This window comes from Puma concolor, chromosome D2 (genome assembly GCF_028749965.1).
Source record: "Puma concolor isolate L17-30 chromosome D2, mPumCon1.1.hap2, whole genome shotgun sequence".
Classification (NCBI taxonomy): domain Eukaryota; kingdom Metazoa; phylum Chordata; class Mammalia; order Carnivora; family Felidae; genus Puma; species Puma concolor.
Window position 1 is genome coordinate 68,188,928 of NC_141677.1, and position 228,654 is coordinate 68,417,581.

The window sequence follows — 228,654 nt, forward strand, 5'->3', positions numbered from 1 at the left end:
TCTTGACATTACCTCCGTGGCAACAGGAATGCATCCATGACCTGGAGGCTATATTTCTCTGCCTGTCTACGTATCTTAGGGTTACATTCACTAACCTACTTGTCATGTACTTGTCAGAACATGATGGTTTCCGCACACGTTTGAATTACCTTAGTGATGAATCATGAAATTCCAGGAATCAAACTGCCCTCTTTCACACTCATGCTGTGCAGCTGGTCACCTGTATGTAAACTTGAGCAAGTTAAACTTCCTTCCTCATCTGCACAATGAGGAGAGAAATATAAGAATATTATCAGGATAAGCCCCACGTTGGATGTAGGGATTACTTAAAAACAAAATATTGGGGTGCCTGGGTGGCTCAGTCGGTTAAGCATCCAACTTTGGCTCAGGTCATGATCTCAAGGTTTGTGGGTTTGAGCCCCACATGGGGTTCTGTGCTGATGGCTCAGAGCCTGGAGCCTGTTTCAGATTCTCTCTCTCAGCCTCTCTCTCTCTCTCTCTCTCTCTCTCTCTCTCTCTCTCTCTCTTTCTCTCCCTCTCCTTCTCTCTCTGTCTCTCAAAAATAAATAAATGTTTAAAAATTATTTAATAAAATAAAATCTTTTTTTAAAAAATGGAGTGCCTAGCTGGCTCAGTCAGTAGAACATACTACTCTTGAGCTCAAGGTTATGAGTTTGACCCCATGTTGGATGTAAAGATCACTTTAAAATAAAATATTTTTTAAAAAGAATATTATCAGGATTGGGTGGGATCATTATCCATATTTTTCATATCCCATATGAAAAATAAACCTAGGATAATAACTGGTCTTTAGAAAGTGTTCAATGAATGTTAGCTTCACCTTTGGAGAGCACAGGGTAACTTTGCATTCTTTTAGTTATATAATGTGTTGATCAAATAGACGTGGAAGATTTGTCTTGGGTTTTTCCTCACAAAGGGTTCCAAACCCTTTGGTCACTAGTGATAACACCTCCCACAGAATAAGGCACCAATTATGTTTCTAGCTCACTCCAGCAAGTCATCTCAGAAGCCTGGCAGGGAAATCTGAGGACACCCAGAGTAGAGGACCTTATAGTGAAACACATAGGTTCCTAAACCAGTCAAACCCATACTGCAAGCAAGTACCTTTAGTGACTGAAGAGAATTGGCTTTAATTACCAAAGCGCCCCCTTCTAAACTGCCTTTTTGTTTCAGAAAATGAGCTAGAAGAGACTGAAGGAAGCCACCTCTTTCCTAACTTAGTCAGGCTCTCCAGGGGTGGAATGAATGAAGGCTTCTCCTTATCACACCATCAAACTCGGGGCAGGAATGCCCAGTTTTTCCTCTGGGGAACTTGAGATAAGAGACCCGGGGGAATCATCATGAATTGTCAGCTGCTCTATGGGAGATGCCTCATTTTGTGGCTCAAAACAGGATGAAATCTAGGCAAACCTCCTGGATGTGCACTCATTGGAGCAAAGCCCTGTCTGTAACAAATGGCAAAGTTGAAGTTTTTTGCGCTGTATTTTTTTTTTCAAATGATGCTCTACTCCAACCGACAACAAAGCGATTCAAGTCCGTACTTCCCATGTTTCCCCAATGCACGCCACCTAGCCTCATCAAACCCACTGACCCACGATGACACACATGAGCAACTTCTGTACACGGGGTCTCCTGCCCCATTCAGCCTTGGAGTGCCTCTCTTCACCACCCTCCGCTTCACATCCTCTAAATCCAGAGCATCTTCCCCACTTGCACGTGGTTGTCTCCATCAACTCCTGTTCTCACTACTGTCTGTCCTCAGAAATCCAGAGTAACTTATCATCTCTACCAAGAAGTTTCTTACACGCTGTTTACTCATTTTCTGTAAGTACTAGAAATTGCTTTTCTTCACAGCTATAAATTATTTAAAGACCGTTATATGTTCCTCTCATCTTTTCACAGCATAATAGACTTGAGTAAATACTTGTTGGCTGGCTTATAATGACTTTTGTGTAAATACATACTGCAAATTTTATAATAACTAATTTGAATATTTCACAATAAAATATTCCTTCCCCATCGCTGACCTTAAGAACACAGTGTTTTTAAAGCCAGAGGAAAGATTTCTCAACCAATCTCCTCATTCTTTAGGTCAATCAACTGAAGCTAAGGGAGTTAAAATGACTTGATTAAGGGCACAGGTTGAAACAGAAGCCAGTCTAGGGCCAGGGCCCAGATCTACAGACTTGTAGTGATGTACCCTTTCTGCTACACAGCGCAATACCCCATCCTCACACCCTATGTGTAAGTTGGCCATCACAGCTCAGTAGAGGGAAGACCAGACTGGGAGTCAGCTGGCACAGAGCCAAGTCCTTGTTCTTTCACTAATTCACTGTATGGCCTTAAGGAAAGCATTTAACCCTTTAGACTCAGACTCCACAGCTACAAAAGCAAGGATGATAAATCCTACGTGATCTAACCCAGAGTTTGGTAAACTATAGACTACAAGCCAAATCTGGTGTATACCTGTTTTTGTAAATAGAGTTTTATTGGCTTACCCATTCATTTACCCATTTTCTAGGGCTGATTTCATACTACAAAGTCAAAGTTCAGTAACAATTAACATAGAGACCATTTGACCCACAAAGCCAAAATATTTATTATTTGTACCTTTACTGAAAACAATTGTTGACTCCCAAACTAACCTATATATAGTATGGTTGTATGAATCGAACCTACAGTTAATAATGCACACAAAGCTTCTCTTAAACTACAAAGTGCCATACTCACATTTCAAAAATCACTATCAGACAACAATAGTAATAGTAGCAATAATAAGTCATGAAAGATGACTGCAATAAGAGACAACTAAAATTTTCTTTAATAGACGGCATCTATGTGACAGTATTGCTTGATTTGAAACCACTGTCTCACTATATTATTCATAGTAATGTGTTTTTTTGCAGAACCAAGTGATAACTTTAACAGATCCAGGAATATTCCAGAAACAATTAGATCATTTATGTGTACAATACAAAACAAATGTTCTCAGAATAGCACGTCTTCCATGGAGGGCATCTGCCTTCACTTTCATCACTGACCTGACTCCAGTGTGTATTGGGATTAACATGAACCTGGGAATACTGACTTGACACACACTGACCTCGGATATTTAGCCCTGTTGATATGTGTATTGAGCTTTTCCATTGGCATTTCGAGAGGGAGATTGGTAGTTCAAAGTGGTTCTGCCCTGGCATGTACTGTGGACATGGCCACTAGCCAATCCTTGGCCATGTCCAACTCACTGCCACAGCAATAACAAGGAATTGTATCCTAAGAACCACAGACAGTTATTGAAGGGCATTAGAAGGGCCCCTCTTCTGAAAGACAAATATCTCTTATATGTAGAATCTAAAAAAACAAATGAATAAATAAGCAAACAAACAAAAAGCAGAAACAGACCCATAAATACAGAGAACAAACTTGCGGTTGCAAGAGGGGAGGGAATTGGGGGGGTTGGGCATAAAGGGGTAAAGGGGAGTGGGAGATACAGGCTTCCAATTATGGAATAAATAAGTCACAGGGATGAAAGCTACAGCCCAGGGAATATAGTCAGTAGTATTGTTAATAGTGATGTTTGGGGACAGATGGGAGCTACACTTGGGGTGAGCCTAGCATAATGTGTGCACTTATTGAATCACTATGCTGTACACCTGAAACGAATGTAACATTGTGAGCCACCTAAACTTCAATAAAAAAAACAAAAGCTCTTCCTCTGATACAACCATAGTGTTGAGAATGAGTTGGGGTATAAGAGTAGATGTGGGAACTGGCTAGGAACTTGTCAGACTAGTCTAAGCAGGAAACATGGATGACTTTGACTAAATCTGCAAACCATCAATGACAAACTGAAGCTGGGGTGACGTGGGAAGAAAGGGGAAGAGGAGGGGGCGGGCACTGACTTTATATTAGCCCAACCCCAACTTAGTGCTGCACAAGGGCAGTTAGGGAGAATCCAACCAGATTTCTCCTCCCTCAAATCCATTTCCTGCCCCTATTTAAAATGGACTTCGAGGCCCATAAAACCCATTCCAATTAGGGCCCTTTATTCCTTTGCAATAAAACTCAAAACTTCCATTTGATCCAGTAAAATTCTTAACAACATCTTTTTATTTCCCCTCTTTAAAAAGTCATTTTACATGGTCTAAATAAAGCAATTATTTAGCAGTGGTAAATATATTCCTAGTCAAACAATTATTTTACTATATATTGTCAGCTTAAACATGTTTAAAGTCTGAGATCTTTCAAGGAAAGAAATTATTTTATTTATAGGCATTGGGCCGAGAGGCCTATTATTTGTGACACAAACGAGGCAGAAATGACCAGTATGAGATGAGGCAGGATTTGTTAGGCTATATGGTTGGGGTCTCTGCTTCCTCTGAAACGTTCCTCTGTGTTTGTAGATGCATGTTTGTGTATAAGTGTGTGTGTTGTGTGCACATGTGTGTACATGTGTATACAAGGCAGTTTTCCATGAAAGGTAAGAAATGCTTATGCAATGTGAATCCTCTCCCGTCCCCATCAGCAAAATATCTCTGAAATCTTTGTGTCAGAAGAGAGCCTGAACCCCCAAAATGTTAAAGGCAAATACCCCTCAGAGAGGTGACAGCCATAAATGACTCAGTGGGAGAATGTGTATCAGGTCTTTCATATTCTCCAACAGCTGCTCCAACAGCTGTGAATACAGCATCGGGACCATGCTTTGATGGAGGCTTTGTTGAGTCACAAATTGTTGAGTCATAAATTGGGACCTGGCACTTCCAGGCACCATGATGGAAATATATATAGACTAATTGGCATTATTAGGCTATTGGTTGCAGGGACAATAACCAAAGATCAGATTTTCAATTTCATAACTTTGCAGATGCCAGCTCAGATGACTCCTAACCAAATCATATATTAAAGTTGGGCTTGGGGCGCCTGGGTGGCGCAGTCAGTTAAGCGTCCGACTTCAGCCAGGTCACGATCTCGCGGTCCGTGAGTTCGAGCCCCGCGTCGGGCTCTGGGCTGATGGCTCAGAGCCTGGAGCCTGTTTCCGATTCTGTGTCTCCCTCTCTCTCTGCCCCTCCCCCGTTCATGCTCTGTCTCTCTCTGTCCCAAAAATAAATAAACGTTGAAAAAAATAAAAAATAAAAAAATAAAGTTGGGCTTGATTTCTGCCCATAGGGACAGGCCTCTCCAAGGTCTGTCTTGGCCCAGTCCACGGCCCTGGAAGTTGGTTGTCTGTATGAGAATAAGGGCTTTTCTCAGATACCATATGTTTTCACTCTTATGTGGATCCTGAGAAAGTTAACAGAAACCCATGGGGGAGGGGAAGGAAAAAAAAAAAAGAGGTTAGAGTGGGAGAGAGCCAAAGCATAAGAGACTCTTAAAAACTGAGAACAAACTGAGGGTTGATGGGGGGTGGGAGGGAGGGGAGGGGAGGTGATGGGCATTGAAGAGGGCATCTTTTGGGATGAGCACTGGGTGTTGTATGGAAACCAATTTGGCAATAAATTTCATATATTTAAAAAAAAGAGAGAGAATAAGGGCTTTTCCCCTGACCTTGTGAGGGTTTTTTTTTTAAGTTTATTTATTTATTTTGAGAGAGAGAAGGAGGGGCAGAGAGAGAGAGGGAGGGAGGGAGAAATTTCCAAGCAGACTCCACACTATCAGTGCAGAGCCTGACATAGGGCTCAAACTCTTGAACTCATGATCTACAAACCGAGGATCATGATCTGAGCCGAAATCAAGAGTCAGACCCTTAACCCACTAAGCCGCCCAGGTGCCCCATGAGTTTGTTTTTTAATAACAGAAATAGACTTGTATAGGCCTAGCTACACTCTTTTTCCTGGATCATTTCACTATCACACTCTATATGATGAGGCTGGGACAGGGAAGAAGAATAGGCTGTCTGTGGACATGGAATGAGAAGAATTATCTAAATTGTGCATCCTTCTGTTCAACTACCTTTTCATCAATTCATTCATTTATTCAACTACTCAACTTCTATTTCCAGAGCACCCAGCTGTATAGATGCTGTGCTGGGGATAGGATAGAGGGACAAGCAAAAGAGCTCTAATTCTAATCTCCTGAAGAGAAGACCCAGTAGTGGACCAAGACTTAACTTCACTGGTCACATGTTGTCCTGGAAGAGTGGTGGATAGGGTCACCAATTCCATGCCACCTTCACCGTGTGAACTCAGGAAACTATCTTGGCCTCTGAGCCTCATGTTCCGCATCTAGACTTCAGACCAGATGCCCCCCAAGTCCTATAATTCTGTCTCTTGTGGACACCCACCAAATATGACCTACTGTTTGGTAGGCACGCTTCTCATCAACACAGACACATCTGGATTCCTAAGAAATGCCTCAGGAGGATTCAGAGGTATGTGAGACTGTGTCGTTAGGGGTAGTTTCACTGGGGACTCTGACTTTTTTTCATTCTTCCTCCACTTTTCCAAATCCCTGCTGTGCACTGGCTAGAGAAAGAAGGATGCACGCCCCTGACACTTTCAGGGTGTTTTTTCTGAGCCTCAGAGTGATAAGAAAGGAGGAGAGGGGGTGTGTCTAACCCCTGCACTCTTCAGGGAACTAACCTAAAGTCCAGGGAGTAGAGTGACCCGATGAAGATACCACAGAAGAAAGAAGTCAGTCTAAGGTGAGGATGCGCATCTCCTACTTGCAATGGCATGCCCCTCCTGACACCAGCATGATGCCACATTGTCCCACTGTCCTGGTCATGTGGTGCTCGTGGTCTGGGAGTGGGGGGAGGGGAGGGGGATGGGGAGATGAGCATACCAGGAGTCCTCGCTCTCTCCCTTATCCCCTCTGCAGCCAAATCACTTAACGCCGATGGCCTCAGCAGTCACAGCTGCCGGAGGAGGAGAGATGCCTGATGCAGAATGCTGCTGTGCAAACTGAACGCAGGTCAGTGGTCACAGAAAGGCACTTTTGAAGTAGACAGTGCTACATGCACACAAACCACTGAACTCATAGGTGTTGGAAACGGAAGCAGTAGTAATTGCCACAGCAAATCGTGAAAGAAACTTCACCCAAGCCCGCCAAGATTCTCGTCCCTCAAATGTGTGGCATCCAAAATGCTTCCATCATGTCCACAAAAAAAGGGGAGTTCAAACACTAGATGATAGCTTTGAAGATTCCTAAAGTATTTTAGAAACAATTAATATAAAAGCTTGCAAACAAAACACAAGTAAATGTCAGAAGATTAGTAGCTCCCCCACAGCGGGTATCTGCCAGGACCTCACCAGCGTACCTGCCCACGGACATCCTCATGTGTTGTAAGTGTGCAGGCACACCAATCACCCGGGACATGGACTCGAGAGCAAACTGACTTCCCATCTTTAGATTTGTCGTGGTATTGATTACATTCATTATTAGTATTGTTATTAGCGTAGGATTGGCATTAGCACTTTTGAGAAGAAGGTTTGTGCCTCCGATGATTTATTTCCTAGTGTGCTAGGGACATGAGTATCGGTTAAAGAAAACACCATTCTCAGGAAAGAAAATTAATACTTGAACCCACTCAGCTCCCTACCCTTCCAGGCCTTGGAAGTGAATTTCTTTGTGGAAAGCTCCAGCCCTGAAGACAGAAAACCAGGTTCTCCAACTATCTACCTGGGTCTAAGTTTCCTCTTTAAATACATGGAGAGGGGCGCCTGGGTGGCTTAGTCAGTTAAGCGTCCAACTTTAGCTCAGGTCACGATCTCACAGTCCGTGAGTTCGAGCCCCGCGTCGGGCTCTGGGCTGACAGCTCGGAGCCTGGAGCCTGCTTCCAATTCTGTGTCTCCCTCTCTCTCTGCCCCTCCCCCGTTCATGCTCTGTCTCTCTCTGTCTCAAAAATAAATAAACGTTAAAAAAAATTAAATACATGGAGAAAATATCTTTTTTTCCTCTTCGTAAATAGTTTTGAGAGAAAACGAAAAGTAAAATAGATGTTATTGTGAACACGGAATATTCAAAAAGAATGCAGTACCAGGTAATTGTGTCATTTAGAGAGAAACTAGCCAATCCTTATGAAGTTCTTATTTTGTGCCATATACCATTCTAAGCGAATGACATAAAATAAACACTATCGGCCTTTAGTAGTAATAAAGAGTAAGTGTAATAGAACTTTATCCATATGGATATTCACAATTTTCAAGCAAAGTATCAACACTTTTTACCTCTCTCTACAACCACTCCATCTGGATTTCAGGACAGGATGTAGAAGTGTCTCTAAGCTTCATGTGATCTGTAGGAAAACCATTACAGTCCCTTCTACCCCTAAAGGCTCTTGAGTGAATGATTCCTGATCTTTGCGGTCCTCAGTTCAGTGAATGGAAAAATAGTCTCTCCCAGAGGGGAAGGGAATGAAATTGCATTCTCTCCTTCAGATATAATTCCCCAAGTCAGGATTAAGGTACTGGCTGCAGTTGTAAACCCCATGGATAAAAAAAGATAACTTAAAATGCACACTTCATTCCATTTGTGGGCATTTCAAAGGACTTCAGGGTTGGTCAGAGGACAGGAAGGCAATAACATGGTAGTTATTTGAAGAACCAGAGGATCGAGTGGCTTTGTTCAAGTACTGCTGGACTGATGTGTCCACAAATAAAAGATTTAAAACGTTGGTGTCCAAGTGCAGGAACTAAATAGACCCTGGGTGTTTTTGTTTTTGTTTTTGGTTTTTTTGTCGTTGCTGTTGTCTTTGTTTTCCTTCTCCAGAAGGTTATACCTGCAATGTAAATAACTGGAAGTTTCTCCAAGACAAACACCCACTGACAATTCCCAAATGGGATGGAGCATGGGTGGGTCCGAGAGTCCTACTGGTCGCTCGTGGAAATAAAATAAGAACTAAAATTCTGTAGGTGGTGAGTGTTTGTTGTCAAAATCACTTAATATGTTCATTTTTTGCGTGTCAGGTGCTGTATCAGGTGCTGGGTGGGATTTTAAGGGGAATAACAGCCCTTCTACCCTCAGTAATGCCAAGGTGCCATTTCTTGAGTGCCACGTTTGAAAGTGCAGTGCTGGGGCGCCTGGGTGGCGCAGTCGGTTAAGCGTCCGACTTCAGCCAGGTCACGATCTCGCGGTTCGTGAGTTCGAGCCCCGCGTCGGGCTCTGGGCTGATGGCTCAGAGCCTGGAGCCTGTTTCCGATTCTGTGTCTCCCTCCCTCTCTGCCCCTCCCCCATTCATGCTCTGTCTCTCTCTGTCCCAAAAATAAATAAACGTTGAAAAAAAAAAAAAAAGAAAGTGCAGTGCTGTAAGTGCCTTACACGTATTAATAGATTCTCACAGCAGTCCAAAAGACAAGTGCTGCTATTCACCACTATTTTACATGTGAGGAAACTGAGACACAGAGAGGTTAAGTAACCTGCTCAAGGTCACTGGCTAGTGAGCGGAGTTGCTGGGATGTGAACCCCAGCAGTCTGGCTTTCGTGCTCATGAAATTAGCCATCACATTTGACACCTGTCCTGTGGGGGACAGGATATGGCAGGCCACGGGCATGATGATGCCCTCTGCTCAGTGCCACCCAAATGGTTCATATGTGCTTCAGAAAAGGGACATGGTTGCTCAAAGAAGGTTTCATGGTGGAGGGTAGGGGCATAAAAGTCTTCTCTGTTTCCTTCGTGTTTTGTAGCATGTAGATACTCACAGGCAGGGGTGGGTGGAAGCCATGTGTGGCTAAGGGGAATGGCGAGAGCAATGTCACTCTGGGACAAAAGCTGCTGGGTGCAGTGCTTCTCAAACTTTGATATGGATACGAGGCACCTGTTTTTTGCTAAATGTAGTCCAAGCCCAATTTAAAGCTGCATATGGGGTTCTAGCGAGAATCCAACCAGATAAGGTTTTCCCACAAATTCATTATCTGCCCCTGTTTATTAAAACGGACATGCAAGCACAGAAAACCGATTCCTATTAGGGTCTCTTTATTGTTCTCCGACAGAACTTGAAACTTTCATTTGAGCCAATAAAACTGTTAGTAACCTTTTTTTTTTTTAATTTCCCTCTTTTAAAATCTATTTTATATGCCCTATGTTAAAGAATTACTAACCAGTGAGAACATTTCCTTAATTCCAGTTGCTTTCTTAAAATTACCAACTTAAAAAATGCTTGAAGTCTGAGATTTGTCTAGAAAATAAAGTATTCAACATGTATAATAATTGTCTCTCGAATAATTATCTAGGCGTTGGAAAGAAAACGAATTGGGCTGAGAAGCCCTTCCTGACAGAAATCAAGCAGAATTTGTCACTAGAAATAAGGCAGGAGTGATGAGCGAGCCTCTGTGGCTAAGGCCCTGGTTTTCTGTGTAGGGTGGACTGTGTGTGTGTGTGTGTGTGTGTGTGTGTCGGTGTGTGTGTCTGTGTGTTGATGTGTGTTCACATATGTGCATTATGTGTGTGTGCATGCATATGTGTGTATTCATGAATTATCATAAAAGAGGAAGCTCTTACTTATCCTCAGGCCTCAGATCCATATTATTTCTTCTGGAAAGGCCCCCCCAATTACCCCTCTCCAGTCTCCCACTCCCCAAATTACATTAGTCACCCTCCTCTGTGCTACCCTAATGCCCTGCCCTCCCTTTATCAAGGTTCCCACTTTGTATTGTAATTATCCTCTTACCTGAGTTATACAGATGGGGGCTGGGGGCTGGGGGCTGGGGGCTCCCTGACCCTTGAGATCAGGATAAAATTAAATTACACCTCTCAATCCTGTGAGCTAAGGAAGTCCAATCCTTCCACAGGACACCTTCTAACCCTGAGATGAGGAGAGGGGGATGTTTCCAGAGACAGCCAGGCATGTCTTTCTTACGTGAAAGTTCAGCTGAGTCTTCTTTTGAATATGAGAAAGGGTTCTTGCCATATACGTTTAAAGAACTATTATTATCTATCAAATACCAAACAGGGACGCCTGGGTGGCTCAGTCGGTTAAGCATCAGACTCTTGGTCTCGGCTCAGGTCACAATCTTACCATTTGTGAGATCAAGCTCCCCATTGGGCTCCCTGCTGACAGCGTGGAGCCTGCTTGGGACTCTTCTTTCTTTCTCTCTCTGCCCCTCCCCAGCTTGTGCACACATGCTCGTTCTCTCTGTGTGCGTCTCTCTCTCTCAAAATAAATAAACTTAAAAAAAATACCAAATAATATTGTCATCAATGTGACAGATGCTAAAAAGGAGATTGCTGACCCCTAGCTAAGGTTAGCAAGGAGTCAGTTACCATCCATGGAGAGCTCTTTGGGTGCCACACACTGTGCCAAATGATTCACATACATCACCACAAACGCTACTTGATTCTCCCCATTTTACAGATGCAGAACAAGGCTTAGCAAGTCGAGGTGACTTGGCCACACTGTTCATCCACAGGAAAACTGGGAAGAAGACTGATGTATCTGACTCACAATTTCAAGCTCTTTCTACTACACCACACTACTCTGAAAGCCCAGTTAATGTCCAGGGACTATGGTCAAGAAAAGTGTTTTCAATCTGGATAAATAAAATTAGTATGTGTTGAATGTGATCAGATTGCAGTGCACACCTGGACAGTTGTTAAGTGTTGGGTTGCATAACTGGTGTGAACCTGACTATAGTCCTTCCTTTCTCCCTCAGAGACAGGGCACGGAGTGCTAATATGTTCTCTAGTTGGTTATTTCCATCAGAAGAGTGCTGGGTAGTAAATATTTCGTGCATTGTTTTTCAAATCTTACCCTCTATTCATAAAATCCTGAAACTTACACATGTGTCGAAATAGAAGTTTGGCTCCCCATGTGAGACACGCATTAGGTTCTAGAAATATACAGATGCTAGTGGACAGGGGAACCCAATGTGGGTAAACTCCATAGTGCACAAAGAAAGTCCACCATTCAGTGGGTCACTGCATTTCTTGCCGCATTTCAGTGAGAAAAAAAACAGTTACAGTAAATCATTCCAGAGTGGACACTGGCTGGGGCCAAGAGGCTAGAATTCCAGGCCTTGTTCTTCATGAACTGTTGATGTGACCTTGAGTGAGTCATTTCATCTTTCTGGCTCTTACTGAACACATTTAAAAAAAAAAATTCTTGGGGCGCCTGGGTGGCTCAGTCGGTTAAGCGGCCGACTTTGGCTCAGGTCATGATCTGGAGGTTCGTGAGTTCGAGCCCCGCGTCGGGCTCTGTGCTGACAGCTCAGAGCCTGGAGCCTGTTTCAATTCTGTGTCTCCCTCTCTCTCTGACCCTCCCCCGTTCATGCTCTGTCTCTCTCTGTCTCAAAAATAAATAAACATTAAAAAAAATTTTTTTTTTTTAATTCTTTTAACGCTTATATATTTTTGAGACAGAGACAGAGTGCGAGCGGAGGAGGGGCAAAGAGAGAGAGAGACACAGAATCTGAAACAGGCTCCAGGCTCTGAGCTGTCAGCACAGAGCCCGACGCGGGGCTCGAACTCACAAACCGCCAGATCCCGATGCGGGGCTCAAACTCACGAACCGCCAGATCATGACCTGAGCCGAAGTTGAACGCTTAACCGACGGAGCCACCCAGGCGCCCCTGAACACATGTTTCAAAGTGGTGGTTTGGTTTAGGGAATGCATCTATGGAGGAAAAAAATAAACAAAATAGTGTTTACCCTGGGAGTGAGAAATAAACAAATAGTGTCTACTCTATGACTGAAAGAGAGCAGGAATGGGGTTGAGGTCCTGATCCTGTTCTGCTTCTTGATCTAACTGCTGTGGCAGGAAAGCATTTACTTTGCAAAATGGCATCAGTTTGTAAGCTTATTATTGGTGCACTTTCTAGATGTATTTTATTTTTTAAGAAGACAGTTTACATTAGAAACAAGTGAAACAGAAAATATACTAGCCACTTCAAATCCTAATTGGAAAAAAAAGGGCCAAGTGTAAACAGAGAAAAATGTTTCTTAAAGTGTTTAGGCCCCCGATGAATCTCTATCACATTCGAAGGGAAAAGTAAGTATAAGAAGGGGGAAAACCACCTCCACTCCAAATCATGATGGGATACTTCAGGCAGCAAGTCCTTATTTACATGCTCACCTAACACGTGTTTCCATTTTGAAATATGATCCGAACACTACACAGTCTGATTTAATACCCTCTATGCTGAAGCATTATGGTATCTAATAAATAGTCGTTAGGAGGTATTAAGCTGAGATCTATTGTTACCAAAACCACAGAATTCTAGCAGCAACATTGTCACCCTACGGTGCCAGGATCCCACAACACAATATAATGGGATATCAAAGACGTCAGACACAGGGAGACCAGGCACATAGGAAAGGGGACCACACGCCGTCCTGTTAACACAGATGACATTTAGATGAAGGGAGTGCTTCCTTCGCCATTAAAGACAACCTTCTATTTTGGTGGAATCTCTGTTTGCAATAAGTTGGCTGTAGACAGTCGAAGGTTAGGAAGAGAAAATTTCAATGCTGTAGACACCGAGGCAGCACTCTAGCACAACACTCAGACCTCTGTGGACAGAGCCCTAGCCCTCGGACAGGCATCAGCATATCTCAGAGGCCCTCAGGCAAGTCTGACACAGAAAGACCCTCTTGTAGAAGTCAACACCCAAGGAGGCAAGCATTAATTTTTATAAATGCAGACCCATGGAAGGATAAATTGGTACAATCACTTTGGATCCTTATCCAGAAATCCCGGTAAATTTAAGAATACACATCCGTTGTGACCCAGCAATTCTGTTCCTTGGGGACTGCAGAATCCTATCCACAGATGCCCAAGGAGACATGGGTAAGACAGTGATTCCACCAACACGAACACGGATACATTTTGATGACATATTCACACAATACAATACTGTTCATCAAAGATGCCTGAATAAGAATGATGTGAATTGGGGCACCTGGGTGGCTTAGTCGGTTAAGCATCCAACTCTTGATTTCAGCTCAGGTCATGATCTCATGGTTTGTGAGATCAAGCCCCACATCAGTGCAGAGCCTGCTTGGGATTCTCTCTCTCCTATCTCTGACCTCTCTCTCTCTCTCTCTCTCTCAAAATAAATAAACATTTAAAAAAAGAATGATGTGTATCAACATGCATACATATGCATACATATACATCAACAAACATGTTTTTATTCTAAATGCAAGTTTATGAAGTATGTAGATACAACAATACTTTGTAAATTTTTAAAACAGGCAAAAAATAATGTAGTTTTTGTTAGGGATCCATACAAATGTAGTAAAGATAATAAGAGTAAAGATGAAAATGATGAACACCAAGTTTAGTAACCTCCTGAGAAGGAGAAAGGGGAACATGAACAGGGAGAGGCATGAGGCATTCATAGTGTGAATCAGAGTGGTGGGTCCACAGTTATTCATCATATTAGTGTATAGACCTTTTTGTATATTCAATATTTCAATATTTCACAAAATTCTTTTTCTAATTTAACCAATAAAATAAGAGTAGGATTCACTGGCACATTCACCCATCTATATGTCCGTTCATTTATTAATTCATTCGGCATGTATTTGTGAGTGTCTACTCTGGCACCCTTCAAGCATCCTTCTTGAGCCAAAGAGGGAAATGAGAAAAGCAGAATGGTTAGTCAGTGTCCTCAAAGGTATACAGTCTAGTTGGGGTGAAGAGACACACAGAGAAACTTCGACAACAATGTAAGCATTTAACAATGAAGGAATCTGTGTCTAAGAGGAAGACATAGTTTGGGACAAAAGCACACACAGAACCTGTCTCCTGGGCATGTGGCTTAAGATGAGAGAGATCATGGGAGTGAAGCAAACCCAGCTCACAGGAGCACAGGACATAAATCCCACATTGGATTCCTGGCTCTTCTTTCCAGGATACAGTGCAATCCATTATCCTGGCAAGGGCTCCCACTCAGGTCTGTGTTGTTTCAAACACTTTTTACAATGGCTGAAATTCTGCACAAAGGGTGATTTCATGCTGTCTTGTGCTTCTTTTTCAATATAAGTGTCACAATTTTTCCCGTGGAGGCATAACAATGATAGGGGCTATATTCATCAGTCATTCTAATGCCTTGTGTTTGAAGAGCACTTTAGAGCTATTTTTTTGCCCAGAGCACTTTATATAAGAACATATTGGTTCAGACTAGAGCCTGTGCTCTCTCTCACTAAAGAACCAAAGGATGCATTATGGGAGGGCTTGGTTGTCCTTATGACAACCAGTTGTGAGGGACTGGGTGGGGGATGTTCCTGGTCATGGCATGATAGCAGAAACTGAACAAGGCGGAAGATGGGGCAGCATTCCATCATACCCAAGGGAGGGAGTAACTTACAACAGTTTTTACAGCCTGTATGATACCAATAATAACAATAAGTAGCAAACTAACAAGGGAATGATATACAAACATATTATATTTGAGTCATAATTCCAAAGATGACCATTATCTTTCAATGGTATACCGAAAGCCCAGAAGTAGTTTCTGGTAGAAATAATATTACTTTTACGTTAAATACCTATTAGGCATCTGGAACAACAACAACAAAAAGATGGTAACTAAACCTCACTAATGTTATCCACATCCATGATTCTAAATGCTTTAATGATATGCACATGAATGTTCATTTATACTTTATAGCCTCACAGCCTATTACAGGAGGATGAAACTAACCCTCACATGGTGCAGATGAGTACACGGATATCCAGACGGGTTAAACAGGACAAACTAACAGTTTGTAGAAGGGCTGGGGCAAGCACCTGGCTCTCTTTATCCGCCCAGCACAGAGCTTACGATCTTCCATCAGTGAACATAACAGTGATAAATCATTGTCAATAACTCATGAAGGCTGTGGTTCTCACTTAAACTCTCATTTGGGTTGGAGTTTAGTGACGCTTCTGAAATAAGCTGGTTTTTCATTCACGGGCAACCAACGGCCAGGACAAATGAGGATTATGACTTTGCCCTCTGAGTAGGATGAGAAGTGGGAAGTAGCTGTATGCAGCATTAATTAGCCACAAGGTCCCCTTGTGTAGAAATACTTCATAGGAGCGCCTGGGTGGCTCAGTGGGTTGAGTACCTGACTCTTGATTTCAGCTCAGGTGTGATCCCAGGCATGGGATTAAACCCCACATCAAGCTCTGCACTGAGCATGGCTCTTGCTTAAGATTCACTCTCTCTCCCTCTGCCCCTCTCCCCTGCTCTCACTTCTCTCTCTCTCTAAAAAATAACAAATAAAAGGAAAATACTTTATAAAGATCATGACTACCCTCTGTCATGGCATCTGTGCTGCAAAGAAATCAGGGCAGTGGTGGACTTCAAGCTGTATCACAAAGCTGTAATCATCAAGACAGTATGGTACTGGCACAAGAACAGACACTCAGATCAATGGAACAGAATGGAGAACACAGAAGTGGACCCACAAATGTATGGCCAACTAATCTTGGACAAAGCAGGAAAGAATATCCATTGGAATAAAGACAGCCTCTGTAACAAATGGTGCTGGGAAAACTAGACAGCGACATGCAGAAGAATGAACCTGGACCACTTTCTTATACCACCACAGAAATAAACTCAAAATGGATGAAAGACATAAATGTAAGACAGGAAGCCATCAAAATCCTAGAGAAGAAAGCAGGCAAAAACCTCTCTGACCTTGGCCACAGCAATTTCTTACTCAACACGTTTCCGGAGGCAAGGGAAACAAAAGCAAAAATGAACTACTGGGACCTCATCAGAATAAATATCTTCTGCACAGCGAAGGAAACAATCAGCAAAACTAAAAGGCAACCAACAGAATGGGAGAAGATATTTGCAAATGACATATCAGATAAAGGGTTAATATCCAAAATCTATAAAGAACTTCTCAAACTCAACACCCAAAAAACAAATCATCCAGTGAAGAAATGGGCAAAAGACATGAATAGACACTTCTCCAAAGAAGACATCCAGATGGTTAACAGACACATGGAAAAAAAAATGCTCAACATCACTCATCAGCAGGTAAATATAAATCAAAACCACAATGAGATACCACCTTACACCTGTCAGGATGGCTAACATTAACAACTCAGACAACAACAGATGTTGGCGAGGATGCGGAGAAAGAGGATCTCTTTTGCACTGCTGGTGGGAATGCAAACTGGTGCAGCCACTCTGGAAAACAATATGGAAGATCCTCAAAAGATCAAAAATAGAACTACCCTACGACCCAGCAATTGTGCTACTAGGTATTTATCCAAAGGATGCAGGCTGTGCTGTTTTGAAGGGGCACATGCACCCCAATGTTTATAACAGCACTATTGACAATAGCCAAATAGGGAAAGAGCCCAAATACCCATCAATGGATGAATGGATAAAGAAGATGTGTTGTGTGTGTGTGTGTGTGTGTGTGTGTATATGTGTGTGTGCATACAGTCAGAGAAATACAAATATCATATGCCTTCACTCATGTGAGGACTTTAAGATACAAAACAGATGAACATAAGGGGAGGGAAGCAAAAATAATATAATAACAGGGAGGGGGACAAAAACAGAAGAGACTTTTAAATATGGAAAACAAACAGAGGGTTGCTGGAAGGGTTGTGGGAGGAGGGATGGGCTAAATGGGTAAGAGGCACTAAGGAATCTACTCCTGAAATCCTTGTTGCACTATATGCTAACTCACTTGGATGTAAATTAAAAAAATAAATTAAATAAAAATTAAAAAAGAAAAAAGAAATCAGAGAAATGGATGCAAGAACCATGAAGCATATCAAGCTCAGAATAAAAGAGCAAAGGCTTTCACTTCCCTTGAAATATACAGTGGAATGAAGCACAGCAATTTGGATTAGTTTGTGTGTTTTTAACTGTAGGAGAAAGGGAGATCTAAGATTGCTCTTCCTCAGGCCTGGGCCATGTGTCTGTGGGCAGGCTTTGTGCCAGCTTCACGGTGACACGGCATCCCATCACTCACATTGGAAGGAGATCATTCATTTATCTTTCCATTGATTCCTTTAGGCCTGAGCACTGGTGCCAAAATCTGAATTACCCTGGAGTGTACAACTCTCTGGAGTCTAAGAAATACCCATGCAGTCTAGAAATGGCTGCCAAATGCATATCTGGCCCAAGTTCTTCTCCATGTAAGGGTCTGTTGGGGGCCCAGCTTTGTCCCAGTCATGGAAAGGGGTCATCCACTTGCCTCTCACTGGCTCTAAAAACAAATCATTCTACCCAGCAGACAGTAATCTTTGAGCTGGTTCAGCAGCCTCTCAACATGGCCCTGGCTTTCACTTGGGTGCCCCCTGGTGACTGGGCAGTGCTTGTTTTCCAAATACATTGATCCCCAGACTTCAGATCCTCCTATCTGGACTGCTAAGATCTGCCTGTATCATCTTCGTTTACCTTGGCTCTCTGGACCCGGTTACCTCACCATCTGTTATTTACAGTCTCCTGGGATGGGGTGAAATGTGGTGTTGATCTTGCACTAAACAGTATTACCGGGAGTTTACCGGGAGTTAGCCGAGGAAAAGGCCATGCACCTTCCAGAGAACTAGCTGCAGAGTCTGACCCTGTTCTGATCTGACACAACAGTAGCATCCCCAGCAAGGCCTCTGAACTGACATCCATAATGCCACATGACGTATAGAACCAGTTTAACATGGGGATGGGCCTGGTGGCATAGAACATAAAGCCGCCAAATGAGGAAGGCAGCAGGATGTAACAGAGGCTGGTGCTGAGCCCAGACTCCATGCCTTCACGACTTTCACTCTTTCTGTCCCTCATTAGCTGGATGGCCTTAGGACAGATACTGAACTTCTTTAAGTCCCAATGTCATCATTTGTAAAATAGGAATAATAATCTCAAGTCCACTCAGTGATGACTACACCTATTACATTTCTTGCTGTGGGGCCTGGAGCATCATAAGTTTTTAATAAATGGTGGCTTTTATCATTATTATCATGACTAATAGAATGTGTGGAAGTGCTGGAATATAGTAATTGTTAAACAAGTGTTTGTGGAAGGATGCTGGTTATTTCAAACCTTTTTTTTAATCTCCTCATAAATATATAGGACAGCAAGTGCCCATAAATCTTTTTTACTGACTCCTACCTTTACTGTGTCTCTTCTTTCCTGCATCGTGTAATTGTCACTATGGCTATTCCCAAGTCCCAGAGAGTGCCACGACACAGTGTCCGTAATGATGCTTAGGCATTTGTGTGACACTAAACAGTGTCTGCATTCCTCATATCTCGCATCCTCACAGCAGCCCAGTAGGGCATCGGAACAGGTGTTATCCTCATTCAGTGGATGAAGTCATTAAACATCATTTAACCAATTAGGTGTCAGAGAAAGGACCAGAGCTCAGATTTTATGATTTCTCACCCTAAGCTCTAGTTCCATACCATAGGCAAGTGTATTATATGCTCCAAATGACCCCCAGGACCTGTGAGTCAGATGGTTAAAAGAAACTATGTCACATAAAACTCCTTCCACCTGTTCTAAGTCTATATTGAGCAAAGCTATTCTGCAACGCATCAGACATCAACTAGAAGCATAACCAACCCCGTGTAAGGGGCAGTGGTGACTCTAAAGCACTCTCTCTGTCCATAAGGTGGCTGTGGTCTCTTTAAAGAGATAACGTAACCATCATGATGGCAGCAGCATGAGGTCAGATATAATTTTGCAGCTACAATGTAAAGGAGCATTAGAAGACTTACATACTAGAATCTGAGCCAAGGTGGGCTTGATTTTGTGTAATTCTTTTGTATTCCTTGAGTTTCGAGTTGTTTGATTATTCCTCTCCCAGAAAGGACCTAGAAACAAGACAAGCAAAGGTAACACTTTGGCAAACAAAGATAAATAGGATGTCCTATTTAAGATCTACCCCCAGATTGGGAGAAATTATCTCTATCACAGACTCACAGACACTTGCACGCACGCGCGCACGCACTCACACACACACACACACACACACCAGAATATTGACATGATAGAGCTAAAAGCAAAACGCAAAAGATATTATTTTTAAATCTGTCTGGCCCTGGGATTCATCTCTTTATACCCCATTACAACATCCCAGGAGCTGCCATTTCGTTTGTGAAGATGCCTTAGTTTCCTGATGAACACCTGCATCTGAGATATAGTATAGATCAGAAAGAAAGAAACCTCTGAAGCAATGTGGTTATGACATTGCAGGATGGTGACCCATTAAAAATGCCAACCCACATTAAGGGGAATGAAACTTGGGAAGAATTGTTGAAAGCCACCTACGTCATTAGATTCCTTCATAATATAAGTTGCTGTGCAAAGAATTGAGACATTTGTAACACAAGAGCTCCCAGAAAGGAGAAAGTTCTAAATATATTCACAGCTGTCTCCCCTCAGGGTTTAGGTTTTTCTCTGGAGCCAGTTTCAGAGTCTTATTTCAATGGAAAGCTTTTACCCAAACTGAAATGCATTGTGATTCCATCAGGTAGAATCCATTGAAGGAAATTGCTTCCTGCAATGATATATGATTCATTCATTCACATCTCTGAGCTATTTAGAGGAAATTATCCATGGATTGTATCATTAGTTTAAAAGCCACTGCAGTTGTTTTTCTGTCAGTATAATTTTAAGCCACGTAGGATCATTAGTTGGGAAAACATATTTGAAAAGGGTATATAACTAGTTCTCTCACTGGAACAGGATGATTTATATTGGAGAAACATAGCATTGGAAATTAAACTTTTAAGCATAAATCATTCCTGGGACTGACATCTGAGCCGCTCTTCTCCCTTGACATACCCCACTGCAAAGGTGCCCAAAAAGTGCAAAGAGAACTCTAGGGGTACAAAATACTACTGTGAAGATATCCACTAATTACAGCTGCAAAATTGCCATGATGGCAAAATAAGTCTCCGTTGGCTCACTCAGAAAAAAAAAAAAAAAAAAAAAGGCAAGAAAACATTCTAAAGCTTCATTATTCTATTTGACCATTCAGCAGCCTTAGCTTTCCTTAGTTTGGCAGCCTCCTTGAGGGTGGTCATGTGCGGCTGCGGACAGATGCTTTGGCATGAATTAGGAGGCAGAAGGGCCACCCAAACTGCTGAAATTGCCATCTTTCTTGGGGTTCTGTTCTTGACTCCTAGGTCACTCTTCCTCCTTCCTCTACATAAAGGTAAAATTCAACATGAAGATGAAATTCAACATGAGACCCATAAATGTCATTTTGTGGTTTTGCCATCCAGAAACATCAGCGCAGCACAGGATTGTTTATAAACTTTATCTTTTGTTCTCACTGTATTTCTTACTATCCAGCACTAGCTGAGCCATTAGAATCTTTCTTGGTGATGGAATATAGTCTGAAATATCTCCATAAATTCCTTAAGCAGAGAGATGATGGAAAATGGAAGGGTGAGTGCAGCCAGACAAGTTTACTGGAAGGAAAAGATTATCGTTTGCTTGTTCATTCTTTGGGCTACCATCAGAACTTTGATATTTGTGACTTGCACACATTAGGAGATACAGAGAGACATTGAATGATGTTGATTCTCAGGGGACGGAATGTGTCTAACCCACAGCCTTCCCTGATTCAGATGCGACAAAAAGAGCTGGAGGGGTCAATCCCAGCTTTGTCACCTTAATAGTTTTGTGATTTTGAGCAAATCATTTAATCACTTAACCACTCTGCATTTATAATCTTCAGATATAAATCTGAGGACATAATAACCAATAGAATTTTGAGAGCTAAGTAAGCTAACTTATGCAAAGTACTTGGTATAATGCCTAGTTTATATTAAGCAAGTGAAGAGTAGCTATTATTGTTAATAATAATCACATTGTTATATTTTTTCTTATGGACTTGTTTTATTTCTCAAAGCAATTTCTCTCCCCAATGTACAAATAAAGAGAAAAAAGTCATCCCCAAATCCAAATTCACATGATTAAATAATAATCAAAGCTTTTAAAAATAGCCCATTTTTGGGGTGCCTCGGTGGCTCAGTTGGTTAAGCGTGCAACTTTGGCTCAGGTCATGATCTCACGATTCGTGAGTTTGAGCCCTGTGTCGGGCTTTCTGCTGCCAGCGTGGAGCCCGTTTCAGTCTTCTGTCCCCCTCTTTCTCTGCCCCTCCCCCGCTCGTGCACACTTGTGCTCTCTTTTTTCCTCCAAAAATAAACATGGAAAAATAAAAATAAATAAAAGAGCTCACTTTTCCCAAATTACATGTTTATGGTAGGTAAATCAATGTCACCCAGTTTAGCAGTAGTGGGATCTATAGGATCTGTCTTCAGGAAAGATGGTCAAAATTTTGTGGCCCCTGAGTGGTTCCCGTCAGTTGAGCATCCGACTCCTGATCTCAGCTCAGGTCCTGATCTCGTGGTTCATGGGATCGGGTCTTGCATCAAGCCCCGCTTAGGGCTCAGTGCTGATAGCACAGAACCTGCTTGGGTTTCTCTCTCTCCCCTTCTCTCTGCCCCTCCCCTGTTCTCGTTCTCTCTCTCTCAAAATAAACATGAAAAAAAATTTTTTTAAAGAGTACAAGCTAATTAATTATAGAATGTCCTTTGGGTTAAGGTTTTCTGCTGTCCATCATTAGTTTTGCATTTTATCAAGAATCCCACAGAAGTGATGCCATGTTCTCAGCGCATCGTATCAGGAGACCTGATATTCATGAGCCCCATGTTGGGAGAGGTAAACTTGTACCTGCCTGGTGCCTGCCAGATTTCTCCATTGTAGAATTAATTGATAAACACATTGTAATTATTTGAAGCTACATCTCGGGAATCTTTGGCTCCGCATCATGAAAAGTCTTCCTACTCAGGAGAGAAAAAAACAGTGTTCCCTAATTCATAGGAAATGGCTGACTGTCATAATTTTAAACAAAGAGTAAGGATTATTTAAATAATTTAAATAGATTAATAAAGGAATCAGACTTGCTTTATTATCTTGTTGTCAAAACCATTGGATTAATTTTTACCCTGATCTTATGTGACATCTTAGTGGCATTTGACATTTTGGCACTTCCTTATGTAAAACACTCCCTGTTTTGATACCTGTGATGGCAGTCTCTAGGGTCTCCATTCCTAAATGGCTGACCAGACTTGCTTCTCTTTCTGACCACTTATATATCTGTTTGGTTCTTTAGCTATATAATGATATATAATGATTAAATATATCTTCAGATAAATACCTTTTTGACAAAAGAAGAAGCTTATTCTGGTAACATAATTTTATGTAGATTTTTTCACTAAGTACATTGGGATTATTTTCCTATACTTTGAAATACTCATATAAATAATTTTAATGGTGGCTTTACATTCTATAGTGGAAATGTACCATTATTTATCTATCATATTCAAGGATATTTATGTTTTCTTTTTAAAAGACATGTAGTAATGCCATAGCAGGGGTCAGGAAAAAATACAATAACAACAGAAGAGAAAAAAGTTGTTATTTCCCCTTCTCCCAAAATTACTACACATGCACACACACACACACACACACACACACACACACACACGAAATACTTTGGAAGAACATATACCAAATATCTACAATTAATGTCTTTGGGAGATAGGTTTTGCGTAAATTTTATGTTTTTTAAAAACTTTTAATGTTTATTTTTGAAAGAGAGACAGCGTGTGAGTGGGGGAGGGGCAGAGAGTGAGGGAGACACAGAATCTGAAGCAGACTCCAGGCTCTAAACTGCCAACATAGAGCCTGATGCAGGGCTTGAACTCACAAACCGTGAAATCATGACCTAAGCTGAAGTCAGACACTTAACCTACTGAGCCACCCAGGTGCCCCAAGAGTAAATTTTATTTTTAAAGTAAAATAAAACCTGAAAAGTATTTTATGTTACTGGAACCAAAGGACCAAATCAGACTCATCCAGGGGGAACGGAACGAATATCGGAAAGAGAAACACTGAGTCGGTAACAGAGACCTAGGAGGGAGAGTCCCAAATGGGAGATGACCTGTCCATCAATGTTCACGAGTGGTGCTCCTGAACACTTAACACAAACATGCAAGTGTATTGGAGAATAGCTACATGCACATCCATGTACACACATACATATCTAGGACGTCTGGTAAGCAAGACTCATGCGAGCACTGAATATTAAATTTTTGAAATATAACATAGGCAGAATATTATTTATTTGGTATCATGGATATCTGAAGGTACATCAGAACAGAAATGAGTGGGATTAATGATATTTATCATAAATATATAATAACTGCGATCACCATCACTTCTTGACAATATTTGAGTCTTAAGATGTGCCAGGTTTTGTGCTAAAACTTTTTATCAGTATCATCTCCTTTAATCTCATCAATTGCTTATAGGGTAAATACTATTATTATTCACATGAGTAAGAAAACAGACGCTCAGAGAGGTTCGATAACTTCCCAAAAGTCACATAGCCATTAAAGCAGCAGAACCTATGTTTGGTCCCATCTAGTCTGACTCCAGAGCCCATGTTCTTAAAAACTATACATACAATGTCATTAATTGATTTGTCTTTATTTATTTTTTTTAAATTTTTTTTTTTCAACGTTTATTTATTTTTGGGACAGAGTGAGACAGAGCATGAACAGGGGAGGGGCAGAGAGAGAGGGGGACACAGAATCGGAAACAGGCTCCAGGCTCTGAGCTGTCAGCCCAGAGCCTGACGCGGGGCTCGAACTCACGGACCGCGAGATCGTGACCTGGCTGAAGTCGGACGTTTAACCGGCTGCGCCACCCAGGCGCCCCTGTCTTTATTTATTTTTAAGTTAGTCATATCTTTGGGCCCAGCTAGGTAGAAAACATAACAAAAAATCTGAAAAAGATTACATAATTTCTCTTTTTTCTTTATTTATTGAAGTATAATTAGCATACAGTGTTATAGTAGTTTCAGGTGCATTATATAATGATTCAACAACTCTGTATATTAATCAGTGTTCATAGCCACAATTTTCTATGTTAAAAAGCAAACCCAAGAGGGGCGCCTGGGTGGCGCAGTCGGTTAAGCGTCCGACTTCAGCCAGGTCACGATCTCGCGGTCCGGGAGTTCGAGCCCCGCCTCAGGCTCTGGGCTGATGGCTCAGAGCCTAGAGCCTGTTTCCGATTCTGTGTCTCCCTCTCTCTCTGCCCCTCCCCCGTTCATGCTCTGTCTCTCTCTGTCCCAAAAAATAAATAAACGTTGAAAAAAAAAATTTTTTTAAATAAAAAAAAAAATAAAAAAAAAAAGCAAACCCGAGAAGTTTTTTAACCTTTCACAGTTTAAATAGCTGAAATTTGTGGCTTATTTTGTTTTTTAACTCCCATCCTCTTTATTTTATTGTTTTTGTGAAAATAGCGCTTAACATGAAAACTATCCTCTTAGCAAATATTTAAGTATACAATACACTATTGTTAATTATAGGTGCTGTGCTATATTGTAGATCTCTAGGATTTATTCATCTTGTCTAACAGAAACTTTGCACCCTTTAATTAATACTTCACCATTTTCACCTCCCCGGAGCCCCTGGCAACCACTACTTATTCTCTGCCCCTGAGTGTGACTATTTCAGATTCCTCATATAAGTGGTATCATGTACCATTTTTACTTGTGTGCATGGCTTGTTTTACTTAGTACAGTATGTTCCTTCTTCATCTGTATCATTGCTAATGGCAGGATTTCCTTCTTTTTATGGCTGAATAATATTCCATTGTGTATATACCATATTTTGTTAATCCAGTCATCCCTAATGGTCATTTGGGTTGCTTCCAAATCTTGGCTATTGTGAATAATGCTGCAGTAAATATGCAAGTGCAGATATCTCTTCAAGATCCTAATTTCAATTCCTCTGGCTAAATATCCCGAAGTGAGGGGAGCCTGGGTGGCTCAGTCAGTTAAGCATCTGACTTTGGCTCAGGTCATGCTCTCACAGTTGGTGGGTTTGAGCCCCACGTCAGGCTCTGTGCTGACAGCTCAGAGCCTGGAGCCTGCTTCGGATTCTGTGTCTCCCTCTCTCTCTCTGCCCCTCCCCCATTAGTGCTCTGTATCTCTCTCTCTCAAAAATGAATAAAAACATTTTTAAAAATTTAATAAATAATAAATGAATAAATATCCAGAAGTGAGATTGCTGGATTATACGGTTGTTTTATTTTATTTTTTTAGGAACTTCCATGCTGTTTTTCACAGTGGCTGCACCAATTTTCATTCCCACCAACAGTGCATACCTGTTCCCTTTTCTCAACATCCTCACCAGCATTTGTTGCCTCTTGTCTTTTTTATAATAGCTGTTTTAACAGATATAAGGTGATACTGTGGTTTTGATTTGCATTGCCCTGATGATTAGTGACGTTGAGCACTTTTTCATAAAACTGTTCACCATTTGTATGTCTTCTTTGGAGAAATATCTATTCAGTTTCTTTGCCCATTTTTTTAAACTTTGTTTTGACTTTTTTTAAAAAACATTTATTCATTTTTGAGAGACAGAGCACAAGCAGAGGAGAGTCAGAGAGAGAGGAAGACACAGAATCTGAAGGAGGCTCCAGGCTTCAAGCTGTAAGCACAGACACTGACATGGGGCCTGAACCCACAAACCACAACATCATGACCTGAGCGGAAGTCAGACACTTAACCGACTGAGTCATCCAGGCGCCCCTCTTTGCCCATTTTTTAATTGGATTATTTATATTTTTGACATTGAATTATAGGAGTTCTTTATATATTTTGGATATTAACCCTTTATCAGGTATGTGGTTTCTTCTACCCCATTGCATAGGTCACCTTTTCGTTTTGTTAATTGTTTTCCCTTTGCTTTGGAGAAGCTTTTCAGTTTCTTGTTTATTTTAGATTTTTTTTACCTGTGTTTTGGGTGTCATATCCAAGAAGTCATTGCTAAAACCAGAGTCAAAAAGGTCTTCCCTGTTTTCTTTCAGGAGCTTTAGCATTTCAGATATTACTTTTATGTATTTAATCCATTTTGTTAATTTTTATGTATGGTATGTGATAAGGGTCAAATTTCATTCTTTTATATGTAGATATCCAGTCTTTCCAACACCATTTATTGAAAAGACTATCCTTTCCCCATTCTACATTCTTGATACCTTTGTCAAAGATCAGTTGAATATATATGTATGAGTTTATTTCTAGGCTCCCCGTTTTGTTCCATTGGTCTAGGTGTCTGTTTTTTATGCCAGTACCATACTGTATTGAATATTGTAGCTTTGTAATATCCTCTGAAGTCAGGAAGTATAATGCCTCCATCTTTGTGCTTCTTGCTCACAATTGCTTTGGCCATTTAGATTCCTTTGTGGTTCCATTTAGAATTCTAGGATTGTATTCTCTATTTCTGTAAAAAAAAAATACCATTGAGATATTGATATGGATTTTAACAATATGATTTCTTCCAATCCATGAATATGAGATGTCTTTACATTTATTTGTGCCCACTTTAATTTCTTTTATTAGTGTCATGTTTTGCAGTATACAGATTTACCACATGGATTATTAGTTCTAACAGTTTTTGGTGGAATCTTCAGGATTCTCTACATGTAATTTCATCGCATCTACAAACAGAGATCATTTTACTCTTTCTTTTCCAATTCATATGTCTTCTATTTCTTTTCATTGCCTAATTGCTCTGTTTAGGACTTCTAGTACTATGTTAAATAGAAGTAGAGAGTGGGGATTCTCACGTTACAGGAAAAGTTTCAGTTTTATGTCATTAGGTATGATGTTAGCTGTGGGCTTGACATATATGGCCTTATTGTGTTGAGGTAAGTTCCTTCTATACCTAATCTGTTGAGAGTTTTTCATCATAAAGCGTGTTCAATTTGGTCAAATGCCTTTCTGCACCTATTGAGATATCATAGATTCCATGTCTCCTTTTTATTTATCCTTCATTGTGTTAATGTGTTGTATCATGTTGATTGATTTGTATTTGTTGAACTATCCTTGCAACCCAGTGATAATGAATGAATGAATGAATGAATGAATGAATGAATGAATAAAGAGGATTGTTGAGGCCCCCTACTATTATTGTATTGCTATCTATTTCTCCCTTCACATTTGTCAATGTTTGCTTTATACATTCATGTGTTTCCATGTTGGGTGCATGTATATTTGTCATATTTATATCTTCCTGTTGAATTGACTATTTTATCATTATGTAACAATCTTCTTTGTCTATTTTGACAGTTTTTGAATGATATAAATATAGTCATTCTTGCTCCTTTTGGTTACCATTTGCATGGAATATCTTTTCTCATCCCTTCATTTTCAGCTTACGGGTGTTCTTAAATCTAAAGGGTGTTTCTTGGGGCACCTGGGTGGCTCAGTCAGTTAAGTGTCCGACTTCAGCTCAGGTCACGATCTGGTCCGTGGGTTCGAGCCCCACGTCGGGCTCTGGGCTGATGGCTCAGAGCCTGGAGCCTGCTTCCGATTCTGTGTCTCCCTCTCTCTCTGTCCCTCCCCCGTTCATGCTCTGTCTCTCTCTGTCTCAAAAATAAATAAACGTTAAAAAAATTTTTTTTTAATTTTTAAAAAAAAATAAAGGGTGTCTCTTATAGACAGCATATAATTGGGTCTTATGTTTTTATATCCATACAGCCACTCTGTATCTTTTGATTAGTAAGTTTAAACTGCATATTTGAAGACACAGTCATCTCTTCCAGTCTTTACAAATTGGCTTCAGCAGGGAAAGCCCTTCACCAATCAGTCCAGTCAGAGATTCTAAGCAGACCAGATGGTAGGAACCACAGAGAAGGTAGGCTAGAGGGCCCATGGCTGGACCCACTCACTGGGTCTGCAGGTGAGTGGGGCTGGTGATGGGGTCTACGAGTTGGTGGGTCCAGTTCTGGGGTCCACAGGTGGGCAGGCCCAGGGTCAAGGTCTGCAATCAGGCTTTTTTTTTTTTAATGAATGATGCTTCAAGGATTTCTTACAGCTTTATCTAATATCACTGACATACAAAGAACTACACACATTTAATATGTACAATTCATTGAATGCATAGACCACAATTATCCATTCATCCATCAGTGCACACTTGGTTGCTTCCACCTTTTGGCTATTGTGACTGATGCTACTACAAACATGAGTATAAATATATCTGTTGAAGCCCTTGCTTTCAGGTCTTTGGGGTATATTCCCAAGAAGTGGAATTGCTGAGTTGTATGGTAATTCTACTTGTAATTTTTTGAGAAAATGAGTCGATGAATACATTTTCATTTTTAAATTCATACATCTTAAATTATTGGTGAGGAATGACATTTGGAACATTTTTATGGGTCTTGACATTTCTTTGTGACTTATGAGTACATAATAACATTTATAATTTTTCTAATATCAAGGATAGTAACTATTTCCTCTCATGTAAGTTTTGAGTATTTTCCCACTCGTTATTTACTTGTTACTTCACTGAAAGGTGATGTGTCTGCTTGTGTATGGATTTATTGCAGGAGTGGGAAGGGAGGGATGGGGCCATTCTTTCTAAAACAAATATTTGCAATGTGAAAATTGAAAGTTCACATTTTGATGTGAAACATAGTCTTATGCAAATGGCTTCCAGAGAAGATCACATCTGGCATTTGATTCTTTGTCTTTGACATGATCCCTGACAAGCATGCACACCTGTTTCACACCCCAAGTTCCTTCTGCCCAGTATTTAAAAAGGTGGATGTTCTTGCAGGAAAAGCAATAAATCTATGGAAGAGAAGCCCATAAAGTCTCGTTCAAGGTGCTTAGTGTGAGAGACTTTGGCAGAAATAGAAAATTCCAACTATATTGTCACTAAGCTGTTTGAGAAATAGGCAATCAGGCTTTGATTAATGAGCATTTCCTTCATCACTTATGCCCAACCTCTTTACAGCTTATTTCTGTAAACTCTAATACATGGCCCCAGAGGAAATGCTGTTTTCTCTGGTTTTGAGATCTCTTTGCCTCCAAGGTCTAGACCACCCAGGCAGCAGGCAGGCTGGGCAAAAAGACTCCAAAAATTATTAGGCTTAAAAAACAACAAACAAAACAGACAACTCTCAAGTATGAAACGTCTACTTTAAATCTTAGCTCACAGGTATCTTCAAATGTCTTGAAATTCTTTTTCTTATATCCCTGGACTGCCAGGTAACTGTTTTTCCTATTCAAAACTTAAGAGTAGCATCAATATGAGTTAGTCAAGCAGAAAGGAAGATGGAAAATGTGTATCTTTGCTTTAATCTTAAGATCAAACACACTCCTTTATAAAAGTGTTTCTCAGTATTTTTTTTTCATTATAACCCCCCTAAGGAGCCCTTTTAGACAATTTTTCCTAACTGCCCTCCTCCAATGAAATTTTAATATCACAGATATAAACACAATACATAAAGAGATAAACTGTATACCTGTGCATTCAAAGAGTGAGAATTTTTCCCCACCATCCCCCTTCTGCAAGAAACAATTTTGGGGGGGGCACCTCGGTGGCTCAGTTGGTTAAGTGTCCGACTTTGGCTCAGGTCATGATCTCTTGGTTTGTCAGTTCAAGGTCCACATCAGGCTCTGTGCTGAGAGCTCAGAGCCTGAAGCCTGCTTTGGATTTTGTGTCTCCCTCTCTCTTTGTCCCTCCCCCAATTCATGCTCTGTCTCTCTCTCACTGTCTCAAAAATAAACACTTAGAGACATTTAAAAATTAAAAAAAAAAAGAACCAACTTTTGAACCCTATTGGGAATGAATGATCTACAAAGTTTTCTCTAGCCATCCCACATTCACCTTTGAATCACAGACTCTCAGAGATATAAGGGAACTTGTCCTAATTGAATTATCCTTACCCACTCATTTTTAGTAGACTCAGCTGGGAAGGTTCTTTTTTAAAAAATACAAATGCTGGGGCTAGCTCTAAGATGTACTCTATCAGATTCTCTATAGTTGGAGCCTGGATCATTTGTTAATGCCAAGTGATTAAGGGTACACTCTAAATTTTGAGCCCCTCATTGAGTCCAATCTTTATCTAATAATAACTTTTAAAGTGGCTCATGTTTATTGAATGCTAATGATGTGCCAGGCCCTGTCTAATTCTCTCAAAGTGCTTAAATCAACCCTATGAGTTAGGTACTACTATTATTTCTTTTTTAAGGAGAAACTGAGGCATAAAGGAATTAAGAAATTAAGCCAGCGATACACAACTCGTCTAGGCAATCTGAAGCCACAATTGTCACTCTTCACCATTAATCCACACAGCCACCATGTTTATGCCAAGTTTATGCATAAACCCCTTCTTCTCCATGTCCCTCTTGTCCATGTCCTTGCTCAGGAAGACACCAGGGTCTGTGCCTAAGATGCCAGTACTGGTGGTGCTGGAGGGATGCCCTGCAGAAGTGGGGAATGGTCCAGTCACAATTCCAAACATCACTGCTTCTATGTCCCAAAGGGAAACTGCTTGAGCCCAGAGTCCCATAGATCCCCCTTTCCAGTTCTCTCACTATGGCCTCCAACCCTTTCCTACAAACCAAAACAAGACCAGGGGATGAGGGGAGAGGCATGCCTTTCCCTCTGATATCTACTCTCTCTCTCTCCTCCTGTGTCAGCCCATAAATAAATGCTCTTTTGCCAAAATAAAATAATAACAGCAAAACAAAAGTCATGCATTCTGATTCATGCAAATTGGCGCCACGTTCCCAGCCAGGTCTCCCTGCTCCACAAGAGCAGAGGGAAGCAAGGCTGCTCAGACTGAGGTTGCTGAGCTTCCCCAAAAGTTTCCCTGCTGAGGCTGTAACAAGTTAAAAAAAAAAAATTCTTGTTTAAGAAAGTACCATCCCTCAAGGGGCAGCCCTGTATTTCTCTGTGCTTGAGCAATGTCACCACTCTCCAGAGAATGGAAAAGAGAGGGGATTTACTGCTTAAAAGGCTTCTCAATAAGTTACTGGCCTCAGTAGAGAATGCATATCCATAATTTGTGGAGGAAGCGATAAATCACTAGAAAATACATCCTGCCCATTAAAGTGAGCTGTCGGCCTCCGGACTCGTTAGCCCAACCCACTGCAATGGAGGGTCTGGGCCAAGGACACCTGGAACCGCTTCTCTCTCCACTGGTGTTCAGGGCACAGACAGGACCTTTGTCATTGCCGCAGAGGCTTCAAGGTCTATGAAGCCAGGGGTGTGCAAAGTAAGTTCATATGGGGAAAAAAGAGGGAAAAAGAGAGCCCTACTTCATCAGGTCTGTCTTAAAGAGAGAAACTTTTAGCTATTCCTGCAGGTGATGGGGAGTGTGCATGAATCGGCAAGATTCACATCTGTGGCCAGAAATAAGATCCGGAGGGTGAAGCCTGGGGAGCAGGCTGGGGATATAGAGACATACAATGAGCATTGGTTTATCTAATCCACTTGGCAAAGGGAGACTGAAGGGAAAACAAGAGAGCAAGTAGGACAGAAGTAACCAAAGAAGAAAAAAGAAAATATTTACTAATCAACCCACCAAAGGGAGACAGAGAAAGTTGAAATCAGCATCATAATGTGTCTGTAATTACTCAGCAGTCTGGCAAACTTGGCCCAAGTCTAATGTCATTCTTATTTTCAAATGCTCGGGAGCTCAAAGAGATATCTGTTTCCTGTCCCCGTAATTAATGGAAGTGGAAAGCTCAGCAGACATTCTGAATCACACCGACCTGAGCCCCACTGGCTCTTCTGACCACACAATGGTAGCTCTGGGGCTGCTGCCTCCTGACCCATGGGAGCTTTCCATGAGTCCATGAGCACCTTGCCCCCGGGAGAGGAAGAAGGCCAGTAGGAACAACTGGGAGGTATTACCCTCTTCTGCTCCCACTGAGGCATCACTATAAGAGCCTTTGCAGACTGAAATGAGAAGCAGCCCCCTGCCCCAGTATTCTTATTTCTTTCACCCAGGGCTCTCATAAAAGAAAGCATCCACTCCTCCTCTAATACAACCTCAGAGACATCACTTATACCAAGATATCGCTGAAATTTCTTCCCCTCGGTGTTTTCACATTTTAATTAGGACCAATCCCTATGTCAAAAAGAACGAATTGCTTAGAGCAGGATTTTAGTTAATAGCCACCCTTATGAGTAGGCTGGGCCCCAGGAAATCACCCTTGATATGGTTTATAAGACACTGAAGGACCCAGTCTCTGCCCAGGTCTCTAACGTATCCAACCCTTTGGGACACCCATCTCCCCCTCAAACACACCACCATCTCACCAGCCCCAGGATCTTTGCACATGCCCTTCTTTCTATCTGGAACTCTCCCCTACAGTTCCTCACATGGTTAATAGTCCAGCTTAGCCTTCACATCCCCAAAAAAATATCATTCCTTCAGGGAAATCCTCCTTTGTTGCAGACTATGAATCTGGAATTCTTCCTTGTCCAGCAAAAGAACAGATGCAGAACTGAATACAAGAGAGGGGCTAATGCCCAGGAGGCGACAAGAGCCCTGAAGAGGGGTTTCGTCTCCATATTTCTTGATCTCACAAGATATTACCCACATGGAGAACATGAAGAAAACAACATCTTACATGCGTAAATGTGGAGAAGACAATCAGACAGTAATCATTAACTTGTGTGTGTAAGAAGCAAAGGGTCTGGCAGGGGTGGGGTGCAAATGGAGTTTGTGATCAAGGTGCCAGATGGAAAGTAATTTCCTGCAGGTGATCTAACAGGTTACTCGTGATCCCATTAACATTAAAACATCTTGCTAGCTAACCTTGGGCGTTTTGCCTTAAGCTTTTTTCTAACCCATTTATGTAAGTAGAATCTATTTCCCCACACTTCCTGCTTCCCCAGACAAAGTCAGGCCTCCTTACTCTAGGCTCCCCAGCATCATGCACTGCTTCTCTGCAGCACATATAATTCGTTCCTTCATGCCATAAAGGCCCTAAAGGGTCACAACAAGCTTGACAGCTTCCAGCTACTTAAAGAGGGTCAGTGAGGCTGGGAGAGTGGAAAGGGGGAATGAGTAGGTTCAAAAGGCAAATGAGTCAGGCCCATAAAAGCTTGATTCAGGATTTTATTCTAAGCTCAACCAGAAGATGCTGGAGGGTTTAAACAATGGAGTGATACAATCTGATTTATATTACGAATGGTTCCTCCAGCTTCTGTGTGGAAATGGATGGAGGTAGGAACAAGGCTAGGAATATAGTGGGGTTGTGCTAGGGGTATTTGGTAGAGGAGGAGTAGACTGATTCAATGTGTATTTTGAAGGAAGACATCACCCAGTGTATTGATAGATGGAATGGAATGTTTGAGGAAAAGAGAAGAATCAGTTTGTGGCTTGAAGTAACTAGTAAATGTGGCATTGTTTATTAACATGGGGAAGACTGGGAAGGAGTAGGCAAGGGAGGGAAATCAATGTTGTCTTGGCGAGTTAAACTTGAAAACTCTTTTAGATATGTAAGTGGAAATGTCAAGAAAGCAGATGGTCCTGCTAGGAAAAGTCAGAGCTGGAAAAAGATACCCAGCAATCATCGACCTATAGGCAGATTTAGCAGGATCAAGGCTACTGGCCAAGTACAATGAACGAAAGGGTTGGCATCAGTATGGAACCACAAAGCCTGAGTGAGCAGGGAAAGAAGGACCTGAGAACAGTGGGACTAGGGGAATGGAGCAGTGAAAGTCACCAGAAGGTGATGTAATTGCCACAGAGGGAGCCCTAGAGCAGGAGGGGTGCAGGGATAGGGGGTGGTTGTCAGAGGGTATTTAAGGAGGCAGTGACCTCTACTTTGGGACTCACCTCTTTAGGTTAGCTCTCACATTCCAGTCCCAAGCCCCTGCTATGCTGCTGGAGTTACTCTGCTCCAAAACGTCTTCTCTGCTTTTTAGGTTCCCCTCCTTCCATGGAGGCTGTCGCACACTCTGCAACTTTAATCCAGCTTAACGTGCCTGCGGACCGCCTACGCATTGACCATTATATGAGCTCTAGAAAGGCTCCACATGCATTCATGAACACCTTCCCAAATCACTTCCTGCTTGTCGCTGCTCTGCTTGATTTCTCACCCTGCGCTACTCTGCGCAGCCCCCACACTCTTTGCCCTAGTCCAGAGTCTCGGGTCCACTGTCCATGCAAGATCGTGCTTTCTGCTCTGGATTCCATCAGATGGCAATCACTGCTCCATTTAACTCCGTGGCACTAAGCCTCTGACTGACATGGCACCCCAGCTGGCCCTGCCTGGTTCTCCCTGAGGGACAGGATTAGAAAACACCCACAACCCCCTCTACGACCCCCTCCGTGGAAGGCCTCCGCCAGCAGGTGCCATCTCTGCCCTGACAGCTCCACCTCCCATTTTCTCTTTATACTTGAGAATATGTTCCCATCCGCTTTGTAAACATGTTCTTTCTGGCATGTTTTAATTGTCTGTAGAAATGTTATTCTTCTCCTTGGTTTCTTTTTTTTTTTTTTTAACATCTTTTTATGGAATTCCATCTCAATCTTTTTGTTGTTCATTTTTATAAGGAATTTGGTTGCTTTTCCTTCCTAACGTCATGGCTCTAGAGCCCCCTCTTCTGCTGCTTTTGTGAAATGTTCACAATAGGTTTCCCTGTCTAAAAATCCGTCTCTCCTCTTCTTTCACCTGGACTTTCTTTTTTCTTTGTCTCTGTTGATCCCGTGCTGCTATGTTGGATCTTATTCCCAGTAGTCTCCACTCACGGTGGGGCCCTGTCTTGGAAGGGAGTTTTGTCTGGTTAGTTTTGAGGGCTTGTGGGTCCCTGACTACCAGGCCCTTCAGATCTTGTCACTTGCACACAGCCTAGCAGAGTCTAAAAACTCCTCCAGTTTCAGCCATCATTCTCAAGTTGGCCTAGTACATTTCCGGTGAGTGCCCATCTACTTGTTTGGGAGATTATGGCATACATCAGATGCCCTGTTGCTCCCCTTTGCTTTCTCCAGCACAGATGTTGATACAATTCTAGTCTTGGAGTGTTGGCGGGTTCATGAAGATACTTTGTCAATTAGCTTTTGTGCCAGTGTTGGCTATGGATTTGGGGAGTTGGGGGAGGAGGGTCTATCTAATTGCTTTAATTTTAGAGGTATATGTGGAGAAATTACAATATTATGCCACCACTGCCATTTTCCCAGAATCCCTTGGTTTATCTGTTTATCTGTTATCTTTTAACAACACTCTGAGGTGCTTACCATTATTATTCCCATTATACAGACGAGGAAGCTAAAGCCCAGAGAAGTTAAGCAAATTTCTTAAGGGAAAACATTGTAAGCAGTGGAAATCAGATACAAATCCAGGCATTCAGCCGATGTAGCATATACTAACCACTCTGCAAGGCTTCATTTAGCTGTCCGTAGGCTATCAGAAGGATGAGTAGAAACTGAACAAATGAACAATAGGGAAACACTTGTTTTCAGTTGAAAGAACGGGATAAACAAAGGCCCTGAGGCTTCCCTGATTTTGAGGAATTGAAAGAAGCCAGTGTGGCTAGAGACTTGTGAGACATGGGAGGATTGCATGAGATGCTGCACGAAAAAGAAGCCAAAGTAGATTATTCAGGACATTGCAAGCCATGGAAGGATTTTGCATTTTATCCTATATGCAATGCAAAGTGGTCCAAGAAACTCTAATTTTACACAATGGAACTCAGAAGAAGGATTACTTTACTCCACTTAAAGAACTAAATTCTGTGTCTTTGGACCTAAAAAATGATTTGACCACAGAGAAGATGGGTGAATCACACAGTATAGTGCATTCATTGCCTTTTAGGAAATGAACCAAGATAGGAGGAAAATGGTACCCAGGGAATGGAAGAGTCATGAGAAAGGAAGATAGATAGCTTGGATAGGGGACCAGTTGGAGAAAACCCTGGACAGTCCTGCTCAGCAGGCTCCTGGGAGCAATGGCCTTTCTACATATCAGTTGCTCCTGAGGGAAGAATGTTGACTGAGCCATGGATCCCGTGACATAGGCAAAGCTAAAGAGAGCTGCTGCTTTAGGCTGACTACAACAGCACATTCTTTCAAGAGTCTGCATCCTTTTACAATTTTTGGGACTCTGCATCAGAAGGTCAGCAGCATTCACCTGTCAAGATATTTTGGGTAGTAATGACTCCCCTTTCTTGCTATTCATATCAATCGCCTTTTGTTATAGCCACCAAGGCTTTGTGAGTTGGCTTTGTGATATGTCTTCCAGACAATGTAATATTTGGCACTTTCTCTATTCACATTCAAGCTTCAGGAAAAGTATCAGGGCCTGTGATTCAGGCATTATTTTTATCTACACTACATGGAGGAGAGTTGCTAAGATGCTGTGGGATTGTCTTTCTGGGATTTCATATCTTTGATAAATAAAGCAGAGTCACTTTTCCACACTCACTTTTAATTTCTAGAGCTGTTCTAGGTTTGCATTTTAAACTCTGCCTTCTATGGAATCATTGGGAATTATTTTTTAATGTTTTCTATGATTTATTTTTGAGAGAGAGAGACAGAGTGTGAGCAGAAGAGGGGGCAGAGAGGGAGACACAGAATCTGAAGCAGGCTCCAGTCTCTGAGCTGTCAGCACAGAGCCCGACATAGGTCTTGAACTCGTGGCCTGCGAGATCATGACCTGAGCTGAAGACGGACACTTAACCAACTGAGCCACCCAGGTGCCCCTGAATCATTGGGAATTATTTATGGAAAGGCCACAGGAGAGGGAAAGGGTCATGGGTCATAGGCCATAGCCCAAAGGGAGGTCAGGACAGCTCTGCTCAGCTAAGGGCAATCATGGGAGATTATCACTAGCCATCCAACTAGTTTAGATGGCAGGTAGGAGGTGGGGTAGGAATAAGGTGAGGGACTCAGCACAATGCTGGGGTGTGCAGCTGAGGCACTTGGTCCCTGGAAGGGAAAGGCGGCAGTAGTGATGCCATCATAAGATTTGATGCTTGACATGAGCGTGATTGTTTTCTACTCAGCTGGAGCTACTCTGGATGGAAACTGGTGCCTCCAATTTACTTACACACCCCTACATGAAACCTCTCTTCCTACACCAAATGAGCCAGGGATCCTTTACTTAGCATACCAGTGCTTCTCAACATTACCTGGGAACACGTCAGAATACAAAACAGGGACCCCATCCCAGAACTACTGAATGAGAAACTCTGGGAAGGGGGCCAACAATCTGTCTTAACAAGCCCTCCAGGGCATCCTCATGCTCCCTGAAGACTAAGAACCCGCGCATCACGTTAAGCCTAGAAGCTAAGTAGGAAGCATGGGGTGGCCCCTGAAGTCTCCTTACCTCTGGGGATGTGGCATTTTCCCTGCATCACTGGCACAGACCAAACCGTGTGCTTTCCATGTGCTCTCCATTCAAGCCAGACCCTGTGGAAGAGTCAGAAGTCAGGGCCAGCTGGAGGGCACATCCTGGCAAACTTGCTGGGGAGCAAGGGGATCTGTGCCTTCTACACAGTCACAACGAGTAGGCTTTAGAACATGCCCTTTTCCAAACTCCTCCTTATGCAGTCAGAATCTTCATTATCCACTGGTAAAGGAGAGCAGAATAGCCACCTTAAAATATACCACATTGGCATATTGATTACTTTGAATTAAAGTTACTTGAGAAACAGCTGATTCAAGAAGGACACTCTGACCTCCTTTGTCCTCCTAAAAGCAGGAAATAAATCTCCCATGTGAATGTACGCTCCCTATATCAAGAGGATGGAAGGCATCCTTATTGCCAGAGACAAGGAATTCGGGGCTGAGGGGGCTCTATAAACAAACCTTGTTACCTCATTACTAATTAGCTATCCCAAGCCCAAATACCTTTTTTTCATCAATTCTTCACAAATTTGTTTCCTTGCCTAAAAAGTATAAAAGATGCCTGCTTCAGCCAGTTCTTTGAGTCTCATATTTTTATGGGCTCCCCTACATATGAAATTAAATTTGATTTTCTCCTATTAATCTGCCTTATGTCTATGTAATTATTAGACCAGCCAAATAATCTAGATGGGAAGAAGGGAAACGTTTTTTTCCCCTCACTGACAACTCCTTGTCCCAGGTTGAATATCAGTTTATCTGCATTTGTCTAAGCAGCAAAGGAAGGCAATTTCCACAGATGAGGGTCAACTAACTGTGTTCATACACTCCACCTCCCATATAATGATGATGACGACGACGACGACGATGATGATGATGATATGATCCCACTGGAAAGTCATCTGCTTCATCAACAATAAGATTAATTGGGACACCTTGGCGGCTCAGTTGATTAAGCATCCACTCTTGGTTTCGGTTGGGGCCATGATCTCATGGTTCGTGAGTTCTAGCCCCGCATCTGGCTCCTTGTTGACAGTGTGGAGCCTGCTTGGGATTGTCTCTCCCATTCTCTGCCCTTCCCATTTCATGTGTATGCTTGCCAACGCACACTCTCTCTCTCTTTCAAAATAAATAAATAAACTTAAAAAAATAATGAAATGAATGTACGATGGATACTTGGAAAAATCTCTCCAAAGGCAATCTTTAGGAATCTTCCCTACTACAAAAATGAGGAAACATTTCTCTCCTCTTGCCCATCACTCAGAATCCTTTATAGAATCACTTGCACTAATGTTTGCAATAAATCCAAGTTTGGGAGGGTGGAGTTTGTTCTTGTTGTTTGTAGTGTTTTATCTTATTTTAAATGGAGGTTTGGAACAAAGACTTCAGAATCAGAAAGATTTAGAAATACACAACTCACTTGCTGTGTATCTTGTAATCTAAAGCAATCAACTTAGCCTCATTCAGCCCTTCTAGGGCTCTGTTTTCTTATCTGTCTAGTGGAGATGACTGTCTATTTTACATAGTTGAGCAAATTATAATAAAATAACTTGTGCTTACTCTGTAGAGTACCTTTTTGTCTCTCCTGCTGTTTTCTCTTTTACTTGCCTTGTGTAATATTCTTGCACACAGGAACCTCATGGGTGAGACTCCTTTCCATAAGGGAAAATGAAGGATATTACCTTGTGACTTTCCAATTTTTAATAATCCTTATATTAGTAAAAATCAAATCCCCCACTGGACTAGAACACTTCCTTCTCTCTATAAGCCTCTAGAGTTTGTGTCTCATGTCCACCTGGAATGTTAGAACCAAAAAGGGCCTTAGATTTGGTCCATTTAATGTATTTTTTTTCTTTTTACAGTTGAAAAAACAGTGATCACTAAAGCCAAGATGACAGGTTCAAGGTCATTTGGTTAGGTAGTAGCGAAGCACAGATTCCAATCTATTCTTGTCCATCTTCCATTCTGTTATCCTACCTAACAGCGAAATTGAAGACACCACAATTTTCCCTTGGTTAGCTTCCTGCTAAATTTTTTAAAAACTGGAAAGAATCTGATTTTTCTTCCACTCATTCCTGGCTCAACATTATGCACCTACATTTTTTAATCAACAAATAATGGAACAGGCATGATCATGAATATGCTTCAGAGAGCAGAAAGAGCAAAATAATTCCATGGATCTCAAACATCTTTTTAAAAACAATAATCTTTGCAGAGTCCAGTAAGGAAACGCAGAAGCCCTCCCAGACCACCCACACGGTCCTGCATTCAGGAACACCCAACAGGAAGCCGAAGACATGACCCAGAAAGGAAGCTAATTAAAGCACACAGCAGGGAATGAAGCCGGCCACCTGCATCATCAATAACCAGAGTTTGTTCAAACAACTGTAGCATTGAAAGAAGAAAAAGTAAAGAAAACTCCACTGTTGTAGTTGATTCCAAGAGAGGCGTGCTATGATTTCTTTGATGTTCCACCACAGGATTTCTGCAATAAGCAGCCCGGCCTGAAAACAGAGCTGCCCCATTGGGAGGTCAGTACAAAACCAAATGATATCAGGAGAGGATGGACCCAAAGAGCACTACATGTGTGACGAGGATACAGAGCAAGACTGTTTCCAAATGTCAGATTTGTACTTCCTGATCCCCTCCTCTTGGGCTCATGGGTCTTAAACCCTTGATAATTCACTTTGGGCCATGATAGTATCATCTACTACTGACCTCTTTGTGTTCCTACTCAAGACTTACAGAAAAGTTGGGAATGTGAGCTCCTGCTTCTGTGTCCACCACTTTCTTGTGGCCCCAACACTGGCAGAGGCCATATAGGAAGCTCTTCACCAACTCAACCCTAACACAACACATTGCTGATGGTATCATAGTCCTGCTCATACATTCCTCAGACCCCCTGTCTTTCTCTCAGATAACACTATTTACTCCTACTTTTTCAACTCTTCATGATCCCTTTCCCTAATGATGCCTCTGGAACAGTCTTCTCTCCCCTCCCCCACCCCCCCAATGACTGAAAAATAATCCTCTGTTTCAGTGACTCCTACAGCCACTGGGCTTTCTATTCACCAGTTCCCTCCACTTATGTCTTTGAATGATACAGCTTTTGGAATATCAGTGATTTGTGCTTATCTATGTAATACCTGTGTGTCTCTTCACTCTTCTTATCCACATTTAACTTGGACTTAAATATCTCAGTGAGCTATCCACAGTGTAAGAAAAATAAAAAGGTTCTCTAGGAGCCTCCTAATTTTCCCAAGACATATGCTTTGGTTGTTATCCTTAAGTATTATTGTTAGCATTACTTAACAGTGAACTGGCTGCTGAGAAGAAACAGAGATGTATTCCCTTCTCAGTGAGTTAACAACTTAAATCATAAAAAAAGCACATATATATGTTTGTTATACATAACTTCCTTCAGTTTCTGCATATGTGTGTGTGTGTGTATTTAGACAGTATACACACACACACACACACACACACACACACACATCAAGGAAAGCACAACAGGAGAGGAAACAAAATACTAAGGAGATTGGTAATTACATTGTAAGGATGTTTGAGGTGCACAGAGGGGTGTATTCTTCTGAGCATATGTTGGCTAAAGCCTGGGAACCCGCCAAAAGGCACTTGTGAGACCCTTGGAGCGTTTCTTGGATGACTTAAACTGGCAGCAAGCTAGTTTCCAACTGGAAAATATTTCCTTTACTCAGTTTAAACAGTCAGTGTTAATTGTTCTAATCACTTTGAAAAACCACCTGCAAGTCCCTGGATCATGGAGGCTATTCCTTGGCCACTCCCAGATGGGTCACAGCTTGCTGTTACAGCATAGGCTATAACCTACACAGTCATTTTCCCTACAGAAGAGAGTATGTTTCCAGTATGCACAAGACACTAGCAGGCCCTAGGTCTCTGTCTTCATGGAGTTTACACTCTGGTGGAGTGGACATGCTTACATGTAAACCCATGTGATTATGTGTTTCATTATACCTGCTTTGGAGGTCAAGTCCTGTGAGAGTTCATGGCAGAGACCCAGCCTCTGGGAAGGGAGGTGGGCAGAGAAATTTTCTCTGGAGATGGGGCAATTAAGCAATGATATAAGAGGTGAGTAGGGATTAATCAGAAAAACAGAGGGGTTGGCAGCATCTGGAGGCCCATTAGCATAGAGAGGGTGACACATTTGAGGAAATGGACACTGGTCAATGTGACTAGGACACAGGCAACATTAGCCATACATGAGGTTGGAGAGCCAAACATGGACCAGATCAGGAAAGGTCCTGTGGCTCATATAGACAATTTTGAATTCTATTCCAAGTACAATTGCTAGTCACTGGAGTGTGTTAAACAGCTGGATTTGTGGTCTGGTAACTATGGAACATGGAGCAAGGTTGAATGTTTAAATCACGCTTATCTTTGGCCAATATAAAGAAATAGTGCTTTGAATATCTCTCCAATTTGTGTATGTCTTTTTACAAATTAAGAATGTCATGTGAGGCCTTTATCCTCTCAACACCTGGGATCCGGAATTCCATTTGGAATCTGCTTCTAACTGCCCCGACAGGATGGGGGATGAGTCTGGTTCTGTTTTGGCTCTGGTGACAGCAGACACACCACTTGTGTGCTACTTGTCTGCCCTCTTGTGTTTACTTCAGATCCACTACTGTGTAAGCCTGGTTTCCACTATAGAGCAGACTGGGAGTGTGAATGAGGGAGGAGACGGCGGGTTGGGTCTGTAGGGAAAACAGCGTCTAAGTCACAACACGGAGGAAAGTAATGCCATCTTCCTCACCCTCATTCCCCTGACCTCCCGGGATGAGTGTTTAAAACTTGGGTTTATGAGATTAGCATGAATAGCTATGGAGTTTTGAAATGGATTAAACATCGATTCAAAGTTAGCAGCCTAAAAATTGACCAAATCCATACAGATTACGGAAATCAACATCTTGAGGCATAGTCTAGTTTAGTAAGAGCTCATTATTAAGAAGGAAATTTTGTTGATCCTGAGCCACTTCTGCCTCCTCAGATCCATTCTGGGGGTCATTGCCCCCCAACTAGTCCTTCTGTCAGCATTTCCTGGCACAGCCCTTGTTTGCTCTCATTCCTCTACCAGCCAGCAACTACTCCACACCCACCCAGTCTATCTCCTCATGACTCTTCTCTCTCTCTCTCTCTCTCTCTCTTTAATTCTTAGTGATTTCTTTATGGAATAAAATTGAATAAAGGGAAATGTATGAGGAAATTGTACACAATATTATTATCTCAAGAAGACCTTCCTAAAAGTCAGTTCCATTACATGGTAGAATGAATTCCCTGGAGAAATAAGAGGACAGTCACCTGAGTTATTTAAAAATCAACTGGACAAAGCCACCAAGGATGTGCTGGCAGGAAGACCCCAGTCTCAGCCCTCCTCAAATGAAGGAAAGGAACCTAATAAGATTTTTCTCTCCTTGTCTCCCTTTTTCTATAGGCTGAATTCTTTAACTCATACTGAAATCAGTTATATCCAAAGATAGCAAGATTCACTGCTTTCCTGTGGCCAAATTCATCAGAAAGTAGAACAAAAGCTAAGGAGGGGGATATTAAAGAATCCCTTCTTTGACTACCAGTGACCACCCTGGTCCCATGGGAGCAAATCAATGCACAGCTTTCATTCTACACCTGCTCATGATTCTGTGTTCAAAGCAAAAATTCTCTGAAAACAGGAGGGTAAGTTCTGCTAACATTTCATGGTAAAAACTGCTATATTATACGTAGCTTCCTGCAGTGTCTGCAGATAATTTTTGTCCATCAACAAGTAAAGTTTTATCCCCCAAATAACACCTGTTTTTCTATTATATGTTTATGGTAATTTCTCTGAAGTCCAAGGATTATTTTTTTTTTGTTTACAGCCTTGCAGAGCTTTGCAGTAATTTTTTTTCAAAATCAAAACATGTAAAATATAAGCATTACTGTCTTAGGACAGGTCAACATCCTTACCGTCTAGCACTCGAGGGTCCAAGGAAGTGTGGTGGCTTTCTATAGGGCATGCTCAAATAACCACATCCTTTGACTTTACCCCAAACTTCATTGAAAAGTCTACTATAATTTGATCATTTGATAGTGCCTCATACATAGAGCACTTGTACTTTGTAAGCTCTTTTACAAATACCCACTCTTTTGATCTTTAATTTGAGCATTATTGAGCTCATTTTACAAATTAAGGATCTGAAGCTCAAAGGGGGGAAATAATTTGCTCAGTGAATAACACAGAGATAGCAAGGGGAGGCTGGAATACAACCTCGGATCTGTCTACAAAACCCAGGATTCTTCCCATTCAACTACCTTGCCCTTCTCAGGGATTTGGGGAGCCTTCACCTAGAAACCTGCAGATGACAAGTTTTGAATGCTGAATCCTCAGTCTATGTCAGACTGAAAAAGCTATACACTCAAATAGAAATGATATATTAATAAAAATGCTGTTTTAATCAATAGCCCAGATGAAATAGCTGCTTATCTACTTTCAAGTATTTTTCATTCACAGGGAAACAATCATGCAAATTAATATGGACTTTTTGTCTCTAAGTTGAAGGAATTCACCTGATTCCCCCAAATTGGATCCATTCTGCCTAATCTCTTTGCAGAACCCTCTTTTCCCCACCTCTCCTATGCAATCCCCTTTACTCCACCAGTCAGAGTACCTCAGGGTGAGCCCCTGAACTTCGAGAAAGCAGTGTATTGGAGTATCAATAACTTACTGTTAACTAGATTTCGCTGGAAGATCAAGCAATGTAAACCCACACAGCATCTTGAGCAGGAGCTCTCTGACTTCTAGAGCTGACTGTTTCTCTGCTAATTCCAAGGAACCAACAAAACTGCAGAAACTTAACCTTAAGAATGGCAAAAAGTAAAGGAAGCAAGCTTGCAAACAGAGAATTAATGCCTTACTAAAGGGGGCCTTGATCGAGTCTTTAATGAGACAAACCATCACCCTTTGAAGAAAGGCAGGACCTGATATTTGCTTCTAACTAACAGAATATGGCAAAGGTGATGGGACGTCATTCCCATCTGACTGGATTGACGAAGTAAACAGTCATGTTCATAAAGCCCATGTAATAAGAAACTGCAAGTGGCCTCTAAAAGCTGAGAACAACCTCCAATCAACATCCATCAAGAAGCTGGGACCTTCAGTCCTACAACCACAAGGAAATTAATTTTGTCAACACAGGAAAGAAAATTAATACATCATGCAAAGATACATTTGCCCAAAGAATGAAATAATACTTGAGTGGACCAGTTAGACATCAAAACGGTACACAGTTATGTTTTCAATAATTTTTCTTAACAGCTAAATGGCCCTCATTAAGTGCCTTTGCCCTTCTACATCTTGGTTACTGTATCCTTAAGTTGCCGGAGGATTTAGTGAGATAGTATATGTAAATCACATAAGTACCCCCTATGACCTAGGTGTCTTTGCTTCTTTCCTTTGGCTTTTAAAGCTAGCCATGTCAGTAGTGATCAGATTTCCAAGCAATATCCTGGTTGACCAAGCTTATGCTAAATGGTCTTCTGCCTCAGATATCAAAGATATGAAAATACTGGAAAGCACCAGTGCTACACCAACCTCCTCCCCAAACCCAAAATAAAACAACCCATTATTACACTGTAAGAAATCTTCACAGGAGAAAGGGTAGTGTATTAGTGTTCTATTGTTCATAACAAATTACACCAACTAGAGGCTTACAACACACCCAGTTATTATCTCACAGTTTCTCTGGGGCAGGAATCTGGGAATGGCTTATTTGAGTCCTTTACTCAGGGTCTCCCAAGATTGCAGTCAACATGCTGGCCACAGTGGGAAAGATCTCCTCAAGCTCCCTCAGTTGTTGGCAGAATTCATTTCCTTGTCCTTGTAGATCTCATGGTGGCTTGCTTCTTCAAGATAAGCAGGAGAGTTTCGAATCTCAGGGAGAGCCCCCAGTCTCTCTTTTAAGAGATTTCACCTGATTAAGTCAGGCCACCCAGAATGATCTCCCTTCTGATGAACCCAAAGTCAACTGATTTGGGATGTTAATTACATCTTCAAAAGTCACTTCATTTTTGTCAAATTCTATTGGCTAGAAGCAAATCACTAGTTGTACACACACACACACAATGGGACGAAATAAAAGGACATGACTCATTGGGGGTCATTTTGTATGTCCAATACAAGCAAGGTGCAGTCCAAACATTCTGATCAGTGTCAATACGTATTTTCTTTTAGCCATATTACTTTATCAATTTTCATTAACTTTTAATACGTTCATTTAGCCACTATTATTTTACCAATTTTTTATTATCTTTATGATGAGGATCTATATCTCATACATATTGTCAGGTGGCTCTCTATTAGGTGTCAGCACCCAAATTAGGTTATATTTGAGCACATACTGATTTCTGTACTTATAAGACCCAATTTAGGGGTTCCTGGGTGGCTCAGTCAGTTAAGTGTCCAACTTCAGCTCAGGTTATGATCTCACAGTTTGTGAGTTTGAGTCCCACATTGGGGTCTCTGCTGTCAGCACAGAGCCTGCTTCTAATCCTCTGTCTCCCTGTCTGTCTGTCTCTTCTCCGTTCACATGTGTGCACACGTGAGCTCTCTCGCTCTCTCTCTCTCTCTCTCTCTCAAAAACAAATGACATTAAAAAAAACAATTTATAGGTGAACCAAAAGGATATTACAGTCTCCTAGCTGCTAGGTCTTATAACATGTTAGTATTATTTAATCTTGCAAGAGGCAAAGCTTAGGGTCTGCAACCACAGTGCCTGAGAGTTACTTGAACCCCTGTAATGTACCATGCTGACCCACTTTATGATGAGAGTGTTTTCCCACAGACCTCCTTCCCTGCCAGCCTGTCTCAATTTTCCAATCCTGAGCAGGGGCAATGATCAGTGGTCACCAAGGGATCAGAGGATAAGGACTGAGTGTGGGACTCTGGCAAGATTCTTAACTTTCATGTTTAATTTTTATCTCTTTGGATTAAATAGGTAAGTGGTCTAGACATACCCCACAGCCTTCATTTTTAATCTTCCTACAGAAAGTAGGAAGAAGAGTCTGTCCTTTATCCAAAATTGGTCAAAAGAGCAGAGAAAGAAAAACACCACATAGGATCACCTATAACCTAACAGAGCGGAAAAACAGAGTAGAAAAGTGATTGTCAGGGGCTAAGCGTTGAAAGAAATAGGGAGATTGGTAAAAGGTACAAACTTTCCATTAGAAGACAAATAAGGGGGGCGCCTGGGTGGCGCAGTCGGTTAAGCGTCCGACTTCAGCCAGGTCACGATCTCGCGGTCCGTGAGTTCGAGCCCCGCGTCGGGCTCTGGGCTGATGGCTCAGAGCCTGGATCCTGTTTCCGATTCTGTGTCTCCCTCTCTCTCTGCCCCTCCCCTGTTCATGCTCTGTCTCTCTCTGTCCCAAAAATAAATAAACGTTGAAAAAAAAATTAAAAAAAAAAAAAGACAAATAAGGTGTGCGGATCTAATGTATAACATGGTGATCATAGCTGATAACACTGTATTAGGTCATTGAAATTTGCCGAGAGTAGAACTTAAATGTTTTCTCAAGAAGAAAAGAAATTTTTGTTTTAAAGGGGTGGGTGCACCTGGGTGGCTCAGTCGGTTAAACATCCGACACTTGATTTGGACTCAGGTTATGTTCTCATGGTTTGTGGGGTTGGGCCCCATGTCAGGTTCTGCACGGACAGCAGCAAACCTGCTTGGGATTCTCTCTCTCTCTCCCTCTATCTGCCCCTCCCATGTTTGCACTCCCTCTCTTGAAATAATAAACTTTTAAAAATTTTTTTGGTTTTTTGGAGGGACACCTGGTGGGGCGGGGGGGGGGGGGGTGGTGTGCTCAGTCGGTTAAGTGTGTGACTCTTGATTTCAGCTCAGGTCATGATTCCAGGGTCATGGGAGCATCAGGCTGCATGCTAACCATCCGGCCCGCTTGGGATTCTCTCTCTCTCTCTCCCTTTTCCCCTCCCCCACTCATGCTCACTCTCTCTCTCTCAAAATAAGTAAACATTTAAAAGAAACAAAAAGAAAATGCTAATGCTCGCATTTCATTCCCAGACATTGTGTCATAATTCTAGGATATGAAAGCAACATAAGTATTCTTTAACAACTCTAGTTGACTCACCTGTGAAGCCAGAATACAGAACTACTGGTTGATCTTATCAACACATCCTATGCTCCTAGCTATAGTGACTGCTTTGGAGATCAGAATTCAAACGTACCTAATATAATGAGACCCTGACTCTAAATATTTGTCTCTTTGCAAGAGGGAAGAGGAGGAGACAAAGTTCTCTCTTTCCAGCTGGAGGTGAAGCTAACATGCTATAATGTTTGGAGACACAGTGACCTTTGGAAGCATAAGAATGAAACCAACACTTGGAGGAGCACAGCACTGAGCAGAGAGAAGGAGGAAGATGGGTCATTGTTCCAGGCTGCACCTGAAGCTAACAAGAGCCCAAGAGTTTGCAGTTCTCAACCGGTACAATTCTTTTTGGCTTAAGATAATTGAGGGGACTGGGGCGTTTTGGTTTCTGTTACTTGCAACTGGGAATTGTCCTAAAACATCGCCACTGGCAAACTCAGACCAAAAGTATAGTTTCCCAGGTTGATCTCCACAACAACATAGATCAATCAGAGTTATAGATTTTTTAAGGCTAGAAAGAACCCATTGAGTTTCTAGTCCAACACACTTACTTTATGGATTAAGGTCTACAGCACTTTGGGGAAAAACCCAGTAAGTGACAAGCTATATATCAAAATCAAATTTCTTGACTTGAAATAAAGTGATTTGTTTCACTACTCCACACTACTTCAATAATACATTAAAAATTTATTAGAGAGGGATTTTTGAGAACCAACTATGTGTTCAGTTGTAGGATTCTTTCCTGTAAATAGTCAGCTGTCCAGTAGAAGATGTGGTTTTCATTCTCAACAAATTTGCATTCTATCTATTATAAATTCCCCAGTTGAAGACAGAAATATGAACACAGAATTAGTGATAAAGCATCCAGACTTGTCAAGCCCACCCACTTATTACCACTTTCTTTTGACCATGAATGATACACCTAATTTCTTTAATTTCTCTATTTCCTCACCTGAAAATGTAGTTGATACATGCCTTCCTATGGCACAGACTCAGTTAAATACCTTAGATTTGAGTGCTTAACACCATAACAGGTATTATTCAATGAATGAATATTATTATCATTACATACATGAAAGCCTATGTAATACAATGCACAATTTAAATATCACCCATGAAAACTGAAATATATCCGATAGCACAAAGCACCAGGTGGTAAAGTGATGGATGCATTGCCTCTTCACAATTTGTAAATCATCAGCCTATAGGGTCAATCTAGTTGGCAAGCCCATTTGTGTGAGCCACACCGTGTTTTAAGAAACACTCAAATTGGGGTGCCTGGGTGGCTCAGTCAGTTAAGCGTCCGACTTCAGCTCAGGTCATGATCTCACGGTCCGTGAGTTCGAGCCCCGCATCGGGCTCTGTGCCGACTGCTTGGAGCCTGGAGCCTGCTTCAGATTCTGTGTCTCCCTCTCTCTCTGCCCCTCCCCTGCTCATGCTCTGTCTCTCTCTGTCTCAAAAATAAATAAACGTTTAAAAAAATTAAAAAAAAAAGAAAGAAAGAAACACTCAAATCATTTTCCAACCACCTAAAACTTAAGACATTTTATATAAAAACCTAGGTTCCTCTCTTCATTTGACAAATCAGAAGCTTCACAATTCCTGGAGCTGCACTCCAGCATTGCAACCATCAGCTGGAGTTGAGAAATGTCTGCCCAATTCAGAAAGACCCACCTTCCCCTTGTGTCACAGACCCTACTCAATTGTAGCTTTTGTCCAAATCTTGTAGGCTTTGGAGTTTTGTGACACAAATCAACATGTAAAAAAGATGTGCTTAGGGGCGCCTGAGCGTCCAGCTTCGGCTCAGGTCATGATCTCACGGTTTGTGAGTTCAGGCCCCGCGTCGGGCTCTGTGCTGACAGCTCGGAGCCTGGAGCCTGTTTCAGATTCTGTGTCTCCCTCTCTGCTCCTCCCCTGCTCGTGCTCTCTCTCTCTCTTTCTCTCTCTCAAATATAAATAAACATTAAAAAAATTTAAAAAAAAAATGTTCTTAGAATCCATGCTATGCTAACATACGTTTCACATAAACACACACACACACACACACACACACACACACACACACACACACAGTGTCTCCTTGGTCACATGCATTAGGAAATGCTTCATAATAAATCCTCAGCCACTTAGAGCATCACAATTCACTTAAGGTTCTAGAAACACTACAAGAAAGAAACCTGTTCAGATTGTTGTAACCTGGGATTTCTCAAATATATTAGACTGTAGAAAATTTTCTCCCAAAGAAGACTTGGCAACACTATCAACACGAGTGTTTTTGGAAGACAGCTGGAGATTGTTGGAACAGATTTTAAAGGGCCTGTGTACTCATAAGAAGAAAAGGTTCATTAGAAGTAGTGTATGTCATGGCTTCTGTCCAATGTGTAGACATAGCCTCCATACTAAGGCTTCAGAGTAAAGTTAATAAACACTCTAGGAATAAAGAGAAGCTGGTAAAATGGTATATATTAAGGGAGATAGAAGGAAAAGAAATATATTCTGATTTCTCATTTTTAAAAAAGAGGGCTTAGGGAATTAAGTCATGTAAATATTTTGTACCATTTCTTGAAGAGAAGCAACTCCATGATCATGGCACTCAGGCAGCAAAAGCGACTGCTGGCATTGTAACAGAAGTTCAATTTTAATCTGCTGTTTGTTTTGTGTGCCTTTGCTTTTTCCCCATATGCTACATTATGACATCTTAAGAGCAGATTTTCCTTTTATAATAACTAGACAGGAAAATTTGACTAATGATCCACTCTTCTTCAGCAGACTGAACTCAAAATGAGCAGTAAACCTTTGGTTACAAGGGCCAGCATATAAGTCCTTTGTTCACTGGCTTCCAACAACTCAAAAAGTTGGTTTTTCTCTGTGCTACGGGCTTGGCTTGGTGAGTCGTCAAATATTAGCAAGCACCAATAATTTGTGGCCAGATTAATTTGGCAAAGCTTAAGTCTTTAATTCTATGAGGAGTTTTTGTTTATTTGTTTTGAACAAATAGCTGTTAACTAAAGAAATTTGGAAAGCGCAGATAGAAGAAAGTCAATTAAAAATAATTAAAGGCAAATAATAACAATAATTAAATGTAGAATTAAGGGCTAATACTTTGATGTATTCTCTCAAACTTTTTCCAAAAAATATTTAATATATACATAGTATTTGTATAATATGAATTTTTAAACCCATAATTTAAAACATATTTTTAAATAAAACATTATATTTTTTATTTTTAATTTAATTATATTTTAATTTTAATATTCTATTATCTATACAGAATGAGAATGAACTCTCTGAAATCATATATACTATAGACAAATTCCTCAGAAACATAACATTAAGTAGAAAAGGCCAAACACAAAAGAGTACAAATTATATGTTTCTCTTAATATAAAATAGACAACATAAAGTTATGTAATTAGAAGCCAGGATGGTGCTTTCTCTTCAAGGAATGATACCTGGAAGGTTCTCACAAGGTCCAGCTGGGGTGCTGGCAGTGCTCTGCATCTGTGTGTGGTTACAAGACGTTTCTGTGTGTGAAGATTCATTGATTTGTGCTTAAGAGTGCCAGACACATACAGATATACATGTTTAAGTATCTGTAGGTATGTATGTATGTATTATATATACATATATACATGTATACAGATGCATATACTATATATATATACACACATATACGTAGGTATATGTTATGTACATGTATATATACAGTATATGTATCCATACACATGTATATGTATGTATGTATATATAATTTTTTAATAAAAATTTTAATTTTGTCCAATTTATGTAAGCCATTATCTCAGAACTTAAATGGGACATCTGCCTGCAGCTGGCCATGGCCACTGCTTTCTGCTCCCTCTTCAAGAAAGACTGAATATTGAGTCTTTGGAAAAACTGCCCTTTGGAAAAATGGAATAAAAGCATTTAAAATGTCAATGCAAACAACAATAAAAATTCTGTTTCCTCTTCAAATACTTAAGATGATATAAGATTTTGCAGGATTTATGTTTATCCACATCTAACGTTCTCAGTCTTCAAAATGGCCTATCATTTTTAATCCAATTTTTTTGTGGGAAGAGGCACACAACACAGGATTCAGAATAAAAGGAGTAGGTGGAAATATTGTTGAACTATACTTATTAAGGATCTTTTTAATAGTATGTTTTCAGTTATTCCTTCCTGACCTTTATGCTATCATTGTCATATATTTTAATTTTGTGTATGCTATAAACTTACCAAATATTGTTGTTATTTTTCCTTAAATAAGCATGTATAATTTGGAGTAGTTAAACATAAGCAAAAAATTGCTTAAATAAAAAAAAAAAAAAAAAGACTGAGTAGTTTTTCATTCCCTCTCTCTTACTTTTCTTCTTCCTTCCTTTTCCTCAGCCACCATTACCACTATTATCATTTAATGCAGAATATATTTTACTTAGTCAATAAAATTGATCACAGATCAGATTTGACATGTCCTAAAGTTGTATTTTAATAGTTATTTTTTTATTGAGGTACAATTGACCTATAACATTATATTAGTTTCAGGAGTACAACATAATGATTCAATATTTGCATACACTGTGAAATGACTGCTACGATAGGTCAATTTGTCATCCATCATCATAAAATGCTACAAAATGTTCCTTTCTTCTGATGAGAACTTTTAACATTTACTCTCTTGACAACTTTCAAATATGCACTACAATATTATTGACTATAGTCACCATGCTTTACGCTACATCCCAAAACTTATTCATAACTGGAAGTTTGTGCCTAATAGAGTTATTTTTAATGGGACTCGAGACTACATATGGAGGTAAGAAATTCCTTACCTTGACCATAATTTTTTGTCTGAACCAGAATTTAGAATCACGATAATAAGAATACTAGCTGGAGTCGAAAATAGATTAGAATCCCTTTCTGCAGAGATAAAAGAAGTAAAAAATAGCCAGAATGAAATTAAAAATGCTATAACTGAGCTGCAGTCATGGATGGATGCAGCAGCGGCAAGGATGGATGAGGCAGAACAGAGAATCAGCGATATAGAGGACAAACTTACAGAGAATAACGAAGCAGAAAAAAAGGAGATTAAGGCCAAAGAGCACGATTTAAGAATTAGAGAAATCAGTGACTCATTGAAAAGGAACAACATCAGAACCATAGGAGTCCCAGAGGAGGAAGAGAGAGAAATAGGGGTAGAAGGGTTATGTGAGCAAATCATAGTGGAAAACTTTCCTTACCTGGGGAAAGACACAGACATCAAAATCCAGGAAGCACAGAGGACCCCCATTAGATTCAACAAAAACCGACCATCAACAGGGCATATCATAGTCAAATTCACAAAATACTCAGGCAAGGAGAGAATCATGAAAGCAGCAAGGGAAAAAAAAAGTCCCCAACATACAAGGGATGACCATAATTTTTAATTTCTTTATCATATAATAAATGATTTCTGAATTATGGCCATGAATAAAATGAAATTCTCTATATAAAATGTAATATTATCTAAAAGTTGTAGGTTTTTTCTCCAGTCATTTAAAAAAAATTTTTTAATGTTTGTTTATTTTTGAGAGAGAGACAGAGCATGAGCTGGGGAGGGGCAGAGAGAGAGGGAGACACAGAATCTGAAGCAGGCTCCAGGCTCTGAGCTGTCAGCACAGAGCCCGACGCGGGGCTCCAACTCATAGACCATGAGATCATGACCTGAGCCAACATCGGATGCTCAACCAACTAAGCCACCCAGGCACCCCTTTCTCCAGCCATTTTTAAATATAACAGTTCTATAGTATCAGAGCCAGCGGTAAGTAATTTGGACCTCTTGTTTTACTTGCTTTCAGTGGCCAAAATCAAAAAAAATTATGTTGATACCAAGAAACCATTCCTTTTAGCAAGGAATGAGCTGGAAGCATTGGATCAAGAACAATCCCTAAATTTGGATTAGTGTTACATTTGATTCAAGCTGGCTTTGCTCCCTGGTTTAATTATAGCATGTATAGTCAAATGTAAATTCCTTCATTTACATTTACATTGTTGCTTGTGGCCAAAGTAGAATAACGGACTTATGCAATCCGGTATTCTGTTCTATAGCCAACCTGACCTAATAGATATTTATAGAACATTACACTGAAAACAGCTGAATGCACACTGTTTTCAATTTCACATGTAACATTCACCACAACAGACCAGATGGTAAACCATAAAACAAGACTCAATAAATGTAAAAGGCTGAAATTAAAGAGAGTATGTTCTCTGACCAAAATATAAGTAAATTAGAAATTAACCAAAAGGTATCTTAAAAATCTCTAAATATTTAAAAATTTAACAACATGCTTCTAATTAACCTATGTGTCAAAGAAAAAAAACACACCAAAAAAATGAGAAAAATGTTGAACCGAATGAAAATTAAAACACAACATATCAAAATATGTATGATGCAATTAAAGAAGTGACTTCAGGAAAAGTTATAACTTTGAATGCTCACATTAAAAAAAGGAATAAAGGAGCACCTGGGTAGCTCAGTCGGTTGACCATCCGACTTGATTTCAGCTCAGGTCATGATCTCACGGTTCATGTGGGTTCAAGGTCCACATCAAGCTCCATGCTGACAGCTCAGAGCCTGCTTGGGATTCTCTCTCTCTCTCTCTCTCTCTCTCTCTCTCTCTCTCTCTCCCTCTCCCTCTCCCTCTCTCTCTCTGTCCTTCCTGTGCTTACACTCTCTCTCTCTGTCTCAAAATAGGTAAATAAACTTTAAAAAAATATATAAAAAAAGAATAAAGCTATAAAAATCAAAGGTGTAAGTTTCCAGCTTAGGAAGGTGGGAAAAGTGAAGCAAATTAACCCCAAAGTGAATAAAATTAAGAAAATAAATAAATAAATAAATACAGACAAGCAGAAACCAATGCATAGAAAAGGGCCAAGGAATTAATTGAGAAATACAATATAATCAAAGTTAGCTCACTGAAAAGCCCAGTGCAGTTGATAAACTTCCAAGTTTATCAAGAAAAAAAGAAGAGAAGACACAAATTACTGATGTCAGGAATGAAAGAGGGGAAATTTCTACAGATCCTACAGATATTAAAAGGATAGAAAGGAAATGTGGAAAACTTTATGCCATTAAATTCCACACTTCGGATGAAATGAACAGATTCCTAGGAAGACAAAATCCCTAAAAAGACTAAATCATCACAAGAAATTAAAATGCTAGCAATCCGGGGCTCCTGGGTGTCTCAGTCAGTTGAGCGACCGACTTCGGCTCAGGTCATAATCTCACAGCTTGTGAGTTCGATCCCTGCATCAGGCTCTGTGCTGACAGCTCAGAGACTGGAGCCTGCTTCAGATTCTGTGTCTCCCTCTCTCTCTCTGCCCCTAACCCACTCACATTCTGTCTCTGTCTCTCTTAAAAATAAACTTAAAAAAAAAATGTTAACAATCCTATATATATTAAGGAAATTGAATTCCTATTTTAAAACATTTCCAGGGGCGCCTGGGTGGCGCAGTCGGTTAAGCGTCCGACTTCAGCCAGGTCACGATCTTGCGGTCCGTGAGTTCGAGCCCCGCGTCGGGCTCTGGGCTGATGGCTCAGAGCCTGGAGCCTGTTTCCGATTCTGTGTCTCCCTCTCTCTCTGCCCCGCCCCCGTTCATGCTCTGTCTCTCTCTGTCCCAAAAATAAATAAACGTTGAAAAAAAAAATTTTTTTAAATATTTCCATAAAGGAAATTCAAGCTCCAAATAGTTTCATGATAAAATTTATCAAAATTTAAGAACAATGTAATATAATATTAAACAAACTTTCATAAAATACAGAATGAAGGAATACTTCTTTTTTTAATGTTTATTTATTTATTTTGACAGAGAGAGAATGGAGGAGGAGAAGAGAGAGAAAAAAAAATTCCCAAGCAGGCTTTGCGCTGTCAGCACGGCTCAAACTCACAAATTGTGAGATCATGACCTAAGTCGAAATCAAAAGTCAGTATCTACTTAACCAACTGAGGTTAAGTATCTACTTAACCAATTGAGCCACCCAGGCACCCCTAGAGGAACAGTTCTGAAGTCATTTTATGATATCAATTTGTTCTGATACCAGAAACAAAGATATTATAAGAAAAGAAAACTACAGGCCAACATCCCCTGTGAATAGATTCTTAAAATTATTTTTTAATTAAGAAATTTTACCCAGCAATGTATAAAAAAGCCAATAAATTGTGAACAATTTGACATTTTCCCAGGAATGCAAAGTTAGGTTAACATTCAAAAATTAATATAATTTATCATATTAGCAGAATAAGGGAGAAAAGGCATATATTACTTGCTTAGATGCATAAGATGTTTTACCAAATTCAGCACTCATTCATAACAGCAACTCTCAACACACTAAGAATGGAGGAGAATGTCCTCAACCTGATCTTAAAAAACCATCTGTGAACCATACTGACTGATGAAAGATTGAATGCTTTCATCCCTAAGATCAGGAACAAAACAAGGATGCCCATTGTCATCACTACTCTTCAACATTGTACTAGAGGTCCTAGCTAGAGAGATAGGACAAAATACATACATAAGAAAAAATAACCAGCATACAGTTAGAAAAAGAAGTAAAAATGTCTTTAGTCACAGATGACATAATTATGTACGTAGAAATCCTAAGGAATCTATATAAAAGCTACCATAACTGACAAGTAAGTCTAACACATTTGTAGGATACAAAGTCAACATATATAAGTCAATTTTATGCCTATGGAAAGTGTATAAAAAACATACTACCCACAATATCATCAAAAATCATGGAATACTTAGAGATAAATGTATCAAAATATGTGCAAGACCTGTAAAAAAATTATAAAATACTGCTGAAATTAAAGGAACTCTAAATAAATGGAAGATATACCTGCACTAATCTACAGATTTAATGTATTCTCCATTAAAACCCAAAGAGTCTTGTTTGTATTTAAAAAAACAGAAACCAGTTTCAAAAGACTGGTAGAGTCTAAACAACTGCGAGAAAGAAGAATAAATACAGAAGGGCTGTGCTATGTCATTTCAGACAGTAATTAAAGCATGTGGTATGAGCATAAACATACAAATTAATGGACTAGAACAGAAAATTCTGAAATAGACCCACACATTTATAGTCAATTGATTTTTGGCAATGTGTCAAGGTTCTTCACTTGGGGAAATAATAGCCTTTTCAGTAATACTGCTGGAATAGCTAGATATAAATACGGGGGAAATGTACCTTGACTCTTACATCATACCATATATCAAAATTAACTTTAAATGGATCATAGACTTCTATGGATAATTTAAAACTCTAAAACTTCTAGGAAAAAAAGGATAAAGAAAAAAGATCTTTGTGATCCTGAGATGGGCAAGGATTTAAGAAAAAGGAAAATTGAACGTAATTGAAATTTAAAGCTTCTGGTCATTAAAAATAAAAAGACAGGGGCACCTGGGTGGCTCAGTCAGTTAAGCCTCTGGCTCTTGGTTTCAGCTCAGGTCATGATCTCATACTTCATGAGATCAAGCCCCACATCCACGCTGTTAGCACAGAGCCTGCTTGGGATTCTCTTCCTCTCTCTCTCTCTCTCTCTCTCTCTGCCCCTCCCCACTCATGGTCTCTCTCTCAAAATAAACAAAGAAACTTTGAAAAAAATTTAAAAATTTAAAAATGCAAACAACAGATCAGGATAAAATATTTATACTACATACATTTGACCAAATCTAGATTTTTTTTAACTTACAAAATAACATGAAGATAAATAATAAAAATTGTCCAAATACTTCAGCAGACACCTCACAAAAGACGATACGTGAATGACCAAAAGCACATAAAGAGATGCTCAATGTTATTAGTCATCAGGGAAATACAAATAAAACCACAAAGCAATAAACATTACTCCACATACACTAAAGTGACTAAAATTAAGACTAACAATACCGGGGGTACCTAGCTGGCTCTGTCCGTGGAGCAGTGACTCTTGATCTCGAGATTGCGAATTTGAGCCCCATGTTGGGCATAGAGATCATTTTAAAATAATTAAACATCTTAACAACAACAACAACAACAAAAGGACTAACAATACTATGTGTGGGTGAGGATAGGGAGCAACAAGAATTCTCATGCATTGCTCGTGGGACTGTAAATGGTACACAAACTTTAGAGACCATTTGGCAGTTTGTTAAAAATTTAAATTCCTATTTATCATATGATCCAGCAGTTCTATTCCTAGATGCTTAGTGAAGAGAAATGAACACGTAGGTCTACAACAAAGACTTCTGTTCATAAAAAACTTTATTCGTATGAACCCAAAGTTGAAAACAACCCAAATGCCCATCAATAGGTAAATGGATAACAAAGTATGGTATATTTATAGAACAGGATACCGCTCAGAAACAAAAAGAACTACTGATACGCAGAAGAATGTGGATGAATCTCAGAAACCAGACGCTAAGCATAGGAAGCCAGAAACAAAAGTACATACCACATTGTTCCATTCATCTAACATTCCTGAATAGGTAAAACTAATCTATAGTGACAAAAAGCAGTGGTGTAAGGGGCATGCAGAGAATGTCAAGGGCATGAAGGCATGATGGAGGATGATAAAAATGTTCTGTATGTTGATTGCGATGGTTACATGGGTATACATATTTACCAAAACATTAACTAGTACACTTAATGTGAGTGCATTTCATTATAGGTAAATTAAACCTCAATAAAGTTGGTTTTCCTAAAAAAAAAAAAAAAAAAGAGAGACGCAAAAGCAGAAATACTTTTTCCCCTTCAGATTAATTCCCACTTCTCGTGTGGTATTGGTCCTCCCCAAATTATGTGCTGAATGTGCTGATAAGCCCGTGTTCTGGGCTGGAAGTTTCCTATTAGTGACGCCAGCTGTCACAAGCAGTGCCTGAGACATGTCCTTGAGAGTCCTTTAAATGGGTCTCAGGTCCTTGTGGCTATGAAAGTTGGAGGGACGGCAGCTCCTGCCTTCCAGTCCCAGGGGACAAAGATGGCATTCTGATTTAAGGACCAAGTAATTTCCTTGGCAGTATAACGGATGTGTTCTCCCAGTGGCTGCAACCAAGGGAGTACTTGCTCTTTGGCCCCTCGCAGTGAGCAGAGCTTCCCGGAGTTTGTTAGGGCTGCACCCGGAAAGCTGGCAAATTACACACAGGGACCCCAGAGACATTATACATTATTGTTGCCACATAATCCTGGCACTTGTCAACATCTAGTAATCCCCTATAACCCAGGCATGCTTCTAAATGGTCAGCAGTTGTTTCTGGAGCCAGTAGAGGCCTAGCAATTACAAAACTAATTACTGAGACCAAAGGAGTAGGGGCAAAAGGAGGAGGGGGAGATGATGGGGAAGGAGAACGAAAAGATGGAGAAGAAGAAAATAGTAAATAAATATTGTCCTTGCAGACTTTTTACCAACTTGTTATCAAGAAGCAACTGGCTTAGCTGACCTCCACTAAAAGGGTTATGGCATGCTTTTAGGGAAGAGACACATCTGGAAAGTAATTTTTTCCTGGATGTTTCCAGATGAATTTATCAGGGATATTAGGAGGAAAGCCAGGAAGAAATATATCAAACAAAGAAGGATGTGTCCCTGAATTCAACAATTTACTATAGAATTCCATAAAAGTTTGTTATATCCTCAACTTTCTCATCAAAGGACAACATTCAGATCAGAATATTGTGAAACAAGGAACAGGAATGTGGGTTTGTTTGGGGGGACATGAGAGGAGCCATCTGTTCCAACTTTGTTTAAAACTCATGAGGTTCGGGAGCTAGATGGGACCCTCAAGTCACTGGCTCTGAGGTTCCCCACACTCAGGAATGAAGAGGTAATGCCCACGGAGACTAAAAACCAAAGGCAAACATGATTCATCTTCTAAAATTCTATGTGCCTAGAAGGTTTCCTAGACATACATTATTACATATGAAAACAAACACAAATGAGCAATTTGCCAGAATTGTTTAAGAAATTTTTTTTGTTTCTTTATTTATTTTGAGAGAGTATGCACATGGGAGGGGCAGAGAGAGGAGAAAGAGAATCCCAAGCAAGCTCCACACTGTCAGCACAGAGCCCGATGGGGGGCTCAAACTCACTCAAGCTCACAAACCACGAGATCATGACCTGAGCCAACACCAAGAGTCAGACACTCAACTGCTCAACTGCTCAACCAACTGAGCAACCCAGGCACCCCTTGCCAGAATTTTTTTTAAAGGCGTCATCAAAAAACTTCCCCGATTATGGTCGCTATTCCAAACCCACAGGCCTTTTCTCCCCACTGCCACCAGGTGCACCCAGTGGAATGTCAGAGGAGCACAGAATGGACTGCTTCCTCCGGTTCTGTGATGATGAAAAGGGGTCCCAGGAAACAAAAAGGACTTGTCCAGAACATACTGTATTTATGGACACAGCCAGACCTCAACTCCCCTTTCTCCTCCCCAAGGGATCTTCCTCTGACCTGCAATGGGGTAGAGCCTGGAGAGGGGAACGTGCCCAACCCCACTTGTGCCACTCTGGCCTTTGAGATCAAAACAGATACACTGGCTGCTCTTTCTCTGGAGAAATCAGCCCCTGGGTGATAGTGCCTGGCCCTCCACCAGGAGCCCAGTCACATCCCTTCTCACACTGTTTCTACCTTCCTGCAATACTCTCCCCTCTAAAATAGAGCTGAGCACCCTTCTCTCTTCATGGGTCGTGTTTGAGAGAGCTCGTTCCTTCATTCATTCCTTCACTTTTATTCTCTGCATGTTGATGGAAATACAGAGCTGAGCAATCCAGCCATTTTCTCTCCCCTCAGGGAGGTTACAGTCTAGTATAGCAGGAAGGTAGGGAGAATGGTGTATGTTCACTTGACACGCAGTGTGTATTCTCCTTCCCGGTTCTCACTCCTGTAGAAGATTTAATGGCGAAGAAAATGATTTGTTCTGCCCATTCCCAGCAGCTGAGATCTCTCTGTCTTGTCTCCCTGGCCAGAGAAAGCAACTGTCCCTTTCTAGTCCTGCCCCCAGTACAATAAAATATATCCACCACAAACAGTGGAACTGATGTTCTAGAAATGCAACATTTGGGTAAATATGTGCCTGCTGATAATGAAGCCTCCAGCAAACTCTGGGAGAACAAGTCGTGGGGCTAAGACGGAGACTCGGGTGCTTTGTGTGTCCTAAAGATTTTCCCCCTTGTTTCTAGGTGGTGTATACTCCCCTCTGGCTCCCATCTGTGTCCATGTGAGGCAGGATGGAGATTAAGGCTGGCCACCCTGACCAACGGTAACAGAGGGTGGCCCCAGGGAGCCTCAGCCAAGTGGCTTCCCCTCCCTGGCTCCCTCCATGAGCCATACCCCTTCTTCTGGTCTTGCTGATGTCTTGTTTCCCTACATCCTGTAGAAGGAGCAAGTACCACAAGCAACCCTCCTCTTCCCCTGGACCTTCTAAGGAGAGGACTCTGGATGTCAGAGGCCAACCTGCCACCTAGAGTCTGAGAGTACAACAGAATCCGTGTTTGCAAATACAACTGTTGGCAGGTAGACTGTGTTCCAAAGTGTCACTCTACTTTGCCATTCACTACATCTCTCCATCCTCCACTTTTTTTGCCATTTAAATTTTAGTTAGCTAACCTACAGTGCAATATTGCTTTCAGGAGTAGAATCCAGTGATTCATCACTTACATACAACACCCAGTGCGCATCCCAACAAGTGCCCTCCTTAGTACCCATTACCCATCTAGCCCATCTCTCACCCACCTCCCTCCATCAACCCTCAGTTTGTTCTCTGTCCTTAAGAGAGTCTTGTGATTTGTCTCCCTCTCTCCTCTTTCCCCCCCTTCCCATATGTTCATCTGTTTCATTTCTTAAATTCCACATGAGTGAAACCATAACTCCATACTCTGCTTAAATGAAAATGGCAACATCTTTCCTTTTTTGACTCATGATAAAATGGGATTTTCTTGTTCCACTGAGCTGCTGAGGCAGGAGACTTGGATTCTTGGAGACACATTGGCAGACACCAGCTGGTCTGCTGGTGAGCGGTCGTGTGATTTCTCACACAGATTCTTCTTGTCCAGTTTGATATGCAAATGTTTGGTTTGTGTATAGTTTGTGACCAGGTATTTTGATACTTATAATTTCCTTGCTGATCCTTGCTACAATTCTGTGAGAATTTTCTCAGTTCTCATTTCTCACTGAAGAAGAAACTTAACCAATATTTACTAAATGTCCTCCAAGTGCCATCATTATGCAGTGGATATAATGTTGAGCCAGACACATCTCCCATTTTTAATACTTACAATACTCGGTGATACATGAGCCTCGCCACCCACACACTATCATATATACAGGATAGTAATAAACACTGATGGTTGTCCTGTCATCTGCTCTACATGGAAAGAGCAGGGGAAGATCTAATGAAGTGATATGCTAGCAGGAACTTGAAAGACAATTTACCAAGTGACAGACTTTTGAAGTAAAGAGAAGAGGGCATCCACCACAGAGGTGACAGGGTACTCAAAGATCTGGCAGCTTTAATTTGCATTGTAGCATGTTTATGGAACTTCATAGTGGGGTGACAGTAAAGTGACTTCTCTGAGGTCCTGCCACAAGGCTGAGGATCAAGGTCAGCTCTGTTTCCACCACATCTTTCTCCCCAGTTGTAGGCGGCCAAGCTCTCCCTAACACCCTGAGCTTCCTGAATGGAATTCTGCCTGACCAGGTGCCCTCCCAGCAGGTGCTCACAGTGAATCACCTCTGTTATTCTGGATTTCAAGCTGCATCTCTTTGGACAAGTTATCTCAATACACTGGCAAATTGCAATAGTTATGATCATAGTAATCACATCACAAGAATAATCAAATGCTATTGAAACAAAAATGCACCGATTTAGGCTAGGCTTCAGCTACTGTAATGTGCATTTAAGTTTATGCACATTTATGATTTATGATAGAGATGATGCCCTTTATGATTCCCCGGAGCTGTAATAGACTGCCCCTCTGCAATCTGGTTTTGTTTGGCAATTTACTTCCCCTTCCCCCACCCTCCATTTTGAGAGGGAGGGAAAGCAACCCACTTGCTGCAATCTGAGCCCCTATACACTAAGGCAAGGCTAACATCATGATGAACTACTAATTGATCATTCCCTTCAATCCACTTTTTACGGGACAGGACCAGATTGGGTTTGTGTAAACAACCTTCGTGTAGCAATCAGTTCAGCAAGTTGGTCTCTTTATCACTTTCCTGAGGCTGGCTGGATACCACATTTTCTGCCTCATGTCTGCTGGTCTCATTCTGGCTACTCTGTAATTTTCAGACTTTTGAAAGCAGACAGTGTTTGCCACTGGTTTTCTCTGCAGAAAGAAGCTGTCTGGGGGCACCTGGGTGGCTCAGTTGGTTAAGCTCCGACTTCAGCTCAGGTCATGATCTCGTGGTCCATGGGTTCGAGCCCCACGTGGGTCTCTGTGATGACAGCTCAAAGCCTGGAGCCTGTTTCAGAGTCTGTGTCTCCCTCTCTCTCTGACCCTCCCCCATTCATGCTCTGTCTCTCTCTGTCTCAAAAATAAATAAACATTAAAAAAAAAATTGACAGAAGCTGTCTGGTTGTTTGGAAGTGGGGGCCAGAAGACTTTTTTGAGGCTATTGTATTTGCATATCAAGGACATTGGGTCTACTTCAACTGTATGCTTATTTGAGGTGACTTGGGGAGAGGTGATGCCAGGCTCTCACCCCTCAGTACCACTTTCAGGGGACCACACATTGGGAAGGTTGCTTTGTTCTTCCATACCTATTTTAAATTCCATATTTCCTAGCAGCATTTTCATCCAGGAGGCCAGGAAATCTTTTATTGACAACCAGGGACATAGCCCTAAGAGAGGGAGGCAGGCAGGACTGAAAACTCCAGCCCTCCATCTCCACAGTTACTTTGGTGCTCTTCCCCTATCTGAGTGCTTATTACAGGCTTCCAGGTCCTAGGATTACTCAGCTTTGTGTATCTTTTCTCCATTCTATGTTGAGCTCTTAGAGGAGAAAGAGGGTCATAGTTATCTCTGCCTCCCACATGTCCAGTAGAGGTTCCACAAAACCTGGGCAGCTTGTCAACAGCAAAAACCAGTCCATTGTATCTCCGTAAAGCTGGGACAAAAGGCAAACACCAGATGAATGAGAAGATTGACTGTATTCAGGCTATTGCAATAAGAAGAGCACCCCAGATCCAAAGATCGGGATGTCTCCACAGGGTGGTTTTGCCTTAAACTTCTATGGGAACAGAAAGGAGAATAAATAAGTTCCAAGTGGGGAGGTTTACAGTTGGGGTTGTTTTGCAAGAAGGACAAGTCTCAGTCAGTTATCAGACCAGGAAATGTTTTTCTCTGTGGTTAGTTAGTTTCATGGGGACAAATAGTTCTAATCTCAGCTAATCAGTCATGAGACCAAGAACAGGAAGTGGGAGAGGCTGTGTCCAGCCTTGTCAGCAGGTTCAGACAAAAGGGAGTAGGGCTGCGTTTGGCCTTGTCACAGGTAAATAAGGGAGCCACCCTCATGTCTTATGACAGCCATGAGAAAGAGTGGACTTTGAGTCTTATCTAAGTCACGTGGGGAAGGGTAGTTCTTTGTGATAAACTGTTTGTTGGAACACAAAAGGTTGGGAGACTTCTTAACTGCCACTGTTTTCCAGGAGCACGGGGCTCAAGTAAAGTTTAATATTGTCAAACTGAATAAAAGCAAATGCACGAGAGAGAGAGAGAATATATTTATGCAGAGAGTATATACATGTTATAAACACATATTTGTTCAATATATCAGTCTATATTGGCCAGCGGTCTCTTCAAATAAAGATGATTCCTGCTCTCTCTCCCCACTTCTGCTCTTTATTTGTGACATACTCAAATGAAAAACTAGAGACAGAAGACAGAAAGTCCAAAGGGAAGAATTGCCTTTGAGGTTTTTAGATTTTAAAACTTGTAGGATAAATATCACACTGGCAACTTTTCCACCTGAACAGAAGGTGTGAAAAGCAGTGAAAACAAAGAGAGCTTCTGCGTGCCTATTAGGGTGCTGATGGTGGCCAAGGAGGCTGTGATCTGAAGAGCTGTGGTCAGGCGATCATGAAAGTTCAGTGTGATCCTTGTTGACCCCCCAGTGGTCCATCACTCACCATCCTCCCAGCTTGGTGGAGCTGAAACCCTGTATCCAAGCTGTTTTGCAACCACCCACCTATACCTGAGGCTCACTGGGTCAGAGCCTATGAGAGAATAATGATTGCTCAGGAGCTACCTACACATCTCTCTCCCCCTACACATTTCTCACTCAGGGCACTGAGCTTTCGCCCATGTGTTTCCAGCCCAGACTTGGAGAGGAGAGAGCAGGCGTGAGCCATAAGGAAAAGAGTTGGAAGGTGAGGACGTTCTTTGAAAACCAAGCTTTGTTTGCAGCCCTATCTCTTTTAAGTTTCAGTTTGTTTATTCTTAACAAACAGGAGATGAGCAGTTCTGGATATAATTATTTAAAGGAGGGGCCAACATGATGGAGAAGTAGGGGGATCCGAACTTCCCTTGACTCCCAAACAAAGAAGTGTTGAAGCCAAAGGATTTTGAACCCCAGGAGTCCGGGAGGAAAAAAGACAGTCGTGCTTCCAGGGACCCACCGGGACAACCTGACAGGCCATAGGTGCATGATTGAGAACTGGGAGAGATAAAATGAATGGAGGGGAGGGATCCCCTTCCACAGAGAGACAAAGGGAAGAGAAAGAGCCACTGGGGAAGTGTAGGACTGTATCTAGACAAGAGAAAAACCTCAGACCAGAACGAAGAAAGATCCAATCTCTAACTGCGGGACTTTCTCAGGACTGGTACTGGCTGCCCGGATGGTGCACCTGGGGAGGAGGGGAGCCAGCCTCAGGCTCGATGGTAGGTCAGGGGCGCAGGCCACAGTAGGAGAAAGAGATCCCCTCCGTGGAGTGCTGTGGAACAGGACAAAGCCTGAGGTGCCCACCAGCCAGAGACCATATATTGGGAGGGGAGCTGCACTTCCCCAGTACTGGGGCACCCAGAGCAGAAGTTTGAATCCCAGCCAAGCACCAAGGAAGCAGGGGAGTCAGTGGGGTGAGCCAAACCACCTCATTTATGCCCACAGCACAGTGAGGATGACTTAAACAGAGTGGTTAGGGACACCAGGTCTGTGGAGGATACACTGGGGTGGGGGTGGGGGGTCACCATTTTTCTCCCCACCACGACCGAGGTGGGGCCTCAGGGATCAGACAGTGGGCCCACAGTGGAGGCGAGACCTGCCCACACTAAACCACGCCCCTCGGTGGTAACTGCATATCTATTGGAAAGGGATAGATGCTGAGGAACCAGATGGCCCCTCCTCGAGACTAGCGTTGCTGCATTGCCTAGATTAATTCTTGGACAATTCTTGTTATATAGATATATTCTTCCTTCCTTTTCTCCTTCTTATCTGTTCCCTCCTCTAGTCTAGTTACTCTGGTTGTTGGTTTGTTTAAGCAGATATATTTAATCCATTCTCTTGATACATGTTCCACACCTCCTTCTTTATTCTCCATTCTGCCTCTCTCAATTAAGCCATATAGTTTCTCTATCTGGATAACTTTATTTTCTTTTTCTTTTTCCCCACCTCCTTCTTTATGTTCCTTTCTCTCTCTCTGGATTAGGCTGTGTAGTTTCTCTGGTGAATTTTTTTTTCTTTCTTTTTCCCTGGCCCTGTCATTTCTCTCTTTGTATGGGATAAGGCCTCTCCCATCAGCACTGCCTCCACCCTGTTGTTTACTTGTAACTGGTTATTCTGTTTTTCTTTTTTTCAGGGGGGGGGGGGTTGTTTTGTTTTGTGTGTGTGTTTGTGTGTTTTTGCTTTCTGTTTGTCTGTCTGTTTTCCTTTCCAAGGATACTTCAATGAACAAATCAAAGCACACCTGGGGGAGGGTCCAAAACATCACTACAAGTCACAACAACAGAGGGCAAGTAACACTCTCCAAAACACACCTCCTGAAGGGCCTGGCCCTGGACAATGTATGACCCCTCTTTAATATAGTAGTGCTCACAGGTGCAGGGCACATAACAAGCTTTAAAAACACATAAGGGATGGAAAACTAGCCAAAATGATGAAACGGAAGAATTCTCCTCAAAAGAAATTCCAGGAAGAAGTGACAGCTGAAGAATTGATCAAAACAGATATAAACAATATAACTGAAAAAGAATTTAGAATAATAGTCATAAGATTAAATCCCTGGGCTTGAAAAAAGCTTAGAAGACAGCAGAGAATCTTATTGCAGAGATCAAAGAACTAAAAAATAGTCATGATGAATTTAAAAATGCTATAAATGAGGTGCAAAATAAAATAGAGGTGACCACAGTGTGGATTGAAGAGGCAGAGGGGAGAATAGGTGAATTAGAAGATAAAATTATGGAAAAAGAGGAAGTGAGAAAAAGAGATAAAAAAAATCCAGGATCACAAGGGGAGAATTAGAGAACTAAGTGACTCAATCAAATGGAACAATATCCATATCATAGGACAAGAGACATCACTACAACCATGAAACCTATGGATAACACAATGACTCTAAACTCCTATCTTTCAATAATAACACTGAATATAAATGGGCTCAATGCTCCAATCAAAAGACATAGGGTATCAGAATAGATAAAAAAAACAAGACCCATCTATTTTCTGTCTACAAGAGACCCATTTTAGACCTGAGGACACCTTTAGATTGAAAGTGAGTGGGGGGCGCCTGGGTGGCTTGGTCGGTTAAGCGTCTGACTTCTGCTCACGTCATGATCTCACAGTCCGTGAATTCAAGCCCCACGTCGGGCTCTGTGCTGACAGCTCAGAGCCTGGAGCCTGTTTCAGATTCTGTGTCTCCCTCTCTCTCTCTGCCCCTCCCCTGTTCAGGCTCTGTCTCTCTCTGTCTCAAAAATAAACATTAAATAAATAAATAAATAGATAAATAAATAAATAAATAAATAAATGAAAGTGAGTGGATGGAGAACCATCTATCATGCTACCAGAAGTCAAAAGAAAGCTGGAGTAGCCATACTTATATCAGACAAACTAGACTTTAAATTAAAGGCTGTAACAAGAGACGAATAAGGGCATTATATAAGAATAATAGGGTCTATCCATCAGGAAGAGCTAAAAATTATAAATGTCTATGCACTGAATTCAGAAGCACCCAAATATATAAAACAATTAATTACAAATATAAGCAATCTTATTGGTAAGAATGTGGTAATTGCAGGGGACGTTAATACTCCACTTACAACAATGGACAGATCATCTACACAGAAAATCAATAAAGAAACAATGGCCCTGAATGATACACTGGACCAGATGGACTTGACAGATATATTTAGAACTCTACATCCTAAAGCAGCAGAATATACTTTCTCCTCAAGTGCATGTGGAACATTCACCAAGATATATCACATACTGGGTCACAAAACAGTCCTCAAAAATATACAAGAATTGAGATCATACCATGCACACTTTCAGATCACAATGTTATGAAACTTGAAATCAACCACAAGAAAAAGTCTGGAAAACCTCCAAAAGCATGGAGGATAAAGAACATCCTACCGGGGCGCCTGGGTGGCTCGGTAGGTTAAGCGTCCAACTTCGGCTCAGGTCATGATCTCACGGTCCGTGGATTTGAGCCCCACGTCGAGCTCTGTGCTGACAGCTCAGAGGCTGGAGCCTGTTTCAGATTCTGTGTCTCCCTCTTTCTCTGACCCTCCCCTGTTCATGCTCTCTGTCTCAAAAATAAATAAATGTTAAAAAAAATTAAAAAAAAAAAAAAGAACATCCTACCAAAGAATGAATGGGTCAACCAGGCAATTAGAGAAGAAATTTAAAAATATATGTAAACAAATGAAAATGAAAACACAATAACCCAAACTCTTTGGGATACAGCAAAGGAAAGTACGCAATCCAGGCTTATCTCAAGAAACAAGAAAAATCCCAAATACAAAATCTAACAGCACACCAAAAGGAACTAGAAACAGAATAGCAAAGAAATCCTAAACCCAGCAGAAGAAGAGAAATAATAAAGATCAGAGCAGAAATAAATATAGAATCCAAAAAACAAAACAACAACAATATAAACAGTAGAACAGATTAATGAAACCAAGAGTTGGTTTTTTGAAAAAATAAACAAAATTGATAAACCTCTAGCCAGGCTTCTCAAAAAGAAAAGAGAAAGGATCCAAATAGATAAAATCATGGATGAAAATGGATTTATTACAACCAATCCCTCAGAAATACAAGCAATTATCAGGGAATACTATGAAAAATTATATGCCAACAAACTAGACAACCTGGAAGAAATGAACAAATTCCTAAACACCCACACACTATCAAAACTCAAACAGGAAGAAATAGAAAACTTGAACAGACCCATAACTAGTAAAGAAATTGAGTAAGTCATCAAAAATTTCCCAACAACTAAGAGTCCTGGACCAGATGGCTTCCCTGGGGAATTCTACCAGACAATTAAAGCAAAGTTAATACCTAGCCTTCTCAAGCTGCTCCAAAAAATAGAAATGGAAGGAAAACTTCTGGACTCATCATATGAAGCCAGCATTACTTTGATTCCCAAACCAGACAGAGAACCCACAAAAAAAGAAGAACTACAGGCCAATATCCCTGATGAATATGGATGCAAAAATTCTCAACAAGATACTAGCAAATCAAATTCAACAACATATAAAAAGAATTACTCACCATGATCAAGTGGGATTCATTTCTGGGCTGCAGAGCTGGTTCAATATTCGCAAATCAATCAATGTGATACATCACATTAATAAAAGAAAGGATAAGAACCATATGATCCTGTCAATAGATGCAGAAAAAACATTTGACAAAATACAGCATCCTTTCTTAATAAAAACCCTCAAGAAACTCATGATAGAAGGAACATACTCAAACATCATAAAAGCCATATATGAAAAGCCCATAGCTAATATCATCCTCCATGGGGAAAAACTGAGAGCTTTCTCCCTGAGATCAGGAACACGACAGGGATGTTCACCCTCCCCACTGTTGTTTAACAGTGTTGGAAGTCCTAGCATCAGCAATCAGACAAAAGAATAAAATAAAAGGCATCAAAATTGGCAAAGAAGAAGTCAAACTTTCACTCTTTGCAGACGACATGACACTCGACGTGGAAAACCCAAAGTCTCTACCAAAACCAGCATTCTTCTCAAAGCTCAAACAAACAATCCTAAAATTTGTATGGAACCACAAAAGACCTCGAATAGTCAAAGTAATACTGAAGAAGAAAACCAAAGTGGGAGGTATCACAATCCCAGACTTTAGCCACTACTACAAAGTTGTAATCATCAAGAAAGTATGGTATTGACACAAAAACGGACACATAGGCCAATAAAATAGAATAGACAACTCAGAATTGGACCCACAAATGTTATGGCCAACTAATCTTTGACAAAGCAGGAAAGAGTATCCAATGGAAAAAAGACAGTCTCTTTAGCAAATGATGCTGGGAGAATTGGACAGCAACATGTAGAAGAATGAACCTAGGCCACTTTCTTACACCATTCACAAAAATAAACTCAAAATGGACAAAAGACCTAAATGTGAGACAGGAAACCATCAAAACCCAAGAGGAGAAAGCAGGCAACAACCTCTGACCTCAGCCGCAGCAATTTCTTAATCGACACATCTCCAAAGGCAAGGGAATTCAAAGCAAAAATGAACTATTGAGACCTCATCAACATAAAAATCTTCTGCATTGCAAAGGAAACAATCAACAAAACTAAAAGACAACCGACAGAATGGGAAAAGATATTTGCAAGTGACATATCAGATAAAGGGCTACTATCCAAAATCTATAAAGAACTCACCAAACTCTACACCCGAAAAACAAATAATCCAGTGAAGAAATGGGCAGAAGACATGAATAGACACTTTTCTAAAGAAGACATCCAAATGGCCAACAGACACATAAAACGATGCTCAATGTCATTCATCATTAGAGAAACACAAATCAAAGCCACACTGAGATACCACCTCACACCAGAGTGGCTAAAATGAACAAATCAGAAGATTATAGATGCTGGAGAAGATGTGGAGAAATGGGAACCCTCTTACACTGTTGGTGGGAATGCAAACTGGTGCAGCCACTCTGGAAAACAGTGTGGAGATTCCTCAAAAAAATTAAAAGTAGAACTACCCTACGACCCAGCAATAGCACTGCTAGGAATCTACCCAAGGGATACAGGAATGCTGATGCATAGGGGAACATTACTCCCAATGTTTATAGCAGCACTTTCAACAATAGCCAAATTATGGAAAGAACATAAATGTCCATAAACTGATGAATTGATAAAGAAGAGATGGTTTATATATACAACGGAATACTACTTGGCAATGAGAAAGAATAAAATCATCCCATATGCAGCAATGTGGATGGCACTGGAGGGTATTATGCTAAGTGAAATAAGTCAGTCAGAGAAAGACAGATATCATATGTTTTCATTCATATGTGGATGGTGAGAAACTTAACAGAAGAATGTGAGGAAAGGGAAGGGGGGAAAATCACTACAGAGAGGGAGGGAGGCAAACCATAATAGACTCTTAAATACAGAGAACAAACTGAGGGTTGATGGGGATTGGGGGGGAGGGGAAAGTGGGTAATGGGCACTGAGAAGGGCACTTGTTGGGATGAGCACTGGGTGTTGTATGTAAGGAATGAATCACAGGAATCTACCCCCAAAACCAAGAGCACACTGTATACACTGTATGTTAGCCAACTTGACAATAAATTGTATTAAAAAATAGATAAAATATATTAAATATGTGAATAAAAATATTAAAGATAGATGATATATCGATGATAGATAGATAAAAATAATAAATAAGTAAAAAGCACAGGAAGGAGACTTTGGTTCCAGATGCAGATTTGGTTCTAGATTGCTATATATTATGTTGCTTGTGTGACCTTCAGACAAGTCACTTTACCTCTCTGGACTTGAGTTTCTTCCCTTGCAACAGATCATGAGTTTTGTCATATGTAATGTGAGCAATGTGCCTTGCACATGTGTGGTTACACATTAGAACATTTGAGGAGAGTTTTTTTTTTTTTTAATCAGATGTCCAGGCCTCTACCCAGGCCAATTAAATCAGAATCTCTGGAAAGTGGATCCCAGGCATAGATGTTTTTTAAAGTTCCCCCGTGTGGTTTTTTTTTTTAACGTTTATTTATTTATTTTGAAAGAGAAAAAGAGTGTGAGTGCAGCGCTTAGACAGAGGAGTGACAGAAAGAGATGGTGAGAGAGAAATCGAGAGAGAGAGAGAGAGAGAGAGAGAGAGAGAGAGAGAATATGAATCCCAAGCAGGCTCCATACTGTCAGCACAAAGCATAACTCAGGGCCTGAACCCATGAACCGTGAGATCATGACCTGAGCCAAAACCAAGCGTCAGAAGCTTAACAGATTGAGCTACCCAGGAACCCTCCCTCCATATGATTTTAATGTGCAGCCAAGTTAAAAACCCAATGAACTAGGTGATTTTTAAGAGTTCTTCCAGGGGCGCCTGGGTGGCGCAGTCGGTTGGGCGTCCGACTTCAGCCAGGTCACGATCTCGCGGTCCGTGAGTTCGAGCCCGGCGTCGGGCTCTGGGCTGGTGGCTCGGAGCCTGGAGCCTGTTTCGGATTCTGTGTCTCCCTCTCTCTCTGCCCCTCCCCCGTTCATGCTCTGTCTCTCTCTGTCCCAAAAATAAATAAAAACGTTGAAAAAAAAAAAATTTAAGAGTTCTTCCAGGTTTAAGATTCAAAGTACCAGACACTTGATAGAACAAGATAAAGTAGATAGCCCATTATTTGAATTGAAAGGGGTCAGTGAATATAGTGTGATGCAAATAAAAGTTATGCACTCGTGATTTGGGGCAACCATTTGAAAAGCTGAGCCCAATGTGGTGAAAAGATATACGAATCTGGACAAAGATCATGGGATTGACCAATAAACCTAGAGATCAGCATCCTGGGAGACTTGCTGCATTTGTTAATCAATAAATATTTAGTGAGCACTATAGGCCAACTGCTGCCAAACTCTATAGTTGAAACACAGGCAAAATGGCACATGTCCACACTACCAGCGGAGACACTAATCATTTCTCTGTAGGCATCATGAAACACCTCATGGAGGAGGTAGCATTTGAATGAAACCTTAAGAATGGCTGGAAGTATATGCACACGTGGAACTCAGGTTGGGGGTGGGAAGCACATTGGAGACGGGAGAAAGAGGGTAAACAAAGAAACAAAGCTCCATGCTTCACACTAAGCGAAACTGAACTCTGTGCTTCTCCAAACACAGCTCTTTCGCATCGCCATACCTTTAATCAAGGTATTCTTCCTGCCTCTGACATCTCTCCTCTTTTTACGTGGACAAGTCCTGTCATTTCTAAACAGCCAGCTGAGAGTAACTTCCTCTAGGATACCATCACTGAGGCACCAGGTCTGTCTCCCAGTACTTCCCCATGTTTGCCTCCATCGTGAGTCTTACACATAATAGCCCCCATCGTGCTGTGAGCTCTTCAAGGGCAGGAATGTCCCACATGTTCATACTCATTCACAGTCTGGTTTCCATTGTCTATCACATGTCCTGGCTCTTATAGGTCTTTGGTAAGTATTTATTTAGTTGGTCTAAGAAAATAGTCTTTTTAAGAAGATAGATTTTATCATTCTTTAGCTCAAATTTTTTTTTAATGATTTCTTGTTTACTTTTAATAAAATCCAGACTCTTTACTGGGGTCTACAAAGTCCTAGATGATTTGGACCCACATGTTTTTCTAACCTTTAATCTTTCCTTCTTTTTCACTACGTACATAAAACAAACTTGAAAGTCTTGAGGCACAAGTAAATTAACTACCCGCCAGGACAAAACTTAACTCTTCTTACAAGGAAAATGAAGAAATACAGATAATCACACTGTGGCATCCAGCATACAATCAGAACTTTCTAGTTATGTGAAAAAGCATGAAAATGTGACCCAAATCCAAGAGAGAAATAAGTCAATAGGAACAGATACAGAAATGAAAGGGATGATGGGATTAGCAGAAAGGGTTTTAAACTAGCCATTAGAGGGGCGCCTGGGTGGCTCAGTCGGTTAAGCTTCTGACTTGGGCGCAGGTGATCTGACAGCTTGTGAGTTTGATCCCCGTGTCAGGCTCTGTGCTGACAGCTCAGAGCCTGGAGCCTGCTTTGGATTCTGTGTCTCCTTCTCTCTCTGCCCCTCCCCTGTTTGCACTCTGTCTCTCTCAAAAATAAACAAACATTAAAAAAAAAAATTTGGGGGGGGGGCGCCTGGGTGGCGCAGTCGGTTAAGCATCCAACTTCAGCTCAGGTCACAATCTCAAGGTCTGTGAGTTCGAGCCCCGCGTCGGGCTCTGGGCTGATGGCTCAGAGCCTGGAGCCTGCTTCCGATTCTGTGTCTCCTTCTCTCTCTGCCCCTCCCCCCTTCATGCTCTGTCTCTGTCTCAAAAATAAATAAACGTTAAAAAAAATTTTTTTTTTAATTTTTTTTTGAATAGCCATTAGAGGAGATAAAATAACATAACTAAAAAAAATCTCAGTTAATCTCAAATAATGCAGGAAAGGAGGAAAAAGGAACGAAGAACAGATGGCCCAAATGGAAAACAAAAAGCAAGATGGGAGACTCGATCCCAGTTAAAGGTAAATAAACACTCCAATTAAAAGACAAAGATTGGGGCTCCTGGGTAGCTTAGTTGGTTGGCCGTTCGACTTCGGCTCAGTTCATTATCTCACAGTTTGTGAGTTCAAGCCCCACATCAGGCTCTGGGTTGATAGCTCAGAGCCTAGAGCCTGCCTCAGATTCTGGGTCTTCCTCTCTCTTTGCCCCTTCCCCACTAGCACTCTGTTTCTCTCTCTCTCTCTCTTAAAAATAAACATTTAAAAAAAAATTTTTTAAAGACAAAGATTGTCTGGCTGGATAAAAGCAAAACTGAAAATAATCACATGGGAAATGGCAAATGTCCAGTCGGACCAAGTCATCAGGTGTGAAAAATTAAGTAATGGGAGATAAGACTGGAAAGTCTGACTGAAGCCAAATTATGTTGGGTCATAGATGTCAAACCCTATACTTATTTCAGGTGCTTGTGTCTTCTGTGTGCAAATAAATAGTCCACCCCATAAAATGGAATGACTTTCTGGAAGAACAGGTATAAAGCTGACTTATTTTCCAGAATGTTTTAGTTCATAAGAAAAGCAAAGCTTTCTCCCTTCTGATTCTTACCTTCCTCGTGAGGAAACAAGGTGGCCATGGTCATGCATCAGCTGCCCAAGCCACCAATGCATAAATAAGCCAGGTGACAAACAAAACCTCAACCTTTAAGCTACATACTATGATCTTTCTTTTAAAAGTGAAAATGTACTTGGACACTAGAGAAAGTAATAAGTTTAGTCTTTTCTTGTCATTAAATCAATAAAGAAATTAAAGAAAACATTACTCAAAACTGTGGTTCTTGGAAGATATCGCTTTTTTTTTTATTATTGTCATTATTATTATTGTTATTTCATTTTTCAGTGGCCACTGAGTATAAAAGTTCCTGGAGTTAAAGGCATAGCAAGATATAGAAAAGATATTGCTTTTGCCTGAGTTTCATGAAGCTGATATCAATCTTTTATTTCATAAACGTCAGGCTGGTTATTGCGTTAAACGTAGGCTTTGGTGCATTAAAAGTGGCAGTGACAGGAATACAAATAAGAGAATCCCCAAGGATACTAAGCAGGGGCCTGGGGAAGGACTGGCTTCCCTCCGACACCCGGAGAATGAAATTCAGGAAAGGTCACGCAGCAGCCAGACTTTGGAGATAAATCTAAGCTCAACTGACTCCGTGAATAACTCAGCGGTACAGTTTTTGCCATTGTTTTTTTCTCAGCCAGAAGAGAAAAGACAAAGGATGTGACTGAGCCTCAGAGGGAGGTCTGGATGTGGGGAGGTCTAAAAAGGCCCCGGCTTGCCTCAGAAGAGCTGGAGTTTACCCCCCCAATTCAGCCGCCCCCAATAGCGCCCTCTGGAGGCCTCAGTTAGATCTGCAAGATAACAGCATTTTTGAGCCCTCTTTCTAAAAGTCCTTTCTGGCTTGAAATTTTAAGGACCTAGTACATACCTATAGGGAGCAATCAGTGACATCTGGAAAATACTCTCCAAATACCAGTTGTCCTGATGCCAATCACAACCTTGAGAGGAACGAAGGGTAGAGCTGAGTAAAGCGAGTTTTACCTAAACTGATGGACCAGCAGTTAGCTAACCAACTGATAGCTCTGGTCCTAGGTCACAGGTCCTCTGGCTTCCAACAACACGTGCTCTATCCTATCCGTCACTGCCTTTCAACAAATAGAATATAAGGCTTGTTTAAAGGGTACGTTCAGGCAAAACGGGGAAACAGTGCTTTTGAGCTCTTCAGGAAGAATTTGGATCTGGGATCAAACAATAAAATGGAATGGGGTTGTCCATCAGATCAGGATTAAGAATGGAGTTTGCCTACTTCTGAGTATATACTCAAAAGAATTGAAAACGTGCCTTCAAACAAATCTTTGAACACAGATGCCATTAGTGCCAGGGGATAAGAACTTTAGGCAGTACATCTGGATAATTTCTCCATTGGCAAACTCTTGACTTCCAAAGCCCCAAGTGCCTACTCTTGCCTTTCCTCATTACTATTCCCTTCATGTACCTCATACCCTGGTCAGACCACAGGACAATTTTTCCTGCCCTACACTTTCCTGAAATTATATCCCTGCTCACACTATTCCCTCGGTCTGTATTGGATTCTATGCCTTCATCTAAACATATCTCCACAATTCTGAGAGGCATTGTCTGATGCTTCCAGATGGAAGGGCGTCTCTCCCTTTCTCGTCTGTATACTTTCCTTCTTTCCTATAATTATTCCTGAACTTGGCTCAACTCCCCTCTTAAACAGTACATTCCTTTAAGGCTAGAGGAATGTAGATTGTCACAGCACATGGACTTAGGGACTCAAACCAATCTTATCTTGATCTTTACAGTGCCAAGAGTACTTAATTGCCATCTCACTTTGGATATTAAACAGCAAATGCACGATAATATTTGTTGAGTGTTATTTCTTTACTTATTCATTTTATTTTAAAGCCACTTCAACATTAAAGCTCTTTTTCAATATTTATTCATTAATTTATTTTACAACTCGCTTTTGAAGTAATATTATGTAATACCAAAACAAATTTACAAAATAGCCATAGACTTCTATGAATATTTTTAGGGAATTTTCTTCTACAATTTTCTAAGGAAAAAAAGGAGGTACTAAAGATCAAGACTCAGGATCTCTTTCCCAAATCACCAGGAGAACCTTAGCCTTCAAGAATGTTCCTTGTGACAGGTTTTTAAAGCTCCCAGACGAAAACATGCTGAACTGAAAGGAAATACTTTCTTTTCATTGCTTTAAACCCTTATTCACTTGACTACTAAAGCACATACCTAATCATAGCACATATTTAAAGTCATGAAATATTTTCAGTGCACTGACTGAGGCAAATGATGTATTGTATATTCATCCCACAGTTCAGTAAATTCTGGATACAAAGACGTAAACCGATGCTCTCAAGTGATCGTGTCAGCGCAAACAAACTTCCCTTAAAAAACAGTTCTTCCTCTCCAGAATTTGATTTTCTTTCTGAAAGATGGTATTCTTTAGATATGTCTCAGGTGACATACATAAATCTAGGCTACAGATCTTTCCTACAGTCATCAAAGTACATTCTGCCCTGTGACCGAATCACTTCCGCACAGGTGAGGCTCTTTCTGCTGTTCCTAGCAGGTTAGAGCTGCCCCCTAAAAGCCTTACGTCCAAGTAGGCATTTGCTAAATGAAATAAAAATTCTCCATTGAATTTGCCAGAGTTCTGATCAACCCCCCGCCACTGTTTTGATGTCTCTCAGGAAGTGCTGGCTACCTCAGGGAGTTAGCAGGTAGCAGACATGAATCACAATGTGGCGTGCCAAGCGCCTCTCTTTGTCAGAGACTGAGAAACTGGTTTACGAACCTCTGTATTTTATCCATTTGCTTCTGTAAATCCTGTGGTCTCTGCAACTTTGCCTTTTCCAGCAATTCTACCACCAGTATCTTTAGGGCTTTTTGTCCCTCTCTCACATTGTACAGTAGACCACTAGAATGAATGGAAGATTATTTGTGAAACTCTGTTACCATGTGTGAGGTACTGCGCTAGATGCCTAGAGATTAAATCGCGAAAACAAATATGGCCGCTTACATGGTGGACCTCACAGTCTAGTGGGTGAAGACAGACTGTCAGTCAAATCATGACACAATAAATGGCTTACAGATGCCGTAAGCGCTACATAGAACAGCATGTACTGTTGAGGTGGTAAGAGGGTTTACAGGAGGCTCTGAGCTGTTCAGGAAGGACAGGGATCACTTCCGCGAGATAGTGAAGCACTAGCTGAGAACTGACTTGTGAGTGGGAGCTGACAGTGGAGGTGAGCATTCCAGGCAGAGCTAGTGGCATGTGCAAACGGCCTGTGGGAAGGAGTCTGGAAGTTATGAGGGGCTGAAAGTCAGGTTGTAGGCTAGAGCAAAGAGAGTTAGAGAGTGGGGAGAGAGAGAGACCTAGAGAGGAAGGACCATGTCAAGTCATACAGGCCCTTAGCTCTACATTCCAGGGTCCTTATTCTATGAGTCTCAGAAGTCAAAGGAGAATTTTAAGCAGAGGGTTGACCTAATTGGATTTGGGTTTCAAAACCAGTGTGAAAATTACTGATACAAAAGGAGGAGAGGGCAGCAAATTGAGGGGGAAGAAATAGTAACCAGCAGATTAATATTAACAATGTTTTCATTAGTGAGCCTTTGCTGTGTCCCACTCTTAGTCCTAAATTGACCATCTAGTCTTAGAGAAGCAATCCATTTGAAGTCATCTCCAAGTAGATCCTTGACAACCCAACTGCCGTATTAACTTTCCGGCCTTCAGAGGTACTAATGGAAACGAGGGGAGAAAGAGCATCCTCTGTGGCCCGCTCCTAGAAAGTGTGGTGCACCTGCTGCACTAACTCACTCGGTTTCAGCATGAGATGAACTCATACCTGAGTATGCAGTTCCCTGGGCCTCTGGTAACTACAGTGTCACTGTGCAGCCAGCTCCAAACCGCATTCCTGTCCCGGAAGGCCATGACTGAGTGAGGACCTCAGTCGCATGCCACCTCACTCTTGCAGGAATTCTGAGCATGTGACTTTAAGTTATAGGTCCATCACATTACTTTTGTATATGAACCAATCCCTCTCTTTGCTTTCCCTCTAGGGTGTTTTTAATGACAATGATTCCTCACTATAGCCTTGAGCTTAATACATAATAGGGGACTGTCTGACAAGTGAGGAAGCTTTTTTCCTTTTTTTTTTTTTTTTTTTTTTTTTTTTTTTTTTTTTTTTTTTTTTTTTTTTTTAGAGAGAGAGAGAGAGAGAGAGGGAGAGAAGGAGAATCCCAAGCAGGCTTCATGCCATCAGCACAGAGCCCAGTGAGGGGCTCCATCTCACAAACCTCAATATCATGACCTGAACCGATATCAAGAGTCAGACGCTTAACCGACTGCACCACCCAGGTGCCCCAAGGAAGCTTTTTAAATTTTTTTTTTTCAACGTTTATTTATTTTTGGGACAGAGAGAGACAGAGCATGAATGGGGGAGGGACAGAGAGAGAGGGAGACACAGAATCGGAAACAGGCTCCAGGCTCTGAGCCATCAGCCCAGAGCCCGACGCGGGGCTCGAACTCACGGACCGCGAGATCGTGACCTGGCTGAAGTCGGACGCTTAACCGACTGCGCCACCCAGGCGCCCCCCAAGGAAGCTTTTTAAATGAGAACCCATCAACTTGTGCACTTAATCATCTTTATGCGGATGATACAACTAAATTTGGGACTACTGTTTATTTAGAAAGACTCCTTAAATATCAAAGACATTCTACCTGACGTCCTGAACCTTTATCGTCAATCCTATCTTCCTAATGAAACTAAATAGTCTGGTCCTGGCGGGCTCACTGATTGTCAAACCCGCTATGTCCACAAACCCAAGAGTGACTCTATAGATGTCCCCTTGTCCTTTCCCTTGGTTGAAATTCCACCAGTCATCAGGGTCCATATTTCTAACAATACCTCTTCTGTTGAGCTCTTCCTGATTACTGCCCCTGAAGAGGCCATGATAGCTTTCTTCTCTAAATCTTCCAAAGCTTCAACAATGACCATCTACTGCCTGCTGGTGGTGTTTGCAGAGTGCGCTCCATGCGTTGAATGTAACTGACATGCAGATGGTCCCCAAGAGCCCCAAACTTAATCCCAGCCCTCCCAAGGCTGTCTCAGCAATGCAGGGAAATATGTTTCTCATTTTTGAGCTACTGTTTCCATCAGCAAGGCTGGGTCTTCTTGTTGCCAAGATAATCATAAACAAACCTACAAAAATGGTTTGCAATCCCATGCATGTAAATGTGTGAAAATCACTGACGAGAGTAACGGGTATGTATCTGCTACTGTATCCAGAAAACTTACTTATATAGGTAAGCAGCTCTTTGCTTTTCCTACAGAACTTTGTACTGCTAAGGAATTGGGGCCACTCTGATCCTTGTACTCATAGTACCCGGAGCTATGTCTGGTTGATAGAAGCCCCACAAATATTTGTGATTCTGGTATGTTTTGCCACCATGATGAAAGTACTACATTATAACAGTGTTATCCCTTCCCAGACATATTTCCATTTTAAAAAGGACACCTGCAGAAAATAAAGCTTGTCCTACATCTTTAATAAAGTTGGCTGCTGCTTCTTTGAACCACAGCTATGGGATGGCCCACTCACCTCTCAGAAGATTCTCTGCTCTCCCAGCTCTATTTTGAGTTTGCCAACAGCAGGGACAGAGTCGTGCATGCATCTGTCAGTCACCTGGCACAGAAGTGAGCAGACAGAAAGAATACAGTAAAGATTTGGTATTTCTGACCATATTATGTGCACAATCTCATAATTGTGGGAGAGAGTACATGGCATTGCCCCTTCCAATCCCAGCTCCAGGAATGGACACTACTGAGCACCAGGCTATCCTATGCCAGAACATTCTCACCCACACTGAAGAAGACACGTCCAGGTCTTCCAAAAGGGCCAGAACTAAGCAGTCAAAAGAGGATCAATAAAACAAGGATTTGGCTCTGTTACTTGTGAACTTGACTTTTTTTACCTACATCATCACCAAGAGATGGTCAGCCCACTAAACCTGAATGCCCTCTTTATCCTGTCAAGGAAAAAGTCCATCTTTGACAGCCCTGCCTGTAGAAATTCATCCTGATACTGAGCCTGTCTTCCATGTAACTTCCTACTATTGGAGGAAAAATTAGGTCCTCAATGACAGGGATTTTTGTCTTTTTTTCTTTGTTTAATTCTTAGTTAACATACAGTGTAGTCTTGGCTTCAGGAGTAGAACCCAGTGCTCATCCCAACAAGTGCCCTCCATAATGCCCATCACACTTTTAGCCCATTCCCCACCTACCTCTCCCCTCCAGCAACCCTCAGTTTGTTCTCTTTTATAAGCGTCTCTTATGGTTTGCCTCCCTCTCTGTTTTTATCTTATTTTTCCTTCCCTTCTCTTCTGTTATCTGTTGTCTTTTTCAAATTCCACCTATGAGTGAAATCATGTGATATCTATCTTTCTCTGACTGGCTTATTTTGCTAAGCAAATACCCTCTAGTTCCATCCATATTGTTGTAAGTGACAGGATTTCATTCTTTTTCATCACCAAGTAGTATTCCAGTGTGTGTGTGTGTGTGTGTGTATTTACATATAGGTATATATATGTTTATATACATATATGTATGTATGTATATATAATGTATATATATACATATAAAAGAGAGAGAAGATATATATATATATATATATATATATTTAGATATATATATAAAACCCCAGTGTCTAGAACAGAGCCTGGCACAGAGTAGCACTCAATATTTTCAAATGAATGAATGAATGAATAAGTCCTCACTCTGCTTCTCAGAGCCACATGGAATAAGTCTCCCTCCTTCCACATACCATCTTTTTAGCAATGAAGCCCCTCACCTTTCTGCTAAAATTTCTCCAAGACAAATTTCCACGCTGCTTCACTATCCTGGTCAGTCTTCTCTGACCACTAAATCAAAGTGCTCAACAGGCTGGCTCAAGGTGGCTTTATCTCTCTAACAAGACTATAGATCCTGTGAGAATGGGGTCATGGTCACAATTAGGTATATAATATGCATTATGCTCACACAGCTTGATAGAGCACCTTGCATCACAGCATACAGTAAGCGTTCAATAAATGCTGATGAATGAAGCTGTTAGCCTCCCTTTAGGTTGGTAGTGCTCATCTGGATTTCCATGGCAAGTTCTCTTGCTTCTTCTTCCTTTCTGTTTTGTCTGTCTTTTCTCCGTAGCATTCACTCTCAATGAACTCCTCCCTCCTAGGACTGATTGGGGCTTATCATTTATTAGGAAATCAACAACAAAACACACTAACTGGGGCACCTGGGTGACTCAGTCAGTTAAGCATTCAACTCTTGATTTCAGCTCAGGTCACAATCTCACAGTTCACGAATCCAAGCCCTGCATCAGTCTCTGTGCTGACAGCACAGAGCCTGCTTGGGATTCTCTCTCTCTCTCTCTCTCTCTCTCTCTCTGCCCCTCCCCTGCTTGTGCTCTCCCCTTCTCAAAATAAATAATAAAATAAACTTTAAAAAGCCACACACTATAAAGTGGAAAAGTACCCTCTTAACCAAGGTTATTCTTCTCCCTACCCCCACCCCATGCACACGCATAATTCTTCAACGTGTACAGTAGGCGGTAAGAGCCATGGGAGAGAATTAGAATGATCAGGAATGATCAGTGAGACAAAGGCAGAGACTGGAAGAGCATGGATTCCTCATTCACTAGTTAAGTGAAATCTTTGACACATGTTCTCTTTACATTTGTAAGAAAGTCTTGGCTTCATTTTTATAAATATATCCCTTAACACTTTCTAGAAGTATAGGAGCATAATTGATTAAATAGAGTGATATCCCATGTTTTTAATTAACCCAGACTTAGCTTGCTTTGGGAGGTGACTTGGGCCATCATCGAGCGCTGTGGGCCCGGCCCCTGGCAAGGCGAGCATGCGACATTCCTCAAAGAAGGGAAACAGCTTGAGGCTCTGGAGTTGCACCCTAAGCGGGACTGAGCACATATGAACATCCAGGCACTCAGTCTCACTGTGTCACTCTCCCTCCTGCTGTCCTGTCGGCATGAGAAAACTGAAGCTCAGGTGACTTTCCCAAAGCCACTCGATCAGCAATTAGGAGATCCAGGATTTAAACCCAAGTACATGGCTCTGCTATCACAGCCTGTGATCTCAGTCACTAGACCGTGCGAAAGACAGGAACCAGAGACTCAGAGTTCCCGCCACTGGGACAGGAATTGTCCCTCAGACCGGTGACGAAACAGATACAACTTGCCCCTTGCCCCAGGTCCCTATCTACTGCTATTTAATCCGCATGCTTCCCAGCCTTCGAGCCTCTGTGCAAATCGCTGCTTCTTGGGAGCCTCCCCCTGTCACTCACAAGGCTGAGCCCTTCCTGCTGTGCAGCCTCAGAGAAGTTGCCAGTTCTCCGGTGGCACTGCCTTAATCTGCCCCATTTTGTGTGCTGTGCTGCTCGGAGAATGTTCCTAGGTCATCTTCACATGTGTGTGCACATACGCCCACTCTCACCCCCAAGTCAGCTTTATGTTCGTGGCTGCAGAGAAGGAGACTTGGCTGGTTTTTGCAGCGCCCACCTCGGAGCCTGCACACAGTGCCACTCAGTAGCTCCCGTCCTGTTCAGGCTGAGGGACACTGCCAAGGCTACTGACAGCCGGCTGGAGACGAGCAGACACAGGAACGGTGGCAGGTAACCTGGTGTGAACAAATTACGTTCAGACAAAATACAGAGTAGAGAGTGGAGCAGCCTCTGGAGAGGTGTAGACGAAGTTCTAGAGAATCCTTCCAATTTGGGGTGTAGGAAAAAATCAGGGTGGGCTAGAAGGAGAAGGTGACGTTTCCCTTGGGCTTTGATGAATGGTAGAAGTTGGGGATGTGGGAGAGGATGGGAGTTCCAGATGGGTAGCAAGGGCAAAAGCCCTGAGGTGAGTGACCCCAGGGAGGACACAAGGGAGAAAGAACAGATCCATTCAGTGCCTCATCTGGTGCAGGAAGGGTGCAGCAGGGGAATGAAGTTGGTTAGGTGGGTGGGGTCCAGATGGGGGATGGCAGTGTTTGAACCACAGGACTGGCATTTGAGATCTAGTCTGTGGATAGTAGGGAGTCATAGGAGGTTTTAGAGCAGGGGAGTGGTGCAATCACAAATGGGCTTCAGAAAATATTCAGCTGTAATTCACATGGAAAGTGTATTGGAAACAGAAGAGACTTATGGCAGAGATACCAGTATGAGAGGTCACAACAAAATGAACAAAGTTCTGAAACAACTGGGGCAGCAGTGTGGGAAGGGAAAGAGAGGGTTGTGAGGGCCCTGGGAGGTAGAACGAATGAAATTCCACACAGAGGGCATCAGAGAGGATGCCTGGGGAGCTGAGAATAGTAACATTTACTGGATGTTTACAGGCTCCGTGCTGAGCAACGATGCACATCTTAGCCCTAGAGATCCTCACACCCACCCCAGGAAGTGGGCATCCCCATTTTACAGGTGTGGTCACTGAGGCACCAAGAAGTTAAACAACTTGCCACACACACACACAGCTGGCAAGTGGCAGCGCTGGGGAGTTGAACCAGACCATGGTGGCCACAGCTCACACCCCTCATCACAAGACTGGGCTGAATCACAGAATTCCAGCAGGTTACGGCAGAAAAGCATGAAGAGCCTAAGAAGGTGCCTGCCGAGAAAGCACTGGAGAGCAAGGTGGAGACAATGGCGAGGGGGGGGTGTCCAGGGGCAAAGGGGGAGGAGGGTCTCAGAAGGGAGCACTCCTCACTGACCACTCACTCTGTGCTGCAGCCAAGCCAAGTACCTTTTTTAAATTAAGTTTTTAATTTTAATTCTAGTATAATTAATGTGCAGTGTTACATTTGTTTCAGGTGTGCAATATAGTCATTCAACGGTCCTATACCTTACTCGGTGCTCATCATGATGAGTATACTCTTAATCCCCTTCACCTATTTCAACTAACCCCCCCCTCCACCTCCCCTTTGGTAACCATCAGTTTGTTCTCTATATTTGTGAGTCTGTTTCTTGGTTTGTCTCTTCCTCGCTTTTTTTTCCCCTTTGCTCATTTGTTTTCTTTCTTAAAGTCCACATGAGTGAGATCATATGGTATTTGTCTTTCTGACTTATTTCTCTTAGCACCATACTCTCTAGCTCCATCCATGTCATTGCAGATGGCAAGATTTCATTCTTTTTCATAGGTGAGTAGTATCCCATTGTGTGTGTGTGTGTGTGTATATATATATATATATATACACACACCACATGTTCTTTACCGGTTCATCAGTCAACGGACACTTGGGCTACTCCCATAATTTGGCTATTGCAAATAATGCTGCAATAAACACAGTGGTGCATGTATCTCTTCAAATTACTGTTTTTTGTACTTGTTAGGTAAATGCTAGTAGTACAATTCCTGGACAGTAGGGTAGTTCTACTTTTAACTTTTTCAGGAATGCCAGACACTTTGGGAGCACCTAGGGTGGCTCAGTCAGATGAGCATCTGACTTCGGCTCAGGTCATGATCTCATGGTTCGTGCCTCACATCTGGCTCACTGCTGTCAGCCTGTCAGTGCAGAGCCCGCTTCTGATCCTCTGCCCCTCTCTCTCTCTGTCCCTCCCCCCGCTTGCACCCTCTCCCTCAAAAAAATAAATTAGGGGTGCCTGGGTGGCTCAGTTGGTTAAGCATCTGACTTCAGCTCAGGTCATCATCTCGCGGTCCACGAGTGGAGCCCCACGTCAGGCTCTGTGCTGACAGCTTAGAGCCTGGAGCCTGCTTTGGACTCTGTGCCTTTCTCTCTCTCTCTCTCTCTCTCTCTCTCTCTCTCTGCCCCCCCCCCCCCCGCTCACACTCTGTCTCTCTCTCTCTCTCAAAAAAATAAATGTTAAAAAAATTAAAAAAAAGAAAAAAGAAGAAACAGAAGCCCAGAGCTTGTGCATGAGGTTCTAGGATTCAACCCAGGTCTGTTTAAAAAAATAAATAAAGAGATTAACTCAGGTCTTTTTGTCATCAAAGCCAGAATTCTTACCCATCCTTTGCCAAAATGGACACAAGAATTCACACAAATGAGAAAAAAGAAGAGGCCACTGTCTATGGCTGCTAAGAGGCGGTACAACCATACAGCTCCCAATCCAAACCAAACACTTCTCTCAGGAACTAACACTATTAGTAATCACACTGGCAGAACCAGTGGAAGACGGGGCCATCCCAGGCAACCTAGCAAGTGTACATCCTGCTGAAAGGACCCTGGCTGCATTACATGCCATGAAATAATTGAAATAAACGAGATAAAAATAAAATAAAATGACGCTGAGGACGTGGCCGGACAACCATGGGTGGGAGGGAAATAGGACATGAGGAAGTGGAGAAAATGAATGTGGAGTCAATGTTTTCACAAAGTCTGAAGATGCTGACTATCTCTAGAGAGGCAGTGAGACCGGCCCCGCCCTGAGTAGGGACAGTTCTTTGTAAATAGCTGTTTCATTAATCGAAACCGGGGAAGGGGTTGTTTTTTCAGGAGGAAAAAATATTGAGTAGATTTGTAGTCAAAAGGAAAAGGCCTACAGGGGGGGAAAAAAAAATTTTAAATGCAAATACAAGAGGAAGTAATGAGATAAATCAGATTGGAGAGCCCAAGGGTCCAAGTGGGAGAAGAGCTTGCCTTGAAAGGGAGGAGAACTTTCTTCTCCAGAGAAGTAATCAAATGAAGCTGTGATGAGCAGAAGACTCACGGGGCAGAAGTTGCTCATCAGCAGAGGGAACTCAGGAGCCTCAGGTGAGGACAGGATACCAGCAACATCCTTTCCACATGTCACCTAACAAGTATCCCGGAGCAGGGCCCCTCAAGTCGCCAGCACACTTCCTAAAAGGGAAGAGGTCACTAAAGGACTAAGATGCCTGAGGCAGGGAAGGGTCTCCAAGCTAAGCCTCAGGGGCCCCAGTCCCACTTTGACCACTGACTTGCTTGGTCACCCAGAACAGGTGCTTCCCCTCTCAGGGCCTCGGTTGGTCTCTACCAAATCTAGAGGTTGAACTTGATCCGTGGATTTCAAAGGACTAGTGGCCCAGCATAGACAATGACGAAGTGTGTGTTTGCAACACTTAATCCAAATATAATACATCCATGTCTCGTAAGTGTATGGTTCTCTGGATATTCACACCCTGGGCATGCGAATCTCTGGGATATTCACCCCTTGGGCACACCCAGATGAAGAAACAGAACATTACGAGTAGGTCCAAAGCCCCTTGCGCTCACTTCAGTCACTAACCCCCCACCCAGAGGAGCCCGTGCCCCAGCAGCAGAGATGAGCCCCACCTGTGTTTGTCCTGTCTCTCCATCAGGCCTCGAGGGCGCTGTTTGGGGCCAGGTTTCTTCCATTCAGCACCACCCACGGCGCGGTGTGTAATGAGGGCATTGGCAATAATACGTTCCCCCCAACATGACAAAAATGAAGGCCATCCCATGACTCCTTCATCAGATTAAATGCATTTAAGTTCAATGACCCTCCTTTATTCTGAAATAATGTTCTTCCACCTATTTTGTGACAAAATCTTGTCCTCGAAGTTTGGTTGGTTTTCTGGTTTTGTTTTATTGTTGATACACTCGTCTTTACCCCTGTGCCACAAATCCCATCTCTAAATTACACGGCCTTGAAATTTGGCTGGGCCAGGAAATCCCTGGGTCTGGGCCCTGCTGGTGTGAATGAACTCCAGGGTTCTGGGCACTGTGACTTACTGGGCAGAGTCTCTTCAGGACTCTGAGTGTCCTGGTTAAAGGCCCCTCTGACGGCTGAGTGTGGAAGGAGAGAGCTAAGTCCACAGATGCTCAGCGGTGCCCGGAAAAGCTGCAGAACTGAAAGTCTTTACTTTTCTTGAGAGGAGAATGGAGAGAGGGAGGGGAGGCGAGTAGGCCACACACACTGTGTCCACACAGTGACGGGACTCCATAGTGTCGACTGCTCTGTAAACCAGACCAGATGAGGTTCAGTCAGGCAGCACAGAAGTCTGGAACCGAGGAGAAGGTGGGGAGCCCACTTACAGGACAGGACCGGAGAACAGAGCTAGACCACGCGAAGTCAGGTCTGAGTGTCCTCACCTCGGAGTCCCCCGGGGAATTCAGGAAAGAGGAGGATGGGCCATGGGCTGTGTCCCAGGAGGCCCTGAGAGCTGAAGCGGGACCTTGAAGAGCCTGCGAGACCTCATGGCAGGCACTCAGTTAATTTAAAGGAAAAAAAAAAAAAAAACTTGCTACACTAACTGACAGTAAGAAAATCACCTGTGCTGCTGCAAACACTACCAGATGTGATGGAGTTTGAATCCATCCTTAAAAACAACAATTCAGGCTCAGTCACTGCCCTGAAGGAGCCATGAAGGCAATAGCATAAACGTGAAATAAAATACAAAATAAAAAAGGGAATCTCAGAGTGCCCAGTTCTTAAAGAATAATTGTCTGGTGAGATTATGGAGCCTGTGATGGAATCTTCCATCAGGATCTACTTACTGAAGGGGAGAGGCCTTCAAGGCAAAACTCAGATCTGCCTTCCCCACCGGTGGTGGGGTTACTTATGCAGCTAAATCTCCTTCAGAACAATCCATTACAAGGCAATCCTCCCTCACATCAAATCAATCTGAGGCCATGTTTCACATCACTAGTTTGTAAAAGGAGGCACCAAGAGCTCCTTGGTGTAGGTCGTATCCTAGTGCATCTGACATAGGATTCCTTACAAACGTAACTTTTTAAAACACCTTCTATATGGCATAAAGCAAAATATATATCAGCATTTCTCCATAGTTGGTTGTTTTTGCTACCGGGTCAACAAGGGGCAGCTCTGTTTTGTTGCTGGCTATCCAGCCTTCAACACCCACCGTTCCATTTGTTCCTCCATCTCCTGTTTGGGAACATTTCCCACCTTTCAAGGCCTTGGCAGAAGGTAAGTCCAACACCTGCCACCACACCCTCCCTCCTCTATTAGCAGAAGTCAAGGGGCCGCGTTGTTTCTCCACCGCCCCCTGAGGCAGGCCGGCAATCCAGGCTTCACAGGTCAGATACTTGTTCCTGGTACCATGAGCGCTGGCCGAGCGGTGCTAATTCAGGGAGAATGTTTGAAGGTCAGATTCAGCACAGAAGTGCATCCTTCTGATGCCAACTGTTCCCAACACCCGTGCCACCAAAAACCCTCCATAAACCTCTTCTCCCTCCGCTTTTTTTCCCCTAAATATGGAGTCAATTTCTGATTCTTACAGATGAGAACCCAGCGAGTGCATTTTCTACTACATATGTAATGGGGCCATACATCGGCCCAATAAGCCCTACCTCCAGATCACAGATTCTTCAACAGTAGAGACATGTTCTATAATTTCTTCCCATAGATGCTCAACGACAGGGTTGGGTGATACTAACTGATGCTAACAAGAAAGAGAAAAGGATTAGATGACCTCATAAGGGAATGTATCGAACTTAGTATGAAGTTCTCTGAAAAGAAGTCAAATAGAAGCACTTTGAATCTCCCAGAGTGGATTTGGTTTTCAATAATCCAATAAGCTAACACGTTGAAGTGTAAGCATATAAATAACTCCACTGCATATCTGCCTCACGAGACATTATGTCCCAGGTATTTAATTTTAAAGTCACACTGAACATTATGTTTTAGTTAATGAACCTTGCTTCATAAGGCAATGAAAGCATTTCTGCCAATTAGCATCAGGTCCACTTCATATACATATCCCTCTAATTCTGCACTTGCCCACTGGGGTGGGGGGGCGGGTAGAAGGTAATGACTTTCCTTTCACTTTATGTACACTTTCTGTGTGGGTATTTTTACCCCCTGGTACCTCACAGTTGGTCACCTCTCTGCCAAAGAACAGCTAGAACATCTACATTTGCATCTGTACGTGCTGTTCCTTGACCCATGATCATAGCAAATTTAATTTCCTTCGTAGCAGAGAATCACCGTGTGATTCCAGCTCTGTGACATTCTCGAGAAGGCAAAATATGGAGACAGTAAAAAGCCAGGGGTTGCCAGGGACAGAGGGGTGGGAGAAGAACCGCTGGGGCACAAAGGACTTTTGGAGCAGTGAAAAGTTCTGTACGCAACCATAATGATGAATATACATGTTATTACACATTTGTCCAAACCCCCAGAATGCACAACACTAAGAGTGATATGGAATAAACGATTGATTTTGGTGGTTATAATGCATCAATATAGGTTCATCAACTGTAACAAATGTACCACTCTTGGGGGGGGGGGTTGTTAATAGTGGGGGAGGCTGTGCATGTGTCGGGGCAGGGGTATACAGGGTATCTGTACCATCCTCTGAATTTTGCTGGGAACCTAAAACTGCTGTAAAAAAGTTAAGTCTTAAAAAAAAAAAAGGCCAGAAAGCAAAACTGTGGTGATTTTCTAGCATCTAGTATGGTAAGCCACCTTAGCAGAGGCCAGCAGAGGTCGCTACCTTAACGAGATGGGCTCGCACTACCCAGGAAGCCTGAGATAGGAACAGGATGTCCGGATGGGACCAAGCACTAGGGAGGCCTTAGAGAGGTTCTATAGAAACCTCCTGCCTGTCCTACTTACATTATAAAGTCCCCTGTGCTGTAGTCACGTTAGGACATGTGTCTCCATTAAAGTACATGGTCTGTGAGGGGCCCCGTGGCAGGCATCTTTCTGTTCCCATGACACCCAGCTAAGGGTCCCATCGGAGCTGGCGTTTCAGTCCATCTTTGTTAAGTGAACTCTACCTGCATTCCTGCGCATAGACGTGGGCTGGGTACAATGAATTCTGAAAGGACACTGAGTGGCAGCTGTGTGAGAACACGAGGGTCCTCCTCAGGTCTTTCTTAGTAGCTATAATCCAATGCACTTCCTCCGAGGCTGGCCATCGTTGCTCTCTCTGAAGAACCACACTGCCATCTGCTGGCGGAACACACAGGAGGGCCTGGATGTCACCGGGCCCACTCTGCAGGGGCTTGAACAAAAGTCGCAATGCTTGCCTCCCAGAGTAATGCCCACCCAACCCCTGGCGCGTGCGACACTTTCAACTGTGGAAACCCCAAGATTCCACCCTTATAGTTCTCCCAGCATCTCCTTGGAGGATTCTTCCTTTTCTTCAGAAATGTTTGTGTTGTTCAAAAATGTATGTCCTCCACCATGACTCCGGGCAAATTGCAGACTCTTCTGACCCCGGGAGGAAGGAAAGAAAGCATGGGATGGTGGAGGAGACATGTCCCACTCACCCCTTTTCCAAGGGCCTCCTTCACCACAGCCCCAGATCACCCGAGCAGGCTCTGTCAAGTTTTCTATAATGAGGTTTGTTTCCCATTCTAACAACTCAAACATGAGGATGCACCTTAGAGTCATAATGCCTCTGTGTGAAAACCTTCTTTGATACCTTCTGGGGAGGTCGAGAGATCACCAGCATCAAAACCTCAGTTTATAGAATTGCACAGTGTGGGAATTATATCTCAGTAAACTGCAATTTCAAAAACAAATCTCTCAGGCTGGGTGGAAGTCACAGGCGTCCACGCTGAGCTCACGTTCAGGGACATGCTCTATGAGAGCTTCCTCACTCAATCCTCACGACCAAAGGACAGGGAGAGGCCACCACTAATCTCCCTTTGCAGAAGGAGAAACGGGGGCTCAGAGAAGTTGTGCTCTCACCCAAGGACTCACAGCTAGTTATATGGTCCCATGTGATTTGGAACCATGTTCTTAATCACTATAGTACTCTGCCTTTCACATGCTACTTCTGTAATAGAAAAGTAAAACAAAAATCCCCTTAGAAAGAAAAAAAGACTTTCCCTTTTATTAAACAAATATGATAGGAAAAAAACAAGATGTCTTCCACCAGGTGAATGTATAAACAAACCGGTGTATCTATAAGATGGAATATTATTTGGTGATGAAAAGAAATAAGCTATCAAGTCAGAAAAAGACAGGGATAAAGCTACATATTGCTGAGTTAGAGAGGCCGATCTGAAAGAACCTACATAGTATATGATTCCAATTATACGACCTTCTAGAAAAGTCAACACTAGAGAGACCGTAAACATATCAGTGGGTGCCGGCAGAGGGGGGGCAGAGGGGGGGAAGCCTGAATGGGTGAAGCCTGGGGAACTTTTTCAGGGCGGTGGAGCTATTCTGTGTGACACTGTAAGTGTGGACACATGACACTATTCATTCACCAAAACCCAAGGAACCATACAGCACAGAGTGAATCTTACTGTGTGCACTTTGGCAAAAATCATTCAAGAGGTCAAGGGAATCCCAGGATGGAACTCAGTCTGTGACCAGGCGTTCTAACGGCACTCAAATGTGTGAAACAAGCTCACTAAAGGGAGAGGAGGAAAGGGCGCTGACTCACGTCACTTCGGAAATGAGTGGCGTCTGCAAAACCAAAGCTAAAAGAACTGCGCGTGAACACTGTACCCGAGTTGTTCGAGATTTCCGCACAGGCGCACAGTGCTAATACTGCCACACATGTGCATCAGAACCGAACAACTAGGTAAATGGATGGGGACTGTGGGAGTCGGGTTTCTCACTGGTGGAGCAGGAAGCTTCCAGAGAAGCAGGGAGAGGTGATCATGGACGAGAGCTAGCGAACCCTAGCACGAATCATGTCTAGCTTAATAGAGACACAGATGGTTACATATAGAAATGTATAGGTGAATAGATGAGAGAGAGAGAGAGAGAGAGAGAGAGATGGGTTAGCGTACACACATCGGGGTTTCCTTGCTCCCCGCTGAGAGGGCCTACAATGACAGTCCAGTAGCAAAGAACCCATTTACTGCCCAGATGGTAGCTTTAAATCGCTTTCTCCAAGAAAAGGAACTAGGGCTCCTTGGGAAAACGGCTGATTCTAGAACTGAGGCGAGAAATATACCAGATGAGCCTGGAGCTTCTTGTAATGCCAGAAAGTAAGAACATGCTTAACGCGTACACACACGCACGCGCACGCGCACGCACACACACACACACACACACACACACAGAGAACTGTATCAAAAAGACAAAGGAACCAACTCAAAGAGTTCCCAATGGCCAAAGCTGGAACAATTTGAGCAACAAAATAAAGAAGTATTAGTTATAAACCAAAGCACAAGTCACCACGGATATGAAGAAATAATTGAAAAAATGAATTAATGTGAGCAAAGAGACAAATCGTCTGTGCACAATTCTAAATAAGTGATGTAGATAGTCCACCTTCGAGAAAACTGCGCAGAGCTTAGTGGACCACACAGAGTGCCTTCCTCCCAAAGAGTACAGTCCAGAATGGAGGTTAAATGAGTAACTGAATGGAGAAATCTGACGAACACTACCTCTGCCAGGTGACCAAAGTCAACAGCAACAGGAAAAATGACTCTTTAGCTCTGTGGTTTTCCTCCCCAAGACCCAGAGCCGCAGTCTAGTCTTGAGAAAAACATGAGAAAAATCCCAAGAGAGGGACACTCTAGAGCACTCCAAAACAAAGAAAGTCCAAGAAACACAGCTAAGAGGAGCCAAAGGAGACACGACAACAAAATGTAGTGTGATATCCTGAATGGGATCCTGGAACAGAAAATGCACATCGGGTAAAAACTAAGGAAATCTGAATAAACTGTGGTCTTTAGTTACTAATAATGCATCAACATCATTCCATTAATTGTGACAAATGCACCATAATATGTAAGATGTTAATAATAATAATAATAATAAGATGTTAATAATAATGCCCCGGGAGACCGGGGCACTTGGGCAGCTCAGTCGGTTAAGCCTCTGACTTCAGCTCAGGTCATGATCTCATAGTTTATGAATTTGAGCCCCGCGTCGGGCTCTGTGCTGAGAGCTCAGAGCCTGGAGCCTGCTTCAGATTCTGTGTCTCCCTCTCTCTCCTCCTTCCCTGCTCACACACACACACACACTCTCTCTCTCTCTCTCTCTCTCAAAAATAAATAAACATGAAAAAAAAATTAACTAATAATAATAGGGGAACCAAAGGAATACTGTCTTCACAGTAAATTTAAAACTGTTCTAAACAGTAACATTTATTATTATTATTTTTTTTTAATAATGATATGATGGGAATGCAAGCTGGTGCAGCCACTCTGGAAAACAGTATGCTGGTTCCTCAAAAAACTAAAAATAGAACCACCCTATGACCCAGCAATTGCACTACTAGGCATCTATCCAAGGGACACAGGTGTGCTGTTTTGAAGGGACACATGCACCCCCATGTTTATAGCAGCACTCTCAACAACAGCCGAAGTACGGAAACAGCCCAAATGTCCATCCATGGATGAATGGATAAAGAAGATGTGGTGTATATATACAATGGAGTATTACTCAGCAATCCAAAAGAATGAAATCTTGCCATTTGCAACTATGTGGAGGGAACTGGAGGGTATTATGCTAAGTGAAATTAGACAAAGATAAAAATCATATGACTTCATTCATAATGAGGACTTTAAGAGACAAAACAGATGAACATAAGGGAAGGGAAACAAAAATATAAAAACAGGGTGGGAGACAGAACAGAAGAGACTCATAACTATGGAGAACAAACTGAGGGTTACTGGAGGGGTTGTGGGACGAGGGATGGGCTAAATGGGTAAGGGGCACTAAGGAAACTACTCCTGAAATCATTGTTGCGCTATATGCTAACTAATTTGGATGTAAATTTAAAAAAAATAAAAATTAAATTTAAAAAATAATAATAATGATATGAGAAAATTAGAGAAGGAAGATATAGGGGGACAATAAACAGAGAATTTAAAACAAAATTGGTGGGGCGCCTGGGTGGCGCAGTCGGTTAAGCGTCCGACTTCAGCCAGGTCACGATCTCACCGTCTGTGAGTTCGAGCCCCGCGTCGGGCTCTGGGCTGATGGCTCAGAGCCTGGAGCCTGTTTCTGATTCTGTGTCTCCCTCTCTCTCTGCCCCTCCCCTGTTCATGCTCTGTCTCTCTCTGTCCCAAAAATAAATAAACGTTGAAAAAAAAAAAAATTAAAAAAAAAAAAATAAATAAAATAAAACAAAATTGGTATCTCACCTTCTGCTTAAAAATACATATGTCCCAGCTAATTGAGTACTTAACTAGCGTCCGACTTCAGCTCAGGTCATGATCTCGCGGTCTGTGAGTTTGAGCCCCGCGTCGGGCTCTGTGCTGACAGCTCAGAGCCTGGAGCCTGTTTCAGATTCTGTGTCTCCCTCTGTCTCTGACCCTCCCCTGTTCATGCTCTCTCTCTCTCTGTCTCAAAAATAAATAAATGTCAAAAAAAAATTTTTTTAATAATAAAAAAATAAATAAAAATAAAATCACATTTTGGGGCACCTGGGTGGCTCAGACGGTTAAGTGCCAGACTCTTGATTTCAGCTCAGGTCACGATTTGTGAGTTTGAGTCCTGGACTGGGCTCTGTGCTGACAGTGTGGAGCCTGCTTGGGATTCTCTCTCTCCCCCTCTCTCTGTCCCCCTCCCTTGCTCTAAATAAATAAATAAATAAACTTTAAAAAATAAAATCATAAAATAAAATCACATTTTTATATTAAATATAATTTATGTCAAACTGGTTTCCATATAACACCCAGTGCTCATCCCAACAGGTGCCCTCCTCAATGCCCATCACCCCTTTTCCCCTCTCCCTCACCCATCAACCCTCAGTTTGTTCTCAGTATTTAAGAGTCTCTTATGGTTTGCCTCCCTCCCTCTCTGTAACTTTTTCCCCCTTTGTCTTCCCCATGGACTTCTGTTAAGTTTCTCAAGATCCACATGGGTGAAAACATATGATATCTGTCTTTCTCTGCCTTATTTCACTTAGCATAACACTCTCCAGTTCCATCCACGTTGCTACCAATGGCCAGATTTCATTCTTCCTCATTGCCAAGTAGTATTCCATTGTGTATATAAACCACAATTTCTTTATCCATTCATCAGTTGATGGACATTTAGGCTCTTTCCATAATTTGGCTATTGTTGAAAGTGCTGCTATAAACACTGGGGTACAAGTGCCCCTATGCATCAGCACTCCTGTATCCTGTGGGTAAATTCCTAGCAGTGCTATTGCTGGGTCATAGGGTAGATCTATTTTTAATTTCGTGAGGAACCTCCACACTGTCTTCCAATAAAATCACATTTTAACACTTCTCCTGTGACCCCTCCTCATCACAGGGCACAGGATGCAGGTGGGTACCTCCTACCTCCTTTGCATCTGACACACAAAAAAACACATAAAACAAAGGTGAGTCTTGAGTTACAATGAACAGCCTTGGGACCACAACCCCATGTTACTTCTGACCTCAAGTGTCACTGGGAACAATTCTGGATGGAAATATCACATTTTTTTTCTACTGTTCAGTTACTGGATCATTTGTTTGAATATAAAGGATTCATTCTTTTTCTTTAAAGTAGAAGAACTATTACAATATGTCCTCTTGGTCACCCTGGGTCTGTTTATTCAGTTTTAGGGTGTTCCTCTTCCATGTGTACTTTCAAACTTTTTGAGGTTTTTTGGGAATGTTTTCTAGAACTGTAGTTTTCTTGCTTAAGTTTTCTTCTTTGGGGAAACCTATTGCATAAATGTTATATTTTTCCTGTCTTTTATAACTATCACTTTATTTTAAATCCTTTTTATTTGTTTGTTTTTGCTTTTTGTTTCCTTTACTCACCTTTTATTGATCTTGAAACATTGTTGCATTTATTCATGCATGCCATGTTCCTTCTGGTGTCTCCATTTTTTTAAATGCTTATTTATTCGTTGAGAGAGAGAGAGGGAGAGAGAGAAAGAGAGCAGGGGAGGGGCAGAGAGAGAGAGAGAGAGAGAGAGAGAGAGAATCTCAAGCAGGCTCAACGTTACCAGTGCAGAGGCCAAAGAGGGGCTCGATCTCACAAACCACAAGCTCATGACCTGAACTGAAATCAAGAATCAGATGCTTAACTGACTGAGCCACCAGGCCCCTGTGATCCTTCATATTTAAACAATTGTTTTTTCTACTTCTTTCCTGAATTCTCAATTTCTCATCTTTTTTAATTCTGTCTTATGTTGTTCTTGCATGTTATTTTTAAATGTGTAGATATGTTTTGAAGCATTTTTGTTTTCATCTGTTTTAGGAGCATGTCGTGATAAAGTGGTATCACTGTAGGCAGGTCATCCTGCAGATTATTTTTCTTTTTAAGTTTGCAAGAACACTTGGGGCATCTGGGTGGCTCAGTCGGTTAAGCCTCCAACTTTGGCTTAGGTCATGATCTCACGGTCCGTGGGTTCGAGCCCCGCATCAGGCTCTATGCTGACAGCTCAGAGCCTGGAGCCTGCTTTGGATTCTGTGTCTCCCTATCTCTGCCCCTCCCCTACTCATGCTCGCGCTCTCTTTCTCCTTCTCTCAAAAGTAAATAAACATTTAAAAAATTTTTTTCAATTGCAAGTTTGCAAGAACTCTTTAATCTTTTTTCCCCATTGCCCATTTTTAGCTGAAATGCATTTTTCTGAACTTATGGAAGAGACTTGAACTAGGATAGCTTCATTCAGGGCTCAAGAGCCTCCTTTCCTGTTGGTTTTGTGAAGTGTTAAAAAATACAGCACTTACTTCCTTCAAAGTCCTGGCTCTGTTCCCTCTGACTGGACCTTTGCTTTCCTTTGTGTCTCCTGCACCTGCACCGCTTCCTTTGGGATCCTGTCCCCAGCAGTTTCTCCTCAGCGAGGGACTTTGTCCTAGAAGTTCCTGGGACATTGACTGCTCCAGCCCCTGCAGGCCTCACCACAAATCCCTCCCACTCACCCACCGGGGTGTGCAAACCACCCCCAGTTCCAGCGGCCACTCCCGAATTGGCTCACTGCGATTTCAACTTCCTGATCATCATTTGGGGGTTCTTGGGTCTACCAGACGACCTGCTCGTACTCAGGGTTTGTGGGGCTTGTCACCTAGATCTGGCATGGATCTCATCCAGGAGTTTTAGTTTTGCTATCCCAGCCAAATTCTGTTTTTCTGGAGTGATGTGGGGAGATCCAAAACCTATACCATAACTGCCACCTTACCAAAATCTGCATTTTTGTTTTTAAATGCCGATCCTGTGTATTTAATCCTTACTCTGTACTCCCAACTACTCCCACACCCAGCAACCACAGTATGGGCTTTAACTGCCAAGCCCCGCCCCCAGCCCTCCCACTGCCCCCCTGCCTCTCCCCTAGGAGCCAACAGCACTGAAGCTGTTGCATGGAAGGGGTCACAACGTGCTTCCTGCTGAGTCTTCCGGTCTTTGCAGAATAAACCCCCCACCTGTGGGGAAACACCAAGGGCAAAACGTGTTTCGTGGCTCGCGGGTACAACCTTGCCTCCTTGCACAATTGCTCACTCCTATCTGATGGGAAATGAAGGATGTGAGTGTCAGGCAGCTGGATGCCAGGACGGGCCCTCAGGTTGTACCAGCGCTAAGGGCTGGGCGGTGGACAGGCCCCTCACACAGTTCGAGTGACATGGATGGATTTATTTTATCAGTGGGAAGCCAGCCCCTGGGGTGTCCATGGCGTCGGCTCCACATCTGTTCCCTTCCTGGAATCCTCACTTCCTTGTACATTAAACTTCACCAGGGGATAAACTGAGCAAGAAAAAGAAAATCAGCTTCCCAGGAATTATTCCATAAATTTAGCCTGCTGCCTGTTTTTACACCCAAACTTTTTGTTTTTATCACGTATTTGAAAGTAAAAAAAAAAAGAGTCCTTTGATCCACATTTTAGCTCCTCTTCCCTCTGAACACTTGCACACTGCAGTTTTATTCTGGTTCTCCAGATTTCTGGGATCAGCTCACCTCATCTTGTCTCTTGGACTTAATGCCAAGACATGAAGATCCAGGCAGGACGCTCCAGGCACCCGGCACCAGGAAACTTTGCTTCTTGGGCTTGAGCCAATTAAATCAAACTTTGCTCTGAGGCTGCCTTGGGAAGTGACAGGCTTAACAGCCCGATGAACAAACAGTGGAGTTGCCATCACACTTGAGTTACGGTCTGTTTAAACTCCAACTCAACTGCAATTCACAGCTCCCACTTCCTGAGAGAGGGAAACCTTCGGGGTCTCGGAGGAGACGACAGTCTGAGTCCTAAAGGGGAGGTCTTCTGACTTTTACAGGGATGAGGGAGGAGAAACATGATTAATACATCCTATCGTTTAAGGAGAAACTTCTTTCAAGTCCAATCCTATGGGACATAGAAATATGAGTTTGTATGTGTGAAACAAACACAATTAAGAGTTGATCTTTGGTGGATCAAAATACATCCTCTTACTGGGAAGCCACATCACAAATACAACCTGAGAACTAGCCGTGTATCTTGCTTTTTCCCACATAGCACGTTGGAATCAATGGTCCTCGAGAGAAAAGACGGGAGGAGGGACACTGGAAATGTTGGCAAGTGTTTTCAGACATTCTGTCAATTTCGGCCCATCCTATCAGTGAAACTTCCTAGGCTGGCACCCTGGTTCTGAATGGTAAAAATAGATTAGCTCATTTCATTTTCTGTTTCCCCAGCTGGAGAAAGTAACAGACATTGCCGACCACGCTTTGGTGAAATGTCCGAAATGTGCTTATATTTATTCATCTTTCAAAGCCATCCAAATCCAAGATATGGTTTAAGATTTAATGAAACTAGTTTTAAAAAGAACCAGCCATACAATGACATAATCAAAACTAATCAGATGTATGTGCACTAATATGGAAAAACAATTTGGATATACTCCCAAGTTAAAAAAGCAAATTGTATAATAGGTATAGAATGACCCAATGTTTGTGCATGATGTGTGTATGTGTGCATATGCGTGCATATACATTTTCTTTTTTATGATTAAGGAGGTTAATTATAACATTTCTCAGATATTAAAATCATAAATTCATAAGCAGAAAATATTCACATATTAAAAAAACTTCCCTCAGTTTCAGAGAACTTAAATTCGAGTTTCGAATTGATAATTTCATCTTGATAGTAGAGAAGAGGAAGACGTACTTTTGGAAGTTACTAATTAATCCATCAAAACAAACACAACTTCAATTTTCTAACAGATTAAAAACTACATTTAGGTTGTATGTACACAACACTGTCAATTCAAAAGGTTTCCATTTCTAATGTTCAGTGTTAAATTCAGACTGGAAACGGTTATCTCTTTTTTTCCACTTGTTTTTAAATGCAGTATAATTGACACACAGCTATGTTAGTTTCTGGATACATATTCTTATATACACATATATTCATCCTACATGTTACTGAGTACTGAGCACAAAGAAAGAAGTTGGAGGAAATATAGAGCAGATTAGTAGCTGTATCTCCAGCCTATGTCTTAGGTTGTTCCTTCAAACAGCAGGCCCTAAGACAAGGGCATGCATGTCAATGGTTTATTGGGGGATGGCCCCAGGAAATGCTGGTGGGAGAAAGGGAAAGTCAAACCAAAGGAAAGGAAGAAAATAAAGGGTCCTAGAACAAGTTACCATGGTGGGAAGTGGGGCTTCATCCCGCTGAGCAACCCCACAACAGTATAGACGACACCCCAGACATCCCAGCCAAGGGTTGAAGAGGTCTGTCCTCCCATGCCCAACCACGATGGTCTGAGGCCCTGGGGGCATTAGCTCTGCAGACTTTGGGAAGCTTGCCCCACGCAGGAGAAAGCCCAACTGGGGCACCAGGGTGGCTCCATCGGTTGAGCATCAGACTTCAGCTCAGGTCGTGATTTCACGGTTCGTGGGTTCGAGCCCTGTGTGGGGCTCTGTGCTGACAGCTCGGAGCCTGGAGCCTGCTTCAGATGCTGTGTTTCCCTCTCTCTCTGTCCCTCCTCTGCTTGCACTCTGTCTCTCTCTCTCTCAAAAATAAATAAAAACTTTTTTGAAAAAAGAGAGAGAGAGAAAGCCCAAGGACGGGGAGTTGCAGGCACTTGCCACAGAACACTGTGAACAAGTGACGAGACATGAGGACTGAGGCGCTATGGGGGAGACACCACAAAACGTATGCTACAGGGTAGACCATGGAAGACTCACTTTCGACAGTATACTCACCAAAACACTGGATTTCCTAGAGAAAAGCAAGAGAGGCTTACAATTAAGTCAGACAATATGTGCGGAGGCCAGGGATCACTCCTCAAAGGGGACCGTCTATCTGGAAAACGCCTGCCCCAAAGGCCACCAGCCCTGGAGATGAGCTCGCCTAACACGCAGGGTGGACAGTGCTGTGAGGAAAGAGCCAGCCGAGACAAAGCACATTTTGACATTTTATTCACTGATCATAAATACAGTCTCATGAATCAAGGTGATCATGAATAATGTACTAGCACCTGAAACTTGGCCACCCCAGAGCAAGTGCTCAGTGCTTCACCATCACTGGCCAGACAACTCACTGCGGCTGATCAGGGCATCTCCCCGCATCGGCGTTTGGCTTTGTAGGGATCCTCCTTCTGGTGCAGCAATTTTATTCTCAGCTCGTTCTCAACAATTTAAAAAATCATAAAAGATTGAGTGTTTGCAAGAAAATATCAAAGAGGATCAGAAGATTTTCAGTTCTTCTTAGAATCTCAAAGTAAAAAGGGGAACTAAGGAAGGAGAGGGAAGGGGACAGATGGCAGGGATCCACCAGGTTTCTTCCCTTCCTCAGAGCATTTTACAAAAACAAAAACCAGGGAGGCATTAACGCTGTTTGGAGATGGGTTGCGTCTCTCTGATGAGCCACTCGAGGGCTTCCTGGCGGCCCTGTTTCTGCAATTCCTTCCCGATCACATCCCTGCAGGTCAGGTGGTAGTTGTTGAGCCAGTCGCACTGCAAGAGGGGAGAAAGAAAAATGTGGTATTCACCATCACTCCTCTCCCAGAGGCTAAACGGGCAAATGGAGAGGCGTGGCCCAAGTGTGGAGATCACAAGTTGAGAGCAGAGATGCACAAAACACCCCCCCACCCCGTTCAGGGACAAGTGACTTCTTTGTGCTCTATTTCCCTGAAATCGACAGGACAAGGCCACATCGCTTATGGTAAAATGCTCCTAGAACAGTCGACTACAGAATGTGGACAATGACTGAAGGAGCAGTAAACACCTGAGAGCAAGTCACGGCCTTGGCTTCCCTGAGCGCAGAGTAACCTGTAACCAGGTATCCTCTCAACAGGACGCCTGGAAGCCATACGCGCAGGACATCATAAGAGGGATGGGCAGGGGGGTCTGGTGGGTCCTTCACTCACCCATGTGGCCTCATTCCCGTACACCTGGGCCATCTCTGGGTGGCAGCGGAGGGGAAGGGTGCCTACCCTAGACGGCTGCTAAGATTCCTGCTAAGAGACACACGTGAAGGTGTCCCACCAACACACGGGCTTTCCTGTCCTAAGTCCGCTGACAAAGCTGAATAAACTAGAATCAGCTGAGCCCACGTGGGTCTTGTGAGCATGGCTGTCTAGATGAACCCAAAACCTTGGGTGGCCAAGGACTGTGGTGCCACAGGGTGGGGTGGGGAGCTCAACTTTCCAACACTCAACTGAATGTGGCCACCGCCTCAGGAGATTTTTTAAAAGACGTAAGGAGGAAGGAGGTCCACAAGACCTGAGGGCCAAAGTTCTGCAGCCATACAAGGGTGAACTCTCCCCCCTGGGGCAGGGCGGTGCGAAGGCTGGAGGGAAGCAAGTTCTACCCAGAGGACAGCCACCCATTCTCTCCACTGTCCAGGAAGTGGGTCTGACCAGACGCTCAGCCGCAGCAAGGCTGGACAGACTACCACCACCACCATGCAGTTGTTGTAACGAGCCAAACACCACCTGGGGAGGCAGTGGTGTTACAGAAGCACAGGCCTCAGGGACTACAGTCTGCACCAGGTACCAAACACCAGCTCAGGGTCGAGATGGGCACACAGATGCAGTGGTACTGCCACCTGGCTTTGACCCCGCCAGGGCTCCACTCCCCACCGATAAGAACCTACTAGCTCCTGCTGGAGCTGGGGAGCGGGGGAGGGTGTCAACAGCCAGCCAACTGCTATGGGTCAGCAGTGAGGCCGGGCAGGGCTACAAGACAGCCCGCAGTCCAAAGCGGCCAACCCCGGGGCCAGGAGGAAACTCCCACAACCCTTTCAGTTTGTACACACAGCCTCCATGAGGCCTGACCAACTTCCCTAAGGCCCTGAAAACCTGCCGCTGCCCACATTCACGAGCAAAGTCCTCAGCTGCCATCTGGTGACAAGTGATGGGAATGCAAGACCGAACCCAAAAAACCCCTAAAGTAATTGTTGACAGTCTGTTTGGGAGACGGGAAAGGGCGTGACCAAGTATTTTAAGAGCCAAATGGACAGAATCTGGTTGTGGGGTACTACTGTGCCTTCAGACAGAATGAAGCCCCAGATTCATTAAGTGATATATGGAAAGACGTTCTTTGGCCAAAAGAGATAATAAATGTACTCTGCCTGGTATGTTAAGTACATCTACTGTTATCTGCAGAAACTTGCTTATGATCTAAGGATAAGAAGATATTATCTGTCCTATAAAAATTGACAGAAGGAACAGTTCAGTGAATTGGCTATGCGAGGTATGGTAATGAACCACAGATTAAGACAGAGCCACTGGGGGCGCCTGAGTGGCTCAGTCGGTTATATGTCCGACTCTTGATTTCGGCTCAGGTCAGGATCTCACGGTTTGTGAGATCAAGCACCAGATCAGGCTCTGAGCTGACAGCATGGAGCCTGCTTGGCATTCTCTCTCTCCCTCTCTTTCTGCCCCTGCCCCGCTCATGTGTACACGCGCATGCACTCTAATAAATAAATAAACATTAAAAAAAAAAAAAACCCACTGGTCTACGTCCAATGTCATGGGGTGGACTGTGAGGTTAACAAAACTCTTTCTCCCTCAAAGAAGAATGGTCTCGCTCAACCTTCTTCATGCACTATTTCCCTGGATAAAGCAGAATGTCATTGGGAGAAATGCCTCCTGATTAGTTCATTTTATCTAGACGGCAAGGATTGCAAACCCTGGGTACAGGGTAGGAAGCCACGGCCTTGGTCTTCCAAGACAGTAAAGTGACTAATTACTGAACAGTCCCTCGCTAAGACCCTGGAAGCGGTACCCAAGGCCACGGTAAGAGACAGTGGCTCCTGTGGTCACAAAGGATTTAAGCAGGGTGGCTTCCATGCCCACCTAGTGTTCTTGTCCCCTTTCACATTAGCCATTCCCTGCAGAGGCTGGAAAAGACCCCTGCAATGCTGGAGGGACTCTTCCCGTCACAGACACAGCTGACATTGCTGCTAACGGGCTGTGTCGTGTCCAGCACCCTCTACAACCACATCAGTAGGACTCGTTTAGGTGCTGCGAGTGGGAATGTCTGGCGGGTCAAGGGCACTGACAGTTAAGCACAGATGTCCACACTAAGCAGGAGGTAGGTGACATTTTCTGTCACCCATCTGTGAGCTGGATGAGGCAGAAGAGGCTTCTAGCTGCAAGAATTCCATCCCACAGTCCAATAGAAGGGGCCTCCTCAAGCCTGAGGCACTTTTCTCCAGGGCCGAGCATGAGGCCTAGGTGTGCGCCACTGAGGATGCCTAAAGAGGCACTTCAAGGTCCCTAGAGTGGGGTCAGTGGCTGCTTTGAGTGATAAAAACATATTCCTATAGAACCTACCACACTTGTCCTGACTTTGGCTCCCATCAGTCATCTGCCTTTGCAGGGACTTCTGACCACCTACCCTGCTCTGGAACTTGTGTCCTTCTGACTTCTGTCTTCCTGGCTTGGGAGCAGTTTTGTCTGTCCAGTGTTGACCATTCCTGCCCTGTCTCTGACCCCTCTCTGCTCTGATGTTGATCACCTGGCCTGATCCCTCAAGGCTTACTCCAGGTCCTGGTGCCTGTCACCTCACCTGGCCGTGTAGGCCTGGGGACCCACCAGCGGACTTGAAGGGGTTTCAAGACCTGTTTCCTTCTGAGCTTGATAGGTGAGCACTATTGTGCTCCTAGCTTTGTGAAGAGTTTCACAGCCCAGAGTGACCGGAATAGTAGCTACCACCTCTCTCCTTTCTGTGTGGAAACTGGGCATATGATAATAGATTTTGCTTTTCATGCCCTTAATGTTTCATTCAACATTAGAAAACAATCTGGTATGCGTAATGGCCAACAGGCCCTTCCACCCATCTGGCTTCTCATAGGGGAGACACATGGCCCACAGTTTGCTAAACACGCCTCAGCGCAGATATGGCTCCTGCCCTCATGGAAACCAATGGCAAATTATTCCCGCTCACGAAACCTTACAGCCCCACAATAGTGCAGGGAGGACCCCTACCTGGAGAGCCAACAAATACAGGAAAAGCACCTACAGACCACAGGAGACCTAGAATCTTCGGACTCAGGTGGCACAGACCTCTAAATTAAAAAGTGAGAACAGACTAGAGAGTATAAGGTAGCTCCCCACCCCCGCTTCCACTCTGTCACCTCCAAGCCACCCTCATTACCTCTTTGTCTGTAAGAGAATCCACATCTATCATTTTGGTCTGTATCGGAACCAAAGTTAAAGGTTCAAAGGTCAGGCTTCCCCGGTTATTGAAGTTGTACTGTTGGAAAAAGAAGAAAACAGAAGCTTTTATTTCTCCCTCTCACAATGAACCACCATGAGGTCATTCCCACCAGCCAGGACCACCCCTCAGGGCCAGGTGTGACTGGGAACCAAGAAGGGGTCAGAGCATTTTCAATCGGCCCAGGAGGCACAATGAACCCAGCTGACGCGACTGTCCAAAAGCTGCTCCGCTGTGCAAACAGCAGCCATCAGAAGCCAAGGGGCTCTCAGCAGCAGGTCCACAGGCTAATGTCCACGGTGATGGAGAAGAAGTAAGGAAACAACATGGCAGTGTCTGGATGAGGGGCATCACTGGTTTTGGTTCTCAAGACTCTACGGCGTATAAGTGTCCGACACCACTTTTATTTAACAGTTAACCGCATGGCCTGTCCTGACCTGCTAGTCTCATCAGGTGACACATAACAGGTTTGTCCATCCTACATAGTATGGAATGGCCACGGCACCTGAGGGCATGCTGGGTCTCTGTTCCTGGCAAGGCCTCTGGGAGTGAGAAGAGAGGTCACTCTCACAGACAGTGACTTCAACATGCAGATCCCTGCAGGCTTAAGAAGCCACTTCTCTCCAACTGTTTGATTTCCAGTCACTCACAGAAGAGGAGTAAGCAGGTCTTCTAAGTAAAGCCTAGCACCTGACGCCCTGCATCCTCTTGTAACAGTGATGGGGAGAAGGAGGAGCCCCTGTCCTCTGCAGGGCACCGGACCTATCTTCTCGCCAGCCTGTGGGGCCTGACCCACAGTATAACTCATGGCTCCTCAGGTTTACCCAATAAAAATCATCTAGGGAATTTGTTGAAAATATAGTTTCCCGGCCCCAGCTCTGGGTCTGGGGTCTGGGAGGGGCCTTTAAATAAGCACCTCCCCCACCCCCTGCCCCTGTAGAGGAAGCATCATGACAAGAAGCTGCCTCTAGCAAACTCAGACCCAAATCACATCCAGCAGGGGCCTGCCTGGGGCTCCATGCATTCCAGTTCTGGGTCCCAGTTCATGAAGAATTTTCTTTTTGGTTTTGCAGAGGAGAGTGATTTCTAGGAAACTCTCCACTATGGGAAGGAAGCTCCATTTCAGCTCCAAAATGGCACACTCTTGGCTCCAAAAACAAACATCTTTATCTTCCCTCATTAGGAAATAATGAAAATTTTACAATAAATAAATACATAACTACCTACCTTGGTCTTCACAGGGACCACCAGGACAACATTTTCAATGCGAATTCCAAAAGCCCCATCTTCATAATACCCTGGCTCTAAAAGACACCAAACCCAGAAATGAGAAGCAGCCCATGATGAACGTGCACATGACCACTCCTGGGATGACAGCCCCACCCGGGAGGGGGAGAGGAAACAGGTGAACAGTCCCCTCAATCCAGGCCCAAGAGCCCAGAGATGCATCCTCCTCCCACATGGCCACTTTCAATAGGTCTTCGAGGAACAGAAAGGAAGGTTCATGAAGTCCCTGAGTACAATAACAGGATCCACCACAGAGATCACAGCGCATATTCATAAGCCATAATGATGCACACATTACAATATATTCACAGAGATCTGTTAATGATGTGGGAAAAGGAAGTACATTAAGAAAGCAGAATACAAACACTATGTCCAGTATAATCTGAATGATTAGAAAAAAGATATATACACATATGAAAGACCAAAAGCTAATACATCAAAATATTAAGTAGCATTTCCTATGGATGGCTGGATTACAAATGATTTTCATTTTCTTCCATATGCTGTTCCACTGTCTCACTTTTTCTAATTTTTTTTTAACGTTATTTTTGAGAGAGAGAGAGAGAGAGAGAGAGAGAGAGAGAGCGAGCAGGGGAGGGGCAGAGAGAGAAGGAAACACAGAATCCAAAGCAGGCTCCAGGCTCCGAGCTGTCAGCACAGAGCCTGACACGGGGCTCGAACTCACGAACCGCGAGATCATGACCTGAGCTGAAGTCAGATGCTTAACCGACTGAGCCACCCAGGTGCTCCCCATCTCACTTTTTCTAAAATGAACACGTGTCACTTTTATAATCATAAAAAGTTGTTCTTAATTCAAGGAGACAAGAGGGGGAAAGTATATCTAATTTACTTTAAAATAATTAAGTATAAGAAACAACAGAGAGTGTTCAAACAGGCTCAGAGATCCATGCATGCACTGGGTGAGAGGGACACATACCGTCGGTGACGATCATGCCTGCTTCCAACGGCTCATCAGAGAACGTTTTATAACTGATGCCACAAGGACCCTCATGAACATTCAGGAAAGACCCAACACCATGTCCCGTTCCGTGCAAGTAATCCAGGCCAGAATCCCATAAAGCTGAGCGGGCAAATGAGTCAAGAAGGTGTCCTGAAAGACACATAAGAACCACTTGATGCTATTTGTCCAGTACTTTTTTCAATTTGCAAAGCACTTTAGAGATTAGATTTATTATGTTTGGCTCCAGAAGGTGAAACAGAAACCAGCGTGTAAAAGTTACTGGAGGGTTCTGATTTCAACCTGGCACAAGGAAGAGCTAACAATCAGAGCTCCCGAGGACGGCCGCTCCCCAGCCAATCAGAGCTCAGTCTGAAGCCAGAGGATTGTTTGTCCACAAAGCCAGCAAGGGGACGGCTGCTGGCAGCAGCTGAGGGTGTTGGCGATAGGGACATTCCCTTCCCAGTTCTGGGACCCGGAGGTTTCAGGATTAAAACCAGACTGCAATAAAAGGAATGCCCAGGGAGATGAGTGCAGGCTCCATCTAAGATTCAAGGTCCAGGTGTTGTCAACTCCCTGTCCAGTGCCCCATCCATCGGTCCTCAAGCAAACTGGCATATATCTGAAGTCAGGTTCCCAGTAAAATAAATCCCGACAAGGATCCCAACCAGGAGGCCCTGGCCCAGCACTGCAGGGCAGAAGGAGGCTGCACCAACTTCCGCTTGGGCCCTGAGGCCTTCACGCCCGGCTGCACTCTCCTGGGAGCCACCTTTATGTGTCATCCGACACCTGAAGTGGTCAGGAGAGAGGTATACAGCCGACATCAAGCCCAAACCTCAGCCTGCTCCCTGGGAGGCCCTCTGAGCTCAGTCAGCGGGTCCAGGAGACTCACTTCCTGTGGCACACCCACCTGCCCTGGACGGGCCTGAAGGGACTGGGGCTGACACGACAAGAAAGGACATGTTCTTCCACTCACATTTAGACACGTTTGGTGTCTGAACAAGAACCAGCCTGTCACATGACAGAAGGAACCACCTACCTTTGGTTCCAGTTGGAAAAACGGCTGCGCTCACAGCTATGTGGCCCTTGAGGACATATGTGAAGCATTCCTGCCAAAGAAAACCCAGGGGGCGTGTTGCAGAACCGGGACAGAGGTGTTAGTCCTGTAGTTTTCCAGCAGTTCAGAAAACCTTGCTTCTGAAGGCTTTTAGCAATACCACAGAGAAAATCAGAGTGAAAAGAAAAAGAAATCTGGTGGAAAAAAAGCTTGGTCATAGGACCAATTTTCCAGAAAATCTTGAAATTAAATTGAGTAAAAGAGAACTGTCAGAGACACGATCCCACAGATCCTTCCCTGGTAATGAACATTCCAATATACTCTGAGCACGAGAAAGCCTGGGAAAGTAGGAGAAAGTACTGGTGAAGCCAGCTAACATTTCCCGAGCGACTCCTCTGTGCCAGGCATGGTAGTAAACACTGATCATTTAATCCCACACTTCATGATGGAGATGCTGTGGTCATCCTCACTTGACAGAGAGATTAACCAGCATGCTGGGTGGCTCACTTCATAAGCAGCAGCATCTGGCCTTGAAGCCAGGCAGTCCTGCTTCGGCCTCTGTGCCCTGACCAATGTTATACTCGGAGGTTATCCCTAACTGCCTGGATGAAGAAAGTGCTGCTTGGAAGGTTAGGGGTTTGCTGGTAAGGTGCAGAGTTAGGACTAAACCCATACTCTTCAGTCTGGTCTGGAATTCTTTCTCCAGAACAAAAAGAGTCACACCAAAGGTATATGGACCCAAGGTCAAACTCCTCTGAGGGGCTCATGCCTACAAATAGATGAGGCACAGGACCTGAAGTATGAAGCTTGCTCTGCTGCACTGCCTAAAACTCTCTTCCTTGGATAAACTTCCTGCAGAAGTTCCCAGAAAAACAGATTCACTGAGAATCAACCAACACTCACTAGGTAGTGACTGATCCGGGAACTTGCAAGGTTCATGGAACCTTTACAACCAGCCCTGGAGGCAGGTACTCTTATCCCCATTTCTATGGTTGTGTCTGTGTGCTTTACTCAGGGTCACAGAGCCAGTAAACAGTAGAGAAGACCTCAAGTCCAGACTCTAGATTCCTGGTGCACATCTCTCTACCTCACTGCTATCTCCTCCTTTCCAGGCCAGACAGACCAAAAACTGAGCAGTGTATATCATTTCAGAGGGTTCCTACGGCTAAGCCTATAAATGGAAATGCTGAACTTGAAAAAAGAAGGGGGTGGCTTTCAGAACCAAATCTAGATGCTGTTTGTAAAAAACGTACATTTCACTACCCCATTCCCATCCCTAGAGATTTCCTGACTCAAGAGAATACTATTGACGCTGTTAAACTTGAATCTGAGTTCCTTGACCTTAGCAGACAGAATGCTTTTAAAATGTCTCCAGTAATTAATTAAATGGACATCATAAAGCAGATAAGCCTGACTCCACAGTAATGAGCTATTTTACTATCCCACATACAAATTTTACTTAGTTACACAATTCCTTTTCATAAAAGCAATGCTCTTACGAAAGCAGAGAGGCCCTCTCAAGTTTTCTGCTTCACCTTACCTTCTCATAGGCTGTAGGGGTCCCAAAATGCATGGTCCGTGTCACATCTGTGGTTCCATCCCTTTCCAGAAGAAAGGACAAATTAGTTTTCACTCCAAATAAGCTTTTGCTCAAATATGAGGTAGGTGAGGCCACTGCTGGTGGCCACGTAAAATAGTGCAGCCACTTTGGAAAGTAATCTTCAGCTCCTTAAAAGGTTATAAATATGGAGTTACCACATGACCCAGCAATTCCACTCCCAGGTAAATGCCCAAGAGAAGTGAAAATCTAAAAACCTGTATACAGATGAACATAAGGGAAGGGAAGCAAAAATCACAAGGAGGGGGACAAAACATAAGAGACTCTTAAATACAGAGAACAAACTGAAGGTTGCTGGAGGGGTTGTGGGTGGGGGGATGGGCTAAATGGGTAAGGGGCATTAGGGAGGACACTTGTTAAGATGAGCACTGGGTGTTACACGTAGGGGATAAATCACTGGAATCTACACCTGAAATCCTTACAGCACTATATGCTCACTAACTTGGATGTAAATTAAAAAATAAATTAAAATAAACTAAGAAAAACCTGTATACAAACGTTCACAGTAGCATTATTCATAAAACCCAAAAGGTAGAAACAACTTGAATGGCTATCAACGGATAAACAAAATGTGGTATCTATACAATGAATATTACTTAGTAATTACAAGGAATAAAGTACTGACACACACTAGGTCACGAATGAACCTTGAAGACAGAAGCCAGACAGAGAAAGCCATGCAGTATATATAATTCCATTTATAGGAAATGCCCAGAATAGGCAAACCCGTAGAGAGAAAGTATAGTAATGGTTTCCTAGGTAGGAGAAAATGGGAAGTGACTGCTAATGGGAATGGGGTTTCTTTCTAAGGGTGATGAAAATGTTTCAAAATTGCTTGTGGTGATGGTTGCACAATTCTGTGAATATACTAAAAACCATTGATTGTACACTTAACGTGAGTAAACTGTATGGTATGTGAAGTATATCTCAATAAAGTCGCTTAAAAAAACTAAATGAGACAAAGTAGGAATGCAAGGATGGCCTCATGTACTGAGAGTTAAACTCGTCAGGCTCTAACACGCACAATGCGAGGACTGTTTCATGGGAGACGCTGTCACTGGGGTCATAAACGAGGGGGCCCTATCAAAAGGGGGCCGGGGCGCCTGGGTGGCTCAGTCAGTTAAACGTCCGACTTTGGCTCACAGTTTGTGAGTTCGAGCCCCACATCTGGCTCTCTGCTGTCAGCACAGAGCCTGTCTAGGATCCTCCATCCCCCCTTTGTCTCGGCCCCTCCCCCATTTATGCTCCTCTCTCTCTTTCTCAAAAATAAACATGAAAAAGAAAAGAGAGAGAGAGCCAACCTCCAATTCCTCCCATCAGGACAACAAAGGACTGAACCCTAAAAATACCCAAAGGTATGGGGCGCCTGGGTGGCGCAGTCGGTTAAGCGTCCGACTTCAGCCAGGTCACGATCTCGCGGTCCGTGAGTTCGAGCCCCGTGTCGGGCTCTGGGCTGATGGCTCGGAGCCTGGATCCTGTTTCCGATTCTGTGTCTCCCTCTCTCTCTGCCCCTCCCCCGTTCATGCTCTGTCTCTCTCTGTACCAAAAATAAATACACGTTGAAAAAAAAAAATTTTATAAAAAATACCCAAAGGTATCTCTTAGAACACACTAATCCATACCTGTGACACAGAAAGGATAACTTCTAGAATCCTGCTAAAATTTAGAAGCGAACCAAAATTTACACCAGTAGCCAAATAATCTCAACACCCTCAGTTCTAGGCTGTTACCATGAATACCAACCCATGTGTCCCAAGGCTAGGCTGTGGTTTCCATGCACGGGGCGAAGCTCACTTAAAGATCAGGCTCCCCCTCAGCCATGGTCCCAACCGCAGTGGGAATGGAGCATTAAAAGGCCTTGCTCGTGCCCTCTTCATGCAGACAACACCTGTTCCAGCTCCCTCTCATGGCTTCCACATTGAGACCCAACCAACTCTTGGGTTCTCCTCTGAGAAACTTTCTAGAGGATAAGTGTGAAAAGGAGCAAGATATAAAGACGAAAATTCAGAAATTTGGGGGCAACCTAGTTTCTCATTCATTCATTCAAAATTAATCCCTTACCTCCCAAGGCCCTGAGGCCACTACAAGTCCAGAGAGCTAGCAGGTGGTTTATGAGCTAGAGCAGAAGCCTTTCCAGTGGTTTTGAAAGCTTGCTTTCAGTTATTTATTTAGTATTTAACAACACTCGGCCAAGAACTAAACATTCCTATCAAACAGTCTTTTGTGGGAAGAGTCACCACTGGGCTCTTTCAACCACGGGTGGAAAAAAAGGACAAGACACGGGAATGAGTCCATTAGCGGCAGGTGCAGAGTGAGAGTCTCAGCTGAGTGCTCTCGGCTGGAGCCTGGCTTGCCCCCTATTCAACTGCTTTGAGCCAACATCGTCAAGTTCTACGGCAGCCCTAGTTCACTTACTTGTATTGAGCTCCCGAGTCAATCAGGTACACCTCATCTAGCGACAAGGTCCTATTCGTCTCAGGGACTGGCCTAAGAAAGTTAATTAAAAATTAATTAGTCCACAAATGTAAACACTTCCTGAATCTGGGAGGGGGACAAATAAGAGTTCCTTATACTATTCTTACAACTTAGGTTAAGTCTGAAATTATATCAAAATTAAAAGTTACCAACTAAATTAATTATTCCAAATAATTTAATCTTCTAGAACTAGTCAAAGACCCAGTCGACCTATCTCCCCAACTGGATAAAGAGATCAAGAGAAGGAAGAACAACATATCTCTTTATATCTAGCTCCATATGTGCTTGGAACAAAAAAGATGTTCATGAAATAATTGTAAAAGTTACAAAAATAATAATCATTAGATGCAGCAGGACCAAGCTAGAGTCCTCAGAACTGGGAATATAGCAGCCAGGAGTCACTTGTCTCTGGGTGTGGGGGTCCCAGGCCCCAGCCTCAGCCTCCATGTAACTCCCTCAGTCCTGATCCCATCAGGAGCCTCCCCACTTGCTTCCTAGGCCACCAGACAGGCAGGAGGTAAATTCCTCAATTTGGGAGGAAAACTAAAGGGATTTTTACTGGGAAATGAAGTAGATCACAATGTTCTTACGCCAAAGCACTTTTTCTAAATGAACATGAAGCACTTTTAAAAAGTGATCTGATTTCCCCAGGCCATTTCCAGACAGTGTCACTGCACTGGGATATGCTACAACGAATAATAGCACTGCAAGTCTCTGCCCTGCCGCTGAGAGAAGGACTCCTTCATTTCCAGGCACCACCCCCTCTCCAGCACTACGGGCATCAGTGGCTACTTGGGCCGAACGACTGAAAAAGACAACCAGACATGGAAGCAACGTCCTGCTTCTCAACAGGCTTCCAGCAGCCCATTGTGAAAACATGCCAAAGTAGAAGCAGGCTTCTCCCCCATTTTATCGGAGTTCTTTTTAATGTGTTAATTACATGTAAAATTCTAGGATAGTATCCAGCCAAGAAATTCATCACCTGAATTAAACATAAGACAAAAACTGGAGTCCTTTTGATATTTTAATTTTGGAACAGAAGCATTAATACGAGAGAGCTGCACAATCACAGCTGTGACTGTCTCCCACACAGCTTCAAAATCTGCCCCAAGACTAAAAGCTCTAAAAGCAACTATTAAAAGGGGGTGGGGGTGAATCTCTGCCCAAGTACAGCCCAGTGAGACAGACCAAGTGATCTTCCCCCAGACTGTGTACCTCAGACATGGAGCAAAGAACTCAGAATGTCCAACACAAGGCAAATCCATTCAACTGGGCAATTCTGAAAGCTGAAGCCTGATAACCAAGCCAAGTTCCATTTCCCACCATCTCCACAGACAGATCAGCCCTAAACTTATCAGTGCCCCTCCCACCTCACAGTGCAGGGAATGCTCAACTCTGTGAGTCCACAGGCTCTTATAGGTCATCTGCTAAAATGCCTCATAGGCTGGGTGCCAAGCCCACAAGGAGGGAAGAAAGGGTGCTGATTATCTCCCTAACCATAATAGTATGCTCAACAACCTCATGATAAGTTTTTTGGTATGGAGTGATGGAGCTCACAAAGATGTCGGGACTCCTGCATCAAGATGACTGCCATTATCAAGAAAGACAAACACCGATCACCATGATCAAGAGCTATGAATACAGCTTCTGTAGACACAGAAAGGAAATGGGGACAACCCATTTGACTACATCCTGAAGAATGTCAGTGCCATACACCTGAGCCTAAGTGGAGGCTCCCAAAAGGCAGAGAGTGGGAGATTGAGAGAAAACAAGACCTCATTTCACATATAAGAACAGCCTCAACAGACAACATGGGGGTGGGCACTGGGGCCTCTGGTAAAATAATGTCTCTCCCCTGCTCAGGCTCCTGTGCAGAAGCAGCAGCAAAGCCAGGCAGCGTGCTCCTCCGCATGCCTTACGCGTAGTGAATGATGGCGCCATTGGGTCCCGTACTGGAAATCGTTGGGAAGCTCAGGTCCACAAAGTCAGCCTGTTGTCTGGAACAGAAAGATACAGAGAGCACAGCGGCTTCCAGAATCTTATTGTGCCAGCAATCAGGGCCCTCTCAGCCTCATTTAAGTTGCCAAAGAAATGACCACAAGGTTCCTGCGCACACGGATCCGTACCTGCGAAATTCCTCAGCCTTGTCGGCAGCTGAGATCTCCGACACACCACCTTTGGGCACCTACAAGGAAGTTGCTCATAAGTCATCTGGAGTGATAAATTCACGTGTTTATTACATGTTAAAAGGGATGCATTAAAAGCTTATTTTTTCCTCAATTCCCATGTCCTGGCTGTCCAACCTATGGGACACAGCTGAGGTCTTGTCTTCAACAAGGAGGGAACTTTCTAAGACTCTTACCAAAGCAATCTAAAGTAGAAGGGTTTAGGGCCCCTGGGTGGCTCAGTCAGTTAAGCATCCAACTTCAGCTCAGGTCATGATCTCACGATTTGTGAGTTCAAACCCCATGTCAGGGTCTGTGCTGACAGCAGCCTGGAGCCTGCTTCAGATTCTGTGTCTCACCCTCTCTCTGCCTCTCCCCCACTTGTGCTCTGTCTCTATCTCAAAAATAAATAAAAAATTAAAAAAAAAATTAAAGTAGAAGGGTTTCTATTTTTCACTTAACTCTCTGCCCCAGTGTTATACCCTAAAACCTCCCCAAACTTAATCCATCTAAGTTGAAAAATTCAAAACCATCTCCTGCTAGGATATTGTCCTGCGAAAGTCATCCTAAATACGTAAAGAAGATAAATGAAAGATATTATTACAAGGTGATTAATAACGGCCAGAAAATTAAAAAGGATCTAAACACCTGAAAATAGGAGCAATGGCAAATTGGTCTAACCACTAAACGCAACCTCTCTGCTTGGATCCTTCTGTTTGTTAAATTTTTTTTATTCGAGTATAGTTGACACACAGTGTTATGTTAGTTTCAGGTGCACAACACAGTGATTCGTCATCTGTATTTATGCTATGCTCGCCACAAGTGTAGCTACCATCTGTCACCTCACAATGCTTTTACAATTTGGATCCTTTTTTTAAGGCCTCAAAGTACATGGAAAATGCTCACGCTGTGGTGCTAATGGAATAAAATAAAATACAAAATCGTATGTATACACTGAGAGATGTGTAAAACTTATTTACACAGAAGGAAAATAGCCAGAGAGAATAAAATAGTTACACACAGGGTGATACCCTTCTTCCAGTGTAAGCTACTTTTAAAGAATTGTTTATATAATATTTAAAGGGAACATGTGATTGTTTAGTAATGACACAAAGAAATCCTCCTGCTGTCAACCATAGGAATGAAAGGGCAAGAAACTAATGGCCAAGAGTCAATTTACTATCAAATAAAAAGTTTTAAGTCTTAAACTGAAGTACACAAAGATCTTTTTCTCTTAATATAATCAGCTTGCCTAGAATATTATTGTGAGTCATTTTTCCTCATAATGAAATTCCACTCAGTTATAAGACAATGCCTTGACCCAAAAAGGATCCTCTCTGTGAAGGAAATTCTGTCTTCATCTGTGTTACTATTTTCTACAATTAAAAAAACTTCTAAATACACACACACCAAATTTCCAGAAAGAACTACCAAAAGTAAGGACTAAAATTAGATCAAGACCTTACACCTCGTGGTCACCAGAACATGGAGGTGCCACAGTTTGAATCACATGTTGAGAACTTCTGAATAATCTACATCCATGTGTTAAAACAAGACGAAGAACCAACCTCTTTCTCCAGCCAGTTAAAGAGTTCACAGAGGGCAACAGCATCTTTAATCTGTGCAAAGAATAGAGACAATTTTTTTTAAGTTATTACTGAAAATCAGCTGGGTAAATTCAGTGCCCAGCCCTAACGTGGTTCTGAGAAAGCCGGACCCATCAGGCACAACTGGGGAAGGGCCTGCCGAGAGCAAAGGTAAATCCCTCAGTGGATTCATTCCTGCCCTCCAGAGGCAGGAAAGACAAGTCACTGGCAAATGCCATCTGTGGGCCTCAAATCTTTCTAGACCCACCACTGGCCTTGAAACATACCTTGGGCCTTTTAAGAGGCATCACCTTCTTATTCTTCTTCTTCTCCATCATAATCATCATCGTCGTCGTCGCCTTTTTTGTGTTATACATTGTACTTTATAAAGATCTAGCCCACTGAGTATTCTACTTCATTTTCTCACTAACGCTGGAAGGCTCAAAAAATTTCCGGCCTTGTGCCAGGCTCAAAGCCACACAGCAGATGAGGGACTGGGCCTTCCAACCACCATACACACCCCCTTTGCACGGGCTGCTTTACTCACGTGAGCTCGCCGCATGCCTTCTGATTCGGCAGAATTCTTCACAGCTTTGGCGATGCAGATGGGGGTGTAAGGCATACAGCATCGATGATCCTAGGGGCAAAAGGCGTAATATGGGAAACTGAGTCTGGCTCCACTCACCCAAGACCAAGGCAATCACCTCTTCACCCAGCACGTCAAGACAGGTCATGTGAAGAGCTCCCATTCAGGACCCATGGAGCTGTGCCTGGGGATCGAAGTCCTGCCCCTTTTGGTTGAAGACTCTGAGCATGACAAGAGGGGCTCGAACGCTTCCAAAAGGTAAAGTACATCAAACAAGATTATTTTTCTTCTGTCCCCCACATCTTCAGCTCTCTGGCACTGCTGGCTGCCGGCCATCAGGAAGACACTGCTTTTCAAGCTTCCATGGTCATGGTCAGAGTCCATTAACAGATCAAAGCTTGACTGAAATAACCCCTTTCTTGAAAAAGCACAAAGGAGGCTTTTTCCCACTGGGGACACACACGACTGAGGGAGGGCTCCTGCTCCTTCCCATCTTGCTCAGGGATCACAAATCACCTACTGTTCACGATCTGATCGTAAAGGGCTGGGGAAGACCCTTCCCAATGAGAACGAGTCAGAGGCCAGCCCTGCACTCCGGGAGGGGGGTTTAGGATCACCTTGCACTCGCACAGAGCTTGTTGAAAGGCTTTCATTCCTTCTAGGCTCCTTATTCCCTCACTCCTACGTGCAGAGCCCTCATGAAACAGAGAAGGCAGGCATGATCCCCTAACTTAGGTCAAGGAAACAAATCTCTGAGCAGATGAGTGTCACACAGTGTGAGAGTGGCAGGGCGTACTGGCAAGCCAGGTCTCAGTGGGCCAGGCCGGGGCTCTTTCCAGGATGGAGAAGAGAGGAGACCCCTGGGCTTGCTAAAGGGCACTTGGCAGCCAGAGGCTCCAGACAGGATGTTCGAAAAGGCTACAATCCAAGGTGGCTTGGATTCCAGTCATGCCCTGGGCCCTAGTTAAAATGAGAGGACAGGTGTTCACTGCTTAGAATAACCCAACAGGGGCTGAGTAAAGGGCAGGGGTATCACTATCATTTGACTTTCAACAAGTCCCCAACTTCCCAAGCCTCTCTGGGCCTCCAGTCTCCTTAGCTGTAAAACGTGGTGAGGGAGGAGCACACGCAGAGTAGTGTTTCCCAGAGTTCTCCTACCACCTACACAGCTCTTACACCGGCTGCCAGCCCTCCTGACCTTTACTTCTTTTCTTTAGACCATCTTTATTTAAAAAATATTTTTTTAAATGTTTATTTATTTTTCGAGAGAGAGACAAAGCACAAGCAGAGGAGGGGCAGAGAAAGAGGGAGACACAGAATCTGAAGCAGGCTCCAGGCTCTGAGCTGTCATGGGGCTCAAACTCACGAACGGCGAGATCATGACCTGAGCCAAAGTTGGACACTCAACCGACTGAGCCACCCAGGAGGCGCCCCTCTTTAGACCATCTTCAAATCAACTTAGTTTGTTAAATTCTGTCTTAAGAAACAATTTTTATATCATCATGGTCTCAAATACTAGAAATAGTTTTTCTAGTATATGCTGAATTGCTTTTAAAACAGAGAATATTTAAATAAACCTAAGTATTAGTATATACCACCTAAAATCATCTCTCATGCCACACTCTGGACAACACAGGACTCAATGAGTTCTAAGGGCCCTCAGACTCTCAACATGGCTCTAGCCCAAAGGGCTCATCTAGGGAGAGGACATCTCTGATCTGACAATCAGTCCCCGAGATCTTCCAAAACAACCTCTGTTTCAAAGACAAAGCTGCATGATGCCAGAACTGGGAAGGGGCTGGCAGCTGGAATGTGGCCGACTTTGGATGGGCCTCAGCAGGGCTACCAACCTTGGGGATGGTCTCGCTTACGGCGTAGCTGGCCTTGTCGCTGACCCACACCTTCTCCCTTGGGGAGAGATTGGCACACAGAGCCTTGAGCTCGCCCAGGATGGACTTGTAGGGAAGCACCTGGATTCTGTATTCGGCTTCTAGGCCCATGTCAAAAAGCAGATGCTCCTTCACACTGGGGGCATCTATGCGGTCACCATCAATGAAGAGCCTGCAGAGGGGCCAGGGGTAAGGCAACAGAAAAAGGAGGACACGTGAGTGAGGGGGGGAAGCACACACCCACACATACACAACAGGCTCCACCTTCTAGCAACCAAAACCAAGCAGTTCCCCTTCCTCCCCATTCCCTTCTCAAATCCTGCTCCCCAAACTGTGTCCCTATCCCCGTGTATGTTATCACCATCCACTCCATTCCCCCAGCCGGGACATGGACACTGTCCCTTCCCGCCACTAAGATCTTTGGGCCTATAGTGTAAATCCTGATCAAATCTGTCCAGCTTTGACCGTGGCCTTGTCTAGTCACCAGCCAGGTTCAGGCTGCCCCCATCTCTCCGCTGGATTAGCACCAGAGCCTCCTAACTGGTCCCTGCATCCAGTCTTGCTCCAGCCAGCACAGTTTTCCCAGTCACAGTATTCTTTATGATTTACAAACCTGATCATGTGGTTCCCTGTGAAAAAGTCGTTCAATAGCTCCCCAGTGTCCTCAGGATAAAGGTCCGAGCTCCTGGACACCGCTCATGGGCCTTCCTTTAGGTGGCCCCTGCTCACCTTCCAGCCTCACACTCTATGTTCCCACCACACTGAACCACTCCAGGCCCTCCTCAGGCAGTGTGCTCTCTCCTGCCCAGAGCCACTGAAAATGTCATGCCCTCTGCTTACACCACCATTCTCCTCACTCCCAGCTCACCTAGCCAACGCACATGCACCCTCGATCTCTGCTTCGATATTACTTTCCCCAAGAGTCTCCTCTGATGCCCAAGTTTAGGTCAGGCCCCTCCTGTAACATCCATACCCATCCCACTGACAAGTCAGTGCCCACTTACATGCCCTGAAGCCCCTGAAGAGACATTCATCCCCCAGCTCCAGCCCAGCACCCTGTCTCATTCACCCTAGCACCCAATAGAGACCCTATCAACTTAATAAATGTTATCTGAATAAAGAGCCATCCAAATAAAAGAACAACTGCAGGAAGGCCACAAGCAATGCTTTAATACATAAAGTTTGACGGGGGGGGGGGGGGGGGGGGGGGGGGCTTCCGGAGTCATTTCTGACCTTCCAAATGCCTGGGTTTATTTGAACTAAGGACCCAAGACTGTATAACTGAGCCTGTACATCCCTTTGCAACTGGCTGCTACAAAATTTAGAATCAAATGTGTGGCCTGACCAAGACTTTGCAGCAGGAATTTTGTGAAATAGCTTCATTCTGGTTTTGTTCTGATGTCCTGCCTAGTTTGTTTGGTTTTTTTCCTATCTTCTAGTACTGGAGAGACTTTCATAGATTTCAAGGTATTTGGGAGATTAAGAGAGAGGCAGGATGTAAAAAAAAATACCTGCTGTTAAGGAAGACAAGAAGGGAAAGGAAAGAGGAGCGGGAAAGGGAGAAAGCAGAAGAAAAGCAGTGCATCAGCGGGATGTCAGGTAGTGACGGGGTCGACCAGCAAGGGGAGACGGGGAATCTGAGGAGCTGTGAGGAAGGAAGGACCTTCCAGTGTGGCCCAACACTCACATGATCGTCTCCAATCCTATGATTGCATAGGAGAAAAACACCGGATTGTGCTCCACATCTGATCCTCGGAGATTGAACAGCCCTTAAAAGAAAAAAATAAAAGCCCCGTCACTTGCTTGACTTGAGATTACAAGAGAGAGCCTGTAGGGGGAGGGAAACGCTTCAACATCCATGGAAGGCTTCCATGGAAGGACTCCGTGACATCTCTCAGAAAAGCCGGAAACCTCACTTCCTGGTTCCACTTGGAGCTGCAGTCGCTCATGCCCGCCAAATGATGGCACCAAAACTGTTTCTTATGCTACCATATTGCTGTCCCGGGAACAGAATGGAAGTTAGTCAAAAAACAGGAGGATTACCCTCCAAAGAGTTGAAATTGTCCCCCTGGTGGTGACCTGCCAGACCTGGCCTTGCTGCAGCAAACCGGCATTCCCAAGTAAAGGGAAAGGAGCCAAGCACTCTCTCCCTTCTGAAGCAAACAACGTCCTCAGGTAGAAAGACTGAGACCCACCCAGGATGGTGAGGGAGCCCAACAAGGCCCTCCGGCTAAGAGTCAAGGAGCCCCGAGGAGGCGGAGCTTCCCAGCAGAGGAACAAAAGCAGGGAGTGAGTGGTGGTGGCCTTTAAGCCCAAGAATGAAACCCGTATCGGAGCCCACCCAAGGGTCAGCTATGATACCGAACTGGAGTGGAGGCCCCGCCTACAGCCAGTGTTAAAGGTGTTTGGGAAGATCACTGTATGTTTGAAGGAGTTTGGGGAGATCACTCTATGTTTAAAGTCTGGGGAGATCATTGTATGTTTAAGAAACTAAAGTGGCCAGCAGAGAGAATAGCTAGGGTCTCAAAGCTTCCAGATGCCTAATGCTTGCTCTCCTGAAGAATACAGTATTTAAAAACTCGTAGTGAGAAAAGCTCTACGTCTATTTTAAAATAATGGCTTCTCACAACAAAGCAATGAAGCTTTACCTATCAGATGAGCAGTTTAAAAATGACAGTACCAGGGCACCTGGGTGATTCAGTCGGTTAAGTGTCTGTCTGACTTCGGCTCAGGTCATGATCTCAGGGTTTCTGAGTTCAAGCCCTGCTTCGGGCTCTCTGCTGTCAGCACAGAGCCTGCTTCAGATCCTCTGTCCCCCTCTACCTCTCTGCCCCTTTGCTGCTCACACTATCTCTCTCTCTCTCTGTCTCTGTCTCTGTCTCTCTCTCAAAAAATAAACAAACATTACAAAAATTTTTTTGATAAAATTTTAAAAAATAAAAATGCCAGTACTTGGGACTGGGAAGGGTGTGGCAAGACAGGCATATTCCTATCCACTGTAAACAATTCTAGCAGGTAAATGGCAAGATGGGTCCAAAGGCCTACCACATGCACACCCTCTAACCCATAATACCACCCCTGAAAGCAACCAGAAATAGAAGAAAATCATCAGAAACCAAGACACAGATTTTGATGCACTGAGATTTTGATGGCGGCATCATAATAAAATCATGAGAAAATCAAAAATAACCTCAGGTCATCCTTAAGGGAATGGGTAAAGTAAATTATGGTATAACCAACCATATGATGGGATATTTATATTTACTTAAGTTACGATTATACATGCTTAAAGTATGCTGATACTTTGGAAAAAATCAAGCTTCAAAATTATATACGCGCCAAATATTAACAGTGATGATCTCTGGGTAACAAAATTGTAGGTGCTTTTTTTTCTTTTTCTTTTTACTTCCTCTACATTTTCCAGGTTTTCCACAATGGGAGTGTGTTTTCTTAAAATCAAAGGGAGAAATTAACTTTATATATGTTATTTTCCCTGATGTCAAGGTTATTAATTAATTAAGGATATAAGTCACTGATACATGTCAAGTATCACTGATATCTGACAAAGTTTTGGGGCTGGGGACTGGAGACATAGGACACTGTGTAGTAAGGTCTCTTTCTCTAATGAGAAAATTAAAAAATGAGGTAGTGCCTCTTCTCAGTCACCCTGGGTCAAACCCAGTCAGAAAAGGAAGACAGAACAGGAAGATTCACCAAGATTCCTTCAGGTTCTAGAGGATGACAGGTACTAAACAATTGCATGCAGGTTGTTTAAGGTCTAAAGATTCAGAAACTGCTATCGTATCAAAAAAGCTGGTGAAAAATATTTATAGTTCCTGAGTTTTCTGAGGTACAAATATTTCTAGAACATGGGGTGCCTGGGTGGCTCAGTCAATTAAGTATCCAACTCTTTTAATTTATTTGTATTTTTTTTTATGTTTGTTTATTTTTGAGAGAGACAGAGACAGAGACAGAGAGAAACAGAACACAAGTAGGGGAGGGGCAGAGAGAGACACACAATCTGAAGTAGGCTCCAGGCTCCGAGATGTCAGCACAGAGCCCGACATGGGGCTCGAACTCACAAACCACACGGTCATGACCTGAGCTAAAGTCAACACTTAACCAACTGAGCCACCCAGGTACCCCATAAGCTTCCAACTCTTGATCTTGGCTCAGGTCATGTTCTCATGGTTCATGAGTTCAAGCCCCATTATCAGGCTGTGCGCTGACAGTGTGGAGCCTGCTTGGGATTCTATCCCTCTCTCTCTGCCCTTCCCTTGCTTGCTCTCTCTCTCTCTCTTTCTAAATAAGTAAATAAAAACAAAAATTTTTTTAAAAGAGAAATATTTCTAAAACATTCTCACTGTGAAGAACACAGGGGCCTAAAGAAAAAGTATAGAGAAAAAAATAATCTCCTATGGTGCCACTTCTACAGCTATAAAGAGACATGAATATTGATAGACACAAAATACTGACAGACATTAAGTGTTAGGAAGGAATGTCCTTCCTCAGAGGTGTCCCAGTCCTGAAGAGACTGGTCAGAGGTGGACATCCACCATAGATTTAACATCAGCCCCTAGCTGTAATACCACTTTGGGCAAAGCTACATTCCCCTCTCCCATCCTCTATAATTCTTTCTCCATCCTACTTGGTGCATCATATACCCATTGGTGACATAAGTCTTTTGTTTATTCCCTGGCCACTCAGAAAGCTGATCTGCACGAACACACAGATTCCCAGAGAACCAAGGGAGAGACCGGGTAACATGCCCAAACAGTAAAGCCAGAGCACTCACACGCAATCTCATCCAGGGCAGTGACCACAAACCACACGACGTTCCTCTCGGCCATTTTCAACCGAAGGTCTGCAACCTTGTCCTTCCAGGAGATGCCTGCAAGAAACAAACGTGCTTGCGGCTCTGGCCCTGGTTCCAGGGACCCACGGGAGCCAACTGAAAGAACCCATCCCAAACATTCTGAGCCAGCACCACCTGTTATAGGGAGCATGTTGGTTGAGCAAACAGGAGGCCTGGATTTAAGCCTCTGTCCAAACCTGTTGACTTTCAAGAGCCCTGACTGCCTCACCGACAAAATTGATACATTTGTTCATCCAACAAATGTCTATGAAGCACCTAGACTTCCCAGGCATAGGTATCTGCCAGGCACTGTGCTGGTCACCGTGGCTACAGCTCTGAGTTATACCCAGTCCCTGCCCTCAGGGGGCTTACAACCTAGATGGGAAGGCAAATAATTAAACCAGCAACAGTTACACTTCCGTGTAAAAACTGGCACAACAGCAGAGGCACAGGGAGCTACGAGAACATACTGCCCAGGAGGGAAAACTCACCCAGTCTTACAGGCCGGGGGAATACCACCCACTTTACGTTCTTGGAGCCGAGAGACTCGCCCTTTGGTGCTAAGACCTAGGTACTCCCTGCAATCTGACTCACTGGGACCACTACTTCTAAATCACACTTGCCCTGTCATAGCCAGGGCCTCCCTGTGGCTCTCCCGATGGAATGGTAGCCCTGGGGAAGCTCACCCCATCACTACCACGACCACCACAATCCCCACCACGAAACGGTACTTTCACCTCCGGTTACAGCCACCTGGGAACAGGACGACCCTCTGTCTTATTCACCCAGCACCTGGCATAGTGTCCTGCACATAGTAGGGTACTCGTGTTTGTTGAACACAAGTCTTACCCCCAACGTCTGCTCTCCCCTCTCCTACAAGTAATAGGTCAGCGCCTCTGATTCAGCTTCTAAAAAACTCAAAACATGCGAATGGAAAATGTCTAGCTGACCCTGGGCCACTCCCTGGACCTATCCCCCTGAATCTGAGCTACCCTCTGGTGAGGGCATCACAAGGAGAGCAAGCTGGGGGCTGCCCCCACAACCAACACCGCTTTGAAGATCAGCTCGGGAATGCTGTTTAAAACTTGGCAAGAGTCTGGGCTATAATGCTTTCTTCCCAGGACCCCTCTGGGCAATCTGCCTACATTCCAGACATCCCCCATCCACCTCTACTCTGCTGTTTCTACCACACGACTTCCTCCCCTTCAGCCCCACCTCCCTGGCCTCTCTGTGTATCCCTCACTCATAAATCCACACTTTCAGCTCCCACAAATGGTTCGCAGAACTTGCTCCACACCGACCACTATCATACAGGCCTAAGAAACCCATGCCCCAAAGCCGCTAAAGCAGAAGGTATGAGATGGGGTGGGGAGGTAAACCTACAAACGCGGGCAAAAGAAAAGGAAATGGAAGCTAGAAACCCCTCAGCCCTGTTTCCAATATCAGACACGTGAGAGGCAGCGAGCAACAGCGTAGTAAAAAAGCCATCTTAGCAGCAGCCAAAGGTCTGCCCAGAAGAGCAGGGCAAGAATAAATTATGCAAAGTAGGTGGTAAGTAGGTGCCAACCCTGGAAACAAATAAAGCTCCTGCCTTCATGAAATACCCCACCAGTGCCAGTGCCAGCATGGGGCAGAATCCTCCCGTGAGCTCAAGCTCAACTCTGATTCAGGACAGCGATGAAGACAAAGGTGACAGGTGGAAGGGACGATGGCTGGGGGCCCTGCTGCATGCAGCACAGTTCTGACCTGTGTAATCGAGGCCCAGGGTGAGGAGGGGCTTGCATGGGCGCTCAGGACGGTCTGTCCAGATTTTGTCCACAAGGTTCTCTTTGACAGGAATGAGGTGGTGGCCTGCACTTCTCAGAACCTTGGCCATCTTCTTCCAGTAATCTGGGGAGAAATACACGTGGCCCAGCCATGCATGAACTGAACGCCATCTCGGCCAAGGCAGGCAGCAGAGCCTTGAGAGCCAGCGCCTTCTGAAAGGCGATCCTCCCGTGGCCTAGTGCTGGGTGCATAGGACGCAGAACTGCAAAGAGGTGATCTTCACCACCAACCGCCTTCCCCTGCCTCTCTGCCAGAACTCCTCTCCTCACCTTGATCTTTACCATGACGTCAAGTCACACCGAGCCCCCAGAGGATCCACGTCCCACAAACAAAGAAGGACAATGGAGAGGCATCTAGAACCCACTTCCTCACCCAAGCTGGAAGGACGCCAGCTCACTCACCAGTAGGAATGATCAGTGGGTCCACACCAACCCTGGATCCTTCAGGAAGTACACTCACCAGCCAGTCTTCCTGAGTGGGTGTGTCCTTCAGACCTACAGAGGGAAGAACAGAGAAGAAACAATTCCCAGTGGAACCAAGCTCACGGTCCTACCCAGAAGGAAGCAATTCACCAACATCATGATAACAGGGCCTTTATTAAGCACCTTCTCTAAGGTAGATGGGTGGCACATGAAAAAATCTGAACTTCCCTTAATCCTGGAAGGCTGCAAGAAGTATAAAATGGTGTGTTTTTCTTTTTCTTTTTTTTTTTTTTTTTGAGAAAGAGAGAGAGAGAGAGAGAGAGAGAGAGGAGGGAATGCACAAGCGGGGGGAGGGGCAGACAGGGAGAGCGAGAGTCCCAAGCAGGGTCTGTGCTGTTGGCGCAGAGCCCAATGCAGGGCTCAATCTCATGAACCGCAAAATCGTGACCTGAGCCGAAATCAAGACTCAGACGCTTAACTGAGTCACCCAGGTGCCCCTTAACACCCAGGTGTATTAAGACGGAAGCATACGATAAAGTAAGAAGACAACAAAAAGAAAAGGCAAGATTTTCATTCGACTCCTGGTCAAAACAGCACCCCCGGAATCACTGCAACATAGGTACACGTGTCACTGCAAACAACATCTTCTCCGCCATCGGTCACTTTACCACCAGTGGTCACTTGAAGAGCACTTGGGTGGTGACTGGTGAAGGCTGGGAGCTGGGGGCCTCCCTCACATCCCACACCAGGTAAGAGAAACACACGCCATGGTACTCTCCCCTCACTGGAAGGGAGGGTGGCAGAGAGAAGGCTCCCGCCCCTCAACCAGGTCTGACTGGAGGGCTGAACACAAGCCTTTGCAGCAAAGAAATCTTTCCAAAGATTAAGACAGGAACACACAGGTACCCGTCACCATCATCTTTACAATGGCTCCCTGGCTTTCCAACTCCTGAGAGCAAACAGCCCTTCCCGTTTCTTCCGAGCGATTCGTCATAGGACACCAAACAAGCTCCAAGAAAGGAACTGAAGTTATTTTTGATATTCCAGTTTTTCTTTAATCCAAGCCAATACCTTCTATGTTTGGATGCGTGCTTCTTAACTGATGAGATTTTTACTAAAAACTTAACAGCTTGGTGAAATACATGTATATTTAGAGTGAAAGTTCATATATTCTAAACCAGTACTTATCTTCACTATTTTCCCTACGGACTGCTGATAACCACATAACCACAGAGGGGAAGTTCGAAGATTTATAAAGAAATGAGCTCACGAACTTCAATTCCAAAAACTGCCTAAAAGCTGGCACTGAGCTGTTATTTTGCTATTTGACTCTTGGCTATTTTTTCCCCAAACCACTAAAAAGCCACTTACTAACGAAGTTTCTTTTAATGCCCCTCGTATGACTTTTATAGGATGAAGTCATGCTATTTCCTAGCAGACAGATATCTGGCAAAACCCCAGGGATGAATCACTCCCCAACCAAACCCACCAGAATTTCCCTATGCAGGAGAAATGCCTGAGGAAAGAGGGGCTCAGGCAAACTAGAGACAGACGTGGAAAGAAGGAAGATTCATTCCCTGGGGAAACCAAATACCTACTTGAAGGAATGAGCAGAATTTGCTCCTCTGACACTCTGCCCCCCCGCAAAGTGCTAACAGACCTGACAGCTGGAGATGTGGGCTCCAAGGAGAGATGCCCATACCCCAGGGGTACACTGACTGATCCACCAGGGCGCAAACAGAAAATTTTAGGAGGTCTATTTGTATTCATTTTTTCTAAAAAACAAAGAAATTAATTTTTGTTCACATTTGAAATGCAGATGGACAGCAGCACGTATATCTAAACACATAAACAAGTATACATATATGTTGAGGGTGCATGAGCCATTAACGGAGGCATGCAATCAGAAAGTTTAAAGATCACTAGCCTGTTCATTTATAACAGCCCCACAGCCCCGAATGCATGCTTGTGTGTGTGTATGTGCACGTAAATGTGAGAGAAAGAGGGTTTTCTGGTGCCATGACCTGGATGGTGTCTCCCAAATTCACATGTTGAAGCCCCAACCTCAATGTGACTGTATCTGGACAGAAGGATTTTAGGAGGTAATTAAGATTAAATGAAGTCAAAAAGGTGGAATTCTAATCTGATAGGATTGGTGGCCCTTTAAAAAGAAGAAAAGAGATCTATCTCTCTGCCGTATGAGGACACAGTGAGAAGGCAGCCGTCTGCAAATCAGGAGGAGGGCTGACACCAGAACCTGACTATACTGACACCCTGATCTTAGACTTCCAGCCTTCGGAACTGAGAAAACAAACTTGTGCTGTTTAGGCCACCTCGTCTCTGGTATTTTGTTATGGCAGCCAAAGCTGACTAAGATACCCTCAAAAGGGTCCATGACCTCATAAAACCCTAGGGTCCCTTCCCAAAGCTGGCCAACTGAATTTGGGCTGGCCATGTCTCTACACACCCATCTTCATGAGCGTCCAGTTGCTGTCCATCTGCTTGGCAGCCTGGAGAAAGTAACGTCCGTCGGTCCACATGGCCGCATGCTCTTCCGTAATGATGGCTGTGCCTGCAGCAGGGGAGTAAACAAACAAAAGAGAAACGTTTCTGACAACCACGCAGAAGCTGCACACGGTGGTGGCAGGCAGGCAAGCACAGTGAGCCCTGGGGCCCAGCCTCCCACCACCCCTCACTCCAGCGGCGCAGATGGGCCTTTGACTCCAGAGAAAGCTCCAGGCCAAAGAACACAAAGCCACTGAGAACAAGCTGTGGGCCAAGCTCTGAAGGCTGCCTGAGGCCTGGTCCCTGCACAGTACCCCATTTGCACAGCTCGAGTCAAGGCCAAAAGAACAGAGGACTGTGCACCTATGGTCAAAATGGCCTCATAATCAACAACACGGAGGTGAAAACGATTCCAGCACGGTGATCTGCTCTACTCCAGAGGAATGGTCTCACCTTTTCTGAGAAACCCACTGGACTCTACATATTCACGGTGACTCACTGGTCACCAGCAGGGGTTGACATCTCCCACCCCTACCTGCCCTCAGTTCCTACAGGCCTGGCAGAACTCAAGGCTTTCAGCAGAGGTGCCAGCCAAAAGCAATCCTAAGGGGCCAGCCAACACAAGCACATACACAAAAGGAAGTGGTTCTTGCCAAGTCTAGCCTAATGATGGGAGTCTGAAGGGGGAAAAATCACCCTAAAACTCAAGGACAGGGCAGTTTTGGAAAAGTTAGGGCAGGGCACCAATGTAGCTCAATGTTCACCTTTATTATTTAAGTTTTTTAATGTTTATTTATTTATTTATTTATTATTATTTTTTAATTTTTTAATATTTATGTTGGAGACAGAGAGAGACACAGCATGATCAGGGAAGGGGCAGAGAGAGAGAGGGAGACACAGAATCTGAAACAGGCTCCAGGCTCTGAGCTGTCAGCACAGAGCCCGACACGGGGCTCGAACTCATGAACCGTGAGATCATGACCTGAGCCGAAGTCGGATGCCCAACCGACTGAGCCACCCAGGCGCCCCTGTTTATTTTTGAAAGGGAGAGAGAGCCTAAGTGGGGGAGGGCCAGAGAGAGAGGCAGACACAGAATGCCAAGCAGGCTCCAGGCTCTGAGCTGTCAGCACAGAGCCTGACACAGGGCACAAACCCATGAACCGTGAGATAACGACCTGAGCCGAAGTCGGACACTTAACCGACTGAGCCACCCAGGTGTCCCCACCTTTATTATTTACACTGAAAGTGAAATTACCCAGAAGCCAAGCAAGCACTTGGAGAATTACACAGGACCAGCAAGCTAAGGTGAGGGTTCTGGGGTACAGTTAGTGACCATTACTTATAGAGTGCCGTTGACACAGGTATCTTCAGTTTAATTAATACGGTTTTCTGTACGTATATTATTTTCAATGAAAAGTTCAAAAACATTTTTTAAACGAAAATTACTTAAAACTGTAAGAGCAAATAAATAAATAAATACAATAAAACTTTAATAGCAAAAGTGTAGAGAAAAGGGCCACTAAAAGCTGACCTTAGGGAACTGGGGGATGCTGGGAATTCACACCTTTCTGCAGAGGTTCAAGGGCGAGTGCCCGGCTTGCATTCTCTTTTGGGTCCTATCACAGGCTGAAGCCTGGCCCCGTTATTTTTGGGAAGTGAACAAAAGTACAGAAAGAACAGACAGAGAAGTTAGCAACTCACCCGCAGAGCCATCAAATCCAGAGACGAAGGCCCGCCGACAGTCACACGGAGCAATGTACTCACTCTGGAAAACAAAAGGGAGGGCGAACTGGACCTCAACCAGTCACGTGCCAACTGCGCTCCACGTGCTCAGCTACGTGCGAGGCCCCGCAGGGACACGAAGGCTGGCGGACCTTCAAGGAACAGTCTAGCTAAAAAGTCAAACTGAACATGAAAAAAATTAGCGCACAATCCAGAAGACCCCAATTAATTAAGGGCTAAAAGAGCTGCTCCTGCCAGCCTCTATTTCTTCTTCTGCAGAACAAAGAGAGTCAGGATGAAACAGATCAAAACTGCTCTTTCCTCACTGAGATCTTGAAAAACAAACCAGTAGCCTTCTCCCTTCCTTGCCACTGGCATTTAGGCATCTGTTATTTTTCTGAAAAGAAAGGCTGAATTTCTGTTTTAGGCGCCAATAGTTCTCTCACTTAGATCTCTTTGGCATTGGCTTGTTTCTGAACTTCCTGAAGTGTGTGTTCTTCTCCAAGGTAGCAGCCCCAATCGCTCCCACGCAGACCCTGTCCCTTCCTGTTGGGGAATAAATGGAAACGCTTCCTCAATGAATCCAGGAGGCTTCAGCAAAAGAAAACGTCATGTCCCAAACCAGGTCTTGCCCATCCCCCTGCCTCTAAGCGGAAGGGGTTAGAGACTGTGGAACACAGAAGGTTCTCATTCCTGTGCAGAGGGCACAGGGCCGTGGCATGCTACTTCTGGTGACAGCCCATGACACACAGAGAACGAAGGAATCTCCCCAAGGTCACGCAAGTAGCAGAGGCAGGATTTGAACTTGGGCTCTGAAGCGCCAGGCCATGCTGCTCCCACAGGACACATTCTCCCTCTCCAGGATATAGCGAAGTGTGAAGACAGACTCTCTAAGCAGCTTGCCCACTCACAGGTCAACAGCACGGCCCAGATCTGGCACACGCACCTCCACAGCTGCTGCTCCTTCTACCGTTAGCGGGTTTCTCCCGAGCTAAAGGACCCGGCAGGGCTCAGAATGCTGAGGACGGAGAACGGGGCTGCCGGACCAAGGCGTTTTTAGGTCAACACGATGAAGGGGTGAGAAGCCGTCGATGTTCTGCTCCTGCCCCTTTCACCAGGGCAGCTGCAGTCACAGCCTCAAACCAGGCACAGGCACACTACCCACGGAGATGCCGGAGGGCCAGTACAGAGAGCCGTGACAGGTCTAGGTCACACCTGGCCTCCAGCAGGCCCAGCTCTCTGCAACAAGTCTCACTGCGTCTCTCAGGCTCAGTTGTTCATTTCTAAAACAGGTCCCTTCACACCGCTGAAAGCAACACCAGGCGCATGTTTTATCCCCAAACCATAGAGGAACATTTAACAGGCAGCACGAAGAATGCAGAAGGAAACGGCCGCCAGCAGCATTTATGAACTGGAGACTTCTCATTTGATTATAAACCCAGCAATCACTGGGTGCAAAACTAAAGAGAAGTAAAGCAAAAACGGAGGGTAGGGAGGAGTTCCCACCCTTCTCCTAGGATTGCTGTGAAGAACAGTAAGTTAATGTTTAAAACAGAAAACTCACCAGAAACCTGAGAGTGCTACATATATGCAATGGAACAGACAGTATCAGTTTCTTCCTAGATGCTGAAAAAGCATCCAAGAGGCCGGGAAAACTAAGTAAACAAAAATAACTCTTATACTAAAAATCACAGTACACAATGGAGAAGACACAGGAGATGCTCCTGATGGATGAGGAGGGTCCCCTGCTTGAGGCTCATCCACCTGTGACACACAGTGAGATTGCCAGCAAAGGACTGGCAGAGAAGGTATTGCTCATCTCGGCCCGGCTAGTCTCCACTCAGGGATCAGCTCTCGAGGAATGTCCCACCCCTACTGGGGCAAGCCCGAGAGGAGGGACAGGGCCTCTCAAAGCAGCTGCCCATTGGCAAAGGCGGGAGGCAGGTTTCTCCAAAAGGAGGTGGAATTAACGGCAGGTGGACATGTTTGGTTTGGGATCAAGACGAGGTCTGGGCAAAAATGTCTAGACATGACCTAAGTAGTCAACATGCCAGAAAGCCGTCACTGACCAAAGCTGTCACCTCCACACCAACAGGCTAGGCAGAGAGGCCAGACAAGCACTGGGCCTGGGCCTCCCACTCTTCCCCCAGCAATGAAGCTGGCAAAACCCAAGAACACTCTCCCCAGAGAACAGCAAAAGGTCTAAAACAAGCCAAAGCCTTAGCATACGGGGGAAAAGGCACAAGGAAGCAGAGCTATCGGCTTTCTCTCCAAAACCACCGTTTCTCTCCACCTGAGACCAGCATTCAATCCAAGCCTCCACCATCTCCCCATGGACCACGAACCCTACAATCCATTCTTCACACACACAGAGTGAGCTTTCCAAAATGTCTGTATGCACCATGTTAGCACCCTGCTCAAAACTCACCATAGCTTCCCGTCATACTTAGGATAGAACCCAAACCCAGCCCATCCCCAATGCACTGCTTGATCGGACACTGCTGTCCTCTCAGAACTCCCCTCCACTCTCCCAGCCACCCGAGATGTTCAAGCCACCTCGCCTGCTTTCTGTATTTTGTATTTCCAAAGCTCATTCCTACTTCAGGGCCTTTGCACATGCTTTTCCTTGTGCCTATCAAAGTCCCTTTCTGATCATGGCATGGCCAGCTCCTTCTCATCATTACACTGCAGATCAGATGTCACCTCCGCAGACGGGCTTGCCTGGACTATCCAAAGTGGCCACCTGGCCTTTACCTCTCTGTATAGCACATTTTTCTAGATGCTTCTCTTCTTGAGCTTTTTTTATATCATTATGGTATTATCTTGCCCCAAAATACCAGTTGCATGAGATGGGGATATTTGTCTTTGTTCATCACTGTCCCTGTCCCTATCATGGTATAGGTATAGGTAACCTATCATGGTATAGGTAACACACAGTAGGTCCTTAACCAACATTTGCTGAATAAATGAACAAGCAGGGGCGCCTGGGTGGCGCAGTCGGTTAAGCGTCCGACTTCAGCCAGGTCACGATCTCGCGGTCTGTGAGTTCGAGCCCCGCGTCAGGCTCTGGGCTGATGGCTCAGAGCCTGGAGCCTGTTTCCGATTCTGTGTCTCCCTCTCTCTCTGCCCCTCCCCCGTTCATGCTCTGTCTCTCTCTGTCCCAAAAATAAATAAACGTTGAAAAAAAAAAATTTTTTTTTAAAAATAAATAAAATAAATAAATAAATAAACGAACAAGCAGAAGGAAACATGAACCTTTGTCCTTCAACCTAGTTAAAACCTTAGCCATCTCTTTGAAGATGGAAGAAGGGACACAACACAAGAAATGCAGGTAGCCTCTAGAAACTGGAAAAGGCAAGGAAATAAGATCTTCCTCTGGAGCCTCCAGAAAAAAAACATAGCCCTACTGACCCACTGTAGACTCCAGACCTCCAGAACTGAAAGATAATAGATTTGTGTTATTGTAAGCCACTAAGTTTGTGGTAATTTGTTACAGCAGCAGCAGGAAACTAATACATTATCAAGACCAGAAGGGATCATTAACTGGGGTTTCAAACTCATTAAATGTGTTAGGGTACAGGCAAGTAAACTAAACAAATAAAGCAGGATAAGGAAGTGACTCTTCCAGAGAGAGCAGCTCTTCTCAGCTCTGAATTCTGTTATGCCGGAATGCAGGCCTCATGTTGCCAACCCTCAGTAATTCAGGAGAGGCTAAATATATGTGTTCACGAGAGATCACCCAACTTTTAAGTGTTGACATCTAATTCAAACAATGTAAATAATACACAGCCAAATAAGGCACATCTGTAAACCAGAAAAGAAGAGGAAAAAAAAAAAAAAAAAAGCCTTAGCCATCTCTCAAAATCCAGCTCAAATATGCCCTCTTCCAGAAAGTTTTCTGACCCACTCCACTCAGAGACCTCCCACATCAGAATTTTACAGAAGCATCCACACTGACATTTGTCCATGCCCTGCCTTGGGTGATAACAGATACTAGTAGCTACATTTACTAAACCCCTACTATATTGCCAACAACTGTATTTCCATCTAGGACTTCATTTCCCATGCCCCCTTGCATCTAAGTGGGCTCAAGTGAGTAGTTCTCATAAATGGAATGTGGGGTCGAGGTGATGTCTGGGTCAGGAGAGTAAAAACTGGGTGTGCCCTCTCCACACTCCTCCCCCTTCCACCAGCCGGAATGGTGGCATCAGAGGATGGAAAGAGCCTGGAGCTCCAAATCGCTCTCTTACTAGTGGAAGAAAGTCAGCCACCAACCAAGAACACCCATTCCAGACTGCTACATAAACAAGAGTTAAGGCTCCACAGTACCCGGCCACTGAAACGTTGAGATCTGTTACCATAGCTAGCATTACTCTAATTAATATAGTGGATAAAATCACTCTGTGATAAAAATCACTGCTCCACCCTAGGAGAGAGTCTGTTTAAGAAATACAAAACAGGAAGCCAACTCCAGGAAGAATGGGAGTAGGACAGAGTTTAGGAAAATCTGATTCAAGTCTTCCAGAAGGAAGAACCATAAAAATAGCCAAAAACTCAAGTTGGCACAGTCACCTCTGACAGAACATGAACCTTCGATTAAACTACCCCCAAGAACAGAATATAAAGCCTTACAGATGGGAAGGATAAAGAATTTGGATTTCTGAAAGGCAGAGCTGGCACAGCTCTGGCCCCAACCAATGATTCTCCTGGTGTGGGGCCAATGGCGCCCACAAATCCCAATGTTTGACTTAGATGGTACATGAAAGCATCCAGATTACCAGAAAGAATGGACAATTCCTCACCTCAAAAGTCTCTCTGGGCCCAAACTCATGATACGGCAACCCTTATTCTGGGTTTACAGAGAAAGAACCCCTCAGAGTTGCAGAGGACAGTGAGGACCAGGCCCCTGGACTGCCAGGTCCCCGTGTAATTATGCATTTGGGGTGCATTTTCTCTCTAGCACGGAACAGTGCGTGGGTGTGTGTATTTGTGTTTTGGAAAGTACACAAAGGACAGAATTCAAGATTTTCCTTCATTCTCCAACACCCTCCCTTCCCCACCCGTAGGAGAAATTCCATCAACTCTGAATCTAGCCTGAAATGAAACAATTAGGAACAAGAGCCACAGAGAACAGCAGCCTCTCTATTACCGAGAAGGCTGCTGCAGCAGGTCACACACAAAGCCGAGCCTTCCTTCTTGTCCTCACAGTCCTGGCAAGGCCCCAGAGTCCCACTTAGCAGTCACCCTAACTCTGCCCCACCTCTCCACAGGAACCAAGGAAGGGACTCGGGACTTCTCATTTGCTTCTCTGGACGGCATCACAAACCCTCTCAGGTTCCAACCTTCCCAAACCCCTCTGCCATCTGCCTGTCAGGTCCACGCTCAGTCTGTGTTCTACGGCTTCTCGTCCAATCCTTCCCCTCTTCTCTGCTCCTAAGGCCGGCATCATGTCCCAGCCCTCTGTATCCTGACTCTGGAATCCTGCAATGGCCTCCCAATGGCTTCTCAGTCTCCAGTATCTCCCTTCTCCAATCCATACTAACCCCTGGTCCTTCTCTTGTTCAAAATCCCGCCATTCTCTTGTTCAAAATCCCTCAATGGGTCCCGACTTGTCTGACAGAAGCCTCAATTCCTGACTCTCAGTTACTCATCCAGGGAGAAGCCATCCAATTCTGATATTCCGGGACCATTAGCAGGAGATGAAGGGCTGATGAGAGCCTGTTACATCACCTGCCGTTTGGCCAACCACACTGCCATTCCCAAAGTTCAGCAAGGAAGACAAGTTTATCAGGCCATTGGACCAGAAACAGCTTTATAATGACCAAAACCAAAAATCAAAAACCCAAACTGGCTGACGAACAGCACCCAGAACCAAGGTTATCAAGATAAACTTGGCCTGTCTTGGCTACAAGAATATCCCCTGCTAGTAAACAGATAGATTATATTCTAACTCCAGGCAGAATAAAACAAACTGAAATACCAACAGTGCAAAGCTTGTCACACCCCTTACTCAGAAACTTTCAACTTTTAATTCAAATAACACTCATGGATCCAGTCTTTCACACACCTGAGGCCTCTCCCTGAGGTGAACCGTAGGGAGTCCTTTCTTTTTTTTTTTTTTTTTTTTCTTTTTTAAGCAGGCTTCACACCCAGTGCAGAGCCCAACGTGGGGCTTGAACTCTTGACCCTAAGATCAAGACCCGAGGTGAGAGCAAGAGTCAGACGCTTAACCAGCTGGACCACCCAGGTGCCCCAAACTGTTAGGAATCTTTAGCAGGGGCTCTATGATGGCCTGTGAGACTCTCTCAGAGGAGAGACCCAATTTCAGACAACAGTGCTAGGAGACTGTGATGGTTAATTTTATGAGCCACTTGACTTCAGACCATCTCCACATAGCTAGCTGGTAAGACATTATTTCTGGCTGTGTCTGTAAGGTGGTTCCTGGAAGAGATAACATTTGGGTCAGTATGCAGCACCTGGGTAGCTCAGCTGGTTGAATGTCCGACTCTTGGTTTCGGCTCAGGTCATGATCTCACAGTTCATGAGACTGAGCCCCACATCGGGCTCCAGGCTGAGAGCATGGAGCCTGCTTGGGATCCTCTCTCTCTCTCTCTCTCTCTCTCTCTCTCTCTTAAAATAAATAAACTTTAAAAAAAAATTTTGCATCGGTAGACGGACTAAAGATCATCCTACCAATGCAATCATCATCCAATCCACTGAGGGTCTGAAGAGATCAAAAGAGTAGAGGAAAGTGAAATTTGCTCCCTCGTTTGAGCGGAGGCATTCATCTTCTCCCGCCCTCGGACATCAGCATTCTTGATTCTCGGGCCTTTAACTCAGACAGGGACATACAGCACTGGGTAACCACAAGCTGGGGGAAGCAGAACGCCAGTGGTGTGGTTCCAGCTCAAACCCAAAGGTCTGAGAACCAGGGGTACTACTGTGGGAGCCCTCCCTCATGATACGTCCCTCTACACACATGGACATCTCTATACAATTTTATTGGTTCTGTCTGGAGAAGCCAGACTGATCCAGGAACTCACAGAAGACCCCACACCAACTGCCATATAATGTGCTCCCACCGCAGGAACCAGCATCCTGCTCAATATGGAGATACAAGAGCAGCAACCAAATCAGTCCAGGGCAACTGCCTGATGCTTGAGAGGCAGAAAATGAAAAATATCACTGGTACGTCGGCACGGAATCCATGTGACATGAAGCCCAAGTCCAGAGGCTAAAGCCTGGGACTGACTGGAGACAGGGAACACCCATCAGAGGAGCCTGGACAGGAGGGGAAAGAAAGGGCCTCCTCAGGGACAAGGCTAGAGTCTGCCCTTCCTAAATGCTGGGGTGCCTGCTACCTGTATCTCCTACCAGGACTCAGGCCCAGGTTATGTGGGGCCAAACTACTTACTCATCTAGCCCTTAGCCAACAGGAAACTTTGGTTCCCACGAAGGTGGTGAATCTTGTTAGTCCATTCTAGAGGACACAGGTGAAAGGAAGAATTATCACCAACCCCCACCCTAAACTGCACCCACCTCCCCTGCCCCCACCAACGCCTACTAAATCTAACAGTAACATACCCGCCACCCTGGCTTCCTCACATGCCACCCCCGTTCCGACTGAATCTTCTACTTCTCCTATACTCACATCTCGCACTCTCTCGCCCCCCTCTTCATCCACTTTTGCAGGCAGAACCCTAGTCTTCAGTGGCTTCCTCTCTCGACACAAGGATCTCCCTTTCCCCTCACCTCTTCAATCCAGTTCTAACCCATCATGGCATGAAAAGTGTTGTTGTGGATCAATGGAGCAAGGAATTCCATGGAACACTGAGTCCCTTACCCTACCCCTAAGATGACTGTGGGAAATCCATGGACATTTAATTTAAGTCTAGGAAATGCTGAATACTTCTTCCTCTCCTTAGAGTTGCACATTAAAGTGCAACTTTACAGTGCACATTAGCATTTAAAGGCCCCGAGAAGTCCTGCAGTTAAGAAACTGGTCAAATGGGGGGCGCCTGGGTGACGCAGTCGGTTAGGCGTCCGACTTCAGCCAGGTCACGATCTCGCGGTCCGGGAGTTCGAGCCCCGCGTCGGGCTCTGGGCTGATGGCTCAGAGCCTGGAGCCTGTTTCCGATTCTGTGTCTCCCTCTCTCTCTGCCCCTCCCCCGTTCATGCTCTGTCTCTCTCTGTCCCAAAAATAAATAAAACGTTGAAAAAAAAAAAAATTAAAAAAAAAAAAAAAAAAAAGAAACTGGTCAAATGGGCAAAGGACTCAAACAGACATTTCTCCAAAAGAGACATACAGAGGGCCAACAAACATATGAAAAGATGCTCAACATCACTAACCATCAGGAAAATGCAAACCAAAACCACAATGAAAAAAAATGCAATATTACCTCATATCTGTTAGGATTCCACTATAGGGGGAAAAAAAACAGAAAATAAATGTTGGCAACCCTTGTGCACTGTTGGTGAAAATGTAAAATGGCATAGCCACCATGGAAAGCGGTATGGAGGCTCCTCAAAAAATGAGAATTACTGGGGCACCTGGCTTGCTCAGTCTGTAGAGCATGTCACCCTTGATCTTGGGGTTGTGACTTCAAGCCCCACATTGGGGTTAAGAAGTTAAGAGTTTACTTAAAAAAAAAAAACTAGGGGCACCTGACTTCAGCTCAGGTCACTAACTCACGGATCGTGAGTTTGAGCCTTGTGTTGGGCTCTGTGCTGACAGGTCAGAGCCTGGAGCCTGCTTTGGATTCTGTGTCTCCCTCTCTCTCTCTCTCTCTCTCTCTCTGTTCCCACTCCCCCACTCATCCTCTCTCTCTCTCTCTCTCAAAAATAAATAAAGATTAAAAAAAGTATAAAAAACAAAAAATAAATAGAATTACTATATGATCCAGAGATCCCACTTCTGGGTATATATCCAAAAGAACTGAAACTGTATCCCAAAGAGACATTTACACACCCATGTTCCCAGCATTATTCACAAAAGCCAAGAACTGGATGCAACCCAAATGTTCATGAACAGATGAAAAGATTTTTTTCAAATGTGGCATATAAAAACAAAATGTGGTATAGACACCTGGGTGGCTAAATCAATTAAGCGTCCAACTCTTGATCTTGGCTGAGGTCATGATCTCGCGGTTCCTAGGTTCGAACGCCACACTGGGCTTTGTGCAGACAGTGTCGAACCTGCTTGGGATTCTGTCTTTCCTTCTCTCTGCTCCTCCTCCACTTGTTCGTGTGTGCTCTCTCTCTCACTCTCTCTCTCTGCTCCCTCAAAATAAAAATAAACTTTAAAAATAAGGTGGTATATACATACAATGAATTATCATTCAGCCTTTAGACAGGAAATCCTATCATAAGCTACACCATGGATGAACCTAAAAAACATTATGCAAAGTGAAATAAGCCAGTCACAAAAAGACAATACTGTATGATTCCACTTACAGGAGGTGTATAAAGTAGTCATCTCTTTGAAAGTAGAGTGGAGAGTGGTGAGTGTGAGTAGTGGGAGGTAGGACTGGGGGGTTGTTCAATGGGTATAGAGTTTCAGTTCTGTAAGATGAAAAAGTTCTAGAGATCTGTTACACAACAATGTGCATATAGTTAACCCACTGTACTGCATACTTGAAAATAGGATGATAAATTTTATGCTGAACTTTGTTATCGTAAAGATAGAAACTGTTTAGCTCATTTCACTATATTCTTAACCACTGAATACACTTTTTGCAGAACACCTTGAGACACAACAGGAATACTACAGAACACTGTTTGGGGAATACCGCTCTAAACATCAAAGTACACCGAACTGCATGCTGTTGCCTCTAATTATCCAATCCCTTTGGTTATTTACTTCAGCCCTTCATCAGTTCCTGAGGCCACGAAATCTTATGTTTCCAGGCAGGGGTCCAATCTTCATGCTGTCCCAGGTTAACACTGGCCTGATATTGTCACAACCGTGTGGTCTGGCACCCTTGAGGAGGGGCAGAAAAGCGGCCAGTGAAAGTGAACATCTTTTGAGAACTTTGCTCAACTTACAGTAATACTCTTATGTGCCACCCCTCCATCATGATAGACCCTTATCAGTCATCATCAGTCATGTCTGTACCACATGCCATACCACACATGTGTACACACACACACACACACACACACACACACACACCAATGATAAACACCAAGCTGCTATGCTAATCAAGTTCTCAACCAGGACTCTGGACTTGGGATTAAGGTTCTAGCTCAATCTGGTATCTTGAAAGTAAAAGATCAAAAGATATAAATGTGGGAACTATTGGTTGGCCCCTGTTTACTGTCTACCATGTTCCCTAAGAAAGGGAGAAACTGACCTAAGGCAAGAACTGAAACCCTTCCCATCTCAGTTGTTCTTGGCCAGCTGCATTCCTGCCCTCAGGTTCCACGAGCCACCCCATCTGAGGCCCTGACATCGCACAACTCCAGAGACCACCATTCACAACCTAGAGTTCTGCCAGCGCAGTGGCCCTGCCCATAAACCCTTATAAAGCCTTTTATTGCTCAAAGGACCTCAGGGCGGTTTCTGTTACCTGCCCCTGAAGGATCAGAGAGCACCAGCTGTATTCCCACTATCGCTTATTACCTGCCTGGGCTTCTGCCAGGGGCACTTGCCATGTTGTTTCTCAAAAGCACTCCAACCTTCCCTGCCCTGCTCCTCGGCCTTTGCTCCCACTAATCTCCCTGCCTAGAATCCTCTCCGTCCTTCCTCTGTTTATCCAACTCTACCCATCCTTCAACATCCAGTTCAAATGCCTCCCCTGCTCATAAAGCCCTCAGTCATCTTTCCCTCTCAACCCTAAACTCACAAAGCGCTTTGCCCATATTTTCTTGAAGGCATTTCCACATTCCACCTTGTAATACAGACACATGTATATGTATCTTTACTCCATTACTCAACTGTATGTTCTTGGGAGCAGGACCATTCTAATCTTTGTGTCACATACCACACCTAAGGCAGTGCCTCGCACGTAAGCAAAGGTTATAAAAAATATATATGTATAGATGACTCTATGGGAGAACAGTACTTTGTATACTGTCTCATCTCTCTACTAAACCATCAGCATAGTGAGGGCAGAAATTCAATCTTAAATTCATCTCTGTAACCTTGCAGGAGCATGACCATGGTACAGGCATTCCAACACTTGCTGACTGAATGACCTAAAAGGGTAGATACTAGAATGCTTTCACCCCCTGCCCTTCAGCCCCACCACATGCAATCTCCACCTCTCCAAACCCGATTCTCCCATATTTAGCTCACCAGTGTTTTCAGAGGTAAAGGTCACTTACTGAGTTACTTCCATCAAAGGTAGTGGTTGCGGGGGGAAGGAGGGTGTTATTCAGAACTACCCCTAAAACCTGCTAGGGTAGAGATCCGTGACAACTTTCTGGCTGCTCTTCTGGCCATGTCAGAGGGACAGGACAGTCTGCATGGGGAGAGGAGAAGGAAGGCAGAACAGACAATTCTGCTAAGGATAGGGTGTGGCAGAGGAGAGGAGGTTAGGTGTGTCAGCGAAAGAAAGGTCCAGATCTCTGCCCCTTCATTTGTCCATCAATGCTTCCACAAGTTATTAAAAGCTGGCTATATTCACTGGAAATAAGGAAGCCAGGGCCAAAGCAACAAGCATTCAGTGAGACCCTACTAGACACAGGTCCCTGGTGCCAAGCCCTGGAGGACACACTCGGTTTTGGACTGACAGCTAGAATCCTACAAACACACTGGGGATGGAGGAAAAGAATGACAACAGAGGACAGGCTGATGAGATCCAACCCTGGCCCATCTCCACTTAGTACCTGGTGGGCGTCTCCTGATGGGATGATGTAGGCCTGGATCGGCTCTGTCACATACTCCGTGTTCCTCATGGCTTGTCTCAGCTGCCGAAGCAGCTCTGAGGTTACCTTTGGAGCCATTCTGCCGTCTGCAACAACAGGAGAGTTTGTTCCAAAACCAGCTTGCCCCGGGGCAACTCAGTGACTAGTTCAAAGGCAGCCCTAGGGATGGGCCTGCCAGCTGCCCCACCCTAGCTGCATTTTCAAACTGACCACCCCCCACCACACCAACACCAAAGGTCCCAGGAACTCTACAGTTTACAGTTCTTAAATACCACTTCCCAATAGCCATTTGCGGCATGGAAAGTTGAGCTACTGATACTCATTTCCAAATTGATCAGTTACCTCTTCCACTTCCACGGCTATATTCTAAAGAGATAAACAGATGCACAAAGATACCTGTTGATATCAAAGATCTTTGTTGATAGTAAAAAAAAAAAAAAAAAAAAAAGTGGAGGAAAATACACAATTGGGTAAATGAACTATAATATATACAACAGGACACTACAAAATCGTTAAAAATTACAGACCAAAAAAAAATTACACTAACCTATATTTAACTGGCAAAGACACCAAAACCACTGGTGGTTGATTAAAAACAAATTACAAAAAAAGATGTACAGATTGTTCTTATCTGGAAATCTGTATGTGTATATTCAGAGAGAAGTTTCTAGAAGGTCAGTCACCCAAGTGTTAATTAGTGGCTACCTTTGGAGAGAGGGACTTGGAGTGATTTTTCTTTTCTTTTTCTGATGTTTTACTGCTTAAGTTTGACCGCATTAAAAGTAGTACATTTTAGGGGTGCCTGGGTGGCTCAGTCGGTTAAGCGTCCGATTCCTGATCTCAGCTCAGGTCATGATCTCATGGTTTGTGAAATCAGGCTCTGCGCTGACAGCACGGAACCTGCTTGGAATTCTCTCTCCCTCTCCCTGCTCCTACCCAACTCGTGCTCTCTCTCTCTCTCTCTCTCTCTCTCAAAATAAATAAATAAACTTAAAATATCATATTACAATATTTTTGTTAGCCAACCACAGATTAGGAGATCAGTCCACTACAAGTTAAAAGTCTAAGTCACGTGATCTAGTGAATACCTACTGTCAACTGGGTGTGCAACCTCAGGGAGAAGGGGAGTGGGGTCTCAGTGTCTGTGTGCACCTCTCTAAAATATGGTGGTTGCAGAGTAGATCCAGGGTTTTCCAAACGAGCCCTGAAAAAGTCCCAGGGGTCCCTAAGAGTCTATCCCAATAAAACTAGAGCTGGAGTCACCAGCTCAAGAAAATACAAAACTGAAGCAAATATGAAAATCATTTTTAAAAATTTTTTTTTTTTTAACGTTTATTCATTTTTTTTGGGACAGAGAGAGACAGAGCATGAACGGGGGAGGGGCAGAGAGAGAGGGAGACACAGAATCCCAAACAGGCTCCAGGCTCTGAGCCATCAGCCCAGAGCCCGACGCGGGGCTCGAACTCACGGACCGCGAGATCGTGACCTGGCTGAAGTCGGACGCTTAACCGACTGCGCCACCCAGGCGCCCCATGAAAATCATTTTAAAAAGAAAATGTTAAATGTAGTCTTACTAGAATTCTTACACTTCATACTTTTACTAATTTCTAGTAAAGAAATCATCAAAAGAAATACTCAAATCAAAAATGTATTCTTGCCTCCTGATGAGTATAAGAGACAATCTCTATGTGATAAAGGACATAATGCAAACTTTCAAATCATTTCAGCTGGTTTTTCAAAAAACTTTTCTCAAAAACTACTGACATCAGCGAACGGTTCTGATAACTCATACGTAAGATAACTATAGATATATGACTAGATAATGACTATATCATAGTTATAGTCCTATGGGCATATAACAAAACAACTTCACAAAAAGTCAATTATAAAACAGGGACCATACATATCTTTCCACACCCCATATACTGGCACAAAACTATACTATTAGAATTCAAGTAGAATAATGAGTTTTTCCAGCTCATTTTTAAAATAGATTTTACTTTTTTAGAACAGTTACAGATTCACAGCAAAACTGAGCAGAAAACACAGAGTTCCCATATACCTCTCTTTTCCAACATACACACAGCCTCCCCCACAACCAAGATTCCCACCAATGGAGCCAGAAAGCATTATGCTAAGTGAATTAAGTCAGTCAGAGAAAGACAACAACCATATGATTTCACTCATATGTGGAATTTAAGAAACAAAACAAACGTACATAGTGGAGAAAAAGAGGAATACCAAGAAACAGACTCTTAACTATAGAGAAAAAACTGATGGTGACGAGAGGGGAGGCCGGGGGAAGGCAGGGTGGGATCATAGGTTAAATAAGTGATGGGGATTAAGGAGGGCACTCATGATGAGCACTGGGTACTGTAAGTAAGTGTTGAATCACTAAACCATACACCTGAAACTAAAATTACACTGTATGGTACCTCACTGGAACTTAAATAAAGACTTGAAAAAAAAATAAAATAAATTGAATTTAAAAAACAAAAAAAGATCACCAACCAGAGTGGTACATTGGTTACCACTGATAAACCTACACAGACACATTATTATCTCCCTAAGCCCACAGTTCATTTTAGAATTCACTCTTGGTGTGGTACATTCTACAGGTTTTGACAAATGCATGTCACGTATCTAGCATTATAGCATCATACGAAACCGCTTAATAGTTTTCATTGCCCTAAAAATCCTCTCTGCTCGGTCTTTTTATCCCTCTGCCTCACTGCCCCCCAACCCCCGGCAGTGACCAATCTTTTTACTGTCTGCACAGTGTTGCCTTTTCCAGAAATTCAGACGGCTGGAATCACACAACACATAGCCTTTTCAGATTGGCTTCTTTCACTTAGCAATATATATTTAAGGTTCTTCCACATCTTTTCTTGATAGCTCATTTCTTTTTAGTGATGAATAATATCCCATTGTGTGGATGTACCACAGGTTATGTATACATCCAGCTACCGAAGGTCATCATGGTTGCTTCCAAGTTGTGGCTGTTGTGTATGAAGCTGCCATAAACATCCATGTACAGGTTTTTGCATGGACTTAAGTTTCCAACTCCTTCGGGTAAATACCAAGGAGAATGACCACTGGATCCTAAGGTAAGAATACATTTGGTTTTGTAAGATACTGCCAAACTTGTCTTCAAAGTGGCTATACCATTTTGCACTCCCACCATTAATGAATGAAAGTTCCTGCTGCTCTACTCCCTCACCAACATTTGGTGTCTCCAGTGTTTTGTATTTTGCCAACCATTTTTTAAACAAATAAAAAATATTTTACTTAACTATACATGTCCTAACATACAATGTTGGAAGTAATGAAGAGTGACAATGGAGCCATTATACGACCAGTATGGTCAAGGACTGACAGCCTGACTCAGTGTGGCTTGAACTCTGCTAGATGTGGATATGTTTAGGTTTGTCTTCCACATTTTTATCTGCTTCTTCTCCATCATCACCAGCATCTGGGGCTACAGAAGTCTCAGTCATTACAGTTACCTCCAATAGACTCCCCTGTGAGGTACCATGTTGATCTTGGGACTCACTGAAGAGGTGCTCCATTCTTAATTTGCCAGGGTAGCATCGACCACCGGCACCAGGGCTCCATCTCAGGAGTCTCCACAGGACAGCAAGTACTTAATGACAGAGTCACTGGAAACAGTCCTATTCACAATTCAAACATTCCCATGTTCCTTGCATTATAGCTGCCTCTGAATACTTTTCAGAGAGTCATCCTTTCCTTTGGTCTAATCTGTTTAACCTGTAATTTCTCTTCTATCTAAGAAGGATCATAATTATCTGATCCAACCTAAGTTTATATGTCAACACCTCCACTGGGTTCAAAATGAAGCCTACTGCAACCTTGTAAGCTTGCCAGCATCTGAAACTTTACTGTGACATCTTTCAGGGGCTTCAAACCATATTTCTGAGCAAGTTGACATTAAAAAGAGTCAAATCAAAATGCAGACTTCCTCAGAGCAGTATTTCCACCTTGGCCACACAACAGAACTACCTGGGGGACTTCTAATTTAATTAGTCTGGAGTACAGCCTGGGCATCTGGAATTTTAAAAAAAGCAAATACATGATAGCAGCCAATGTATTTTCTTTCAAGATCTTCAATTTCCTTATAGGATTTGGCTTCTATTTGGGCACATTCTGACTTAAAGATTTTGATGGCACTGACTGGGAGTTTATAGCACTGACCAGAGTACATATCAACCTTATCAGTCACTGACTTCATCAATAAAGTCAACAGAACTAACGGCAAGCACAAAATCCTCAATTCCAAACTGAAAATCAGCACAGGCAAAATGGAACTGGCCAAGGACATCCTCTGCCTCATGGTCACCATAACCTGCCTCCTCACCACCAGATTCTGACCTTCATCACCATCTCTGCCTCATCCTCACCTTTCCCCTCTTGACCGGCCTCCTCGGAAACATCAGCACCGCAGGCCTTACTCTACTCCACATCCCGCACTTCCCTACACAATGCCACCTGCCGTCACCACCTTCCCTGCTCCCTTCTCTTCCTTCACATTTGGTTGGTGTCCTTGGTCAGATGCAGCCACTTCTTTGTCACCCATATCAGACACAAAGAAAGCGCTCCCCAGACCGCAACCCACAGTCAGGACATGGTAAGTGGCAGCGGCAGCCACAGCAAAGGTGAAGAAGATAGTGATAGGCAATGACTAAAGCAATGGGCTGGGGCATTGGAGGCGGCTTCCAGGCACCAAGATGGCTGGAGCAGCTGTGGCCGCAAGCACAACAGGCCCTGAAAGCAATTGAATGGGTGTGCAGCTAGCCGAGGAGGGGACGAAGCTTACAGAATTACAAGACCCAGCCATGGAGGTGGCAGCACTTGAAAACGCGGCCAAGATGGAGGAGATGAGTGTCTCGGCTGGTTACCCTCGCCAGGTGACTTTTATGAGGGTTAGATAGGTTACTATATACAAAGCACTTAGAAACAGTGTCGCACACACAGTAAATGTTATGTGTGTGCAATTAATAGAGAGAGATACACATTAACTAACTACGAAGGCAATGTGATAAATAGCGCAACAGGCGTATATATTGCTTCTCCCTAAGAGAGGGACCATGCCATCCTCATTCCTGAATCCGTGTATCTAGCCCACCACCTAACACATACATATGCTCACTCAAAGATGGCTGAGTCAAGGTCACAACTTTATGTCATGATCTTTTATCAACCAGACTCAGTATAACCAACAGCAATGAATCTTCAGTGAAAGAAGAAAGCTAGGATCTTAGATGTCATATTACAGCATCTGCTCACTCCACATTCCATTACTTTTAGAAATTTAGAAGCAGCCAAGAGTTAATCAGGGTGTGCAGGGAAGAAAGAAGCCAAGAGCAACAAGCCTAGACCATGATGTAACATTAGCCCATACGCTGCCAGGTATTTTTAAATCATGCTTTAAAGAGAATGACTCACTTAAAAGTCTCTTGTACATGCGGGCCTGCTTTTAGAAATAAGTTTCTAAACCTTCAGCCTTTATCATAAACAAAACTTCACTGCTTAGAAGTACATGAAAAGCACACCATATTTACCTCACTGGGTGGCTAGAAGAATTTAACTTGACATCATGTGTTAGAGCACCATGCACAGCATCTAATACATTATAAAAGCTCAAGGAATATTACTTGAGTCTGGATCTGAAGCACCAGCTGGGTTTCCTACACGCCTTGTTGTAAGAATAGAAGGGGCTGGTTTACTCCGATTTCAGCATCTTAACACATGCAAAGATGCCAGGCTGCTCTTCCAGCATCAACAGCTTTAGAGGCAGTGGTTTCCTTCTCTGTCTCACTGCGGAGTGAGGACTGAGGGCTTTACACACATTAGTGGTTAGTTCTCACAATAACCCTCCAAGGGAGGTTTCGCTATTCCCATTTTATAAAGGAACAGGAGTTAAATACTTGCCCCAGACAACTGGATCATCAGGCACCAAGACCCAATATCTATCTAATTCCCAAGTCTATGCTCTACTATAACATATTATCTAGAGGACATAATAGAGGCTCTCTTCAAAGTATTCTAAGACCAATGGAGTCAAACAAGTGGGTTCTAGTCTCCAGCTGGGATCAGCAACCTCAGACAACTGATGTTCCCTGGACCTCTCTTTCTTCATACATAATAAAGAGAAGTTCTCTTTAAACTCTAAATTTGATCATTCGACCACTTTTTCCCTTTACTTACTTATTTCTCATTCCTTCTTCCTTCTTCCTCCCCTCCTTCTTAATGTGACCCAAAATGTGTTGGATACATTTATCTATATTTTTAAAGAAAAGGGACCTAACTGCATGCAATGATAGCACTGCTCTTCCAAAGAGAGACCAGTCACGGCTTATGTGCTTCAGGTGATCAATTTTTTTCAGTCAACTAAAAGGAAATGCTGTGGTTCTCCTGGGTGGTCCTCAGAAAAGCGTTAGCTTTCAAGGGATAGAAATGCACTTAAATACCACTTTTCAGAATTCAGGATTCTGGCAACCCAACAATATAATCAGCCAGTTCTGGGAAGACAGTATGGTTCCAGAAATTTCTCCCAAAAAGATTTTCCTGAATGTACATTCAATGTATACAGTAGAGTACTATACTATAAACTTTTCTCATTTCATAATCTTAAGACAAAAATTGGAGGCCACTCTCTAAGGTAGTCAATTAAAGTTTACAATAGAGAGTAGAAAAACCAGAAGAGGCCATTTCCAAAAAATAACCTATCTCCTCTTCCACCACCACCCAATCCCCAGAAACAGGAAATACAAAAACTAAAATTCTCTAATGTGTTACCTAAAAAAGTGGTAAATATAGACAGAAATAGTAACCAACTATCCAGAAGCCAAAAGACAAAATGGTTTTTAATTTCCACATATATATCTACCCAATTAGTCCCAACCATGAGCAATTATTAATCCTTTACCCCCTCTTCTCTCCCACTTGGAGTTAGAGTATGGGGACCTAAAATTCTTTTGAGGGGTGCCTGGGTAGCTCAGTCGGTTGGGCGTCCGACTTCAGCTCAGGTCATGATCTCACAGTTTGTGAGTTCGAACCCCGCGTCAGGCTCTGTGCTGACAGCTCAGAGCCTGGAGCCTGCTTCGGATTCTGTGTCTCCTTCTCTCTCTGCCCCTCCCCAACTTGTGCTCTCTGTCTCTCAAAAAATAAATAAATGTAAAAAAAATTTTTTTTTAATTCTTTTGAGATGTTCCATCTAATTAATAGGCAAAATTATTACCTGTTTCCGTGCCTGGGTCACCAGAGTATGCCACCTCGTTAGGCTCAATTATTCTTAAATTTTTCAGCTGAAAATCCTGGTGATTCGCCCTTAAGAAGAGAAAGAACAGGATATTGCAGACTTTGACCATAGGATATGTGGCAAGGCTTATTTAGAGAGGATATCTACTTGACTTAGCAATTTTCCTTCATGAGTCAGAAGGACTCTCACCCCGATATCAAAACGAAATTAAGTAAAAGTTTCAGATAAAACCTGCAGCTAAAACAGCACCATAGCAGGCAAACCTTCTCAGATCTAACCTCTTAATTCATGAATTCTCTTCAGTTATGTCTAATCCCTAACTAGTCTAAAAAGATTTTATTGGCAACAACTCTATTTTTCACATGTACAAATTCTATTTGGTTTGTTTGGGGTTTTGTTTGTTTGTTTGTTTGTTTTTAGAGAGAGAGGGCAGGAGAGAACAGAAGGAGAGAAAGAGAATCTTAAGCAGGCTCCACGCTCACCATGGAGCCCAATCCCATGACCCTGGGATCATGACCTGAGCCAAAATCAAGAGTCAGACACTCAATGACTGAGCCACCCAGGCACTCCTGGGTTTTGTTCTGTTTTGTTTTTTAATTTGCCTGCTCTTTCTTCATGGTGTGCCATTCTTTCACTATGGTTTCTATTCCTTCTCTTAACTTCAATTACTTGGGGCCCTTATTTTAGAATTCATTTCAGACTTAGAAGGTCTTATAACCAACTAACCTTTGACAAAGCAGGAAAGAATATCCAATGGAAAAAATACAGTCTCTTCAGCAAACAGTGTTGGGAAAACTGGACAGCGACATGCAAAAGAATGAACCTGGACCCCTTTCTTACACCACACACAAAAATAAACTCAAAATGGATGAAAGACCTAAACATAAGACAGGAAACCATTGAAATCCTAGAGGAGAAAGCAGGCAAAAAACCTCCTTGACCTCAGTTGCAGCAACTTCTTACTCAACACGTCTCTGGAGGCAAGGGAAACAAAAGCAAAAATGAACTACTGGGACCTCATCAAGATAAAAAGCTTCTGCACAGCCAAGGAAACAATCAGCAAAACTAAAAAGCAACCAATGGAATGGAAGAAGATATTTGCAAATGACATGTCAGACAAAGGGTTAGTATCCAAAATCTGTAAAGAACTTCTCAAACTCAACACCCAAAAAACAAAGCATCCAGTGAAGAAATGGGCAAAAGACATGAACAGACACTTCTCCAAAGAAGACATCCAGATGGCCAACCAACACATGAAAAAATGCTCAACATTACTAATAATCAGGGAACTACAAATCAAACCCACAATGAGATACCACTTCACACCTGTCAGAATGGCTAACATTAACAACTCGGGCAACAACTCAGATGTTGGCGAGGATGCAGAGAAAAAGGATCTCTTTCGCACTACTGGTGGGAATGCAAACTGGTGCAGCCACTCTGGAAAACAGTATGGAGGTTTCTCAAAAAGTTAAAAATAGAACTACCCTACAACCCAGAAACTGCACTACTAGGTATTTACCCAAAGGACACAGGAATGCTGTTTCAAAGGGGCACATGCATACCAATGTTTATAGCAGCACTATCGACAATAGCCAAAGTATGGAAAGAGCCCAAATGTCCATCGATGGATGAATGGATAAAGAAGATGTGGTATATATATACAATGGAGTATTACTAGGCAATCAAAAAGAATGAAGGCTTGCCATTTGCAACAACATGGATGGAACTAGAGTGTATTATGCTAAGAGAAATTGGTCAGTCAGAGAGAGACAAATAACATATGACTTCTCATGTGTGAAATTTAAGATACAAACAGACGAACATCAAGGAAGGGAAGCAAAAATAATATTAAAAACAGGGAGAGAGATAAACCATAAGAGACTCTTTAATAGAACAAACTGAGGATTGCTGGAGGCATCTTGGGTGGGGGGATGAGCTAAATGGGCAAGGGGCATTAAGGAGGACACTTGCTGGGATGAGCACTGGGTGTTATATGTAAGTGATGAATCACTAAATTCTATATAATGATTCTGAAACCATTATTACACTACATGTTAACTAACTTGGAGGTAAACTTTAAAAAATTAAAAATTAAATTAAAAAAAGAAGGTCTTGGGATAGTAAACTTCAAGTTTGCTGGGCCTGCTGGCTCCCTCTTAGTAAGTTATTCCTTGTGTGTTTTGTAATCTTTTATTAAGAGCTTATCTTCAGTAGAAACTATTTTATCCGTGAAATGTCCTGGTTGTACCAGTACCACTGTCACTGTCGTTTGCTTATGAGACTAATCTCCACTTTAATTTCTTAGCTAGGAGATTTACACACAAATCTCCTATCCCCATCTAGGGATAGTCTGATGCCCTGGACCCCAGGTAAGAAGGCCTATAGAGTCTGATAACTTCCCCAGGCTCGGCTTACCAGCTACCATTTAAGCTTTAAGTTCCCCTAAATTTCTGGCACCTGACAATTTCTCTTTCTTTCAAGACTTTTCTATAATTGAGGCCCTACTCTAGACACAACAATGAACAAAACAGACAACATCTCTGACCTCAGGAGGTTTACGTGGGTAGGGGGATAGGGGCTCGAGGATGCAGAACGAAGAGGATCCAGGAGGCATTAGACACAAAACAAGAACACAGTCTGTCAGGGAGTTCTGTGAAGAAAAGTAAAGCGGGGCAAGGGGAAGAGTGTCAGAGAGGGAAAGGGAAAGGTCATTTTATATGGGGTTGCTAGGCAAGGTCTCTCTGCTAACAGATGACATTTTAGCAGTCCTAAAAAAAAAAAGGTGGGGCGCCTGGGTGGCGCAGTCGGTTAAGCGTCCAACTTCAGCCAGGTCACGATCTCGCGGTCCGTGAGTTCGAGCCCCGCGTCAGGCTCTGGGCTGATGGCTCAGAGCCTGGAGCCTGTTTCCGATTCTGTGTCTCCCTCTCTCTCTGCCCCTCCCCCATTCATGCTCTGTCTCTCTCTGTCCCAAAAATAAATAAACGTTGAAAAAAAATTTAAAAAAAAAAAAAAAAAAAAGGTGACAGATCAAGCCATGTGAAAGTCTGAGAACATTCTAGAGAAGGGGACTAGTAAGTGCAAAGTCCCTAAGGTAGGAGTATGCCTGGTATACATCGGAGAAAGCAAGGAGGCCAGTGTGGTGTGACCGTGTGTGCTGGCAGGTGGGGAGGTAAGTGGTTAGGAGACAAGAACAGAGGCAACAAGGAGCCTGCTGTAGGTCATACAAAGGGTTTGGATTTTATTCAGTTTTAAACTTAAAGGTAATTTTGCCATAATTTTACATTTTTATGTATTAGTAGAGGGACAGGAGCCCACATTAGCTCAATTCACCACATAGCCAGAACGAGAAGACCAGACATTTTCACCAATCTTTCCAGGCCTACTCTCTGATGGCTGCTACTTTAATCTTGTTGGACAGAATGAGACGTTCTTTATTGAGGATCATATATTCTTTCATTAAAAAGACGTCAATATTTCTTATAAATCTAAGTGCAAATATCCTCAGCAAAATACTAGCAAAACTGAATACATTAACATATAAAAAAGATCATATACCATCACCAAGTGGGATTTATCCCATAAATGCAAGATGGGTTCAACATACAAAAATTAATGTAATACACAGTATCAATAGAATAAAGAATAAAAGCTGCATGATGACATCAGAAGACACAGAAAAAGCATTTTGACAAAATCCAACACCTCTTCATGATAAAAGTACTCAGTAAACTAGAAGAGAAATTCTTCAACCTGATCAAGAATATTACAAAAATCCACAGCTAACATCATCTTTCTTTTTTTTTTTTTTTTAATTTTTTAATGTTTACTTATTTTGGGGAAAGAAAGAGACAGAGACAGAGTACGAGTAGGGGAGGGGCGGAGAGAGAGGGAGACACACAATCTGAAGCAGGCTCCAGGCCCTGAGCAAGTGTTTAGCACAGAGCCTAACGTGGGGCTTGAACCCATGAACTGCGAGATCATGACTTGAGCCAAAGTTGGACACTTAATCGACTGAGCCACCCAGGCGCCCCAACAGCTAACATCATCTTTAATGTTAAAAGGTTGAACACTTTCTATCTAAGATAAAGAACAGGACAAAGATGTCTAATCTTGCTACTTTAGTCAACACTATACTGGAGGTTCTATCCAGGGCAATTAGGCAAAAAAGTGAAATAGAAAGCATCAAGATAAGAAAAGAAGTAAAATTATCTCTACTTGCAAATAGCAGTATCTTCAATATAGAAAATCTTGAAGAACCTACACAACAAGAAGACTGCAATTAAGACTGCAGGATACCAAATCAATATACAGTAATTAATTGTATTTCTATATACTTGCAATGAACAATCCAAAAATAAAACTAAGAAAAGTTCATTTACAACAGCATCAAAAGAATGACTACCTAGGAATATATTTAACAAAACAGATGCAAAGCTTATACTCCGAAAACTACAAAACATTGTGAAAGAAATTAAAATAGACCTAAATAAATGGAAAGACATTCTATGTTCACGGATTGGAAGACTCAGTATTGTTAAAATTGCAATGCTCCCCCAAAATAATCTAGAGGTAAATCCCTATCAAATTTCAGCTAGCTTGTATGTGCAGAAATTGACAAGCAAATCCTAAAATTCATATGGAAATGCATGGAATCCAGAATAGCCACATCAATCTTGAAAAAGAACAACACCGGAGGATTCATCCTTCCTGATTTCAAAACTAATAAAACTACAGTAATCAAGACAGTGTGGTATTGGCATAAGGTATTGGCATATAGATCAATGAGACAGAATTAGTTCAGAAATAAACTCTCACACTTATTGCCAGTTTTTGACAACAGTGCCAAAACTATTCAATGGAGGGGAAAAAAAAAAAAAAAGAGTGTCTTCAACAAATAATGCTAGGACAACGGGGAATCCACATGCAAAAAAACGAAACTGAACCCCTACCCTCACACCAAAAATGAAAATTAACTTAAAATGGATCACAGACATAAATGTTTTCTTGGAAGAATACACAGGCACAAATCTGCCTGACCTTGGATTAGGCAATGATTTCTTAGATACGACGTCAAAAGTATAAGCAACCGAAGGAAACAGATACACTGGACTTTATTAAAGACTTTTTTACTTCAGAGGATACCATCAAGAAAGTGAAAAGACAGGGCACCTGGCTGGCTCAGTGGGTACAGCATGAGACTCTTGACCTCAGGGTCATGAGTTGAGCCCCACATTGGGTATGAAGGCTACTTAAAATAAAATGGTTAAAAAGAGAGAGAGAGAGAGAGAGAGAGAGAAAGTGAAAAGACAACTGATAAAATGAGAGAAAATATTTGCAACTCATATCTGATAAGAGGCTAACATCCAGAGTATTGCGAGACACCTGGGTGCCTCAGTCGGTTGAACACCCAACTCTTGATTTCTGCTCAGGGCGTGGGATAGAGCCCCGTGTCAGGCTCCACACGGAGTGTGGAGCCTATTTAAGAGTTTCTTGTGCCCTCTCCCTCTGCCCCCTCCCCTACTCACACTCTCTCTAAAATATAATAATAATAATAATAAATTAAAATAAAATAAATTTTAAAAAAGAACTATTGCAACTCAACAATAAAAAGGCCACCCCAGGGGCGCCTGGGTGGCTCGGTCGGTTAAGCGTCCGACTTCGGCTCAGGTCACGATCTCACGGTTTGTGAGTTCGAGCCCCGCGTTGGGCTCTGTGCTGACAGCTCAGAGCCTGGAGCCTGTTTCGGATTCTGTGTCTCCTTCTCTCTCTGCCCCTCCCCTGTTCATGCTCTGTCTCTCTCCGTCTCAAAAATAAATAAACGTTAAAAAAAAAAAAAAAAAAAAAAGGCCACCCAGGGGCACCTGGGTGGCTCAGTCAGTTAAGCAGCCAACATCGGCTCGGGTCATGATCTCACAGTTTGTGAGTTTGAACCCCACATCGGGCTCTGTGCTGAGTGGGGCTCTGTGCTGACAGTTCAAACCCTGAAGCCTGCTTTGGATTCTGTGTCTGCCTCTCTCTCTGACCCTCCCCTGCTTGCTCTCTCTCTCTCTCTCAAAAATAAATAAACATTTTAAAAAATTAAAACAAAAAAAGACAACCCAATTTTTTTTTTTTTTTTTGAGAGAGAGAGAGAAAGAGAATATACATGAGAGGAGCAGAGGGAGAGAATCCCAAGCAACCTTCACATCCATCGCAGAGCCCAATGTGGGGCTCGATCCCACAACAGTGAGATCACAACCTGAGCCGAAATCAAGAGTTGGATGCTGACCCAATTGAGCCACCCAGGCACCCCATGACAACCCAATTTTAAAATGGTCAAGGACATCTGAATAGACATTTTCGAACACACATTTTTCCTAAGAAGATATTCAAAGAGTGAATGAGCACATGAAAAGATTTTCAGTATCTTTATCTGTTAGAGAAATGCCAATCAAAATCACAATGAGATATAAGTTCACATCCACTAGGAAGGTTATAATCAAAAAGAACAGAAATAACAAGTGTAGGAAAGGATGTGAAAAAATTGGAACCCTCGGACATTGCTGGTGGGAATATAAAATGGTGTAGTGACTTTGGAAAACAGTCCAGTATTCCTCAAAAGGTTAAATATGGAATTATCCTATAACGGGGCGCCTGGTGGCTCAGTCAGTTGAGGGTCTGACCCCTGATCTCAGCTCAGGTCATGATCTCACGGTTCCTGGGCTAGAGCCCCCACATAGGGCTCTGCACTGACAGCTCGGAACCTGCTGGGATCCCCTCTCCCTCTCTCTCTCTCCTCTCCCCCACTCACATACACATGTACTCTCTCAACACTCTCTCTCAAAATTAACAAATAAACATTTAGTAAATAATAATAATTATTATCCTATGACCCAGCAATTCCACTCCTAGCTATGAAAAATTAAAAACACAAGCCCACATAAAAACTTGTATATGAATCTTCATAGCGGCATGTTCATAAAAGCCACAAAGTAGAAACAACCAAAATGTCCATCAACTGATGAAAGGATAAATACCTGGTCTACCCATACAATGGAATATTATTTGGCAATAAAAAGGAATCAAGTATTGATGACTTGGTACAGCACAGTAAACTCTGAAAACATTTTATGCTAAGTGAAAAAAGCTGGTCACAGAAGACCGTATGTTGTACGTCCAGAACAGGCAAATCCATAGAGACAGAAAGTAGATTGGCAACCGCCTACCAGTGGGGTGAAGTTGGAGAAAATGAGGAGCACCTACCAATGTGTACAGGATTTCCTCTGGCAAGGGGTAAGGATGTTCTAACACTGAGTGTAGTGTTGGTTGTACAACTCTAGGATTATTCGAAAAATCACTGAAATGTATGTTTTATTTCATTTTTTTAGTGTTTTATTTTATCTTTGAGAGAGACAGAGCGAGCGGCGGGGAGGGACAGAGAAAGAGGGAGACACAGAATCTGAAGCAGGCTCTGTGCTGTCGCAGAGAGCCCGACGCGGTGCTCGAACTCAAGAACCGCGAGATCATGACCTGAGTCGAAGTTGGACGCTTAACGAACTGAGCCACCCAGGTGCCCCAAAATGTATGTCTTAAATAGGTGAATAATGTGGTACATGAATTATATCTCAATAAAGCTGCTATAGTATTTTACAAGGTAAGAAACCTCTTTTTCTTGGACAGAGATCTATGTCACAGTCTCACCTGATTCCCCTTGACTTCATATACCCGTTTAGCAGATGGTGAGCCAAGGAAGTCAGTTTCTCTATACATTCAAAGTTAACTAATCAGGGCAAAGGACAAGAGGGCTGGAGGGAAGTGATTCAGAAGTAGCTCTATTCTTTCACTTTTTACAAGAGAAGGCACAAAGATAACTTGCCACAGGCCATACACTCAGTAGCTGCGAAGCCAAGACAAGAAGTCGGGTCTGACAGGCAAAGCTCACAGATTTTCAATTCAAGCTTGCTCTCTGAGCATCACTACCTCCACCTTCCTGGCAGGATCAAAGGGGCCACAAAGCAGCTAAACATTACAGTTGTTCTGTTCCTGTCACACCCTGGTGTCTGCAGGATCCAAGACCCAGCCACCCTTCACTTACCTGGACAGATACATTCTCAGGCTCTCAGTTGAAGCAGGGCTACCCTTAAATGTTAGAGGTACAATGCACTTCAGGGACCATCCAACTCAGCTCCCTCCTCTAGACAAAGGAACTGAGAAACAGAGACCAAATGACTTGCTCAAAGCCTCACAGCTAGCTGGGTGACAGAGCTAGTCTAGAACTACAGTCCAGGCCTCCCAACTTCCAACACAGAGCTTCCTCGACTTATACGTTCTCAACATCGTGATGTGCCAAGAGGTGGGTAAGGGGAAAAATCGTGCAGAGAACTTCCCGTTCAATCTTCGCATAAGATGGGAGGGGCACATCTTTCTCCCATTGTATAAAGAAACGCCGGCAGGGTTGTGCTTACTCTCCCCCTTACCCGGGTCGGTGATGAGAATCACACACAATTATCATTCAGGATGGGACAAAACAAGGATCAAGATCCTGAATCACAACATGGGGCACCTGGGTGGCTCAGTCAATTAAGCATCCAGCTCTTGGTTACGGTTCAGGTCATGATGTCACGGTTCCTGGGTTCAAGCCCCGTGTCAGGCTCTGTGCTAATGGTGCGGGGCCTGTTTGGAGAATCTCTCCCTCTCTCTCTGCCCCGCCTCCGTGCCCTCGCCCTCTCTCTCTCTCTCTCTCTCTCTCTCTCTCTCTCTCTCTCTCTCTTCCTCTCTCTCTCTCAAAATAAATAAAATAAACTTGAAAAAAAAAAGATGCTCAATCACGTCTAATAAGGTAAGGGTAGACTGAAATAAGTTTTAAGATGCAGAAGTGGGAAATGTGGTCTTTTCCTACCCCAAATCCATCCCTCCCTCCTTCCTTTGGTCAAAGCACAGTGGTTTCCATCTAAGACAGTCTCATGTCCATTTTCCGTCCACAGAGTTGGTATGAATCTCATCCCCTCACCCACCAACTTCTGGGACCCACACCTGGGCAATCTATCCCTGTGATCACAACGACTAGTTCAGGGATAAACATTAGGTCAAGTCAGCCTACTGGAAATCAGATCTGGGATTTGTGCTCCAGCCATTAGGAAAGAAGTCTCTATTTCTGCTGGGGCTGCCAGCTTAGAACCATCATACCTCCCATAAGGACAAAGTCTGCCTGAGAACGAAGCCAACACTTAAGAAAACAGAGCCAAGATGGGAATGCAAGCTGGTGCAGCCACTCTGGAAAACAGTATGGAGGTTCCTCAAAAAACTAAAAATAGAACTACCCTACGACCCAGCAATTGCACTACTAGGCATTTATCCAAGGGATACAGGTGTGCTGTTTCGAAGGGACACATGCACCCCCATGTTTATAGCAGCACTATCAACGATAGCTAAAGTATGGAAAGAGCCCGAATGTCCATCGATGGATGAATGGATAAAGAAGATGTGGTATATACATACAATGGAGTATTACTCGGTAATCAAAAAGAATGAAATCTTGCCATTTGCAACTACATGGATGGAACTGGAGGGTATTATGCTAAGTGAAATTAGTCAGAGAAAGACAAAACTCATATGCCTTCACTCATATGAGGACTTTAAGAGAAAAAAACAGAAGAACATAAGGGAAGGGAAATAAAAATAATATAAAAACAGGGAGGCGGACGAAACAGAAGAGACTCATAAATATGGAGAACAGGGTTACTGGAGGGGCTGTGGGAGGGGGGATGGGCTAAATGGGTAAGAGGCACTAAGGAATCTACTCCTGAAATCATTGTTGCACTATATGCTAACTAATTTGGATGTAAATTTTAAAAAAGAAAAAAGAAAACTACGAAAAAAAAAAGAAAACAGAGCCAAGAGATACAAAAAAAAGAGGCCAAGTCTCATGCCAGTGTTGGTCTCCTGGACTGAGCTGCACTAGAAGACAGCTCAACCCCTTTTTTACCTAAATCAATTTTACCTGAAATGCAAGAAGTTCTCATTTTTACATTGAATAGCACTCAAATTCTGCCACTAGGGGAGGGGCCTGGGGCAAATGTCCCTTCTCAGTCTCTCAGTTGCCTTCTGCGTGTGGAGGCTTTGCCAACTGATGCCAAAAGACCCTTCTGCCCCTAAAATGTTGTGATTCTATAATCTAATCTTGGTCCTCAAAGCTACTTATGGGTCTAGGACCTAACTCACATTAACCTAACCCCATTTCCAGCACTTAACATACTGGCAACTCCTTCCACACCAGGTTTGCCACAAGGCCCCACATCCTTCCACAAGCCGGGTCTGCTTTTCTACTCATCCCAAGCATGCCATAGAAAGCCCAAGGCCAGGTCAAGGTCAGCTCTGGATCTGTCCACTCACAATCACAAGTACAAGCCATGGTCCGCGTTCAGCAAGTGGGACCGGCCATGCTGCCAGGTGTATTTAGTCAAGTCTCAACTGGTCTGAGGATGGCTGATCCCGTGTGCATGGCAGGGAATTTGGCTTCCGGCCTTTGTGATCTCTGAACGTTTCTCAGTCTCCCACTTTGTTAGCTGCTGTAATAAGTATACCCTGGTTGTGGGGGGAGTATAAACTGAAATGTGTTTGAGACCAGGAGATTATCCTTCTCACCTCCCTGTGCCCAGGGAGAGCCCAGGGCAGGTTACTGGTGGGATCTTTCTAGAGATTATGCCGAAGTATTCCCTTACACAGTCTCTGAAACCAATTGGGTGGGGATGGGCCTGCGGCTCCCCATCTTCGTGGCGGCTGCGATCAGTAAGGCGAATTGCCGGTATCAGTATTGTCAGGGTTGTAATTTGAGAATTATATTCCTCGGGAAGAGGGCGAGAGCAGGGGCTCTTCCACTTCCCAGGACACCTGGAGGCTCCTGGAGGGGCCAACTTCCTGCAACAGCCTAGGCCTTCCCGCTGGGCCAGGGGGAGAGGTGGGACACGGCCACCGCCCCTCCGACCCAGCGATGCCGCTCCGCGGACACGCTCAGCCGGGAACCGGGACCAGGCTGCCCGAGGGTGCCCGCAGCCCTCCTGAAACCAAACGGAACTTGCCCGGTTGCATGGCTCCCTCCCCCTGCTCCGGCTTGGGGGTCTCCCGAAAGCCAGGGCCCTCGCCGGACTGTGATGGGCCGCCTGACGCTTCTCACCCTCTAGTTCCAGCCCTCCGGGGTGCCACATGCGCGCCCGGCGCCCGGAATCACGCGCTGCCCAGACGCCGGCTCCCCGGCAGAGTCCCTCACCTTACTCGCGGTGCCTTTCTGGAGGCTGCCATTCGGCGGTGACGTGCCCCGGCCCACGTCAGGGGAGCGCAGACCAGCTGATCACCCTCGGAAGAGCAGGAAGGAGCGAGGCAGGCGCGCAGGCTGCAAGCGCGCGAGCCGAGGGGCCACGCCCCCTTCTGTGGCGTGCGCTCGCGCCGCGGCCCCGCCCGCCCGAGGGCCCCGCCCACAAGCCCGCAGCTCCAAGGCTTGCTGTCAGGGAGGCGGGAAGCAGGAAGTGTGTCCGGGTTTCCACCCCAGCAGGCCTTGCCTCTTCCCCTGCGGCGGGTTAAGGGGTGGAGGCCGTGCCACGGAGCATCATTTCTGTTGGTTTTTCTCGCCTTTTCCCAAAGAGGAAAAAAAAGGGGGCTTTGCAGGCTAAAGGGGCTGGGGCGCGTAGAGCTACCCTCCAGGGATGTTCCTGCCCTTAGGAGGGCAGAGAGGAGGGGAAACGAGGTCAGTTCCGATAGTACCGCTGCGGGGTCTCTCTGAGACTTTAGAGCTGTCCCCCAAAATCGCTTCTTCGGGCAACTTCAAAATCCACCTAGCCACTCCACCTGGAGAGCAACGGGCACCTCAAACTTAACATATCTGAACCACGCTCCCAGCCCAACTCACCAAGACAAAAACTGTGCTCCATCAGTCTTGGCCATCTCAGTGGCTACTCCATTCTTTCACATGCTCAGGACAACACCATGGAGTCATCCCTGCCTTCTCCGTTCAAACACCACATCCAGTCGGTCAAAAAATCGTGTTGGCCTGTCTTCAAAATAAATCTCTAATCCCACCCCACCTGTCCCTGCTCTGGTCTGACGCACTTGTGTGATTGATCACACTGGCCTCCCTGCTGCCACCCAGCACCTACACAGTCCAGCGGAAACACTGCAGCCAACGTTTCAATCCTTTGAAGTCTGAGATCGTTTTGCTACTCTGCTTAGCACTTTCTGATGGTTCCTCGTGTCACTCAAGCTAAAAGCTCTGCTTGATTTGCCCCTAACCTCACCTCCTTCTGTTCTCACCTTGCTTGCTCTGCTCCAGCTAAACTAGCCTCCTTGCTATCCTTGAAAAAGCTGGCCACACTCATGCCTTTGGCCTTGCTCTCCCTCCAAACGTTTCGGCTCTCTTCCTCACCTTTCTCTCACCTTGCCTTCAAGTCTTTGCTTAGGTAGCATCCTCTCAAAGAAACATACTCTGACCACCCTATTGAAAAATGCACTTGTTGGGATGAGCACTGGGTCTTGTATGTAAGCCAATTTGACAAAAAATTATATTAAAATGTTTTTAATAAAATTAAAAATTAAAAACTAAAAGCAACCTCCCCACCACTCCTAATCCCCCTTACTCTGCTATATTTTTTTCATAGTGCTTATCACCTTTTACTACAATAAAAATGTACTTGAGTGTATTGTCTTCTGTCCCCTCTTCTCCACACACAAAAGTGCACACACACACACAACATGGCCATCAATGCAGGGACTGTATCTGTATTGTTTAATGAATGACAATCCCTGACATGTAGTAGGTTCTCATTGTCTATTTTCTGCATGAATGAATGTCCCTAGAATGTACAGTCCTCAAGGGTAAGGGAGCCTGGTGCTCAGAACAGCACCTGGCACAGAGTCAGCTAAGTGAAAGTGACCACTTTTTTAAAAGGTGACCTATACTGGTTGCTTTGACCTTCAGGGAAGACCTAATACCCCTATATCAAATAGGTTCTGCTGCCTGTAAGAACTTAAAGTTCTGGTTCTTATTCAATACGCATTTAGACAAGCTAAATCAGGCCCTGTAGAAAAAGTATGAAAGAAGTAAAAGATGTGGTGCCTTGAAAGGCAGCAGACAGCTGTTCCATTTCCCCAAATTTCTAGAGCCAAAAAGAGAGAGATTGTAAATAAAATGACTGGTTCCAGACCACATCTGATAGATGGTGGCAAAGATCAAGTTGTAAGAGAAAAAAGGAAATGTCAGAGAGACAGATAAATGGGACATAAAAGAAACAGGTATTTCGTAATCACATCGTCTGGGAGGAGTCTGCTCAGAATTTACAGCATCTGGCTTTGGAGGAGAAAGAGAAATACTTGGTGTTCCCTGGACTGGATTTGAGTTCCGGTTTGCTGGAGAAAAAGGCACCCCTCCCCCTTTGAAACTTCTGGGACAAACTCCGAGAGAGGTCGTTGTGTTGAATCATCACAAAAGGTGAGAACACTGAGGTCACAGCAGGTTCTTCTGACTCTTAGGTCCCCACATGTTTGAAGAGATGGACGAGTCCCTAACATTTACTGAGTGCTATGAGCCTGGCCGACAACAACCCAATGAGTAAAGGACTGTTATCCTCATTTTACTGGTTAAGTCTAGTAGAGGTTTGCAGAGGTTAAGTCACTTGCCCAAGTGACTAGTCAGTGGTGGGGCTCTGTGGTATACATTCAGGCAGCAGGATGGATTCCTAGCCCCCCAAACACTTTAATGAAGGGACCCTAGAGGTCACCTCATCCAACCTCCTAACCCATACACTGGAAAGAAAGAGGCAGCCCGATTCATCCTTCAAACTCAGACTAGATGGGTCTTAGATGAGGCCAGAAACATCAAGTGTGGGAAAACCTATTATACGTTGAACTAACCGCCCCCCCCCCCCACGCACACAATTCACATGTTGAAGTCCCGACCCTCCAGTACCTCAAAATGCGATGGTATCTGGAAATAGAATCATTGCAGATATAATTATTAAGATGAGGTCATACTGAAGTGCTGGATCCCTAATCTAATATGGCGCATCCTTACACAAAGGGGATATTTGGACACAGAACACCAAGTGAAAATGAAGGCAGAGATCAGGGTGGTGCATCTCCATACAAGCCAAAGATTGCCCACAAACCACCAGGAGCTAGGAGAGAGTCAAGGAACGGATTCTGTTTCACGACACTCAGAAGAGACCAACCCTGCTTTAATCTTCAAGTTCCAGCCTCCACAACTGTGAGAACACAACGTTCTGTTTGAGGCATCCAGTCTGTGGTACTTTGTGACAAAAGCCCCAGGAAACAACACAGGTGAGTTCTAAATGTTAAGGTGTATGAATTACGGGACTGTTCTTTTGGCCACATATTATTCATCCATTCTCTTTTGGTAACCATCCTTCTCCTTCCTTCTGAAGACGCATCCTTTCTTCCTTCCCTTGTTCCCTCACTCTCAGTCTATGTTATTCTAGTGAAACACTTGGGATTCCAAGAGTCTTTCATGACCTAGGCATAAGCTGTAGTCAAGGACCAGCGGTTGCCATGGGACTAGGGCAACGAGAGTTTCATGGTGAGCACTGGAACAGAGCTTTGTTTCCTTCCGCCAATCAAGCATTTGGATGCGTGTTCTCTGGAGATGCTGCCTCTGTGTGCAACACGTGAGTAGCACCAAAGCAGCCAAAGGCAGAGCAGAGAGCGAAGAAAAGAAGCAGAAACTTCATAGTCGTCTCTGAGCCCTGAATCCCACCATGCCCAAAACCAAATCTCCCACTGGGCTTTTCACTTGTCAGCCTAAACATTTCCCTTTGTGTTTAAGTCAGTTTGACACGGATTTGCTGTTCACTTGCCATCGAAAAACTCCTCACTGAATCATTTCAGTTATATTCCAACTGTACAACTGAATCTTATTTTATGCATGACGTAGATATAATTTTATTAATACTGATAATTAATCATGAACTAAGAAATGGAAAAAGTAGATTACAAAACAATGCAATATCCCATTTTATAAGTCTGTATATACATCTATCTCTTCTAATGTAGATACATTTTTTAGAATAAGGAAAATGATTTACAAAATGCCAACAATCTTTATCTTGAGGTGGCAGAATTTGGAGTGATCTTAATTTTGCTCTGCTTCTTTGTTTTAAGATTGGTTTTGTTATTTAAACAAAAAAAAAAACCCTCAAAATACTACTCATTTCTCTGACCCTTTCTCCTTTAAAGATAAATGAAGGACCTGTTCTATTCTCCAAATCTGAGCACATCAGGCAGAGTAGCCCTCCAGTATTCAACTTAATAACTGGTTGATGGCCTGACCATAGACGGGGGAAAGCAGGCAACATCCTTTTGATAAAAACCCCAGATAAAAGGACTGAAAAACTAAAAATTCTGGTAGGATAGCAAACAAAATTACAACTTCAGAGGAGAGGTTTAACCTTTTCAAACATTTCAATTTGTACTAATAAAATTGATAGTCATAGAACCAGTGATGAGTGAGGCTCTCATAAATTGTTACAATATGGCCTTATTTTTTTTTTTTTTTTGTAAAGTTAACCAAAAGATAGGCTTGTGGTTACACCCTAGAAAGGAATGGGGGAAGAAAAGCCAACTTTGGGGATTGTAGCGTCTGCCAAAACAATGTACTATAAATTAAGGGTGGGAGAATGCATTTGGCTCAGCTCAGAATCCACTCACCCTTTGTATTCAGTGAAAACTGAACTCAGACCTTTTGATATCTGAGTTCTATTTACTCTTGGCAAAGTTCAGTTCTTCAGTTCAAATAAAAAAAAAAAATCTTTTTTAACTTAAATACACCCCAAGGATTTCTTGGACATCAAATGGTTCTTGCACAAACAACATAATGATGAGCTAAGTGTAAATGAATCAGGAACATACAGAGTAAGTGACTGAAACATGCAGACCTCCCCATGATATAGCACAAGAGGCTCAGGAAAGCACTATGTCTGTCTCTTCCTTTAAGGAGGATTTCTTTTTACCATATTTTATCCTTTCCTTGAGAAGTCTTTGTAAAATGTGGGAAAGGGATGAGAGTATATCCAGCTGTTCCTGATGTTGACTTTTCACAATCCCTTCCTGGCTGTGCCTTGAAAGCTGGGCTTTGGATAGAAACAGCATGGCCGAGAGGTAAAGGTCAAGAGACAAGCTCTGGCCCTGGGTCTGCCACTAAACAGGCGTGTGACTTTAGAACTGGCAGGTCACCCCCCTCTCCAATTTCCTAGGAATTTTGTATTTGACCAGCTCCTTCCAGACCTGCTGTGCATTTGATCAAGTTCTAATCAAAAGGCTCAAAGTTGACAGCTTGGCAGATATGTTTTGTGTGGCTCTCACTATATCCCTTTTTCATAACAGTTTTATTGAGATATAATTCACTTTCCATACTTTCCGTACAATTTACCTGCTTAAAGTATGCAACTCAATGGTTTTTAGTTTATTCAATTTTAGAACATTTTCATCACCCGGAAAAGAAACCTGCATCCTTTAGCATTTACTTCCTATTTCTCTCCATCCTTTCTAACTCTAGGCAACCACTCATCTACTTTCTATAGATTTGCCTCTTCTTGAGGTGTCACATAAATGGAATTTTTTTTTCAATGTTTTTATTTATTTTTGAAAGAGAGAGAGACAGAGCATGAGCGGGGAAGGGGTAGAGAGAGAGGGAGACACAGAATCCAAAGCGGGCTCCAGGCTCTGATCTGTCAGCACAGAGCCCAATGCGGGGCTTGAACTCATGAACCATGAGATCATGACCTGACCTGAAATCAGACACTTAACTGACTGAGACACAGAATCTGAAGCAGACTCTGTGCTATCAGCAGAGAGCCCAATGCGGGGCTCAAACTTAGAACTTCGTCTAACGAAGTCAGACGCTTAACCAACCGAGCCACCCAGGTGCCCCACATAAATGGAATCTTACAGTATATGGTCTTTTGTAACTGGCCTCTTTCATTTAGCATAATTTTTTTCGGGGTTTATCCATGTTGTAGTAATTCCTTTTTTTTTTTCCAGATAATCCTTTTTTTTTTTCCATTCATCAGCTGATGGACATTTGGGTTGTTCCCACTTTCTTTGGATATTGTGAATAATGCTTCTACGAACATTCAGGGACAAGTTTTTGTGTGGACATGCTTCCATTTCTCTTGAGTATATATGTAGGCATAGAAGTGTTGAGTCATATGGTCACTGTATGTTTCACCTTTTGAGGAAGTGCTAATCTATTTTCCAAAGTGGCTCCACCATTACACATTCCCACCAGCAATGTGCGACGGTTCTAATTTCTCCACAACCCAATCAACACTTGCTATTATCTTTCTTCTTTATTTTAGCCATTTAATAAATAAAAAATAGCGTCTCGTGGTTTTGATTTGCATTTCCTGATAGCTAATCATGTTGAGCTTCTTTTCACCAGCTGATTGGCCGTTTACATACGTCTTTTGGAGAAATAGCTATTTAGATTCTTTGCCCATTTTAAAATTGGATTGTTTTTCTCCGTATTGAGTTTTTTTTTTTTTTTTAATTTTTTTTTCAACGTTTATTTATTTTTGGGACAGAGAGAGACAGAGCATGAACGGGGGAGGGGCAGAGAGAGAGGGAGACACAGAATCAGAAACAGAAACAGGCTACAGACTCTGAGCCATCAGCCCAGAGCCTGACACGGGGCTCGAACTCACGGACCGCGAGATCGTGACCTGGCTGAAGTCGGACGCTTAACCCACTGCGCCACCCAGGCGCCCCTCTCCGTATTGAGTTGTAAGCGTTCTTTATATATTCTAGATGCAAGTCCCTCATCGGATATGTGATTTGCAAATATTTTCTCCCTTTCTGTGGGTGGTTGCATTTTTAAATTCTAATTACACAGCAACATTTAAAAAAGGAAAGGCTTGCTATTTAAAAATCCCTATCTGCAGCTCCTTTCGGAAAATCTGAAGATGGGTTCGGCAACACTGGCCCTTCCTTCTATGCAGCAACAAGCAGCATGAATAGAGCAGGGGTTTCTCCCTTAAGACGGGACAGGGAGCCCTCCCTTGGACCATGTAGCCTCTTCTATGTTACCGTCCAGGTCCCTATAGACATCCCAGTGTGTGACTTCTAGAGAATTTGACAGAGCATGGCCAGGATTTCAACTGCACTGAAATTGTCCTTGCAGTTGAGTTAAGTCAACTACACCTCGCCAGATGTTTCGCCTTTGGCACTAAAACACAGAATGCCCCAAACTTTGCACCTACTAACAAGTCCTTCACCCTTCCTGTTCAGTGATTTGGCTTTTGCAAGGCCTGGGGCAACTCACTGGGGCTTGGCAAGGTCTCCAGGATTTCGGCAGCCCAGGTGGTAGTGATGTCATGAGTGTCCCTTGCCATAACACTTCCTCATTATTAACTCACACGTGCCCAACTCAAACAAATGGAATTTAAAAACAGAGTAATGGTCTGCCTGAACTTCAAAACCCTGCATAAAAAAAAAAAAATCAGAAAAACAATTGCATGCTTAGGACCATAGCCAAGAATAAAAAACCACAATTTCTGATTATTGAACATCCCTTCCTCTAATTATGCTTTGCCTGCTAAAAACAGCCCCTTCTCAGAGTAAAATGAGCATCTCTAAAAATATGTATCAGTGGGGTGCCTGGGTGGCTCAGTCGGTTGAGTATCTGATTCTTAATTTCAGCTCAGGTCATGACCCCAGGGTTGTGGGATCAAGCCCCTCATCAGGCTCCATGCTGAGCTTGAGATTCTCAGTCTCTCTCTCTCTCTCTCTCTCTCTCTCTCTGTCTGTCTCTCTTTCCCTCTGCCCCTCTCCCCCGCTCTCTCTCTAAAAAAGAAAAAGAAAAAAAAGAAATAGTTGCCAACACATAAAAATGAAGAGATCCCACCGCAAGAAAAAAAATCTATTAGATTGGGCCTGTGGTTCCTGCTAGAATTTTGCAACAGACATAGTGGAGCTGATCAGTGGGGCCCAGTGCCCAGCCAGTGGGTCTCATGCATCATGCTACCTGCCTTGTTCCTGAAAGTATTGAGTTGAGGACTCTTAATACAGGTAATTGAGACATATGTGAGGCGTTACTACATTTGCTGTCTGTGGGAGGGCTCTAGGTAGTTTCACCATAAACATCTTTGCTGGAAGCATTTTGGCCACATTAACTAATTGGCCGTAAGACAATGTTGCTATAAAAGATAAAATTACGGGTGCCTGGGTGGCTCAGTCAGTTGAGCGTCTGACTCTTGGTTTCAGCTCGGGTCAAGGTCTCATAGTTTCATGAGTTCAAGTCTGATATTGGGCTCTGTGCTAACCATGTGGAGCCTGCTTGGAATTCTCTCTCTCTTTCTCTACCCCTCTCCCACTCGTGCTCTGTGTCTCTCTCAAAGTAAATAAAAGGGATAAAATCACAAAAAATAAATAAATAAACAAGGACATTCATTAAAAAGGACATAATGAAACATGAAAAATGAATAACCAAATTTAAAAGACTATTACAAAATGCCAAATACTTGAATATATTCAAAACGTATAGTGTAGATTATGGCAATACTGTACAAATAACTGATTTTATTTTGCAGACTGTACCTAAGCACTTGTCTTCAAAATCTTTTGTTTATAGTACTATATAGTTTTTTTTTTTTACTCATTCATTTGTCTTTTCATTCAGCATCACACTTTTTCTTTTCTTTTTTTTTAATTTTTTTTTTTTACCGTTTATTTATTTTTGAGACAGAGAGAGACAGAGCATGAACGGGGGAGGGGCAGAGAGAGAGGGAGACACAGAATCTGAAGCAGGCTCCAGGCTCTGAGAAATCAGCACAGAGCCCGACGCAGGGCTCGAACTCACGGACCGCCAGATCGTGACCTGAGCCGAAGTCGGACGCTTAACCGACTGAGCCACCCAGGCGCCCCACACTTTTTCTTTTCTGCTAAAACGTCTTCCTTCATTAAGAGGGGTAGCCATTTCAGAATCCAAGGATGGATACCTGTTACTGAGCTTTGTGTTGCATTGTAAAAGCCTTCCATACCGGTGTTTGCTTTTGGCATATTGTCACATGTCTGTTGATAGGCATTCCAAAGTTCTATGGGAAATGTGGGTTCAAAAGTGTGCCACTGTATAGACCACTAGGAGGGCTCAGATTTATATAACAAAAGAAATGGGAGTACTACGTCAATGGAGAAATGAAACTAAATTGCCAGCCGATTAGTTTTTTTTCTTTTATGGCGCAGCTGCCTTATGGCCAATTACTTGAGGGGCAAAAATGCCTGTGGCAAAGGTGTCTGTGGCACTGAGGCTTGCAATGACAATACCAGGGCGGTAGGAGTGCTCCCAATCTCCACGACTCTTGTTAAAAGAGAGAAAGACAGACACCAGACAGACAGACCAATACTGAGGGGCAACTGAGACCTTTGCAGGCTTGGAGGGCTTATCGGGAGAGCGGATGGTCAAAATAGGAGCACCGGAGTGCTGAGAAAGGAGGAGGAGGAGGCTGTGGGCCTCTGCAGGACCTCCTCTTGGCCCAAGTTCACAACATAAGCAGCACGTGCTGCAAGACCTCCGCAGATTTCAAAGAGAAAGAAGGACAGGGTTGCCTCAGAGCACAGGTTCCCACAGGGGAAAGGCTGGAAACAGCGTGCAGTCTGGGAGCTGGGGCCCTTCACCTGCTTGAGTGCAAGGAGCTGGGCCTTACTTGTTTCCAGAAAATGCCCTCTAGTTTGCTCTGCTGTGCAGCACGTCAATTCTTCTCATCGACTGCTAACTGGTGATTGGGAGAAAGGAGACCTGACCCTACAGGCTATCTGAAGACTAAACGAACCCAAGAAAAGCACTTTGCACTGTATCTGGAGCCCAGAAAGAACACAATAAATGTTAGCTCTGTTATTACTGGTGAACTCCCACAGTGCCTTTTAAGAATCTGATATCTATACATCTTCATAAAATCACGACTGTCAAAACTGAAGGAGTCCTTGGAGACCTTCTAGTTCACTGAATGTAGGAGAAAAGTGGTTTTTTCCTCCCAAAGAAGAGGCAACGGCCCTGACCAGTGTGTGGCCTTATCAGTCTCAGGGTTTTGTCAATGCTCTGATTGTGTAAAGCAAGGCATGCCTGGAGATGGGAGGGTAGATTTGCCGTGGGGTAGGCCTTATTGTTATGCTGAAGAGTCACCTTTCTTGGCAGTTTTGGCTCAATACTTAAGTCCGAAGTTAGGAGGCCCCTGGGTAAGGCTCAGAGACAAATGAACTGGGAAGTGGTGGGGGAGGGCGTGATTTACATCCTTTCCCTCCCAGTCGCCAGAGTGTGCGAGGAGTGGGATGGACGGCTCTTAGGTTGGGAGTTCAGCACAGCTGTAAAAACAGCCTGTCCCCACGGGTTCCCCCAGCTCTTTGGCACAAAAAAGCTGTGGAGTGGCTTAAGGAAGTAAGAGCAAAGCAGGAACTGCTCATCAGGGGAGACAGAGTAAAACAAAACGTTTCTATTGTATGATCTCATCACCAACCAGGTCTCTCTTCTTGTCTTGGGAATTAGGTAGAATTGGAATCATGGGGGAGTTAAATAATAAAAAATTTTTAAAATGTAATAGATTAAAAAAATCTCTAAAGAAGATTTTGTTGCGTGTCATAATCACCAGTTCTCGGGGCCTATCAACTGCAGACAGGCTTTAAAAGTCTAAAAACCCTAAACTCCTGTGCTAGGTGAGACTCTGTCCCACCCTCCACCTCATCAATGCCCCTCCTTCTGGGCTCCAGCCTCCCCTTCCGTTTCTTCCAAGGGAACTTCCTTTGTGCCTCAGGATCTTTGCACATTGTAAACGTCCCAAGGGGCTGCAGATTCCACAAAACAACAATTGTGTTTGGATAAGGAGGCTGGGACTGGCACGGAACTTAAAGAAAAGAGGATTCCAACTAATCTCTCAGAGAAGCAGCAGGACAAACTGGAAGGCGCCCTGGCTCTTAGAAGAACTTAGAACACTCTGCTGAGTGCTGAAATATATGACCTCAGGAATCAATGCCCCCACTGGGCCATAATTCACGGAGCTGAGCTCTTATAACTTATGCCCTTTCCTGTAAGCATATTATACTTCAATTAACACTTTACTTAAAAATGCTTTTAGGAGAAAATACAGGAGAGACTACCTTGGGGTAAGGAAGGATCCTGGGGTAAGGAAAATTTTCTTAAATAAGACACAAAGAACACAAATCATTAAGGGAAAAAACTGACTAATCAATCACATAAAATTTTTTTTAATTAAGAGGGAAGCAGAAATAATAACAGCAGTGAACTTACAGATAGCTTCAGTATAATAAGGAATAACATCATGAATAGGTAACATTTATTTTGCCATGAACTATGCCAAGGCCTTTGCAAATATTACCCATCGTACCCTTAAAATGACCCTGTCAGATCAGCACAGTGATCATCCCCTAGTCCTCTCCTCCTGGGGATTGCCCCAACATGGCCAAGTTCATTCTAACCTCTGAACACAGTCTCACCCATCTGGGACCCCCTTCCCCTCCTCTTCTCTCTAGTTCTGCTATCCTTCCAGGCCCACCTGGAACTACACCTACTGTCTGAAGTCAACCTTCACTCTAGGCCAACATTGCCCAACAGGATTCCTGCAAAGTAAAAATAATAATTTTGCACTGTCCAATATGGTGGCCCCTAGCCACATGTGGCTACAGAGTACCTACTACCGTGAGGATGACTGAGAAGCTAAGTTCTTCATTTTATTCCGTCTTAACTAATTTACACTTAAAAATCCACATGTGCCTAGTGGCCACCATAGTAGATAGCACAGCTCTGGACAGTGCCAGGTCACTGTATTGCCTTGATGTTATTCCTCCTCCAAGAACTGAACACAAAGTTGGTTGGTTCCCTAAATATTTTATTTGCAGAAGTCTTGCCTTTGGGGCCAGATCATTAGCATAAGGAGGCCGTTACAGGTAGGAAAAAGGTACCTTTGTGGTCCTACTGTTGGTACACAGTGCTGAGCACAGAACAGGTTGGTCTCCTGCTAAAATCAGTTGTCACGCAGAACAGGGAGAGGTAAAAATGCAAAGCCGAGAGCATGGGTGACCCAAAGTAGCTGATGCTCCACTATGGAGGGGTGGGGTGGGGTGGGGTGCCATTCCAGGGAAGAAGCTAATAGCTCCCCTGTTAGAGAAGCCAGTGCCCGGAGCCCAGATGAGGGCAGCTTTAGCCCCAGCCAAGTACTTAAACGCCTATGAGACCTCCTGCATTTCCTGGAAGCCTCATTTTGCACCTCAGAAGTGGCTCACACTTTCGGTAAACACGGTAAACACCCAGGTCTGAGGCAGAGAGCAGGGAAGGTTACATCGCAGCAGAGGGGAGGGAGCCCGACCGAGTGCCCCCAGGTGCTAACTAGAGGCGATAACTGTGTCCTGTTCCTGTGAAGCTGTGAACTCTCACTCCCCTTCTCAGAAACAGGCTCATTGAGATTTGCTCTCTGAAGTGCGGACTGAACATCAGTGGTTGAAATAGCAGGAGTCAGGCAAGGGATACCTCCATATGGGCCCCGTCACCACACCAGTCTGGGGTGTTTTCCATGGGGACAGACATGAGGAAGGGGTCAGCAGGGGCACTTCCCAAAAAGGAGAGGGGGTTCCCAGTCCCCTGACACAGGAAAACGGAAGACATGAAGGGGCTAAGGCCTACCGAAGAATGTTTATCAGATCCCCCCAAGGCACAGACACTCCTGCAGGTCAAATGGAGATTTTGAAATAGATGAAGGTTGAATTGCAAGATACAGGTAAGTGTGAAAGCCAGAAGATTTGGGGAGCCTGGACATTATGGCAAGTAGTGTACGTTTTAGGCAGTCTGGGAGGTCCTTGAATGGAGTTTGAAGGGGCCCCAGTATCTTCCTTTAGGGGGGGAGATGGAGAGGAGTGGAGAAAACTACTATCCCCCAGGATGCCCAGGCTGCCACTGGAGTTTATCTGTGGGCCGACGGGGGGAGAGGAAGAGCAGGAAGGTACCTGGGTACCTGCGGTGCCATCTGTCCCTACCAAGTCTGGGAGAAGGAAGAACTTGGGGTGTGTAGGCTGTGGCCTGCCGTCTATATTAACTCCAGCCCACACCTGCTATGCCCACACCTGTCCGCCCCATCCAGAGAGAAGGGCATCAATAGGTTAGAGGCCTGATACAAAAAGTACTTCCTCTCTAAGACCCTATTAGGGAAAAGATAGCCTTCTCCCTCTTCCCTGAATTCTGCCCTCTCTCCCTTGACCTTCACAGACAGGGTCTGCAGGGTGAGGGACCCTGTCACTGCCACCACCGCCTCACTTCCCCTCTCTCCTCCCTGACTCTCCATCCACAGAGGCCACCGATCACCTCCCGGCCGTCAAACTGAACACACTGCTGAGGCCTCAATTAACTTGGCCTCCCTCCTTCATGAACGGCTCTTCCTCTGGGCCTTCTTGATACGGTGCATGTCCCCTCGATTTCTCCAGCCTCCTGGGTCCCCCTTCCTGCTTTTGTACTTGCCAGGGCTCCTTCTCACTCACCCTGCGCTACTCCTGGGCGCTGGCTCTGCACTGCCCCTGGGCACTCGTCCTGAACCTACTTGCCTCCACTGTCGGTTCTTGAACTACCATACCTATATCACCAGTCGAGACCTGACTTTCTGAGTACTGCGTCCTTATTTATTCCTAACTTTCTGCTCAACAGCATTGCCCGTGTATTCTGCAGGCACTTGAAACTCAACACGTCCAAAAGTAAAATGATACTCTCTGTCCTTGAAATTTGATTCTTTTGTATTGACAAATATTTAATACCATTCTATTCACGAATAGAAAGCCAGAGCCTAATGAGATGCATTTTTGCATTTATTTCCCTTCTTTCTGTTGACAGTACATGGATTTCCATTCAGGCAAGACCCCTGTCCGCCCCACCCCACCTCCAGCCCATGTGTGTCTGGGGAAGGTGGTGCCAGGCATGGTCCCTGTTTACCAACATATCCCATCCTCCGGGCCCAAAACTTGGGTTTAGGAATAAATAGTACATGGCCCAGTTTAGGCTAGTGAGATATGAGGAGATATTCTCTGGGGAAAAAAACTGCCCTACCCTTATAACTGTTGAACAGCAAATGTTTTTTCTCCTAAATGATGGAAATAAGGAAGTGTAGACCTCCCAGAACATTCTGTAGGCCATCTTGTGATCACAAGGCAGCCAGTCTTACGGTGAAGTAGAAAGCCTAGAAGTCTGAGGAGAAAGAGAAGAAACGTCTTTGGTAAACCTCAGGATCAAGCCTCACCTGAAGGCCACCTTACCATGGGGCTTGTTAAAAACTTCTTTTTAATTTTTAGACTATTAGACCTGGATTTTCTGTTACTTGCAACCCAAAGTGCCCTAAGTGATACAAGTAATAAGCCCTCAATAGCTATTTGTTGAATTGAACTGAAACCTAAAAAAGCATTAATTATGGTTGACCTCCTAGCAACGTAATGCCTTGATCCAGTTAAACTACACACATCTCATTAAGAAAGCACATCGGTGGCAGAGACTACTTGTTTTAGAGGTTTCCGGAAAGAGTAGGCCTTACGAAGTGCCTCAAGTCATACCATGGAATATAGCTAGTCATGCAGTCGACACAGGAACCTGGTCTTCTCTCTCTACTTCAATGTCCTTGTCTCTAAATCCAGGTCATAAAACTTGCACTTCCTTCTACTGCCCCTAGGTCACGACGAAGCTGGGAAATCAAAGGTATTAAATTTTATAAGGTCTCTTTTCCCACAGCAAGAAGTATGGATGCTATCTATATGAAGCACGCCTTAGGAATCTCTTCCTCACCTTTGGAAGGGTCTTTTGTTTCTTGGAAAACTTGTTAGAAGACCCTTTAGGTTGGCTCCTTACATTAAGAAAAACCTCTGATGAGGTATCAAAATCACAAATAAAACTTCAACTCATTATGTCCAAAACCAACTTATCAAGCTATAAGAAAATGTGGAAAATGAGAGAGACGAACTAGATAGAGGGTTTCCATCGTGCTTTTCTAACACACTGGTAAATCACAACCCAATTGTGATATGAGTTGTGTGTTCTTCTTAATAATGGTCTAAGTACCATGTTTACTATAGTGAACATCTGTTAGTTTCGCCCACCCAGCCTCTGTTCTCCTGGTTCCTGGTAACAGCCCCTCAATTTTCCTCTGGGGAATAACACACACCCACTCTTAGACTATTTGGTTCAGATAAGGTTGACCCTACCTCCATGGAAGATGGAGGTGGGGAGAGAAAATACAGTCCCTGCCAGTCGACACATCCCACTGACCCAAACCTAAGGGCTGATTCAGGAACAGGAGGCAGCACTTCCAAGTCATTCCAATGAGTCTTAATCCTAGCATTTATGCTGGAACTATTGGGAAAATAAGGCTCTCTTTTCACAGAGGCTGCTAAACTTTGAGAATACAAGACTAAGGCTGCCAGCAGTCATTTATCGCTCATGAAGAGACTGAAAATGTCAATGCAAAGGAAAGTAGAACCTAGAGATAGTGTAAGTCCTAATGAAACCATTTGAGTCCCTGGATCCAGCCATAACTGAAGTTTCTGGTCCTGGATGTTCTTTTATTACACAAGTCTGTAAATTTTATCCTTTGCTTAAGTCAATTTGAGTCGAGGTTTTACTATATATAAGGATCCTGAGTTTGTATTTTTGGAAAATAAGTTGAATGAAGTCAAGGTTACCCTCATAATAGTATCTCTCCTGCTTACATTCTGATGTGCTTTCTTTTTTTTTTTTTAATTTTTTTTTTTAACGTTTATTTATTTTTGAGACAGAGAGAGACAGAGCATGAACGGGGGAGGAGCAGAGAGAGAGGGAGACACAGAATGGGAAGCAGGCTCCAGGCTCTGGGCCATCAGCCCAGAGCCCGACGCGGGGCTCGAACTCACGGACCGTGAGATCGTGACCTGAGCTGAAGTCGGACACTCAACCGACTGAGCCACCCAGGCGCCCCTCTGATGTGCTTTCTTAAGTGAGAAAGAAAAGAGCCAACACCAGCAATGACATTTGACCTATAATTTAGGTGCCTTTGGAAGTGAGAGACCAAAAATTTGAGCCTGCCAGAGTAATATTTCCTGTTCTTGACTACGATTCACGTGAGGGCCTTCACAAGACAAAGGCTGAAAACCTCTTTACTGTGTTACTTCATAGGTTCCTTCCAGGTTGTGTAAATGACTTTTATCCTCATAGCACATTTCTATCTATAGTTTTTTGCATTTCCCAGAGCACTTTCCTGCTCAACACACAGGGACATTTGGACTTATACAACCCTACACACCCCACAGCAATTATGATACCACTTTACAGATGAAGAACCTTTACAGATGAGAATAGTAAAGTGACCTGCCTAGCCCCAGAGCAGGAGAAACTCAGGTTTTCTCTTTCTAACCAGCAACCTTTCCTCCTCCTGTGAGAGCAAAATGAGATCATAAATAGGAAAGCACTTTGGAAAGAAGGAAACTCTATCGATGCCAGATGTATTACTGTAAAGCCAAACCTAAGTACAGAATGACCTTGTTATCACCCCTGGAGTGAGGATGCTTACAGATTGGGCCTGCTTAATCTCCTGGTACCCCGGGGAGAGCCTCTGCAGCTTTCTCCAGCAGGGCTAAGTCTTGCGTGTCCCTGACATCACTTTCTCCAGAGGGGACCCATCAGGAAGAAAGAGTGACATCTCCTTCATTCCTTGAAAACATCGCCCCCCAATTATGCCCAACTCAGGCCAATCCAAACGTCAGAGGGTAATAGCGTAGATGTCAAGATTCAAAATTTATAGACAGTGTGGACATGTGTGATGGTTTGTTTGGGGAAATGGATCCGTCATGTGCAAGATATACGGCACCAGATAAAACATCCTGACAATATTACACGCTTGGGGATGGGGGTGCGCGAGCATATTATTTTGAAAGCACGCTGTTATGACATTTAAAAAATTCCAGAGTGAATGCTGAGCAGATCTAGAGGCTAATGCGATGTGGGGACATGCAGCTGTGCAGAAACATGAAGAATGATCCGTTTTGCATCACAAAGTGCATTTTTCATTTTCCTCTCTCTCCAATCATGGAGTTCAGAGAATTTTAAACGAGTGTGATTGGGATAGATCTAAAATGTGTAATGTAAAAGTGATAATAAAGACTCATTTTTGAAAGGCTGCATATACAAATACTCTAAAATTAAGACTTTGTTCAAAATTGCAAAGGTTTTAACCTGAAAGCCAGTGAATTAGAAACTCTGCTTATTCTCTTGCCAGCTGGCCAACATAAAAGGCTGCCATCCTTTGTTAGGAGGAGCCTTGGATCATGAGGTTTGTTTATTTTTTACTTACAAGAGGTCTTGCCAAGTGCAACTCTCCCGTAAAAAACTTCCTTCTACTTAGATGCACTAAATGTTTTAGAGGGCTTGTTATGTGTAGGCTTTCACACATCTGCTATTTTAAACCTCACAACAGGCAAATAATACCACCTTCATTTTACAGAGGAGAAAATGGAGGCTTAGGGAATTTGAGTAACGTGCCCAAGGTTAGATGAGCAGAGGATGCAAGGCCAGAAGCCATAGGCAGGGCTTCTAACCGCTCACACACAACCACCTCAACCCAAAAGAGAGCACATGCATGTATCCATTCATCTCCAGGCATGTGCAGGTCCTGAGCTAGGCACTGGGACGATGGGGACAGGAAGATGCCAAAACTGAGATTTCAGAGGGGCAGACAGCAGCAAAAGGTACAGGGCCCAAATTTCTAAGCTGATTCCAGCAAGCTTCAGTATCTGGAGATTCGCATGGTAGTAAGACGTGGGAAGTAGGTGTGGGGGTGTTCCTCCTACCAACTGACTCACCTTCTCTCACTGAGCTCAGAGCCCTGAGAGACAGCATCTGGTTAGGTCACTTGATCACTATTAACCCACTTGTGCAAAACTTTTATATATTAGGCTATCTTATAGCCTGTGGGCTAGCCAGTGGACTGGCTGCCTTTAGGACAAGTGCTCACCCCTGATCCAATCAGCTCTGGCTTGGGGTGGGGGGGGGTGGGATGGGGGTGGAATCCTATGGCATAGGACCACCTATGTATGCTTAAGGAAGAGCTTAAGACCGTTTCTTCTATAAGGAACTGTAGATGTAAGATTGCCAAATAAAATATAAGACGCACACCTAGATTTGAAGTTTAGATAAACTATGGATAAATCTGTAGTGTAAGTCCCAAATATTGCATGGGACTTGCAGATAGTATTTATTGTTTATCTGATGTTTATATTTTAACAGGGTACCCTGTATTCTTATTTGCAAATCTGGCAACACAGTGTGGAGTTAGAGGGAGTTGCGGATGCCTCTCTAAGGCTTGGTCAGTTCAAAAGAGAGAGGAAGTAAAAGAACTAAGGTCACAGATTCCAAGAAAGACATCAAGACTAAATTGAAGATCAGGAAGCAGAAAGAAATTGAAGATCAGGATGTAGAAAGTTATTGTCTTCAGCTGGCTTCTAAGTGACCTCCTTGGGCAACGTCAAGAAGGGGACACTGGAAGACAGGCAGGCAGCAGGGTTTTGCTTCCGGGTGATCAGCTTATTTAGACAAAGGAAACAACCAGGGCCCACCAATAAGAGGGGGATATTGTCCTTCAGGGATATTGTCCAGTTCCAAGGACAACTAGGCTTACAAGATCTAGGCAGCATGCAGAACCCCAGCACAGAGAGTATAGATCAAAAAACTTAAGCAAATACCCCAGTGGTTCCAATTAAGCATAGGTAGTGCTGGGCCACAGTTCAGAGAGCAAGTGAGGCCCTGAAATTAGGATACTGGACCCTGAAGAGTACAACTAATTTGAAGCCCTGCTTCTTCAGACTAGAGACTTCAACCAACTGTCTGCCAAGATCACAGGGGGCTGAGAAACCAAAGAAGTTATAGCTACTGGTAAGTGGGCAACGGAGGGCTGACCCAGGCTGCTGTCATTCATCCAACTTTCCCTTTCTGGGAGTCTGACCAGGCTGGACTTCCCAGGGCTGGGCCTGAGCATGGAACTGAGAGGAACAAAGTCTTAGATCTGAATGAGTGGGGAGCAAGAACCACATACAAAACCACAGGTCAGCTAAGAAGATCTGTCAAGATGGCAGGAACAGTCAGAGAGGAAATGAGACCCTCTGAGATAAATGTCCTCAGGACCTGCATCAAACCTGTGGGCCAGGAGTTAGGAGTGAAGGTCATTGTCTGGTTTGGACTTTGGTGTGGGCTTTTGATCTTTTTGGAACACAATCCACAATCTATACTGATCTCTACGCTGGGTATAGAGCCTGCTTGAGATTCTCTCTCTCTCTCTCTCTCTCTCTCTCTCTCTCTCTCTCTCCCCACCCCCCCCCAAAAAAAAAAAAGACATCTCCTTATTAGTATTTCCAGAGTGCCAGATTTTTCATCTGTCCATCTCCAAGAGCTTTTGTCTGGTTCCTGTTACAAGAAAAGAGGAAGGAGAAAAAGAGAGAGAGAAGAGTGGAAACTAAGGAGATAAGTTCAGAGTGGGTAAAGCAAACCAGTGGGTGACTTAAAAATGGCAACACCTACATTCCATTTAAAGTTTGCACAACCGTGGTTGTGAGCTCTTCCTCCATTTCTTCCTTGTCATCGTCGGCACAAACTTTCATGCCCATAAATAATTGGTGTGAGGGGTGTGTGTGATGTGTATGTGTGTGTGAGTCAGAAAAGGGTCTGAGTTTCATGTCTGGTCACTGTGGAACAGAACAGAGACCACATGAGCTGAAGAACTCAAGAAGGAAAGGAATCCATAAGATCCGTTGGGAATTCAGAGACACTGTGGAAAAGGCTTTGGATACCCACAGAAGGAGGAATTGAGAGTTTATTCTAGTTTCATCTAGAACTCAAGGAAAAACGAAATGCCAGTTAACATCTGGGATACATAAGGCAGAGCAATGACAACCAGACTTAAGTGAGAGAGAAAGGGTTAAGCAGACAGAGAGAAAGAGAGAGAGAGAGAGAGACCATGTTCCTTCTTGTATTAATTAAGTAGGCTAAGCTGCGGTAACAAGTACACTTATAATTGTTCAAAAACAATAGTTTATTTTTTACTTACTCAACAGTTTGAAGACAGCTCTTTTCCATGTGATGATTCAGAAACTCAGGCGCCTTCCAGCTTGTGGCTGTACTATCCCCAAGGGTCCAGGACCTCATCATTATGTATGTCCAGCCAAAAGAAGGGGGAGGAAGTAAGGTGGGGACACACAACCTTCTTGACCTGGAAATAGTCTGTATCACTTCCACTCACATTCTGTTGGCTAGAACTCGCTCATATAGACACATCCAACTGCACATGTAGCCTGGGAATTGTGGCCTAGCTGTGCATTCAAGAAGAAGAGGAAACAGATTTTTAGCAAATAGCTGTCAATCTATCTGTCTTCCCTTCCAGACACAACTGTCCATTTGCACCCTTCATCCCGCACAGAGAGCCTACACCCACGTCCTCCTTAAGGAAAATAACCCAGAGCTCTGTTCAGTCTCTACAACCACTTGAAATTCTGGGACTCTGGAGAACACAACGTCTCCTCAATCAGATCTACATGTGGCTCCTGATGGTCCAACAATTATTAACTAAAAGACCCAGTTATTTGCTCCTCCAATCCACATCTGCTATGCCATGGAGGAACAGGGACTTGAGAACTGCAATAAAACTCTCATTCAGAAAAAGGGAGAATGGGAAAGAGTCCTTGGTTAATAGCACAATGGAATCTTGCTAGGTGGGCAGTGTGAAGGCCCTTTGCCAGGTAAGAGGGGATAAACGCCTTGCTTAGTCCTTTAATCTGCTCTCTGGGAGGGTTTCATTATCTATTTTTCTCTAAGGCCCCTTGCTCCATCCTTTTGGATATCCTTCCTTGTCCATTATCCTTTTGGGCCACTTCCAAAGTATACTCCTGAAAGACTGTACAGCCTTCCTAGCCCACTCTCTTCTCAGGCAAATCTAGGAACAAAGGGCAAGCTTGACCAATCAAAGATGATTTCATCCCAGCTTGTGACTCCTTAGTAATACAATTCCCTACAAAACTTAGTAATCTTCTGATTTATTTGCTTCCAGTGGGTTCCAAGTGCCAGTAACCACACCCCAAATTTTTTCCTGGATATAATTCTGAAGCCTAAATTATTTTTTTCCTCCTGTCCATAGCTTTCTCTCAACTTAATGGCAGCTACCTTGAGGTCATCTGAATGATAGACTCGGGTGGAAAGGCTACACCCTTAATCTGAGTTTTGCTACAGGGGCTGAGCTGCTACATTTAACGGAGAATTCTTTTTTTTTTTTTAACTTTTTTTTTCAAGCTTATTTATTTTTGAGAGAGAGAGAGAGAGAGAGAGGGAAGGAGGGAGGGAGGGAGGGAGAGAGAGAATCCCAAGCAGTCTCCATGCCACAGCACCAGCCCGACATGGAACTCAATCCTATGAACCACAAGATCAAGGCCTAAGCCAAAACGAAGAGTCAGACACTTAACTGACTGAGCCACCCAGGTGCCCCATATTTAACTGAGAATTCTTAATGAGTTTTTGTCCTAAGTCTAGGATTTTTTTTTTCTTTAGTCTTATTTCTTTCCATTTGGGATCTAGAATCAATACACTTTTCCAGATTTGGGGGCTGTCTTCCTTTTCTTTTATTTCTGCTTATAAACTGGTCAATTATTGCCAGGGACCACATTTTTCTAGCAGCGCAACTTGTTGTAAGTAGAAAGGAGCTCAACTCTAACATGCGCTAACACTCTGTCTCTTTCTAATGGCTCCCCCTAGAGCTACGGGCCCATCTTGGTCTGTCTTCCAAATGACTGTGGGCGACAGTTTTAACAAGTATTTTGCCACTGCATAACATGGGTCCCCATTTTTGCAGCCTGCTCTATTGTCTTATTTCTCATGGCACAACTACTAAGTAAATGCCACCTGTTTTAGGTGTTTCTTACATTAGCACTCCCTCTCTGACACTAATTTCTGTATTACTTAAGGCAGGTAAACTGCTATTAAAAATAGACCAAAATGTATAATGACTTGAGCACAACAGAAATGTATTTCCACTCACACAACAGTCTGAGGCAATTGTTCCTGTTTGTTGGGTAACTCCTTGGCACGCAGTGCCAGTGATTCAGGAATCAGATTCTTTTGTCCTGTGGCTCTGCCCCTCCTAGAACTTCCTCATCATATGCAACCAGTCTCAGAAGGTAAAGAGACAGTAAAGGGGCACACCTGCTTATTGAAAGGTTCGACCCAGAAATGCTCCACATAACTTCTATTGGCTAGAACTCAGTCATGTGGCCATACTCAATTACAGGGAAGCTGGGAAATTAGTCCCTGGCTGAGCAGCCATTTTCCACTTCTCCCCTAAACATCTCCACACTTCCTACCTTCCTCAGTGCAGCCTCTTCTCTCCCTCTAGTTGTGGAATGTGTTCTGTTAAGTCTTCAGGTGGATTTCTTGGGTATTCAGAATGATTTGACACTTATCTAGCTGTGTTGCAGGGACGAGATGAGCCTACCGTCCTCCTATGACGTCACCATGTTAGCTCCCCTCCTGAGCAGCCATTTTTCCAATAACCGCTCTGTAGTTCCAGGGATCTACAACCTATGTAGCTCTCAAGCCAAATCTAGCCCATTGCCTGTTTTTAAAATAAAATTTTATTGGAACATAGCCACGCTCATTTATTTACATATCGTCTAAGGCTGCTTCCACACACTAACAGCAGTGTTGAGTATCTGCAACTGAAACTATATGGCCTACAATACCTAAAGTATTTCCTATTTGGCACCTTCACAGGAAAAGTTTACTGACCCCAGCTTTATATTGTGGAGGCTAGAACTATCGCGCCACCTTGCCACCACAAGGGGGAGTCTGGAACTGCTGGGGCCCACCACATGACCGCTGAAAATAAGCCAATCAAACAGAAGGCAGAGCCTAGAGATGGAGAGAAACCAAGTCCTGTTGACCTAATTTGAGCCAGGAAGCCAGCCCAGCCTTGGACTTTTTGGTTAGTTGATCAAATACATTTCTTTTTTCACTTAAACCAATTTGAACCGTGTTTCTGTCTCAACAGAAAGGGCCCTAACTGATAACCTCTCCCACCCCAGCAGTGGCAGGGAGTGGGCTAGAAAGTGATGCTTATCTTATGTTTAAGAGGAATAACAAAACTTCAGTCTGACTTTGCACACCAATGGGTCAGACTTGAACTGTGGACAAGTGCTACTGAGGCGTAACCAACATGTGACGCTTTCCCAGTTTGGCCCTGAACCTATTGAATCACTGATCACTGGGAGCTTCCTTTGAATGTTTCATGTCTCTGAGTGATCGAATTTCTCAAAGCAGGTGAATGTGAAAGGCAGGGGTTCAGCAAGGCAGCTGTTTAATCATCCCTCATCCCTAGGAGACCTTGGATAAAACCTGGCCAAGAAACAAAGCAGAGATTTTTTAGTACGGCCTGTCCTGGAAAGGCCCAGTGTCATCTACACAATGAAACATAATAAGCAGTCTCTCTTCCAGGACAAGCCCTCAGAGTTCTCTGCAGGTGCACTGGCAGAGCATGGAGGGGTTGGCAAAGGGCAGGTGGCTTTGTTCTCCCTGCTGCCTCCTCCTTAGATGTTGCTCATTACAGAGTGAGACGGTGGTGTTATATAACACGAACACAGCCTAATTCCACTAGAGTAGAGGAAGAGCAAAATATCTAACTGTCCTCAACACACAGCAGACAGGAAGACCATATATAGGATTCTTCAGACCTTGACAGATGGGCAGTGCACTGAAGTCACAATACTCCCTGAACTTCCTGTGAGGTGCCCCTTATTAAGGGAAACGCTTGTTATATGACAAGAGTCTTCTAGAGTAGGTTAGCAAAATCTGTATTTCTAATAATTCTTGGCATTGCCCAAGCAACCTCCCTCCATGGATCTCTAAGAGCTTTGCAAACATTTGCTGCAAAATAATTTTACACATGCACATACACACATACAACCATACTTACTCTTTAGAATGTCCCTTGTGACTAAGTGAAAAATAATTATACACACTCCCTTTTAATTAACAAACATGTACTCCTATAACCACATATCTCCTGTGACATGAATAAGAAATACATCACCCAGGAGATGGAGATGCATCCGGATGCTTTTTAACCCTTTGTAAAAGTATGGAAGCACCGTGCAAAAAATGTGATTTCTGAGGAAGTATGTAGGGCAAGAATGCTATACGCCAGTGAAGCACAAAAGGCAGAAGCCCTGGAGGCTCTGAGTGTGTGGACAGTCGTATATCTGAGCTCAGTCATATGGGTCCAGGTCCCTCAGGGTCAATTGATGAGGTCTCAAGATTGGGGGCAGATCAGAGGAAGTTTGACTCAGGGAAATAAACACTAGCTATGCCAAAAGAAACATTTAAATTATGGTCATCTGAGAGAAAAACACGGGTTGAAGCTAGACATGTAGAGGTGATGGGAGAGGCAAGTTCACGTGTAAAAAAATAAGTCAGAACCTGAGAAGGTCAGGTAGGGAGGTCAAGTGCAAAGTAAGTCAGGGCAAATGGTCCAGCAAGTACTATGTATATAATGAGAGAGAGAGAGAGAAGAAAGAGAGATTTATTTTCAGAAACTGGCTCATGCAATTGTAGGGGTTGGCAACACTGGAATCTGTAGAGAAAGCCAGCAGGCTGGAAATTCAAGCAAGAGCTAGTACTGCAGGCTTGAGTGCGAAATATGTAGGGCAGGCCAACAGGATCTCAACTCGGGCAACATTTCTATGTTACAGTCTTGTAACATAGAAGAATTCCTTCTTCTCCAGGAAACCTTGGTCTTTGCCTTTAAGACCTCCAAGAGATTAAATGAGGTCCACCCACATCATGGAGAGTAATCTGTCTTATTTAAAGTCAACTGATTGTGTTAACCATGTCTACAAAGTACCATCCCAACAACGTCTAGACTAGTGTTTGACCAAACACTTGGGCACCATGGCCTAGCCAGCCGACACACAAAATTAACCATTGCATTGTGTTTAATGACACCCAACAGAAGCAGATGTTTACTAAGTTCCTTACACCATCGAGATTTCAGACTAGGAGAGACTATAAATGAGGAATCTGAAACCCAGACAGTGATGAAGAGTGACCCTTGGGTCATCCCAAAAAAGAGGCAAGGACTTAGGTCTCCTACACCCCAGTCCAATGCTTTTTCTCGAACTCTAGAGCTAGGCATCCTGAGCCCCAGTGCCAACACCCACACAGTTTCTTTTTTGATCCGACTTGGTTGGGTGTAAAAACAGACATACGCCTTTAAATCAGAGCCAGCTAGATCACATTCTAATCATCCAAATACCTCGTTCTTCAATAACTTCAGGAGGAAGTTAGGGATAGCAGAGGCTAAGGACAACAACAAAATGCAAGAGTTTCCAAGAGTCTGGAAAACATATGTGGACTTGGAGCTTTGCCCTTCTGGGTTTTAATTCTGAGTCAACCTCAGCGAAGCAGCAATTACTCTGAGAATTCTCATTTGCACCTATGTTCATCTATTTGCAAAAAATGAGTTTCATCAACATGGACCTGCTCGTCAAGATAGGGCTGTTCACTTTTCCGTTTGTTGGGGCTAAAATGGCAAAATCAAATTATTTCTGTCTTTTTGTGAATGAAATAACAGTGCTTGCTGTGTGGAACCATCTGGCCCATGCACAGCATGGATTGTTTGCATCAAACCCTGCCTGGCATTCCTCTGAGGTCAGAGTCCTCCAATGGCTGTGGTGCCTCCAGGAAGCGCTCAGAGCAACGAAACATTTGGCAGAAATAATCCACAAGAGCATCATGAATGCAAAAGCCCTTTCCACAACAGAATAATTATCAGGCAAGCCAGGCACTTTTCTGTGGGAAACCAGGGTATACTTGAAGAAATCACTCAGAGACCAAGCAGAGAGAAACGATCCGCTTACCATCCTCCCAATCTGGCTTGCTTTTATTTCTGCAAAATCACAGTTTGCAGCGTGTGGGTGTTACCGTGCTGGCTTTTCCCCTAGCAGCGATAACAACCACGAAAACTTCCACACTGCACTGGAGCAAGTATTTGTCAATTTGAGTGGTATATGTTGAATAATAATTAGGGTTAATTCAGTGCTCATTCCGTGCCAAGGAATGTTCTGGGCATTTTACATTAATTAACTCATTGAATCCTCACAAACCCCCTCTGAGGTAGATACCATTATTATTCTCTTCTTTTAACTGTGACAGTGACACAGAGAAAGTTTAAGTTAGGAGGTTAAATTCCCTAAACAAGACTCATAGTTCATCAATTCTAAAATTTTTGTCACATGTCAGCACTACTGAAATTAGGATGTGCCCTACAATTGATGGCACATTAGCATTGCGTTCTAATTTAATTGGGCGCTTTTTTTTCTTTCTTTCTTAGTGATGCTTAAAACAGTGACGTGTCTTATAGTCAATACATCTTTTTTTAAATTTTTTTTTTCAACGTTTATTTATTTTTGGGACAGAGAGAGACAGAGCATGAACGGGGGAGGGTCAGAGAGAGAGGGAGACACAGAATCGGAAACAGGCTCCAGGCTCTGAGCCATCAGCCCAGAGCCTGACGCGGGGCTCGAACTCACGGACCGCGAGATCGTGACCTGGCTGAAGTCGGGCGCTTAACCGACTGCGCCACCCAGGCGCCCCTATAGTCAATACATCTTTTTTTTTTTTTTTTTTTTTTAAATTTTTTTTTTTCAACGTTTATTTATTTTTGGGACAGAGAGAGACAGAGCATGAACGGGCGAGGGGCAGAGAGAGAGGGAGACACAGAATCGGAAACAGGCTCCAGGCTCTGAGCCATCAGCCCAGAGCCCGACGCGGGGCTCGAACTCACGGACCGTGAGATCGTGACCTGGTTGAAGTCGGACGCTTAACCGACTGCGCCACCCAGGCGCCCCTAGTCAATACATCTTAAATTTGATGAGATACGGAAGGTGGGAGAGCCAGGGCAAACCCCAGGCAGTTTGGTTCTGGAGTCTATGTTCTCAGACCATGAGAAGCAAAGGGGTAGAATAGGCTGCGATGTCAACCAGGAGTTCAGAAAGTGCCCTGAATAGGATTTCCAAGAAGACCACGCCATTTACATAGCTTTCAAATTGGTCATTACAAAGCAAAACTTTACTTAGTTGATTTTGAAATGGAAAAAAAGCCTCGGCAGCCTAAAACCAATTCCTCGGTCTTTTTATTTTTTTTTAATCCGCAATGGTTTTTGATACACAAAAAGCTCATACCGGTTCCCTCCCTCTGACACCCCCAGGAATTCTGATTTGCTGAACTTACCATCACCCCACTCAGACTGAGAGTCTTTGGCCTGAAGACTATCCAAAGATTTTCTTGTTCTGTGTATAATTATGCATGGGATTTGATCCACCTTTCTCATTCCCTATCTTCTTGAGCATAATAATATTTACATAGAACTAAACTTAGAATTTAAAAAAATTTTAATGTTTATTATTTTGAGAGAGAGAGAGAAAGACAAAGACAGAGAGCGAACGGGGGAGGGGCAGAGAGAGAGAGGGAGACAACAGAATCCGAAGCAGTCTCCAGGCTCTGAGCTGTCAGCACAGAGCCCGAAGCAGGGCTCGAGCCCTCGAACTGTGAGATCATGACCTGAGCCAAAGTCAGCAGCCCAACCGACTGAGCCACCCAGGTGCCCCTAAACTTAGAATTTTTAAAAAGAGTGAGGGTGAGGGGCGCCTGGGTGGCTCAGTCGGTTAAGCGTCCGACTTTGGCTAGGTCATGATCTCTTGGTTTGTGAGTTTGAGCCCCGCGTCGGGCTCTGTGCTGATAGCTCAGAGCCTGGAGCCTGTTTCGGATTCTGTGTCTCTCTCTCTCTCTGACCCTCCCCTGTTCATGCTCTGTCTCTCTCTGTCTCAAAAATAAATAAACGTTAAAAAAAATTAAAAAAAAAAAAAAAAGAGTGAGGGTGAATCAAAGAGTAAAGAGTGAGTTAGGATGTGTGTGTGTGTGTGTGTGTGTGTGTGTGTGTGTGTGTGTGTGTGTGTGTTGTTTGAGTTTCTTATTTACTTTTTCCTTTGTTTTATATTTTGGGTTGGTAGGAAGGAAATCACTATCTAAAAGAAGAAAGAAAGAAAGAAAATTTGTAATTTAAACCAATTTATTATTCCTAGTTTTTCCGTCAACAAAACATTGATTTTTGTTGCCCGGGAAACCGGAGGGAGTTTCTGGAGAATTAATTACCTCATTCCAAACCAAGGGGTCACTAAGAACTCTCTTTTCAACTCTGTTTTCATAGGAAACAAAGGCCCTTCCTTGTCGCTCACCTGAGTCTCTCTCCAGTCTGAAACCTGAGCCTCTCCTCATTCCTGGGATTTCGCACTTCCTGCTGCAAACCATATGTTAGGTTATAACGGGAAAACCCTACAGTTACGGTGGGGGAGGGTGGAGGAGAAAGGATGAGGTCACAAATCCCTGCAGGAGGCAATCACAGCTCTACCCCAAAGCTGCTAGAAAAACATGTTCCAATAAATTAGATTGTTTTCATAGCCCTTCAACTTCAACATTTGGCTCTTTATGGTTGGAACGGTCTCTCCCTCTCCTCTGTATAGTAAGTGGACTCTTTTTAGACATCTGCAAAAGCTAGTGGCTAGCCTGCCCTGACCTGTAATCTGCCTGGATTTTGTTCCCTGCACCTGGAAAGTTATTTTAATTAGGTGCATTTTTATTCCTCTCCTTTTCTTCGGTGGAGACACCACATACAGAGGGCCTGGGGGGGGGGGGGGTGGGGAGGTGAGGCCTCCGGAGTCACTAACTCAGACCGAGGCCTCTCAGGGGGCTTTGGTGGTGCTGAGGACTCCTGCAGGGTTCCAGCAAAAGATGCCTAAGGTATCTGGGTGAGGGCACCAGGGGGGGATTTCTCGCTCCCCAGAACACACCAGGGCCACGAAGGCACGCCATTGTTGGGATATTCCGGTTGCCAATCTGAGCCAAAAGAAAGCCATCGCCAGGGATGAAAACATACGCATTGTCCCTTAATCGGAGGACAATAGGTGCATTTCCTTAAAAATGACCCGCAGGGAACTGACTCAGGTCAGAGTGGTGGAGGAGAAAGGAAACAGGATTTGAAATTTAGCAGACACAAAGAAGCGTCCAAGAGCCTCAATGTTTGTCCTCTGCTGGGTTTGGGGGCACAAGGAAGCCTTGGAGGTGTGGGGAAAGGCTATGAGAGTCTACTCCTCCCTGATGGGGAGGGGAGGGGGCGCTGCCATCCCCTCCCTGATCCTCCCACAGACACCCCAGAGAGAGGAAGCCCTTTGAGGTGGGGAGGCAGGACTTCATCTCAACCTAGGCTGAGGATGGGGTGTGGTGGGGGTAGGACTTTTTTTTTTTCTTTCATGCTTTGTAACATGTTAGGCGTTAATGTTGCAAAGAATAGTTTACTTCTTCGCTTTCTGAAGACCCTTGAATTTGGGACCGCCATCCCAGAGCCCTCAGGGCTTGCTGCTTCACACCCGCCACCCTCCTGTGGGGGTCCAAGACCTGAGACACAAGGCTGCAGCCTGCCCAAACCCTTCTGCCCATCCTGTACCCTTCCACAATTGGTTTATACTGGGACGATCTTTGGGCATCAAACATCGCAAGGTCTACATGCCTCAGCCTTGCTAAGGGGCGGGTTTCTTCCACCTTCTCCTGAACCTGGGAGCAGATACACTACCAGTAGACAGGACTGCCTGGCCCTGCCCCGGCCTGGACCCCCAGGGCTCAGGTCCAGGTGCCAAGCCCCCATGTCAAAGTTGTTATGTTTTTGTTTCGTTCCATTGAACCTCTTCCCCGCACCCCCCCCACCCCCGCTTTCCTGATGATTGATTTTACAAAAGAAAGTAAGCTGCTGAGAAGGTTCTGGAAGTGGGGAGGAGGAGCAAAGACAATGACTAGCAAAGGCAGGTGGGGGTGGGGTTTTTTGCCAAAAAGTCTGGGTATGACAGTCTGGATCATCTGGCGCCCTCCTGAGTGGGACCCCAAAGTATATCCTGCGTGGAAGGGTCCCTGGATTTATTGGCCCCAGCCCCTACCCTCTCCTTCAGCCATATTGATGGCTGAAGGAGGCAAAGAAGATCAGAACTTACAGCCCATTGCTCCCTGGAGAGGAAAACTTGTCATCTGGCTTTATGGAGAAGGTTCTACCTTATGCTCATACAACATTATCTTTACCGTGTGCTAGGATAATTAAGAGGACAAAAAATGGGGACAGCTGGGTGGCTCAGTCGGTTAAGCATCTGACTTTGGCTCAGGTCATGATCTCATGGTTTGTGGGTTTGAGCCCCACAACAGACTCTGTGCTGACAGCTCGGAGCCTGGAATCTGCTTCAGATTCTGTGTCTCCCTCTCTCTCTGCCCCTCCCCTGCTCGCACTCTGTCTCTGTCTCTGTCTCTGTCTGTCTCTCTCTCTCTCAAAAATAAATAAACATTAATTTTTTTTTAAAAGGACAGAGAAATGTGAAATACTTGAATGATCTTGTATTATAGCATTAATATCGAGAGTATCTGCTTTCCAGGCTGAAGTGGTTCATTCATTATTCTAGTCCTGCTTTAGTCCTTTGTAATTCATGGTAATTATGCTTTTCTTGTTAATACAAAAAAATGTATAAAAATAAAAACTTGAAAAGGCAAAGAAAAAAAGAAGAAATCTAGCAGATTCAATTTTAAAAAAATTTTTTTTAACATTTATTTATTTTTGAGACAGAAAGAGACAGAGCATGAGCAGGGGAGGGGCAGAGAGAGGGAGACACAGAATCTGAAACAGGCTCCAGGCTCTGAGCTGTCAGCCCAGAGCCCGATGTGGGGCTCGAACTCACGGACCGCAAGATCATGACCTGAGCCGAAGTTGGACACCCAACCGACTGAGCCACCCAGGCGCCCCGCAGATTCAATTTTTTTAAGGTTTATTTATTTTTGAGAGAGAGAGAGAGAGAGGGAACATAAGCAGGGGAGGAGCAGAGAGAGAGGGAGACACAGAATCTGAAGCAAGCTCCAGGCTCTGAGCTGTCAGCACAGAGCCCAACGCGGGGCTCGAATCCACAGACTGCGCCATCCTGACCTGAGCTGAAGTCGGAGGCTTAACTGACTAAGCCACCAGGAGCCCCTAGCAGACCCCAAATTTGAACCCTGTCTGTCCCACTTGTTAGTTGCATCATCTGCAGTGGACTACCTGAGCTTCCGAACCTGTTTCCTCCTCTATAGAATGGAGATTACAACATAAAGTAGGACTCTTATGAAAATTAAATGATGTGTTTACAGTGCCTGATACAAAAGACTGACTAAATGCTCTGCCCCTGTTCAGTGCACCATCCAGATGTTTATGACTTAATGTCTCTGCATGAGGGGATAGGGTCACACCTTTGCTTATGAGGGAGCATCTCTCCAAGAGAGCGGTTATGCTCCATTTTTTTTCTCCCCAACCAAGCTCTGACTTATCCCATTCCTCAACACATCTCAACCACTTTTCTCTGGAGTCCAGTGGGCCTCAGAATTTAGATCTCTGCCTACCTAACAAGAGACCAGGAATGTGGGCATCTCTGGCCTTGTAAGAGCTATGCTGTTTGGACCAAACGGGATTCATGTTGTGAACAATTCACTGTCTTGCATCCTTTCAAAAACAACTTAAAGGGGTATTCCTTTCTTTCTTCCAATTCTGTTCTTTGAATTTATTTCCATAACAAGCACATTTTCAAAGCCACATGGTCTATTGCTGCTTCCATTAATCCTTTCTATGGCTTTTCTAGAAGCCTTTAAAATCCCCAGTCTGCCTGATTTAAGAACCCCATCTCCTCCATGAAGCCCTCTCTGGCTGCCCAGCACCCACTGAGCCCTCCCTTCCCAGAACTCCTGCAACACCGCTAATCAGCACCAGATGGCTTAGCAGGGAGCTCTCTTCTTGCTCCATAGTGCTGTGGTCATTGCTCATGATTGCTCTTAAGCCCCTCGGCTAGGATTGCCAGATAAAATACAGGCTGCCCAGTTAAATTTGAATTTCAGAGAAGCTACAAATACCTTCTTAGTATAAGTATGTCCCAAGTATTGCATCCATATTTTTGTTTGCTACATCTGGCGACAATATAAGGCCCGACAGTCATACTTCTGCAGCTCCAGCAGCTCTCAGCATGGAAGTGAGAACGTTCTAGACCACATGATAAATAATTGTTGGTAATAACAACAATAATAACAGCTAACATTGATCAAGCATCAAGCACCTACATTTGCCAGATACTGTGCTAAATACATAGACAATGTCAAGGAGAGGACATATATGCATAAGCATATTGTGGGTAGCACAAAGTGGAATATGATTTTTTTTTTTAAAGCAAGGGTTAAAAATCAAGGGAAGGTCCTCTAAGCCATATAACCCAGTTCTGTCATTCACCGTCCCCGTGATACTGGACGTTTACCTTATCTTTCCTGATGTTCCTCATTCGTAAAATGATTTCTTTCCTCCTGTAACGGTTTGATTGAGAAAATACACTGGAGGTAAATAAGATAATACATGAAGGGCAAAGCACAATGCCCAGCACACAGTTAAGTTTTCGGGTATTGTTGAAGACACCTTGGTGGTGGAGAGAGTGTCACTCTTGTTGAAGCTTGGAAAGGAGAGCTAGCTCTTTGGCCTGGGTTGTCAATAGAGTCTTCAAGGACTGATCAATTTGAGGAGCCAGGGACAATTCCCAAGAGAGGAGGAAAGTGGGAGGCAATTTTAGGAAATGGTGAGTAGACTTATTTGCCAGAAATCAGCAACCCACCTGCTTCAGTTTGCATGGGATTAACTAAAAATTTTCTTTACCATCAAAAATGCTCTGTTAATCTAATGAAATTGTAAGTCCCCATCACTAAAAAATTTGCTCTCTTGACTATAGCGATTTATAGATATAAGGACACAAGTTTAATATTCAGTAATAGAATGAATTTTTTTTAAATTCTATCTTGATTTCTAAGCTTATCAAAATGAGATAACCAAGGCACTGAGATATGTATTGACTATGACTCTATCAACTGATAATAAAAAGAGTTGTACTCTTTTGGTAATGAACCTTGAGAATGCTCTCCAGAAATGCCTTTTGCCCCTTCTTTCATGCAGGCGGACTAGGGTACAGAAGCACGGGCCTAGCACTTGGGACCTTTTGCGGAATCTGGACTTCCGCTGAGTTTCTGCTCAGGGCTGGGGCTGTGGGAATGAAACCAGAGAGGGTGCCAGATGGCAGGGTGTGGGAAGTCTCCGGCTGGAAAGGGATGGCCAAGATAAACAAGCGACTGGAGGTCTGAAAAATGAATGGATAAACATCCAGACCAAAGTCAACAGCGCTGGAGAATCCAACCCGGTCTCCACAGCCGGGGAGGTTTTGACACATGAGTTCAATCTCAAGTCCTTGAAAGAACTTTTGTGCATCAGATTCTGAAGCATCCCTGCCTTGGGGCATTGGGTGGGGGGTGGGGGGGGCGATCACACAGCTCCAGTAGCAATGCAGGAGTTGTTAGATTTTCATCAGTATGATTAAATCTGTAAGATAACTGCTTAAAAATCAGAAGACTATTTGATAGTACTATTTGATATTAAAGAGTGACGTTCGTTTTTAAAGTCTGATAATGGTATTGTGTTTGTTTTTAAAAGGATCTTTATCTTTTAAAACTACATACTAAACATTTACAGATGAAATGATACGATGTGGATTTGCTTCAAAATAATCCAGGGATGGAGCTGGGGATTAGCCATAAAATTGATAATTATTTAAACTTGGAAAGCATTATATTATTTTCTCTTCTTTTATATACGATTCCCGAAATTTCCCATAATCCAAAGATGTAAATAAAGGCTGAAAGACAGGGGTTCCTGGGTGGCTCAGTTGGTTCAGTGTCCGACTTTGGCTCAGGTCATGATCTCATGGTTTTTGAGTTCGAGCCCCGCGTCAGGTTCTGTGCTGACAGCTCAGAGCCCGGAACCTGCTTCTGATTCTGTGTATTTCTGTCTCTCTGCCCCTCTCCTGATCGCACGTGCTCTCTCTCTCTGAAAAATAAAGAAACTTTTTTTAAAAAGTGGTCAAAGACATACTTATTTTGTATCATAAAAAAATCCAAACTAAGATCTAATAGAATATGTTCTTTTTTTTTTTTAAACATTGGTTTCGGGTCTACATAGAACAAAATGAAAAGGTACACTGACAAAATTAAGCTCCATTTGAAGCTGTGAAATAAACATATCTCTGAGTATCTCACTGCAGAATGCCTAGGCCGTCCTGCAAATTCACAGGTAACATGCGTATCGTACTACGGTATTCTCACTTCCCTGGATGACTGGATTCTGTAAACTTAATCTTAGGAAACGGTAAATTCAAGGAGTAGAATTTGTAGTGCGGATCTAAGAGATGCTACAGAATAGCAGTTATCACTTGGTTGGCTGTTGGCCCATCTGCAGTTCAATGGGGTCTTGACAGACTGGGGCAAAAAAGAGGAAACAACTTCTTGAAAGTAAGGAGCCTAACACACTGACCAAAAAATCCCCACGGGAATTCTTCCCTGACTCAACTCATTTCCTCCCAGCCTCTGGTACCATGGAGTTTTTTTGGTGTTGTTGTTTATTTGGTTTGTCTTTTCAATCCCCAATTAATTTGAATTATAGTAACTCTATGATGCATGCAATGGGGGAAAAAAAAAGAAAAAAGAAAAGTATTTAGAACGCCTTGTTTAAACAGAACTGATTCATCTTTGAAAGTAATACTTGACCGTTTCCTGACCAGCAAAAGACCCCAAACCCTGTGTGACCAGAGTTCGTATTTATGCAACTAAAATGCCTTGAGTTTGCTTGCTACCGTTGGGTTCTGGATAGAAATGCCCTGCTGTTTCTTTAAAGTACGGTTGGCACACTCATTGACTACATAATCTTACTTAGCTTGCAAACGTTGTTAGAAACGCAGCACATGCCATATCATATTGTTTTTAATGCAGTGAAGAGTCAGATGATCCTGTACAGCCTGCATGGCACGGGAAGGCCGCGTGCAGGCCCGGCTGCTCCGCTCGACAAGTCCAAATCAATTATGCTCTAATCAGGACTGTTTCCGGAACTGGTCAGATGGAGGTTCAGAGTGAAGAGGAAAAATTGCTATTTCTCTCCAGATCCTGTTTGCATCAGCCGACTCCATCTGAGACACATCCTGTTTGACCTCTGGCGTAGCAGGGGAGGGCGATTGTTCTGTTTGACTTTTGACTGTCACTGATCCGAGGGCCTCTGCTCTTTCTTATTTTTAGGAAAAGCTTGAATTAGTATTAAAACGCAGTCATCATCCTCTGTCCATAAGGGCACGCAGCCTGGGCTATTTCTTTTCTCAAAAAGTGGTTCCTGGTGCATCAGAATCCCCGGGATGCATATTTAGAATCCAGATTTCCAGCTCTACCTTAAGACACAGTCTCTAGGAAGGTGCTATTCTAGCCAACCACCCAGGTGATTCTGAAGTGCAGTCAAGTTCAAGAACTTGCAGCAGCTTGAGAACTGTTCAAATGCAGCCGGGTCCAAGTCCCCTATTTATACTCTAACGCCGAGAAAATTGTTTTGAAATTTGGGCACCTACAAGGGACCTCCAAAAGTAGTGTAGATACAGGAAAGCTTCAAGGACATCCCATCCATACGTTTCCAGGGAGTGGACAGTGAGAACTGGAAGGTGAGCCCAAAGGCTACTGTTTGCACCAAACCACGTCAAAAGGAGAAAAATAAAGGTAAGGTTAAATTTGTTGAAATTATTTTCTGATTATGTTAGCCATATCTTTCTAGAGATGTTAAAATATATCTGTCTTCCTCTGGGCTGCTGTAACAAAATACCACAGACTGAGTAGCTTCTCAACAACAGGAATTTATTGAGCCCAGTTCTGGAGGCTGAAAAGTCCGGAATCAAGGTGTCAGCATGGTACGCTTCTGGTGAGAGTCCCACTTCCTGATTCAGAGCCAGTGCCTTCTCCCTATTTCCTCACATGGGGGAAGAAGCTAGAGATCTCAAGGGAGTCTCTTTGATAAAACATTAATCCCATTCTTGAGGGCTTCACTCTCATGACTTAAGCACCTCCAAAGGCCCCATCTCCTAATGCCATCACCTTTAGGGGTTAGGATTTCAAGATATGAAGGGGGGGAGGCACAAACAATGTGTTTTCTTTGAGAGACTTAATTTCTATGTGTTTATTTATTTATTTTTGGAATATTAATACATAATGTCCCTTGCACAAAATTCAAAATGTACATATTGGCCACGTGGGATGTCTCCTTCTACGCAAAATTCTGGTTCCCAAACCCAGAAGCAGCCGCTGTTACAGGTTTCTTTATATCTTGAAGAAATGCTATCTATGCGGGCCACCTGGGTGGCTCGGTCGGTTAAGCGTCTGACTCATGATTTTGGCTCAGGTCATGACACATACTTGCTCACGTTCTGTCTCTTTCTCTCTTTCAAAATAAATCAACTTTAAAAAAATAAAAAATAAAAAAATAAGAAATGCTCTATGCATGCACAAGCAAATACAAATCATTTTTGTAGAGATTCTCTTTTGATACAGCAGGTAGCATCCTGCATCTTGCTTTTATTACTGAACCATGTTGGTTAAGTAATACTTCCATATCAGTACCTTTGGAGAATTTTTTTTTTGAAATTAAATGATAGTGATGACATATTATAGCTGAGCATTTTTAAAATGCCCTGAAAAAAAATAAAATAAATAAAATAAAATGCCCTGAAGATTACACACACACACACACACACACACACACACACACACATACATTTAGCAGTCTTATACTGAAGCCCCAAAATATTTTAAATTTTTTTCTAGCTATGAAACCTGAAAACTGAAGCCACTGGCATAATAGTAATAAAAATAATAATTTAATAATTATGGTATTATAACACAACATTTTATAATAAAAGATTGATGTAATAATGATTCATTAAACTATTTATTAAATAGGAAGAAAAAGAAACATTTCAGAATTCAATAGTTTTGGGCTAAAGTCCTACTTCTGTCCTTTCCTAGCTCAAAGAATTTGGATAAGTTACTAAGGTCTCTGAGTCAGTTTCCTCATTTGGCCAAACTGAGGATAGGATGGGAAATGCAACCTCCCTCCCGAAGTTGTGAGGATTAAATAAATGATGAATAGAAAGCACCAAGGAGGGGCTGCAAGGGTGCATTGACTTTGGCAGTTGGGAGATCAATGAAGACTCAGGCAGAACTCAGCAGAGTGTTACCAGCAGAAACCAGACCCAGCAAGGGGGGAGCAATGGCCGCTAGGGAGAAAGGAGGTAGGTGGTGAGCATGCATGGTTGTTGAAGCTGGGCACCATATGTGGTCCAGTCTCACAGCAGGCAAGGTCTTGGCCAAAGAAATACTGCCTGGTAACCAAAAAGAAAATTCAGCCCTCTGGTCCTTTGTTGGCATTTTCTGAATACCTGGGAGGGAGAAACAGTGTGGAGTGACATTTCTTTTCTTTTTATGCCCATCCAAATCCTACCTATAAATAGGAAGAAATGGAAAGTGGGTCCCTTCTGCGAGTCCACTGGGAAAAGACTAAAAGTTACATAAGTGCTATTGAAGTAAGTTTTAAGGGGCGCCTGTGTGGCTCAGTTGGTTGAGGGTCCAACTTTGGCTCAGGTCATGATCTCACAGTTCATGGGATCGAGCCCCACATCAGGCTCTGTGCTGACAGCTCAGAGCCTGGAGCCTGCTTCAGATTCTGTGTCTTTCTCTCTCTCTGTACCCCTGCCTCTTTCTCAAAAATAATTAAACATTAAGAAATAATAAGTTTTAAGAAGTGGCCTATGCAGTCTGGAAAAGTGAGCTATTGTAAGAATCTTTTTAAATAACGATGACAGAAGCAATGCATCTGTTCTTTTCTCATTTTTTGATTTAAAAAAAATTTTTTTTAATGTTTATTTATTTTTGAGAGAGACAGAGACAGAATGTGAGTGGGTTAAGAGCAGAGAGAGAGGGAGACACAGAAGCAGAAGCAGGCTCCAGGCTCTTGAGCTGTCAGCACAGAGCCCAACGCGGGGCTCGAACTCACAAGCCATGAGATCATGACCTGAGCCGAAGTCAGACGCTCAAACGACTGAGCCACCCAGGCACCCCTTCTCATTTTTTGTTTGATTGGGGTTTTTTTTTAAACGTTTATTTATTTTTGAGACAAAGAGAGAGACAGAGTTTGAACGGGGGGGGTCAGAGAGGGAGGGAGACACAGAATCTGAAACAGGCTCCAGGCTCTGAGCTGTCAGCACAGAGCCCGACGCGGGGCTCGAACTCACTGGCTACGAGATCACGACCTGAGCCGAAGTCGGACTCTCAACCAACTGAGCCACTCAGGCACCCCTGTTTGATTGGGTTTTTATGGAGAATTTCAAACATATACTAAGTAGAAAGACAGCATAATGAACTATCAATTCAGGGCCAATTTTCTTGCATATTCCTGTATTTCCCCTCCATATTTTTGAAACAAATATATCATATCATTTCATCTCTAAGTATTTCAGCATGTAATCCCTTAACATCATCAAATAGCCAGTAATTGTTCAAATGGCCAATGGTCTCATGGATGTCATACTTTCTTGTAACAGATGATTTGAGTCAAAATCCAGATAAGATCCATACATTGTTATAGGTTTTCTTGAAAAATCAATAGCATCTCCCTCCATTTCTATTTTTTTCCCTTGCAATTTGTTTATCAAAGAAACCTCTTTCTTCCCTTCAGAGTTTCCTTCAGTCTGGATTTTGCTGATTGCATTGCTGAGGCATAGGGGAACATACTCCTCTCCTTCCTTCCTAATTCCTGTATTTCCTAAAAATTGGAAATTACATCTGAAGGCTTGGTTAGATCCAGGTTTGATTTTGGGGGGTGGGGGGTTGGGGCATGTACGTCAAGACTATTTCATAGCGTTGCTTCCATCAGCAGGGCTTAATGGCTACTTTTCTCTTTTTTTGTGTGCTGTTAGCAGCTATTGGTGTTTAATGCCACATCTCTCAGTGTGTTTGGTTCCTTTGTGTCTTTTGTTCACTGTCATGCAATGAACTGTTGTTTCTGGGAAAGGTCAAGTCATAGGTTAAGGTCTCCAAGCTTTGGATTGCTAAGAATTTTCAGAAATCCATCACCCCAAAGTTATGCTTTTTCAGAATTTTTTTTCCCAGTTTGTTGAGCTATAATGGACACATAACTTTGTATTAGTTTATAGCATGAGACATAATTATTTGACATATATCTACATTCCAAAATGATCACTGCAATAAGTTTACTTAATATCTACCACCTCACATAATTATATTTTTTTTCTCATGATGAGAACTGTTAAGATCTCATCTCTTACCAACTTTCAAATATACAATAGGGTATTGTTAATTACAATCACCACACTGAACATTACATCCGCAAAACTTACTTATCTTACGATTGGAAGTTTATACCTTTGAACCACGTTCACCCATTTCCCCTACTCCCCAACCTCTACCTCTGGCAACCACCAATCTGTTCTCTGTATCTATGAGTTCAGTTTCTTTAAATTCCACATATAAGTAAGATTGTACAGTACTTGTTTTCTCTGTCTGATTTACCTCACTTAACACAATGCCATAGAAGTCCATCCATGTTCTCACAAATGGCAATATTTCCTTCCTTTTTATGGCTGAATCATATTCCATTGTGAATGGTATTTATGCATGTGCGTGTGTGTATGTGTGTATATATATATATATATATATATATATATAGTACTTTTTCTATCCACTTGTTCATTGAAAGACACTTAGTTGTTTCCAAGTCTTGGCCACCAAAAACAATAATGCAATGGGCATGGGGTGCACATATCTTTTCTATGCAGTGATGTCATTTCCTTTAGATATGTGTCCATAAAAGGGATTGCTGGATTATATACTAGTTATATATATATATATATTTTTTTTTTTTTTTTTTTTTTTTTTTTTTTTTCAAGGAACTTCCTTACTGTTTTCCACCTGGCACACCTCCTACCAGGAGCTGTCTTGTCTTTTTGATGACAGCCATTCTAACAGGCGTGAGGTGATATCTCATTGTGTGGAGATATATGTGTGTTTTGATTTCTATTTCTCTGATGATGAGTGATATTGAGCATCTTTTCATGTGTCTCTTGCTATTTGGATGTCTTCTTCAGAAAAATGTCTACTTTGTACCTCAGCCCGCTTTTAAATTGGAATTTTTAGGTTTTTGCTATTGAGTTGCATGAGTTCTTTACATATTTAAAAAAATTTTTTTTTAACGTTTATTTAATTTTGAGACACAGAGAGAGACAGAGCATGAGCATGGGAGGGGCAGAGAGAGGGAGACACAGAATCTGAAACAGGCTCCAGGCTCTGAGCTGTCAGCACAGAGCCCGATGCGGGGCTTGAACTCACAGACCGTGAGATCGTGACCCAAGGCCGAAGTCGGACACTTAACCGACTGAGCCACCCAGGCGCCCCTCTTTACATATTTTATATATATTAGCTCCTTATCAGATATATAATTTGCAAATATTTTCTCCCTTTCAATAGGCTGTCTTTTCATTTTATTGATCATCTTTACTGTGAAAACACTTTTTAGTTTATGTACTTCCATTTGTTTATTTTTGCTTTTGCTGCCTTTGCTCTTAGTGTCAAATCCAAAAAGTCACTGCCAAGGCCAATGTCAAGGGGCTTACCCCTATGTTTTCTTCCAGGAGTTTTATGGTTTCAGGCCTTATGTTCAAGTCTTTAATCCATTTCAGATGGTCCTTTGTCTGCATTTTTCTGAACACCAAGAAGGGAAAAATAGTGCAGGGTGATATTTCTTTAAGTTCCACTTCTTTCTTTCTGAACTTCACCGTGTTTTTGTGTTTCTTTAACTAAAATGGCTCCCACCCTGCAATCTTCTCCCAAACCCTTCTGAATGGTTAATATGCCTCTTCCTCTTCTCCTCTTTCCCTTCTGATTCTGTACCAAGAAAGCCCAAAGAACTATTCATCTGGCAATGACAGAATTCTTCTTAAAGGACGGAATGATTCACAAAAACACAATCCTCTCTGACTGTCAAGAGGGGGACAGTGGCGGGAACTGTGGTGTATAATCATTTTTGTCCCTTCACAGATCAGTGAAAGTTGGATTAAACCAGGCCAAGCTCCAGCTGGGAGGCAGAGACCCCAGGAATGTGCCAACAGGTGTACCTGAGCAAAACCGTGAGGTGCTGTGAGAAAAATGTGCCCATCACAAAGGGCATTGAACATGAATTTGTTGATCACAGGCACCTTGCTGAACCAGTCAGAGTGATATTTGGGGACAGACTGTTCTGAGGCCTCTCCAGTAACTGTCTTAAGGGAGCCAGTTCTCTCTGCATACGGATCTGGCATTCTTCACCCTGAACCACATATCATGCCACGGTATGCTACCTTTTTCCCCGTTTCTAAGTAAGCCATCCATGGCTAAAGCCCGACTGGGAAGTGCTGGGCAAGAGGCCCATCATCCCAAGGTGAGCACGTGATGGGCAAAGGAAGACAGGAGCCAAGGGGAAAGGGCCAGTGGCTTAGCTCTGAGAGCGTTCCAAGCTCTTTGGAATAGATGCCTCTCCCAGTCTCTCCTCCCTCCTCCCTCCTCCCTCCTGCAAGAAAATTAGAGCCCAATTTAACAAAGCAGAAAGGTGGGGAACTTGACCACGTGTTAAACTTGGTTACTTTCAAAACAATACTCTGGTTTACTTAAAGGTACAGTACAAAATAAGTGGGTTCACGTTTCATCAGCTCAAATGAAAGATCAGTGCCAATGTGAATTAAATGATAACTCTCTTTTCTACAGAGAAACTCAAACTAGGAGAGGCAACATAGCTGTGGGGTTGCCGAACGCCCAGGCTTTGGGATTAGCCAGACCTTGTCACATCCTGACCCCATCAGTTTTTATCTGTGTGTCTTTGGGAAGTTGCTTAATCACTCTGCGAACCACGTTTTCCTTATCTGTAAAATGAGAATAACTCACCATACCTACTTCATAACATTGTTGTGAGCACACGTGTAGGGCACTTGGCATTTTGCGAACAGAGAATGGTTTCTTTTTTAGACTTTATTTATTTATTTTTGAGACAGAGAGAGACAGAGCATGAACGGGGGAGGGGCAGAGAGAGAGGGAGACACAGAATTGGAAACAGGCTCCAGGCTCTGAGCCATCAGCCCAGAACCCGACACGGGGCTCGAACTCACGGACCAGGAGATCGTGACCTGAGCCGAAGTCGGACGCTTAACCGACTGAGCCACCCAGGCGCCCCCAGAGAATGGTTTCAATAGTTTTTATTGCTGCTGCTGGGAGTTCTTGGAGAATCAGACTTTGTTAGTGTGCAAGATTTTTTTTAATAAACTTTACATTTTGGGGAATCATTTTACATTTATGGAAAGGTTGCAAAGATAGTCCACAGAGTCCCCAAATACTCTTCACCCAGATTTATACTCTTGTGGTACATTTGCCAGAACTAAGAGGCTCACGCCGGTACGTCTCTATTACTATAAACTATTACTGTTACCATTACTAATACTATAAAACTTGACACTTTATTCAGATTTCACAGTCTCCTATTCCAGGATATAATCTAGGATGGCATATTGCATTTTTAAAAAGATTTTTAATGTTTATTTACTTTTGAGAGAGAGAGAGAGAGAGAGAGAGAGAGAGAGGCATGAGAGGGGGAGGGGCAGAGAGAGAGGGAGACACAGAATCCGAAGCAGGCTCTGGGCTCGGAGCTGTCAGCACAGAGCCTGTTGAGGGACTCAAACTCACAGACCGTGAGATCATGACCTGAACCGAAGTCGGTCGTCCGGCCAACTGAGCCACCCAGGTGTCCCTGCCATACTGCATTTAGAAGAACGTTTTTAATTGGCACAACCGTCAACATTGGTAATCAATCAGTGACTCCATGGCCATAACCTAAATGTGCCTTTCTAAAATTCTTGACAGTTCCTGAAAATCACTTTTTCTCTTAAGCAGCTGTTTTGCAAACCTACTGACCTATTAACTGGCATAGTAAATCCTTTTGCATCATGAGCGAAATAGTCAAATGCAGATTAGCATCTGCTGGAATTATCACAATATTCACCTTATTCAGATCTGAAATTCCTAAGATGTTACTGTGCACACCCTCATGGCCTACCAAGAGATACAGTGTTTGGAACTTAGTAAGTGTTCAAAAAGTGTGTGTTGCTAAGCTAAATGTAAAAGGGAATTCATATCTCCTGACAGCTTGATCTGCCTAAAGGCACAGTTAAGTATATTTTGCTTTGAGCTGGGTCTTATTTTGAGTGATCTCTTAGAGTTTGACTTCGCCTTTGTCTACGGAACCTGTTTGTACAAGACTATGCAGAATCTGAGCAAATAAGACTCACTGTTTGGCAAACTATGCATTTCTCCACCATCTTTCACTCAGCAAGAATTGTCCCTTGGGGGGATCAGTTCTGATGTTGAAAATAAGCCAGTTTCACTTTTATCTCTGAAGAAAAAAATATTCACCTGGGTGAACTCAATTGCTTGCAGGTTAGTTGTGGTCGTTGCTGTTTTTCATAAGCACTATTCACCACGGATGATGAGGATCACCAGGGTAGCTGTGGGAATGAGAAGGACAGCAATAAGGATGTCCGGCCAGCCATGAGCTTCACGGTGTGATCCAGTGGGTCTCCTGCAGCCACACTGGGACCTCAGGGGTAAGACGCTACAAGATAGGTGTGGGAAGGGCATGGCTTCCTTCACCCATACTGACAAATGCCATACTGCATCCAAGCCATTCATTTAGTCATTCTTGCATTCAACTTAAGATACCTATCAGACAACTACAGGCCACCTACTTGATGTCTGCTACTGAAAGTGTGGCCTGTGAAGCATCCACTTACTTGGGGGCTTGTTCGACATGCTGAATTTCAACTCCCTTCCCTCAGTCATCTGAACCGGAATCTGCATTTTAACAAGATCTGTAGATGATTCTCATGTGAGAAGCACTGGGCCGGATGACAGGGGTAAGAGCCAGAATCCCGTGAGGAGACAAATGATATATTTGTTGGAGGGACTATTGATAAAATATTGATCAGTTATAGGATACCAAGAAAGAATAGGGAAGCACACTAGCGCTAGCCGAAACCTATTACCATCCCAGCAAGAGCTGCTCAACAGAACCAGTGGTCTTTGGTAGCAAAGCAAAGGGAAACAAACATTACCAAAGTGTGCTTTGGCAAGGAATGAGCTAGGGGATAAATACCCCCACTTTTTCTTCATTCCTCTGCCAGTGCCTCCCAACCAACACAAAGCCAGAGGGCAAGGTAGTTGGTGCAGTCTATAAGTCATGTGCCCTGGACAAAGCATAGTGGCAAAGGATACAAAGTATCTCCGGTGGGGTCAGTGGGGAGTATCCATCATACCATGAATCATGGCCTCTGTTCTCAAAGAGCCTGGTCTCTAGAAGACCTTGCGTACCTGTGGGTGGTGGTGATGATAGCCTCTATTGTTCCAACTTAAACAAAACTACATTTTCAAAGTGACCTTGGATTTGATATTCTAGGATTCTCTTAGATCACTCTTGAACAACCTAACCATATTTCTGAATAACCGTTATGTAAAAAACATTCACCTAGATACTGAAAATATAGACGTGTTAGATATGGTCCCTGCCTTCAAGAAGCTTGTGATTTTGTCTGACACAGGGCTCGAACTCACAAACTGTGAGATCACGACCTGAGCCCAAGTCACACACCCAACCGACTGAGCCATTCAGGCACCCCAAGAAGTTGGCAATTTTAGGCAATCGATGCTTCTTACATAAAACTGCAAAAAGGCTCAAACCATCAATCAGAATCCAGCGAAGCAGGATATGGAAGTGAGACTCTGGAACCAGACTGCTAGGTTTGAACCTCAGTCCTGAAATTTACTAGCTGTGGAGCTGTATACACGCTGCCCAACTTCTCTGGGTCTTCTTTTCTGCCTCTATAAAACTGAGATGGTAAAAACAGTTACCTGCTTCAATGGGTTATGGTGGTAGTGGTCAGGATTAAATGAGCTAGTATGTGAAAAGTATTTCCAATGCTGCCTAGCACGTCGCCAACCCTCTATGTGTTAGTTATTGAAAGCTAAGAAATACCCATGTCTTCAGTGGCAGAGAATCTAAAAAAAGCAGAATATCAGGTCCATGACATAAGGTTACCCTTCTAAATGTATGCACTTAAATAAGTCAGTTAAAAGGTGAAAATAATGAGTTGGCACAAGGATAAGAAAGTATGGAAACAAGTAAGTTTGAGAAACCTTGACCCTCAGTTACTTCTAGCCCCCAGATCCATGCAATGCCTTGTCTAAGTGTTCTTTGAGGATTAAGGAACTTTCTAAGGAGACAGGTTCCCACAAAGCCTTCCGGGTTAAAGGAAAATGAAATGTAAGTATAAAAATAGTAGTGCTTTTAAGAAATTGACGTTGCTTATGTATTCAAAACCAATTAAAGGAGTTCTAAATACATATGGGGGTGCGGCTACCCTGGGTATCAGGCATTCTGGAGAGCTATGGCAGTGGAAGTCACATCTGAGGGTAGAAGTCGGCCCTTGAGATTGCATTTAGTTGCCTCTTTGTCAGGATTTCCAAAATTACAGGCTTCTTTTGTTAATCCAGCACTGTTTACTGTTTTTTTTCTTTGCGTTTGGATGAACTTTTGACCTAAAATATATTTCTGATCTCCAGTCACTTAGTGGAAGGCCATTAGTGACTGGCTAAATGCACACATGCACGTGCACACACATTCATATATTACATTTTCAGACCAATTGAATTACAGAAGGAGCCAATCCAGAAAGTTATTGAATTAAAACCCTAGAAGGGAGAGATGGGTTTTATTGTTAGTGGTTGGCATGACAACTTGATATGCTTGAGAGTAATATGTGCTGAGTTCATGTCTTGGAGACTCTGACAAGTTCAAGGCAGGGCCTTTGCCTCTAAATCTTGTTGCCAAGGTAATGCAGCATAAGGCCAGAGTCCACTGAAATGAATACCTCTGACAGCTCATGCCAGCAGGAGCTATCTGATTAAAAGAGATCTTTTTTTAAAAAAAGAAACAGTATTTTAACAAGAGCAGGAGGAGAATGCAAAAGCGGGATATTGAAATATGGACAACAGAAAATCTGAAAGGAAAGCAGTCAGTGGGTGCCAAGAAGTAACTCAATAAAAGGGTCTGTTTTATTAGCAAGGGGTTGGTGATGTGTGAAGGTCTGCAGGCAGGGATTCCAGCCCGCCGGGCCATTTTGTTAGTGAAATGATACTGCCCCAGTTTGGTTCCCTGGCTCAAGTTCAACAGAATGATTTCACTTGATTGGTGGCTGCCCCCCTTCCGCCCGCAGATTTTAATTTGACAGATTTCCTTCTCTGATAATGCATTAAAGAAAATGGTTTCTGAGGGACTTTTAGAGGTCACACATATGTCTCAAAATGAAGAGGGAATCTACAAAAACCTCAATCCAGAGTGGAAGCCACTAAACGCCACTGCCTTCAGCTTCTAGAAGAAAGAATCCTCAAGTTCATGATCATATTTCCAGTAGGGATTTGATTCGGGCTCCAAGTAAGCTGACTCTCCTTTACACTTCCAGGGATTTAATAGGGATAATTAGTAAATGCAGGCATGTGGGTAAGAGGGTAAAAGGTGGAATCAATGGAATTCAGAATCCTAGATCAGCAGTTCTAATTTAAAGTTTCTATGAATTCAGATCAGAGTATTATTTCATAAGCAAACGAGGGAATGTAAATTTACTATCCTTATCCTACCCTACACAAGTAGCGTCTACAGTATAATTTGTAATGAAGAGGCTATTGGCCTTAGAATTACCAAATTCAACTTCTGTCTCTGTAAATGATTTGCTGAATGAAGCTGGCACGGTATTTAACATGCTCTGTCTCTGTTTCTTAAACTATAAAAAACAAGGGGGATTATCCTAGGCTTTTCCTGTAAGAAGAGTTCTCTACTTGGAATGTATAGCCAAATCAAGGAGAGAGCTCTTTTTAGATATTCAGATTCCCTGAGCCCTGCCCCAATTTCTACCAAGTCGAAATCTATATCTTTCAAGAGCTCTACACATGATTCTGATTTACATCTCTGTTTAAGAATCGCCAAACATTATATATGACTTGTAAAGATGAACAAGCTAATATATGGGAGTTGTATTAAGCTCCTTAATCAGTCAAAGAGGAAGAGTGCTGCTAAGTTCAGTTACTCTTTGGCAGCTTTTATTTTTAATATTTTAAGCAGGGCAAAGAAATTAGGAATGTAGGAAAGTTGGCATACATAAGGTAGTTCACATTTCCCTCTACCGCTTGAGGTATTTGGAGATATCCCAGCTTTAAAAGAAAAGCTCTTTGAAGTAACTCTTTTTGTTCATGGTTTGCAACATTCCCCTCCATCTCTATCGATCGGGACAGAATGATAATTGAAGTTTATCTAATGCTTACTGGCACTATTCTGAGTGCTTTATTAGTGTTAACTCATTTGATCTTTCCCCCTCTCATACATGCTGTGGAGAGATAGAGTAATGTAAGGCCAATGGTAACAATGGGTAGAGGTGGGCTTTAAACCCAGGAACCCCACTCCAGAGCCCTACTCTTAATCAGTGTGTTGAAACCATTGGTAGGTCAAACATTTCCATGAATAAATTGCTCAGTCTATATTTGAGAATTTTGCTAAGTCTGAGTCATCACTTCCTAAAATGTGGTCCTTAGATTTCCTAGATCTGGATCATCCGAGGTGCTTATTAAAAATCCAGTGTCCAGGGATCAATCCCAGACCTATTACGCTAGAATCTCAAGTGTGAATAGGGGGCTGGGAACTGGCATTTAGAAAGCATACCCCTTAGGTGATCTTTTCCCCCAATTTCATTGAGGTATGACTGGCAGATGAAAATTGTATATATTTAGGGGTGCCTGGGTGGCTCAGTCAGTTGAGCATCCAACTTTCGGTTTCGGCTCAAGTCATGATCTCACAGTTTGTGGGTTCACGACCTGCAATGGGCTCCACACTGACAGTGTGAAGCCTGCTTGGGATTCTCTCTCTCTCTCTCTCTCTCTCTCTCTCTCTCTGTCCCTCCCATACACATACTCTCTCTCTCTCTCAAAAAAAAAAAAAAAAAAACACTTAAAAAAGTTTCATAAATTTAGGTTGTACAATGTGATCTTTTTAAGGTCTATAATCCGATTTAATATATACATATATATTGTGAAATGATTACTATAATCAAATTAACACATCCATCATCTCACATAGTTACCCTTTATGTGTATGGGTGTGGTGAGAACACTTAAGATTTACTCTCTTAGCAATGGGGTGAGTAGGCCCAGTAAAATTTAAGAACCACCAGCATGGGATTAGCATTTCATAGGTCACCATTGTTGAGGATGAGGATCGGAAGAACATTTTGGGAGCCATCGAACCAAAACTGGTTTCTAGAATTAGACACTGAGCACTACCCGGGGTGGTTCAGTCCTGTGGCTAATGGATAGTTTGCACAAGGCACAACTTCTGCCCAGAAACAAGTGGTTGTTGTCTGTCATGGAGGGAAGCCAGCAAACTAATGATATGAATTTGCCTTCAGAGCCCAGCTCTCAGTTCCCCTCAAGAGGTTCCTACTTCTTGGTAGCGGGGCTAGCACCGGCCTATAACTTTGATGTTTTCATTTGTAATATCCAAGTGTCAGGAAGGCTCTGTGTCATTCACACCCTGTCTCAGGCACAATGGCAGAGTCAGGGAGCGGACCGTTTGGAATGCAGTCTGGCCCCATTGGGGCTTTGAATTGAGCTGGAACTTGCAGACTCCCACAAGAGATCACTGTGGTGTCTTTTTCCGATGTGCAAAGAAAAGGAGGCCAAGAGGCTAACCCAGAAGGGTTGGGGATTTGTACTTTGGAAGAAGTCCATGGTGATGTTTTTAAGAATTAAACATTTTTATGCGAGGTTTCTTGGGGTACAATTTATATGTAGTAAATTTAGTTTTTTTGGTTTTTTGGTTTTTGGGTTTTTTTAGTGTATGGTTCAATGAGTTTTGGGAGCTATACTCAACATTATACCACCAATGCCAGTTCTGTGAATTTGACTAATGTATACAGTCAGACAACCAACGTCAAGGACATAGAACAGGGGCACCTGGGTGGCTCAGTTGGTTAAGCGTCAGACTCTTGATTTTGGCTCAGGTCATGATCTCACAGTCGTGAGTTTTAGCCTAGCATCAGGCTCTGTGCTGATGGTGTGGAATTCTCTCTCTCCCTCTCTGCCCCTCCCCTGCTTGTGCTCGCTCTCTCTCTTGCTTGCTCAAAATAAATAAATAACCTTAAAACGATTTTTTTAAAAAAGATATAGAACGCCATTGATTCCCCAAAACATTGCTTCATACTGCTTTGCAGCCAATCCCACTCTCTTTGCCCCATTCTTTGGCTACCACTGATCTAATACGTATTTAAATTCCAGAATGTCACCGAAATGAAATCTTATGATATGTAGCCTTTTGTTCTTGCAGATGTCAATAATTCTTTTCTATTTATTACTCAGTAGTATTCCATTGTATGGGTTACCACAATTTGTTCATTGATTCACCAGATGGTGGGCATTTAGGCTATTTTCACTTTTTGGCAGGAATTGAGATTTAAATGAACACTAATTAAGCAGGCATACCGATAAGCAGACTCTAGAAAATGAAATGGTTTATGCCTACAGCCTCTGATAAAAATCATCATCACACTGGAAATTCCAACTAACACCTAAAGAAGAAGGAACTTCATCTGTGGCTCTGGAAACAAATGGGAAGTAAGAGAATCCATTAGATGGTGTTGGGGTAGTGATTAGAAGAGCATTTTAGGCCCTCAGAAAGCCCTAAAATGATACTACCATGTTGAGACACATGAGGGCGCTCTCACCAGCCAGCATTGGCAAACACTCTTTCGTTCTAACAAAGGTTGTTTGTTTTTTAATTTATTGGAATGCTTTGTTGAAAACCCTGGTGAATTCTCACTCCCACCCTTGGTCTCATTGGCCACTCTTGGATGATAGAAAAGAATTTGGCATCCAGTGAATCTGTCTTTGACTAATCCTCAGGGGTTTATTGTACCCAACCACAGTTTTATGGTGAGGCTCCAGTCGGCTTCCCTACTTAAAGTTACATGGAAAGGCTTCCAAAGGAACTCAAGACCAGAATACCTCATAAATCACAAAGAGCACTGAGACTGTCCCTAAAGTTCCTTTTTTATTGTTATTGTTATTTTCAGCCCCTCCCGGAACGTAGCACACGAGCATTAAAAAATAATTGCTGGGCAACACTTTAGAAAGGCTTGTGAGGCACCCCTTTCATCCGGGTCAACAATTTAGCTGGTTGAGAGTTGTTCATTCTTGTCAAAGGAACCACTGTGATCCATATAGGAGAACGTTATCTTTATAGCAAAGCAGCAGGGAAAGAGGACAGGGTTACTGGCTTGGGCTTCTGAGAAACTGTTCAAAACCAAAACCAAAAAAAAAAAAAAAAAAAAAAAAAAAACACAAAAAAACAACAAAAAAAAAAAGGTTCTGGATACATTTAAAATTTTTTTGAAAATCAATGACTCATTTGTTACAGAGGAGCTAAGTCCAAAATAAAAGACACTTCGTATAAACTGCCTTACAAAGCTCTGATGGGAATCTAAATGAATTTAATGCTGGGGGGGTGCACGATTTTCTTGCAAGGTCTGGGAAGTCTTAAGAATCCCTCTCTTAGGGATAGGGGTTGATTTCATCATCTGCAAGGACGTTTCTGAAAGGACTTTGTACACTCAAAAGAATAAAATGCTTACTTGAAGAAAGAAGTCTTTTACTCAGTCAAACCTCCCGAGCATAAAATATGATTGTTTCAAGCAGAAAATTATCTTTGGCTGTTACATCCAAGTTATATAATAGCGTGGCCTTAAAATTAGGAAGAAGACAGTGAAGAGATGATTTAAGGACAGAATGTGGCCCTGGCCTGGAATCATCGATGCTTGGCACCAACCAGGAGAACCACCCTGAGGTGCTCTGTCTCCTCATTTAAGTAGAATCCTGAACCACCAGACCTGGGACTACACACAGTCCCTCTGTAGACTTTGTCAATCATTCCCTTCAAAAGGCAATCTCCTCTTCTATCCTTACTTTATCCCTTGGATCCAAAGCTCACTGGCTATGTGAGTATGGTGGTTAAGAGTTTGGACCAATGAATCGTAAATAAATTAAGGTAATCTTAAATAACTTACTTTACCTTTCTAAACCTCAATTTCCCCCACTATAGAATGGAAATTGTAAAACTCTTGATTTCAGGTCTCCATAATAGTACCTACCTCAGGTTGTTGCAAAGATTAAATAAGGTAATGCACATAAAGTAATACAACCCAGTGTCTAACACATAGAAAGCCCTCAAGAGATTGACATTATTATTAACATTATTATCATCATCAACAACAACATTAGTAGTAGTATTTCTGGTTTGCTCCTCCCCACTGTCCCCTGACCTCCCCATCCAGCTAAACCACTTTCAGGCTTCAGTGGGAAGAATCTTCCTAGTCAATCAAGCCCTTAGCATCTCTCCCAAGGACTGTCCCCACCCCCCACCCCCCTTCCAGGGCTCACCTACCAAACTTAGCCAATGCTAATAAACTGGTCCCATCATATGTCAGAGTTGTGCTGGAATGCCAGGAATGTCAAATGGCCATCACTTTAGCTAACCATCAATTTGGGATGGATTTACCTTAAAGGTGGCACACACTCCTTTCTATTATAAATCCCTACACTATTCACCCATCCAGGAGAGAAATGTGACTGCAAGAGCATATTCTGTCCATCAACAATCATCTTATAAATGAGATGGAAAAACAACACAGTATGAATGGAAAGGTGTTCTTTATAAGGAGAGGCAATACTGTTTTATATGATTCCAGTTATGTTCCCGGCAAGTAATAGAGTCAAGGCCCAAGCTGACAATTATAACGCCAAGTTTTGCAAGAGAAATGGGAGAGGAAAAGGAAATCCAAAGAGACGGTGATCCCAGTTTAACAAAACTGCCTCTGGTGATAAAGTTCTGCAAAAAATGAATGAGGAAAAGTAAAATGCCTCAAAATAGATCTGTTGCCATACCCTTTTTAAGAATGGGAGGGAGAGGTTCCTACAGACAATTCAGAATAACTTACAGTCAGGTTGTATTTTAAATAAGTTTTCTTGATTAGCTCATGTAGTGCTCAGGAGTGTAGATTCTGGATCTGCCTGGCTGGGTATTCTGCCTCTGCCTTTTGTCTCTGTAAGCCTAGGTTTCCCATAGGTAAAATGGAAATAATAATATTGTCCACCTGATAGCATTCTTGGTAGAACTAAATACAATCATCCATTTATACCACCAAGCACAGTGCCTGGAAATGAGTACAGGGATGGGAGATGAAGGAGAAGAAAAGAAAAGAGTAAGACTAAACAAACAGTGACCTTGTCCAGACTAATGATGAGATTGTATGAACCCAAGAGTGTGATTAATTCAACCACATGCACCTGTGGTCTAAGGAAAGTAATAAGATGAAGGAGCTTTTTTAGCCCATAGACTTTGATGTTACGTTTCTCTGTTCGGCACCTTTTGGCTTATTTCTTCATATTCCACCAGGACTGATTAGATGAGATTGTTGGATAGCCAAGTTCCAGATAAAAGGAGTAGCAATCAAAAAGAAGATGAGGCACTTATTCATATGCATCGAAATAAATCCACAAACTAAAGGGACTTCCGCGGGGCTCTTTCGGTCACCTCTCTGAGGCTGGAGAGGTTAAGTGGCCTGCTCAAAGCAACGCAGCTAAGGAGAAGACAAGCCTGGACTAGAATCTGAAGGCATCTTAGGATACCTCTCAAGTACAGCAGACTGCAAAAGAAACGGAGATAATAATGCTACCTTATTTTCTATCTTATGTCCAATGAAAAATGAAAGAGAAGATTCTATGCAGCCACCTTTTGAAGCTCAACTCACAATAGGCCTTACACTTTAAATGGGTCACTCTGTATCACCATGGTGATTCTTCCAAGTTTTCCTGGAATCATCAGCTGTTTTCTAATGAGGGCACTCCTCAGAACTCGCAGCTCCACCAAGGAGATAAATATGTCTTCAGTAGAAAATACTTAGCTCCTTAAGCAACTTAGTCAGCAATTACTTTTCCTTCTCCATTTCTCAAGGAGCCAATCCAAAGCATGCATCTACATTTGCTTTGATGTTATAGAGTTCTTTAAAAAAAAAAACCTCTTGATGCTTTCCTGGGTTTTGTATGATTGATATAGTGAGAAACAGCCATCGGCTTGCCCTCTATCTTTCTGAGCACTAAGCGTATCACAACTAAAAAGCTTCGTCACGGTATGGCTGCACCTCAAAAAACTTAAAAAAGAATTACGTGTGATTCTGCAATTCCAGTGCTGGGTCTCTACCTAAAAGAATTTAAATCAACGTCTCAAAGAGATATTTGTACACCTATATTCATAGCAGCATTACTTACAGTAATCAAAAGCTGGAAGCAACCCACTGTCCATCAGTGGATGAGTGGATAAACAAAATCTGATACGTGTCATAGAATATTTTTCAGTCTTTAAAAGGAAGGAAATTCTGACACATGCTACAACACTGATGAATCTTGAAGACATTATGCTAAGTAAAATAAACCAGACACAAAAAAGGCAAGTACAGTATGATTCCACATATCTGAGGTATCTAGAGTAGTCAAATTCATAGAGACAGGAAGTAGAATAGTGGTTTCCAGGGCCTGGCAGAAGGGAGAGGTGGGGAGATGTTGTAAAATGGATACAGAGTTTCAGTTTTGCAAGATGAAAAAGTTCTGAAGGTTGTTTGCAAGTAACGTGACCATACTTAGCACTACTGAACTGTAGACTTAAAAATGGTTGCGATGGTCAATGTTATGTGTATTTTATTTTTTTTTAATTTTTTTTAACATTTATTCATTTTTTTGAGACAGAGAGAGGCAGAGCATGAATGGGGGAAGGGCAGAGAGAGAGGGACACACAGAATCTGAAACAGGCTCTAGGCTCTGAGCTGTCAGCACAGAGCCCGACGCGGGGCTCAAACTCACGGACCGCGAGATCATGACCTGAGCTGAAGTCGGACGCTCAACCAACTGAGCCACCCAGGCGCCCCAATGTTATGTGTATTTTATCAGGGTTAAATTTTTTAAAAATAAAAATAAAATGAGAGCGAGGGAGAGATGGGGACTGTCAGGTCCAGTATACTTATTACAAGCATATGTAGTTATTTTAACCGTCATTAGCCTCATTGTACTTCTCAGTCATAATTATGAAGGTTCCCTGGTAAAATCTCAGGGCCCCCCAAAGCATTAGCTTAAAGCAGTATAAGAAGACAGCAAATGAAAGAACTGCCAAGACCAAGTGTTTATATGTCATTCCCCCTAGTTTCTCAAACCTCCACTCATCTCATATTGATCTCCAGTAAGCTAGAGAAATCTGTTCTTCCAGGTTTGTCAATATCCCCGGAATGCCTTTGTGTAAAATATGATTTTCACCAAAACTTAGAATCTAGGGTATTGATAACACCGGAAAAATTTGGTTAATCTCTAAAATGGACAAACCAAAAATTCCTCAGTTCAAGTCCTTACGTGTGACACAGTGAAAAAAAGGTTTTACACCTACTTTTTTGAATTGAATTGTGTCTATCCCCCACCTCCCTGCCCACAAAATATAGGTCGAAGTCCTAAAGCCCAGAACCTCAGAAAGTGACCTTATTTGGCAATAGAGTACTTGCTGATATTACTAATTAAAATGAGGTCACACTGGTGTAGGATGGGTCTGTAATCCAGTATGACTGACATCCTTATAAAAAGGAGACATTTGGACACAGACACACACAGGGAGAATGCCATCTAAAGGCAGGGATCCACAAGCCAAGGGATGCTAAAGATTGCCAGCAAATCAGCACAAGCTAGGGGAGAGGCACAGAGCCCATGCTTTCTTGTGGCCCTGAGAAGAATCTAACCCTGCCGAGACCTTGATCCTGGACTTTTGGCCTCCAGAACTGTGAGACAATAGACTTCTGCTGTTTAAGCCAAATAACAAACAAAAAATAAAAATAAAGCCTTGGCATAAGCTTCACTAATACCATTTCCCTTTTCCCTTAGGTCCTTTTTTCATCTCTCTGCTTTCTACCTTCCCTCCTTCTTGAGGCTTTCACTTATTCCATGCATCATGGTGTATTGAAAAATGCTCAGGGGCGCCTGGGTAGCTCAGTCGGGTAGCTCTCTCTATGCCTCTCCCCCACTCAACGTCTCTCTCTCTCTCTCTCTCTCTCTCTCTCTCTCAAAAATAAACATTAAAATTAAAAAAATTTTGGTGGGGGGGGTGGGTGCCTGGGTGGCTCGGTTGGTTGAGCGTCCGACTTTGGCTCAGTTCATGATCTCGCAGTTCGTGAGTTCGAGCCCCGTGTCGGGCTCTGTGCTGACAGCTCAGAGCCTGGAGCCTGCTTCGGATTCTGTGTCTCCCTCTCTCTGCCCCACCCTTGCATGTACTCTGTCTCTCTCTGTCTCTCAAAAATGAATAAATGTTAAAAAAAATTTTTTTTTAATTTTAATCTTTATTTATTTTTGAGAGACAAACAGATTGTAAGGAGGGGAAGAACAGAGAGAGAGGGAGACACAGAATCCGAAGCAGACTCCGGGCCCTGAGCTGTCAGCACAGAGCCCAACATGGGGCTCAAACTCACAAGCTGTGTGATCATGACCTGAGCCAAAGTCAGACGCTCAACCGACTGAGCCACCCAGGCACCCCAAACCTTAATTTTTTTTTTAAATATGCTTTTAAAAATGCTCAAGCTTCATTTTTATTTAATTTTTAACCTGTTTTCCTTTATTATAAAAGTAATACATAGTCACGTTTAAAAATTTGCTTTCACATATTCATAAAGGAAATAAAGTGAAAGAAAAACCACTTTCTCTTCGTGCCCTCCAGTGCAGCGCTTTTCATCACCTCCCCAGAGGTAATCCCTGTTAAAGTTGGGATTTAAAGTCCTGTAGAATTTTTGGTGCTATATATGCATGCATATTTAATTTGCGCAGTTGTTTTTAAAAAGATAACATGTAATCAAATAAGGCGTGCTGTTCCACAACTTGCTTTTCTTCAACTAACAATATATCCTAAGTAGTTTTCTGTATTAATGTATATAGGTATGCTTCTTTCTCTACACTCCTTAAGTAATTTAACCAATTGTCCAGTAAAAGACGTTTAGATTATATCCAGTTTAGTGCTGTTGTAGTTAGCACTGAGATGAACATTCTCGTGTTTGTGTCTTGAGCATTTATTTGCGTGTATTTACAGGATTAATGGTTCTGCACCCAATTTACAATGGGAGGGGCGGTGTCCCCACACCACCAAGCAATTCCCAGTACCAGCTGGGTGTCCTACAATTCAACTCACTTCTGACACTATTCTGACATACCCACCTGGAGACAGCATCAGATTCCACAAGCGAAGGAATCAGTCCTACAAGACTGCCCTCCCCTTCAGATCAAACGCAATTCCAGGTGTTACTCATACTGCTATCATCCTGCTCTAGATTAAAAGTTCCAACAACTCCATCCTTGGTTTTATTAATATGCTAGAGTGGCTCACAGAACGCAGAGACACATTTTACTTACTGGATTATGAGTTTATTATAAAAGAATACAACTCAGGAAGAGCCAGATGAGAGAGATGCATAAGGCAAGGTATAGAGAAAGGGCACAGCACTTCCCATGCTGTCTGATGCTGCCACTCTCCCCAAATCTCCATATTTTCATCAGTCCAGAAGCTCATGGAACTCCGTCCTTTTGGGTTTTTATGGAGGCTTCATTACGTAGGTATGATTGACTAAATCATTGGCAATTGGTGATTAAACTCAACCTTCAACCCTTTTCCCCTCCCCGGAGGCTTGAGGGTGTGACTGAAAGTTTCAACCCTATAATCGTAAGGTTGGTTCCACTGGAACCAGCCCCCATTCTTAGGTGTGGTCCAAAAGTCATCTCATTAATGAAACAAAGGACACCTTTATCTCTCTCATCATTTAGGAAATTCCAAGAGTTTAGAAGCTACAGGCCAGAGACAGGATGAAGACCAAATATACATTTCTTTTATATTGTAAATCACAATATCCCAAGGATAAGTTCCTAGAAGTAGAATTACCGGGTCAAATGGTGTATGCATTTTCTGTTTCCACAGATATTCTCCACGGACCTTATTATCAGACAAAGCTGGGATTGAATCTGGGCTCTGTCACTTACCAGCTGTGTTACTTCAAACAAGTTACTTTATTCATTTTCAACCTCAATTTCCTTGGCTATAAAATGGATATAACTTAAAGTCTATCTCAGAATTGTTCATGGATAAACACACTCAGTTCACAATGGTTAGCAGTTAGCTTGCATACATTCACCTCTTTCTCTCTCCTTTATTGTCTCCATCCTAACTCTTCCTTGGATCTTTTTCAAAGAGCACATTTCATTTCATGTCAACAAATATTTATAGAGGTCTAATATATGCCAGGTTGGACAAATGCTGAAGGAGGCGCTAACTTCTTTTTAAAGACACAGCCTTTTTTGGAGCTTATGATATTATACAGGAGAAAAACAACTCTTAGGTCTTGATATATGGCATACCCTTACTTAATATTGTTGGAATGAATGAGTAAAGGAAGGAAGGAATGTTGTTGAATACCATCACCCAGTCTGGAAAAGAGCTCACTGGAGGTGCTAGCATCCATAGACTGGAACGTGGAGTCAGGAGTGATGGAGTTGAGGCTTCTCAAAATTTCCTTCTGAATTCCACCTAATGACAAAGGACACATTGGGACCAAAGGCCAAATCATCTGGCTAGGAAATCACGTGGAGTCTTGTATTTAATCTTGAAACGTCACATAAAATTTGTATTCTACTCCATTGTATATTATTTGCTTCCATATAAATAGCATCCTTCTCCTCAATCCTAGGGTAAAATGGACACTCAAGCAAGATGTACCATATTTATCAGGTGACTCGGGTTCCTCCTGACATGCTGTCGTGGGTGTGCATACCTGACTTTGAGAAGCATAAGATTAATACAGACTCTGAATGAGCTCTCACTTCACGCTTCACCATCTATCTCCCCACCTGTCTGCCCTGCATACCCATCTCACACCCCTAGCAGCCCATCTCCCCACAGCCTCCTCCAACTCTGTCCCACCCTGTTGTCTCTTCAGTCCTGATGTTGTTTCCCTAGCTAATCTGAATTTTATGTTGAAACTCCACGACTCAAAAAAATATTGAAGAAAAATCACTCAGCTGCAAAAGTCCTCCAGTAACCATTTGAGGTCATTAAAGTTTCGTGGGACACCCTCCATTTATCCCCATTGTGTTGGCTTTTGGTCTGTCTCATTCCTGTCATCTCTGACAATAGACTCGTAGAGGGATGCAGCTTGTTTCATTTAAGTCTTGACATGCACCCAAACTAATGCCGTGGTCAATTAATGTTGCTCCAGTTCTGAGCGCTCAGTTATGTGCTCTCCTCTGTGCTTGAAGGACACTGTAAACGGAACATATGTTTTGAATTGCTTCTCCAGAGCTCAGGGTGACCCTCTGATCTGTCTGCCTCTTCTCCACTCCCACTGCCTGGGCTCTGGGTCAGGCCCTCATCATTTCTCACTTAGCTTATTAGTCTAGTTCCCTGCATGAAATTTCTCATCTTTCCACTTCACCCTCCTCGAAGGTGCTGGAGGGATTTTTCTAACAGAGGTCAGCCCACACCATCCCCCTGCTTAAAACTTAGGTGGCAATGATCTACATGCCATGACATTATGTGTCACTTATCAGCATGAGTGAAGGACCAGACCCAAAAGAGCACGTACGTTAAATAAAGCACAAAACCCAGCAAACCCAATCTGAGGTGTTATGAATCATGGTAGTGGCCAACAGCTACATGAAAAGGTGCTCAACATTACGTGATCGGAGAAATGCAAATCAAAACCCCAATGGGAAGTCACCTGTTAGGATGGCTGTTACTAAAATAAAATAAAATAAAATAAAATAAAATAACAAGTGTTGACGAGGTTGTAGAAGAAAGGGAACCCTAATACGCTGTGGATGGGAATGTAAATTGGTGTTACGGCTGTGGAAAATAGTGTGACAGTTCCTCAAAATTTAGCAATAATATTACTGTATCATCCAGCATTGCCACCTCTGGGTATTTACCCAAAGGTCCCATGTTAGTTGTAGCATTGTTCTCAATAGCCAAGACCTGGAAACAACCTATTAGCATATGACTGAATAAAGAAAACGTAGTAGACATTACAATGGAATATTATCCAGCCTTCAAAAAAGAAGACAATGCTGCTATTTGCAACAATACGAATGGACCTGGAGAACATTAAGCTAAACGACATAAGTCAGACACAGAAAGACAAATACTGCATTTGCTCACTTACACTGGGAGACTAAAAGAGTCAAGCTCACAGAGGCATAGGGTAGAGGGTGGTTGCCTGGGGAAAGGGAGAGGGGGAGATGATAGTCAAAAGGTACAAGGCTTCAGTTCCGAAAGATAAATAAGTTCTGGAGATCTACCAAACAGCATAATTCCTATCACTAACATCACTGTATTGAAAACTCACACCTGACTGACAGGGTATATCTTATGTTAAATTTTCCTACTAGACGAGAAAAGATAATGATAATGAAGTGTGGGTTAGGTAACTTTGGGAGGTGTCGGATATGTTTACGGCCTCGATGGAGATGGCGGAGGCACAGTATGTACATATCCCCCAAACTCACTGAGTTGTACACATTAAACATTACAGCTTTTCACATGTCAATCAAACCTTAATAAAATGGTTTAAAGAAAGAAAGAAGTCAGGATAGCAGTTATACTTGGCAGGGGTGCCTGGTAGGGATTGTGAAAGGAGACTCTTGGTTGTAAATGTCCCACTTCTTGATCTGGGTGCTAGGAAAATAAGTGTGTTTAGTTGAAAATCTATCACAAACTATCTGTTTTGGGCACTCTTGTTTCGGTCTATCCTGTCAGTAAGAAGTAAAGACAAACAGTATTGGTTGCCTCCCCTCAGCCTGATGCACAGTCTTCTACGTGTCGCCTACTTTCCCCCCTTCCCTGACACCTCTGACCACCGTCCCCAGCATCCTGCCACACCAGATGATTCCATGTTCTCCTAACACAGTGTGCTTCCTACATTTCCCTGATGCGGCTCACTTTGACAGGAAGTCCTTCAGTGGGACGTTGACTTACCCTTTGATTCTCCGTTCACACATCCCTCCTCCATGAGATCTCTTCCTGACCAACCTCAGCAAAATAATCATTCCCTTCTCTGTGCTTTCGTAGTACTTTGTCATTCCTTCCCTGCAGCCGCGGTGACCCTACTTCCCATATTTAAATAAAACAAAGTTCTTGTTCTGAGGAGTATGAATTATACTTAAGGGGTTACTGGAATAGAATGCTGGGCTCAGGAATGGCCTGGAACATCCAGGCTGTGTATAACACATTGTATTACAGTAATTTCTCTGGATTTGTACCTCCATCCAGACGAGAGGTTCTTCATCTTTTTTTATGCCATGAATCCCATTGGCAGACTGGTAAAGCGTACGGACCTCTTTTTATTTTTTTTTTTTTAAATTTTTTTTTTCAACGTTTATTTATTTTTGGGACAGAGAGAGACAGAGCATGAACGGGGGAGGGGCAGAGAGAGAGGGAGACACAGAATCGGAAACAGGCTCCAGGCTCTGAGCCATCAGCCCAGAGCCCGATGCGGGGCTCGAACTCACGGACCGCGAGATCGTGACCTGGCTGAAGTCGGACGCTTAACCGACTGCGCCACCCAGGCGCCCCACGGACCTCTTTTTAAAGTAAAATTTTTTTGAAGTACAACAGCTGTAAATCCACAGATTATAGATGGACAGCTCAATGAGTTTGTGCAAAGTGAATGCGTTCGTACTAATATCTGGATCAATAAATAAAGCCCCCACACACCTCTCCCAGCCACCACCCCACAAAACAGTAAAGACTGTCTTGACCTCTAACTTCAGAGATAAATTGACCTGTTTTTAAACTTTATATAAACTGAATCATCCAGTGCGTTCCCTCTTGGGTCTGGTTTCTTCTCAATCTTAGCTGTGAGATTTCATCCACATTTGTGAATGTAGCAATTGTTTATTCATTCTCGTTGCTGGGTAGTATTTCATTGTATGAATATCCCACTGCTGATTTATCCATTCTTCTATCGATGAACATGGAGCTTGTTTTCAGTTTTATGCTGTAATGAATAGTGCTGTCATGAACATCCTCATACGTGGAAAATATATGTTATGTACTCACTTCAGAACACTGTTTTTAAATGCATGAAGTAAGAGACATAGGAGCACAGAATAATTAAACTAATATATAGCTTTCAAAATATAAAACTAAATTTGAGGGGCACCTGGGTGGCTCAGTCGCTTAAGCACCCAACTTCGGCTCAGGTCATGGTCTCACGGTTTGTGAGTTTGAGCCCGGCATCGGGCTCTGTGCTGACAGCTCGGAGCCTGGAGCCTGTGTTGGATTCTGTGTCTCCCTCTCTCTCTCTCTGTTCCTCCTCCGCTCACACTCTGTCTCTCTCTCTCTCTCTCTCTCTCTCTCTTTCAAAAATAAATAAAGATTTTTTTTAATTAAAAAAAAGAAATGTCCATGATTTCTGTTGGTGTCAAAGTTGCATACAGTGTGAATACCTCTGATTTGTTGGATAAATTGATAATCGAAGGAATGTTAAATTTCAGTTAGAGGTTAGTAAAATGTAGAGATGTGATTTCTTTTTTCTCATCCGAGTTCAGGAAATCCCTGAACTGACCTCTGATCTAGACTTAACCCCCTTAAAAGCCAGTATCATATCCAAACCATATTAAAAATTCAGAATCTGACACAAAATTTGGCATACAGTAAGTGCTCGATAAATGGGTTTTTTTGAATGACAAACTCACAAATAATGATAGTTCACCTGGGTTGAGCACGTAATATGTGCCAGGTACTGGGCTAGCTCCCATTTTACGGGTGAGGAATGGAGGCATGGCTTGGTCATATAACTTGCAAGATTTTACAACCAGTAAGGGTTAGCCCAGAATTCAGATGCAATTATTTCTAACTCCAAATCCCCCAACTGACTGCTAACTTCTATGCTTTACTGCTGACAAATAAATGAAGAGATAAATAAATAAATAACTAAACAAGAATTAAACAAGGAGATTTCTCAGTGCTGAGATTCTTTTTATCCAGAGGAAACAGATTAACTTTAACCATTTCCCTGGAAAAGGTATTCTCGGAGGGAGGGCTCCTGAAACTTAGGGAAAGGTAACCAAGTGCTTGCACATATATGTTTCTGAGTTCAGCAGTTCTCATTTCATTGTTTTTTTTAAATTACACAAATAATATTTATACACATAAAAGCATATATATATATATATGCATTTAAAGTAAAAAAATTAAACTTTCACTTACCCACCTAATCCTACTCCTCAGAAGCAACTATTAACATTAATAGTTTCCTATATAGATTTCCAAACTCTTTTCTAAAACATACACCATATATTTATATCTATAGGCGTGTACAGACATATATGGACACACATACGTATTAGTATGGCATTACTCTTTGCATATGTTCTACAACCTACTTTTTTCCAAAGCACCATATCATGGGCATCATGTCAGTTTAGTATATCCAAGGTCAATGTCATGTTTCATTAATGCTGCATTGTATTCCATTTTATGGGTCTATTATAATTGTTTTTATTATTCTCTGATTGAAAGATTTAGATCGTTGTTTCTTTTGTTTGTTATTGGAAGCCACATAGCAGTGAACATTCTTGTAACTATCTTATTTTAAATGCTCCTACAAGGATTTCTGTAGAGTAGCTTCTTTCAAGTGGATTTGCCTGGTTAAAAAGTCATATGTTTTTATTTTATTTTTATAATTATGGCTAAATTCCAGAGGAGGCACTTCGAAGCTTTCATTCCCGAGAAAACTTTCCGTGAGGTTTTAACTGACTGTGAGATCTCAGGATCTGTCCTATCTCACTTCTAAACTCACACAATTCCTTTCAGTGCAGTAAAGTTAACATGCTTTCTGTATGCCACACTCTCTCCCCCCAGTGCACGTTTTAGCTCCTGCCCCAACTAACCTTCCCTTTAGAAGCAAATGATTTCTTTGCAGCAAAACTCAAACCCTTCATGTTTCAGAGTGAAGATTAATTTCCACATCTCTTGCAGATTGTTTCCTTAGAGGTCAACATACAGTCAACTGCAATGTTATCATGTCCACACTCAAACTCCCTTCTCCTTTTCTAAGTGTACCAGCATCATCTCCCAGTCATCCTATTCCTTCCTACCACAGTGGTAGAACTAAGAAAAGTCTTCAAGAAACTACCACCAACTAGGTTGAAGTGTGTGTTGCCATGGCCAGACTGCAGGGAAACTAGCTCAGAAAATCCGCACTGGTATTCAAAGAGCCTCTGAATGTTTAAGAATAGCTTGTTTAATGTAAGTGTCACCCCCACTCCATACCCAGGTTACTCTCAGGCGGGTCCATATCCCAGCTTGGCGTCTCAATTGCCGCCCCCGGTGAAGAAGTAAGAACCACCTCTCAGAAAAAGAGCTCACTTTTCGGAGAGAGATTGTCACTCATTCCACCCTCAAATCCACTGTAGCAAAGTATAAACCCTTCAAGGGAGTTTGAAAAGCGAAGGCCTTGTTCATACATTTGGAGACTTAGATTAGATCCTTAAACTCTTACTGCTTTACTTAATAAAAAATCTGGGTGAGTAAATTTCTGTCAAGGCTGCTGGAAAGGCTCACCATTTAGTTAACAATTAACATCCAGCAATTGGGCTCCTAGAAAGCCTATGTTTTGATTACCTGGTTCAGGTCATTTTTTAAATGTCACTTTGAGCATTCAGAATGAAGGTTAGAAGGAAGTCAAATGGTGGTGGAAGGAAAGACCAGGTTTTGTCTCACTAATTGACCAAGCAAGGTTGGAAGGTGGTAAGAGAAGTCCAGATAGGGGGTTGAGAGCCCAGATTCTGGAACCATTTTATTAACTGAATTTAAAACCCAAACTTGCCATTTGTCAACTCTGTGATCTTGGGGAAATTACTTAATTTTTCAGTGCTTCAGTTCCCTTATTTCTAAACGGGGATAATAAGATAATACCTCATGGGGTTGTTGCAAAGATTAAATGAGATATCTACATTATAAAGTACTTTGAAGAGTACCTGAAAGGTAGGAAGTGTTCAGCAAATCTTAGTAATACTATTTTATGTTTTAAAGATAAGAATAAGTGATCCCTCCAATTTTGAAATGAAAACAATTGGCTACGCAGACTCTTTTCAGATTTATATTCAGATTTTGCTGGTATTTTTAGGTTTTACAAATAGTAAACCCCGCTAAAAATAAAAAATTAACTAGACTGATTTTTACATTTCAGCTCCATCTACACTGTGTACAATCTTCAAGTGATGAGGTTTCATTTTTATTAGTGCTGTTAAACTATAACATGCTCCTTATCTCACCCCGGGTGTGGCTCACGCTCAGAGTGCTGTTGGCTTTGTTGAGTATCCTATCTGTTGTGACTTGATTTCTGTAATCACTACCAATAAGGTTGTGAGAATCTCCTCTTGTTCAAAGACTATTGCTTATAAGACACGAGTTAAGTCATTAATTTCTCAGAGTCTTAAAAAAGAGTTGTAGGTCTCTTTTTTCAAGTGGGGGGGAGGAGAGAGGTCAACAAATGACTAGGACTTAACCCAAATGATTAAAAGGACAGGATGTTCTTTTTCCCTTAGGGGCCACTGAAGGAAATGAGAACTAAATTTAATATTACGAGTTCTCATGTTCATAAATTGATGTCTTCGGCTTATGTGGCCTAGTAATTATGCCCTGCTTTGGAAAGGCTTACTTGGAAAGTTGAGTCTGATGATAGAAATTCAGGGGCTGGGAGGACTAAGTAGAAACTATGAAATAAAAGAGAGGTTTGAGAGTTTCCAGAAATGTGTTTATCTCATGAGTAAACTCAGAGCAAGTTTCGAGTAAGATTTATGTGTCATGTCCCAGCCATCCTATTCCTTCCTACCTCGGTGGTAGAACTTATGTCAAGCCACGGAGCCCTTTCACTTGCCTCTGCCTGCTGATGTGTGTTATTCAGGCTCTGCTATCAGACATTGACACTTTAGTGAAAATGCGGTCCATGTGCTACTGCTCCCCACAAGGATTTGTTTCCAAAGCCTTAATTATAAGTTGCATGTTTGTTAATTTCTGTGTCATAGGTTATATTGCAAACAACTGAAACCACCCTAAGCAAAACAGAAATGTACTGGAAGAAGAAAGTTTGCAGCTTGTAGAATTTTGAAGAAGAAACTGAAGAACCAGGTCTCACCTCTGTGAGATCCTTGCAGCAGAATCTAATCACATTCTCTTCAGGGAACTCCCTCAAGATGAACTCTGATCTTCTTAAGTCTCTGTACCACTCTACTCAATATTCAAATTTTTTTTTTTTTTTCAACGTTTATTTATTTTTGGGACAGAGAGAGACAGAGCATGAACGGGGGAGGGGCAGAGAGAGAGGGAGACACAGAATCGGAAACAGGCTCCAGGCTCTGAGCCATCAGCCCAGAGCCCGATGCGGGGCTCGAACTCACGGACTGCGAGATCGTGACCTGGTTGAAGTCGGACACTCAACCGACTGCGCCACCCAGGCGCCCCTCTACTCAATATTCAAATGCTAGGGAAAGAGCATCTGGTTGGTCCAGCTTGGAGGCAGCCCCTCGATCAGGGGGAGGACAGGGCCCCAACACTAGAGCAGTGGGGTTCCTCAAAGGAATACTGAAGCACTCTTACTAAAAATGGAAATAGATGCTATGCAAACAAAAACATACATTTACTACAATCACCAAGTAAAGGAATTTCACTTACCTGAAAATAGGTGTGGGGCTCAGACACGTGAGAGGTATGATAAAAGAGGAGGATTGGCCCAGCACTTAGGGAGCCATCTTTCTTTACATGAAGGACCCTCGTAAGAGACTCCTTCCTAGTCTCCAATGATAGCATGTAAGTTAAATGGGATGGGAGGGACCTCACGATTCTTTCAATGGTTTTCTCTCAAAAGTTTTTAAATCAACACCTTGTGATTTGGCTGTATTTAAGAACACCATTGAATTCTCTGAAGCCACACTTTGAAATCTTTTAGGATGGTGCTGAAATATGGTTTCTAACGTAAATGTATGAATGAACACTAATATATCTAAGTCACTAGTTTCAACTATGGACCACTGGTCATCTACAGTGCTGGCTAAATATGCATTTTCCTCAGTACAACTATTAAAACGGAGTCATGGTGGGGAGGCAATAGGGTGGGGGCTGATTCTGAACTTTTAATAAGTTTGCACAGGTGGTTTTGATGTACCCTTGAGAACCACTGAACCAGACCCAACAAATCCCAATATTTATGGAGTATATACGCTGTGCCAACCAGTGTTCTAGACTCTGGGCATTCAACAAGGAACAAGATTAACAAGGTTCTTGCTCTTTTGAAGGTTCTTTTGGGGAGGAAGTTAAGAATGAACAAATAACAACAACAAAAAAAAAAAACTGACAAGATAATTAGAGTAGAATATGTATTCTGAAGGAAAAAAAGAGTAATCTCAAGTTTAACATGACCAAACAGAAGTGTTCATGCCTGTCATGCTACTTTTTCTCAACTCTCCTCCATCTCAGATAATGGTGCCCTCATCCACCCAGATGCTCAGGCCAAAGGCCTGGAGATCATCCTGGATTGACTCCTCTCTTTCCCTCCATTCCCTTACCTCCCATGTACACTCTATCAGCAAGTCACATCAGCTCTACCTCCAGATCCCCAAGTCCATTCACTTCTTATCTCCACAGCCATTCCAACGAGACCCCATTTCCTCTTGTGTGGATGGCCTTAATGGCTTCCTAACTGGCTTCCCTGTCTGATCACATCTCTCCAGAGTCTATTCTGTCTATGGCAGCCGGAATAATATTTCAAAAATATAAATGACACCCTAACTTTCTTTTGTTTAAAACCACCCCAAAGTCAAACTCTTACCCTGATCTATAGACCTGTGTGATGTAGCTCCCCCCCAGCTCTCTGGTCAAATCTGGGGCCCTTCTGTCCCTTTCTCACAGTGCTCAACCATCATGCCCTTCTCTCAGTCCCTCAGACACATCAAGCTTGTTCCTGCCTCATGACTTTTTTTTTTTAAGCTTATTTATTTATTTTGAGAGACAGAAAGAGAGAGCATGCACAGGGAAAGGACAGAGAGAGAGGGAGAGAGAGAATCCCAAGCAGGTGGGATTCTCAATCTCACAATGTTAGACTCAGTCTCACAAACCGTGAGATCGTGATCTGAGCCGAGATCAAGAATTGGGCACTTAACCGGCTGAGCAACCCAGGCACCCCCTGCCTCATGACCTTTGAACTTGCTTTTCTCTCCAGCTGACGACTTCAGATCATTTGGGTCTTGGCCCAAATGTT

General features: G+C 43.2%; 1 protein-coding gene and 2 long non-coding RNA genes across 7 annotated transcripts; 1 reads left to right on the plus strand and 2 right to left on the minus strand.

Annotated features, from left to right (window-relative positions):
- Positions 1–38,070: 38,070 nt before the first annotated feature.
- On the minus strand, positions 38,071–98,629 carry LOC147576153 (uncharacterized). Its single transcript, XR_015241811.1, has 3 exons — positions 98,077–98,629; positions 81,129–81,212; positions 38,071–38,154 (listed from the first exon to the last, which is right to left on the minus strand). It is a non-coding gene; the product is annotated as an uncharacterized LOC147576153 (long non-coding RNA).
- A 3,091-nt stretch (positions 98,630–101,720) lies between these two features.
- On the minus strand, positions 101,721–161,480 carry XPNPEP1 (X-prolyl aminopeptidase 1). 5 transcript variants are annotated; one of them, XM_086680824.1, is made up of 22 exons: positions 161,330–161,349; positions 150,061–150,149; positions 143,895–144,006; positions 142,764–142,888; positions 130,914–130,977; positions 129,175–129,279; positions 126,687–126,779; positions 126,205–126,348; positions 124,399–124,494; positions 121,291–121,372; positions 119,565–119,775; positions 117,676–117,765; positions 117,111–117,161; positions 115,504–115,562; positions 115,297–115,374; positions 113,318–113,389; positions 110,825–110,885; positions 109,267–109,336; positions 108,207–108,380; positions 107,210–107,286; positions 105,923–106,021; positions 101,721–102,274 (listed from the first exon to the last, which is right to left on the minus strand). In XM_086680824.1, exons 4-22 carry the CDS (start codon positions 142,878–142,880, stop codon positions 102,146–102,148), a joined length of 1,872 nt encoding a protein of 623 aa, XP_086536950.1. In that variant the 5' UTR covers positions 142,881–142,888; positions 143,895–144,006; positions 150,061–150,149; positions 161,330–161,349; the 3' UTR covers positions 101,721–102,145. The 5 variants fall into 5 exon arrangements, with proteins under 5 accessions (XP_086536950.1, XP_086536948.1, XP_086536949.1 ...); XM_086680822.1 differs by lacking the exon at positions 143,895–144,006 and having other exon boundaries at positions 161,330–161,480; XM_086680823.1 differs by lacking the exons at positions 143,895–144,006; positions 161,330–161,349 and adding an exon at positions 161,237–161,259.
- A 2,062-nt stretch (positions 161,481–163,542) lies between these two features.
- On the plus strand, positions 163,543–181,757 carry LOC147576154 (uncharacterized). Its single transcript, XR_015242017.1, has 4 exons — positions 163,543–163,660; positions 164,129–164,388; positions 179,923–179,992; positions 181,168–181,757. It is a non-coding gene; the product is annotated as an uncharacterized LOC147576154 (long non-coding RNA).
- The last annotated feature ends 46,897 nt before the right edge of the window (positions 181,758–228,654 follow it).

Coding starts and splice junctions, on each gene's coding strand:
- XPNPEP1 (XM_086680822.1), bottom strand. CDS start 161,361: ATGGCAGCCTCCAGAAAGGCACCGCGAGTAAG. Junction 126,780..129,174: donor CTGGACGCTCATGAAGATGG/GTGTGTAGAGAC, acceptor TTCCCTCTGTAG/GTCTGAAGGACACACCCACT. Junction 102,275..105,922: donor ATTCTCTTACAGACAAAGAG/GTAATGAGGGTG, acceptor CCCCTCTTGCAG/TGCGACTGGCTCAACAACTA.